Raw genomic sequence first — 243,793 nt, 5'->3', positions numbered from 1 at the left:
AGATCATAGGCTGTAGTTTCAAACCAAAAAGGGATAGCAGGGACAGAATTTGGGGTGTGCTTTTTTCATTGTCGAGTCGTTTGTTTTGATTATGGTTGTTGTTGGTTCATATGGGAAATGTTCTGAAGTTGTATTTGATTTTTGGGCAACGGCAGAAGTAGCTGTAGACAGCCGGGTGTTGTGCTTGCAATTTTTCATTGAGTAATACTCAATTGAGTTTGCAACCTTGCTATCTCTCATGAAGTGTTTCGAAAAAGAGCTTTTGATCCAAAAGCCTCCTCTGTCTCTTTATTACTCAATGAGTGTATGCAAAGAGAATCGCAAGATATGTAAATATGTGCAGACGCGAGCTTGTGCATTATCTCCATTACATTGCGCTCTCCTCAGTAATTGATGCTGCCTGTCGCTCTTAGCATCACTTGCCTGTGGTGCACTCTGCGCTCACACAATTTAGTTCTCAGTTAAAAATCACTCAAATGCATAACTAGATAACACACACACAAACGAGTGTATACAGATGAAATAGTCAAATTTGTACATACATACAAACGTTTATGTGCATTAATCGCACCAAATAAGTCATGCTCTATTTTCTAAACTCCACTTGCATAAAAATAGTTGCCAAGGATTCTGCCAGTCGCAAGTAGTTATGATGCCCTTGCTATTTTAATCAAAGCTAGTCCATTTCTCGAATTGGAATTTTAAATGCCAATTGGAAGTTCTGGTTCTTATGAGTATGTCCTTCGACTACTTGATTTACCCAAAACATTCAAGCTTACATTTGTTTAACAAGCAAAACATTTAATTTAAGTAGCCATCAGGTTTAATTTCAAGTAGGTTTAATGTCAAGTCAACTGTTTCATCAGAGCTCGCATTTTAAGTTTTTGTACAAAATGAGGACATTCATATCGGTGCTTGCATTAATTTTGCTGTTCTTGCTGGCCAGTGACGCTTACAATGCTGGTAAGTATAACCAATCATTTTAGTTTAAGCATTGTTGTGATTAATATGAAACGTCAGGAAAATGTGATGACAAGCCGTGCGAAACAGGTCCCTGTAGGGCATTTTTTCCAATGTGGCGATTTATAAAGGACACTCGCCAATGCGAGTCTTTCATCTATGGTGGCTGCCAGGGCACTCGAAACATGTTTGACGAAGAGAAGGATTGCAAAGCGCAGTGCTTGAATTAAAGAAACATTAAAATCTAATATCGAAGTTGATCAACACATTTAAAATTCAAAAAGTCTTCAATTAATTGACGTTACAAAATTAAAATGATAAAGCAGAGAAAAATTGATAATAAAACTTACAATTACCATTCTTTTTCAAAACCATTCAAAAATGTCGGAATCTTAATCATTCATTAATGTACAATTGACTACTTTAGCGATAGCTTGGAATAATGAGGGCCGATCTTGTAAAAATATACCTTTTAAAAGTCTCGAATAATCGCAATGTGTTGGGTTCAAACTGACACAACGAAAAAACAGAAACGGCTTTGCATGGGGCCTGTTATTAGATTAAATTTATATAATAATTTCTATATAGAAATTTGCTAATAGTGTTAAAATATTTCTTGTACATTATAAATATACTAGACTTACTTCGATAATGTTTAATTATGTTTTATTTATCAAATTTGATTGAACTTTCTGGCAGTACTTTTGCCACCTTTCTTGGCTCCTTAATCGTTGTCTGCGGGCACTGCATCTCGCCCCAGCCAATAGGCACCATAGGAATACGATTCTTTCGGATATCGCTGGCATACGCAACCACCACACCGAGTTCTGCTTCTGCTGTGCTCAGCATAAACGATTGTTCCATCTGGTTGACAACACGCGCCAATATGACATCGCCGGGTTTGAATGACTTGTAAATATCCACTCGGTCTTTTTCAGTTTCGCGCACGTCCTCCTTCCGCAGGAGACCGCGGTAACTACTCTCGAGTAGAACGTTCCCAACGCAAAATATAGCACACTTTGCGAATTTGGGTGTCGTCACAAGAACGCGTGCTGTGACGACATCTCCAGTAGCCGGTATGGTCAAATGAAAGCCCGGTTTGTGCACACTTACAATTTGGCACTGAAATGATAAATACGTTATTTGATGTTAACCAATTATATTAATATATAACTAACTTACCTTTTCCGTGGACTCATCGATATGTACTATTCCAGATTTGCAGGCATAAATATAGCCTCCCTGCTCGTAGGTTCCTTGTCCCACTATAATGTTATCCTCCACGCGACACAAGCGCTCTCCAGGCAGGCAAATCAATGTATCATCCTCATTATTAGATGAAGTAGATGTGATTCTACCCTCTCCAGTCATATTTTCATATATTAATATAATAAATTTGGATTACTGATTTTGGCAACTAAATAAAAACAAGTAGCCATGTGTTTCTGCGCCTAATTCATAACATTTCGCTCAATTGTATTAACAGTGGGTTCTTCGGCGAATTCATATTCATAATGTAAACTATGTTTAAATGATATCGGTTACTAGTTCCAAGTTAAACAAAATATCAAAATCGTATTGCATATATATTTGTTTGGTTTTAATCGCGAAACTGTTCGTTTTTTAAAATAACTCAATATTTGTTTGATATATATGCTTAAATAACAATCATTTGCTTCAATATGAAATTCGGTTTATTAGAAAGTAGTTCTTTGGAACTTTAATTCAGACAACGATGCTGATTAACATCACTAACAGAATCGATAACGTCATCAACCGATAACACGCGCGTGTTTTTTGCCGGTGACCGTATCTATGTGCGTTATTTAGAATATTTTTAATTATATCTTTAATTCGAGATGAACACAAAAGCTAATATGAGCTACCGAGAGGTTATACCCAAAAATATAAACCCAGAAGAATGGATCGAAGTCGAAATAAATACAGGTGCGTTAGATGGTACCAACAGCCAGGTGTATTTTTTAGCGTCGTCCAGAAGTGTCTCATTAATTTTGATAAATGTTGCTTGTATTGTTGTCTAACCAAAATAGGCACACAAAGTACGCTGCAGGATATAAAGACTTTTGGAAAGTCAGGCAGCTATTGCTACGATTTTCTTGCCAATGGCCAAAACAGGAACCGATTTATATATTGGTAAACATTGGTAGCTATGTACATACATGATTTACATATGGCTAATTGTTCTATCCACATATCGCAGGCGCACATATCAAGATGTCGTGGAACTTTCCGAGGTCAGCCTGGATATTTCGCTTCTGAAAAACCATCTACGTCTACGCTTTACGGACTCCGCAGTGTTAAATGTCTCGTTGTCCGAGCAGACAAACACCGTCACCCTTTTGGTGGTCACCGTCAGTAGTGTGCATCGGATTGTGTTTCCACTACAGATGGAAGCATCTTCAGCCTGTGTTGCTCCGGCGGATTCCCAAAGGAATTCCATTTTCTATGATGCAAACGCTAACAACTTGAAGGATCGCAGCACATTTTATGTGCTCGATGGAACCATGGCTATTAGTGTGCCACACCTCGCAGCTTCCGATATGTCCGAGAATAGTCAAGAGGCATATTTCGCAGTTGACTACCATTCAAAGCTCATTCTTAATATTATGAACTGTCGGACCGGCAGCACAATTTCGCACGAAGTGAAGGAGTCTCATTTAATGCCGCGTTTTCTATCAAACTTGAAAGGCGCTTTAACGTGGGTCCCCATATTGTTCATTTTGCTCTAAATAAATACATTAAACAAATGTCATTGCAGGGGTCGAGGAGAACATTTGGAGGGAGCCATTTCCATGGCTTTCAGCCGCATTGACGGAGAGATGTTTTTATTGGTGCTCTATCGAAATAATGAACTACGCTTGTGGTCGGTTTCCACTTTGCAAAGTGTTGCCTCATATAGCTGTACAGAGTCCCAAGGCGCTCAGGGCCGTAAGTTTTCTATTTTTTCGTTTAAATCTAAAATTAAAATATATTTATATTAATCATTCAATTTATCTTTTTTAGCCCAAAATAGTTTGCTGCGCAAAATCGATGATCATAATTTTTGTGTATTTTTGTCGCACGAAAAGGACTCTGAATTTATTTGCCTAAGCATCGTGTGCAAACTGAGCGACATGAACACAAAAACCGTGGGTCTAGCTGTGCGTCATAAAGTGCCAGCTCCGCAAATGGATTTGGCAGATTTCGATGCAACTTTCTCTCATATTTGGACGCTGTGGAGCAATGCTGAAGGAGATTTTAATGTTTCGGCAATTTTCTTGGATGCCGACAGCTCAATTAAATGGGTGTCTGCTGCATTGGAACCACCGCCGGATCGATATTGTCTTACCATGGAACAGGGCGTCGATCCACGCGAAGCATACTGTTCCTACATATTTCATCCGGGTCGATTTGATCGAAACGTGATCGCCAAGGCACTTTATGTAAGCTCTTGTTTAGATGTTGCTGAAGCAAAGATAACCTGTGTTTCCCTTGCAGATGTTCAGACGCGTCAACATGCAGTTCGATATAAAGCAACTGACAATGGGCATGCTTAAGGAGCAGGTCTGCCAGACAGTCGAAGATGAGATTCAAAATGAGCTGAAAGATTTCGTTGTCAGCGACGATGAATATTTAGAGATTGCGACCAGGCTCTGGGATCGTTTCTACTCCTGCTGTGAGCAATACCACATTAAGTTTTCCGAGCCGACAGGCCTGTCTGTTTTGGGCGCCATGGATGCTGTTTGTGTTATCAGAAGGCAATCGTTTGCATTGCTCCGCCCGTGTGAAATGCTGGAACACCTAATGCTTGTTGGGGAGAACACAAGAGATGTAGCTGCGTTTGTAGCGCCCTATTGCCGAGATGATCTTGTGGCGGCCCACGGCTTTATTGAACTAATGGAGGTCATCAATCAATTGGAAAAGTTGTTAAGTGAAGATATCAAACTGGAGTTGGATAAAAAAATTTATCAGAGGAATGATAGGGTGCTTACAAACTTGTTGGTTCAAATCACTAAGGGCGATGATAACATTGATGATAACGATGGCATTAACCTATCAACCGACTGCGTGGAGCAAATAAGGAAAAAGCTACAATCGATCAATATTGTGGATGCAGCCATTAATATGCTGCTTGATTTACTCGCTATTGTTGACGAAGATGCTTATCCAGATTCTGCAGGTATATTACGATCGCTTGACTTCATTTGTATATCGCCTTCATAGATGTTACTCTTTAAATGTTTTTAGGCGGTCAATCAAAGTCGACACGCTTTTTGCAATCAACTGGGGCATTGTTTGGCAGTGAATATGGAATTTCCATTCTAGCCGAGACGGTCAAGCAAATGGCAATGATACGGTATAATATTCTTTGATCTACTTGATCTTCTTTGATTAACTAATTAATTGTGTTTTTAGCTTTGCCGTTTGCCGCAACCTTTTAATTCTGCAGTACATACTATATGGGAATGTTTCTAAGAGCGACTACACTATTATGACGAATATAAATTTCTTGCACTCCTATTACACACTTGTCTGGATCTCTGAAACACCTATTTCGCTGAACACGCCAGTTAATTTGTAAGGCACAGCAAAATTCAGAGAACTGCTTTCAATTTATAACATTTTTTCCATCTGCAGTGAGGTGTCTATACAGCGTCTGACGCGTGCACAGCTCTTTAGTGGATATACGAGGCCATATTCGAGCCAAATACGTTTAAATAACCAAACAACGCTGCTTTGCTTGTTTCTGCAATCAAAGGGGTTATTTAGCGCCCTATCGATGCTGCTAAAGGAACCCAATTCGTTGGTGGATCAGTTGTCAATGCGTCAGACTCTACTACAGCTGGTTGGTTGCATCAATCAAATGCTGTAAGTTTTAATGCATTATTTGCTTTTGTTTACCTTGCTAATTGACATTTAATTACAGTTGGCCCGAGGCTTGGAATGACGTGTTCCCAGAGTGGCTTTTTGGCACATGCCATCACATTATCATTCAGGACTATGAGCGCCTGCTCGCTGGTTGGTGTAACGAGAAAGCTGATTCGCGTATGTATATAGCTGTTTGAGTTTTGTATATTTAATATTTATATAATAATCTTTTGGATTATCTTTTCAGGTAGCTTCATGCTGGCAGTTTCCCTATTAGATTGCGGCGAGCCGCAAAAAGCTATTCATCTCTTCGAGCAAGTTCAAGAGAGTGTGCTTAAGGAACCACTTTTGTTTGAACAAGTGCTGAAGAACACGCCGATCTATACCAAGCTTTCGGGCATCCTTAGCAGACAGAAAGTTGTACCAACAAAAGAAGAGTCCAAAGTGGCTTTGGTACATTATTATCTGAAAGTTATTCAATTATTTGAACAACATTCGGCATTCGATTATATCATTCAGTTGGCCCACATAGCTATGAACAAACTGCATGTAGACGATCAGCAGTTGCCAATGTTCCAGTCAATAGTATTTAACAACCATTTGCAGCTGGGCCACTATGAGGAGGCCTATCATGCTCTGGTCTATAACGCAGATACATCGCGGCGCAAGGATTGTCTGCGTCAGTTAGTCATAATGTTGTTTCAGTGCAAACGCTTTGATCTGCTAATGCAATTGCCTTACAATGGCCTGCAAGAGGAATTTGAGAACATTGTGGAATCTCGGGCGCGCTCCTTGAGCATCGATCAGAACGAAGTCTATAATTTTCTATATGCATTTCATGCCAACAAAGGCAATATGCGCAAAGGTAATGTCTCTCTGGAAATAATTAACGAAATTTATACGAATAAAGTTCGCGTTTCCCACAGCTGCAACTGTTATGTATGAGCAGGCCATGCGCCTTCAGGTGGACAGCGATGCACCTGACGCGCTCCAAAAGCGCTGCTCCTCATTACTGGTTTGCATAAATTGCTTGTATTTGGTCGATACACGATATAGATGGATTGCTAAACCGACAATTGGCGACGAGAAGGTGGCTACGGATCAGGCTAATATCGAGCAGCGCTCTCTGGAGACTGGCAAAACCAACGAAGTCATTGTACTGGAGTTAACCGACATACGTCGGGAGCTGCTGCACGCAGAGGCCCTAAGAGAGCTTGCCCACCATCGCAAAGATGTGGCCGCCTATGAAATGGCTGGCGCCGAAGAGCTCTCCTATCTCTTAGCCACCTGTGGCCTATACACGGCAGCATTGAAGCTTGCACGTGGTCATGCGTTCTCGGTGCTGCCAATATTTGAGAGTCTGGCAGCTGCATGCGTTAGCACCACTGAGGATAAGACTAAGGATGCTTGGGCTTGGTTGCAGAACAATGATTTAGCAGGTATAAGTTCGAAATTATTGTTTCGTATTCGTTAAATCTAAATCTAAATGTATGGTACTTTTCAGACCTTGCCCATCGGAACAGTGCAGCTGACATGGCTTGGTCATTGCTGCAAAAACTGGTTGTCGACAACGAGCTCAATGAATCAACATCAATACGAAAATGCGTCGTTAACCGAATACTCACTTTGAATGCATTTGTGCCACAATGGCTGAATGATTCCTACAAATTGGCTAACTCTCGAGAGTTGCTCCATCTGCTGGTGAAGCACAATCGTTTGCTCGATGCCGCCGATTTGGCATGTGAGATGATTGGCGGCATGCTGGGGGCAGGCAGTGAATATTTCGACTTTAAGCACTCAGTGAATGTGACTAATCCACAGCTTGCGTTTCCCATCAATACCATCGATCTGCTGTTGCACGGCTTGCAAGTAAATGGCAGCAAGCACATGGAATACGAGATGGTAATGTCACCTCCTCCATTTTAGTCATTTTTATACGCAAATACAATATTCGCCACTTTTCATTTGCAGGCACATGTCAAGCTCGAGGAAGAAGTTGCCCGATACATTGAGACTGTGAAGCGCACCACAGACGACAAAATGAAGTTAGCCATTCTAACAGACCGAGAAAATCGACAGCAACAGCAAATTTTCGGTTAAGCGCTTCGCATGTATTGAATGGGCGTAATAAAAAGTATAATATAATAATGTTAGAAATCATCTGTCATTACCAGTTCGGCAAGAAACTTTTTGTAGATGTTCATAAATTGGGCCACAAAAGCCTCCAAATGGAATATATGTTTCGCACCGTTCTGCATGCGATGCTCGTATTGTGTGGCGTACTCCAATGTCTTTGCCTTAATTGACATATCACAATTGTTGACCAGTTGCTCTACGAGGCCACGGAAGATAAGATTGGGTGGCACACCCTGCGAAAGTAACTCATACAAACGATCGCGTATTTTTTCCAGTTTGGCGGGTGTTTGTTCGCTCACAATTTGAGCTGCAGTCTCACGCAGATACACTTGCCAGTCCAGCTCGGCGATTTGCTGCTGCGCTGTGAACGGATATTGCTGGACTTTGGATGCCTCCAGCATCAGTAATGCCCTTCGCATATTACGTTCCGATTTCTCTACCACGCGCTTGGCCAGCTCTGGCGGCAATACCAGACCTTCGCGTTTACATGTGTTTTGAAGCACAGCTGTCATTTCGTTCTCGCTGGGTGCTGGCACGCGAATGCCCAAGCAACGCGACCGGATGGCCGGAATGATGCGAGATGTGGAGTTGACCGACAGTATTATGCGGCATGTGGCTACGTACTTTTCCATGGTGCGACGCAGCGCATGCTGAGCGTCCTTGGTTAGTTCATCTCCTTCAGAAATTACAATAACTTTGAATTCCCGTTGACCATTAATGTCGATTTGATGCGTTTGTGCCACCTGCTTGATCAGGTCTATAACAACAGTCCGGTCGTACATGCCGGCGTCCGAGGGATTCACCTCCAAATGGTAATTGCTGCCAACTGTCATTACCTCGATCTTACGATTTGAGGGCGTTGTGAAGCTCATTGTTTCGTTGCGCAGTCTCTCCACGCCGGCACCATACATCTCACGCAGCAGGCACATTATGCGTGTCTTCTTGCCTGCGCCAGATGGTCCATAGAACATTAGATGAGGAAAATCACTTTGCTTGCAAAGATTGCGCAGGTTTTCCGCTTGGTCCTAAAATCACAATATATTGAGTTATGTTTGTAGAAGTATATGCGACAAAGTTTTATTCACCTTGTGATAATCCAATTTGGATAACTCACGGGGCCGGTATTTGTCTACCCAAAGTGCCATCAAAGCTTATTATTTAGCACATAAAACACTTTATAGCGAAAAATATATAAAATTTATGCCGGCTTCACTTGTGCAATGCGCGCTTTTTTGCGATTAAACAATCGTTCAGCCGTGAAAAAGTATCGATAACATTCTTGTTCGTAACTATCGAAAGTATATGAAGAACTGTTACTTTTTGGATACATATCACGGCAGCGGGATATTTGAATTAGCTTTTTTTTTATTGTAACCAATATTAAAATATAGCCGAAAACGAAAATATTTGGTACGTGTTATTTTGATTGACAATTATGATAACGAATTTTTTGGATTGGTATCCCAACGATCTTAATCAATAACTTCTACCTTGACAACCGTCTCATCGTGGGTGCGAGAATGTCGGGAAAGATTCGCCTTACTCGAAAATGGTTTATAACAAATATTGCAACTATAAGGACGCTCGCCCGTATGCGTTCGCAGATGTGTGTAAAGTGTTTTGCGTGCTCCAAATGCCTTTCCGCAATTGTTGTGAGTGCATACAAAGGGACGCAATTTAAGATGAACTGCATCGTCATGCTCTTTGAGATGGCAAAGCTTTTTAAATTTTCGTCCACATGTGCTGCACTGGTAGCCCTCCCTGTTATTGTGTCGAGCCATATGAGCGTCCAGATCTTCTTGGCTGGCTCTGTCATGCGAGCAGATCGGACATCGAAATTGAGTGCTCGCTAAATGGTTATTCATATGAAGATTCAGCTCTGTCTTTTGCCGAAATGATTTTTCACAAATTTTGCATACAAAAGGCCGCTCTTTTGTGTGACCCATTATATGAATACGTAAGGTTCTAGCCAATCCAAATGAGCGCTGACAAAAGTCGCATTTGTATGGACGCAGGCCTTCATGGACCAATCTTATATGATCTTTCAAGTGCGTTTTCCTCTTGAACTCGCGCTGACAATACGGACAAATGTTTTCTGCGTTGGATAGAGTTACGACTGTGTTATTCATTTCAGAATCACTTTCCTGGGCAAGATCCTGTTCTTTTGTGCTGGTTAACTAAAAATACAATAAAAAAGTAAATAATATCATCAATAACATATTTTTTTTTTACTTTACACCTGGCATGCACACAGGTGCCTGTTAGGCGACTTTATGACTTACATTGATTTCACTTTTTTCATTTCGATTTTCATCCACAATATTAGGATAATCTGTTTTAATTGAGGAATCCAGTTCTGGTATATCGTCTGTGTTTGACAATATAGTAGATACAAAATATTGTTGGCTTTCTTGTAATATCCTTTGAAATTCCAGGAATGTTTTACATTTTTGGGAGCAATATTTACATATGATCCCTGCCGGCTTATTATCAATTAGTTGTATTTTATCAGCTCCTGTGAATATAAGGCGCATCAAGTTCTGCAGCTTGGGTGAGTTTTCGATCGAATTAGCATTATGGTCCGATTTAATTTTAAAGCATGTAGCACATATCATTTTAACTTTAGCATCGTCCGTTAACTCAAGCTTTTCAGCTGTTAATTCATTAAGAGCGACACCCGTACAAATGGACATCTCTGCAAATTTACGAAAACTGCCAACTTGTGTGTAACAGGAATGACACAAACGGGTTGGCATTGCCAACTGCATTCCCGTTCTCATGGGCTGTAATCCATCTGCCATTAATTCAACAATGCGTAAGAGTTGCGGATCGTCTTTTAAGTCATGTCGAAGTTCCCTTGTGTTTTCTAAATTTCCTAAATCTTGCAAGCACGCTCTGCAGAAGTTATCCACTGTAGCACGGGTTATTGGCAGCATCACGAAATGCGCTCATTTATTTGCAGATGTTAACCAGTTGGAGTTTAATAAAGAACTGAGTTTGTTTTTATGTAGAGTATGTACAAGTGCTGTTAACCAGCACTGCCAACCTGTTCAAATGCAATAACAGCTGCATTAGGCACAGCTGATTATTAGGCGCCTACTTAATATTTCAAAAGTAGTCTATCAAAATATTTACATTTAATTACATAAGATGTTCACGTATACAACACTAAAAAATAGCTTCTTTTTGGCCGACAACCTTTTAACTTAGTCTAAGAATTCAACACGTCATTGGCTAGCTCAACGCCGACAAAAACGGCCGCGGTTGAAGGAAAAGCGCGTATCAGTATAGGCAAAACACCGCGGTACAGCGCCTTGGGACCTTCTGTGGCCATGAGTTCTCGGAAAACGCTGCGTATGCCATGCGTATATGTACCCTCGGGCGCTGCATAAGACAAATAAAGTAACGTTAATAAGTGTTAGGCATATACAAATATATGAGCATTTGCTAACTGACCAGATTGTAGTCGACTTTTAAGTACATCAAAAGGCACAGCCAGGGACCAAAATGCAATGCCAGCCGTGCCGCCAGCAAAGATGGTTGAGGTCGGTGTTATTTGTCCCGTTGTCGAGCGCCGTCTGGCCAAATCCTGTAAGCCCTCATAAACAACAAAATAAACACCAGTGGGTGAATCTGTGGGATACAATGTCATAAAATGCATGTGTTGATACAAATGATGCTGCACTAACCTCTCAGCACGCAAGCGCAGGTACCTTTGAAGAGACTACGAAGGCCGCCCTGCCTGTACAGCTTTATGGCCGTATCCAGCGTGCCACTATACATAACTGGGCCTGTGACCGGTTGCGTTTGCAGCAACACCTTAATACGATCCGATGGCACAGTGACCAGAGCTGAGCAAATGCCCGCACCAACGCCGGCAATGAAGATTTGTGTGTACGTTAGCTTTACATGTTCGTCCGTTTGAAAGAGACGCTTGCCCGCCGCATAGACAGCAAAATCCACAGCATAGATGGGCGTCACACCGACCAAAGGCGCTGAAATGCCTCTATAAAAGCCTCGAACGCCTTCGGTGCTGAACGTTTTAACAGCACAGTCGATAATGCCTTTATATTTGGGCGGCTGTCCAGCTGCGGGCAATGGCATTGTCTGCAGCCGCACCTGAAAGTGAACTAATTTTAAGCATTTGTTTTTCACCATTTAATAAACATTTTGAAAACATACCTTAATTGTGTCCAAAGGATAGCCTGTGAGCACACTGCAAATGCCTCCAAAGCCGCCAGCTATGAACGATTTGACGGGATTCGCTTTGTGATCTGCTGTTGCCGCTGCCATGACGAACTATGTATTTACGTAAACAATTCCAGAATATCGTCAGCCACTCTTTTATGCTTACTAATTGATACATGCACGTGCGATGACGGCTGCTTGGGTTATGTTATCAGTTGGCTGAGCTGTTGCCTATTTATGCTAATAAAATTGGAAATTTCTGTAGCAAGTTCAACATCCATGGCAAAGGCACAATACAAGCAGTCTTATCAAATAAAACCATATGCTTAATGGGCAGCCAAAAATTTACATTACAGTTTGCTAAACTGTTATTAACAGAGAGCACTAATCTTTGCTGTTCAACGCTTTTTGTTCATTTGTCAGTGTTCTGAAATGTCATAAAATTAATTTGTTACTGCAATTTGGTTTAAAGAAAATATAAATTAGGTTTGGCGGCTTGTTTGGAGAAAACAAACAAAACGGCGCTTGAAACTTGGACTTGGAATAAACAGCTGATAACCGGCCCAAATAACTGCCTCTTAAAATAGATAACGTAGCTCCGTTAGCGAAGAACAGTGGAGATAACAGATAATTGAAAACAAATCTTACTTCATTTTTACCTATTTGAACACGATGAGTCAAATCATGATGCGTAATACTCTTGTATACAATTTTGATTGAGTTCTTAAATATGCTGGAAATTGAATGTACCTTTGTTTGGCGATTTAAAATAAATCTACTTTGAGGATTATCTTTCGAAAAGGAATTTGTTTATTTTGAAAACGATATCTTTCGACAATTTTGAATTCATTAGCAACTATTATAAATTTGGTGTCTTAAGGCTACGGCTCCTAGTATGCGGATGAGCTAATGGTCAAAAAAATGTCAAAGTATCTGAAACTGTAACATAATTTGTTTGACATTTGAAAAAAAATACAATTGCGAAATCGCCTATGCTTAAAATCGTTTATCGAAAATCGACATTCACTGCGATTTCCATCCAATATTTATTTAAACTTTTAATGAAAACAAAGAAAAAAGTTAATTTATCTATGCAATAAACACAATCTAAAATGGTTTTTGAATACAATTATACAACAATAATTTAATCAATCACACGCCCCAACAATACCAATTTCGTGGCTATCGTGCTATCGAGTGTGCCTAAGCAGGGCTGGCTAAAGCGAGCTGAAATTGTTGCGTATGCGTGTGCAAAGCATATGCATAGCATATTTAATTGTTTAAAACGATCCTTTTGTGCAAAAAGTTGTGCAAAAACATATGTAGAACTTATGTCTGATACAGGTGCGCTGGAATTATGTATCAGTTGTAGTGCGATCTGCAGTGGCAGGCGCAAAAGAAGAAAGTGAAGCTACAACAACAACAACATCGACAACAACAACAACATCATCATCATCAGCAGCAGCAGCAACAAATTTTGTAAAAACAACAAAAGCGAAAAGAAAAATACATATATATTTGTACACAAGCAACGCACACGCAACGTGCTCGCATCAGCCCAAAAATTAAAAAACGTTTGCAATGTCCAATGGTGACGATGTGCTAGACAACTGGGAAGAAATTGACGAGGCAGGCGTGAGTATTGAATGACATTACAACAACAGCAACAACAAAATCGTCGAAAATGCTCTCTCGAATCTCTTATAGCTTTGCATGACGCTGCAAACGAAACTGCAAACCGCCAACGACGACACCAGTAGCAAGTTTAAGCCCGCCTTGACAGCTGAACCCGCTGCAGCAGCAGCAGCCGCCGCCGCCGCCTCAAGCAAAATGAAATTGCTACAGCGCCCACAGAGCCTGCAGGAGGGCAGCGGCACAATGGCGACGGCCACGGCCGTTGCGTTGGCGCCCAAGCAAATAATGATTGCCAAGAAGCCGCCGCCAGCGCCGTCGTTGGATGATGAATCGAGCACAGTGCCCGTTATGATGGTACTGCACAAGTCTAATAGCGAGTATGATGCGGCCAATTATGCCACACCGATTAGCAACCAAACGGTAAAGATATTGCGCAGACCCGCACAAGCCGAAGAACGTCGTGATACAAACGGTATACGACCCAAGCAGCCCATCAAGACGCTGCAGCAGCGGGAACAGGAATATGCGCAGGCGCGTCTGCGCATACTGGGCAGCGCCAAGAATCCCGAGGACGATAAGCCGTTAGTATATAACTATATAATACTGCAACACTTCATGCAGATACACAACACTTTCATTCGATTTTTTATGTTTATCGTTAATGTTGTCTGGCTTTATACCCATGCAGTGGCTATTTTATTATAAATTAGTCAATCGAAGGAGACTAGGAGCCAGGATAAAGCTGTGTCCGTCTGCTTGAATGAAAACTAGCCTCCCTTCACAATATAATATAGCTTTTGTAGTAAACAAAAATCGGGCAAAGTTCAGTTTTCCTAAGAACAATTTACTTTTTGTGCTGAAAATGTAACTCTCTTTATTAAGCTTAATACTTATCAGCATCTGCCAACAATTGGACGAGTGAAACAATATATATTGAATCTGCAATTTTTATTTAAGCTTCGCGGCTCCGAAGATAGCTGCTCGTGTTATCGATACTACTGAAACTATCCTCTAATACCTTTGATATTATACCCGCGTTCTTACGATCGCATGTTAGTTTTTACTTATAACTAAGTTCGAAAAACTAAACTATGTCTGGCTTTAATACGCAGTGCTTCGCCGACAACGCTAGTGGTGCTATCAACCCCAGTTCAAGCTGAAGTGCCTACGCCGCCCGCAACTTTCAACTTTAACAACAACAACAACAACAGCGGCAACAATAACAACAGCGGCATTGTTGCGACTGCTGCACCTGGCATGCATCGCTCCAGTTCGGCGCCAAAAATGTCGCAAACAGCGCCCATCTACAACAACTATAACAACTACTATCAGGCGCCGCCGACTCAAGCAGCCATGGGCTACTATTATCAGCAGACACCTTCCATGCATCAGCAACAGCAGCAGCAGCAACAACAAACGCCACCACACTATAACCAACGGATGTCTCCATATGTTGCAGGCGGAGCTGCAGCAGCAGCAGCAGCGGCAGCGCCACCAACCCCCAACTCTCAGCAGAGTTGGTCGCCAGTTGTCGGTGGTAGCGTCTCTGCGGCGCTGCTGCGTCAACAGTCGTTGCATACGACGTCGTTGCAACAGCATCAGGCGCCGCCACCGCCGCCCCAATATGCAAATCCTTATAATGATAATGTCTTACGGTTGCCACGTGGTCCGTGTCCCAATGGCACAATTGGATTTCAGATGCGTCGGTAACAGGCGCCTGGACGCAACAAAAATTCTTTTATTTCTATTATCCCATGCCAATTGAACGCATGCATTCAAAATTGTCATTCTGAGATTGCATTAAGTAATTGTTTTGCTTTATATATTTATTCATTTTGTTTGTGGCACATCGTAACGCTGCAGCAACTACTATGTAAACAAATTTATGACGGAGTTTGGTAGTTATCTTGTAAATTTTACAACAACAACAAAAACAATACAATTTTTTAATGCCTACTAATAATAATAACAAAACAAACAAATGCAAAACCGAATGAAAAATACATATTTTACAAATCGAGCAAATGTTACTTGATCGACTGTTTTCCAAAAGTCAAAGCGGCTTAAAATTTCTTTATAATATTAAATGGCGTGTTCCTATTACAGATTAAGTAAGTATTTAGACTTCGGTCCAGATCACACTCTCAACAGACTGTGGCTTAAACATTTTTTGAGATCTCTGGAGACTATGAGTCTTAGGATCTGGTAAAAGTATTTAAGCAAATACAAAAGAAATTCGCATTTAAAGAATGACCAGTAATTGTAGAGCTATTTTTAAGTATTTCAGGACAATTTCAGACTGAGCTTTAAAAGGCGCCCTTATTCATGCAAGCCCGATTACATTATATCATATATAAAATCAATCTCGGAAATCAGAGCACCTAATGCAATAGACGCGTTGAATTTAAAATTCTAATTTTATAAGACGAACATTTTCATTGTTTTCAGTTTTAAGACCAAGAGTTTGGAAAATCCTATATGGCATATTAATATAATAATTTTAAAATACAGCAGATAATTATTTAAACAGGCTTCAAGAAATCACCTACACAAAAAAATTCGTTAATTATTGAGCAATCGCGGTAACTGTATCAGGATAGTTAATGATAATAAGAAATATACAAAAATCAAAACAAATAAAAATATATATTTACATATATAATCAATATTGAAATTAAATATTTTTTTTGGAACAAGTACGATGATCTCTGGCTGTATTTATTTCCGTAACTGATATAGGGCCATAAATTTGAGATGACGATCAGTTAATTCACTTCAACGAGCTTAAATATGAATTTTATTTGAAGTGTGTTTTTATTTCCAGTTTCTCCAAATTTTACACATCTTGTTCGATTTTGTTATGATTGGAAACAGATAATCAAAAAAGCATAAAGCATGTACATTAAAAACAAGTAAAAAAAAACACTTGACTTGAATAATTAACGTCAAAGCCGTGCTGATAGCTGTTGATGCATTTAGCCCCACACGGGGATGTGCGGTTAAGGCCCCGAAAGGTTATCGATGTGTTTTTGTTATTTCTCCGCAGCTTTTCCAGAATAGCAAAATCAACGAACTGCATTGCAGCGAGCGGACGACGCCAACGACTTTCCAGCCAGTTTCTTATCAGCAACAGGTAGCAACGTTCAATATAAGTGCGAGAGAGAAAGAGTGAGAGAGTGGGAGAGTGGGAGAGTGGAAAAAATAACACACCCAACTGACATCGCAGTTGGCACTGCGGATCGACTTACCTAGGCTCGACTATTTGGACTTTTGCCTACACATAAAAGATTTAATGCAATCCAGTTTCAGTTGAAAACGCGGCGTCGTGCGGTACGGTTTATTAATCAAAGAACGACGAAAGCGGCATAAGAAGAATAACTGAAAAACAGTTTTAACGAAGCTACGCTCATTCACTCTCTCGAACTCGCTCTCTGTGTGCGTGCGTGCTGAAACCCAAACAGATTCTACAAAACGTGAACACGTGGGCACGAGGCAAACGGCAAAAAACAATATAATAATATTTCGTGAATAAAACGTGCACAGGTTTTGATTGTTGTATTTGCGAATAATAAAAAAAAAAATGTCGCATAGCGTGTTGGTCATCGGAAGCGGCGGACGCGAGCACGCCATCTGTTGGAAGCTCACACAGTCGCCGAAAGTTGCGCAGATCTATGCGCTGCCCGGCAGCTTTGGCATTGCGCAGCTGGGCTCAAAGTGCCAAAATGTTGGCGCTGACGCACTGGACCCGAAGGATTTTGAGGTGAGTGCAGCGTACGCTGCGGAGGTTCGTGGTTGCAATTGTTTAAATCCACTGCAGCCACACTGTGCGCGTCCTTCACTTAACCTTCGTGCCGGGCTTAAAGTTACATTGCGCGGCCGTCTGTCTCAGAGACAAGTGTTGAAAATGTTTTCGCCAGTGGATGCTGCAGCTGGCGCTGCGCCGCGCATTTTTCAACATTTTATTGCTCTTTTTTGCTTTTGAGGCCTGCTCTTGACATTTTTTTATGGTACTCGGTTAATTTGGTTTTAATGCTAACCGGGGCTCGTAAATGAATCCAATCAAAACCGTAGCAGTGTCCAATCTTTGCAATCTCTAACTGAATGCGCGTGTATGTGTGTGTGTGTGCGTGTGTGAATATTAACCCTTATGCTTTATGGGGCATTTAAGCGCACATTCATCGTTTTGTCGTAAGCCCAAGTGCCGAATAAAAATTAATATAATTATTAAAATGCAGTTTTAATTGTATTCAATATAAAAATACTCTTGATTATACTATTTAGCTTCTGAAATTATAATTGAGTAATTTATTTGACAATAAATGAATGTATGTGAGATCAATCATATTTATTATATATTACGAGTAAAAAACATATACGGCGGTTTTGCTATTTTGAATGACTGACTGATTGACAGATTGATCAAACCTAATCGCTGAAATTTTATTTTTATTTTATTCTACTTGACGATGTTTGTCTTGTCATCGCGATATCTTTAACCTGCGTGGCTTTGGTGTCTGAGCGTCGGCCTGGCAAACAAATTATTGTGGGTTCAATCCGCGTGCATTACATTTGGTTTTTTCATATTTGTTAATAATGAAGCTAATGATAAAATTGAATTTATGTATGGCTAACTCTTTTAGACGGCTTTTATGCGTACTTCATAAAGTCTGGGATTATTTACATTAGTCGAAAATAAAACCGAAGTAATAATCTAAAATAAAAAAATAAATAAAAATAACATTAATCGAGAAAAAAAAGAAGGTGGGCTGCTTATTATGACTGTTTCCTGCATAGGGCATAAGGCAGAAGAAATACTCTTCATTTCTTTTATTTTGTCATGGAAAGAATGTCTTATTTATATAATGTATATAAATACACGTGTATAAAGATAGCTTCCATGATTACCTAGGCTATACGCGCTGTTGCCAGCAGAGTCTGTTGATTATCATTTCATATCAGCTAGACAAAATATTAAAATATAAATAGTTCGAAGCATCTAGATGATGAGATTGTGCTGATACGATGGATGGATTACAAGCTTATAGACATCTAACTAATATTAAAGCAATATAATTATTATTTTAATAAATATGTGTTCATTAAGTAGAGTGCTTTAAGAGAATTATTAAATATGTTTAGTCGCACAAATCGAAAAATTTTTATTGTGTAGGACTCTTTAATCCAAAAGGCGGCAGATATTACTAAAGAGTGAACAGGGTATTGAGCAGTCGGCTGCTTGTGACTGCAGTTGTATTTTTCACTTGTTTCAATTTAATATTGATTTCTCAGTCTATTTGAAAGCTTGATTTCAATTGCGACATAAATTCCGTTACCTATTAGCAGGTGGATTAGCGTCTGCCCGACTGGCGCCTTAAACAGAGGCGCCCATAAACAATTCCATTTGCTGTCTCATATTTCTGTTATAAACTCATTTTGCTTGGCTTAACACTTCTATTTATTGTCGCTTAATTAATTGTTTAGATCAAATTCACAGTTTGTGTGTGTGTGTGTGTTTGGCTTCTCTGCAAGTTGCCAATTCCCTGTCGGGCCCGCGCCCCGCCCCCCGTTGCCGCCGCCAAATCTTTCAATCAGCGTCGTCGTCTGCTCGCCAACTGAGTTGTGGGCGCATGCGTCAGACGGATCACCTTGGGCGTGGTGCTGGACCGGGTGCGGGGCGTTGTGGGCTCCTGAATGTTGCGCTCGTATACCTTGAAGGCCTCCGCATCGTGGGCAACTGTCTTAATTTCGCCCGTATAGTAATCCTTGATTTGGTAGGGATGTTTGCGTATGTACTCCAGCGAGCGCAGTATATAATCCGGCACCTTGGGTATATGATCGCCAACGGGATAGTAACCCTTCTCATCGGCCACATAGCTAATGCTGATGGGCGTGCCCTCGGGCGAGGTGTAACTGGAGCCGCCCTGGACCGCAATGCCTCCCAGGCCGGACTGTTCGCCCGCAATGCCATTGGACGTTTCATAGGCATACCGATAGCTGCCATCCGGACTCACATCCAGCTCGTTGTGCAAGGTGCGCGTATTGCGATCCGAGTCGGGTATATAGACGCTGGCCTGGATCGCAGCCGCCGCGCACAAGAGTTGAATCTACAAGATTGACACGGCTGATTAGCTTAAAATAAATGCAACTGGGCTGAGTATCTGAGGTATCTTACAAGCAGATTAAACAGCATTTTTTCGTATATGATTTTTAAATTATTTATGTAAATTATTTTAGTTATTTATTTATTTTTTTTTTTTTGGAAATCTCGAATCACTTCGCGGTTGTTCGTTCTAGCGCTTTAAATCAACGACTGTTTGGCTGCTTTTGGCATGCTTTCGTTTTTATATCCAATTCGCTCGCGGTAATTTTTTTTATATTTTTTGGGTTTTTGTTTTTGTTTTTTTTTGGCATTTTTGTCTCTGCGTATTGGAAGCCCAGCTCCAAGAGCGAAGGCGGCGCCGTCGGCGTCGCCGTCTCCAGCCGCTCGTCAGCTCATCTCAAGCGTCACTCATAAATTAAATGATTTTATTTGTCTTATTCTCATCCTCCTTTTTTTTCTTTTTTTTTTAAATTATTATTTTATTACCAAATTGTTTGTCGCTGCAATTCGTATAGATGTGGGCCGGGTTAATTCATTTATTGGCATCCGTTTCGCATGCCCTGCTCGAAGGTTGTGTAGCACTTATTATTTGATATATATTCATATATTATTGTCGCTGATTTTGGAATACATTTATTGCCTTACATTCCATAATTTCTTGTTTTTAGTTTTTTTTGCACGGAAACTGCGAATATTCAAGAGAACGTTGAACTGATCGTAAAAGTAGTTGGGCTAGGGTTTTGAACGGGGCTCGCTTACGAATTGCATTCAGCTAAACAGATCTTAACCTGTTTCCTTTTGCCAAACATATATTGGTCAGATCATTTAATCATTTAACTTGATTATTCTATTATTAAGTGTTGTCAATATGTTATTTGAGCAACATTTAAAATGATTTCATGCCTTAAATGGTTTGCTTCATTAATTAAAATGTCTTTTTACAGTTTTGGCCATAACAAGTGTTTTAGTTGAGGGTGCATGACAGGAAGATACTCTGTACGCAAATCTAAAAAAAAAAACAGAATTTTAGTATTCTATATTACACAACAATTTTACATAAAACAATAATCAAACTTTACGTTATTAGTTTTTTAAATATAGCAAAATACACCAATAAAAAATGTGCATATATTTAAAGGCTTAACTAAAGTTTTGAGGGACTCACAGCTAGAGATTGGAAGAGAAATAGAGAGATAGGGCGAGAGAGCGTGGGAGACTAAAATAAAATAGTACAAGTATGAAAAACGGGGAGAGATACAGAGAGAAAGAGAGAGAGAAGGAGAGAGAGAGAGAGAGGGAGAGAGAGAGAGAGAGCGAGTGAGTGAGAGGGAGGAGAACGGAAAAAAAGAGACTGAAAGTGTGGGTAAAAAAAGCGAAGGTATATGAGTTATGATAAATGGATAGATGGTTCTATAGTATGGTAAACATTGTAGTATAGTAAACATTGTAAAAAACTTCATCTTTTAAATTTTTCAATAACTAGTGCTATCCTAAGAAGATTCTACATTTCAGATTTTGTATTTCGCTTAGCTCGATTCTTACGGCTGTTTCCATTCTTATTCACAAGCCGAGCCAACAAAGCGTAACTAATCTATCACATTTCTGGCCAAAACTCTGAGCTTTGTGTTCTAGCCGGAGCTCATTTGCATATAACATGCAATATAGTAAATCATGTGCAGGTACAGAAAGACAACAAAAAGCCGTCCTTGGCCAAATTTGGAAAGTGGTCAGAAATTCCGAGACTCAGCAGCTTGTAGCAAGAGTATTTCTTCTCGCTGTTTGGGAAATGGATACCTTGGCCGGATTGCCATAAATGGAACTACTAAATGGCTATGCGAAGACGTCACATTTTAGCAGCTGACTTGGGGCCAGACATCAAGATTTGAACGTTCTTGAACTTTGTGGGCGGCCGGAGGACGGGATGAAGGGGAAATGGAATGAAGTGGAGTGCTAACGTGTTAAATGGTCTGGAACGCAGTTGCACTTTGCGTTCGGAGCGGGTAAATCCAATTTGAGATTGGCGCCAAATCGATTAGAACTCAGACTAAGACGCAGCGCATCAGTCACGCTCCGAAACCGGACGAGCAGGGCCCGGATTTTACGATCTGGTTACTCCATCAGGCATAGCTCTTAACTGAGTCAGTTAATCTCTTGCTTGTTGTTGTTGTTATTATTATTAATTTTTTTTGGTAATAACGACATTCACCAATGAGACAATGCACCCAGTTTAATGGCAAAACAATTAGGAAGGAATTTTTTGGTGGCGACAAATTGTTGTCGCCGAAGCCGGCTACAATTTATTGGCTTTAGCTTTATTCTGGGCTTGCCCTGAATTAAGAAATTAACATTTTAAATTGTACCCATACCCTGTACCGCGACTACAAACACAAAAGTAGCTAAAATGGGTATCATTAAGTTGGGCTACAAAATAAATGCCAAGGCAGCAGAAAGATCTTCAATATTTTGTTGACTGAGCATGACTCAAATTTAAAAAATTTTAAAAGTAAATACAATAATTTAGATTATATTCTTTAATTTATTGATTTTTGTATTTATATATTTTGTAAAGATATTTTTATAAAGAATCAAAAAATGCAACGAAATTGTTGTTCTTTGAAAAACGATCTTTTTTTCGGATGCCATAAGATAAATATTTTGTTGACTGAGCACGACTCAAATATTAAAAATTTTAAAAGTAAATACAATAATTTAGATTATATTCTCTAATTTATTGATTTTTGTATTTATATATTTTACAAAGCTATTTATAAACTGCAACGAAATTGTTGTTCTTTAAAAGACGATATTTTTTTTTTCGTATTTTTTTAGGTATTCTTAGAAAAAGAAAATGTCTTGTTTATTGTCTCAAATTCTCAAATAACCCAAAATTTGTGCTTGCTCAGAACTACGCGATTTTTTGTATATGTAGATATTTCTATGCCATATTTATGCTTCACAAATATTATTATAAACACCGAAGTTATTCAAGAACATAATTTCTTTTAGCAAGGATCAGGGGGGAATAATAAGAAAAAACCTTAAGGGCTACTTCTTCTACAGGGTGTCTCATAGTCGGACACATTCTGCCTTACTTGCTTACATTTCAAAATGTGTTGATTTGGATTTTTTCCAGGCCATTGCCAAGTGGTGCACGCAGAAACTGATCTCGCTGGTGGTGGTTGGGCCCGAAGATCCGCTGGCTTTGGGGCTGGGCGATGTGCTGCAGAAGGCAGGCATTGCCTGCTTTGGGCCCGGCAAGCAGGGCGCCCAAATAGAGGCGGACAAAAAGTGGGCCAAGGACTTTATGCTGCGTCATGGCATACCAACGGCACGCTACGAGAGCTTCACGGACGTGAACAAGGCCAAAAAGTTTATACGCAAGTAAATTTCGAGCACAATCGACGGCTAAATAAAAATTATAAAAGCTTCCTCTTTGACATTGCAGTGCACCTTACCGCGCTCTGGTGGTCAAGGCCGCTGGATTAGCCGCTGGCAAGGGCGTCGTGGTGGCCACCCATGAGGATGAGGCCTGTGCGGCCGTTGACGAGATACTTGGCCGGCTCAAGTACGGTGAGGCGGGCTCCACTCTGGTCGTGGAGGAGCTGCTCGAGGGCGAGGAAGTCTCTGTGCTGGCCTTCACCGATGGCAAAACAATTCAGGCCATGCTGCCCGCCCAGGATCACAAGCGTCTGTGCAATGGCGACACCGGACCCAACACTGGCGGCATGGGCGCCTACTGTCCCTGCCCCTTGATTAGCAAGCAGGCCCTGGAGCTGGTGCAGCGCGCCGTCCTGGAACGTGCTGTCAAGGGCTTGGGCCAGGAACGCATCGCCTACCAGGGCGTGCTCTATGCTGGCCTCATGCTGACGCGCGATGGTCCACGCGTTCTCGAGTTCAACTGTCGCTTTGGTGATCCCGAGACGCAGGTAATACTTCCGCTCCTCGAGTCGGATTTATATGAGGTGATGCAGGCCTGCTGCACCGGAAAGCTGGACAAGATCACCCTGCAATGGCGCAGCAGCTTGAGTGCGGTCGGTGTGATCATGGCCAGCGCTGGCTATCCGGAAACCTCGACCAAGGGCTCCCGCATATTAGGTGATTATATAACTTTGTGCATACAAAACTATTCAACGAATTATATGTAGAGAAATTCAGAAAAATTTGACTTCAAATTACTTTTCAAACTGCAGACATCCTGCCTTTAGGATCGTTTCTTGATGCTGGTTTTCCAAGTTTTGCTTTCGAAATTCTAATGAGCCAACCCAATTTGTTACCAACTCCTGAAGAGGGTATTATAATTTTGTCATGAATTTTGACACACATAGAAGGAGACATTTTCGACTCCATAAAGTATATGTATTCCGTCCGTCCGTCTGTCTGTTTCTATGCGAACTTGTCTCTCAGTTTTAAAGCTATCGTCTTGAAACTCTGCTGAGCTCTTTCTGTTGTAGGCAGTTTATATTTCGGAACCAGTCGGATCGGACCACAATATCAAATAGCTGGAGTAGAGCCTAGAATTTACACATTTGTTAAATCCTCAAATGAAGATTGATTATAAATTTAAAGTGTTAACTTATCGAACTTCTCTATTACTAACCTCCCAGGTCTGCCCGAGGAAAATACAGATACCCAACTGATCTTCCACAGCGGCCTGGCCGTTAATGCCCAGAAGGAGCCACTGACAAATGGTGGACGCGTGCTCATCGCCGTTGCCCTGGACGCCAGTCTGAGGCTGGCCGCTGCCCAGGCCACCAAATTGGCGGCGAGCATCAGTTTTGCCGGGGATGGAGCTCAATATCGCACGGATATTGCACAGAAGGCAATTAAAATGTAAATTTTACTACAATATAGACGGCTATATTTAAAGATTCAGTTAGAGCTAAATGATGCCTTGCAAGAATTTAAAAATGGTTGGAAATATATTCTTAAGAGGTTTACGACCCAAGCTGTGCGGGAATAAAGAAATATCAGTTCCAATGCCTGACATAGTATTATATTTTAGCCTTTTTATTTTCTTTTCTTCGTTGTTCTTTTTTCTAATTCTTCCTTCTTAACTATCTATCCAGGACGCCGGCTGCACCGCTCAGCTACAAGGACAGCGGCGTGGATATCGATGCGGGCGACGCCTTGGTACAACGCATCAAGCCTCTGTCACGTGGCACCCAGAGACCCGGTGTCATGGGCGGCCTGGGCGGCTTTGGCGGGCTGTTCCGCGTCAAGGATCTCAGCTACAAGCAGCCTGTGATCGCCGAGGCCATTCAGGGCGTGGGCGCTAAGATACAGTTGGCTCTGCAGAATGAGCTCTACGATCACATTGGCTATGATCTGGTTGCCATGTGCTGCAACGAGCTACTGGAGCTGGGCGCCGAGCCGGTCGCATTTCTGGACTATATTGCCTGCGGCAAGCTGCAGGTGCCCCTGGCCGCCCAACTCGTCAAGGGCATGGCCGATGCCTGTCGGGATGGCCGTTGCGCTCTACTAGGTGAGAGTTAATCTATCAGCAGAACCATTTCTGAGTTATTAACAAAGTGATCAGCAAGGCTAGCTAAGAAAAGAGGGAAGTAATTTTTAACTGGAATCAATTGCGATCAGTTTCTAATGGAAGAATTAAGGTATAAAAGAAGAATTAATTCGATCTCGAACCAAATGCGATCAGTTTCTAATGGAAGAATTAAGGAAGAAAAGAAGGAAGTAATTTTTAACTGGAATCAATTGCGATCAGTTTCTAATGGAAGAATTAAAGATGCGACTGTCAAACGGAAGAAAAGAAGAATTAATTTCTAATGGAAGAATTAAGGAAGAAAAGAAGGAAGTAATTTTTAACTCTAATCAATTGCGCTTTCAAATTCTAAAGGAAGAAAAGAAGAATTAATTTCTTACTCGAATCAAATGCGATCTGTTTCTAATGGAAGAATTAAGGATTCGACTGTCAAAACGAAGTCTTCGCTTTACTAATTGAAATTCCTTTTATTATTTATAGATTTTAGGACAACAGCTGATGAAATCGGCTCCTGTCAGCTATTCTAAATTAAAGAAAGCCAAGCCAAATCTGTCCATCTATATGAAGAGAGCCTAATTACAGATTCATCCTTAAAAGTAGACTGGGCTACCGATCATTTTATTAGAAGCTTAAAATGGTTACTGATCGCTAATTGATCATTAGATAAAGGCACTTAGATCCTTGCTTAAAGGCTTATATAGAGTTACATCTGGCAAAACGGATCAGCTGGAATATGGAAGAAGAATGATCGCTGATCGTTCTTTCAGATTGTTTCATTTGCTTTCAACCAATTAAAAATAATGTATTATAGACTGGGATTATTTAATTTTATTTAGACAGATATCGATCAATTGATCTGATCACATTTAGGCTACGATCGCTCTTACAAATGAGATTTTAAAATTATCTGGCTGATCCCTGATGATGATTAATTTAAGCTGTGATCGCATTTTCCGATAATAGTTAATAGTATTTCTCTATAATTTTGTCACTCTAATCATCTTATGTTTTTGCTGCAAGCGTAGCTTTAGGCTCGCCCTATTAATGCCCATATTTAATACTCCTCTTCCATTTCCCTCCCTCCGCTTGCAGGTGGCGAAACTGCGGAGATGCCCTCGCTGTATGCGCGCGGTCAGTACGACATGGCTGGCTACTGCGTGGGTCTGGTGGAGCAGTCGCAGGTGCTGCCGCGCTTTGACTCGTATCAGGCTGGAGATTTGCTTGTCGGTCTGCCCTCGTCCGGGCTGCACTGTGCGGGCTTCAATGAGCTGCTCATTCAACTGGCCGCGGCTGGAGTCAGTCTCAAGGAGCGCTCGCCCGTCGGCGGCGATCATGGACTCAGTTTAGCTCAGGTGCTGGGCACACCGACGCGCCTCTATGTGCAACAGCTGCTGCCACATCTGCAGGCGGGTGAGATAAAGGGCGTGGCACACGTAACACACGGACTGCTGCCCGACGTGGAGCGCCTGCTGCCCGACAGATTCGAGGTGCGGCTGGACTTTGGTGCGGTGCCCGTGCCCCAGATCTTTGGCTGGCTGGCAGGCCAGCTGCAGCTGAGCGCGCCGGCGTTGCTGGAGCGGCACAACTGTGGCATTGGCATGTTGCTGGTGCTGCCCAAGGCCAGCCAGCTGTGGCACAGCGTATTGCCCGACGCCAAGGTGCTGGGCGTTTTGCAGTCACGCAAGGAGAACGGCGCTCGAATCCAGGTGCGCAACTTTGAGGAGCAGCTGCTGCAGTTGGCGGCGCCATTCGGCGGCTTGGGCGGCAAACAGTTGCCCATGGAGCTGGTGGAGCCGCAGCTGCCAGCGTTAACCGCTGCGAACAAGGATTGCTTTGAGAACGACACCGGACGGCGCCTAACACGCCTGCCCGCCCACTACACGGATCCCATACTCGTCCTGGGCACAGACGGCGTCGGCACCAAACTGAAGGTCGCCCAGCAAACGGGACGCCACGACACCGTCGGCATCGATCTGGTGGCCATGTGCGTCAATGACATACTCTGCAACGGCGCCCAGCCATTCAGCTTCTCCAGCTACTATGCCTGTGGCAAATGGCAGGCCCTATCCGCCGCCGAGGTGGCTGCCGGAGTCCAAGAGGGCGCAAGCCAGGCAAACAGCACCTTGATGGGTAAGTCCAAGTTAAAAAAGCATTCAGGGATTGCAATTATACTTAAGTAGACGAGTCTAAGATATTGAAAGGGGATCCCTTTATGCCAGAGTTAACCGACAGTTAGTATTAGGTCTCTTTCTCTGTCTGTCACTCTAACAAAAATCAAATTCCAAGCCAATTCGAACCTCATTAAATCGTCTGCATCAAGGAATATCTGCAGAACCATACAGGAAATTCTCCATCTGACAACAGAGCGCACGCAAAGCGAAAGGAATAAACTGAGACTTAAATCTGACATACACTCTGGACAAAATCAAATCAAATCCTTAGCGGACATTCCGAATTCCTCAACTAAAACCACGCTAACAGGATGTTGATTTTATGATGATGATTTTCTGTGTGATAAAGGGATAATAGAGAGACCTTCTCTGCGAGGAAATAGACAGACTTTCCCGGCCAACCTTTCTTCGAGACAAAGAGGCATTTGGACTCTCGTAAAACCTCCTGGGTCAAAAGTCATCCAAACCTAATTCCCTCCCCCCTTCCTCGCCATTGGGCAACTTAATGGACCTCCGAGTGAACTCGACCCTTAGCCCTAATCTAACCATAAATGCTTAAATAACCTTCGAAATTATTTGCCTTAGTCTTATTTCATACTTGCATGAGATAATATAACAGATTTCAGCTTAAAAGCTCCTGAATTAAAAGAAACTTTTGCTTATTTTTAAGCAACGAAAATAAAAAATACATCGGTATTAAACGTTACCCCAACTTTAAGAAGCTTCAAAAGCTTTTGAATATGAAGAAATTTGTCTGCAAGCTGCCTTTTCGTCATATCCAACTGGCGAAGCTTTTTATTAATCTGATCTTAATGGTGTCTAGAGCTTCGAGCTGCTTTAAGCTCTTGGAATTTAGTAAAAGCTACTTGCTTTGAGCTTCTTATGAAGTGCTTGAGTGAACCGCTTCCAATCCTTTCTTGAATCCTTTTCAGATGTCCACATAGCCGCCTTATCGCTGCTGTATGAGCCGCAGGTCTACGATCTGGCCGGCTTTGCGCTGGGCATAGCGGACCGAGCCGGCATATTGCCACGACTGAATGATATACAGCCGGGTGATATGCTCATTGGGCTGCCGTCGTCTGGCGTGCACAGCAACGGATTCAGTCTGGTGCATAAGGTGCTCAGGCGAGCGGGTCTAACCCTGTCGGATCCGGCAACCTTCAGCGGGCGTACGCTGGGCGAGGAGCTGCTGGTGCCGACCAAGATCTATGTGGAGGCGCTGAGCCCGCTGCTGGCGCAGGCGGACAATGGCATCAAGGCGCTGGCCCACATCACCGGCGGCGGTCTGCTCGAGAATATACCGCGTGTGCTGCGCAAGGATCTGACGGTGCGTCTCGATGCCAACAAGTATCCATTGCCGCCGATCTTTGCCTGGCTGGCCGCGGCCGGCAATATCGCGCCGCTCGAGCTGCAGCGCACCTACAACTGCGGCCTGGGTCTCATCTTGGTGGTCAGTGCGGAGCAGGTTAAGGCCGTGATGCAGCAGCTGCGCTACACACAACGCGCTGTCGTCGTGGGCGAGGTCATCGCACGCACGGAGAACAAGAAGCCGCAGGTTGTGGTCAAGAACTTCGAGGCATCTCTGGCGCGCAGCCTAAAGCTGTTGACGCAGCCACGCCGCCGCGTCGCAGTCCTCATCTCCGGCACGGGCAGCAATCTGCAGGCGCTCATCGGTTCGTCGCGCGACTCGGCCCAGGCGTTGCACGCCGAGATTGCGCTGGTCATCAGCAATAAGGCCGGCGTGCTGGGCCTGGAACGCGCCACCGCGGCGGGCATACCATCGCTGGTCATCTCGCATCGTGACTTTGCCAGCCGTGAGGATTTCGATGCGGAACTGACGCGTCATCTGGTCGCGGCACGCATCGATCTCGTCTGTCTGGCCGGGTTTATGCGTGTGCTGAGCGCGCCTTTTGTGAGCCACTGGCGCGGACGTCTCATCAATATACATCCATCGCTGTTGCCCAAATATCCGGGTCTGGATGTGCAGCGCAAGGCGCTCGAGGCCGGCGAAATAGAATCCGGTTGCACCGTACACTTCGTGGACGAGGGCGTCGATACCGGCAGCATTCTGGTCCAGGCCACCGTGCCCATACTCGAGGGCGATGATGTCAATAGCCTGACGCAGCGCATCCACCTGGCCGAGCACTGGGCATATCCACGCGCCTTGGCGATTCTGGCCTCCAGCGGGGCCAAAGACGTCGTCAACACGTCGAACTAGCGTGTGCACGGATTTCCATGCCAAACCTTTAAGACAGCTCTTCAATTCGTAGCCCTTCATATCAATGACATGATTATTTTATAATATACATATATGTAAATATTGATAAATAAATTTAACCCCATAATCTTGCTGTCGATCATACTATATGAACAGTATATATATATAGCAGCAATCGGACAAAATTAAAAAATATATATATATATTTAAAAAAAATGACGACCTGCCAGCTTCCTATTAAGTTTTTATAGCTCAAGCTTGTTAATATTCAGAATTGGAAATATTGTAAAAGGATTCTTAAAATGTTTATCACAATATTTAATAATTTGAAGTCGGTTTGAACTATTCTAAGCTAAAAAAAAATCCTACAATTTTGACGATACAATATTCTTCTCCCAAAACTATGAAAACTAAAGAAAACTTTCGGACGGCAGATGCCATTTCCAATTTAGTTGCTTTTGGGATTATTTTGTAAATTGTTGTTGCCGCTTAATTTAAGACAAATGTTTTTCTTTTATAAATCATAGATTCGATTGGCAAACAGGTTGATCAGTTCTCACTCTAAAATGTTTACTATATTTAACTGCATTTCAATATTTTCTTTAACTAATTTTATCACATTCGCAAAATTCAACATCAAGTTCTTCCTTTATTTACATATCACGATGTAAGCTCTAATCTAATATCACCAATTGTTCATTATAATTATATATAACATTTAGATTGTATTATTGAAATTTACAGGAAGAATGAGAAGAGATTCACCATAAAGCCCCTTTCGCTGTTTGCGCCAGCCGCAATCTTGCCTGCGTCCTGCTGGCGCTTCACGTTGCGCGGCAATTCCGGTTCCTTGAAGATGCCCGCGGCCAGCTTGTCCAGACTCAGGCGAAAGTACTGATTCTCCAGTATGGGCACAATTAGATTATACTTGTCAATTGTTTTATTCAACTGTTCCACATCAGCCGCATGCGACTGGGCAAATTTCTGCCAGGCTGCCTGCTCCTGGGCCGTGGCCAAAGGCCAATCGCCGTAGTAGCTGCGCTCGGTGCGCAGCTGCTGCTTTAATTTGCCGACAGCCTCGCGTATATCGCGGCTGAGCGTAATCCATTCCGGCGTAAAGCCATTGTCCAGCATTATTTTGTTTAGCTTGTGCGTGGTGAAGTCCAGATAGGGATTCTGTGACTGAGCGCTGGACAGCGGCTTGCCGGCGCCATTAAGATTGTTGAAATCGCCCTTGGACATGGCCTCCTGTATCAGATCCTCGACGACACGATCAATGCCGTATTTGGTCTTGATCGCATGCTTGCCATAATAGCTGCCGCCTTTGCGCATTAGCGCACCCTCCTCGGCGGCCGCCTTCTCGATGCGATGCTCCAGTACGCGCTCCTGTGCTCTCATCGCACGCACCTGTTGGTGTTGCTTCTGGCGTTGGGTGGGCGTGCCCACGCCTATGCCATCATTGGACAAATATTGGCGATGCTGCGGCGCCGTGTGTTTGATATCAAACACCATTTCCTCCTCCTCGTCTTCGTTGATATTGCGGCGACTCTTAGCAAACTTTTCCTGCAGCATTTTAAATGCCTCGTCCACTTGCTGGAAACGCTCGTTGCTCGCCTCATCCGTGTCCGCATCGGGATGCACCCGCTTTACCAGGTCCAAATAGGCGCGACGAACCGTTTCCTGGTCGGCGGATTCGTGTACGCCCAGTATTTGAAAGCATTGCTATTGCATGGAACAATCTATTAATATTACCGTTAGTTTATGGTATAACTACTCACCTGGTACAACTCGCGCCTCTTCAAGTGCAGCGCGCGCCTACAATTGGCCCCCAGGGGGCTCATCAAATTGCCTAAAATGTTAACTGTCGGTAGCATTTTCGTTTTATGATTTTATTTACAAATATTCTTGGCATTTGTCGCCCTCACTAACTGTTTTGTTTGCTAAGTTTTTACATTTAAAAAAATGCGATCAAATTGATGTTATTCAATAGGTGGCAAACGACCAAAACAAAACAAGACAACATTAAAGCGTATTAACAGTGGCAAAAAACTAAGCGACAACATTTAAATGTTACAGCAAATGTAACTGTTAGGCTCAGTATGCAAACAATTAAATTTAGTAAGGGCACAAACAATGTTTGGTATTATTAAAAATGTATTATCCACATATTCTAATTAAGAAACTATTTTCTAATCAAGGATATTTTTGCGAGAAACCGTGAACACAGAGCACACGAGTAACATTATCTGAGTAACATCTGATTAACTCAAAATGGCACTGTTCATTAAAAGTATGGCACTTATCGATAAGTTATGGCCCAAAGTAGGACCATTTTTGGGATTTTTAACAGACTTGATGTGACCAGATTTTACCAAAGAAAACAGCTGTTGAATTTTTAGCACACTTCGGTCACACAGTACCAAAAAAAAACTCGTTGCACACAACAGCAAAACACGCAACAAAAATTAATATTAATTCGATTTAATACAAAACGCATTACAATTAAAACTAAACAATAATTGCCAGCCAAGTGCCTCAACTGGCCGATTGTGTGCAAACAATGTGCAGTGGAATAAGCAATAGAAATTGTTTAACATAGGCGACACACACACAAAAAAAAAATATTTTTCGTAAGTGTCGCAGAATTTACTAGTTGCTGTGTGTGCGTGCCCCACTCATGTGTGTGTGTGACAGTACGTGCGTCTGCATGTGTAGATGTAGCGTGTGTGAGTGACTGACTGCAGTTTGCGTACGATATTTTGTTGATTAAAATGTAATAAAAACGTACACTTATTAAAAGTGTAGAAGGCAACAGCCGCGCAAAGCACAACAACAACAAAAAATTTTGCTGCTATACAACACTACATTGAGTAAAGAGAAACAACAAAAAATAGCAGCATGTCGCGTCGTTGTGTGTGTGTGTGTCGTCGTCGTCGTCGTCTCGTCACAGTCTGTGAGTGTGTGTGTGTTCATTAGTATTTGTGTTAAATAATGTTTAAACATTTTTTTAATTCGCACAAACTTTAATGCGTTGCAGTTCAGCAAAAGGTGAGTAATGTCATGTAAATAATTATAAACAAATGCTTGACCAAGTCAATTGTTCGTCAACAGTCGCCCTGCTCTCCCTCCCTTCCCCGCTCCAAACCACTCTGGTTGGTACTCTCGCTCTACCTTTCTCCAACACTCGCTCTCAATTTGCTCAGTTTTTGCACGTTCGCTCTTAATTCCAGTGCGCCTTATTTTAAGTGTAATTTTGTAGTTGCCTTATTTTAATTTTAATTTGCTATGCGCGATTCGCGCGCTTATTGTGAATGCGCAAAGCACACAAACAAACGTCAAATGTCAGACAAGCCGCTCTCGCTGTTATGCGCTTACTCTCCCTAGCTCGCAGTCTCTCTTCAGTGGCCATGTGTGTGAGTGTGCGTGTGAGTTTGGTTTGTTTTTGTCTAATTTACTTTCTACGTGCAAAAAGCAAAAACTCTTGTTTTAAACATGAAAGTCAACACACATTACTGTTGCCACTCTCTGTTTTTATTGGTATTACCTTTGTGCATTTTTTTTATTTTTGATTTGATTAGCTGTGCCGTGCACACACAAGACTCACATACACATGGCGAACTCGTTTCTGATAAGATTTTAATTGTTTGAAACGGACATGCCAATAACTGAATGCTGATATGAGAGAATATCATTAGCTCGACCTTAACATTTAGCAAAATGTTAAACCTGACAATATCACTGCAGCCATTGAATCGATTAAATTAAGATCGATTTAATTCCTAAAAGAAAATAGTGTGATTTATTATGTGAAATAATACTGTTTCATCTACAAGCTACCAGGTCAATGATAAGAATTAGAGGCTTACAATTTATGCGGGCATAACTCACCAAATTAAAAAAAAAAAGAGTTAGAGCATGAACAGTATTTTGACATTGTACACATAAAAAATATTTAAGCTGGTTATTTACAGTCCCCAGAAAATCACAAATAAATATGTGTGGCCCAACACAACATTGTATTTGTTCAAGCAACAGAGACATGATAAAAAAATGCTGCATGCCATCAAATTACAATATAACAAACAATAAATGAAAAGTGTCAGCAAACAAACAAAACGCATAACAAGACAAGCAATTGTTGTTGTTGATTTTCGCACGGTTTCAAATTCCAATGCATTGGCAACACTAACGATACTAGCAACAACAAACACAGATATGCACGCACACCAAACACTCACACACACACACACAATTGCTAGCAAAAGTAACAACAAACTACAGCCAAAAAAACGTCAGGCGCTCTCATTCTCTGTATATCTGCCCGCTCTCAAACATTCATTCACAATTATACTGTAACAGCAAGCGAAAGAGCGCACAAAATGGAATGTGCTGCAATAAAAGTAGCAAACATATGTTGTTATAAAAAATATTCAAGCGTTTTTTATTCAGTAATTATAGATTTTAAAAATCGAGAACTCAAAGTAAACTGTATGATCTTCGTTAACAGTGCATAACGTATGTGAATATTGTGGCTCTCACAGATTTAATCGTTCGCTGTCTCAAGGCAATCTTAGGAGGGCGCGAGCGCCACCTGTTAACTAACAGCTGCTTAACATGCACAATTTGAGTCAACATTGCTCTCTGGCAACAAATCGTAACAGACCCGGTTAGCGTTGGCGCCAGTGTTAACAGTTTTTTTTTACAGTAACAGTATGTCGTCGCGCCGGATAAGATGTAAAAGCGAATAGCGAAAATCGTGAATTTTTTCATCTACACGCGCTCGTCGAACAAAACGCCATGCTAAATAAATAAAATATATAAAAAAAATTATTAAAAATAAGTGTGTGAGAAGCAATTGTTAAACAAGTGCAATAGTGCAAAGTTCATGCAAAGCAAATAGGAAAAAAGCAAAAGCAAATGCAAATGTAAAAGCAAAAGCAAATAAAATACGTAAGTTGTGTTTATTAATTATTTATGACGAAAAGCAACAAAAACAACGCGTCACAATTGCCCTCGTCGTGTTCGTCGTCTTCGTTGTCGCAAGTAGAGCAACGCCGCGCCACCGTCGCCTGCCGCCCCGTTGACCAACACACGCGTACATTAAAACATACATACATATACATAAAGACAAATGCGAAATATTTTTATTATTACCTCTCTCGCTCTCGCTGACTTTCGATCTGAATCGCCTGCAAATGTTATGCAAATTAATTAAAGCAATAGGAACAACAACAATTATTGAAGTCAACATCAGCCGTCGCAGCAGCCACAACAGCATAAAATAAAAATTTCGCTTTCGCAGTCGAAAAAAAAATAGAAAAAACGGTACAGAAAAAGTGAAATGCGCATTGACTTCAAAGCTGATTTTTTTGTAAATTTTTCAAACGGCACTTGGCGCTCAATCGCGGGCTCTCTCGCTCGCGCTTAACGGAACTGCCGCCAAGGCACACTTAATGTTGTTGTTGTTAGGCAGCGCCAAGCACAAAAGCAAACGCCAAAAAAAAAAACGGTTATGCGTGCGTTGCCCTTTGGGCTGCCTATGCCTACAACAACAACTGGTCGCAACATAATGAATGAAATACTACAAAAAAAACGACGGAGCATAGGCAATTCTCTGTGCTCTCACACATAACACACACACAGACAGAATTTAGCGTATATCTATATGTGTGTATGCATAAGTGCACATAAAATGTTCATACATAGCTAGAAAATGATTACATTTTGTTGTCGCTTGTCTTGTGCGCATCTGCTGTGTTGTTGCATTTATTATGTATTATGTGTGTGTACGTTTTTTTGATTTTTATTTAACACCTGCTGTTTTTCCATCAGCGCGAGCCGCGCACTCAAAAAAGTTCGCAGCTGCTGCGACGGAGACGTTGGCAACACACAGCCACGTCTTGCGTACAATGTGGTTGGCAACTCTGCACATGCAAATGCAATTGCGATCAACAGCTGAAAAACGAGCGTAGCGCAATGTTAGCGGAAAACAACATCCTCGTTTGTGTTTGTTGTTGTTTCTTTGCAGAGTTTGTCATTTATAGTTGGTAACACTGAAGCGGATTCTCATATTATTAACAGCTGTTGAGAGTGGTAAAAAAAGAGAGAGAGAGAGCGAGAGCAGTTGAATAGGAATCGAGTGAGTGAGCGATCTTTGTTATTGTCCTTGCATTCGATGTTATAGTTGTTGTTGTGTTTTTTTTTTAATTGGGTATGACGAACTTTTGTGTATTTGGGCACACCTTTCCTGTATCTTGGCTTAATTTAATACATTTTTTTTACAGCCCTAGAAAAAACTAAAAGCGCCTCAACAAAAAAGCAATAATAAATAAATAAATAATTTAAAACCAGCATAAGTTAAACAAAATGTTAATAAATAACAATTAATAATTACAATTTGTAGCCATTAGCTTTAATAAAATAACAACAAACGCATAACATTTATGAGCAGAAAATTTCATAAAGCCTATACAAGTACGCCTTCCAATAGTTATATATACAATATATACCGTTATATATACACATATGCATGCATAACATAGTAGAAGATGCGAAACGAAATGAAATTCGGCTAATTAGTATATAAAAAGTGCGTTATTTCGAACGATGCAATCAAATCTTTAAATATTAAAAAACTAAAGCGTATATACATATATATTAATTTTACATATATATACATACATACATACATATATTTCTTATAACAACGAAATAGAATTAGGAATATTAAAATTAAAATAAAAATTATCAGCTTGCTTACAACAAAAATCCATGCAATTACTTTAGCAAATTTACTTTAAAATAAAAAATACAAAAAAAAAATATTAAAAATAAATCAATCAAGTGCAAATTCTAAAATTAAAAAAAAAACAAAAATTTTTTCTATGCGCCCCAAGTGCTTAAACGACAAAAACAAACAGAATACCCAAAAAACAACAACAACTAGAATGTAAAACATACAACCATAACCTCAATCAATCACAGCAAAACGAGCAATATTAAGCATAACGAAAACTTAAAAAAAAAATCCTAAATTTAATTGTTAAATGTTAACTAAAAAAAATACAGCTACAACGCCAGCAACCTGCCAACAACAACAAGAACAACAACAAAAGCAACTAATGCGGTGCCCAAAAGCCATCGTAAGCTTTAGCCGCCCCGCAAGAAGAGCAGCAGCAACAGAAAATCAACAACAACCACAACAACAACAAAAGCGTAAAGTTAACGGGAGCAACGGCGCCATTCGGCGCAGCTCTCAAATTCTCAGGAGTTGCTATTGCCGCACGCATTAACATTGGATTAGTCCCCCGAACCCCAACATTCCCCCAACTCTGAGGTACTCATGTAGGGGCATTAAAAGCAATTGGAACAGCAACAACAACATCGACAGTAACGGGACATGGATATTCATATGAAAAAACTAACAAAACCACGGTAAGTTTTAAATACTTAAATACCTCAATCTTAAGATTCGTACTATATTTTTCACATACTTTCTGATCCAACAAATTAAATATTCCTTGCACCCTTGTATTTTACTGATAATGCTAAGACTTTCGAAGTCCTATTGAAAAGATCTTTAAAAATGTGATTAGATTTCAAGTAAATACGTCCAGAAGTATGTAATGCGGTTTTAAGGATACTTTGAAGATTTTTTTTTTTGTTTGGATCATTTTTCCTATTTAATATTTTATCCGTAATTTCCATACGTGCTTATTGTGCACGCTATAATTCCACTTATGCTCTTTAATATATACATACCTAAGAACTCATTTTTTAAGGATTGTGAAGTGTTAGAATCACGTAAAGCATCAATTCATATAGATAAATTATTTATTGATTCTTTAAGGTTTCTTGGTTAGTCCGACATTAACGTATGCCTTAACCTAACCTCGTTTGTATTAACCTCAAAGCCATTCAACACATACATGAGCTAAAATCGCGCGAATTCAAGCAGTAAAAATAATCAAAACATCAAAAAAAGAAATGATAAAAATATCATCGTCTTTTCAAACATTTTCTAGTTGTAGTGTGTCTTGATGTGCGTATATACATACATATATAAATATATATATGTGTGTGTGCGTTTGCTATATCGTCGCTCATGCACTATAAACAAGACAAGCTGCTGGTTCCCTAAAGCCACATTACACACGCACACACACACACTAGCACACGCTGCGGAAATTCACAGACATATTCCCGTTCAAGTTCCACAACTAAAAACTTTTCTCATTTCTGCGTATTGCGGCAACCCTTTTTTTTCTGTGTGTATGTTTTTTGTATTTTTTATATTTTCCTTATTTTTTTTTCTGTACTGTCAATGAGCTGCGGCGACCACTAAAATGTATAATTGAAAATTGTACGCCCACATTACGACTAGAAATGCACAGACAATGAGAGGGACAGAGACAGGAGAGGAGCGCGGTGCGGGGTTTAGTACCAAAAATGGTCCCCAGTTGCTTTTAGCGCCAGGCAATAAACAGAGCGAAAGCAACAGCCGCACTATGAAGATAACAGCTAAAGAGATAGAGAGAGAGAGCGAGGCAAAGTGTTGCCAAGTTTGCGGTTTTCTTGACTGCCGTTTTACCCCAACCGGCACCGCTCCCGCCCCAATTTAGCGCCCACCTTGACCAAAGTAGAAAAATCTAAAAGTTTTTTTATTTTTCATACTTAAATATACATACATATACACATTTATATATGTACATATATATGTATACTTTTTGCCGGCGTCGCCACGCACTGTTTCGCCTGCTGCTTCGACTTCTTCTTCTTTTACTACTTATTCTTCTTCTTCTACTTCTTGTTCAAGCATTGTGTGCACTTTTCGCTGCAATTTGTAGAAAAGTTTTTACAGTGCGCGTAAAGTTTAACCATAACAGATTTCTTTTGCCGTCTATTTTCTTGAGGGCTAAAAACTCGACCAACTTCTCAATTTGGCTCCACTGCTTCCCACGCCCCTCGCCCATGTCAAGGGGCAGGGCAGTTAACAACCGCATAAACCAGCATATCTAATTTGACAAACTAAACCTGTTTTATTCGACAACATTTTCACACAGAACTGCCTTCGTTTACTTTTCCTGTAATTAGATTGTAATAGTTGGATAATTTATATTAAGTAAAGTAATATGAGAGAAACATTTTAAAAGCAGTTTTCTTAAAGTCAAAATTATTATTATTTCTTTCAATGAACAAGTTCTGCATTCTAATTGCCAAGTTCAAGAGATCAAACAAGCGTTTCGAGTTGCAAATAGTTAAGAAGTGCTTTACAGAGATTAGTGCTACAATATTGTATGTAAAGTGAAAGATCCCCTGAGAGGTTGTCTTCCAATTGCTTGTCAAGCTAAAGAAACTTAAATTCCAGACTATATAGTATAGTAGTACAATTTAATATCTGATTTAATTTTGCAGGTAAATTAGGAGAATTGTTAATGTCGTATTTGCTAGACTTTATCGAAATTTGCCAGCCATAGCAATTATGGTAATTATTTATGTTTCTAGTTTTACAAAGAATCCATCATATATTCATATTGTTGGTGTCGCCATCTAGCGATAGAAACACGCATACTCTCACTCAAATTATGCTGATAAAATTTTAATATCTCTAAAATTGAAATTTTAATGTGTGTCTAAAGCGCGCGCGAGTTGGCCGCAATCTCCATTTCGCCGTGCCGCCACACGGCCCTTTGCTTTAAGCCCTTGTCAAGTCCTGCCCTACGACACACACACAAACACACATACAAACACACATACACACATATATATACATGCACTCGTTCAAACAGACTGCAAGTTTCTGGTTTTTGTGGCTTTTCCGCTTCTCACTTAACATCGCGCGCGCTCGCTCTATCTCCCTCTCTCTCTCTCTCTCGCCCCTTTTACAGCGCTGCTTTTGGCATTGGCTAAAAGCGAATTTCTTTCGTTGAATTATTTAAATTTGTCGGTGCTAGGGTGTGTTTGTGAGTGTGTGTGTGTCAGTGTGTGCGTCTGTGTGTGTCAGTTATGAATAGCTAAGTGAGTGCAAGTGCTGCAAGCAGCCTTTTCATTTTCATTAAACGCAGTCCCTTATGGGATGAGGTGGTGGGGTTTAGCTCACAGATGAGAAATTGCATTTCATAAGTTCTGCCATTCCGGATTTTAATTGTGTTACGTATAACCTTTATCATACATAATTTGATTGTTCAAAAAGCAGAAATCACCAGCTTTAATCCAAACTCAACTATTTTCATTGACTCCCATCTCCATTTTTATGGTTTTTCTTGTAGATGACATAGACTAATTTCCGTAGAATTCATGTATTTTAAACGTATCTGTCTTAGAGAATTAAAAAAGAAGATAAAGAACAATTTGTTGTTGGTTCCAACTACGTCACCTCTTAAAGACTTCCAGGGATTCAGATATTTTCAGACCTAAACATTTCGTAGCTATTTACCGTATAAACACGGTTGTAAATTGTCTGCAGGGTATCAACTAGTTTGTCATTTTGGCATGCTTTTAGTCAAAAGCTCTAAACAGCTTTTGTTTTTGTAACTTTGCCATGAATAAGTTTTAAATATTTAACAGTTGTAAGTTGATTAAAGCACCCAACGCTTTTGCCTGAAAGCAACAAAAAGTTTAATTAGCACTCTACCCGGTTGCTATTATACGGTTCATTCACAGTTTTTCCCCAGTTACAGGGGGATTTTGGCTGTTAATGACAAAACTTACCCCTAAAAGCTGGCAAAACAAATGCCTAATTGTCGCTGCGAATTGATTGGTCTTTCCAAACGCAAAGCTCCCCAATCATTAACCAAGGACACAGATAATATACAAATAAACATATGTATGCATATGTGTGTGCTTGTATGTTAGTGTGTGTGTGTGCGTATATAAAAGGCAAACATGTCAAACACGAGCCGAACCCTTGTTAAAGAACGCAGCAAATTATTTGCAAAAGGAAAATCCCCGAGCAACAACAACAAAAAGAAGAAAAACCGAAAAACGAAATAAATGTTAAGGGAAGTGATTTACTTTATCGATGGACACATAAAACAATTTGGCAGCACAGTCAGACGAATGCGTAGTATTCTTTCTCTTTCTCTCTCCCGCTCGCTCTACATTGCTCTCCCTCTCTCTCTCGCTCACTCTCTCACTCGCTCGCTCGCGTCCCTCAAGTGGTGGCAAAACATCTGTCATGACGGTTTGTCCTTTCAGCAAATCCTTTTTCGCACAAAAATCAAAATAATAAAAAACATGTAAAAAATGCCCCAGTTGACGATTGCCCGATTAGCAGATACCCTGTACAATGGTTATAATATCCAAGATACCTGCTTCCTTTCTGTTGCAACCAGGCAACCCATTTTTAAACATTTTTATAGAGTATAGGGTGTATAAAAGCAAATCTTTTCTCCGCTCGCTTTTACACGCTTTTTGCAATTTTATAAGGTATGAAAATTACATATGCCCGACTGAATACGCGCACACTGTCAAAGAGAGAGAGAGAGGGGGGGGAAGGGAATGGGCATAAAGCCGAGTGTCCTGGCATCCCGTAGCAAAGTCATAAAACTTGCGCCCACCAGAGCTTTGCAGAGCTGGTTCCGTAATTCTCCTCGACACACTCGCTAGCTCCCAACTGCTTCTTCAATTGGCAGCAAAGTTTTCCATAGAACTTGGGCTTTACCTTGGCGTCCTGCTGCTTTACATCCTTTCAAACTGTTGCTGATTTATAGGCTGCCTGTAGACAGAGGGAGAGAGGGGGTGGGGAACTGCCGGGGTAACTGTCTGTTTAGTTTACATTCTCTCCGTTTCTTATTCTTATTCTTCATTTTCCTCTTCTTCCGGCGTCGCATTAAAATGACATAATAAAATGTATAATTTCGACATAAAAACTGAAATCCCCGGGGAGATTTCTGCTTATTTCTGCCAAGGTCCCCCATAAAGGAGTCCTACAGCACGCCCCTAAATAACCCTCACTTACAACTTTCCATCCACCCCCCCTGGCTGTCCAGTTGGGCCGACTTTTGATTGTTGACTCCATGTGCGCCATATCAATTAGGTGTGTAGGTCAATAGCTTAAGACTGTGTGTGACGCCAAAGGGTGTGTGTGCAGCGAGGAGGGAGGGGTAGTCTATTTGATCGGCGGGTTATTGGTTTGGGGCTTGGCTCTTGGCCCAAATACGAATTTTCTTGCAAAGTTTGGGTTATTTGAACTAGAAATTGCACATGAATCATGCATTCAGTTTGATGTGTTATGCAAAGTGGAACAGACATATATATGTTCATATATATACTTATTCAGCTATAATATGCTGCTAAAAAATCGAATGAGCAGACATCTGAAGTATTCTTATTATAAGTATTTTTCTAGAAATCTAATTTACTTAGCTCTAGAACATAGGAGGAGTTCGACGACGAGTGATAGTTGTAACATTTATTTATATTATATTAATTATATTGATTATATGTATATTCTAAATAAAATATAATAATTTGCCAATGAGGAAATTATGGAGAATGTGGCTCATTTATTGTTGGTTTTTTCACTTTGCTCCTGTAAACTTGATGGGCAACATTTATTTGTTACAAATGTCAACTGTGGCGCCACAGAGTTGTTGCTGCTAATGCATTTTGCATGCGGGAGACACACCTCGAGAACCTCGACCTGTTTGTTTTATTTTTTGTCCTTTTCCTTGATGCCCTTTCCAAGCTCACTTCAAGGTGTCTCCTGATGTGCTCTGTGGCATATCTCATTTCCCAGAAACTGGCCAACCCTTTTTCTTTTCCACCTTGCCACATATAAATGATTAACTGTTGCATGTGCCGCTCGCCACGCCCATCAGCCAGTTGCAGTTGCTGCAACTGAAGGACACGGGACACGACATTTGTTGCTGTCCGCAACCCCACTCCCCCGCATCTCTCTCTCTGCATTTGTGTGTGCCACATGCAAGTGGCAACACTGTCGCCGCTCACATTTCTCACACATACAAGTGTTTGCGCCACTTTAAGCTAACAACAACAACAACAACAACAATAAATGGGAACTGCAACTGCAACTGAAATTGCTGCCAAGTCCTTTGCTGCTGCTGCCGCTGTTTGGCATTTGGTTTAAATACCCTGTATGAGCTAGAAATGGGCTGTATTTATTTTAAATATAGAGAAATAAAAATCAAATCGAATAGATATAAAGGATTTGTCCATAGAGTCGCTAGTAGATGAACAAATCACATGTTATCAATGATTAACTAAGCAATTTGATCTCAACAAGTTAGCTAAATTGCGCTAAATAAACTGACTAATATAAAATAATAGATAATACAAATAAGAGAGACTATACGGTAAAGGCCTTATAAGTTACTTAACATAGTAATCCTACTTTCACAGTCGTTGTTAGAGATCAAAAGGAACTGATCGATTCCATCGATCGTAATAAAAGAAATATTATTAAAAATAAAGTAAAAGTTATAGTAAATACCTCGTGAAAATGGAAAACACAACAAATGAAACGTAAAGTTCGAAGAAAATTCAAAATATGTCGATAGCTTCGATAGTTAGAAACAGTAAATCGATGTTTCTCAATCAATTTATGATACAGATTATAGCATAAAAATCTCTTACGACTGATTGGATTTCCAGTGAAAATTCTATTTCAAATTAAATCGAATGTCCCTTTATGTAAATAAATGTAATATTGCGTGCTTCCTTGAATAGAATTCATAATCTATCAATGTAAACATATTCCACGGTCATACTCTGAGCCCAAGGCTATCGGGGCTCGTAAGCTTAACCTATTGTTGTTGTGGTTAACGATGGCGGAGGGGGGTGATGGTGGTTGGTGGGGCTCCTGCTGTTGCTTCTTCTTGATTCTTGGTATTTCATCTATTTGCTCGGCCAGCCGCCCCAATTGAGAAACGCGGCGGCGGCGCTGAAGACGACGCGGAAACAGTAAATAAGTTGCACTTTTCCGCTGACAGGGAAAGCGCTGGCGACCGGGAGGTGGATGTGTGGAGGGGTGGAGGGGTCTGCCTTGTTGCTGGTGGAAAGGGGGATTGGGGGGTCAGTTAGTGTCCTTCGTGGCTGCTGACTGCAAATAAAAACAAAAAACTTATTTGCCATTTATTTCCAGTTGACGTTTTTTCTCCCTCTTCAGCGCCCTGTGTTCTGCTGTTATTAATACTGGCAGCAAGGGGCGTGGCAGGAGGGGGGGGGCGGGCTACAGTTGTGGGGACAGGTCCTCGACAAGCCTTTGGGGTCGCTGTTGCTGTTGCTTGTTTGTTTGTTTTTGTGCTTAATTCTCTGGCCAGTCAGTCAGCCAGCGAGCGATTCGCCTTTAGGAAGTCGCTCTCTCTGTCTCTCTCTCTCTGTTGCGCGCTCTGTGGAAGCATTTCCGGTGTAGGGATAAAAATTTGTCGTGGTTGAAATATTGTAACCTGAAGCCCTTATTGAAGGACTTTTTAATGAGTGTTTGTGTTTGATTGTTGAGAAACAGCGCTCGCGTTAAGGAAGTTGTGCGGTCTTCTTCTTCTTTTCTCATGCTTGAATCTCTTCTGCGTTCCTCTACCAAGAAACGTGTCGCATGTAAGCCGATTTCGCTTGCCACAGAGTTGCAAAAACACACATAAAAGTAAGGAACACCAAGTAAACGTTAACTAAAGAATTCTTTGGAAGTCGTTGGCCACTTTTCATGGTTTCATATAAAATATAATATCGTAAATAAGAACGTTTTAGTCCTGAAACACATTTCGTATCTCTCTAATTATACATCTCTCTACTTTACCTATCGATAATTAAAACGTTTCAATATGTTATCGATTATGTTTTGTTTCACTTCTAATTTTTCAACGACTAATGGAAAAGGTCAATTATTCTTTTTATTTGTATGCAAAGTAACAAATAGCTGGGCGATAAATTTGCATATTTAAATGTCTTGTAATACTCCACAATTGTTTGTACGAATATCTCCACCCTTGTGCTTCTGTTACCTGTAGGCCCTTGCCACCCTCCTCTCCCTTGCCACCCTCCTCTCCCTTGCCACCCTCCTCTGGATCTTTCCTTACTTTATTGCCCTTTCTCATGTCACGCAACGGTTAACTGAAGTAGTTTTTTTATCGATGGGTTTTAACCCCTTCTCGGCATATCATTTCCATTAAATGTCGAGAATATGTTTTGTTCGACAACTAAAATCGGGGACAACCCTCAATAGTTGTTGCTATGTGGGAACCAAATGCAGTCAATTTCTTAATTGTTGGTTTTGTTTTGATTTTTATTATAATTTGCCCAATGTTAAATTGTGCGTGTGTGATTTCTGTTGCATGTGTCTATTAATATACAAATTGATCTTTAAATATATATAAATATAACAAAAATAGCACGACGATCGATTTAGCCAGAAATGAAATAAACCGCGTCAAGATGAAATCTCGAAATTCTCTCGAAAACACGCGCAAATATTTTGATTTTAATTCAAAATTTAAGTTGGGCAATTTTGACCTATATATCTGTTATTGTTGAAGTTTGTTTTACGTGTGAACAGATGTATATACTTCTAGGAAATACACCTTTCAGATTGTTGCTAATATTTGGAGCATCTTTGGTATCTTTATTTTGAGTTGCTCTTCAACTTTGACACAAGCACTCAAAGTACACAGCATAGAAAAACTGACAAGTTGAGACTTTTAGTGCATTTCGTGTTTTATATATACATATATATATATATATATATATATATATATATATATATATATATATATATGTATATACTTTGTTGCGCTTGAAAATGGGCGGCCGTTTGGCTGCATTGTGAAATAAAAGCTGCTATTGATGCCTTCTTTGTTGTAGTTTTTGAAGCTTTTTAACGTCATGCACACACTTGCCGGCAGCAGCAGTAACAACAACAACAACAGCAACAAAATCAGTAATGAAAAGAACAACACTTGAATGGCTCTCCAATTTAAACGGCCGCATAGATGTGCTCTGCTCTCAATGCGCTCACTCGTTTGCCACAATTAGGTGTTAATACGACAATTTACTCAGCAGCGGCAGCGGCAATAATAACAACAGCTAACTGAAATATTAATGCAATGCTTGCACATGAAATATTTATGCTTGTGTGCGTTTGTAAGTTAAGTTGAACACGCCGCTATTCCGCGCTGCCGCTCTCTCTGTCTCTCTCTCTCGGTGTTGGCTAACGATCGATAAAATGTCGTCCGACGCCGACGCCACTCTGCTCATTGCTAGCTTCCTGCTGTGTGCGTGAGTGTTGGTGTGATTTTGTGTGCAAGTATTTGTTTGTGGATTACATTGTATGTTCTGCCTCTCCTAGGCTGCGTATTTTGTAAGCACAACAACAAAATGCCTCGGCATGCAAGTATATCGCAAGCTCTTCGCATCTCCTTCCCACACACACACACAAACACACGCATACATACAAACACTTTTGTCACGCATTTCCCTTGTTTTTGTTTATTTTATTAGTTGAGTGGCTTTTAGTTGAAAATTTCTGGTACGTGTTTGTCGCATTTTGCTATTGTTATTGTAATGCTTATTGATTGCTGTTTGTTAGGGGGTTAGGGGGTATGCCCCCTACTTATTGCATACCAACATACATACACAGATATGTATGTATATGTATGCACATGCATTACAGAATGTATAATTGATATTAAAATGCTGCAATGTTTACATTTACTTTGCGCGTTTGCTGACTTGGAAAATGAGCACTGGTAAATTGTTTTTGTGCTAATTTGCTAATTCCTATTGGGCTAATTTTCTGGTTTAAAAGAGATTGCAATTTATTTTTTTATATGTATTATAAAATGTAATACGCTAACCGGCAAACATCAAAGACCTCGTCTGTGTGATAAGAAATCGGGCATCATGTAAACATGTAAAAGCTCTAAAAGTGAGTCATCCAGCTTATCTAGCAGCCATGCTCTGACTATCTCTCTTTAAGTCCGAGCTCATAATCCTGATCGGAATCCAGCTTCAATATGTTTGTCTGAATCATGGCTGGCGGCAACTTTGACGCCGGCAGCGGTTACACGCAAGAGAGTCTTACTTTAGTGCTAACTAACTCTAAGTAACACTGTGTACAACAGACTAATATAATGTGAGTTTTAATCTGACCGAATGTTTTCTGTGTTTATAAAACTTCCCAAAAGTCTTGAATCAAAGTTTTACGCCATAATTTTTGATATTGATCATATACATATATTTTTTGAATTAATTTATTAATAGTCGACAAAACGAGTGTCAACCTAGGAATATATTAGGTACTCCCCCTGAATGCTTCATAAAATTAGTCACTCTAATGTAATTTTGTAAATATTCGCCAATTGCATTGCTGACTCATTCTCTATTTTGCGTCTGTCTGCTTAATGAACACAATAAAAGAAGAGGCAAACGTATGCCTAATTAGCAGCCATGGGGGAATAAGACACATCAAATTCGCTTAACACTTGATTGGCAAGCAAAATAAATCAAGCGGCAAGGCGAAACAACTCGAAGCACAAGGCAAGAAAAAATATACAGCGAAATACAAAATATAGGAGAATATGCATGCAATGTATGACGACGACGACAACAGCAACAACAAATAAAACAACTGTTTTGCAAAGAAATAAATAAATAAATGGATAAAAACAAGCGCAAGCAAAGTGGGTTAAAAATAGAAAATTGCACAAATGCGTCGGGAGGCAATTATAAGGCCATAAATTGTAGCTAGCAAGTTATTTATAAATTTTTGTATATTTTTTATTGGTTCAAGAATAGCAATCGGAGCCAACACCTGATACTGCAAATTTTTAAAGCTAATAACAAAAAGAAAAAAAAATCAAAAATAGAGAAAAGTAAATAAAATAAGTAAATTTCGCTAAAAATAGATTATGTTTGAGTAGGGCTCAGAGCTGCTAAGTTTGCAGACGGCGTCTCTCACTGTCTCGCTCTGTTTCTTGTCTGGCGCTCTTCGTTGCTTCTTGCTGTTTACTACGCGCTCTCTTCCGCTCTCACCTTAGCTGTCTACGCACTAGTCGCCTTCATCGTTGTCTATTTTTGTTTCTGCTTTAGCTGCGAGCAGCTTGTTGCCGTTTATTTATAAAAACAACCGCCGGCAACAACAACAACATATGGGCGCTGCTAAATTTACTTTTTTTTTTCTGCTGCTTTTGCGTTAAGTGGGCGTCGCTGCCGGTGCTGCTGGATTTTGTGGAATTTTCTTGCCATTGAGTAAAAGAATTTGCATTCAAATGAAATGGAAATAAGACAACAACAAGGACATGTGCTCTCTCTGTCCCTCTCGCGCAGTGGGCGCCACATGTCTGGCGATTTTTTTTCAATTATAACATATGCATATAGTATGCAATTGTGCAGCTGTATGAAATGAAAAATAACAACAACAGAACGCAAAGCAGAATGAGGAGAACAAAAGCAAGCAGATGAGCCAAAGGTATGTGTAATCGAACAATGTTAATCGATAGCCAATTCCGAGATTAATCACCAAGAGTATTAACAATGCATTCATTTCTTGTAATTAGTCTATTGGTTTTATTCGGTGCATTTAACTTGGCCTACTTTGTGCTCATGAACATATGTGTGTATAATTGCTACTAAATAGATGCGTAGTTGTGTCCGATAAGTGCAGAACGATAACTATTCAATTGTTATGTATTAAATACATATATTATTTTTAATTTTTTAAAAGAAATAACCTTGCTAAAAATATATATATTAAATTTTGTTGTCGGATAACTCTTTAGTTATCGCTTTTTCATATAATAAAAAATACTCAACAAGTGTCTCGCATTAACAATAATTGCTGTGCATAACAAATAGCTAGAGCAAAAAACAATGCGGCGCTGCTGACGCCGACGTCAGCATCAGCTGCAACTGCAAAAATAACAACAACAATTGCAGCCAGCGGTTAATATGACGCTTATGAGATTTTTATGTTGGCCATTGCCATTAAAACTAATGCACATGCTGCAAAAACATGCGAAAACGTTTAAAAGTAAATAAAAACCAATAGACATTAAACTATGCACATTTTATGAAAATAAAAATAAAACATACAAACTCACACATGTACCATGAAGAGCAGAGAGAGAGGAAGCAAGAGAAATAGCGAGTTGGCATGAGAAGCACTCAACGACTCTGGCGGCGACGTCAATGTTTTATGCTCTGTGGGTGGGTTGGGTTAAGTTTTGCTTTTGCTTTTGGTTTTGGTTTTGTATTCGTCTGACTCGTCTGCGTGACATTCATGGCGCACATGCATCGACACGTTTTTCATATTGTCGTTGCTGTTGTTGCTGCTGCTGCTGCTGGCGCTGCCGTCAGTGATTGAAGTTTTTGCATGCAAAATGAAGTGTTAATCAGCCTGTTTGCTGTTGTTGTTGTTGCTGTTGCTGTTACTCTTGCTGCTGCTGCGTGTGTGGGAAAGAGAGAGTGTGTGAGAGACAGAACGTGCCTGTGTATGTGTCGCATTGCGAAATGAAACTGCAGTTAACTTGAAACTGTGCGGACAGATGGGAAGTCTACGGGGACAGCCAAATGGGCGCCATAAAATGCATAAATGTTAAAACTGACTAACAAAAGAGATGCGCAAAGTGTTTGCTTGATTTGGTGCATTTTAAATGCCTTTGATGGGCCATATCAAATTTCTGCTTTGATTGCTTTGGATATCAGCGACAATATTAAAAGCTGTGAGCTTTGATTTATCAAACTAATAAATGCAGATAGGTATTTAAATATTATTATAGAGATTTTTTAAGAGTGGTGGCAGATCTTCGAATAGCTATGTATATGCGCTTATTGCAAAAATTAAGCTTAATTGCAAAAAAAGAGCGAACAGAAAAAAGTATTCCCATTTAACAAAATAAACCCTTTTTGCTTTCAATCTGTTCTCATGTAAAATACACTGGTCGCATAGATCGATAATACAGACCTCAACAGTCAAGTGGCACGAACCGATTCGATTAAAAATTGTATTATTATTATTGTAAATACGTAACCATCCTAAATTTCTCAGACTGTATTTGCAGCATTTATTATTCGACACCCGTTTTCTGTTTATGCAATTTCTTTTGCTATTCATTGGCCAGCAAGTTTGTCTAAATTTCTGGTAAAAGTTCTCATAAAAACACACACACACACACACATGCAAGGCCACAACTGTTCTTTAGCTATTTCGCATGCTACACAACCTTCTCATAATTCACATTGGGAACTGTTTGTGAATTGGCAACTGTAATGCGAGAGCTGCTGGCAGCAAAGCCGCCGGCGCGCACGGACATTCATTTCATACACTTTTGTATTGCAATTCCATTCGAGTAAAATCCTCAACTGGCACACAAACACAAACTTACGTGTGTGTGTGTGTGTAGGTGTGTGCGTGTGTGTTTTGAGCGCACGTGTGTTGGGCAGGGCTCTCGCGTGGGCGGCAGGTGAGACTTGGATTGTTGACGGCACATGTCTCTCACGTTCTTGCCGCCTCTGTGTCTGTCTGTCTCTCAGTCGATCCGTCCGTCTGGCGTGCAATGTGCAGTCGAGGACTTTGGCATTTTATTAAATTACGTGCCTCTCCTACCTCTCTCTCTCTCTCTCTCTCTCCTCAACGGCTGTGAGTGGCTCTAACTTTGTTACTCCCGCCTCCGCTGCCGCTCTCCCACTCTCGTTTCAGCACTTGTAGTATTTGTGAGCGCGCGTTGAAAAGAAATGAAAATGTGTTTAAGTTTTTGGTTGCGGTTAATGTCTGTGTGTGTGGATGTGTGTGTGTGTGTGCTTGTGTGCGATTGTAGATGTTATCGTCAGGTTGGCAACTGAAGAAACGATAGGTTCTCAGGCAAATTGGTTGCCAGACGCAGTCTGAATCTTATTCAAGTAGCGGACAGACGATGCTTGTCATAATTTGGTTTGCGAGACAAGTCGCCCGTCAATTGGATTGAGACACAAGCGGAAATTCTGTTAAGAGGTGTGATAACATGATAGGTTATCGATAAACGATGGGTATTTGTAATAGAATATGTTGATGCTAATTCTCGATTAAACGTTATTTATTCATATGACTGCTTCTATTTTTCCATTCACACAAAGTGGATAATATTTAATTTTTGAAAACCTCTTAATTTATATCAAAATCGATGAAATGAATAAATGAAAGCATTTTAAATATGGCCCAATATAAGCAAAAGCAACTTGATACAATGAAAGATGGAACTGTGACTGTTTCAATATCAGGTAACAATGCAAATTAGATAAGCGCAAAGCGCGAGCACGTAAGAAAACAAACAGTCGGGCCTACAAAAGCAAACAAAACGTGCAAAAATGCTGGCAAAATCAGCAAAAGCAACAAATATTTCAACAGCGATGAAAGATAACAAGAAAACTCAACGAGAACGAAGCAGCAAGTCGCCTTATCGGGTCAGAAACTCGAAATTCAATGCTTATCTCTCTCTCCTTCTCTCTCGCTCTCTCTCTCTCTCTATCTGCCTCCCGTCTCGTTTGCTACTCACAAATTAATCAGCGTCAAAAGTTGAACTATCAGCCAGATGGGACGTGCGCCAGCTCAAAAGCTGCTTATGGCTTAGAGATTATTATTAAGTTGGTTAACTTTTTGAATGCCATATTCGAGACTTGTCATCATCATTATCAACATCAACATTGTCATCATCATCATCATCATCATCATCGACATCTTTTTCTGTCCCCCTCTAACCAAACAGTTTTTCTTTTGAATATTCTGCTAGCCAAATTCGATTTGAATGCTCGGACAAACGAATTCTTTGCCCGTTGAAAATGTTTCACTGATTGTATTTATGATAAAGCTGATAATAATGACGCCGGACGCCGTTGACAGCCGCTGAGCAGCAGTTAATAAAATTGTCTGGAAAAGTAGTTCAAAGAGCAATCGACACGTAAATATATATATTATGTATACGACACGTGGAGCAGCTGGCTTAATAGCAAAATGTGTGAACTGACTGGATTAACACAGCGTGGGCGCAAATCGTTCAAGCTTGTGGGTAATCGATATGACAACCTGTTCAACATCTTCTTGCTTCTTGTGGGGAAACAATTTATGAGTAGCGTTTATCAATAAACGATTGTTGTTTTGAATTACTAATTACTTAATTTAAAGTTGCATCTACTCGCAATTAGAGTTCTTTTAAGAAATTTCGTTATCACCTTTATCGATACTTTCTTTAAAAATGCAACTAATGGTCTTTAGTCAGTTTTTATGTTTATTGATAAACGATTATTTTGTGTCAAATGTTGAAGATTAAAGTTTAGATATCGACATCGATAAATCTGTTTAATATACTTCTTCTTTAGGGGAAGCAGTTCCTAAGTAAGGTTTATCAATAAACGATTGTTGTCTAGATTACTAATTACTTAATTAAAAGTTACATCTTCTTGTAATTATAGTTTTTTTAAGTTATTTCGATATCACTTTTATCGATTTAGTCTATTGATTGTACTGCTGCGATTGTTGAGATATCGTATTTAAAATGCAACTTAAGATTTAGTTAGTTATCCTGTTTATTGGTAAGCGACTAGTTTGACTCAATTGTAGAAGTACTGTATACTGATAACAAATCGATAAATTTGCTAATCGATTAATGGCTATTGACTATGCGAATTTTGTAAGCAAACTATTTATTTCTGCAGTTATTGAATAGCTGCAAAAGTTATCGATTACTTTTATTAATAATATTAATTCTCGCGACAATTTAATTACAATTATTTTATCATAAATATGCATAGACTGTGTTTGGGTGTAAATCATTCTTCAGTCACCTTCCTCACACCGATACATATATTCTTAAGTCTGGGGTCCTATTTGAGGCACCCCAGATTCCGATTCCGATTCCGGCTGCTGGTTGCGAGGCATACGCTCAATTAGAGCGCCAAAACCGAGGCGTAACTGCCGCCAATGAGGCTATAAAATATCAGCAGCCAAGCGACCAGCACATAAACAAAACTTCAAAGGACTTGCCAAGTGTGGGCGCCGGGGAAAGGGGCGTGTAACCAAGCAGACAGAGAGAGAGAGGGAGTGAGGGGCAGCAGCAGGAAGAAGGGGAGGCGGTGCGCCGAAAAGAAACTGCTACTTGAAGCGGAAAAAAAAACAAAAGGCATCGCAATGAAAGCCAAAGGAAAGACAGGACCAAGGACGCAGGACGAATGTGCGTGTGTGTGTGTGTGTGTGTGTGGGGGGCAACGAGGACAACTTCAGCGTCGAGGACTCAACGACGCAAGCTCAAAAGCAATGATGATTTATGTACGAGGCCAAGTCGGGAAATGTAACTGGACTTGGAACGATGCGGGCAGGCGAGTTGCTAAGCTAGAGTGAGGGGAGGGGGTTGGGGGAGTTGGCTGGCGTTGGCTAGATGAAAGTACTTGAGTATTCATGCAATTTCTGGGTTACAGCCGCCATTAAACTTGCCCCCAACACCAAACTAAGCGCAGAGACCAGCCCTCAACCTAGTCGGGATGAAAGGGACACCAACAAACGTGCAACATGCACAAATCTTTGCAACTTGCAAAGATGCAAAAACTCGAAACCAAACTCAGCTCTCAACTAGACAGCCGCTCCCGCTCCCGCTCCCTGCGCCTATTGACGTAGTCTAGGCCTCACTTAGTTTTGCGTTTGCATTTGGAAATTGCATGTGCCAAATGCAATGTGAAGAAGTGCACAAGGGGGGGGAGCCAGGAGGTGGGGGAGAGGGTGCACTGTGTGGCACAGCGGTTGACAGTTCAATGTTGCATCTCAAAGTAAAAGGAAAGGGCGGATTGTGTGCCCCATGCCCATGTGTGTGTGTGTGTGTGTGTTGTAGTTGAAGCGTTTTAGGCGCTCAACTTAAAAGCGTGTGGCCATATTAGAAAAGCTCAAAAGAAAACAACACCAGGCGGGGTGTATAGGCGAGTACAAATATCCAGCCCCGGTCTGGGCATGTGAAATATATGTGTGTGTGTGTGTGTTTGTGTATGTGCTTATGTGTTCGCCAGGATTTGTCACAAAAGTAGCGCCAAACGAGCGAAGTCGAGTTGAGTTCTGAAGGATGTGTGCAGGCAGCATTATGGGCGTGGCCAAGGGGAATGTTGGGGGTTTGGGAAAAATAAAACAGATTTTTATTGAACTGTATTTAAATGTAACCAAAGGAATGCAGAGGAACAACACATGAAGCTAAAAATGTAGATTTTATTGAGAAAACTATTTAAGAATAATGGATATACATACAGAAGTTTTCCACGTTTCTAGGTGTGATTCTTGTACGGGAAAGATATATATATATTTACCTGAATTTAATTATATATGCGTTTAGAAAATAAAACAATTATCAATTGGTTGCGATTCAAAGTTAAATAATGTTTTAAAATATATATCTAAAGTAGTTTTTTGACAAAAGAGGATAAAAAACATTTTCTTAATTAGATTTGTGTCAATTTATGATTAATTATAATTATCGGATAATATTGATGCCCATCTTTTTTTTTCCATTAATATAATTTTATTATATGGAAATAATTTCGAAATCTGAACTTAGAAGTACTTAACATATGCGTAATAGTGCGAATAGTTGAGACTGAGTAAATCATTAATGAACACATCTGTATTTCCAAAGAGAACTTATTTATATTCTCGGTCAAAAACAACAAAAATACGTCAGACTGTAAGAAGAAGAATTAATCAAGAATGTCTATGCGAACAGCTTTTTTTTTTTACCAAATTCTTCAATTAACAACTCGACTTTTCTCATAGATATGACCAAATATGGACTCCATGGCGACATTAAGCATGGTCAATATTTGCAAGAGTTAATTTTCCTTTTATAATAGAAAATATACTAGAACTTTTAACAATTTTCTGCCCAAGCTTTACCGAACACATGCTGTTTCCATTTCGTATTTCAGCCATATTTGCATGTCAGTAAACTTGTTCTCCATTTAAATCTGAACCAATCAAAGCAATATATGTAAACCAATTTTTTCTGTGTCGCGTTTTCTTTTCATTTTGCTTTTTTTCTCTTTGTATTTGCCTTTACGCTGTTCGCATTCTGTTGCGCTTCATTAAACAAGCTTCTTGTGCTCGACACACTTTGCTTACTTAATTTATCAATACCAATTACACACACTCTCTCTCTAGCTATCACGCATTGACTTTCTCTCTTTCTCTCGCTCTTGCTCTCGCTCTCTGGCTACCTCACGCTTTGGTTGCGTTTAAAACCGCTTACATTGATTGATTACCTCGGAGGCGCGAGTTCTCGTTGCGTTTTTGCACGCGTGCGTTTATAAACGCGCGCTTCCTACTAACTGTGGGTGCGCGCGTGTGTGAGTGTGTGAGTGTGTGTGCATGTGTCTTAATTGTTGTCAAGGTTGTTTTGCTGTTTTTTTTGTTTGTTAGTTTATGTTTTGCCTGTTGTGCTGCACATGTTTCTCGTTTCTTGCTTTTCGGGCTTTTAGCATGACTTTTTTTTGCTTTCTTTTTCGTTTTGCTTGTTTTTTTTTCATGCTTCAAAAGTTTTCAACTGTGATTTGGCCTAATACAATTTGGTAGCCGCTTTTGTTTGTCTTTGGCCTAAATTTTGTGTCCGCCTTTGTTTTGTCTAACTGTTATGGTTGTTGTTGTTTCTGCTGTTGATTTGATTTTTCATTGGTTTTGGTTTTTAGTGATATTGATGCCAACCAATGCGGCATCTGTCGCAAACCATTTGACAATGGCATATTTTTTTAATGTTAGCAGCGGCGTTTGCTTGTATAGTGTTGTAAAATACCAACCAAATACTGGCTGCCAATGTTTTGCGTACAATCAGATAAATATTCACAAATACCTACAAGAAACTGAAACTTAAATAGCAGAGCTACGGATACAAATACTTTTCCAGATCAGACAGTCCTCGCAGATAACTCTATCTTGCGGAATCAGTCTACTCTCTCTCTTTCTCTGACTCTCTCGAGCACTTGCTCATTTGTTACTCTGCCCTTTTTGTACGCTCTCATGCGCTCTTTACTGCACTTATATATCGCCTCTCTTTTCGATTCTCAGGAATTCAAGTAAGGCTTGTAGAGCTTGACTTAGATATTTTGGTGATGACTCCATGACTTCTTAAGACAATAATATATATAGTCTTGCTTGTTTTTGATAATTTTAAATTGTTGCTGATGCTCTATTTTTTTATATATATGAACGAAACATAGCTTTTATATATTTATTGTTCTATTGGACTTTGATTCTAACCATAGTCAAGCTTTTCTAATTTTGAAGCGGTAAAACAGATTTCGATATTTGTCTGTCTAAAGTCGGACATCGTGATGACAACCAATTTCAGAATGTTTTTCTGGGGCAAGGTATACAAAAAAAATCCATTAACACGTCGAAAATACTTTTACGTGTTTTCCTATGAAGAGCGCGCAGTAACTCACGGTGAAAAAAATTGGAATAAATGAAACAAGGTCATTCGAAATAGGAAGTTTAAATGAAAAAAATTGTTTTTAACAAGACCAATACCCAAATCTCAAATTAAGAAGAAATATATGTATGTAGTATATGGCTTACTACAGAGTTTAAATTATAGTTATCAAAAAAGTATCGTAAAGAATTTCAACCATGAAATTTCAGAGCGAATAAGTCTACTAATTGGCTGAATGACGGACTGACTGACGTTACATTTTCATTTCCATTCACATTTCCATTTCGATTGTTAAAAAGTTTTTGTTGCTGTTGTTATTGCACACGCAGTTTGATCGATACAATTTAAAATAGACCAGAATATAGAAGAGAACATAAGCGACATATAAGGCAAGGGCGCGGCAGAGGGTAACCCTAAAAGGAAGGGTTGTGCGGTGCGTGAAGGCACTCAGTCAACAAGACGATATCAATTTAATGAAAGCCTCGCTTATGATACACAAATCCCACTACATAATTGCAGAATATTTCATTTGAAAACTTTTTGGTGAAGTTTGTAAAAATGTAAGAAATTTGCATATGAATATGTATTTAATCAATTTATAAACGTCTCCTTAAACATGCAAGGCTTATGATAATATTACTTCTTATCTTTGGACCTTCACACATGATATGTGATTGAAGCAATCTTTTTAATTTAAACCCCAAATAGGCTTGTAATAATATAAAATAATTTATTTTTAATTTATTTAAACTCTTAAATCTTGTGTCTCATATTGAGTTCAGTATTCGAGAAATAATTCCTTGGCACAAATGATGCAAGATTCAAAATATTTTATTGTTGTTCGGCAATTAACACATTTACGTTTGTATACCCTTATAGAGGAGACATCTCCGACCTCATTGATGATATATATTATAGATCAGCAGCAATATCCATGTCCATCTGTCCGTTTGTCTGTCTCTATGCGAACTAGTCTTCCAGAATTAAAGCTATCGTCTTGAAACTTTAGGTCCGTCTTTCTTTGCAAGCAGTAAATAAGTCGGATCCGGCCGTATCGGACAACTATAACTATAACTAATATAACTATATATATAGCTGCCATAGGATCGATCGGTCGAATAGTAGGTTTTTATATGGTCAATATTCTGTTTTCAAATTTAACAATTACGAATTTCACTATTCCATATATCTGCAAATGTCTACAAGGGTATTAAGTCGTCGGCGTGCCGAAGATATCGTCACTTTCTCGTTAACTTTACAATAATTCCTTCAAAGATTTTTGGATTAAGCTATATAATTTCACAATTTGCTTTTGAACATCTCCTTAGTTCACATACTTACCATACTTACAATCCCATTGTGATTTAACTACAGATTTGCAGATACTCACGTCTGTGCACAAACGTGTTTAAATTAAAGTAGTATAAATTCAAGTTAAATTTGGGTCGAATAAAGACAAAGTCCAAGGCAAGGTTTTGATTTGTTCTCCCTCTTTCTTTCTGGCTGGCTTCCCTTTAGCTACACAGCTCTACATATTTATATCTCTACGGTTGTATATAGCTTTTGTGTATTATTTGCACTCGCTGATAAGTTGTCAAAGATTGCAGTCCGACTGCGAGTTCGAGTACCCGGCACTCACGTATTGTATAATCGCTTATCAGTTTGCGGTTACGAAAATACAAAAAAAAAAGAAAAAGAAAAAGAAATACATGAAATAAATGTTTAGATTGAAATAGCTTATAAAGTTTATAGACACAAATAATCTATGTATTTGTTGAAGCACATTCGGAAACCACATTCAGTTCCACAGTTCACTAGAATTCCATTTAATTTTCGGTTTACCGCACAAAGCGCGTTCCATATCATTTTTGCCACAAATTTGTTGTTGTCCCTGCCATATTCCCTTGATGAGTTTTGTTTTAACTTTAGCTGGTGGTATCTTTCACATGGGTTTCCTCTCTTTCGGCATTTTACATTTTGGCATTCATTCAATCAATGTTTTATTTCGTCAAATGAGTCGGAGCACGTGCTCGGCGCTGTTTAGTTTGAAACGTTTGGCATAACCCAAATAATTAGCCTAATTAATTAAGTGCTATGTTTATTGATCATGGGCCTGACATAGTGTTGTTTGGACTTTTATTTGCCCAGCATTCTGTTTTTATTGTGTATTCTGTTCTTCTTTAATGGCTGTTGAAACAAATAGCTGAGTGACTTATAGACCTCGGTTGAGTGAGAGCAGAAATAAATACATAGCGCATGCTTAGATTGCTTGATTATTATAAATAAACTTTGTATATAATCATGATTTATTTTGAATTTGTTAATTCAATAGAATTGCGGCTATTAAAGCTAGATAACTATTACATTTAGCGTCCGTTTGCAAAGGCAAATCAATAAATATTATTAAATAATAAATGAATGTACATTCATTTAAATTTGATAGTTATAGATTTATTTTAGTCTCTACTCGTAACTCTATAGCGAGAATCATTTGAAAACAGAGAAAAAAAGTACGAAAATCTTATACATTATAGTTTTATCTTTAAGCTGTCTCACATATTAAAAATTATGACTATAACTTAAGGAGAAATTGGGGGAAAAACACTTGAACCGGAAAAAAGTGGGCAATACTATCTAGTATAAACTGCCGTAGCTAATCTAAAGGGTCTCTGCTTAAAAACTCTAATTTGTTTACTGTGAGAACACAAATATCCAATAGCTAATCATTTTATCAGCTCCATCACCATGCCATATACCCATAAGAAAAAGTATATATATATATAGCCCCTGCTGTTTGCGTCATTGACTACAACTTGAATATGGAATTTTTCTACTGTTACATAAGAAATCGGTTGAACTTCCTTTCACTAATCGTATAAGAAAACAAACGAAAACAAAATCCAAAACATTTGCATAAAACGTTCGTTTCAGCATTTGAACTTTACCCATATAGCATATACATGCATATACATGCATATATATGCATATATATATATCCGAGGGTCCGCGTAGAAACCCCAATCGAGTCACAATATTTGTATTTTTTCTTGCATGTAACTCTATTTTTAGCAACAATGTAAATTAATACTCGTTTTTCTTTTCTCTTATCTCCTTGCAGGTGAGTCACAAGCACATTTCTAGATAGATTAACGACTTTCTTGGCACACAGTGTGAGTGTTAAGTTAGATTTTTAAGTACATCCCCCCCATTCCATCCCAGAAAATATATGTATTACCAATTGCTGGTCGCTCAAGCGAAAGTTATATGCGGCCCGGAGTTCCGTTGCGTGTCGCATTGATAAAGCAACTTCACTGGAAATTTATGACGAGTCACTATAAAATCGGGGGCGAGGAAAATTAAAAATTTTTAACTGCCTTTAAAGCGTGCGAAAAGTGTGCATGAGATAAAAACATTGTAGATGATGCACTGTGCGCGCGCGAGATCCCAAAATGAAACGTGTTAAAAGGAAAATTTTATTATAGATTTCACTTTTGCCCGCCCATCCCCTATACATACATACATACAAACAAACAAGAGCTTAAAGTTTATGGGCGACATTCGCCCGATGACGTTTATGACATTTTCTGACCTGACCCTGTTGAAAACTGACGACGATGCTTATTAAAAGGGTCGAGCGATGCTGTGTGCGTGTCCTGTTCAGTCCGGTTCGGTCCTTTTCAGTCCTGTTCGTTTCGTCTGGTACTCGGAACTCATCAAGCTTCGACGACGCATAAATGTCGACCTTCTCTTAACATTTTTAATGGCCTCAAGTGGGGCGTGTCTTAGCAATCTGGTCAACAAGTTTGTAATGCTAAGAGTAAACATTGTTTTGGTATGAAAGCCCAAAGTAATCTATCGATTAGTCTATTGAATCATTTCAGTAAAGTGTAGGCAGATTTCTGAGACTAATCGAATCATGAACGTGAACCAATCGATTCATAGTTTAAGCTATATGTTGAGTTTAAAAGACAAATTTTTAAATAATTTGGAACTATATCGATACGGTTATCGATATCTTAAATCGATTGTCGTTTCTTTATATGTTGTTTCTGTAATTATTGTTAAAAGAAGCAAGATTTCGAACACGGGCCTATGACTCTATTAATAACTATCAATATTATTTTAATCTATTAAATTAGCTGTCTCGATAATTTTTTATCAATATCGATATAATGTTATCGATATCGATATCAATCTGTTAATTTAATGTATCATTCTGTAATTTGTTTCCTGTTGATTTGAAATACGCGTTTCATTTAATGTGACTTGATTTGTGTTTGTGTAAATGGACCAATTAATCGATTGTTTTTATCGATTACTACAATTTTCACTTATTTAATCAGTATATCGACCAATAAATCCTTCAGCCTTGAATCCTGGCTTTACATTTACATTCTATCTGTGTTAATCTTTATGTGACCTCTCAACTCACTTGATTCCCTTTAAATCTGCCGTATATACTCCCGTCAAGAGATAGTGTGAAGCATTCCGATTTAAATTGTCCTAAGTTATGTGTCCACCATATTTACTTTATTTCGGTTTATATAAGCTATCATATTCACTTTATTTTAATAAATTCATCCCATACGATAAGCAATACTTTTGCTTTATAATTTAATTTTCAATTTCTTGAAAATTAAAAGTCGTGACTGTTTGTTTATTTCATTCCAGCTAGTCTATACTCCATTTACTGTCTAGGTACTTAATATTCTAGTCACAAACTTTTCCCTTTACTATCTAGTTTGTATATGCTATATTTAACATGCTTCACATTTGAAAACATTTTGTATACTTTATTAAATTTACCATCTCCAAGTTCACTTTCAGTTTATATGCAAGTGCATATGAAAATTGAAGGGCATTTAAGCTACAATTTGGCCGTAAGCCGAAAGATTCTTGGTTGATTCTTATTGTGTCATCAACTTTGACCTTTTCAACAGGCTGTACCCGTAAAGTCTGCCTTTGTCGTCTTTCTCCCTGCCGCTCGCGCCCGTCGCTGCTTTGACTCTCTTTTGTACATTGTTTGTCACACGCCAAACAGTTTGACATTCATTGGGTTTCACTTTTCTTATGTACATACAATATGTACCCTCCCCAGCCAGCTCCCTCTCTCTCTCTCTCCCCCCCTGACTTTGTCGCCGTATGCCACTTGTTTGTGCCTGTTATTGTTTAACTGGCAATGATTAATGATCTGCGACAGCAACAACTACAACAATAACCAGAGTATGCGTCTGTGTGGGTGTGTTTAGGCCAAGTTTTGGCTTTTCTTTCTGCCAATGACCTAGAAAATAATATGTTTTCGCAGAGAAGGCTTCAACGAGCCGTAATTAGAATTTTTGTTCACACTGTTAAGACATTTTATTACTCCGATTACTCAACCTGGATTTATCGATGACTGAGAATCGCATTGAAAGGCATGTCTGTGTTGTAAGTCGATCAAATTATTTTTCTTTTTAATGGACCAAGTTGAATATAAACTTTAAGCTATATTAAAAGTATAGCATTTGGCTAATGTTTATCGATTACGAAATTGATTGAACTTCTGAAATCTGATTGGACTTTTGACTTAAATTGATATTTTTTAGGGATTATTTCTACAGGTATTGCGACTTTGTTGAAAAAATATTCTAGTTTATTCATAACAAATTCCTATAACCTAAATAAAAATTGTTCAGCTCCATCTTTTTTTGGCTTCTTTAATGTTTAATCAATATTAATTTAGATGAGGCATTCTGAATAGGTTTTCTAATGTAATGTAAAAGCACTGGGTATTCGTTCTTTGTCATTTGTATACAAATTTGTAAGAGTTCCCTTATTTTGAAAAAACACATCTGCTTAATTTCGAATGTATTCCCCATATTTTCAATTTATTTAAGCCATTCATTTCCAATCAATGACTCATTCTTGGATTAATATTGATTTGTCCAACGTAGATTTTCTATATTTCAATAATTTTGATTAAACCTCTTTAGATTGTGATTCATTTAACTGGTAACTGGAATTCCATGAATAAGTAATAATGAATAATATTGCTCTATAAATGTTATGAATTTATTGACTCAATTCGAAAGTTGGGCGGGCAGTCATGCAATTAGCCTAACCAAAAGCTGCGCTGTTTTGTTGTTCTTCGGCTGAATTCCAAATGATATCATACTTCAGCTCGAGCTTGCGGCCCTTCCTCAACTTTTCTTTTACATATGTATAATCAACGCGTTTTTAGCACAGTTACATTTCAAGCCCCGCCTACCGCCCACTTAATAACCACAGGTTCAATTTTTTTGCTCGTCTGCTTGGCGGTAGGTGGAGCGGTTGTTGCCCGAGGGGGGTTGAGGGGAATGTGGCTTATATTTTTATTATTATACAGTGCGCTTCATATTTGCTTTTGTCTTTCGTTTTGTTTGTCTTTGGCGTTGATTCTCTGCGACGGCGACGCGTCGCGACGGTTGTCTCATGTGAAAAACCTGCCTCAAGGTTATTGGCTTCTTTTTTGCCCGAAAAGCGATGTCAAAAGAGAGCGCAGCAAAAAAAAGAAGAAAAGAAGAAACAGCAATGAAAACAAAACGAACGAAATTTCTCCATTACATGATGAGGCGGCGCTTTCTTGTTGTTGTTTTTGTTGCTGTTGTTGTTGTAGTTGTGTTGCTGAGCTCAGCTCATTAAGCTGCTTGTCGCTTGCCGTTATTGCTGCTGTTGTTGTTTTCGTTGATGTACCGCAAATCTGAAACTTATCGAGTTCATTTTCTTCTATATCTCTTTTTAGTAGCTTCGTCTCGCGCTGTATGGCCCCAAATTATAATAAGGTCAAGGATTTTCATATTTTTGAGTGCTCAAAAGTGAAAGAACGCTGATTTTTCGCTCTTTCTTCTCCCTCCCTCCCTTTCTCTCTTTGCTAGCTGCTGTGCTCTTTTTCTTTTTCGCTTCTTTGGTATGCACTTAATTTACATATGTATGTGTATGTGTGTGTGAATTTTACATTATGCATGTTTATCGGCGAGTCTGAAATTTTGTTTATGTTGGCAATATTCGTGGCCCAAGTGATGTGATGAAAATGATGTGGCAAAAAGGTGAAATCAGGTGTTTTTTTTTTGGTTGTTGAAAATTCCATAATGATTATGACACTTGGCTTGGAATTTCTTGTGTTGGCCTAAAGCTGCAGAAGATGGCACTCAATGCAGTAATTGGATAATTTATTGCTAGATAGAAAGGTTTGAAGAGGAACTTCGGGAGAAACTTCAATCCCTGCTTTACACTCAGTTAATAACGGGCATTGATTAAGGACAATATTTGCAATATATCCTAACATATAACATGTTTAAGATATTTATATTTGAAATATTTCAACATTTAGTCTATAAAAATTGAAAAAACAATTGATTGTCAATCATATTAGTTGATATCCATATAATGAGACTTTAATGCTAATTCTTTACAATAGTTATGTATTCTCTCTTGTTTACATACGATCTTAGCCTGCATCTCTTTTTTCTATTTCTATACAAATCTTGTTTACCGGCTCAAGGCTGTTTTCCCAACGTCTGGAGGTTTTAGTAAGATTTGGCAACTTGCCGTGCAATTAAAACTGTAAGTCATACATAGCTCAAGCCCAAGTTGAGTTTCTTTGGGTACTTGGTTAACTGAAGAACTCACTCAATTAGGCGGCAGCCCTCCACTGAGCGCAGGAAAAAAAGCTTTGCACTTTAATCAAAAGCGCAGCGGGCGGCGGCAGTTTCTTTTCTTTTCATACTCATTCACATTCCGTGCTGTAGTTTGCTCTTCTTCTTCTTATTCTTCTTGGTTGCAAATGGAGAAACTTGCAACACAATTTCTTGCACAACTTTCAGTCAACAGCTGCTCGTTACTTACCACATATACCCTGGCGCTACCCTATCTCTCCCTCCCTCTCTCCTCCCCTCCCCTCCCCTCCCCTCCCCTCCCCTCCCCTTCCCCTTGCTGAACGCTCTTGTCCAGTTTGTGACTTTTCAACTTCTTTAACCACTTAGAATCATCAACTTGTTTTGCCTGCTACTTCTTCTGCCCGTCTTTTTACCAACTTCTCTTCTGTGTGTGCTTGTGTGTGTATTATTTGCAGTTGCTTTTTACAAAACTTCTGCATGCCACTTTAATTTGCCCCAGCAACAACGACAACAACAATGGCAAGTCAAAGAAGTTGAAAATGTTGCTACAGTTTAAAGCCGTTGGTCAGCATAACAGCGTATACAGTTTTGCAGTCTCGCACACACACACACACACACACACACACATGCAATTTACTCGCATATGGCAACGCATTTATTATGAACTTAAAACAAAGTGACCGACAAGATGCGAAAGAGATAGCAAGATCCCGGACAGTGGACAGCTGTAGAACACTCTTTGTAACACATTTCCAGCAGCGTCATCGGCGTCGGCGTCACCGTCAACTGCTCGCAAAGCTACGCCAACGTCGTTGTCGACGCACGTTCATTGCTTTTGGCAGCGACGCCGACGTCGTCACGTCAACAGCAGCCGAGTCGGCACACGCTCTTTGGCTTGTTGTGTGATTCACTTTTTTCTTCTTCTTATTTTTTGCCCCAAAAACTGTTTGACGGCTGCCTGCTGCTCGCTCTATGCACAGTCTACGCTCAAGCTCTCTCGTCTGTCTGCTTGGCCGTTGCTCTTTGCTTCAGTATTTTTTTTTTTTTTTGACAAATGAGCAAACGACGGCGGCCGCCAATGTCTGTTGTTGCTGCTGCTGTTGACACTGATGACAGTTTGCCGTAAATAACAGCAGCGAAAAAAAAGGCGATAGCAACAACAACGTGTGGCGCCGCACTCCCTCTTTCTCATACCTACGATTGCAGCACTGGGACAATTAAGTAAATACATATACTAGTATATGTATATGTACGTACATGCATGTAAGCATATGGCTGCTTGCGTGTTTAATGAAATGTTACCGATAACATTAGCTGTGGATTTTATTCGCATGTTAAGTATGAGCAAAGCAATGTTAAACATGTGCAAAATGGTTGTTGCTTATGTTAGTATGCAGGAAAGGCAACCTGAGAGAGAGAGACAGAGAATAGCGTAGCTGCAATTATTTTAAAGTTAAATGTTATGGAATGTGCTGCATTTTTGTTGCTGATGTTAACAGTGAGTTCAGCTGATGCAAACACATGCAAAGGAAATGAAATGTCAACAAGAAAGTCTTTTAACTGCAGCCTGTAACCAATCCGTTTCAAATCATTGTGAGAAATACATAATCCTGTGCTTACAACACCAACATGACGTCAGCTTTCTCCACTTGATAGCTTTATCAACACACAGAGTGCATGATGAATATCTACTGCGATGTACAAGCCCCTAATCTTATTTCTGGTAGCCTGAACTCCAGCACAAGTAAAAAATACAACAACAACCAATTAAAAACTCATCAAATTGCTCAGCAGAAAACTCCCAGAGCACAGAGTCTCCGCCTCTTGGCCCTCTCTAACTGTCTGGGGCCACCCACTCATCAAAGCACAATATAACTTGTGGGGTTGGGGGAGAGGTTGTTGTAGGAAGAGCCCGAGGGAGTCAAAGGCAAAACATTTGGCAACCCGTCGCGGCGACCTTATGTTGCTCGCCCGACTGCCCGCTCCTCCCCCTCGTTCACTTTTTCCCAGACTCTCTTGAAAGCTGCTGTTGGTTGAGCTGTAAGAGGGGGGAGGGGTGAGGCTGTTGCTGAAAATTGTTGCTGTTAGCCGCCGGCAGCCACATTTCGTCTGCTGCCGCTGTTGCTGTTGCTGCTGCTGCTGCTGCTTGCCAAAGCTTGTTTCGTTCCAGCGTTCCACACTCCCCCCTCGCCCGTCTCGCTGTGTGCATAAACAGACACAAAACTTCACATTGCTTGGGCTCGTTGTGTTTTGCTTTCCATTTTGTTGTTGTTGTTGTTGTTGTTGGCTTTGTTGTGTGAGCGTTCGCTCTATTTGGCTCAAGTGTTGCTTGTTGTTGCTTTCTTTTCAGCTGCTTTTACAGTTTACAGTTATTTTCTATTTCTTTCCTCTTTTTTCTGTCCTTCTTTTGTGTTGAGCATTAAAAGTTGCAAACGGCAAATAAATGAAAATAAATATGTATTATGTGTAAGTATGTGTGCAACGGCATTGCCAATAAGAGTTTAGTGACATTTGCCAACACTAGGCAAGATAAATATAATTTTGATACATACTTAACATTCTAGCTGTAAATCAAACGTAACCTGACACTTCACAACACTAGTACTAACTAAAATAAGAAGAAATGCCAAATGTATAAATCTAGCTTAAATTTCATCTGACCATATTCAAAGAACATAAAATCGCTGAGAATCTTAAGCTATTGTCAGTTTATCAACACTATAGTTTATATATATTGAAAGATTAGTATTAACAACATGCATATGGATATTTTACAATACTAACTAGGCTTTACCTATTATATATATTACTGAGGAGCAACCAACACCAATTAATGTTATCTAAACTAACCTTTCGCACGTCTGTTTGCCAACACTGGCAGCACACATGTTCATGTATATGTTAAGTTGAAATCAATTTAATTTTCTCGTATCTACTTAAACAACACTCCATCACGCCCAATGGCTTGTTTGCCAACACTGTGTCAAAATATTGATCGAATTTGGCCCCTTTCCCGTATTCTTTCTCTGTTTCTCTTGTTATGTATATGTATTTTTCCCACCTCACTTTGACACAATTAGCCAAACCATTTTACATGTCATAAACATTTGTGTCATTGTCGTTCCGAAAGCGCCCTAACCTCAAACCCCATCTAACCCAATCCAAACATGCAACCCCCTTATTTTCTGGGCCATCTTAATGATGTTTGGTCACTTGACGGGGTGTGAAATATTATTGACCGTCAACTCAGCTGCTGCCGGTTTCGTTTGGGTCCGTACGGACTAATTCTGACTTTTGGCTAAATTGATGTGGGTTTTCATTTTGTTGTTGTTGTTCTTGTTATTACTGTACTTATATCTATATATTCTGGCTTATTTACCTACCTACATATTCATGTATCTTAAGCTGTGCCACATTTTGCGCCATGATTAATGATGAGTTTTACCCAATATGCATTTATCTAGGTGTATATAAATATATATGTTTTTCTATATGTAGTATAAATATTCGTATATGACATGAATTAGTAGAGCAAATTGCGTCGAAGTGTTTCGGGCATGTTCACAATTGCGAATAGGCAACAATTTCAATGTTTTAGTAGCCCCATTAAAGTTTAGAACCAGCTTAATATACGTATTTAAAACGAAAGGTAATTTATGTCCTATTTAAGGTTAAAAGGCCTATTATGCGTATTATTTGGAGAGAGTATTGTGGTAATACAAAGGCTCATACTTTTAAGCATGGGAAATAGTAGTAACTCAGATAAGCATAATAATAAAAATAACACATGTATTATATCGTCACGTTACCTAACACTGATATCGATTACTTATCGATAATGTTAACAGAATGCGAAAATGTTAATATAAAAGGAAGACAGTTAATCGTAGATCGTGCCTGAAAGAAGCTGGAATACATATTCATATGTACATATATATCATTATATGGCAGATATATGGCATGCATGATACAAAGTATTCAGGCAGAACTGGCCCGATCTAATTACTATATAGAAAAAAAGAGCTCACAATTTTTTTTATCTATCTATATTATATATAAACTAGAGTATTTACACTTCGCTAGCTTAAAGTCTTTTGCTTATTCATTTGTTTTATATTTCATTTGGTTTTTATGCCTACACAAAATGTTGCTATTACGCCCCTCCCGGCCCCGCCCCGGCTCCGTTAGTTAATTTACAAACAATTGCATTTAATTGTTATGACATTTGAGCTGGAAAACGATGTTCGTTATTTATTTCCTTAATCAACAGCAAACGTTTTTATATTTTTATTCGTTTATTTTTTGTAACCTTATTCGATTTTATTAAAAAGCCTTCAAATTGACCAATTTAATTGGTTGCTGTCGTTAAAATCGGTAATTCAGCTTAGATAATATATGTGATAGCCCTCGTTTTGGTAAATGTATTTGCGCAATAAGCCCAAATTGCTTGGTAAACCTTCTGCTTATTCCTAATTTTGGCTTAATATTGAAAGCTTTAAAATTCATTTGTAGATAATTTCGTGAATTGGAGGAAATACAGCTGAGTCAGCCTTTTTTGTAGACTATCTATAGCTAAGACCATAAGCTGGCTAGCTAAAAGTTCTGTGAATAACTTTAAATATATATTATCAATGTATCTAAACTACATTTTAAATTAATATTAAGAACTTTTAAATAGATAATAATAAAACTTAAGGTTTTTTTAATGTCCAAAAGAGCATAAAATTACGTTAAATGTCATTAAAGGCATGCAAAGTTTATAATATTTATTTCTTGCAATTCAATTTGTATGCAGATTTGAAATTTTGTTGCAGTTGTTTTAATAATAAGTAGATTTTTCTGGCTAAATGAGCTGAACTGAAAGGATACAACTTTTATACCTCGTATTTCCTTGTATGAATGTGGTCAACACTTGTTGCTGTGAGACATTTACATTTAAATGATTTCTTGATGTGCGAAAAGCATTTAAAATGATTTTCAAGCTACTTTAAATAGTGCAATTTCATAATAGCTTTATTAAAGCCAAGAGCTCAAAGTTTTTAGCAGCTAAATAACATCTTTGGCTTTTAAATTTGCTTAAACTTTAAGCTTCAAAATCCAATACCCATTTATCTCCCTCTTTTTCTATATATATGTATATGTATATATCTATATATCTATATCTGCAACGGACATGCCCACAACTTTATAATGGAGGAGCTGACTTGGCTAAGTGATAGATAGATTAACTTCAGACGGCTAAAATATTGCATTTACTCTTTGCACATATTGCATTGCCAGGGTTGCGTGCTAAAACGCAATTTCCATTCGTTGTCAGCCCTGACTTGTGCTCCGTGATGGCTAGCCCCCAAGACACTTTGAAATTAAACTGAAGCTCACCTTGAACATAATTTCACACCTGAAACTTTTCCAAAAAAACGGTAATTCAAGAAAGTAATAACTTTTTAGCCGTTATATGGGTCTGAGGAACTGGGGAAAAAGTGTATTCAGCGTATTTACAGCTGTATTTTCTATGTGCCGTTTAATGTCAACTTAAATCAATTGAAATGTCAATTACAACAAAACATAAGACGAAATACGAGAAACTTACAAAAAGAGCCCAACAGTCAAAGACATAGTCAAGTTTTTTAGAGAGTTTTTGCCCCGTGGCATAGATCAAGAGAGCGTAGAGAAAGGGGGCAAGAGGAGGGGCTCACAGAGTGGAAGCAAAGTGAGGAGCAGCTGCAGTACGTTGCATTTTCCCAAGTAATTGAGTCGGATTGAAGGTGAGCATAGACGATGACAACAAAGTTCGTACTATGATGTGCACGGTGGTAAAAATTGGGAACAATTTCAAGAAAAATAAATAAATTGGGTTACTTTTAAAATTTATTTGAATATACATGTTATTTGAAAGCTTGGTGCTAGTTGTTGTTAAGTCATACAAAAAGAAGAAGGAAAAATATTGGGTTTTAAAATTCTATATGGGATTAATCAATACAGTGAAGCAAAAAGACTCCATTAATTACTTTTGTACCATTTATTAGCCATAAAGACATTTTTACTATCAAAAGGAGCTTTAAAATATACAACATTTTGATATTTGAAGCATGCATATATTAACTAAATATATTTTCTATTTATCGTGCTTCTGATTGCATATGACTTTTATATATTTTTATTTATTATATTTTGCTTAAAAACTTAGCAATTTCTATAAAAGATTTCTTTTATATTTATATTACCTGGCAGACTTTTTTTATTGTAGGACTAACTAATTGTCATCAATATTTCCAAATAAAAATTGCTTTAATTCTGAAAGTCCAATTCCCATAATAACATTTATTAAATATCAAAAACAACACATATATTTATTATACAAAGATAGATAATTTTTCTATTTATTCACCAAAAAATATATGGCCTAATCATTTTCATAAATCAACTAATTAGACTTGCCATAAGATAGTATAATAAATAATGATAACAACTAAAAATTATGACCCTTATTTGTTCATTCGAAGCCCATTGTACGCTGACGACTGGGCGCGCTTTTTATTTTCAAATACAGGTGGGCCACATAAAAGTTGGAAGCGAAGCGCAAGTAAAAGGCCCAAGAGAAGATGGTGGGGCAAAAAGTGGGGTAGGGGAGGGTGGGGGAGGGGGGTAAACAACATATTGCTGGGTTGCTACGCTCCGCTTCAGTTCAGTTGAGTTTAGTTCGGGTTGGCGCGGTGTCAGTTTGAAAACAGGTTGACATACAACTTCAGTAGTTCAAATGTCGCTAAAAGGGTCTTTTGATACAGATGCAGATACAGCTACAGCTATAGATACAGATACAGATACAGATACGGATACAGATACAGTTGCAGATGCAGTTAGAGATATAGATGCGTATACAGCTAAATCTAGAGATACAAATTGCCTAGATGAAGTGCATCACGTGGCTGGCCTAGGAATTAGCACAAGTGGCTAACCATCTGGAATGGAAGCAAAGAAGAGTATTTAGATGGACATATAAGGCTAGACAGCGAGAGGAAGACACAAACAGCTTCAATAATAACACGAACGAACTCGCAATTGCAAAAGTCTCCGGCTACAAGTGAAAAGCCAAAAACTTGTTGTCAAAGTCTTTGTCAATTTGTTTATCAGAGTTTTTTTTTTTTGTAGTTTTGTAATCCCTTTATTTCTACCTGCCTTTTCGCTCAATCTTTGGCTTTCTTTGGGGTTCAAATATTAAGTCGCAAGTCCCTGACTGCCCCCTTCCCCCTCCTGCTTGTTGTTTCTGTTGTCTGTTTGCCTGATGAGCAGCAAGGAAAATGAAAATGAGTGCAGCGGGAAAGGGAAATGAAGGGGGGTTGGGTTTGCGTAAAAGAAACTGTGACCAAGTAATTAGGAAACTTGTTAAGTCGAGATTTTCCAGCTTTGCTGCGTTTTCATTCTACTTTGTTTGGATTCTCGCTGACCGAAGAACGCAAAGCGATTAAAGCGGTTAAACTACAAAAGTTGAAAGTCAAAAACTTTAAGAGAGTTAACTGAATGTATTGATTATCTAAAAGTAACTCTTAACTATTCGATATTAAAAGTAGTTGAAGAATGTTAAGAGTTTATGTTGTGCTACGATATATTTAAACATATTCGATTAACGATTCGTTGTATATCTTATTTCAAATAGATAATAATCGTTAATAGAACTAGAATTCAGTGCTTAAACAATATGTACTTCAAATAAGATGAAATACAACGAGTCTGTATATATATACATATTTACATTTACACTCGATGTCAAAATCCAATGTTTAATCCGGAATTTCATAATGCATAAAGCAATATTATTCGCTTGCATATTGAAGTCAATCTTTATCTACTATATATATACGCATTTATTCGATGTTATAATCAAGTTAATGTTACAATTGATAAGATAAATGTGTTTGGCTTATGTTTATTGAGTTATGGAATTGAATTGTAAATCAGACCATTTAAGCTCTGAGTAACTGAAGTCGTTTGAGTAAAAACAATCGTACAGGAATTCTAATAGTTGCAATTTATGAAGAGGTAATTATGAATACTGACAACTAAGTGTGCTCTAGTCGGGAGTGCTCGACTTGGGGATATACTGAACTTCTTCTATCGATAGCTATAAAATGAAATTTTTAATTTGTATACACTATTCTAGAAGTTATATGGCAAATTTGGTGGCTCTAGGACTTAAAACCTAAGAGATTTGCTCAAAAAAAAGCATGTCGATATCGATTATTATCGATTGCTTGGGAATGGGGCAAGTTATCGATAATCGGAAACAAACTCGTACTGCGCGGGCACTATAAGGACCTATAGGTTCTAAAGTCTCAGACAGACGGACATGGCTAGATCGACTCGGCTATTGATGCTGATCGAGAATATATACTTTATAAGTTCGCTGATGCTTGCTTCTGTCTGTTACATACATTTTCACAAAACCATTTTACACATTTTCAATAAGTTCAGGGCATAAAAATACCGAATATACATTTTTAGTTCTCTAATCGATTTAAGAACATTTAATTTTGAATGCTTTCTCTTAAAATCCAATAAGTACGCGGCAAATCAAAGAGAATTTACGAAAATGCGCTAAAAGCCAAACAACAATTAACCGTCTATTAAACCAAACTCACACGGCTAACACACACGCACACACACACAGCTAACACACACACACATGCTCACTCATCAAAGTCAGTTAGTCAATGCCACGGGGCAAATTGCAGGGAAACCCTCATCAAGCGACGTCGTTCACTAACCCATTGTGGCCCCCCTTTCCCCTTCCCACCCTTCCCGAGGCAAATACGTTGTAATCACAGCTCATATAATCATAATTATGAGCGCTGCCTATGTGCCGCAGCCACGCCTTCATCACACACACACTAACTCACACATACTCACACACACACTAACTCACACATACTCACACACACACACGCTCACACATACTCACGCTCGCTCACTCACACGGCAACTCATCTAACGGTGCTTAATTCTGGTCGCCGGCAACGTCCTTTGGCCCCCGCATTTGCGGCGTGCAACGTGGCGTATGAGCAATTTGCTTCAAACACAAAGTGAAAAAGCGAAACGCATTTTCAAATGCCAAGCGGAGCATATGCCACAGCCACGCCCCTTGCACCTAACCCCTGTCGCCGCCTCCAACTTGGCACAAGCTTGTGTTAGTTCAGTGCTCATTATGAAATTATGCAGAGATATTTTTTATTTTTTCCTCTTTTCTCCTATTTTTTTTTTTTCAAGTATTTTTTGTGTATTTCGCAGCAAAGTGTGCAAAAAATAGATTTTTTACGCCCACCTCCTACTCCAGTTTTAAATATATATGGGCAAAAAAAAAAAAGTGCATGCAATTTACACAAAATGAAGCACAAATTTCGCGTTGCTACGAAAAAAATTGGGTTTTTTTTTTCTCTTTTTAGTTTGCTCTAATGAAATGCGTAAATTTTTTTTTATTTCCTTAAATTTGCCTAAATTTGATGGGGGAAGCTTATGAAGAACCTGTTAAGTTTTTTAGAACAGGGCAGACATATTCTAAATTCTGTAAAGAAAAGGGTATTAGAAAAGCAATAAGTTAGTTTATCAGGTTATTAGATATAAATGATATCTTTATGAGAAAGTACGATGATCCGAAACAGAGTAAGCAAAGATATTTTTAGTTGGAAAAAGATAATCCTAAACAGACTCTAGTCAAGATATATTTGTTAGAAAAAAAAAAAAAAAAAGATAATCCGAAGCAGACTTGCACTAGATATTATTGAATGAATGTTTAAAAAATAAATATTATAATAAGCAGAATATTAATTTAAATAGTGTGTCAAGTTTATCCAAAAATCATGATTTTAATATCATTAAAACATATATCTTCGATTTATAAAACAAACTTTAATAATTTTTATTAGTGTGTCAAGTATTTGCAAAAATCATGATCATGTTTTCGAAAAAATATATTATAATTATTATTCATATAGTTCTTATGTTTCTTCATGTTATATATCTTTTATTACCATACCATTGCAACTTCCTTATCCTTGTTTTCACTGGAAAACCTGTGACTGCGTTTGCCTTGACATGAAGCTAATCCAAACTATAAAGTCTAAAATGGCACACATCACTTAGTATTTACAATTTGCAAGCACCTGATAAACTGCCTGGCAAATCGGAATTTAATAACTACCGAGCTCATAACAGTTGCATTCAAAGTTGAAGTTGAATAAAGCAAACTCTTTACTTTTTCATCAAGCAAAATAAACGGCCTACATTTTGATAGAACCCGCGCCTCACGCCGGCAGCATCCTTTTGCTAGTTTTTGTTGTTGTTGTTTTTAACCCAGTTCGCTGCATACGAAAATATCTTTTAGCGAAAAGTTCAATAAATGCTCCCATTTTCCATTTGGCTCACAGAATCAAAAATTACGCGCCCATCAACCCAATTGCCACAGCATCAGCATCAGGAGGCGGGGTATCGGGCTGAGGGGAGGCGCTTTTCATTTTATGTTTAAGCAACTGCGACGCGAATCCCTCAGCTAACCAACTGCCCCTCCCTCTCTCCCTCTCTCCCTCTCTCTCTCTCTTTGACTCCCTATCCTAGAGAGAACTAGGAACGATTTCCTGGCATCACGAGCGCACAGTAAAACCGGAAAATTTTCTACTTCCTGACTGGCGAGTGACGACTGTCGACTGTCGACTGCCTAGCGAAATGCACTATTAAAAAGGGGCAGGTTTGAAGTGCTTAGCTGGGGTATGAACGACTACAAGATTCTCTATATGAAATCCAAGTCCAAAATAGTGATAAGGTGCAATTAGCGGAATTTATATATTTCAGTTCTTGGAATATAATTTATGAGATTATTCACACACCAAATATTCTAACTCTAGCTCTTAAGATCTCCTAGCTTATCGAGATAGAACCCAGTTTTATTATAGTCCATCATACCCTATTGCTGTGCACGCTTTTTACAGCGCATACAAAATAAAATTGCAAAAAGAGATAAAGCAAAGTCGAAATGAAATGAAACACTGAGTGCAGCGGGGGAGGCGTGGGGAAAGGGCTTTTGTGGGCCAGCTGGTTGGGCGAGGGGGGAAGGGGTATGAATCAACAACACGAGTTTTTGGGCCTAAACCCAGGCAAATAACCAACGGCCATACATATCTAGTCTTGTGTGTGTGCGCAGTTTTTTGGCCAACTTAAATTTTAGTCCTGCATCCAATGCAGCTCCCCTCCCCTCCCCTGCTGCCCCCAGCTGCTCCTACCTGCTGCTGCTGCTGCTGCTGCTGCCACTCAACGCGCATAAAACTCTTGAAAATGCTTTTGGTCGTAAAATTGGAAGCAAGGAGCAAAGAAGGCGCTGCACGGGGCGTGGCTGGGTGGGGTGGAATTTAGCCCGCAGGCAACCACAGTGCTGCTTCTATTGTTGTTGTAAGTTGATGGCTGCTGAAGGGGTGAGGGGGAGGGGGAGGGGGGAGGGGAGGGTACAGGGGTACAGCTAGCTGGCACAGGACATTGCCGCAACAATTGTTGGCTTGCCGCCGTCGTCGTCGTCGTCGTCGTCGTTGCAGCAGCTGCATGCAAATTTATTTTCAAATGCGACGAGGGAGCAACAACTAGCAGCAACACGGGGAGAGAAGTGTAGAGTGTGCAGCGAGAGGGGGGAGGTGGTGGCTAACAGGGGAAAGCTAAAATAAAATAAAATAATCTATGGATTGCCGAACGATTTGATACCCTTGCATAGGGCATTACACGCAGGGAAAACATCAAATGCTCGCAAACATTTGTATCATATTTGTTGCCATTAGTTAGAAGGAAAAAATAAAAGAAATAGTTAGGAATTAGTTAGAATTATTTGTATTATTATTGTTTTTATTATTATTATTGTTATTATTAATATTATAATTAGTATTGTTATGTTATTACTTTATTATTAGCATGCAGAAGGCGAGTTTGGCAAAGGCATTTCGCATAAAAAAATAATTTTGCGGTTTGTGTTAAATTTATGAATTTTATATTACTCACAAATCAGATAAACACATTTCATTGCTTTAATTGTTGTTAACAAATAATGGGGTCTACATATAAAGCTTTTTATTTTATTTTTATTTCAGAACTAAACTATTTGTTTATTTTTGTGTATTTTGTTGCCTTCATTAGGGCTACTAAGTCTAATGTGAATTTATTGCTCTATTAATCTATTTGTTAGATTATAAAATCAATCTTTATATATATTGCAGTAAGTGAACTCGTTAACTGTTATCTTGAAACATAAAATCTATTCATACAGACTTATTTTTCTATCGCTAGTTTATATAACAACTAAACGATATAGTGTTCCGATTCAAGCAAAAACTAAGATCTACCCAAAAGGTTGAAATATATCCCAACTAGAGACAGTTGATGCTATTTGAGAATATATATGTAGATACCTAAATGTGTCACAGATGTCCTTGATTAAAGCGTGGTGCCGCATTACGTGAGCAAATTAAAATACCCTATGTTAGGGTATGGGAGTGCGAGTGCGGAAGAGAGCGGACAGCAACAAGAGTCTGTTTGCACACATGGCGACGTTCACTTTGTTTTCCCGCTACCCGTTACCCCTGCTCCCTGTCCCTGCTCCTGCTCCTGCTCACCCTCCCCTCCGTTCCCCACAACTAAGCAGCACGGCAATAAAACAAATTTTGCGGAAAAATATATTCTTCCTTAGCAAATAGATATGTGTATACATATACATATATATATATAGATATTTGTTTATGAATGTGTATATATTGTACAGAAATTTGCTTGAGCGAAGCCAAGTGACAGTGGAAAGTAAAGAAATCACAGACTAAAGGACGAACACGAGGACACATGAGAGCTAAAAAGGATTAATGATGCAAATGCCAGCCACTAACTGGCTCTCTCTCTCTCTCGCTCGCTCCCTCTCTATTGCCTTCTCTTTCGCTCCTGTTTGCTTGCCTTGTTACATAAATTGTTTTGCATGTTTCAGTTATGCCTTTTCCTCTCTAGTTCGCAGTGCTTTGGGTTATAATTCAACATCGAAAAGCTGATAAGATTATAGTTGAAATATGAGTTTGTTCCTCCAGCACTAGACCTCCCTCTTCCCCCTCCCCTGCACCGCCCACTCTTCACCACATTCCAAATATACATATATATTTTTATTTCGTAGAACACTTTTTTGCTTGCTGCATTTTGTGTGTGTGTGTGTGTGTGTGTGTGTGTGTTTGTTTGTTTATTTATTTGCGGTCACGTAGCTTTCACGATTTGTTAAAATAAAAAGCAAAAATAAATATGTAAATAAAATAACAACAATAAGCGGCATTTACTGGGAAAACCAGATTTTTCTTTGCGAATCAAAAAACGTGCATATTTTAAATGTATTTCAAAAAGTTTGGGCAAGTGCAATGAGTCGTGAAATATTATTAAATAAACGCTGAAATAACAGCACACACACAAACGATAACATTTCGATAACAATAGTCAATGTGTAAAGTAAAATAAAAACATAAATTGCGCACTCAATATATACAATACTAGCGGGTATAACCCGGCCTTGCCCGTGGCACGTATGTTATAAAATCAACAAACTTCAAATTCACCAAAAAAACTTTGAAATGTATTTTCCACCGAAGGAGTTTCGATTTTGCGAAAAATGTGAAACACGTCTCAAATGATTTTTCTTATAGATCTTTGGAAATAAATTTGAACACAAAACGTCATCCACCAAATCTTCGACCCCCATTTGCACCAAGGAGGGATGGATTTTTCAAAAAGTGTGAAACACCCCTCAAATGAATTTGAACATAGATCTTTGAAAATGAGTTTGGGGCCGATCGGATGGCAAACAAAAAACTTTCGTACAAACGTTTTCCGCCAATTTACCACTGTTGCGGGTGGAATTTCCCAAATCGCTGAAATACGTATTTATTAAGTTCTTATGTAGAGCTTTGAAAATAAGTTTGAAGCAAATCGGACACAACCTAAAACTTCGCCCAAAAAATCTTTGAATCGCATTGCCCCCGAAGAAGTTTGAATTCTGCGAAAAGTGAAAAACACGTCTCAAATGAATTTTCATATAGATACTTGGAAATGAATTTGAGGGCGAAACGTCACCCACCAAATTTTTGACCTCCATTTCCACCAAGGAGGAACGTATTTTTCGAAAAGTGTGAAACACCCCTCAAATGAATTTGAACAAAGATCTTTGAAAATAAGTTTGAGGCCGATCCGATGGTAAACAAAAAAGTTACATACAACCGTTTTTCGCGATTTTGCCACACTTGCGGGTGGAATTTCCTGAAACCCCGTCTTAACGTGCACCTACATCACATAAGGTAGCTACAGTGAAAATTTCAGCTTCCTAGCTCTTACGGTTTGGGCTGTGCGTTGATCACCAATCAGTCAGTCAGTCAGTCAGTCAGTCAGGACAAACAGTTTTATATATAGAGATATATTTGTTGACATCTGTGGGGCATTAATATACATTAATACTACAACGGTAGATTTATCAATATCATTTCAATCATTTATTTCTCTCTCTGTATAAGTACATGCAGACAGCATAACAGTAGATTTATCGATTACATTTCGATCAACATTACATGCACATATATCGATAACACTTCGATAACAACTTACCATCTACTAAGTAAACAACCAAGCAGAAATTTATAGACTACCAGCATAGTGGCAGATTAATCGATAACATTTTGATAACATAAGCCGTGGAAATATTAATCGAACACATATGCATAACATAAATCGAAATTTTTAAATATTCGAAATATGCAAACATTCCAGTCGAAAGGTATATCGACAAAGATGAGAGCGACAGAGTATCTTCCAGTCACGCGCTTTCAATTAGAGCATTTTTAGCTGTTTCTCGCAATTTCTGCTTGAGTGACCATTGACCCTGGCGGCACCCCAACCGCACCCCAACGACCCAAAAAAATGTCGAAATGCAAATCTCAGTGATTCATAAGACATTTGTTCCTGTGCCTTGTTGTTGTTTTAAATATAATATTATATTTGTTTGCCAGCCATAAATTGAAAGCAATTAACAAGCAAATAAAAAAAATATGTGGTATGTGTGTGTATGTGATGAAAAAATATGTCAACGAACCGTACGAAAAATGCTGTTAATTATTTCCGTGAAATTTTGTGCAGGTGACAAATGAAAACGAAAGAAAACGCGAAACGCAAGGTACAAAGGTATGTGCACAGCATTAAATACGAAAAAATGTGAAAAATGTGAAAAATGAAAATGAAGAAAAATAAAAACAAACTCAAGTAACGCTACAATTACCACAGAGAGCTTCAGCGATTTTCCCACTCAAGGCATTTTCTCAGAACTCACGGAAAATACAAATTTATTTAATTTCATTTATTTGTTTTCACTGAGAATTTGCGGCGTACGATGACGTCGACGTCGGCTTTAACGACGACGGCGCTGCTTAAGTTTCGCATATTAAGCGACAGTTTTTTTTTTAAGAGAGCGAATGTGAGAGCGAAAGTGCGTGCAATGTTGTTAACGCTTGACATATCGGCGACGCTGACGTCGGCGCGTCGCGTCGCGTCGCTGCTCGTAACGGCATTGTTGTGGCTCTGTCCATGCTTTCGTGTGCGTTTCTTTTCTTTTTCGAGGTCAAATTTGATTTCGAAACGAAGTCAGCTGCAACGCAGCGTTGGAACTGTTTGCCGAAGCAGCATTCGCAAATCGAATAAGAGATAGCGCGTGATGTGAGTGTATGTGTGAGTGTGTGATGTTTAATGATCATTTGCCAATTGTCTCCTGCTTGCAGTGCTGCCAATTACGCTTGTTTACGTCTCTCTGACTTTTCAAAATATTTAGCTTTTATATACCCTTATTTCCAATTGAAAACAGCTACATTTTGCTTATCGCCAGTTGTCAACAAAGCGCATTCCTTTCATGCGTTATTAACCCATTTTCTTTTATAATTTCAAACGTTGACTAGGTTATCAATTTAATTCCATTACCAAACTATGCTAGTCCTTAAGGTCGATTCCCACATTGCAACCGCTCGCCATGTTGCAATCAGCTAGAGTTCTTTATGAGTCAGAATTGTCTGCTGCCCACGTCAGTTAACTCAATGAATCCCCGCTCCCTCACAAACACACACACATACACACACGCACACAGACAAACGCGCAAGCTGCGTGTGTCACCAACTTGCCTGTCAACGCCGTTCGCCTTTTATGTGTTGTTGTAAAGTAGTTGGAGTTGTAGTTGTTGTTGGCTGACTCTTGGGCGGGGACTAGGCCTTTTCAAATTTCAGTCGGTCGGTCGGTCGGTCGTCCGTGTTGTTAGGCGCATGGTTCTGGCACTCCATTACCATAGAAAATAGAAAAGAAAAAAGGAACGGAAAATGAAGAGTAGCAGAGGCAGCGAAACTTATTTAGGTTGTTAGATGAACGACCGCTAAACATCAGAGAGCGTGGGAGAGGGGGACTAAGCCCCCCCCTCCACGACCACACAGCCTGTTGCTGTCTTGTTTTGACTATTGCATCAGTTAAGCAAAATCGACAACAACATAATCAAGGGGAGTAATAACAAAAATAACAAAAAGAAAAAAAAAAGCGAATGTGCTTAATCAAAAGATTGTTTGACTTGGATATACCCTGTAGTCGGTCTCTAAGACATGATTACTAGTCGTGGCTGTTATATTTATTTATAATTTAAATAAGAGAAGTTATGCAAAATAAACCAACATTCTATTAGCTATTTACCGTACTATAGGTTAAAGGTTATGGTGAACATAGATGACATATATATAAATCGACTCGACCGATTAAGTTGTGTGCGTTCATCTTCTCTTCATGTATACCCTCGTTTTGATAAAATATGCTACTATAATGAGAACAGGGTATACGCCTTTGTCGCATAGCAATCACTCATTCGCTCACTCGAACGGTGCTTTAATAGTTTATGTCTCTGTCTCTTTCTAATTTCGACTCTCTTCGCGCGTCAGCTGTGCAGCGGCAGCGGTATTTGACGCGTTGTGTGTCACACGTTTGCCATAGTTTTACTCCAGCTGTTGTTGTTCTTCTTCTTCTTGTTGCTCTTCTCCGTAGTTTATCCTCGTTAGCATCCCTCCCCTATGCCCTTTCATGCTGCCCATATCGTATTCTCTTAAATGCGAATGGCAGCAAACGCTGCCGTTGCATGATAAGCGCAACGGAAACGCAAACCACAATAAAAACAGCAACAACAACAACAACAACAGCAGCAGTCAAAACAAAAAGCGCATTGCTGTCTGTGTGCGCTGGGGAAAAAAAAAACTAAAATGCGAAAAAAAAAGTGAAATGCATACGGAAGGAAAAAGTTTGATTTCAACGAATGGGCGACACAAGTGCCAGGGTCGAAAACAGACCGGACAATTAAATGGCAACAAAGATGGAGAAGCCAGACAGACACGGAGAGAGTAGAGGTGGTTGATGAATGCGCTACGACGGTTAGGAGTGGGTGAGAGAGAGAGAGAGAGATATAGAGAGGGGGTGGGGAGGGTTAAATGATTTCTGCGACATTTGAGAGTTGATCGAAATCGTTTAAGCAAGCGATTTTCTTACTACGTGAGGGCGATAGAGATAAAAAATCAATTAAAAATGCCTGAGGAAATAACCTCTTTTATTATTGATTCAATTCGTATACTTAATTTTTTACATATTGCTTTAATTTGGGTATGAACCACAATAATCATGCCCTTTAAGGGAATACGTGACATTCTAACCTCATACATTTTAAATAATCATATCACATTTCAAATTGATTCCTTTTGTTTCCTCAGTCAACAGCAATTTAAACGATTTTATTCAGTTCGAATCGAAATCTAAATTTCCTAAAATTGTGCAATACCTCAACAAATAAAGATAAATTAAAACAAAGCCAACAGCCCGATATAGGATTGCATGCACAATATCTGATAATGGGGCGTGGCAAGTCACATGTTTTTTTTTTGTTTTTCGTTTTAACTATACAAAACGATTTCGGGACCTTCGCAACGGTTCCATGTTCTCGTTTGTGTTGTGTGCGAAATAAGCCGTAAAATAAAAATGAGAACAAAAGTGAAAACACGTGCCACGCAAAAAATCAACAAATTGTCAGAACAGGGCGCACAAACAAACAAACAAACGGCCGGAGTGGGCGGGGCCATCAATAAAACCAAAATTACAAATACATATTCAAATATAAAATATCGAAAACTTTTATTTCGAGGCTAAAATGCAAACACGTCAATTTATGTTGTATGCCAGGACAACAATAACAACAACAACGACAAGGATTGTAGTAATAAAAAATCCATGCAGATTGTCCTGCGGGCTCTACATACTCATGCCTAGAAATTTGAGCATATACAGAATCCCGTTAAACTCGTCCAATCGACGGATTCTATTACACAACAAAATGAAAGAAACCCCACGAACTATGTGCATCTATCTACAAAACAAAGGGTAAAAGGCAGATGAAGTCAATGTGTGTGCGAGTGAGAAAACTTTTATTGTTTTTCAGGACATGCAAATAAATACTGATACCCTGTATATAGTAGCTGAAGCGGCATGAGGTACTAAAACATTAAAGGACAAGCAGAAAAACAGATTCTTCGAGTGTGAATAAATATAAAGAAGAGAAGCTTCAGAAACTGCAGAAAATGAGAAATATGTTTATAGCATAACATATTATTAAGTATATATAATATACTAGCGGGTATAACCCGGCCTTGCCCGTGGCACGTATGTTATAAAATCAATGTTCTCAAAAAAATTTGAAATGATTTTGAAACTGATCGGACGGTAAACAAATAACTTTCATACAAACGTTTTCCGCCAATTTACCACTGTTGCGAGTGGAATTTCCCAAATCGCTGAAAGACGTATTCATTACATTCTTATGTAGATCTTTGAAAATAGGTTTGAAGCAAATCGGACACAATCTAAAACTTCGTACAACAAATCTTTGAGTCGCATTCCACCCGAAAAAGTTTGGATTCTGCGAGCAGTGTGAAACACGTCTCAAATCATTTTTCTTATAGATCTCTGGAAATGAATTTGAGCGCGAAACGTCACCCACCAAATCTTTGACCTCCATTTCCACCAAGGAGGAACGTATTTTTCGAAAAGTGTGAAACACCCCTCAAATGAATTTGAACAAAGATCTTTGAAAATAGGTTTGAGGCCGATCGGATGGTAAACAAAAAAGTTACATACAAACGTTTTTCGCGATTTTGCCACACTTGCGGGTGGAATTTCCCGAAACCCCGTCTTAACGTGCACCTACATCACATAAGGTAGCTACAGTGAAAATTTCAGCTTCCTAGCTCTTACGGTTTGGGCTGTGCGTTGATCACCAATCAGTCAGTCAGTCAGTCAGTCAGTCAGTCAGTCAGTCAGTCAGTCAGTCAGTCAGTCAGTCAGTCAGTCAGTCAGTCAGTCAGTCAGGACAAACAGTTTTATATATAGAGATTATATATAAAATATATATATTATTTTCTATTATAAAATCTACATATTATATTATAAAATTTGAACAATAAGAAATTATCTTGTGTAAGGAAAGTCTTTAGCCTAATATAGTTGTTTGCCAAAACTAGGTACAAACAGAATTAAATTTTGCTCGATCTTGAGCCGTTGTAATTCCCAACGAGTTTAAGCTTCGAACGCTACTAGATCTAGCTCTAGTTTATAAAAATTAGTTTAAATAAAGTTCAAATAAGTTTAAAGCTCAAATATTAAAGCATCTACCTCCGATAGAAATACACTTAAAAACAGTTTATCAATAGAATAGTTTCTATTGTAGAGTATCTTATAGTTATAATATGTTGTGCCTAGAAAATGCAGTAGTATTTCCTTCTCATCAACTGCCTTTGGGGGCCTCTGACTGGGGGCAGAGACGTAGTCGTAATCGTCAACAATCTGTCGCAGACACCTGCGCGAACACAAAAAAAAATGTCTATATTTTTGACTGAATGTCAATGCTGGCAGCGCGACAGGTCCTGACTTCGTGCGGGTTCTATCTATCCATGTGACTGACTGTCTGTCTGTCCGTCCGTCTGTCTGTCCGTCCCATTACTGTTCTGTCATGACTATCATGATATGATGACTATGAATTTTATTTATTTTCATTTTTATTCAATTGCATGCAAAAAAATGGTTTTGTATCCTATATTTTTCTCTCCATTTTTTTCGCATTTCAATTTGGAAATTCGTGAACATATTTATTTCTTTAAGCGGCATTTGATGAGGCAAATCGAAGTTAGTTTACGTGCGTGTTATATTAAATTTAATTTGTGATTTATAGTTGAGAGGATCTATTGTCAGGAATTTTCTTTTCGATACTTAATTTTCCCTTGCTATATGCCTAAATAAATATATATATATAACGTATATAGTGTAAAATAAAATAAAAAGTATATAGAAATAAATATAAAAATATAAATAAAAAGCAAATATTTTAAAAATATAATAAAAATAACATATAATAATAATAATAATAATAGTTAAAATCATTTTCACGGCTTTACTCTTTTACTCTGGATGGGATGAAATTTCTAAATTGCTTAAATGTGTGTGTTGTAAATGTGAATATTAAGAATAGTTTGTTTTAAATCCGTTCAGTTAAACAAAAAGACATCAACTGGGAAGCTTTTTCATCAAAAATTTGTTATGCTATTTCATGTTATTCTAAAGTTTAATCCTTTATTTTTGTTTTGCTTTGTTCTTTGAGGCAACAACTGTCTGCACTTTTTTTGTGCCTGTCGACGATTCATTAAACGCAGCCAAGCTCCGTCCGACACCCCCAAGCATTATCCCACACCCCCACCACCACCCCACCCCCTTTCGCATAAATTATCCACCCTGTCATCGGTTGTCTCTTTGCTGTCCAGCTGCACCCGAGCAAGCAGCCAGCCGAGTGACTTGCCACTCACTCCAGCCTTGTGCCACTTTATAAAGCTGCGCCGCTTCATTTGTTGCCGTCTGTCGTGCCGCCCCAACCCCCCGCACAATTTTACCCCCCTCCCACACACACACTCGCACACACACAATCACACAAAGTGAGCAACAGCTGCCTGCCCCCAGTCAGCATCCGTGCCTTGTTGTTCGGAGTCTAGAAAAAAAAAATGAAATTTAAAGCAAGACAAAAAAAAATGTTCAAAAATTTATTAAAAGTAATTTGCATTGCAAATTAATTTCATTATTTTTTTTTCTTCTGCTTCCACTTTTTTGTTTCCTACTGTCAAAATTACTATTTTATTTAAGTGGAGGAAAAAGCACGAGCGAAAAATGTTGGGGTCTGCCAGGAACGCAGGGGAGTGCGGTGTAGGGGGAGAGAGGGGGGGAGCTCAGCATGCAACAAAGTAAACAAACTTTAGAAGTTTTTAATTTTTCTCTTCGTTTTTTGTTGTTGGGGGAATTGATGCGATTAGAGGGCAACTATTTTTTGAGATATCTAGATGGAAAAAATATATGCGTTTTTCTAAATACGTTAAATGCTAAATGGGGAAAAGCTGCGCGGGGCTAAATGCGATGTTAATGAGAACTATTTAAAAGGGTTATACGCACAGAATTGTAAATATTAGGTTGTTAAAGAACAGTTAGTTAAGATATTAAATTATTTTAAGTAAAGAAGGCTTTTCATTGGCAATATCAATAAGTTTTTGATAAATATATTAAAAAGAATATTTTTAATTTAAAACAAAACAGATTTTTCCAGATATGAATAAACTATGTCGCTTAAAAATGTGCAACTGCTCTATAGGTCAATGTCTACAAGGGTATTAAATCTGCAGCGTATTATTAATAATAATAATGAAGATAGTAATAATAATAATAGTAATGAAGAAGGTAATAATAATAATTGTAATGAAGAAGGTAATAATAATAATAATAATGAAGATACTAATAATAATAATAGTAATGAAGAAGGTAATAATAATAATAGTAATGAAGAAGGTAATAATAATAATAGTAATGAAGAAGGTAATAATAATAATAATAATGAAGATAGTAATAATAATAATAGTAATGAAGAAGGTAATAATAATAATAGTAATGAAGAAGGTAATAATAAAAATAATTAGAATGATAATAATACAAATTAGAGTAATGAATTGATCTTTTCGATCGATCTTCGATCTTTCCCTAGATAATTCAGCTACATTTTAGATCCATTGGATTAGTTATAATTTTAATAGTTGACAATATTTTGTGGATTTGTCAGTTTCGTAAACGTTTTACTGGCTTTCCGTTCATGTATAATCATATAATTCTTAAACGTTTGTGTGAATAAGTTATTTGCTCTCGTTAATCAAAATTCCGTGAAAATAATTGTAAAAAAAAAGTCAACAAACTGTAAGCACAGTCGCAGCAATTGTAAAATGGACTCTAGTCTCTAATGATATTGCACCTAATTATAAATACTCTTTCCTTTTGCTGGCCGTGTCGTCTAATGAGTTACTTCCCCTGCCTCGTTACCTTTGGACAACAAATACTTGAGGCAAATTTGTTATTACCGAATGCCATGAATATAATAAGTACGAGTATTAATGGAGTTTTACCTAATAACAATTTGCTTTTATGATTATTTCTAATGACATCGCGTGCCGCCGACCAGAAAATTCAACCCAACTTAACTCTTTATCCCTCCCCCTCCCGCCGTTTGCCGCCTTCCATTTGGACGTTTTATTTTTCCTGCTAATAACTTTTGTTGTAGTTTATTTTACTTTTTTGCTGTTTTTGTTTTTGCTCGCTCGCTTTCAATTGGTTTTTCTTTGCGTTTCTCTGTCTACCTCTGCTTTGTATTTTGTACGCAAATAATTGCATTTACTCTGTATTTCGTTGTTGTTGTTGTTGTTGTTTTGTTTATTTATTTGCTTGTTTATTTTGTTGTTATATTTTGTTTATTGCTATTTATTGTTTGCTGATTCGTTTGTTTGATATTGTTGTTGTTAATGGCCTTTGAATATCTGTGCCGGGGGTTTTTGTTGTTGATGTTGTTGTTTTTGTTGTTATTTTTTAATTTTTTTCTTTTTAGCCATTTTCATTAACGCCGCGACGCGTGTTTGACTTTGACCAATTGTTGTTGTTTTTTTTTGCTGATGTTATTAGTTGTTGGCCTGGCTTTTAGCCATAATTCATTTATCATTTCATTTGCTGCAAACAAAAATTTCCTTTTCGTTTTTATCTACATAGTTTATTACAATACCATATTTTTTGCGTCAAAAGTAGCGAGAGGCATGCACAAACTAAAGCCAAACAACGAAGCTTAAATACCCTTACAATGCAGTTCGTATCTTTATTTGTGGGAATTTTTTTATGTGTTTTAGAATTTGCAGATGATTATGAATTACAATTGTGTTATTCAGCTATTTCTTTAAAACTAAACTATTCAACTTGTCCACTTTGAACTATTTTTATTTACTTATTTACACTCCCAAGCAGCTGCACCAATAACAAATTACATGTACTCTTAAAGCTAGGGTATTGAAAGGCGAGTCGACTCAATTAATTACAAATAATCGTGTTTTTGCAGTTAAAAAAAAAACTGGTAATAAAATAAATAATAATTTCATTGCGATCATAAAAAGTAATTCACATTAAATTTATCGCTGATATATAAGGCATAATAAATGGTCCAAATTTAGTGAAAGAGAAAAGCTGGACAATGCACAAAAAAACTCTTATTTTTATATTTCCTGATTTTTTTAGTTTGTTAATCTTGATTAATTAACACTAAGTTTTAGTGTTTTTTGAGCGTGTCTCAAATGTCTGATGATCATTGGCTTCAGTTTACAACTTATTTTTTTATACCCTTGCAGAGGGTATTATAATTTTGTCGTGAAATGTGTAACGCATAGAAGGAGACATCTCCGACCCCATAAAGTATATATATTCTTGATCAGTATCAACAGCCGAGTTGATATAGCCATGTCCGTCTGTCCGTCTGTCTGTTTCTATGCGAACTAGTCTCTCAGTTTTAAAGCTATCTTTATGAAACTTTGCAGAAGTCCCTCTTTCTGTTGCACGCAGTTCATATGTAAAAACCAGCTGGATCGGACCACTATATCATATAGCTGCCATAGGAACGATCGGTCGAAAAGTAGGTTCTTGTATGAAAAACATTTTTGTTTATAAAGTTATCTTTACTAAACTTGGTATTTATTAGTTTTACTACGCTCCCCATATATATGCAAAATCCTATTAAGATCGGGCAACTATATCATATAGCTGCCATAGGAAAGATCGGTCGAAAATTAAGTTTTTGTATGGAAAATTTTTATGTGTTTCAAGATATCTTGACCAAACTCGGTGTTTATTAGTTTTACTACGCTCCCCATATATATGCAAAATCCTATTAAGATCGGACAACTATATCATATAGCTGCCATAGGAACGATCGGTCGAAAATTATGCTGTTGTATGGAATTTTGTTTGTTTTTCAAGATATCTTGACTAAGCTCGGCATACTCGGCATTAACTATTTTCCCTGTGCTTCTTAGATACGGGCAAAGCACTATGAGCATTTTGAAAAGGTTGGGTCTGCAAGGGTATTAAATCTTCGGTGTGCCGAAGATAGCACTTCTTTCTCGTTTTAATTTAATTTAATTTTTTAATAAAAATAAAATCTGCCAAATAAAATCTTTCATCATATTAATGCATTTCCCGCAAATGAATTAACAAGACTAGCAAGAAAAAAGTATAAATTTAGTATAAAAAATTCCTAAATTATATTTTATTTACAACACGGCAAAAACGTTCAATAAATTATTCTTGACAAAGAACTTTTAATATATATGTATGTATTTTTTTTTTGCAACATTTTTATTTAAATCCAAAGATTTATTCGAGCCTTGGGCCTACATTTTGGTCGAAACCTAAAAGTATTGTTCGCAAATATTCGAAGGTTCTTTCAAGGTATCAATATATTTGAATTATTTGTTTTACCTAATTTTTCAATTAATTATTTAACTGTTCACAGACGTGCTTTGAGCAAATATCACTAAACTTTTGCATTCTACACTCTTTTACGGTCATAATTTAATAAGTATAATGCCCTTTTGGGTTAAATGGGTAAAATGTCTGGCTTAAAACCAATTAAGTCCAAATAAACAATCCACAATATACATACATATACATTTTACCTGCTTGCTATACATTCTACGACGCAATTTTCATTGCATTTTGGGTAAATAATTAAATTATTCATTGATTGGAAGTGCATTTAACAACACTGGCGTTGTGCACCCTACAACCCTGTTTAGACTTCTCGCACACTAGACTCGCGTGCACACATCTGGCCATTAACCCTACATGGCCCTCATATTTATACACATTAAATTAGTTGCCTGCCTGTCTGTGTGTCTCGTTACCAAAGGCGCGCTAATAAATTAATTTATAATAAAGTGCATTAAGAACAACAATAACAAAAACAACGATAACGAAAATGGGGCAACAAATTTGCGTTTGCTGTTGCTAATTAAAATGCAGTCAAGCGCAGCGTCGACCGCGACGTCGACGTCGTCAGCGCAAATAGAATTCAAATGCATTTTAATATAAAATCAAAAAAGCAGCACCAACAACAAATAAACAAACAGCCCAAAGCAATGAACAATTTATTGAAACGTATACATACGCATGCATACACACACACACATGCACAGAAAATACCCTAAAACAAAAAAAAAAGACAAATTAAATAGCTGTCTATGAGCAAACACAATGTGAAACAATAAAAACCATTGGCAGCTCACACGGCCGCCCGCCCTCTCCGCTCGCCTAATTAATTACTTGCTGCGCTCTTTTTCGTCGCTTCTTTGCCGGTTCGTAGAATTATGCAAATTAAACGTGAGAGCGCATTTGTCCTTGAAAATCATGCGAGCTGCGCCCGCGCGCTCTACTCATTGCAGGTGGATTAGTGAGCGAAGGCTTGAAGAGAGCGCGCTCTCGTCACGCACACAGAGCTTTTGTTGCGTTTGTTCTCTTTTAGTTTTCTTTGTTTTTGATATTTGCCTACATCATAGCTCAGTGAGCGCAGCATTTGCTTTGGGGGGCATTTTGGGTCTTGATTGCCTGCCTGGCTCTTCTTGCTCTCTGTCTCTCTTGGGCTCTCTGGCTCTGCCTCTGCCTCTGCCGGTAATCGCTGAACAGCATAATGAGCGCGTTTTTGTTTTTCTTTAATGTTAATTCAAGTTTGTTTGTTACTTAGCCGCAGTATTCTTCTTCTGCGCTGTGCAGCATTTGATTAGCGAAGCGTTTCTTTTAATTATTAGTTCGCGAATGTACTGTTACATTTTCGATTGGCCGACAGGGCAGAGGGGCTTCGTGCGCTTCGAATGGACAGTTCATTTATAAACAGTTAAATTTTACGGGTATTTATTTTCAAGAGTAATATTTTATATTATCGTATGCTTTATATTCAGTCATTCGATTAACGATAGCTGAGAAAGAAATCGTTTTAGGCTCACATGAGTATCGATACTTGATTTCAATTCTATCGATTGGATTGTTGCATCGAATCGCTTGAGACCCTCCCTCCCCTTCTGCCTGCATCCATGGGTGTAATGAAGTAATTAACAAGTAAACGTACATCCAACATTGGGCGGCAATCATTTGAACATGGTAAACGGGACTCGTCAACCCACGCGTCTCCCCTATTTAACCATGCTAATGGACAGCCTATGCAGTGCCGTAGTAAAAACAAAAGGGAAAAAAAATGAATTGTGGCAGGCACGACTGCTGAGGGCTTGTGGTTAACGGTGGGCGTGGCGACAATTGTGGGCGCTTTAATGACTGCCAGCCACATGTGTGTGACAGTGTGTGTGTGTGTGTATTTGTGCATGGTTTTTAGCCTTAAGCGCCGGACGCGGCCACGCATTTTCGCGTGTGTCGCTTTTCAGGGACAACGTTACAGCAGCCAGCTGCTGTGGCATGTGGCATGTGTCCGGTGTCCGGCGTCCAGTGTCCAGTGGAGTGACCAGCAGCGTGTATCCTGCTGGCCAGTGCCACTGCTACTGCTGCTTACTTGCTACGTGTTGCATGAAATGCCGTCGCTCGTCGCTTTAATTGCCGCACGCATCACGGTTTTTAGAGGCGATGCCTCCTCCCGCTTGCCCCTTGTTGCACAGTTTGCATATTTTTGTTGCTACGTGTGTGTGCGTGTGTGTGGGGTGGGGTGGGGAGGACGTGCTGTGAGTCGATGGCGTTGAGTTAACCTGCCAATAATTTTTTTTGTGCTTGCGGGCATTTTAATGGCTTACACAAGTACGCTAATTGGTTCGGTTTCTGGCTTCCAACTGCTGAAAGAATTCATGACATTTAACAATTATTTAATTAAATAAAGATAAATGTATAAATTCTTGATATGTGACTGATAATTGATAATGGCTGTAATGGGATACATTCCATATTACGAAATATGCATATTCATAAATAATAGCTGTGTTTTTGTGCCTCGTATTTTTCAATAAGGGTTAAGAAATTTTGTCTTAAAATAAGTTGGGTTACCTTAACTTATATTAGGATAATTAAGATTAATAGAGCTTTAAATCCTAAGTGTTAAATCGTGTGTTTGTTTTTCCTTTAACCCAGTTAACATGGGTCAAACAATTCGATTAACTAACTAGAATATTAACTGAACTCTAATTTCGATTTTCGTTTTTTACATCTTTATTTCTATCTGATTTATATTACATGGAATTCTAAATGTGTTAGAATTTCCCGAAACGTTTTGCAAGTTGCGTTTCTTTGTTGAATTCAATTTTTGTTATAAGGAAAATTTTATTCTAGAGAATAATGATGAAATTATTTCTTCACTTTAATTACTAAAAATACTGTCTATAAAATATTTGAATTTTGTTCAATGTGCAATAATTCGTTTTAATTTGATTTCAATTTTCTTTAATAATTTTTAAATGGAAAATCAAATAAGTATTCGTGTAATTTTTCATTATTCAATAGCATATATCCATCACATCAGGCGTTGGCCAATTCAAAATAAATATGTTAATAGTTTAATAGGAATTGTATTAGATTTCCTTCAAATTCCTGCGCGGACTTTTTTTAAGCTATCACAATAATGGATGTACAAAAATTAGTTGAATGATTTTGTATTCATTCATTCGTATTTAATTCAGAATTCATTAGTTATACACACGTAAATAAATCTTTAAGGGCGTTCAACTTTGGGGCTCCAAAAATAGCTGAAATAATTTTTCTCAATTTTCGTAGGGAGCAATAAACCCCAATTTTGTGCGAGTGTGTGTGTGTGTGTGTGTGTTCGGGGTGCGTGTCCTGGCAATTTGACACGCAATGCAAAACAAGTAAAGTGTTAGTGGAGAGTGTTTGGCCTCGAGATACCCTGTTTTAGAAGAACACGCTGTTAACAAAAAGATTTTATTGAACACAAATAATTATTGTAAACTTTTAAAAACATTACTAAATATATTTATTTAATATGTTTAAAAGATTGAAACATCGAGAATAAAAAAGATTGAAAATAATCAGTTTAATAAAGGACGTGGATATGCCTTTTATCCTTCAGTAATTAGTGCAGGGTATAAAGTTATCAATTATTTATTGCGGACACCTAAGAAAAGTAATAATAATAAACAAATTCTTGAAGCAAACTGTTCACAAATAGAATTGTTTAATGACGCAGAGTAGAAAAAAATATATTCCCATTTAAAGATCTTCATTAAATTACGCTTAACTTGATTGTCAAGTATCTTGCCAATATTTGTTTGTTTGCATTTTTTTCTTAGCAACAAATGCGTCTCTTTATTTTAATTTGTATGCCTCGCACACACACACACACACACACACACACATACCACAGAGTCCCCCCCCAATAAGCGATCACTCTTAATCGCACGTCCCAGGCGTCGTATACGTAATCAACGCCCCGATGCAAACTCTTGACAGACTCGCGTCAAACTCATTTGACAATCAATAGGTGGGCAACAACAACAACAACAACGACAACGAAACTAAATACAAAACAAAAAATAAAAACAACAAACACACGCTGTGTGCAATACAGGCACAGAGTGTCATAGCCCCATCCCACTCCCACACACGCCTAGCAGCGGCCAGTGTCACAGCGGCGTCGTCTGCTGCTTCTTCTGCCTTGGCCCATTGCTATACACTTAACATTTACTTTGACTTGTTGTTGTCGTTGCTGTTGTCTGCGTTTTGTTTGCACTCTTTGCCGTAGCTGTTGCTGTTGCTGTTGCTTATTGGCTTTGCGTCAGCCGTCTCCGTCTGCCTGTAGCTCGCACTCTACCGCTCTCTTGTGAATTTTTCTGTTTTTGTGTGTGTGTGTGTGTGTGTTTGCGCCTCTGCTGGGCTCACTTTGAGTTCCACTTTGTCATTTCGTTTTTCGCTTTGCGCTCTCGTTCTACTTATTGGCTTACATTTTAAATGTAAATTGCTGCCTGCCCCATAGTCCATTATCGCCCCCGGCTGACTTAATTAATTTTTGTGTCTATATGTATATGTATGTGTATACATGTATGTTGAATTTTTATTGTGATAATCATCTCTCGCTCTCGCCCTTTTGTATTCGATTTGTGTCAACTAATATTTATATGCTCTCCCTCTCTTTCTTTCTTTGCAGGTGAGTGCTATTGATTGAATCTTTGCGTTTAATGGAAATCTAGTATAACCTTTGTCCTTGGAGTTATTTACTTTTGTATTTTGGGGGTGAGTCAAGAAGAAGAAAACTGCTATGCAAGAAATTCGTACGATTTTATTGGGATGAATAACTTATTTCACAAATTAAATTAATAATATAAATTTTTAACTGAAATCACTTGATGTGATGAGTAATAAAAAGAAAATATAATGACAAAATTTATATTAAAACTATATCAATTTATAATTTAAAAGAATGAAGACGACTAACGAAGATTTTTTGGTTTGTGCTTCAAAAAAATGTCTGTAAATGTTAATAAAAGGCAAATAATGAGCCCTCATAAGACAATAATGTTATTAACAGTAATAAATAATGAATTAGCTCTGTAAACAGTGGAAAATTCCACTCACTCGAGGGAAACTATATTTAGATTCTTTATCAGTTTCCGTGAATACTGAAGGAAAATTAAGAAAAACTTAATTTCAATAATGCGAACTTCTCTTGGGAAATGTTTTGCATTAGGAAAAAAACAATACTAAGAAGAGAACTTTTTTTGTTAATTCTTTAAAATAACGTGTTTTCTCTGTATTAGCATATGTATATGGTGAATATAAAAAAGATACTTTTATTCAGGAACATTTTGGATATTAAATGTAGGTCAATAAGTAAGTTTTATTTCTACAAAATCTAGCCGCAACAAAGAAATTTAGGAACTTAAACTTGTTTCTGTGGTTATCTTTAGTCAAAAGGCTAAAGTAGGAAAATAACTAAAGTGTAAAGCCTAATGCTAGTTCCCCTCCGTTAGCTTGTTTTTCTACATTCAGATCTCTGAAAAAATAAAATAAAACGATTAAACGACAGGCAAAGATATGACAAAATAGCAAAACTGACATATGCCAACAAAAGGCAACTGGGTGGGTCGTTAGTTAGAGGGAGGGGGTTGGGGGCAGCAGGGAAAACAAACCAACTGTGCAGAGTGCATTAAACTGCGCCAAGTCAAACACACACAAATGGGCTGAAGTGGATAGAGAGGAGGTAACAGAGCAGCAACAACAACAGCAACAACAACAGCAGCAGCAGCAGCCGCAGCTAAGAGGGCGAGCAGCGCCGATGGCGGCGGGTGTGTGGGGAGGCAGAGCAAAGTCGAGTAGCTTTTGCATTACACGAGAGACGATGACGACGCTGGCGACGACGACGGCGGCGGCGGCAAAATCCAATCCAGTGGCGGATTTGCAAAGAGCTGCAGCTACACGCCAAAAACACAAACAAACACGTGCGCTCTGCCCAAGCCCGGTTGATATTCACACACACACACACACACTTACTTACTTACTGACAGAGTTGAAAACAATAATAAATCTCAGCAGCGGCGCAAAAATCATAAAAAAAAGAAGAAACTTAACAAAGGCAGTCGTCGCAGGCCCATAAAAAAGCGCAAAAAAACGAAAAATAATAAAAAGAATAAAACGAGCGCAAGCAAAAAATAAAGTAAAATAAAATATAAAAAAAAAATACATGCATATAAAATAAAATAGTCGACAACGGCAGCGGCTGCTGCTGCTGTTGCTGCCCACTGCCCTCTGACGCTCCCCACCTCACTCTCTCACGGCCGCTCACTCTCCGCAATCGAAACGTATCGAAATGAATCGAAGAGCAGCCAAGCACTGTAAAGAGCAGCAGATAACAAGACGAGGCGCAAGATGAGAAGCCAGTTAAGCAAAGCGCGAGCTGTGCAATCGCGCTGTTTGTGATATTTTATTCTTCAATTTTTGTTTTTTTCTCTTTTTATTGTTGTCCGACCATAGTTGAGAGCTTAACAGTGCAGGCACACACACACATACATAGAGAGCTTTTGAGTGTATGTAATAATCATAAAATGTTGTAATAAAATTCACAACAAAAAGAAAAACTATAGCAAAAACTACGCTTAAAGAGAGAGCTGTAAATTGTAAGGCCAGAAAAATAGGTAAGAACAGGATTTGATTTATAACGGCGTTATTTAGGGAAAACCTAATGATTGCGTATGTATATATATGCACAACGGGTTCGAGTACTAGCGCAATGATTGGATGTTGTCTTAGCTGTAGGCTTCAAAAGCCAGTGCTAGGTAAAAATTTGGGTATTTAGTACATAACTGAATCGAATACTCATAAGAGTGAGGTATATATATATATATACATACGTAAAATATACGTACGAAAAATGATTAACATTTTTACTAAAACTCTTCTCTTATGTCATGATATGCCATTTACATATATACTTAAAGCTTTTAAAACAATTGTTTCCGTTTAATGTTTTAGAGCTTCTTATACGATTCATATGTTTAAATAATAAACACATTTTAAGTTGTTTCTAGAGCCTCCCGGTTCTATCATTAGCAGACTGACAAACTATCGGATTCTATGATTGCAAATATTTTGCTCGCTTTTTGTAGCTTTAACTTGTTGGGAATTGCAAGCGTCAAATAACTTAAATTCAGCAAAGCCAATTACATACATCGAAGAAATATGCAAGCTAAAAAGAGAACGTTCCATGTATCTAGAACGATTTGACGATCTACATTGATATGACTAGATTCTATCAATTCCAATTTAACCCCAGATATTATATATATTATATTATAATATATTATAAATGCATTTATAACTTTATTTGCCTTAAAAATCCTGTTCGAAACACTCGTTTTTTCAAGTGTTAAAATGCTTGCCGTCGCTTGCATTCCGTTAGGAAATCCGCATAAAAACTGTACGTTCGCACGGGTAGCTTACGCGAGGGGCGTGGCGCGGCGGTACATTGCAAATGTGCAAAATAACGAGAAAAAAGGGGAGACAAAAGGGAACAGTTGCAGCCAAAGTGGCACACAGATACAAGAACGAACGTATCTGTGTATATATAAATATTGTATCTATGTGTATGTGTGTCTGTGTGTATATATTTATATATGTGTGCATGTATGTGACCAAACTCATTTAGCACACACCAGCTGCAACAGCAACAACAACAACAACAACAACAACAACAACAACAACAACAACACGAGTTTGTCATTACACCGCACAGCAAAGTCCAGTAATTTCAAAGGTTCTCTTGTCGTGTTGCAATAAAGAGGGTTGATCGGGGGTCGCTTGTCGGCTTTCGCAATAATGACCTGCTTTGTTGTTGTACTGCTTATGGCTGGATAGTTGGGCGTGGCAATTAAAGAACTTGCATACCTGTAATTTTGGTTAAGCCAGTGCAAAAGTTGGGATTTTAATGAGCTCCATTAGAGAACGAAAAAAATAAATTGTTATGCTAGTGTGTCAACATTAAAGAGATACCCTATGTAATTATTATGAACATACAGATAGTAAAAACTAAAAGTAGACACTCGGAAATGTTTTTAGCTAAAATTAAGTAGCTGCAAATGGGGTTTTTTATTTAAACAAAGTTTCCCATACTCCGAAGCCGCAAAAAGTATGCAACATATATCAAAATAGATGAAAAAAATGCGAAGCATATGAAATGAGGAAAGAAGAGAAGAAAAATCTGTGTTAGAGCTATTTTGAACTTAATTAAAATATGCAAAACTATCGATATTGATTCAATCGATGATTTCAATAATCAATTCTTGAACTAAATAAAAATCATGAAAGAATATATGTATATACTTAATGCGGCAGGAGCTGCTTTCTTCTTCCTGTTACATACGTTTACACAAAAGCAATTTACCCTTTCTATCCACTCTCCATGGGTCAGATTATAACATTTTATAAAGAACAGAGTTTTTAGATTTGTTACTATTGAAACTCAATTATAATATTAATAAATATTAAAGTGCACATTTTTGCCTTTGCTAGCTCAAACAAATATTGAAAGTTAATTTATAGTAAATAATATTCAATTTATGTTCGAATTTTGGGGCTTCCCCTTAAAAACACTTTTAATCAAGTGAAATTGTCATCGATACGTCGCAGACCGCATATACGAATCCAGACAATTTTCCACAGTGTATTTAGCAACACTTTAATTCTGCCTGTGCCACGCCCATAATTAAAACCCTTGCCCGCTTTGCCCCCTTTGCCTTTTTGCGCTTGTTGAATGTAATGCAAACAATTCTCGATTACAATATGAAAATCGGGCAATGAAAAAGGAGTTTTCTGTGTGTGTGAGTGTGTTTGTGTGTGTGTGTGTGTGTGTGTGAGTGTGTTTGTGCATGCCGGCAAGCGGAGGAAATAGGAAATGTATAGAAAAAAGAAAAAAAGTAGAAAAAATATAAAAAGAAAAATAGGGAGCAGGCTGAGCCACAGCAGACGAAATAAAATGAAAATGGCGGCTTTAAATGCGCAGAAAAAAATTAAAACTTTGCAAAGCCTACAAAATAAATTTCGTAATTTAAAAATAAATAGAGCACAGCTAAGTAACGCTGCTCGACTAGACAAACGCTAAATAAAAAGTAAATAAGAGCATAGATTATGGAATGAATTTCGTTTTCTCTGCCTCTGAAGCCAAGCTCTTGATTTTAGCGAGCACATCAACTTACCAAGCGGATAATTAACGTGGCATTCACTCAAGTTCATGACAAGTTTAACAAATTGTGTGCAAGTGTGGCAACACTGTATTGTTAGGATTGGCAACGCTTAAAACGAATAGATATATGGATTAATATACTGCTTATTTTACTATATTTTTAATTATTATGAGCCACAGGCAGATGAAATTTTGCACACATTTATTCCTTGGATGAATCGAAAGTGTTCCAGACTGCTTTAAGTAGAGCTTTTCAAACCAATATGTTGCCAGAGTTTTTCATTTAGTCCAAATTGTAATTAGTTGGGGTTAAAAGTGACCTCATAAATAATTATTTCTGCGGTTCTTTTTAATAATTGGCAAAACTACACTTGAAGTCAGTAATTGTCTAGCCCAAAACTAGCCTTGTCACTTTTGTCTAGCGGTAAAACTAACTGCACATGATGAACTGCATGTTAAATATGCAATGAAGATGAAAGAAACGTGCCTGGGCAATACATCAACCAAAAATATTAAAAAAGCAACAACAACTTTTTGTTGTCAACAGAAGTCAACTAGCAAAAAATGCTAGTAAGTGACTTTCTCACAACTGGCGGATGTGGGGGAGATTAGCTGCAATGCGAATTTCAACACATATTCTATTTTGTGGTTGCTGTTGTTGCTTTTGGCCTGTGTCAGCTGCCAGTGTCATGCTATGTTTTGTTCAACGTTGCGTATGCGTGATGTTGCATTACGCATACGCCGCATGTGCCGTAAATTGCACACTTTTCCCTCATGTTGGACATTTGATAATTGCGCACAGTTATGTATGTTTTATGCTGTTGCTCTTGCTATTGTTGTTGGTGTTTTTGCTGTTGTTGCTAGCAGTAGTTGCCCTGTCGTTGTCCACAGCATGGTCAACTTGTCATACTAATTTCATGGGCTACCCCAATGCCCCTCTGGCTGGGCACTTGTGCTATGTGCTGCTGTCTACCAGCTCGGAATGGCCTTTTGTCTCTCTGGTCAGTTAAGAACTCCAAGCAGGGCCTACAAAGAGGAAGGGGGGGGGGGAGTTTTGGAAGTGGGCCGAGTTGAGTTCAGTCCTGGGACTTGTGCACGCACTTTGTGGCATTGTTTGTTGGTCGCTAGCCAGGATGGGGCGGATGGACAGGATGGCCTGCAGGTTTTGACTGCCTCACTGACTGCTTGTCATGTGTGCGGCCTGCCAAAGCAGCTTCCAAGTGACTGCACACCCATACCCACACACACACACACACACGCACATACTCGAACATATTCACACACACTACATTGCACAATGATCGGCCACAAAGTGTGCTAGAGTTTTGCTTGGGCTTTTTGGTTAGCCGCCATTTTGAGTAACATACGATGCTCGGCATCGATGCCAAAGCCATTTCGATACGTTTCCATATGTTTTTGTCAGCTTTTGGCTTGCAGCCGAGCTACATTTGTTTTCGTTTCTTTTTTTTTTGCTGGTGCGGAAGTTACTCCAACTTTTGACTAACTATTTAATTAGCTCAAGCTCTGTTTTTAACAATCAAAGTTCGAGTTGGTTACGCATTTGAAATTCTATTAAGCCTTTTGATTTAACCTAGCTGTAAATACTTGCAAAGCAAATAATTTAACTTTGTAAGGTTTTGAAGGGTTATAAGCCTCATTGTTTGTGAAATTCTATAAAGTCTTTCACTTTAACTTGCTATTTAACTATTTAAAGTTCTGTAAGGCTTGAAAACCAAAATGCTTCTACAAAATTAGGCTATTTATTAGTTCAGTTTCACGACTAAACAGATTTATACACCAAGAGAATAAAATCATATATGAGCTCGCAAGTTTATTGGAAAAAGGCTTTGAACATATTTGCCTAAGCTTTTCTTATAATAATTCTTTAAAACTGAAATTTTTACTACCGATCGATAGTCGCTAATCGATGTAGTCGATCGATAGTCGATATTATCGAGACTATCTTCGTTTTTCAACACTAATTTGCAATATTTTACATTATAGAGATATTATTTTTAATACTTCTGCTCTCAATTTCAGACAGAGTTTAATATTTATGAACGTCTTCATCTGGTTTTTCTTTTCTCAAACACTTTTTTTTAAGGTCAAACGGTTTCGTCAGTTTTTCAATTAGAATCGTACAATAAACGGCATCAATCAGCAATGGGCTCTCGTTCAGATACGATGCTGCCTTTCGGTAAATCACTCAGTTGAATGATTTAGTACTGATTGCGCCCCCTCCCCCCTCCCCCCTGCCTTCCCATGCCCCTCTGGCCAGCTGTTGCGCAATGCGTGAACAGGCAGCAAAAAAAGGGAGGAAAATCAGAAAAAAAAAAGTTGAAAAAAAAAAACCGAGCAAATACCGAAAGACAACGCAGAATAAAAAGCGAACTCTAAACGGCCTAAAGCTTACCGCTACCTGGTCCTTGCCCAGAGGTCCTTTGGTCAAATATTTTTCCAGTTTTTTTATTTCATTTTTCGCTTTCCTGGTTTGGTTTTTTTCTACTCTGCTTTGCAATTTTTTATCGTCAACAAGATTTATGCGGCTTTGCGTCATAATTCTAACGCTCTTTTTCTCTTTCCTGGTGTAAACTTATGTCAGAGTCTGGCGAAATGGGCCAAAGGACAAGGGAATTTGGTGGACAAGAGCTTCAGCTAAAACTCCCTCATGTCATTTGTCCACTCAGCGTGTTGTTGTTGTTGTTATTGTTATTGTTGTTGCTGCTGTTTCTTCTGTTTCTTTGGATTAAAGCGAGTATTACATTCGGGCTTTTAAAAAAAATGTGTGCTTGTTTTTTCCTATAGCCACCTTTTTTCTTGTTGCCTTTTGGCTTTATACCTTATAAATATATGGCTTGATGCAGTTCCGTACGCGAAGTGAGGGTATAAGGGGTGAGGTGGTGTGGCTGGGGCTTCGTGTGTTGTGGTATACCCACCTTCATTGTTTTATTAAACGTGTTTGGCTCGTAAATGTGCGTGTGTGTGTGTGTGTGTGAGCCATTTGCCTGGACAGCAGTCGGCCATTATATGTGGTCCATGTGGCGTACTGGATTAGTCTGAAATCAAAAAAAAAAAGAAAAAAAGTAATAGCAAATTGACTTGCATGGACTTAAATAGTTATTAACTGGACTAAAGCAAACCGTTAAAACAGCTTTGTACTTGACGTTTAAGGATTCCAAAATTGAAATCTATAAAGTTCTCAGAATGTGTTTAATCCCAAACTTGAGAACTTTTCAGACTACCTCTACGTCTCTTCTCATAGTACAATTCCTTCAAAATTTGAATTAAATTTCATGAAAATAAGCCCGCCCTTAAGCAAAAAAGGGTTTTGTTTGAAAATATAATAATTTCTATGAAATTTGCAATTATTATAATAGCGAACAATTTTAATTAGAATTACCATCAACTATTTCCACAAATGCAAATTCGAATTAAATTAAACTAAAATGCGCAATATTTAAATTCTTGAAATATCCAATTTCCAAGCGAAATACTACACAACTTTTCTAATTTAGATATATATATATTTTTTATTAAGCTGAAATTACATTTTTCCTTATTTTTTATTTTTAAATATTTAATTATAATTAAAATTTGAAATTTATATTTTAAAATTAAAAATATTTGAAGACCGAATTTGTTGAAAAACTGTAGAAGTGCCAATTCCCTTTTTTAATATGGTTCTTTACTTACTGATATATGTCTGCTTACACTGTATTTATATATATATCTGACAGATATATATTCTCCTTCACAATATTTCCAAGCATTGAAATTTCTACGAATATTTTGCGTTTACTGTGCCAACTACTACTTCTGCTCATCCGACCACATTTTCGTTTCTGAGATCTTCATGATTACCAAATAAATATTCCGAAACATACTTGAGTTGGTTTTTTTTGCCTTCTCGTTTTCAGCATTTTCCGCTGGTATTTTTCCATATGCGGCTAAGCATTCCGCAATTCCACATGCTTAGCTGTGAACCCCGCCATAACCCTCGCCCTCATTTTGGTCGAATGCCAAACAGCTCAATATTCGCACTCGGAAGTGTTGGCTGATTTGGGGCTGCCAAGAAAGAGCGGGAGAGAGAGGCGGGGAAGCTAACCATGACTGAGCTGGCAATTATAACAATCCACACACACTCACACTCCCTCACACACACAGACACACACACACACACGCAGCTGTAACACATTTAGCGACAAAATTTCATCAAAATCTGTCACGTACGTCGTGCAAAAACCTACAAAATATACGGGCATATCTATATGTAGATATGTCCAACATGCACACCCACACTCTCTCACACACACTCCTACACACACTCACACACACGGGCGCAACACCCACACAGTTAACCCGATGGATGCTGTCGCTCAGTTTTGTTCTGCACATTAATTTTGACAAAAACAATTTCATTTAACGACATTTCCGGCAGGGGGCGCCCCAGCGCCCCAACGAGTCGGAGACAACAATTTAACCAAAAACCAAAGCGCCATCTGAAAAGAGAAGGCATCCCCGACCCCCTCCTCTCCTCGCCCTGCCTTCGTTCAGCCTCAACACACTCCGCTGACACATTCACGGGATGACAACGAGTTAACCAGGCGCAAAACTGTTTAAGTATGTGTACAGCAACAACAACAACGAGAACAGAAACAACAACAATGACAAACAACAAGTTTTGGCAGCGAGCAGCTGGTCAATGCATTTCATTGTGAATTGCGGACCACGCCTTTCTTTGGCCGCCTCTCTGGCCCCTGCGCCAAGCCCCCCCTCTGTAACAGACCAAACACTGAGACGTCTCTCTCTTGGCCACACAATTGCGTCTGGCCTGCGTATACCCTACAATTATTGTCGTTGTTGTTGCTGTTGTTGTTGCTTCTGGTTGCTGCTCTTTCGGCCCGGTTGATTGTGTTCTCATTGGCCCTTTCCTTGTTTTTCTTGAATTTTCGGCTGCATAGCGTATAAATGGAGTACGTGTAATGTGTAATATATGTATGATGAGCTGACAGAGCAGCGAATTGAGGAGCTAGAGCCTAATAGTTTGTATTATTAGCATTAGCGTAAGCAGAACAAGTATTGTTAACACACATCTACAAGTATTTCTCTCTCTATACACAAAACTATTTGTCTTGATTGACAGACCAAACTGTTACAGCTAGTAAGCTATCATTTTACTGCAGTTATCCTTTGTGATTCTGGGATTTCGGAAATTTCACACGGGATTGTGGAAAATGAGCGTAAAACAATTGTAGGAAAGCTTTTATTTATGCAGCCGATTGTCTTCAAATATCTTTATGAAATTTAATTAAATACGTGTTTTACATTTTTCGGAAAAAATCAACGCTCTTGAATGGACAATGAAAATTCAGCGAAAATTCAATTTTCGGCTTAATGCTCATATTCCAAGATTTTCTAAATTGTTTTAAGGATAAGTTCCTTGTTTTTTTTTTGCTAAAGGCTGAATTTGTTCTATTTTTACTTCAACAGAAATGCAAATTAATGTAACTAAAATTGTTTTAAATGTTATCCTACATAGTTGACTAACAGTTAATTCTAGTTTGTGCGCAAATATTAATCTAGTTTTGAGCGCTCACTAAAGTTAGAGCATTGCGACCTTGTCGGTTTTTGCTTCGTTCTTTTTTTCTCCTTTTTTTTTCTAGCAACATTGTAAATTGCTTTTCCTTAATGTTGACTTGCGCTCGCTTGTTGTACATTTGCCATATTTGAAATTCCCATTGTGTTGCCTGTTGATTGTTGTTGTAGCGGCAGTTGTTGTTGTTGTTGTTGTTGCTGCCTGGCTTCTGGCTGCTGCCAGTTGCTGCAGTTATTGTTGTAACGGGAAGTTGCGTCTAACACGCACGTACGGCCAATGCCATTGCCCATGACAGGCAATCCTCCGGCACTGACACGCCCCCAACGCCCTTCGGCCAAATGCTGGCAGTTCACTCAATATGCCAGTCAGCCACATGGCGAGACGCGATGCTGTGGAGCGCGCGGGTAAGTGGTGGGGGGGGGGGGGGTGCGGTAGGGCAGTGGGTTTTATGTGGTCGATGGTGCGGAGGGGTGGGAGACGGGGCTCGGCATTGGAAGTTGTGTGTAGATATTTGGCGAAATGATTTTCATATTTTGTGCCTGCTAGTTATGCTCACACATACTAATGCCTTCGTTAACACACACACACACATATACGCACGCACACACACACACACAGTATGTATGTGTACATAGAGGGCAGCATTACGAGCATTACGTCTGTTCATCTATTCAAATTAATGAGGCGTGTCTCACTTATGTTTATGCTCTCATTTTGTGTACTCGACTCCGCATCAGATTTTCCATTTTGTTCCTATTGTTATTTATTGTTATTATTGTTATTATTTTGCGCCACGCCCGCCGCCCCTAACAAGTGTTGTCTTTTTGGCTCATGTTACTATTTTATTGTTTATGTTTACATAATGAAGCTTAAATCATTAGTTAATTGATTTAAAGGGGGAAGGTGGAGAGGGGGCAATTTCACTGAAATGCTGAAAATAGTTATGCTAATTTGATTTATTGACCGATTTAAATTGTATTCTTGCATAGGCCCATAGTTTGCATAATAGTTGTGTTTGCCATAAGCTCCCCTTTGTTGGCTTTGACTGAGAATTAGCTAGTGTGAAAGTGACAGAATTATTTGGCATTTTGTGAATGGGATCAATGCGGATAACATTTGTTTGGGGAGGATTGAATCATTAAATATATACATATGTTATGGAATCCTTTATTTATTCAGCGCTACATTAGTTCATATTTGTTTATTTTTGTGTGAATTAAAATTAGCTAAAACACATTTTATATATTTTATAATTCGGCCTTACCAAGCTTAGCTATCAACTTATCCCGCTTTAACTTGTTGAGAATTGTAAGCGTAAGAGATGATAATTGATTTCACGAGTTCTCTCAAATTACATTTGATAAGCATCTCAATGCTATCAATAACAGCTCTGCATCTCTTTCCAGCTAGACATCTGTCAATGCTATCAATGACAGCTCTCCGTCTCTTTCTAACCAGCCATCTGTTATTTTATTACTTAAATGCAAATAACTGCACTTTGATTCCTTTTCAGTTTTTTCCATTTCCATTTTACGCTTAATTCGCTTACTTATTTAGTTGCGTTTTGACTTATTCCATTCCCATCCTTCTTCGCCGCCCGCTGACCCCCGCACAAAAACCGTTTACGGTGCGCGCAACCGACGGCAAACACGCCGAAGGTGTTAATCAACTGCCACTCCACTTAAGATCAGGCCTCGTCCTGCGGCAAAGACCTATTGGCACAGTGGTATAGGGGTTGTCTAAAAGTCAATCAATTAATTGAATCAAGCTGTGAATATTTTGGACAAAAATTTGGGACTATTTGAATAATATTTTTTAACTACTGTCAAACTGCTCTATAAGTTTCATTATTTATCTTTGAATCTAAATTATAATTATTATTTCAGTTTAGTAATGCTTGTCTTAAATTCATATATGTTATTAATTGGTATTGGATATAGTTTTTCCTTATACCAAACATTATCCACAAGCCAATTAGATATTGCTTTTAATTTTTGGTATCCTTATTGAATCCAAATTAAACATAACTCTTCATAGAAATTTATATCAATTGTCGGCATATAATTGAAGTTTTATCGTTGATATGCTAGCAATTTATTTAGCCTGTCTTAATGCTTACATTTCATTAGCTATTTCTTTAGATCTCTGTACCACTGTGCAACTTATATTTTGTTTATATTTTTCTTGTGTTTCACTCTCCTGCGCTGTCCATCTACGCTCTGCCTCTCACCCGCTGCTCCGGCCAGTATGTCAGTGTGCACATTAAAAGCTGCCCACTTTCTATTTATGGCCATCAATATTTTATGACACGCAACGCGCTGGGCCCAGGGAAAAAAATGCAAAACGGAAGATGGTCCGCTAGCCTGCCCCTATCCGCCCTTCTGCCCACGCTGCTGTAAGCAATTACTAAAGGCAAATCCAGCGAAAGGGATGGCAATAACTGTAGCATAAATAACATTTTTTATATGCCTACGCGTATAAATTTTAAAGAAATAAAAGAAAGGCTCGAGAAAACGTTAAGAGCAAACTTTACAGTGGGCACACGCTAAGCATCACGAAAGAGTCAATTAAAATATTGCGTATCTCTTTCTACTGCTGCCTTCTCTTTCATTTTAATCTACATTGTAGTGAAAGCTTCACGCGAGCGAGACGTGCGGCGCATTTGAAGCACATTTGTTTATTTGCTAACACATTTATAATTATCTATTATTGTTACATGTGTACGTTAATGGAAGAATTAAAACAACAACAAAACGGTAATTGTATATTTTGGCGCTAAATTGAACAACAGCGGCAACAAAAACCACTTTAGCAAAACTGTTAAAAAGCAAATGCAACAACAATTCGAGAGAGCAAAATGTAAAGTCAGTTGTGGGAGGGACAACCCGCAAACTGTTAATTAACAGTGCGGTTAGTTAGCACTGTTAACTGTTAACGCTCTGCAAATACGAACATGCAAACTGTGAACTTTATTTGCAAAAAAAAAAAAAACAAATAAAGTTAAAAAAGCAGTAAACAAATAACTGAAAAAAAACAGTAATAAAGCAAACAGCGAGTAAAGAGGAAACAATAAACAAGGCAACTGCTTAGCATAATTTGCGCGTAAAATGTGGCGAATATAAAAGAAACAATATAACAAATTCAGGGAAATGAAAAAAGGAATACAAAAAAAAAAACTGAAGTGATAAATGAGCGTGTGCAGGAGATCTTATAAATGGCTGGGGGCGTGGCGTATTTTATGTAAGAGCTGCAAGCAAATACAGATAAGCAAAATTATATTTTTTAGAGAATTTTAAAACTCTTGGTATTTAATCAAATGAAAAACACAAAAAACATATATTATATAAATGCATTATTATTTGTTTAAAAAATATATATTAAAATGCGCATATATCTATGAAAATGTATAGAATTTATCTAATTTATATATATGTATACATATTGGGGAAATGGGGAATTAAAAACAATTTTTGATAAATCTTTTATAGTAAATAAATTCAACAAACCTAAAGAAACCTTTAAAGATCAAAGGTTTGCAAAAGATAACGCTTAATTTAAGTTTTAAATTAACTTGCTGTAGTTGAAACCCGATAAATTAATGAATTTCTTTTATCTCTTGATCGCGAATTCTGTTGTCAAAATAGCCCACTTAATACTAGTATTGAATGTAGATTCCAATAGATCTTCTAGTAATGCCTTGCACATTCCCTGCCAAACATATGCTTAGCTTCATCTATATAAATTCGTATTTGTGTTCATATATCCACTGCATAAAAAACATAAGTTATATACATTTGCTTAGTAAAAAATCACATTTAAACAAACACAATTATGTATATGTACGTATACACATAATATAAAACAATAACAAAAATTCTTCCCACACACGCCAATAATTTGTGCAAATAAAAAGCGTGCGACGGAAAAAAAAGATACACGACGTTCGAGCAAAATAAGAGAAACAACAACAAAAACAACCACAGTACGTTTAGTACGAATAGAGCGAGCAAAGCAAATGCAAAAAATATAAAAAAAAAACAGTACATTTACTTATGCGCTTGCCGCCGCTCCCTCACGCAATGTCTCTCTTTTTTGCGCTCGCTCTCTTACGCTAACTCCCGCTCTCCATATGTTGCTCAGCTGCCGGCGCTGTGGCGTATACGTAATTTTTTTTATTATTTATATTTTGTTGTTTTTTTTTCTCGCGCTGCTTGAACATTTGACAGGTCTCGGTGCTTGCGTCGGGCGTGTGTGTATGTATGTATGTATATATAAGTGTGAGAGTGTGTGTGTGTGTTTTCATGATAATTTGTCTGAGCTGCTCAAGTAGCGCGCAGATAAGACAAAAGCGACGAATACACAGCTACAGATACAAATACACAGCTACAGATACAGATACAGATACAGATTCAAATACATTCAGCCATTATCAGTGCTTAGCTTTTTTGTGTATTTACTAGTTGGCAGTTTGTTTATTTTAGTCAACACGCACGTGCTGTAATTTTTCAAGTGAAAATTTTCCATGCATATTAAAAGGGCAAAAAAAAAAAAAATGGGGAATGATAAAAATACGAAAATGCTAAAAACCAACAGCAGAAATGCAAATAATAATTGTTATATTTTCTTTCGCTCGCATTGCTTACATTTTGCTAAACAATTGAAATCTACTCGCAGACACGCGGCGTATGAGTAATTAAATTTTGCATTTGCCTCCGCACACACACACACACACGTACACACACTCGCACACACTCGCACACTCATGAAAATGTATTGTTGACCCAACCAGATATGCGCATTTATTGGATGCTGTTGCTGATGTAATTAAAAGCCCGTCGACCTGTTGGCCAAACCAAAAAGCACTACACGCAAACATATACAAACAACAACAACAACAACTATGAAAGCATTATCCAGACCAGCAGGTAGGCAAAAAGGGGGAGTGGTGGGGGGGAGGAGCTGGGCTAGTGTGCGACTGGGTATGAATATCAAAGAGAGAGGCGTATGCCCTTAACAAGGTTACATTTAGACATGCTGGAATGCGACAATTAAAGCTGTTAAGATTGTTTGAGAGATACCCTGTAAACGGGAAATTGAGATGGCAAATCGGAATAATGCATAGATAATATAAAAGAAGAACATGATAAAAAATAAATAATATAATATAATAATAATTTGAAAATATAATACAATAAATTTAAGCATTTTTAAAGGAAAAAAACGTAAAAATCGTTTTCAATAACTCGGATCATTTAATTTTCAAATTGTTTGAAAGTCTTAATGTAGCTTTTTGTATACTATTCAATTTAATATTTCTTGTTTCTTTTTTTATTTCAATCATTTAGTTGCATTATTAATACCAGTCTTTATTTTATGGCTGTTAGCACATTTTTTTTTACGAACAATGTTGTCTAATTAAATTAAATGCTGGCTAATTCGTATGGAGCTTCAGAATTTCGAACATCTTTAATTTCTTCAACATCCTACCTATAAGAAGATAAGGTATTTTCGTATAAACATTTTATTGCATTAAAAAATAGTAAAGTGGAAAGAAATTTTACCTTGGTAGATTGTCTTGTCTAGGTGACCCAGTCATAAGGCTAGTAAAGAATGAGAGTTAAATCTAAAGCTTTAAGCATTTTATTTTTATTTATTTTTTATGTATATATGTACATAAATAACATTTATCTCTTTGCTCTTTCGGTTGCTAGATCCCAATAAATAAATTAATAAATAAAATGTGTATATATATTAAGTATAAATATGAAAAAATATTATTTATTGCCTGTATTTACCCTACTAAAAATCCATTTTAAAGGGTATCAGCACAGTTATGCGGGCGCCTTCGCACCAATGATAACCACAAAGCAGAAACATGTTAGCCAAAGGTGGCGTGATGGCGGGGAAAAGGGGAATAGTTACTCACAGCTCCTGTGGTCAACGCGTTGTTGCTGCTGTTGTTTCACGTTTGGGAAGGGACAGTAAATGGGGACCAGAGCTTGCGTCCCGTTAATCTAGGCATTAAGGCTAGCTAGATTTCAAAAATAGAATAGAAGAATTCGAGAATTTGACCACGAACAACGGACAAAGGAACACGGACAAAGATAATTAAGCGTGAAGCAAAGAACGAATAGCGAAAAAGCGCACAACGTTGCGATGGCAAAAACTAAAATTGCAAATGGCAAAAACTAGAAAATGGCTAATGAAATAATGTTTAGGTGGACACATCCCATCCATTTGTGTGCGTGTGTGTGTGTGAGAGAGAGAGAGTGTGTGCGTAACCCCTCGTCTGCATAGTTGGCTCGAATATTTTATACGAGAGTCGTGTCTGTCCGTTTTTTGGAGTGCATCGTCCATTGCACTCCCATGGAATGCAATATATGAATAGTCGGATACGGATATGTTTTAAATGGGTTTTCCATGAGGTTGTGCGTTGGGCCGGACGGAATTTACGTGTCTGGGTTGGGGAATGGAATTATGTTTAGTGTTAAATGGAGCGGAGATTTGTGCAAAGTTATGACAATGCAAATTCTATCGACAGGTTTAATGTTAATGTTTATAGATTCATGTAATATATGTTTGTAATGCATGAGATATAGGATAAAGGATAACGGCATCAAGCTAACTTAACTAATACTGCCTTAAGAGGGAATTTTAGACAATTTCATCTTCCATTTCTACTTAAATATTTTTTATCTAAATAGCGTGAGATCTATTGATTTGTCTATTTAAGAATTTAGAAACACGATTCTTAGTAAAATCGATAACTTTTATTGTTATTCTTCCAAATCTTAAAACACAAGTATCTACCAATATATATCTTTTATAAAATACATATCAAGAGCGGCTATACACTTGTATCGTTCATATCTATCAAATGTTATCGATTATACCCTGGCAATAATTCATATTATATGATTTATAACATACTATGTTGATGCTAAATTGCCCCTTTTTATATTTGCTGCATTTGTAAACAGAATTGAATAAGATTGAAAAAAGTGGCACGAAAAGTTAAAGTAGATAGTATATCGATAATATGCTGTGGACTGCGTCGAGTGATAGTGTAGTTATCGATAACTGTATTACTGAGTTATTGATTGCATCATTAAGTTTTTACTGACTTGTACATATTGTAGCTTGGATGATCTAGAAGAGAATATTGCTCGCACTTAGAATAGCTATCGATATGTAACTATCGTTATATTGGTTATCGATATGTATCGATACATGATAAATATTTGTAATATGCATGAAAAGCGCGTGTTAAATAGCTTCTAATTATAAAATCAAAACTAAGTCCTCTATATCAATCGGTAACAAATGGTAGCTTTAACAAATCACGAGTGTTTTTTAAATCTAAAAACCTCTTAATTAAATTGTTGTAAATTAGCTTTTGTGCTCTTTTATATCTGCCTTTATTTGTTGCTTTTGCATTTAGCCTTGATTCTGGATTCTCCATTAAACATCTGCCAGTTGTTGTTTGTTCACTTGTCTGTCCGCACGTTTTTGTGATTTTCACAATTTAATTGAATTTAATTGATTAAACGTTTTTATTGGACCTACCTCCATGTTGTTGCTGTTGTTATTGTTCTTGTTTCTGTTGATTTTCTTGTTGTTGTTGTTGTAGCTGTCAGTTGCCAACTTGTTAAAAGTTTTCGTAGCTCCCATCGCGCGCAACTCGATGAAAAAGCGAAATAGTTTTTCACTCTGCCTTCAAGCAAATTGTGCGATAATTTATTAGCTGCGTCCACGCCCACAACATTTTGTTACATTTGCCCAAGTACCACAGCTCCCACAGCCCCCTCTCTGACTGACTCCATGGGTTCTTGTAATTATCTCGCCGAAAGCGACTCGAAGACAAATTAGCACATTTTCTATTCTGACAGAAGCGCGATTTGCGGTCAAATGGATAAATCCGGCGACCCCCTTTAGAGCAACCCCCTCACTCCGTGGCTGGCTTGTCACCAAATGGAAATTGCAAAGCAAATTATCTGCTACAAATGTTGTTTGATAAATATCATTAAATATGCAACATTTACACATGTCACAAGTTCATAATTTATGAAACACTCAATAGGCCAACAGCATCCAAAAAGGCCATGAGACACACATACCCTCCAGCCCCTCCACTCCTCGCCCGAGTTGAGTTATGTTGGGCCATCTGGGGAGCAAGTGTCAAAGAATTTTCGTTGCCCAAAATAACTTGCATAGACTTGTTGTCTCTTTTATGCACACTATGTCTATCTCACTCTTTCTCTCTCTCTGTCTGGCAGTGTCAAGTGCATATTTTAGTAGCTGTTGTGCATAACTAAACAGTTTTCATTAACTTAATTGATTTGCCCGTCGTCTATACCTTTTTGGTCACAAAAACCCATATTTTATTTACCATATAAATATATAAATTTATGTATAAATGTTGGTTATAAAAAAGGCTAATCAATGCTTAAATTCTTGTGTCAAGCGAAAAATTATACAATATTATTTAGTTGTATTTAAAGCTAAGCAACGCGCTTAACATTAAGCGCATATTATGTTGAAAAACGAAGTTAACATTATGTTAGGCATTACAGTCTTTAATAGTATGCTAATTGGCTGTCTTTACCAGCATCGTGTTATTAAGAACTGATATTTCCTTAACATAATGTTATGTGCTGTATAAGTTTTATGGAGCTTCAATAAATAGTTGTATAGTTTTACTTCATAAAAGCTGCTTATTAACAGCTTTGGTCATCGCTTCTCAATTCAAAGTTCGAAATGACATTCATGGTAAAGCCATAAAAATGTGGCCACAAAATGGCTGCCCCTCCCACTCACAAGCATACATACGTAATCAATACAGCCCAAAAGCAGGCTACAAAACAACAATTCAAGAACTAAAAAAAATGAACGCAAAAACGGCAAATTTAATGGGCAGCGGCAGCCGGAGTAGGAAGAGCAAAATACAAACGCCGGCCGGCGCAAGAGCTAGTGAGAGGAACATATATAGAAAGAGCACGCACAAACACACACACACACACGAGCACATGCATACGGACGGACAAAAGCGCACATGTTGCCAAAGGCAGCAATTGAGATGGAGTTATACAAAAACAGTTAACTGCGTGGAGAGAGCATGTGTGTGTGTGAGTGTGTTAGTTTGAGTGAGAGAGAGACAAGCACACACAAGCAGCATCACAAGCGACGCGAACGTCGACGTCGACGATTACGACGCACGAATAAGTTGTCAAAAACAGCGGCGACGGCAGCAGCGACAGCGGCAAACCCAAAGCGCCAAAAAATGTTGCCAAACTATCAAAGTGAACTTTTCGTCTGTGCAAAGGGAACGGAGTGGGGAGGGGGAGGGTTTGTTATAATATAGATTACACAAACGCGCACACACACACACACAAGCAACACATATGAAGTAAAAGAGGAAACGCAACTAGGCAAAAAATAAAAATAAATAAAATACAGTAAATGCACTGACAATGTGTGTTTGTCAGAAAGATAGAACCAGAGAAAGAGAGAGGGCAGTAGAGCAGCGACTAGATAAAAGAGTAAAACTCTGACGAAACTTTTAGATATATTTATTTCAAATGTAGCCAAGGCAACAACAGCACAACAAAAAAAATTCCTAGATAAGGTTCACTGAGCCAGCTTGAAAAGTTTGGCAAGCACTGCACATGAAACTGTTTTTTTTTACTCCCTAGCAATTAGTTGGCAATTTAAAGTTGCCAAACCGCAGTGGCTGTAAAACTGTGGCTTGCACAAAAAATTAAGTGAGCGCGGCTCATCAGAAGATCACAGAAATGGCGGGCTTATGAAATGAGACAGGAAACGTGGAATTTAAGAGAATGTGAATTGAAGTTGAGTGTCCATAAATTAATATGCAATGCATTCTATATTTATTTACTTGCAGTACTTACTTAAGTTGTTTGTGCCAAAAGTTGTTCCTCTAAGTTGCTATACAAATGAAATGTTACTAAACTTTGTAGCTAAACATTTCAGTATTTTAATTCAATTTGAAAATTTAAGAAATAGGTTGAAATATTATTTTTAATAGTCAGCGAAATATATGCTTTTCACTGGCAACATGTTTATGTTGCTAGTCTCAGCAAAATGTTGCTAAGGCTAAGGAGTTTTCATTTTTGATTGTCATTAAAACGATTTTAGCTTAATTTAACTTGTTTAAATACATTTTCTGTTTATGTGCTAAGCACGCTTCCTCTTTTTGAGATTCTTTTTTCACGACTTTTCCCATGGCTCATTTCCAAAAGCCAACAAATTGCTAACAAATTTTTTATGTAGATGAAAAGTTTTTCACTTGATAAGCTGCTTAGGGCTGCGGCTAGGACACGCCCAAACTCCTCAAAAACGCAGAAAAAAATATGTATGTACATATATTTAAAACTTAAGCTGCAACACAATTTTATATCGTGCCTCCTTTTTTTCTCTTTGAGTAAATTACTTCAAAGTCGTTTTTGGTCTTAAAAATGATTATTTTATGAATTTGCACTTCATCAGACAGCGACGGCGGCGGCAGGCAACAGGATCTGCTGCAGGACCTTGCACAAAATGACGATGGTTAACCGCAGACCGCCGGGCAGGCAGTTGTGGCTTGAGTTAGTGGGCGTGGCGGTGGGGCTGAGCCCACCGAACACGTGGCCCTTAAAGTTGCCAAGCGAACAGGCTCCTCGTCTACATGCCTACATTTAGCCCGGACAATTTAAGGCCAGTTGCTGCCGGGCAAGCTTTTAGCCGTGTGTTTTTTGGGTTTTAGGCCAGTTCTCGAAGGACATAAAAGAGGCCACAGGACCATAAACAAAATATATGTATATATTCAAAGAAAGAAACAACTATTGCGAGGCATTGCAGCATTTTTTTCATGCAATTTTATTAATGGAACTTTTATGTTGCAGCTTATGCATTTTCTTTTGCTGTTGCTGCTGCTTCTTGCTCTTATTTGTTGTGCATTTTCTTTAAAAAATTTGCCCAATTTGTAGCAAGGAAATGGGCAGAAAAAGGGAAAATAAAAAGAAAAGCAGCGAAACGAAGAAGCTGTGCGTGGCTTGTGTATTTGCTTTGCAGCGCATTATTGAGTTGGGGACTTTGTGGACGACTAACCCACATCAATTTAAGTTAAATCCCAAAAACTATTATCATTTTAATCAAATCAAGCCGCAAGGCAGCAACTAAAACGACAACAAGATTAGAGAGAGAGAGCAGCAGAAAGCAGAAGGCAATACACGCAGGAATAGCAAAAAGCCGGAAGTGAGAATAAAAACCAACTGTAGCTAAAAAAAACTGACGCGACTAGGAAAAACCCCTGTATGCCATTGTCACAATAAAGAAGCCATAAAAAAAGTAGGTTATGCTAGGATATTGAAGAACTAAGCGTATTACATACTAATAAGATATTGAGCCACGTGCGAAATACGCTCGGTTCTTCGATATCTTTTATGTCATACATATAAATATTATTTATTATATCAGAGGAGAATCGAATATATAGTCAAAAACTAAGTTAGGAACTTATACAAAAGCATTTCAAACTTGGTTAAGATTAAAACCATTTTCGGATATGAATTATTAAATGAAAAGAACATTTAATGATTTTTACATCAATCAAATTCGTAAAAGTAAACGGAAATTCAAAATATATTCAAATTAAAGCTAAATGTAGTTCTATTAATTATTAAAAACTAGAGGGATAAAAACTATAGGGATACTTTATTAATATGTCCTGTTTTGCTGGAGAACTTTGATTTGATATGAGTGCATTTTTTAACAATGTCCCACATCAATAATATCTAAAATAGAAATGTCAGCACTTTATAAAAACATTCAAATTTTTAAATGAAGCACAGCTGTTATAAATTTATTTTCTACCAAAAATATTTAGAGATTTTCATATTTTAATTGCACACGTTCGCAATATATAAATATAATAAATAATTATCGAAAAAAGTGCCCTAAATATCTACCTGTTTTTCTCAGATGTTCCAGACCAAACATGAGCTCAATTTCTGAAATTCTCAAGCAACTGCAAACAAAAAGGCATAAATTATACCTATATAATAAATAGGAATAGAAAAACTGACTTAATTTTACCTAGATGGTATTATATTGATTGATATGATATGACATTATATAAGAAAACATGCTGTCTTTACTTAGGACATACTTTTTAAAGAGCCTTTTGAAATTCTGTAGCTGATTTAAATGCAAATTTCAGTAGTTTGCAACACTGTTTTGCTCTCGGCAATTGTCAACTGTTTGCTCTAAAATCTAATGTAAACTTGACTTTTCCCCGTTGCCTATCAGCAAAATGGCGACATCATTTTCATGTATATATATATATACAGGGTATACAAAAACGAAATGGAAAAATATTGTAGGGCAAAAGGAAATGAGAAAGCGGAGCGCGTTAAAGCCAAGGGAAGAGTAGAACAAACATAAAGTGACCAAGCCAGCGAACAGCAAGTGCGGGGTTCCTGGACAGCAAAAGGACTGACAGGACGACGTTAACTAGGCAAAAGGAGGGGAGCTGCATGTGGGCAGAGCGGAAGGGTAGGTGCGGCAAGGGAGAAGGCGACGGCTCGTTAAAAGCAAACGCCAGGTGAAAAGCGGTTTGGGAAATGAGAAGCAAAACGAGAGGAAAGAAAGAAAACGCAGTGCAGTTTCTTTTTTTTTTTTATGATATTTTTCTTTGGCTTAAACATTTGTCGGGGTGTTGCATACTTTATGGCGGCGTTGCTGTTAATGAAGCAGGAAATATGCGTCAGCATCAATATGTAGCACAAGCGGGCATAAAAGAAGAAGCAGAAGGCGAAGCAGTGGACGAGGAAGATGAGAGGAGGCTATGACAGGATGTTGAAGCCAAGTCGAACAGGTGCAATGGCGGCAGTTGCGTTAGATAAGCGCCGTATGCAGATAATAGATAAGTGCCAGGTAAAGCAACTTGACATACAACCTGAGCCTGAGCCTGAGCCTGAGCAGCTGCACGAGGCAGGCTGAGCGGGATGAGCGGGATGAGCAGGAGCCGCAGCAGCGCCAGCCTGAACGGATCCCGTCAAGTGTGTGTGCACATGAAATTGATTGCAACTGCAACTGATTGCCAGTCGAGGCGCATTTGCTGCGATTACAGCCAACGGCTAAAGCAAAAATAATCCAGCCTCAAATTAACTTTGAACACTTTCCAAACCAAGCAGCATCCATTTGTTTGTAAAGATTGTAGTTGGCTTAAAGAGCGCTAGTTATTTCTAGGAGCAACTACTAAATACCAAAAATTAATTCCCTCTATATAGATCGTATTCAGATTGTCGTCTTTAGGAATTTAAACACATACTCCCTCACGTTTGCTGTGGAGGTCTATACTTATATTGGGTACATATTTTAATAGTTAAAAAAGATTTAAATATTTACTTAAATTTGAAAATTAATACATTTCTAGTACTTAAAATATGTATTGTAAAAAATGAAGTTAAATTTAAAAAACATATATATATATCTCAAATATATATATATTCATGATTAAATGAATCTCTTTGACAAGCTAAGCTTTAAATTTATATTAAATTTGAAATTTGTACTTCATCATATTTGCCACAAGGCTAATGTTGAAACGTAAAATTGAATTAAATTTTGAAAACTTGTCCTTGTCCTTTTTTGCCACTTAACTTTGTGAAATTGCAACATATGCGACGCACTCGAAAACATGCAACAGAATGTGTAAATTGCATTTGTTCTACAATTAAATACATGACAAACTTTTCATGTAAGCAAACACGCACACACGCACAAATTTGTTGGTAAAAGTCAGCACAAAGCCAACAAAGGTATGTTAATTAATTAAATTATTAAATAAAAATCGAGACGGAATGTTAAAGTACCGTCCGTTCTGTTTGCTTTCACTGCAAATTAAATAAATATAAATATATCTTCATGCGTATTGCTCTTTGACCTTTTAGCAAACCTAAGGGAAAACTTATAAGTGAAACATTCATTTGAATTTACAGACTGATATAAAAGAGAAAAATTGTATTTTTTTATTTCAAAACATAACATATTTCGCATAACAGTTTGTTAACAGCAAATGCCTAACAGAAAATGTTAATGAAGAGTTAAGAAACGTCATTAACTTCAATTAGATGTATTAAAGAAGAAATACTTTTAGTATATTGAATGCTTTTCAAATTCGCTTAAAACTTTGCAAAATGATTTTAGTTGAAAGCAACTGCAATTATTGAAGGCAGACATGTGCCCCATCTGTGATTCCAGATTGATTTTACACACGACTTAATGCTAAACTACTCAAAATAATTAAATAAATTTCAGCGCAGGGAGACACTGAGAGAAAGAGAGAAAAAGAGAGTGGGAGTGGGAGAGGGAGGGGCGTCAACTATATGGTCGCACGTTTAAAGAAATAAATTAACTAGACACAAAACATAGAGACTCGACTCTACTCAGGTCGCAATTGGACTCGAGTCGCTGGCGCATTTTGCTGAAAGAAAGTTTAATGAGTGCCATAAAATTTGTTGACTCTCTGCACACCGCGGCAGACTGTCGGACAGACAGACAGACAGACAGACAGAGGCAGAGAGACAGGCAGGAAGACAACGGAAGTGTAAAGGCAGGGAAAGCAACTTGGTTTGGAACTGTGGCTATCGTCGTTAGTCTATGGCGCCCATTTGATAATAAATCCTGTACCCATGTATACAGACACAAACACACAGACAGACAGAGAGACAGACAGACGGAGAGATGGGCGGACAGACACACAGACACAGTAAAAGCAGCCAGCAAGTGGCAGCTTGGGCAAAACCACCAAATCCACCCACACATGGTTCGGCTTTTGTTTATGCACTGGTCCCACAAGCATTGCTGCTAGGGATGAGCGCGTGTCGTGTCACGAAAGCGCTCGTGCTTTAAGAATCTATATATTCGTGTAAGATATGACCTAGACCTAGAAGATATACAATTTTTGCTTTCAAACAGAACATTATGCTTTCAGCAATTGCAACGTTAGCTTATCAAATTATTTTAGATTTCTTAAACTTTTAAAAAAATTGTTAATCTGAAATGATTGAAATTATCTTATAGCAAAAAAGAAAATAAATCCTTTTTATTTTATCTAAATTAAAATTTTTAAAATTATCTGAAAATAACACATATTTTTTTATTAAAATCACAAAAAGCCAAACATTTTTAATTTAAATAAAATTAACGTTATTTGTATCGTAAAATATAATAAAAATAACCCCATGAATTATCCATTTGTTTTATGAGAGATTTTAGCAGTTTTTGTTGGTACAAAAATTATTTTGTTCTAAAATCTGTAGTTTAAAAGAAGAATAAGAACTATCTACATATTTTAATAGAATAAAAATCGTTAGAATAATCGCATAATCGTCTAAATGATATTTCTATTTTACAAACAAATATATCCTTACGATATTTTTTGCTTGTATTATTTAAATATTTTGTGCTCGTATAAAATATTATTTTAGTTTTTTGTCTTTATATAAAAAAAGTTTTCATCATATAATTAAAAAATGATAAATATTTCAAATATAATTTAAATTTATAATTTAATTTAAAAAACTTTAAATATTTAAATTTAAAATTATTTATTATTTTTTAAAATAAATTTTTAATACTTTTTTTTTTGCTTATTTATAGCTTGAACTCGTGCAACTTTTAATTACTATTTTGCACCGTTACCTTGCTCTCTAGCTAGGTATCTAGTATCTTTCCTCTGTCTCTCTTGCTCTCTCTCTCCCTCTGAATCGGTGTCTCTCTCACTCTCGCTTGTAGTCTGGGAAGCTCCTTCGTCCAGCACTTGGCGGCTTAGCGCGCCCGACTGCCTTTCACTCCCGCTGCCTTTGCATAGTTGGCATTGGGGAGTTAAGTAGACTTTTGTGTTATAAATTAGGCGTGCCAATGTGCATGAAGTCGTTCTCATCGTCATCGTCGTCGTCGTCGTCGTCGTCGTCGTCGTCGTCGTCGCCTGCCTTTTGCTTTTCCTTCACACACACATGCACACACACACACCCACACACTCACACACATCCTTTTCTATACTGGCATAGCCTGAGATTCTCTTGCTCGCTTTTCAGTTGCCCTACTGCTTACGGCTCGGTAGTTAGTCTAAATATGCATATGAATATGAAATTAGTCGCATGTGTCGTCCGTGTCCTTGTGTCCTTGTGTCCGCTTGTGTGTCCTGTGACTACTCCCAGAATTGAATTGAATTGAATTTTGTATGCCGAGGCAGCTTGTGTCGGCCCCTTTTGTAAAAAGGATTCTCATGCGCAATTTAATGTTTGTACAAGTTGTTAAATGATTCATGATGAGCCACAGGAAAATGCCTTGAAAACCTCGCCTATTCTTTTATTCGGCATGCAAATCAAACCTTGAATTTTAAAGCAATTCGCTATCAAAATTGTCAATATCTTTCCACAATATTTACACTATAAAACAATTTTAAAATTTAGTTTTGAAATCATCTTATGATAAATTCATACCCTGTTTTTTTTGTTTAATGGCTTACATTAAATGAAGCTTACGCTATTTATCTTTATATTTTGTCTACTTTTCTTAAAGTTGCATTACTTTGAAAGGCTTTGATCTAATTTAGTTAAGAAAGTTAATAAATCGACCGATAGACAGTTATTTAAGTATAAAACAAGCGACCCTTTTGGCTCAAAATCTTAACCGAAAGCTGATTTAAATGTTAATAGAATGGCAAACACTGAGAAAAACAAAAATGAAAAAAAAAATTGCACAACATGGCGAATATTCTTAAACTTTTTGCATACATGTCTGCCGCGTCGTGGGTAAAGTGTTGCAAGCAGCCATGAGGAGGGGTTGGTTGTGCGGGGGGGGGGGGGGGGGGGGGAGATAGTATTGGTAACGAGAGGCGCAGCATATTTGCATAAAATTCATAACATATGCCACAGTCGGGGCCTCGAAGAGGAGGAGCCTCTGTGGCTTGCCGGCCGGCTTCTGCTGCGAATATCAGGCGGAGGATATGGCAGGGGGGGGGGGGCGATGGGGCGGGGAGCAACTCCCTAAAGTAGGCAACGAATGAACGGAACGAACGAACGAACGGTAAACAGCTGCGCCACGTCGTCATCATATTTGCTGTGTAGGTACGCCTCTGCCCCCTCTGCTCCTGCCGAACCTTCTTCCTGTTAAAAAAAATAAAATAAGAAAGAAAACCCAAAAGTAAATAAATAGACATGCACGAGCGGGGGACTCGATTTGGGTAGAAAACATAAAAATTGAAAATGTTTAAGGCCCCAAGCGTTTGCCAAGGCTTTTTTTCCAATATCTTTTTGCTTCTGTTTTTAACTGCGAGTATGTGCCCAAGCATCAGCAAACTTTTGTAATCAATAAGAAACATGATTAATTTACAAAGTGAGAAAAGAAGTTCACAGAATCAGAACTTCAACTGATTTTATTTCTAGCCAAAAATTTAATTTGTATTTTCCCGCTTGTTTTGTTTCCTTGCATTTATTAGCACAAGTGTGTTTCTACTTAAAGAAATATATTTAATTTCTTTTAAACATTTCAGTTATATTTAGCTGAGAGTTTAATCTGATGTAAGCCACAGAAAAATGCGCCTCCGTTACAGATGTGTAGGAGATGTGTCTTTTTAAATTCCTATCTTTTTCTTCAATTTATACAAAACGGCCTTCTATGCGATTCTCAAAAAAACATGTAATGCCTACAAGAATGTTGAGCTTTCACTTTCCATTGGGCTTACACTCTAGCCTCTCTATTTCTGATAGCTAATGTGAAGCGTTCTCTTGTATGTCACGAGTTGGGTAACTTTTTAAAACTCACTAAACTTTAGACAACACGTTTTCTCACTTAATATTATAATTAATGATCGCTTTAAAATTTCGAGCAGCTGGTTCTATTCACTAGCACAAATCAAAAAGTTTTCATTTCCATGTCAGCTGTGAAAATTTCCACCCGCTTTACAATATGCCGGCCAGACTCCTTGGCGTATGCAACGCAATTTTATTTATGACAAAAAATGTACTTTTTATTTATGTGGAATGAAAAACGTGTCAGTTAAATTAATTTTCTGGTCACAGGACATCAGACGCACAATGTTGACCCTTTTACAGCTGTGCAAGGCGAAGGAAGGAAATGGGAGCGGGCGCTGAGGGTGCCGCCACAAATCTGCTGTGTTTTTGGGATGTTTTTATGCTTTTGCTGCTGCTGCCGCTGCTGCTGCTGTTAAAATTTATTTGTCTTATAAATTTTGTTAGCATCTCAACTGAAGAGCCAAAAAGCGAGTCCAGAATCCAACGCTGGACCAACATTTAATTATTTTATTTCTCTGGCTAGATGGACACTCGCACAGTGCTGCCAAATAGTTTATGCACACAAGAAAAATGAATGAAGACAAGTCAGCAACAGACAAATAGACGAGCAAAAAGCTTGACAAAGTTTTTGTTGTCCCTTTTTTCTATTTTTGGTCTACGGCCATTGCCTAATTTATATATTGTTGTTGTCTCTTGTGGGTGACGTGCTCTCTTTCCCTCTCTTTGGCTGTGTGTGTGTGAGTGTAGCTTTAATGTGCGGCCATTTAATCTAAAGCTACCACAATTTGTCTTTGGTCTAGCTGCTGAGCTTTAACTGTTGATTTTATAACAGAGTTTGGAATTTGCAAAGTTTGAAATTTATTTTTTCGTTTGCTGTTTTATTGGCTTAGAAATAAACGTGTTTTTAAATTTGTCTTAAAATGTGTTTAAATATTTTCTAGTATTTACAAATTCTCTACAAATTCTCCACTTAAAAGTGCAATTACCCAAAATGTATCCGAGCTCAATTTTATTGGTTCCGTTAACGCTCACTCTCTTAGATGCACTTAGATTACATCAGCTGCATTAAAGCAGCGCTTAAGCCATTGCCTAAAAGCGTGGCTTGTCTTCTCTTTCTCTCTCTCCCGCTGTTCTGCTCAGGTTTGGCAGGCTAAGTGAATCTGAGCATTACACTTCCAGTGTTGTTGTTGTTGTTAGTTTGAAAAGTGGTTCAACGTCACGGCGACGGCGGCAAAAGCAAAGCAGCTTAATCCCAGCATGTGAGCAGCTGTGTGCATATGTGAGTGTGTAAGGGACCGTGGATGTCGTCTCTTCTATAACAAGAAGTAACGATGCCCGTTAGCCTGTCCTTGTCTTTGCCTTTATGTATGTTAGCCCAAGGTATATTCTTTGAATTGCTTAAGGTGATTTATTTTAAAAAGTGTCTATTAGTTTTTAAGTATTCTGCAGAACTCACATAATATTAATTTGCAATTTTTTTCTCTGTTTATTTTACAGGTACTGCAACTTTAAATTTGTTACACAAACTACACACACCCAAAGCAATAAAAAGACTTACATGTAATCAAAATAACAAGAACAAATGTAACCAAAATCGGCATTTAAACTGATAAGGCTGTAAACAAAAAAAAAAAAAAAATTCGTTCATACATTTTTCTACTTAAACGCAACGAACTAACAAAATAGACACGCTTAGTGCTTCCAAAACTGTATAAAAGGCCGGTGCCTGAACGAGAAAGAGAGAGAGAGCGAGAGATAGAGAGAGACACACACACACACACACGCAGAGAGCACCAGCAACAGCAGCAGCTTTGACAGCGCGCAGCAAATGACAGCGAAAATGTTGCGGCCACACACAAGGGCAGCAACAATAACAAGAAAGGCAAAAGAAATTCAAGAGAGCAACAACAAACAATACAAATCGCCGCGACGCCGCTGCTGCCATCACAAGGGCAAAATCACAACGATAACATAGGCGCGTCAAAGCAAGAGAAAGAGAGCGAAAGAACGAGCGCGACAAACTTTTACAAACACTTTCCGTTTACCCCAATACACACACACCCACACATACCAATTCACATACATAAACGTTTTTTTTTCTCGGTTTTTGTTGTCTCTGTGTGTGTGTTCCTTTTTTTTGCTTGTTTGCGTGTTGTGTTCGCGACGCCGGCGAATCTAATTAAAAAAGTATTTGTATGAAGCGCGCGTTATGGCACAACAGCAACAACAACAACACCAGCAGCAGCAACACCATCAACAGCAACAACAGCAGCTGCTGCAGCAACAACAACTACTGCAGTACAATAACAATTCGTTCAACCTGAATTATAAGTAAGTTTTGAGAGTCATTACGTTGCGCTGTGTGTTCAAGCCTGAAACCCCCCACTCACCCCCTTCCCCGCACCCACACTCATTCCGTATTTGTTAGTTACTATGTGTGTGTACGTTTTAGCATGCGCCCAAAAATATTTTATTTTATTAATAAAAGCATATGCAAAATTCTACCCAACGCTAAAGCAAATATTTAAATTCAACAATTATCGCGTTTACACTACACACACGCACGCGCACACACACGCACACAATCCATTTTACCCACTCCCTTCTATCTGATCCGTAATCAGATATTTTGTTTACATGCTCTGCAAACCGTGCTGGTGTGCATGTCAAACTGTTTACGCCTAACAGAGCTGAAAGCCGTTCAATAACTGCACGTGCGATATGTTCATGGGAAGTTAACAGAATACGAGAACTTTATTGAATTCAATTAATTTTAGTTTTTTAAATTAAGAAAAAATATGCCACCTTCTCAAAATATATTTATTGATATTGAAATGTCTAAAAAAATATTTTAAATATTATTCAATCGTTTCCAAAATATAAAACAAATTTCAACAGTTTTAATTAAATAGATTAAGTTGAAGAAATTATAATACTGTGTTCTAAATGTTCTAAATGTTGCGGTGTTCTTGTATTATAATAACCTGTCTTTTAAGTTAATTTTTGTAAAAAATTAACACTTCCAGAAGTTAGAGTTGATATTTCTCGTCCTTAGACAATTCAAATTATTCAATTCATAAAAATTGGTAAAAATTTTTTTTTTTTTTTTAAACAAGTGAATTTATGTTGCAACTTAATAGTTAGGGCAATAAACCATTAAAAGTAGACAATGCCTAAATAATATAAAACTGGAAAAACTAACAAAATTCGCTGCAAGCACAATGCATGCCCAACTGTTTACATAGCACCCGCAGCGCAGCGCAGCGCATGTCAAACTGCTGTCAACTGCTGCATTACACGCCAAGCCATGTTTGTTGTTGTCCTTCCCGTTGTTGTGGTTCTCGATGTTGTCGATGTTGTTGTTCATGTTGTTGCCTGTCATGTTTGTTTGTTATTTATAATTGTGTAACCAAATCATACTGTTGTTATACACTGTTTGTACGTTAAGAAAGTTCTAAACTCTTTAACTATAATATCTATTTTTGCACTCCTCTTGCATTTTGTTGCACCTTTGCAGCATGGAGGATCCCGAACGGCGCAAAAGACGCGAACGCGAAAAATATGAACGTCAACAGGGCATTCAGAGCGACGATCGGGAGACTAGTCTGTTTGGGGAGCCGCGTCGCCTCAATCCCAACGAGGGTGATCTGGAAATAACCTCCGTCCTGGGTGATTTCGGTCATGCCCGGGACTATATGAATGCTTCCACGGTGGGCATTTATAGGCAGGCGCCGGGTGCGTCAAATGCGCGACTGCAGGCGCTGGCGAAGGGTTTTGGCAGCGCCGCCACCTCCTCCTCCTCCTCCTCATCATCATCATCAGCATCTGCTTCCTCATCCGCCTCGGTGCCTGGCCAGCTGCCCACATCACAGCAGCAGCAGCAGCAGCAGCAACACTATCAACAGCAGCAGCGGGCGCCCACCTATCTGAAGCAGGCCGATAATAAGCCGCCTTATAATGGGCGTGGCGGATATCCAGGCCAGCCCATGAAGAACGACATACCGTCGAGTAGCGGCATGGCGCCGCCACGTGGCCCGCCCAGATCCTCATCGTCGTCCTCCAACAACAGCAACAACAACAACAACTCGTCCAGCGTCACAAACAATGCCACAGCGGCACCGACGTCAGCGTCAACGTCGTCGCCCCTCGGCCCGCCCATGTCCACGCAAATGCCAAATGGCCGCGAAAAGTCCTTTCTGGGGCCACCGGCGCCGGCGCTGCCCAATGGCGGACGTTTTGTACCGCCATCGGCCAGCGGCAAGCGACCCAGCAGCACCGCAGGACTCCAGCCACCGCCACCAGAGGTAAGTCCAATAAGAGATGAGAAAATACAAATTAACATACAAATAGTTATCGATAAATAGAATAGCTACTTATCGATTATAAGGAAAACACTTAAAGAAATTAATTAATAAACCTTTTTAATAAATATAGAATTTTTTTTTAAATTTGCTTGAAAATCAAAGAAAAAACTAGAGTATTGGAATTAATATTACATAATTTAAAAAACTATTTAATTATTTTAAATAATGATAACATTAATTATGATTCAATTTAAATATCTAAGCAGATAAAACAGCATACACATTTTTTTCTCTTTCTTTTTCGATCATTACTTGTTCTGCAAATATTTAAATAAGATTTAATTGAGATTTGTAGTCCAGAAATTTTAGAAATAATTTTTTTTCGACTTAAATAAACAATTTAAAACAAACTTTAAATTCACTCTACATAGGCTAAAATTTTATGAACTTTTATATTGTATTTTATTTTATTTTAAGCTTAAAAGTGTTTTAATAATAATATAAAGTCAAATAATAATCAGGCATAAGGCAAACCTGTAAAAAGAATTTCCTTTTAGTTCTTATTAGTAAAAGTTCAAAAAATTACTACTACACAAAAAAAGATATAATTTTATTTTAAAAAAAGGCATATAAAAAAAATCATTAGCAAATAAAATCATAGAAAAATTTAAAAATGCGATATAAAAAATTACTTGTAAAATACATACATATATTTAGGTATATTTGGTTTTTTTTTTATATATATTTTTTGCCGTGCATTTATATTTCAATTCCCTATATTTTTAAAATTAATATTAAAATTTATAAAAGTTAGATATGAACCATATTATTGTATATAAATTATACTTATTACTTTATATTTATATTGGCATAATCTACATTTTGAGCGGCATTGCCAAGTGTTTAACATTCTCTTGTTCTTCTCCATCTCTCACAGAATCATATTAACAAAATAATCACCGAAATGACCAACAATTATCGCGTGACGCCGCTGACATCGATTGCGGCGACGCCGCACGCGCCGATGCGCGAGAACTACAACCTGAACGGGCCCAATAAGTTTAAATATGCATTTGACGCGGTGGATCCCATCGGTCCCCTCAACTCCCCGCCGGCGGCTGGCGCCTCCTCGCTAATGACGCCGCTGCTAGCGCCGATAGCGCCGATCACATCGCCCATTGCCCCGCTGCTGACGACGCCCCCGCAGGCCAGCCAGCTGCCGCTGCCACTGCCTCCCATGGCGGGTGCCACAACGGTGCCCCCCTCCATGGCCATGGGCGCCGTTGCGCCCATGCAGCAGCAGCTGACGCCGACGCCGCCGAAGGCGTCGCCCACGCCGCCAGTGATAAAACCCCTCAAAACAGAAAAAAATCATTCGCTGGAAAAGCAGGACTCGTGGTAAGTAAAAAAGGGGCTGAGAGGAGAAACCTAAAAAGTAGAGAATGCTGAAAATGAATGGAAAATTTTGAATATAATTGGAAAGACGAACAGAATATGAATTATATAAAATTCAATAGCCAAAAGGGGTCAAAAGATGTTGATAGAAAAATCTTTAGATACGATCAATTGAATTGTAAGCTTACAAGGACATGTATCCTTCTTAGCGCTGCATATTACGTGGTATAAATATAATGACCAACCAAAGTGTAGGGTATTGTAACCTTAGCTTTTTAATAGAACTGACCTTTGGGTATGATTCTCCTAAACTGGAGCTAGAACTCGACTTTTCTCTGTTGTTCTGTAGTCTTTTTTAGTGGGGCACTCATAATTTATTAATTAATAATTTAATTAATTTATTTAAATCCGGTTTATAATTTATTATTAATATTAATTCGTAATTTACATTATTAATCAACTGAAAATACCAGCATATTGACATACTCCTTTGCTTCACTTGCAGCCTTGAGAATGATCTAGAGCTCTCCGAATCCGATGATGAACGCAAAAAGGATAGGTAAGCAACAGTTTGACAAGCACTACGGGCACACACTATAATGCTTCCTCTCTCTCTCTCTCTCTCTCTCTCTCTATCTTGCTCTCTCCAGTCGATCAGCTGGCAACAGCAGCAACAGTTCCGAATCGGATTCCAGCGAATCGGGCAGCGAGGCCAGCAGCAAAGGTGATCCACAGCAGCAGCAGCAGCAACATTTGTTGCACCAGCAGCAACAACATCAACAGCAACAGTTGCTGCTGCAGCAGCAACAGCAACAGCGCCTTGCAGCCACCGCCAATGGCAGCAAAAAGAAATACAGCCAAACGATAATTGCAAGCGGAGCGAATACAATCAGCGGCCTGCTCACCTCCAGCGGCCTGGGTGGACCTGGTGCCGGTCCTGGCAGTGCTGTCGGTTCGACGGGCAGCGCAGCCGGCGGCGTTGTCAGCGGCAGCGGCAGCACCGGCGGTGGCTCCAGCAGTTCCGGCATGGGCACCATGAGCAGCTCCAGTTCATCGAACAAGACGCCCTCGCCAACGGACAGCAATCGCTGGAATCTGAGCCGCTTCTTTCCCAAGCCAACGAACCAGACGGCCGCCGAGAGCGTCTCCCCGGGCGTGGCCAATGCCATGGGCAATGTGAGCATGAAGGTGCCCGGCATATTGCCGGGCGGTGCACAGATCATACCCGAGTCCATTGACGTGACCACGGCGATTGTCAAGAACGAGAAGCTGCACGACGACTCGCGGCACATGGACGACGACGAGGACGAGCAGGCAGACCAACAGCACCACCAGCAGCAGCAGCAACTGCAGCAGCAGCAGCGCTACGGCGTCGGCCTGAGCGTGACCGTCAAAAAGGAGCAGCTGGAGCAACAGCAACAGCAGCAGCAGCAATTGCTGCTGCAACAGCAACAGCAGCTGACGGCGGAGCAGCTGGCGCTGGCCGGCGCTTTGCCAAAAAACCAAATCAAACGCGAGTCGCGTCTGTCCGATTCCGGCAGCGGCAGCAGCGGCAGCGGCAGCAGCAGCTCCGACAGCGCCGGCGGCAGCAGCGAGGTGTTGCCAATGCCGGGACCAGGTGAAACCCTGCAAATACCTGGCGTGCCGGCGGCCATTACCACAGTGATGCGCGTGACGCCAGCAACACAGCACAAGGCGCAGCCGAACAGCGTCACGTTGACGCCCATCGGGCCGCTGCCGGCCTCGCCAAAGCCGCGCCAGAAGAAGCCGCGCAAGAAGAAAATGTCGGCGGCAACGGCGCCGCCGCTGGACTCCAGCGACGAGGATGAGCCGGCGAGCAGCAATAAGAAGCACGCGCTCGAGCTGGCAGCAACAGCAGCAGCTGCTGCCGCCGCCGTAGCAGCAGCGGCATCAGCGTTGCCTGTGGCAGCAGCAGCAGCAGCGGCGCCAGCCATTAAGAAGGGGCGCGGCAGGCCACGCAAACAGGCGCAGCAACAACAATTGCAGCTGCAACAGCAGCAGCAGCAGCAGCAAAGCGGCAACTTAAGCAGCGCCTCGGCGAGCAGCTCGCAGGCCAAGGGACCAACGCTGACGGCGGCAAAGAAGCCGCTGGCCAAAGGTGCCGCCAGCAGCAGCAGCAGCAGCGGCACGGCAGCAGCAGTTGCAGCTGGCGGCAGTCGTAAGCGTGAGCACAGCAGCAACAGCAGCTCCAATGGCAACACGCCCACCAAAAAGCCCAATGCAGCAATGGCAGCAGCAGCAGCAGCTGCAGCCGCAGCAGCAGCCATTGCTGTGCGCGCGGCCAGCAGCAGCGACGAGGATAGCAGCAGCAGCAGCTGCAGCAGCACCAAGTCCAGCAACAGCAACAGCAGCAGCAGCGGCAGCGACACCGACATACCAGCGACAGCAGCGCCAGCTGTAACAACAACAACAGCAGCAGCAGCAGTGGCAGCAGCACAAAATCCCGCCAAAAAGCGTATTGTGAAAATTAACAAAGTGGGCGTGGCCAGCAGCAAGGCGAAGCGTCGCTTCAGCATGGGCAACAGCAGCAACAGCAACAGCAGCAGCAGCGAAACCGAAGAGCAACAGCAACACAAGCAGCAACAGTTTTTGCTGCAGCAACAGCAGCAACAACAACAACAGCAGCAGCAGCAAAAGCAACAATTGCAGCAGCAGCAGCAGCCGCCACAACAGCAACAATTGCAGCAACATCATCAGCTGCAGCAGCAGCAGCAATATGCGCCCGAGCTGACGCTGCAGTCGGTCAAGCAGTCCGCGCAGCAGCGTTTGAGCAGCAGCGATTGCAGCAGCAGCGCGAGCAGCGACAGCAGCAGCAACAGCAGCGCCAGCAGCAGCAGCGATGAGGACGATGCGCATCGCAGTGGCAAGCGCAAGAGTGATAAGAAGAAGATATGCACGCTGACGCGCATCTTCAATCCCAAAGAGGGCGGCGCCAAGAAGCAGGGTCAGGTCGTTATCATCGATCAGTCCGAGGAGCAGCTGCAGCAGCAGCAGCAGCAACAGCAGCAACAACAGCAGCAGCAGCAGCAACAGCAGCAACAGCAGCAGCAGCAAGCCAAAGAGCTTAAGCCGCGTGCCACGCCCACACAGCTGCTGGGCGCAACATTGGCATCACCGGCGCGCACCACCACACCACACCTGACTTCGCTTATGTGCAAAATCGATCTGAGCAAGCTGGCGCGTGTGCCGCCCGAATGGTATCAGAATAGCTACAGACTGTACGCAGCCGATGGCAGCCAACAACAGCAGCAGCAGCACCACCACCAGCATCACTCGCATTCGCACCACCACCAGCCGGAGAGACTGAAGACGCAGCAGAACGGACATCTGAGCAGCCGTTCGGCGGAGGGCGCCCGCACGCCCAAGGAACTGCAACAGATCTATGCGCCCAATGGCTATGTGGGTGGTGGGGCGCTGGGTGGTGCAGCTGGCGTGGCGTCGGGCAACAAGCTGCTTGGCGGCGTCAAGCATGAGCACGGCGTTAAGCCCGAGCCGGAGCTGGATGCCGGCTATGAGGCCAAGTATAAGCCGAACAGCGTCAAGCAGGAGTTCATGCTCAAGCAGGAGTTGCCCGCGCGTCGACGCAAACGCAGCTCCAGCTCCAGCTCGAGCCCCTACAAGGAGAAGAAGCGAAAAAAGGAGAAGGCCGAGCAGCTCAGCAAGGAGCTGCTGCCGGTGCCGGTGCTGCTGCCCGCCAACAATCACGAGCGATTATCGCGCGACAAGCTCGAGCTGCTGCTGCAGCAGCAAGAGAACTCCGCCAATGCCAGTCCCAACAAGCTGCAGCAGCAACACGCGCGACAATTGCCCCTGTCCCAATCACAGCTGCAACACCAGCAGCAGCAGCAGCAGCAGCAACAGCAACAGTCACAGTCAACAGGAACGGGCCAAACAACTGCCTCAACGACATCAGCAACAGTTGCTACGGCATCCACCCAACTGCCGATTACCTGCAGCGAAGCGGTGCAAACGACGCCGCCGCCGGCGGCCCCACCACCAGCGCCGCGTCTCATCTATCGCTCCCACTTTGACAACGAGGAGGAGCATGCCATCAACGACCACAAGTGAGTAACATCCAAAGTCATTGCCCGATTCCATTGATTAACTGAATGAAGAATGTCATTCAGAATGATGTACTACTGTTGAGTAGAGCACAATAATAATTAATAGTAGAATTATAATATTGAAAAATGCATTAAATTTACTTGTGGAATGCACATCATTGAAAATGATACAAATGACAAGTAGTGAGCTTTGTGTGAAACGTTTTTCCGTTGCATTCCGTTTCCTTCTATTCCCATTCATAATGACGAAAGACAACTATTAAGAAGGAAAGCTATTTTAATGAAAGATGATTGCACAAAATGAAGATTAATAAAAAAAATGTCTGCATATTGCAAATTTCCAAAAAAAATTCAGTAATTAAAGTGAAATGTCCTTCATTGAAAATGATACAAATGACAAGTAGTAAATTCTTGTGAAACCTCTATTCTGTTCTACTCCATTCCATTTTCATTCATTTTGATACAAAGTCTATTAATATAAATGATGAAAGATTCTTAAATGAAAGCTGATTCCACAGAATAAAGAAACTTAATTAAATGACGTTCAAAAATACAAACATATTGTACATTTCTAAAAAGAAATACAATATTTAAAATGGAATGCGATTCATTCAAAATGATAAAAATGGCAATTTGTAGAATTTGACAATTTGATTTCTTTTTGAAAGTTATATAAAAAAATGTTTAATTAAAATTGACTGGTTCAACATTCGAAATGACACGATTTCATTTTAGTGGAATGCAACTGGAATCAAAAAATAAATACAATTGGATCAAATAGGAATATACTTTTACAAATATTTGAGAATATGAAACGAACAGAATTTTCTTTTTTGACTTTCCGATTAATTTTAAATGACATTTAAAGCAATTTTTTGCTTTCCTGATTCAACATTCCAAATGACAAACAGTGGAATGTGACTGGAATCGTATAAATACGATTGAATAATAATATATATATTTGATTATATCAAACGAACAGAATTTTAATTTCATATTATTGTTTTTTTTGCAGGAAAACCGATCTATTGCTGCAGGAGGCAATCAGAAGAAAGCGCGCGGCTGATTCGGAGCGTGACTCGTTTAATCAAATGACGCTTTACCTGGAGGCAATTGTCTATTTCCTGCTAACCGCCGATGCCATGGAACGCGGCAACTTGAACGCCACGTGGACCATGTACAAGGACACCCTGTCGCTAATTAAGTGAGTAAAGTGTGATGCACATAAAAGAAAACTATTTGCTTTTCGATCTAAGAATATTAGTTAATTTATTTTTATTTAAATGTGTCTAATAGTCATTTTAATATTTATTATATATTCTATGCACATATGTATGTTTAATTATATATTTATATTTAACAATATATTTAATATATCACTTTCAGATACATTTCCTCTAAGAATCGACCGTATCAACAGTTAACAAATGGAAAGCACGAATCGCACAACATTGTGGCCATACTCAGGTGAGTTAGCCATCAATGAATATATAAAGGCATACGAATTTAAAGCTAATGTTTTTTTCAAACTCTCTTTTCACAGTTTACGCTGCCAATCGCTGATATCCTTAAAGCTTTACAAATTGCGACGTGCCAATTGTCGCGAAACAATAGCCAGCTGCTCGGAATTCTTTCGCTCCGGCAGGGGGGATATATTGAATGGCAATACGCCGTCCTCCATATCACCATCGAACTCAGTGGGCTCACAGGTAATACTACTAATACAACTAGAATTGAACTTATAGAAATTCAATCTATATTTATTCTGTATTCATTTTAGGGCTCCGGTTCGAATACGCCGCCTGGCAAAATAGTGCCTCAAGACATACACAATCAGCTATGCAAGCAGAATGAGTATCTCACCTATGTGAACAACGCTCATGATCTGTGGGATCAAGCCGATCGATTGGTGCGCACCGGCAATCATATAGGTAATGTTCATATCAATCTACATACATATATATAACTATTTATCGTGATAAAAAAACCCGACTGACTGACTGACTGTTGATCAACGCACAGCCCAAACCGTGTGGAATAGAAAGAAATGAATTATTTAATGTAGTTATTGATAATGAAAGTAAAAGTCGAATTGCAATGATGGGAAAGCAAGGAAGAAGCTTTTATTGGTTTCAAATTAATCGAGATTTTATAGATCTTTGTGCAAATTTTGAACTAATTTTAAGAAGCCTGTTTTTTTTATACCCTGATTAAAAAATAGGGTTTAATGTTTCTGTGCAAGTCTATGTGACAAGCAGAAGGAGGCATCTTCGATCCCCATAAAGTATATAGCCGAGTCTGTCTATCCGGAATGTATGAACGCGTCGATCTCAGAACCTATAAGAGCTAGAGTTTTGAAGCGTAGATCCTCCCTAGTGTTAGTGAAAATCTCTTAGATTTCAAGAGCTAGATTCACCTAATTCGACAGCTGGAGCTGCATTTGGTGTAGGTAGAGTGAGGTTCAGGGTATCTCCCTACTGGAGCACTCTTTTTATTAAATATTTCACTGAATCAGTTTCGAAGATCGATGTCAAAAGAAAAAATAAATCATTTTTAAGATAAGCAAAGTTTGTGGAAATATTAACGCTGCGGAAAATGGGTGAGAATCCGAATAGTTTAGATTTAAAGGCTTGGGCTGCAAAATATCCGAGTAAATATCTAATATAGCTTATATAATATAAGATTAGTACATAATGAAGATAAACCATATTAATCCCAATTATTTTCAGACTTTATACGCAAACTAGATCACGAGAATGGGCCTTTGACGCTGCATAGCACCATGCATGAGGTGTTTCGGTATGTGCAGGCGGGCCTTAAGACGCTACGCGAAGCTGTCTCGTATCCTCAGTCTCAGTAGCGATAACTTTAGCCTCAACAACGAGACCAACAGCAACAGCAACACCAACAACACCAACAACAACAACCGCAACAACATTATCATCACCACCAAACGTGTCTAAATGAAAGTCAGGCCAAACTAGCAACTATTATAATTATAATTATAATTATTATATTGTATACTAGCAGCAGCAACAGCTATAAATTTAGTTGTTTAGCTTATCAAACCTTCCAACAAACAACAACAAAAAGAACAACAACAACAACAACTTCAGCAACATCTGCAAAATGTTTGTTAATAATTTCTAGTTACGCCTTTTTATACATAAAGAATATGCACACCATATACTTATTTCCTTACGCTCAGTTTTCAATTGGTTTCTTCTTTCTTATTAAGCAATTTAAGCTTTATATTTATGCCTAGTTTTAGTTGATATTACCACACATACACACACATTATCAAAATCAAGTTATTTTATCTATATATGTTTTCTAGATTGTAGGTAAAGAAAAAACAATTATGGCGCCCAAACAAACTTTAGTTGAATTTTGTTTTCGTTTACGCATAAAATAAAAATGGCTTTTTAATATTTAAGTTAGTTAATTTTTCCTTGTCGTTTGCACATATATCTATGTATCTATAATACATAAATATATATTTATATGTATATATATACATATATATATATATATTCTCGCTGGCCAAAATGTTAATGCGCCTGAAAACAAAAACAATAGCAACAAAACTCGTAAACTCTTTATTGTATATAAGCAAGAACCAACAACAATTAAGCAAAAAAACTAAAAAAAAAAAACGTTCTTAAAATCTTAATATAAGTATGGTTTTTATTAAATTAATTTAAATGCAAATTTTTACTGTTTCGTAACTTTAAAATTGAGTTAAAAACAAACAAAAACAAAAACACACTATTTTATATAGTTATATTAATACATTATTAATTATGTTTATAATATATTATTGATTTTAAAAGTAAATTTTTAAAAGAAAGCAATCAAGTTTTTAGAACAACAATCAATGAATGAGATATATATATAATTATATTGATATTTATATATATACATATATATATATATATATATATGTATGTCTCACATATATATGCAAAGTTTTTCATTTTGTTTTATTTTGTTGTACTTTCTGTTTTCTTTTTTGTTTAAGTTTTTGCGGTGCCTCGAGACTCACAAAACAGACGCGACAACTAATAGTGCATTAGTAGTTTTTAAACAAGTTCAAATTAAAAACAAAAACAAAAAATAAAAAAATCGAAAAAACGCAGCAATAAAAACAAAAACAACTCACCTCCTCCAACCGCCCCCGTCTTCTCCCAGCCCACACAAAACGTAGCAATTAATAAAAAAGTTAACTCGCCTCCTAAAACCAAACACGTCTTCTCCCTGCCCTCGCACAAAGCGAAATCAACAATTTACATACATTGTACATATATCGGAAATATACATACATATACATATATATATACATATATTTTTAATATGCCAAAAAGCAAAGCGAAAAATCAAGTTATAGTCAATAAGCCGAAATTCGTATTAAAAACATAAACAAAAAAAAAAAAAAAAAGAAAAACAACAAATGCAATAAACTAATTGTAAGTCGTTGATGACACGCAGCAAATGGGCAGCACTATTGTGCCTAAATTGGCAGCACTTTGGCGTTAGCGAAACGAAAATCAAGCAAAACGTAATCGAAGCAAAGCGAAGCGAAGCAAAGCAAAGCGCAGCGAAAACTCAAAAATCAAAGCGAAAAACGTAACGAAAAACAAACTAAGAAAACGGTAAGCAAAATGCAAAAATTTAATAAACATATATATATATAGTTATATAATGTACTTATACAATATGTGGTTCTGGGGAAACAAAGCATTAACTTTCAAAAATGAAACCATAACGTTTAATGATAGTCAAATTTTAAGTTACCACTTAACAACACTGCAAAACTCCGAGTTCGGCTAGACGAATTTTCAAAAAATACCCTTGCAGGCGGGCTTGTAACAAATTGCTCCTATGGCAGCTACTTATATATACTATATATAAATACAGATATAGTATTCGTGATTCTCAATTCGGAAAGGCAATTCATAACTAGATATACATATTTCAACTTAACGACCAGTAGTTACACTATCGATAACCGATCTGTTTCTTTTAGAAACTGTTACGTAAGGCGTGACAAACCAGACATAACCTCTGCAAGGGTATCGCAAATCGAGAAAATTAACAACATGAAATATCGTAGTGCGCAATTTTATTGTGCAATATGTGCAACATTAATTCTAATTATTATTAATTATACTTGCCCATATATACATGCATGCACATGTGTGTATGTGTGTATGTATGTGCATATGTATTGTTAAAATTTCCGACGCTGTAAATAAAAAGCAACTTTACGAACACAATTACATACACACACACACACAAGCGCGTACGTAGACGCATACACACGTACATTTGCATATGTATATCGATAAATATATATACATACACATATACATACAATATATAAATATATATATATATATATTTTTATATATATACAACTAAAAGAAAAACCATGAATTATAGTTAAATTTTTTCAAAACTGCAACAACAACAAAACAACAAGCAGCAATCTTGCAATAAATATTACAAATAATAAATTTAAAAATCATTAAAAAATAAAGAAAATACAACAAAAAGAAAAAAAAACAAACAACAAGAGGAAACGAAAATGCGCCTAGACGATTTAAGAAGCGAAACATAGTTAATAATTATATTTTGTTAAGCGTTATTGTAGTGCAAAATATAAGCAAAACGAACCGTAAAAAACCAACAGAATTAAGTTTTAAGCTCGACAAAAAAAAAAAACAAAAAAAAAAGGAAAGAAAACGAGAAACAGCAACAGCAAAATCAACAATTGATAACAAAACGAAACTGTTCATTAACATAGTAAAGGTAACAAATGATACATATATAAGTAATAAAAAAATATATATTATATATTTTGTACAAATGACAAAACGAGTTAAAAACAAAACAACAACCGCAGCAGCAAAAACCAAGTACACTTATTAAAGTTTAAGCAACAAAACAAAACAAAACCAACAACAAACAAGAACAACAACCAATTTAATATGCAATTACCGTAACAGTAGTTGATAAATCAAAATAAAAAAACCAAAATTGTAACATTTAAAAAGGCCGTTTACTTATTTTAAATTGCGCGCGCAGCAGGTTTTCCATTTTTACCGCCACACCGCAACCTCATTGCCGGCGAATTCATTTGGAGTCAACAACATCATGTTAAACTTAACAGGACTGAGCTAATTTTACAGCTGCTGTTAAGAAAACAGCTAAGCAAATTGTCGGCGCTGCATATAGCAGAAAAATAACCGTTTACTGTGCTGTAAAGCGCCGTTGGCAAACTTTAACCATTTTCAACACTTGCTTTCTTGTAGTTTTGCCGTGTGCTTGTGGCGCAGCTTTTTTAAACATTTTGTAATTTTTTTCTTATTTTTGTTTTGTTTTTGTTTGTGTGCCTAACTTTTCTTATTAAGTTTGTATTAAACAATCAAGCTGGCGCTCAAGGCACAGCCAAAGCGCAACGAACCAACAATAAATACCTTTGCAAGAATTCGCGTGCATATTTGTTGTTTGCGCGCCATTTTGATTTCAAGCTGTGCACGTGTCTCGCTTGTTTTGTTTTTGTGTGCAACATGGAACAAAAAAGAAGAGTAAATGTTGAGGCTGCAATTGCTGCGGCAGCGAATTATCAAAGCAAAACTCAACGTCGCAGGCGCCAGCGACAGAATCAAAAACGTCGCGCCGAGGACAAGCTATGTGAGACCTGCTTCCGTCAGTCCCAGTCAGTCGATGGCAGAGCCAAACTGGAAAAGGACGTGCAGAATGAGAGGGCCGCCAAAAAGAGCGCGCGGCGCAGCAAGCGGCGCAGTCGCAAGCGCAGAACGAAAGCAAACGCTATGGCGCAAAGACGCGCATCCGAAGCTGCTGAACTGGAAGCGATAATACGGGAAAATCCAACACCCCTCTCCTCGTTGAACAGCTCGTTCGGCTCGGTGGAGTCGACGTTGGAAAAGCCGCTGATATTTGATTTTGCTGAATTGCTGCGTTCGCCGGCCGAGCAGCATGTAAAAGCAGAGCCGGAGCTAAATGCAGGCGAAGCCTGCAGCGAGAGCGCACAGTGGGTCGCCGATATAAAGAAGCAACTTTCCAGCAACCAACTGTCGTCAGCTCAATTGCCTGGCATACAACCCTGGTCCCCGCTACCCAAACCGTCCACAATACAGGTGGCACAGTGGGCAAACAAAGATGCCAGCCAGACAGAAGTCCCGCAGTATCGGGGTCAACAGTGGGCAGACGATAAAGTTTATGAGCAGCAGCCTGAAATGAATTCCACTCATCAGGCGTGGATCCAGGAGAATCCATTTGCGCAAGTACCAAATTGGCATTGGGTTCAACATTTTGAACAAGCTACAGCGCTGACAGAGCAGTGGCACCACTGTAGCGCACAGTGGCCCGCTGTCAATAGTGGGCCGTACATGGCTGCTGGGCCGGACGACACTGCCAACTATCATGGAAGTGTTTATTATATGGAAACAAACACCTACACGCAGTGTTCGCTCAACAATAACAACCATGCACAGCAACAGCTGCCGCTGGAAAGTCAACAACAACAACAGTATCAGCATACGAGTGGCGTTCAGTGTATTAAGAGATGCCGTGTAGCACAGTATCCAGACGCTGTTCACCCTCCACATCCGTTTCAGGAGCAGCAACAATATCTGACGTACTGGAATCAGCTAGCGTAAGGTAAGTCTCTTAATTTGTATTCTACCGCTCTTATACATCAATGCACTCTTGTGCATGTATGCGCAAACTTGTAGTTGTTAAAGTCTCCGAAGCAATGCAGGTTGCGTGCACTTTGAAAGCTTTACAGCTTTTATTAAGTCTACAAATTTTTGAGCATAAAATACCAGGCAACAACAGCTTGTGGCTGTAAAAAGCTGCATAGGTTTTGCAAGTGCTGCAAGAACTTTGCAGTTTTAAAGTAAAGTAGCAAATAGTTTAACTATTTGAATATAATGTTCTACGGACAATACCTTAGTTTATCAGGCAAATGTCTCATCAGCAGAATAACTGCGTACAATATTTATTTTTGAGCAGTTGCCAACAAACGTAAAAAAAAAATTTTTATTAATATGTTTATTGTGAGAGCAGCTATTAAATATCGACCAAAACATTTGGGGTAACAATCATATAAGAAGCTACAGTTATAAGGGGACTGGTAAAAATGTGAATTATTTTAATTACTGTTGTCTGCACAGTTTTGCTACGCGGCAGTTGCTTTAGTAGAGATTATAGCAATTCGCACATACATACAAATTACACATACGTATTAAGTATGTGTTTATATGTATTTACATGTAAACACTTGCTGCTTGCGCCACATAGAGCGCCGCAACAACAGCAACAAAACAATGCATAGAGCTTGCTATGAGTTGAAGGGGGAGGAGTGTAGAGGTAAAACTTCCCCCGCACAGAGTTCAATGGTCTTTTGACACAAATGATGTCAAGTTGAGCTTCTTGCCTGCTGCTTTTGCCTGGTGCAGTCGCCACTCGGCTTTCGGCTCATTTGCCCGCCGCTCGCTCGCAGCTCAGTCAGCTGCCGTTCTATGCTTGCAAATCCTTTGTTACTGTGTGTTTGTGTGTTAGTGTCCGCGATGGTTTTACTGTTTGTTTGGGTGCCTTTTAGACTGTTGGCCCAACGTTAGCTCGCTGCTGTTATGCGGCCGGCGTTCTCTCGCGCTCTCGCTATCTCTCCTTCCTCCCTAGCAGAGAACCTACCGCAATCTGTTTAGTCGTCGCTGCATTTCCTTGTTTATGTTTTGTATCCAAATGTAGGGTATTCGGCTAAGTGATGGAGCGTGATTGAGCGAGAGAGAGCAACTAATTCACACAGCAAAGAGCATGTGCAGTACCGTTATATTGTTGACTGACTGTTGCAGCGAGTGCGCTTCTGCTTCTGCTGACGCTGTTAGCGTCGCTGCTGGGGCTGCTGTACCTGCGCATTCGGCGCTGCAGCTTTTGTTATTGTTGTGTCGCTTCATCTTCCGCTTCTTCTTCTCCTATTAATATAGCAAATTTTGTGTTGCCCGAACAGTGGTGCGCAACTTATAGCTCAGAGTTCCGACTTTTGATATTATAATAATTTAACGCTTATCGATATTTGTATTTTTATTTTTATATTTAAATATAATTTATTTTGTAGATTATTATTGACTATCGAAATATGAAATAGTATAATCTTTTCTAGAATACATATATGTATGTACCAATGTATGTATAGAAAATGCAGGGTTCTTTTCCGAATAAGAGTAAACGGGTTCCATTTTGAAAACATCTAATATTTGGTAGCCTTAATTTTCCAAAGCAGAAATAGGTAGATTAAAAGAAATGAATCAACTTTAAATTGATTGGTTTTTATAGACCAATTGCAAAGGGTTTAGCAAACCCTGATGAAACGTCCTTAAAAACACAGCGCAATGTCAAAAAAACTCTCATAAAATTTAAATTTTTAAATAAATAGGCCTAGCTTAGACAAGGCTTACCTTGCTCCACTGTGCTGTGCAAAAACTACGCAGTTTTGTTTCAGCATTCGTCTCGTCCGTGCAGCCGCGCAACTGTACGGCCCAATGGGGAGAGAGTAGCTGCAGCAGTTAGCTGCAGCAGTTAGCTGCGCTGTTGGCGTCGACTTCGACGTTTTCGTTGTCCTGGCTGCATTTATCCTGGCGGCAATTGAACACTTTAATCATTTAGTTCTTGCACTCTCCGGCAGCAAGTTGTGTTTTTTGATTATCGTCGTATCGTCGTCGTTTATAAATTGTTGTATATCGGTATAATACACACATCTAGCATACTCACATAATTACATATATATGTACATACATGCACATACACATATGTATGCATCGTATATTGTGTATATCGGTTCAAATCTACAATTTTGTGCGTGTACTTCAAAACTCATTTAAAACGAACAAAATTCCAATTTTTCTAAAGAATATAAAGCAAAACCTGCGCTAAAATTGTGTGAAAAATAAGTGAAGAATTTTTTTGCGGCGCTCTTTCTAGCACTCAGCCAAATGCAACAAAAGTAAGCAACGGTTAACTAAGAAAAAATGTAATGACCAATTGTTTCTGTGCTTGTAATTGCATATTAGCATGTAAAGTGCCCACACCCATGGTCGATTTTTCGCATTTACATACACACACATACATACATATATATGTGCATGCATGCACACTCACGATAGTAAAAACTTGGCTCAATGGGCGGCCCTGCGTCGCTGAGCGCATTTCTCTACACTTTGCTGCCAAATACCGCCTACACACACACACTTACACTCCCATACACAAATACAGCTGCGTTTCGTGCAGCGCCGGCTGCAGTCGCCGTTTAACCTAAAAAACGCAGTCGACGTTGGCGTCGCCGCTTGCAGCTATACGTGCTCTCTAGCTTATGCTCTTGTGCTCTCTATACATTGCATATCTTAAGGCGCGCTCAGCTGATAGCTGCTGCTGCAGCTGTTGACTGCGCTGCGGCTGCATTCACTCTCTTTCTCTTTATTTTTTTCTTTTTGCCGCACCCAAAAGCAACAGCAACGTTGCCTAGCTTTCCTCTTGCTGTCTTCTGCTCCTTCTTCCTCCTATTGCATGGGACTTCGGCTGATTTTGGCTTTTGCTTTTGCCTGCTGCAAGGTGTGTCACTTTTTTGTTTTGTTCTAACGGTTTCTAGCCACTTTGCATTGCTTGCTCGATGGGCGTAATGGTGAAGGGTGGCAACAAAGGGGTGGTCGTTCGAAAGAAGCTTTCGCTATATCCTGCGCTTTTGTAAGCGTCTATTAAGCGGAAACAATTTTAAACAATTTATGAATGAAAATTGCCGGTTTATGTTACACTAGTTTTGTGGGCGGTGCAGCAGAAAGGGGCGTATTCTTCTGTGAGTAGGTGCAGTTTATTTTTTAGGTGACGTTCATTTCAATGTACTTTGGCCTTAGCAGGGTAATATACAAAGTAGTTGCTGCTTGGTAAATCTAACCTTTATATTGGACTGACATTCTGAGTCCTGTTTAGTTTTTTTTACAGAAGTTTTTAGAAAACGAAAAAATAACTAGGAAGAACTTTAAAATTCCAAGTAATCAAGTTCATTTCTTAGATCGACAATATTTAAAATGTGGGGTGAATATTGACATGTGGAAAATTATTGAATCTTAAATTTACTATTAATATTTTTGTTTAAGGGATAACTATTATTTTAACAACTACCTATGTACATGTGTATGCATAATTAGTACTATACAGTGATAATTCCCTTGGGCGGATAGCCAGCCTCAAGAGGCGTGTGCCCCTTAAAGGAGTGTCCGTTAGTATAGTTTTAACTGTATTTCAAAAAGCGCAGAATTACTGAATCTTGCCTAAACTATCAAAAAATTAGCTCTGTCTTCTATTATAGACTAGAGATTCAACACCATGCCTTAAGCCAAAGGAGGTGATCTTTCCCCTTCTTATATTCTTTACTGTATCTTACAAATCGTATATACTTATGTATATAAACCTAGCTGTCGTGTATATAGAAGTTGGAGCCATTTTTTTTATTTTTTATTTATTATATTTTAAATACTGTTTGCATATTTTTTATTTTTATTATTGGTAATTATTATTATTATGATCATTATTAAAGCTATCATTACTTTCTAGTAAAATTCTCTTCACTTTTGAGCATAAACTCTTTATGCAGAATATCCTGTGTAGCATAACTGTGAAATGCATTATATTTAATTAAAACTAAAAGCTCATTTATTAAAATGCCATAATCAGACAGTACAGAAAGTTGATGCGTATATGATATCAGATATTGGCAGCTGTTTTTAATTTGCAAACACATGTCGTTATATACCATATATTTTAACAGCTGTATTGTTTCTGTTATTTTCAAATGTTAGTTTGAGTGCTTTGCATAATGTGGCATAGCATGCCTCTCTGTTACTTCGCCATTTTACATATAATCCAATTATTGCGCTGTGGTTTCCTCGTACATAGACATGTCATCATCAGCTTTTATAGACATTCGTACATACATGTATGCTTACATAGAGCGCACTCTGATCTATACACAACCACCCGCTAGGTGCAGGCCTTGCTCTTCACACGCGTACATACAATGGAAAATGCAAAGAGCATTGCAAAGTGCTCTCTCACTCCCGCATCACATATACAAAGAACTCTCACACTCACGCTCTCACTCTCTGCCCCCATGGCTATGCGATGTTTCGACTCTTCTTGTTGCCGTTTGTCTTTCACTGCGGCGACGGCATAAAAATACTTTCCATTCCGCTCGCTGAATCAGTTTATTTCTGTTCTGTTGAGTTGCAGGAACGTGTTCTTTTTCTACTTTCCGTTTGATTTTATTTCCTTATTATTATTATTATTATCGTTATTATTATTATTATTACTGTTAAACATTTGTTTCGTGTTCGGTTCGGTTCGGTTTGGCTTTAGTTTAGTTTGGTTTGGTTTTTCGTTTTTCGCCGTTTTGTTAACTTTTTCAAATACCAAACAAAACTAAAACATAATCAAACGCCAATTATTTTGCATAAGTTTTCGCCTAAATCTCTCGGTTTGTTTGTTTTCGATTATTACAAAAGTAGCATAAGCAATCCCCCCAAAAAAAATAAAAATAAAAAAAAGTGTTTCGTAATCGCATCGAAATTCAAAGAGCAACAAGTTTTATTTACATTTCTCAATTTTAAATTTGATTTCAAATTCAAAGGTAATATTTTCAATATTTTTTTTTTGCATTTATGTAATTTCCACTTGTAATTGACGGCATGAATAACGATTTCAATATTTTTATATATTTCCCATTGCCACTTAACCTCAAAAGTGCGTCGCAGCAGCAGCAGCAGCAACAGCAGCAGCGACAAAGTCTTCATCGCATTCGTTTTGTTATTTTAAAAATATTTCGAAAATATAATTCTTGGTACTTCTGCCGGCTCTCAATACATATGCCGTCGTATCAGAGCGATCCCCTGCCCGCCAGTTGTTTGTTTATTTTTAAAATATTAGTTTTTCGCACGATTTGCGTTCTGCCAGCCCGAGAAAATGGAAGAGAAAATAAAAGAAAATATTTGGTCAAAAAAAAACAAACACGGCAAAGGTGAACAAGTTGGCATACAGCATATAGCGGAATAAATACGTAGTAGGTGAAGGCCACAGACATTGAAAAGGCTTAGACAACAATATGGCTTAGATGGATTAGGCGGATTGATTAGGTGTAGACTATTCTATAGTGGAAGCTTAGAAAAAACATCTTATAATTAATTTTTAAGTTGAAGCTTATATTATGCATTTCTAGTAAAATACCAGTTTAACGTTCTCTTTGCTTGTGTATTATTATTATTTTTTAAAATTACATCTTAAACTATTGAAAAAGCTGGGTTGAACTACCTTTATATCTGAAAATTATGATGCAAAAACTTTAACCATTAAAAGGGCTCATTTGAAGGATTTTTGGATTAATATTAATTTTTCGTGAACTGTGTTTTTGTTGTTGCACAGATATTAGTATTAATTAAATTCGTCAACATTATAATTAACTATAATTGAGAATTGTCACAGGAAAGGCACCTTATTTCTCTAATCTTTCCGCTTGTATTATGACCATAAATTATGGCTGCTAATCAACATAGATACTATAGAATTTTGTTCAGTATACCTATAAAAAATTTCCCTCTCATTTCCACGAAACAATGCACCTGCTGTCCAAACTTTTGGATCAATCTTTGTAGATATGTGCACACGAAAGCTAGATATATATTTGTTCGCAGTATGTATTACATTTGGCTTTCATCAGTTGCAAACAATTCGATTTATTGGGTGCTTATTGCTCTTATTCTAAACCCAAAGAGAATAATGCTCAATTGGGCAGCTCAACAGGAAATCAGCTGAGTCAGCAGATATTATTCAGAGTATAATCAAAGATTTATGGGGGCACAGTTGCAAGGCAAGCTGCACCGGAAGAACATAGAATGGAATGAACATTTTCTTGACAGATTTAAAACGAATAATAACAATAGTTAATAGTATTAAAGGGGCATAACTATAGACTATCGAACTTTTAGCCAAGACAGCACAGCCATACACTGGCCTGAGATTTGAATCTCAAACCACGTAGCACAAGTTCCATAAATTCAAATTAATATTTGGGTTAACCTTAGATACATGTGCCAAATAATAGCTATTATTGTTGCTAAATCATCCATTTTGTAATTAATATTTTATATAATTTTTAACCATTTGCTTCTTAAATTCTCTGGGAGATGTGGGTTATTACAAGAGTTTTTTACCTGTTTACCAGAATGCTTGTATTTGTGAAAGATTCAGTTTTTATTATAGAATTTCTGACGACCATTGGAATGCTTTGTAAAATGATGTTTTTTGATTAACAAAGAGACAGGCGATCAGGGTTTTATCTAATCAGTTGTTATTCCTGCGTAATACTTTTTATCCCCTTCTTTGGCCCTTATATCCCTTAAGGCAATCATTATAAATGGAATTGTTAATTAAGTCGTTTTAATTTCGCAATTATATGCCCTTCAATTTATATTACTACTATATTATATAACTTTGATGTTATCGGGTAGGTTTTTAGTTTTCTATTGGTTGTAAATCAGCTTGTTTTTCTTTTTGGCGATTATCCGTTTTTGCCTTTGACCTATTTTAATTGCGAAACTATTTGCAATTCCATTTGCCTGGCCCCGCTTCCAATTAGGCTGTGCGTCATTTTAATTACATCGATTTTTCTGTCAATTTTCGGATCAGTTTCTAGTACCCGCATGCAGCAACAACGACGGCAAATGCAAATAGACCACGTTGACATTTCTAGGTATTCATTAAAAATGTTGAAACATGTTAGCTGTTGCCCATCAGCTTGGCCATCGGCCTGGCCACGCCCACGACTATTTTGGACTGCATGCCATTTAAATTAAATTAAAATAATTGATTTCACTTGCATTTTCTTTGTTGCAGTTAACTTTCGGACAAACATATATAACGTATACGCAGTGTGCACTCAGTTGAGGGCACTTATAACTAGGCTATAGTAAACGGTTCAGCTTAAATCAATTTCTATTTTCCACTTCCGTTTGCTCGTCTCGTGCGACGTGCTAGGTAAGTGCTGAAACTGAATAAAAATTGGTCTATATAGAAAATATAGTATAATTTTACTTAATCGTTATATTTTTCTTCCTTTTCATTGCAGATTTTGAAACGCGTTACAGCAGTATTATCTAAAAGAGAACTCTGTTTAACTATCCAAATAGTGTACAGTTCAAGTTTATTTTCATTTAAACAGAAAAGAAGCAGTAAAGTTTTTGCACTTTATTTTCCCAACTAAACTATACTTATTCCAGTTAGGAGCCATTTTTTAACTTAGCTTTCACTGGGTTTCTTTAAAAATGGTTTTTAGAAAATGTGAACTGAAGTTGAGCAGACATTTAGTTTGTTCTTTTTTGGAATTAAGTTAGATACAAGTTGATTGAGCAAATCAAAAATGTTAAACAAGCTCTTTTTACTGAAAAGTTTCCATTTCTAAACTTTAAGAAAGGTCAATGAAAGAATTATAATATCCTCTTCAAGGAAACCGTTTTTTTTCTTTACTTACAATCGGGAACTTTATTTAAAATAGATCAGAAAATTGAGTTTGAATTTTATTTAAGAAAATTGTCTAATATTAGTTAAAAGTTGAAAGTGTATATAGAATGTATATTCTGCAATCATATAAGAATTTTCTCAGCTTGCTCTTTTGTCGACCTCATTAATTGAATAGGTTCAGTAAAGTTTAGTTGGGTCAAGGCTTATAACTTTTATTTCCTTAAACTCTTCGCCTTTGCTTTTGCACCACAGTTAAGCCAAAAGTTTCCACACTAAAGCTCACATTTGTCCTGTACCAACAGCAGCAGCAGCGAAATGGTTGAGGGTCAGATAGCGGTTCAACAGCAGCAGCAATCGGGCACTGGCTCGTCCAGTAGTGGCACAGGTGGCAACGCGGCTGGAGCCGGTGGCGCCACCGCAGGCAACGTGGCCAACAGTCAGGCCCAGCAGAATGGCGGCTCGGGCTCCACTGTGGCCGCAGTAACTGCGGCTTCTGCCCCAGCAGCAACGGCCAATAATGCAGCAGCCAACAACAATAATAACAACAACAACACTGTAGCAACAAACAACAATAATAACAACAATAACAACAACAACGAACCGGATCCCAAAACAAATTTGATAGTGAATTATTTGCCGCAAACAATGTCGCAGGACGAAATACGTTCGTTGTTCGTGAGCTTCGGTGAGGTGGAGAGCTGCAAGTTGATACGCGATAAGGTGACAGGTGCGTAAAATTAACCAACTATTTCGAACTGACTAATTCGTTAATCTTTGATGTCGTTCGGCTAGGTCAAAGTCTGGGCTATGGCTTCGTGAACTATGTCAAGCAAGAGGATGCGGAGAAGGCCATCAATGCACTCAACGGTCTACGTCTGCAAAACAAAACCATAAAGGTGCGCTTAATAAAACTAAGGGGTATTCACGCTAGCAGATGTCTGGCCTAAACACCCTTTTATCAATCAACATTATCCATTAAACGCATCGAAGTCCAAATTTGTTTATATTAATCATATAAAATGATGAAACTTTTTATAGAGTTGAAATCCCTAGCCAGCCATCTGTCTATCGTAAATACCCTAATTAGTTTCCATATAATATATATACATATATGTGCATACATATTTAATGTTATTGCCAATTTAGGTCTCCATTGCGCGTCCCAGCTCGGAGAGCATTAAGGGTGCCAATTTATATGTATCGGGTCTTCCAAAGAATATGACACAGTCCGACTTGGAATCATTGTTTAGTCCATACGGCAAGATCATAACTTCGCGCATACTTTGTGATAATATCACTGGTAAGTTTAAACAAAGTATATTTAATTCAAGTATAATTAAGGCATGTCCTAGGCATGTCTCAGCTATATAAGCGATATATATATATATATAAGTTATTGTATATGCAGAATAAGCCAGCATATTTCCGAATTGTTTATCTTGCCATCTCATGAGAGATTGTGTTCCTCCTTATAATTTGTGGGACTTTGCAGCCCCAATTATTTTAATTATATCTAACACAATAATATATGTATTATCTTAATATATATATTATCTTAACTAATAGAGTTAAGTGTCATTATGCTGGCTTGGCATTATTTCTGCCCTTAGAGCGCACAGTTTGTTTTGAGATTTTGCTGGCGCTACACTTTTATAAGTTGACATTTCTTTAATAATGCAAAAAAATTTGTTTACAATTTTATTTTTTCATGAACACAAAAATAATTGAAACAAACTAAACACACACAACTATCAGATGAACATGCGGCGGGTAGGTTTTTAATTTTTGTTTAGCTGTTTAAATCGCAATTCATCAATTTCTCATTTGTACATTGCTTGGCATTAATTCGGTTGCTTCTCTTGAGTTCATTTAGTGCTTATTGCCTGTTTTGTGGGCGTGTGTTGATTTTATTTACTTAAACTTGTTTAGTTTTTATCCTGTACTTGGTGTAATCAAATAAAGAGGAGACAAGATTAGGTAAAGTCCGTGATTCTAGGTGGAAATAGTTAAAGCCCAGGAAACATTTTAATCTTGGATAACGATTTTTCCGTAAAATAAGCTGTTTATGAAGAAAATTGCAAATTATTTAATGAATAATTTGTATTGTTATCAAAAGAAGATTAGCAATAATAATATATAAAATAAATTTAATTTGGAATGAACACACTTCTTCAAAAATTTCTAATTTTTCATTTCATTTTGTATTCTTGATTATCTCTGCTAAATTTAAATTTATTTACGTTCATACAATCGATACAGCTTAAGTATATCCGCAGTTCAGGTTTATTTAGAAGGTTTACAATATAGGACCCAATAAAAGCATCTGATTCTGATGCGCTTCTCGGGTTTGGCTTACATTTTTCTTAATAATCGTACATTGTGACTCAAGAAGTTTCATGCTGATGCAGCAATTGTTGGGACTTCAACTGGGTGGGGGGTATCTTCAAGTTAAGCATGTTTGACTAGTAAATGTTTATTTAATATAATGTTTTTCATTTTAATTATGTTATTTGTACCTTATACGCAAAAGCATATTTTTGATTTAGCATTTATGTTTATAATTTGTTACTAATGCATTTTATTTTTTTTTATTTTTCCAACAATACACAAAACTACACAAAACACCAACAACAAATTCAAATAATACCGAAAAGAAGCGCACGCTGACCACCCCGACAGTATGTATAAGTCACATTTAACTTGTATTTATAATTTATTGTTTTTTTTTTTGGCTTCAATATTGCGGCGCCTTGTAAGCCAATGATCAAACCGCTGCAAATTCATACGCATTGTGTTCGCTAGCTGTGAAAACTGGATTTAAGTATAAACGATATTTAACAAGTATTCTTTTTTTTGCTTATTCTTTCGCCTAGGTCTCTCCAAGGGCGTCGGCTTCATACGCTTCGATCAGCGCTTTGAGGCAGATCGCGCCATCAAGGAGCTAAACGGCACCACACCGAAGAATTCCACCGAACCGATAACCGTTAAGTTTGCCAACAATCCGAGCAGCAACAAGAACAGCATGCAGCCCCTGGCCGCCTACATAGCGCCACAAAATACGCGCGGCGGACGCACCTTTCCAGCAAACGCAGCCGCCGGCGCCGCAGCAGCAGCAGCCGCTGCCGCCATCCATCCCAACGCGGGCCGTTACAGGTCAGCAAAGCAAGTAAAGATGCAGTTTGATATGACCTCAAGTAGTGTAAGAAAATGAACAGGGCAGAGAGAGAGACGAAACAACCCTCTACTTATTAGCTTTATGGATTAACATGGCTTATATTAGGCATAAAAAGGGAAGAGTTTAGAATCCGTAGATTGCTAATGGTACGAAGTGAGATGCAGCAAGTAAGAAAATTTCAACTTTATCTGGAAATATTTTACCAAAAATATTGTACAATAATAGAATACAAGTTACTCAATAGAATTAGTTGAAGCAAAGAAAGATACCTAGGTAATTATAAAATATAAAGGCATCAATAGATTTTACCAATTTGGTCGAATTCAGTATGAATATGGCTTACAGCTCGAAAAGCTACATAGGCAATTAGTAGATTATAATAGATATTTATATAAAATATTGATACATCTTGGTTGAAGTGAGAAGCAACAACTGTCACAATACCCTGCAGCCAAATTGCTTCTCGTTTCAATTATTCAAAGGGTTGCAGAGGAAGCAGATTAATGGCACTTGTGGGCATTGCTCTTTGATCACTTCTCGCTTCGCTTTGCTGCAGTTTTTAAGACTCGTTTACTTATCTATTTTTTGTCTCTTTCTATCCTAGCTCTGTGATCTCACGCTATTCGCCGCTCACCAGTGATTTAATTACCAATGGCATGATTCAAGGAAATACCATAACTAGCTCTGGTTGGTGCATTTTCGTCTATAATCTGGCGCCCGAAACCGAGGAGAATGTGCTCTGGCAGCTCTTCGGGCCGTTTGGTGCTGTGCAATCCGTCAAGGTGCGTTTCAGCTGACAAGTCGTTAATATAGGCTTTCAATTATATATATGCTGTTGTTCTTTTCAATCGACAGGTCATACGCGATTTGCAGAGCAACAAGTGCAAGGGATTTGGCTTTGTTACCATGACCAACTACGAGGAGGCTGTGCTGGCCATACAGTCGCTCAATGGCTACACGCTGGGCAATCGGGTACTTCAGGTCAGCTTCAAGACCAACAAAAATAAGCAAACGTAATTATTAACCAAGTTGGCTGCTGTTGTCAATGCCAATGCGGCGGCAGCGGCGCTGGCTGCCAATAGTTTGGTGCTCAATCACAACAACAACAAGCATCACAACAACAACAGCAACATCTGTAGCATCAGAAACAATAATGCTGCCCATCAATTTGGCAAACATGCTTATCACAACAGCAACAACAACAACAGACAACACAACAACAGCAACCAAACTAACAAACAAAAACAGCAGACAACTTCAGGTAGCAGCAGCAGCAACAACAACAACAACAATCACTCGCTGCCACTTTTGGCAGGAGCAACAAAAGCAAATGCAACTGCAACAGCAGCAACAACAGCCACTGCGAACAATCGTCTAAGCAAACCACCAACAAGCAGCAACAATACCATAACAACATTTATAAGCAACGGCAGCAGCAGCAGCAACAACAACAACAACAACAACAGCAACAACAACAGCAGCAGCAGCAACAACAACAACACCTCGTCCAATGCCACGTCGCATGGCGATGCCGGCGCCTGCTCAACCAGCTCTGGCAGCATATTGAAAACTTCCACGAAATTCATATACAATAAGCCACAAAATCATTTCGAGCTGCTGCAACAGCAGCTGCAGCTGCAGCAGGAATTTGCCCAGTTCCTCACAAATGTGGCCAACAGTGCAGCTGGGAGCGGTGCCCCTGCCACGTCCAATCACAACAGCAGCACTGGCAATGCAGCCAGCGGCTCCAATGCGGCTCGCAGTGCTGCTGGCAACGCGGCATTGTTGGGCAACTCAACAGCAACAGTAGCTGGCAACAAGAACAACAATAACAACAACAACAACAACAGCAATAACAACTATCAATCCTCATTTATGCCATCCTGGTCAAATTGGTTCTTCTAATTGATACTGATTAGCAGCGACTGGTAAATCCCTTTTTATATATTTTCTCTATTCAACTGTTTTTTGTCTATATATAGGCACATATATATATATATATATTTTGTTTTATTTTTGTTTCATAATTTATCAGTTTTACTTTTTGCAAAAGTTTTTTAAATTTTTGAGTTAAAGTTTTTTAAAAAATACTGCATATACCCACTACCTATTCAAGTTAGGTAAATTAGGGTATGATGCAATTATTTCGGGTTTTTTTTTGTGGAAAAGTTTATAAACACAGACATTTTTGAAATTTTGTTGCTACAAATTTGAAATTTATATTTGTTTAATATTGTTTTTTTTTATTTTTGTTCGCTAAGTTCGTTAAATTCAGTTTATCTACCGATAAACAGGCAAAGCTCAGCCATTATATTTTTTACGAATACCCTCACTAAACACACACGTCTTTTGTATCCGTGTTTAATTTGCACTAACATCAAAGTCTAGTCGCCTTTAGTAAAAAGGGCTAATGCAACCAACAACTTATGGTTAAGTTTTTGTTTGAAGAAAGCAACATACTCTAGAAATAGTTTAATAAATTTGGCGGAATGAAAACTGAAAGGCCAAAACCACCAAAAACATGACAAACAGAAGAATATTTAAGTCTATTGATAAATGTATAAATACAAAGAAGAAAAAAAAAAACAGAACTGAAATACGTTAAAAGAATAAAACGGAAACGTTTGGCATATGGTCGGAACCATTTAAAGAGAATGGCCCCAAGTTCGACATATGTTCGCGATTTGTTTATATAGATATATATACATATACATATACGAGTAAATGTGTAACTCTTGCTTAAAATAAAGATCGTATTGCATTATTATATACTTAAAGACACTTTTTATTAAAATATTTAATTATTAAATTCACAACCTTCATCTAATCATGTGTCATGTGTTAAAACTTATCCAATTCCCAACTATGTTAAACTATTTATGAATCTATCCTGACGAGAGGAGTAACGAAATCGAATGTGCAACAAAAAATTACAAAATCTATAAACAAACCAAGAGCTAAATATACAGAGAATTTTTCGAATACAACGAATAAATGTTTAAGAAAAATTTAATGCTATAAAGCCCATATAAACTAAATTGAATTTTAATAACAAAAACAAAAAGAGGCTATAACAATAACATAATAAATAAATCACAACTAACAAACAATTTTAAAAGAAATAACTTAAACGAAAACCAGCTAAAAAATGTGTATGCACGCCATTCGAAAAATTTGAGAAATCAGAGAAAATCTCTAACAAATTCCCTCCCTAAAAAAACAAAAGCTAAAAACGTAACTCAAAAAGTACGTAGTTAGCAAAAACAAATTGACAAAACGCGTTTCAGCAAAACGAATTTGTTTAAACCAAAAAACGAAACAGCAATAATAAAGGAACAAACAATTAAAGCAAAACAAATTGCCAAATTAAATATAAAAGAAAAACGAAAAATTTGTATGCAGAAGAAAAATTCTTAAGAAAGAAAAACGAGTGAAAAAGATTTACCTTAAAAGTGATTAAAAAGAACTGTTGAGAAGGAATTATCGGAACCTTTCGACAAATGATATATGCATTTAAAAAGCCAGGCGAGAGATAACCGCAGATATGGGAAAATGTATGATCAGAGTTCTATAACATGAAAACATGGTGCTTGAGAGATTTCCTTGCAAAGCTAGTTAAATGTACTAGTCCTTAAAAACAAAAAAGAAAAGAGAAATACGAATAGATCTTGTTATGATATTCTATTGAAAGATTCTATTATTATTTTACCTTTACCTTGAGGTTTTAACCAACTTAACGCATTCATAATGCCGCCGGAGTCAGGAAACTGTTTTAATCATAGTCATATTAGTTTATCTATTCGTTTTCTAACCCCTAATTCCTGCGTGTACGTCATCCCTAAATAATTCGCAATGTTGAAACACATTAAACTATGCTATATATTAACTCTATATAAAATCTATAACTATTTATAAAAACCAAAAAAAGAAAACCAACAACAAAAAAGTATATTATATATGATTAACAATATATTGATGTTGTGTATTGCAAATTTTAAATGTTTATACATATACATACATACCAGAAAAATGATTATAAATATATATTAACTCATGGCATAAATCACAAAACACTTTCATGTATACGTCAAGTAAATTTATTGCAACTATTTAAAAAGTAATTAACAAAACAAAACCAAAAATGATAATGATATGTATGTATATTTACGATTACGATTACGATTATTAAGTATGTATGTGTGTGTAGTTAATAGGCCCCAGCCTCCTAATATTTGTAGAGCTAAATGGCTTATTTTCACAAATACAGAACTCATTCAGAGACACCAAGTGAAGAGAATCATATAAATTCATTCGAATTATTTCAGTCATTCGAATCACTTGAGGCACTCGAATACCCACATTCATGCGCAAACGCTTGACTGAAATTTAAAAAACCAAAAAAAAAAAAAAAAATAATAATAAAAATACCAAAAAAAAATAAACTCGTTGCTTTAATGCAATGTATAAGAACAAAACCTTCCAAAAGTAAGAACAAAAAATGAATTGAATTTGAAGCAGGTTCAAGAAAAACTATAAGAAGAAAACACCAAGAAACCCGATTTTTATAATCAGGCACACACATTTTTGTGCATGTGCGATCTGAATTGGAAAAGGGGAATGCAGAATGCGTAATGCAATTAAGTAATGATAACAAAAAAAAAAAAAAAACGGCAACAAATAGAAGAACAACAAAAAGCAATCGATTATATACATTTTTTAAGATGAAAATGTTTTATAAATATAATATATGAAGAAAAAACCTAAGAATAAACAACAAAAAAAACCAAGAAAGTATTTTAAAAATTTAAACATATACATGAATACTATATATACAATATATTATATTATATATACATATTATATACTTAACGGTATTGGTAACGAACAAAAACACCGCACAATAATATACAAAGAAAAATGAATGAATAATACGTAATGACAAGCCGCAAAGGATCTGATAACAGAAAGTTAAACTAATGCAAACAAGACTAAAGCAAAAGAACGAAAGCAAAGAGAAAATAACTAAATAACGAGCAACTTTATAATTTTTACATGAAAAACGCAATAATGTTAACATTGAAAGATTGAAGACGATGAACAGAAACAGAAAAAGGAAAAAGAAACAGAAAACAAAGCGCATATCTTGAAAAAAAAAAACGAATAAAAAACGAAAAGAGCATAATGATGAAATCTATAATATAGATACGAAAAGTTACCACAAATTTTAACTAAAATGAGAAACGTTTAAAAATGGTACACTTTTATACTTTTACACCAAAATATAAGGATAGTGCATACACATATACCTACGTATAATGTCAAAGATCTGGCGATCAAATTGTCGTCACGTTTTGTTCGTCGTTTCGAGGCACATTCGCGTTTGAAACCAAAAAGGTTGTGCAATGCCTGCAGGCGTAACCGGAACCGGAATCGCATTCGCGACTGGTTCCGGCACCTGCAGTGCTCTCTTTAAATGTCTCTCTCATACATACATACATACATACATACATACATATACACACATAAATACAAACAAAACAGAATACACCGCTCTCTCTCACTCCTAAACTCACCACTTACCTACTTAAACGAGAGTTGAATAGTCAAATGTCTGTGTCTGTGGGGAAAAGAAACCAACCTATTCAAGAATTGATCTAAGTATTTAAATGATGTGCTATACATTTATGAAATAAGCTTCTAGGCGTAGTTTAACTAACTGAACTGACACGAGTATTTACATTTTCTGTAAATTTCAACTAGAGTCGTTCTTACGTTGAATACCCCTAAGATTTGCTAATATTTAATGCAAAACATTGATTTAAATGTGCTGTTCAATGTCAGTCGTTCAATGTCGAAAAGGTTTTACCATGAGTACCCCTAATGTTGAATGATTGAATAGATTGAGTAAACCTAATGTTGAACAATTCTTATCATGATGACCCCTAATATCGAAGTCAAATGTAATCTAAGTGTGAGTACCAACAGGATTTTTCTTGTTTTAATTTTTAGATTTTTCCTTCGATTTTGCTCAAGAATTCTAGGTATAAAAAAATGTAGCACTAAACAGATTTACATCCCAATCAGACACACCTGCTATTATAAACCTATTTCAAAAGTTAATTCAATACTTTCAATGTGTTTTATTTCGATTGTGACCCTCTTTTATGACCGAGTCTCCGCATTACCTGCTCTTTTAAACCTACACAAAACTTTGGTAAAAAAAATTTGCAAAAAAAAAATCAAACAAAAAACTAACAATAAAAAAATATCTATCTAATGAAAATTTCGTAGTGCATGTCATCAGTAAAGTAAATATTGAAAGCTCTCTCTCTCTATATGTTTGCATTAAATGTTAAAGCAAAAGGAAAACTAACAAAAAATATATATTAAATTAATTATGTATAAACCAAACTTAGTCGAAAACAACTTAGTCAAAGGTACTAATTTTAAGCACTCTCGTTAAATGCAAAGCAAGCAGCATAAGCATTCACTTGAAACGAACGAAGAAAAGAGAATTAAAACAATTCAGAAGAAAAACGAAAATAATGAAGAAAAGAATAAGTGAAACACAGAAAACTTGCATTAGTTCTTTCAAGCTCAAGCTCAACATATGCATAATTTAATGTGAAACGTATTTAATTCAGCATAAGATATGAAAAAAATGAAGAATAATTCAAATAATTTCTATTATCGTCTATGGTTTAGCTTACGTATAGTACTTGAAGTCAACGTACTAATTATGCCAGATATATATATAAACATATATATATATATATATATATATGTATTTAAACTATGCAGTTTTTTTCTCGTCGTTATAAACATAGTCAAAATATTGGTGGGCCGTATCGTATTGTAGTAGCAAATATTTAACTTAATCATGTCAGATAATAGAAACAACAATTATTCCAATTTAATTACAAAGTGCATATTTATCTATTGAATTACTGTCGAATTCTCTCATCTGGGCCGTGGCTACAATGCCACGCCCAACCGTACACTGACACACTCACACACCTTAAACAATTTTCTTCGAATTTTCATTCAATTAACTTACGAAATCGAAAGAAAGAAAAAAAGAAACCACACAAATATGAAAACAAAAACGAAACAAATTTATATAGCATGTTTATGGTATACTCTGTGCAAGATTTATTAAAAATCAATTAAACTTCATTATGAATTAATCTGAGAATTTACAACAGCAAAAACACACACGAACACACACAAACTGAAGGAAACAACAATTTATTCAATAAAGCTATGATGTGTTTAAAAACATTTTCGGAAAATTATTTAATCATGGAACCAGTTCGAGCAGCTGATTGTAATCGAACAAAGGAATTTTGGTAAGTTGTAAATCTAATATACAAGTAGATTTTGTCTTCAAATTGACTTAAGAAGCATAAATTAAATTTCGGTATTCTCCGAGCTTTTAGCCTGGCAATTATTCCTTTGGCTTTGTATAATTTTTATTTTCCAAGTAGAAGTTTTCCTACGAAAGCAAATTAATATTTGTTTTAATTTGCATTTTTATATTTCTTTTTTTAAATTTAATTGTTCCAAAATTTAACCAAAAGTGGGTATTTTGGAAAAATATTACATTATCGATAAATCAAAAGTTTTTGTAAGCCCGCCTAATGAGTCTGTGGAACATGGTCTACTATTGACTGCTAAGTATACAGACATTAACCGGGGGACAAATCTGCCTGTTAAATAAAGTGTTACATGTTGTGTGCTTTTTGACGTCGTGTCGGTATTACATAGTAAAACGGGGATCGAGGAATTCAAATATAAATCTTTCACAGTAAATTACAAGTTCACTTAGTGCTATTTTATTTAATTTAAGGGAGTTCTTTTCGCATTGTATTATTTACAATGCAGATGGTAGAAGTTTCTAGCAGTTCTTCTCATTTAAATTCAGCCAAACTAAATTTATCAGCAAGGTTAATAATTAAATTTAATAACAAATAGCAATTAAGATGCATTGTATGCTTTATTTTTAAAACATAATTGAATTTGGCAAACAGTTTGACAGAAATATGGGGAAACGCGACTTAATTGTGCTGCTTTTAAAATCCTGAAATGTATATTTACTCTGCAGAAGAAGATATCTACCATGAATGCAATTTTAAGCAGCCAGAAAGTGTTGCATATCTTGATGTCAGATTGGTCGATTAAGCTTAAAAGTCTTCGTACTGTCTCTATGTACGCTTCCTTTCCCTTTCTGTCGTGGTGTGTGTGTGTGTGTGTGGCGCGGGGGCAGCGACTGTTGCAATGCTTTAAATGTAGCATGCTTTTAGGCGAAGACATAAATTGCGAGCTGGGCAAGCTGTGGTTCGGCTGGGCGTGTGCTGTGCTGTGCGAAATCTTACATAAATTTCGGTGGCATGCGGCATGTGGACAGCACAAATGGCTGCCACAGCCGCAAAATGTGCAACGCAATGCAATGCATAGTTGAACATTTAAAGTAAAGAGCTTAAGGCTCACGGTCATAATATTCCGATGGTATAAATCGCCAGTTCTTGGCCAGATCGTTTATAGCCTCCACCATGAGGCGACTGATTATGGACAAAATCGTGCTGGCATAGGAAAAAAAAAAATAAGCAAGAAATTAAAAAGGTTTTCAATTTTGGAACTAGTTACTCACTTGTGATCCACGTTCGTGCGCATATTCGTGAGGGGACTTGGAGCGTTATCCACAAGCACCACTTGGTCATAGGTCTGGTTGAACTTGTTGCGTGTGCGTTCCGGGTTGATGCGCATAAAATTCGACTTGGATAGGTATTTCCAGAAGAGTTTCTCGAATATGGTAATGCGATGATCGATGGCCATACTCAATTCAATGATTTCATTTGCATTCAGCTTGCGTTTCATGGACAAACGCTTGACCAGCTCCTCTCGTTCCGCCTGCTTCTGCTGCTCCTCGGTCAGCTCAACGGGCGAACCATCGCCGCCGGCGCCCGGGTCAATGCCCACGCCGCCACAAGGTGCACAGGTGCCATCCATATCGTACATGTGATCGTCTTGCTTTTCCTCGTTATTTTGCGCATGGACACGTATGTTGAGGTGTAGAAAGGCATGCTCCACATAGCTATCTTCCTTCCACTTGGGATCGTCTATGGACTCGATTTCAGTCAACTCAGCCTTGGCTATAAGCGTGGCGGAATCAAGTATGCGATGCACCTCCAGCACAATGGGTATGCGGCGAAAGAAGATGAGGCGGTCGAAGACGCTTACCTTTATCTCGCACAGTTTCGAATGATGGCCCTTCAGTCGAAAGACGGACGGTTCGAAAGTGACTGCAAAGAAATCGCTTATAATGTAGCTAGAGTAGAGAGAGAGAAGCATTTGAGTGATTTGAGCGATTGGAGAAGTTCTGTTGGGACTTACTTTTGCCAGCGAAACTCCATGCATTTTTGTCCATAGTTGTGCACATTAACGAGCTGTGTGCGAATCTCCTTCATGCACAGTTCAAAGCTCAGACGGTTCGGATAGATAATGTAAAGATATTCGGAGGATTCTCTGTCCTTGAGCGGCATATCTGTAGTCTCATTCTCGTCTACAGTAGCGCCACGGGCCTTGATCTTATACCGGGCCTTGGAGTTTTCATATGTCAGCATCACCTCGAGCTGCGAGAAGATTAAAATGCGATTTAGAGCGGGAAATAGTTTTCGGCTTGCTACATATAGAAAGAAAGATTAATTGATTTTCAACTATTTTTCTGCGACTGTTCTGCAATTTTATGATAGGATAAAAGGTAAATTCTTCTTGACTTATAATTAAGGATGTGAACTCCAAGATTTAGTGCTTACCTCATTCTCATAGTCCAAGGGTCGATATTCCACCAGCAGGGGCCAAACACTTTGCCTGGGCACCGTCAGATTTGAGTTGTGCAGCTTGAAGCTGCGTTCGCGCGAGGAGAAGGCAAAAGCGAGATGTGCCATGGTTATGTTCTGGACCCAAATCGGCTGAGTAACATGATAAAAGTTTTTTATATTTATCGGCAATAGCTCCTTGGTGAGCAGACACCGCTCCGGATCAAAGGCTGTGATTTCCAGCTTGAAGTTCCACACAAACTTGCGATTGTCACCAGTGCTGGGGGCACGGCAAATTAGTTGTAGCTCTTAGTATCTAGATTTTGGAAACACTTACTAGATTTCATAGGTAAGATAGTGTTCGCCATAGAGAAAGAAATAAGCGGTTACTGTGAGAGGCAGCACCTCATCCGGCTGTAAATTGAGCTGCTCCTGGCTAACATGTATGAGCCGGCGATGCGGGCAGTGGAAGAGTTGCCGGAACTGATTGAAGCCCACGCGAGTTTGCAGTGGCTGGCACTGACAATTCTGGATGCGCTTCAACTTCAATTCCAGCGGCTTGGCGGACATGTTGCGCAGCCAGAAGATCATCTTCAGGGGCTGGCTTTGTATCTGACGCAATGGAACCGCCAGGACATGCTCATGCTCCTTCTTGTTCGAGCGCAGTTTCTTGTTGAGTCTGTCCGAGTGGAGTAGAGACCTTTGGATACGGGTTTTTCGGTTCACAGCCAAGCGCTACTCACCCAGTTATGTTGAAGCTCTCCCAGTAGTACAACTTGAGTATGGGCGGGCGTATGACTGTCAGGTTGTCCACCATCAACTTCTGATAGATCGGCAAGGGTTTCAGCACGCCCGTGCACGGATTTTTTGACATTTTTTTTGTTTCAGTTCAATGCATGTATTTTTTGTTTGTATTTATTTAATATATTCAAGCTCTTGATACGTTGCTCTGTTTTGAGCACGTATTCAAATTGAAAGCTACAAATTTACCTATAACATTTGACGCACTGTGCTGTCACGCCCCACAAATCCCATTGCTCGACTTTGGCACGTTCTCTTAATGCCATTAGAAGTCTGCAATGCACGCCCCGGGGCGCCACTGCGTGTTGCACACTCGTAAATATTCATAAATGGTCAGCCGCACATACGAACACCTACACGAACACGAAAAGGGTCAGCCTTGCCAGATCCTTTGAACGCTGTGGTACGCACACACAGGCACACAATTCATAGCCTTGGGCTTTACGAGTGTGTTGGCGTTGCATAAAGAAGGGATTTTGTGGCATACTTCTGCTTGGCATCTGCATTTTGAATCTTTTTGCATGCAAATAAGTTTAAGTTGAAGAATCAAGCTGGGACTCTTATTTAATTAAAACTAATTTAGTTAAATTAAATTAAATTTAATGTTCGGCTTTAATTGAAAATGAGAGACATAGATACCTCAAAAGTTGCATTGTAGGATTTAATCAAATCTGAAAATGTTTGCTCCTTCTTGTAATTAAGCAAACGTTAAACAGAGTATGTAATAACATATCATTTAAATGTTAAAATATTTCATATCATTTAAATGTTATTGACAAGATTCGTAGACATTTTTAAAAATGTTATCTAAGAAAATTAGACTATAATTTACAAAGTCAAATTTAGTAAAAACTCGCAGACATTAGATAGGTTTCTAGTTTAATGTTCTAAATAATAAAACAAAGGAATTCCTTATTTAAATTATAATTTTTATAATTTAACGTAAAGAATTCCACTAAAATAAATACATTTATTTAATTAACAAAACTTTTTAGTCAATATTAAAACTATTAAGAAGTTTCCTTAGATTTAAATTTTGAATTTCAATTCAAAATTTTTTTAAATCAAGCAAATTCAAATGATATATCTAAAATATTTTCTTGATTGGAACTTAGTTATGTAAAGCTTACTTTTTATGAATACCATAATCATTATGCCATCTATATAGTATTCATATCATAGTCTGAACAACTTTACCTTTATTATTTAATTATTAATTGAAAAAATGATGAGAATGAGAGTGTACTTTGATTTTGAAACGATAAGATATGTATGGAAATATTAATTCAATTAATTTCAATAAGAATGGATTGAAGATTGACTGTCCATACAAAAAGGTTTTAAAACAACCTGTTTTTATATATATTATATTCTCTGCAATTCAAACAGAATACGCTTTATGTAGTGTTAAAGGCAATCTCAGAGTCAAGCTGACCTAACCTTGTTAAACTTAAATCTTTTGGTCCTTTTTTGTTGCTCGACTGCTTGGAGTATTGTTGGCAGTTGCAAACAATCAAAACAATAGCCAGGGCTTTAGCGGAAGCGACTAACGTGTATATATGAATGCAACTGGACGAGATAGAGCAGCAGGCAGCAGGTGCACATCTGCATGCTCCTTGGAGGTTGCCCCCCAATTCTTGCCACTTGCTCCGCAGGGCAACTGGCGATGTCGTGGCAATTCGTTTTGTTTGTCGATTGACAAAGTGCCAAAGGCCAAAGGCGAGTGTGTGCTTGCTTGTGTGTCTGTGTGGGTGTCTGTTTGCATGATTGTAATTGTGAGTGCGGCCAACAAACGAGCAAGAAAAAGACATTAGTGCCAACGCGCCTGTCAAAAACAAACCCCAAACACGCGTTGCAAGCGACATCATGTGTGGGTGCCAGTTGCCAGTTGCCAGTTCCCAGTTGCCACTTGCAACGAGTCGTGTGCATTGAGGCATTGAGCGAACATCATTTACAGTTAGTGCGCCAACAATTGCAGTCTAGAAGGGCACATAAACGACAATTAGATGGACTCTGAGCTACTCTGTGGCACAGTGGTTGCTTAAGATGCATGCCACACTTGATGTGGCAGAAGGTTGAAAGAATGAAAATCATGTTTGCCATTTTTAGCTACCAAACCTCAAAGCCATTGAAGTAATAGAAATATACAAAACGAAAATACGATGCAAATATGCCAAATTTAAATCCAAGCACAATTAGTAAATACATTTGTAAATTTTATATTCCGTTTATATTATGCAGAAGATAGTCAGCAAGTATTAAGAAAATTTTTTATAAATATTTAAAAATATTTTAATATTTAAAAATATTTAATTGTTTAAAAATATTTTAATATTTGTAATTAAGAAACAATATTTTAATGAATAAAACAATAATTTAATATTTAAAAAAATATTTCAATATTTCAAAATAGATTTTAGTATTGATAAAATATATTAATTTGTTGCTTCAAGCACAAATATCTCACAATTGCAAATAATAAATCAAGAAAATACCAACAAACTTCCAAAACGCAGAATCGTAAAAATAACTAACAAGTGCTGTGGTTGTTTTGTTTTTCTCAATGTTTACTTTTGTATTTTCGTGTCTTTTGGTATTTGTTTTCGATTTTTTAATGGTTGCTCATGAAATTAGACCAACTGAGCCAACTGTACTACTAATCGACAACCTGTGCATCAATCACAGCGTTTGACAGCGTCGCTTCCGCGCTTCTCAATCACCACCCCAACCCGTTGAACCCGATTCCGATTTCGATCCCGATCCCAAGCAATAACAATGAGCAAAGTGCATGACCAGGAGACAAGGCAGCTACAATTGTCGCTCGTCAGCGTCAACAGCAAAGCCTTCTCCGTGTGTTGTTGTTGTCGTTGAGTGTTTCAGTATTTTCAGCGTTCCAATGCACTCAAAACCCACTCAAGTTCGCTCCATTGCCAGTTGTTCCTGCTGCAGTCGGACGCCGATTGTGGGGAAGTATTTAAATTTGACACAGCTTAAACAATTTTTGAGGGGCACTTGGCAAGTTGCTGGCGACAACTTGTTGGCCAATTGTTGTGGTTTGACTTTGAAGAACTTTTTATGTTTCGGTCAACCGTTTTTGTGGCTGCATTCGGAAGCCAATCAAAAAGCGTCGAGTACTTTGCCAAATACGTTATGTGCTCGTAAAATTCATTGAGTGAGCCCGTTGCCTGCTGCATAATTATGGCATAATTTGCCTCAGCCTCAGCTATGGCAGCTAATTACGACAAAAAAAAAAGAAAACAAGTGAGAACGCTGCAGTTGAGTGCACCCAACTGTGAGATACTCTGTTATAAGAATGCATTCTATATTTCTATCTATCTATTATATAATGAAAAAATATGGCATATATTTATCTATTATTACCAAATTGTTGTTGTCGTTAAATGTGTGCTGTGAAACAAAAGCCAACCAATATACTCTATTCCTTTTTGGGCACATGGTATAAAAGCGCACACTTCACTGCATCCTTTTGGGTGCCGCTCTAAGAGCATATGGCAATTAAAAAGTTTTTAAGCAAGTAATTTTTTGCCTGCTCCCTAGACAGGTGGAAAAAGTTGCCTGCTAGTATGTTGGCAGTTGTAAAGGTCTACGTCTCATTCTTCGTTTCAGGCACAAGCTCAGTAAAGTAAAGGCATCCTTCGAAATGCTCTCGCAAAATATGACATGGTAATTTTATTTTTATAATGATATTTCTTCAGTGGGTATTAAATACGAGGTCATAGCTAAATATGGTTGGGGTACAGCATTTCGCCTTTCTATGCAATTCTCATGATGCCAAGTTAGTCTGTACCGACTTCTAGAGAGTACAGTCTTATTGCTCGTTATTTTATTTTAATTAGTAAAAACAGTTAGCATTTAATCCAGTTTATTTTCGGCATGTTTTTTAGTTCTCAACTTTTTATTCTTTGATATTGATTTATTTTGTTGCAGCATTTATTTAATTGCCTGTCGCAGCAAACAGTTCAGGGTTGTGTCAACTGAAGAATAGATTGTTTAGTTAAGAGCCTCTTATTAAAAGTGCACCTTAGGGGATGAGGGGCGTGGTAGTTAGTGACACTCGACATCCGCTGTGCCATTTCTATGCGGTGGCAAGAATTGTATTTTGCAATAGGGAAGTAGGAATGGGCATAGCTGCTTTGGCAGCAGCAAACAATTATTGTTATTTCAATTTAAATGCAGCTTTACCCATGCCAGCAAGCCCCATCCCAGCCCCCAACAAACAGCCCCCCCCCCCCCTTCGCCAGCATTGTCAACACCCTAGAATGTGCGGGCTTTGTGCGATGTTATCAAAATTATACACCTTGCAGCAATGAAAGGAGCTGATGTGATGAGCAGCAAGAAGGGTAGCGGGAGAGACGGGGAGGGGGAGGTGGGGTGCAAAAATGAGATAGGGGGAAGTGTAACGGTTGTTGTGGCTAGAGCGGGTTCATTGTAATGCAAATTACATATACGCCATGTTGGCTGCGGCTACTGCTGTAGCTGTAACTGCTGCAGTTCAGCCTAGGTACGCCCCCAAATTGGCTTCATGTTTGGGTGTTCGTGTGTTCAAGTGTGTGTGTGTGCGTGTGCACACATTTTGACCGTTTTTCATTGTCAGCTCTCAAAAATAATAATAATCTTTTTTGAGCCTTACTGCAACTGCAACAGCATTGAGATAAAGCCACAACGAAATTTGGTTAGGAAAATGCAATTAATCCATGAAACAGCGTGGAAAATAATTTTAAGTGTGAATGCGGTTCTGTGTTAGGCACACATCGTGTGTGTAGAAAAGTTATTACGATTCAAATTAAGGCTAAAAACATGCTCTGGCTAAAGTTAACAAAACAGGAAAAACAAGAAATATGAGTTGTTTTTGCCATCTCTAAAATAAAATACCCTTAACAGCAGTTATTAAATGTTATTATAATCGGAGCTTAATCAATATATTGTCTGCAAGTAAAGGACAAACGAATTGTAACTCTTACACGGCTGTAGCACTGACTGCGTAGTATACATGCCCAGATCTATAAGCAAAAGAACTTATATGTAATCCAATAATATATATTTACTTGACTTCATGCCACAACTATTTGAGGAAATCTAACCAAGTAGTTGGCATAAAAATTGATTACGTATTATTTGTATAATTATTTGCAAAATGGAAAATTTAATTTAATTATGAAATCATTTTGATTTTTCTTTGTATTCAGACCCAATGTGCTTAGTCTCAGCAATATCACGCATACGCCATGTTTCTGCTGGCTTATTACACATACGCCCTGTTTGCTGTTTGGCTGACATTATATGGATTGTCAAAGGCTTAACTGCCGGCTTATTGGTTTAGCTCTGTCAAAGTTCGACTCAAATTGGCAAACTTAATCACAAAAACAAGTTTAGGCACAAGGCAACTCAACTTGTTTCGTTTCCTTTGCCGTTGTCCAGTTCGTAGGAAATGCAACATTTTGCAGCAGGAAATGCAGTCGACTAACTTTTCGTATGCTGCTTAAGTGGCCATTCCATGGGCTTCAAGAAGCAGAGCGCGTGCGGATTAAGTGGAACACAGTTCTGTGTATTCCGGCTGTGTTAGTGTCTATTCGACAGTGCCAGTGCCAGGAAGTTAGTCGCATTTAAATGGAAAAACTTTAACACAATACGACAAAGTGAGGAAAAACAACAAAAACAGCAACAAACGCAAACATTTCAACGTTAACAGTCGATAACAGCAAACGAGCAGCTTAGTCAAAGCCGCAGGACTGCAAACGGAAACCGCATCCTCGCTGTCATCAATGTGCCGAACCGCGATTGCAGCCGGTCGAGCATTCTGCCCCGCCCAAAAAGGCTGCCAAATGAACCAAGTTTTGGTGAAACCGTGAAACAGTTGCCAATTTCCACAGTCCCTGCTATGCGAATGTGCATGAAATACTCGAAAAGTGAGAAAAACAATGGTAAGTCTGCATGTTTAATATCTATTATTAGAAGTAAAGACATATCTGGGAAATATTGGTTGTCTTTTTCCAAGCAAATGTGTATATAAAATGCGCATGAAATGTGAATATACGACACACAAAAAACTAAATTAACAACAAAAAAGTCAAGACACGAGCCATTGCAGTTTTTCACATAAAATCAACATGTCCCGCCAAGTAAACTAGGGTAACGTAGGGTATTGCGGTTACTAAAAATAAAAATTAAAAAGAAATCACGCTGCGCGCATGTTAGACCAACCGCAATCCATAAACCTCGAAGACAATTTAAGCTCAGGGAATTTCATGGAAATGGGGTACAAAAAGTGATAATTCTATAATAATTCATGATTTATCTAAACATCAACCTAAAATCGCCTGGCATCTGTTCCATTGATTCTGTTTAATATGTTGATTTTAAGTTTCTGGCGAACTCATTTGGGCAAAGGAAAGTTATTAATTTGAAGAAACTAATTAAAACTTTGAAAGATAATTTAAACAGTACTCAAATTAATTAATGAAATTGTGTTGGTATCGCTAGCCTTGTATTTTTATAGAGAAATATGCATATATATTTCTGATCAGCAGCAAATGAATATATTTAGCTGTGGCAAACTGTCCGCCTTTATATATTCATAATTAAATTATGAAATTGTTTTTTAATTATATTTTTGCCATATCAATCATGTACTTGGCCTGAGCTAAATATGTGCACTTATATCTATTAAAGCAATTAGTTAAAGTTAAATGTTAAATGTTGGCAATTGCAAAGACTTAAAACAAATATACAGGTATATGCATTTATATATATTTGGTTTTCTCTAGCTTAAGCAAATATATTTTGATAGCCGCTTCACGTGCGCTGCCGCACAACTTTTCACTTCTAACTCTTTACTTTTGGCCATTTAGTATTTCACTTTTTGTTGACTACCAAACGGAATATTCGCTCTGAATATTTAATTGTGCGAGCTCTCTGCTCTGGTGCACAGTGTCTGTGTGTGTGTGTGTGTGCGAGTGAGTGGGTGTGCGTGTGTGTGTGAGTGTGTGGCTGCGTGCTTGGGTGTTGTGTGTGTGTCTCGTTTTGGTCTGTGCGGTTGCATATTTGCGGCACTTTTTGGCTCTTTTTCGATTTTCGAAATGCGCTTTTAGTTGTTTGTTGTTAGCATTTCTTTGGCAACGTTGTCGAAGTTGTTGTTTCCATTGTTGTTCTTGTTTTCACAACGTAACTAGCAACTGTGCACACAACATTCTTACTGTTTTATTTTGTATTTTGCTGGCAGTTTGGCAGTCGTGCCTGGCTTATATACAATTGTACATATACTATAAAAATGTCTGCATACTTTTGGGCGCCGCGGATTATCTCCGTATGCGCTACTAATGTGTGTGTGTGGGTGTGTGTTTGTGTGTGTTTGTGCGTGTGTGTGCGTGGTGTTACTGTTGGGTACATTGATATGTAAATACTGTGGCCTGAGATGTTGACATTGTTGTTTGTATTATGTTGAAAATAAGCCGTAAGCCTTTGAACAATTTTTTTTTAGAAATTCCTTTCCCGTCTCTTGTTTTTTGATCAAATTTAATAAATTGAAAATTTGTTTAAGCTGTTTCGGATTGCAAAAGCCTTGACTCAATTTAAAGAAATTGCTGCGTTTGAAAGGCATATCAAGTTTCAAGTATTGTATCTGCCGTGTTTGCTTTAAAACTAGTGTATAAAAGTATTTCAGAAAAGGCATTTTTAATGTATCAGCATTTTATACTTTTGCAGTTTTGTTTTTTGGGAAAATCAGTGTATTAAATTTATAACACTTTTTCCCATCCTTATGATATTAATCAATTTTTCGCATTGCATTTCTTTCCCCAAATTTGCATACGAACCTATTTGTAAATTGCCCAAAATAAAAATATAGTCCACAATATTGGTGTTACATCACATCAACGTGCAATCGAAGGCCACTCTAATGCAAATCCATTGGCTCCCTCTCCTCCTCCCCCTCGACCACCTTCAATTCGTTGATAATCCGACAACATTTCGCATCAACTGTCGCATGCTAATGAGCAGCAGCAACTGCCACACAACATTGCAACAAGCCGCAAGCTGCAAGCAACAAGCACAATAAATGTCATCACATTTCGCTATCCTTCCTCCCTTACCCCTCTGACTACCCCCATCACTCGCCCCGTTGATAGGGAACCAACGAATCAACCAGCCCACAAATCCATGGCTGACAAAATTTCATATGTAAAATATATTTGAGCCGACAAAATTGCAAACTAATCAACATATTTTTACTGGTGCTCTGGCTTTTTGGTCAGAAGCTAATTTATGTGTTGCTCTACCCTGTACTATGTGTTGAGTTGGGCATATCAATTTGAAAGTGATATGATGGAATGGAAGTGGATTTCAGCCTTCGATCCATATATTCTAATTATTCAGTTTTTAGAGCACTGACAGAATTTTGAAATATTTTAAAATATTAACTATTTATGCTAAAATAAGGTATGTTCTAAGCATTCGCACGTGCAAAAAGTAGCTCGGTGCATTTGAATATTCTATTCAGCTTTTGTTTTAATTAATTTAGCTGTAAAATGGGATTTAAAAATTGTACAGCTGAAAATTGACGTTAAACATGCAAAGCGCATTAACTGAAATCCATGTTCTGTAAATAATTGATGGAGCCTCTGGCTCATAATATTGCTCTTAATTACGCTCAATAAAGGCATTTAACACGCTCGCACACACATACCCACACACACACAGGATGTTCCTAAGCCCTGGTTAAGGTTCTCAACAGACTCCTCGGGCGTTTGGCAGCTTCATTAAAACGCATATAAATCAATTGGCCAGCTTAATGCAGCTGCTGCTCTTAGAGCTGGGAGCCAATCTTGGTCCTGGCCTGGCTCACATACATCATAAGCTGAGCGCTTAACTTGCTTTCTTATTCGTATGGCCAAGTTAGCCATGTTTACGGTGCGGCCAGCGGCTACCTTTGCAGCTAAGCTGATTAATTACGAAAATCTGTTGTGCAGGAATTTCACATGTTTGCCGTGCGTTAAATTCAATTTCTGAACGTGACAGCAACAACGACAACAAATTTTTGCGCTGCGCTCGCATTTTTGTGGCCATCCGCATAAAATTCAAATTGCGTCGGATGAATGCAAGACATTGTCCTCGGCATGTCCTTGCATCGTGTTGCACACATTTTTTTCTGCATGTTTGTGGAAAATTATACAAATTTTGTGTTCGAGTCACATCAATGGGTTGCCTTTAAAACATTATTTAAATAAAATGTAAGAAATGGATAATGTTTGAGAGAATTGCGATCTGCTGCGTATTTCTTTTATTTTTTCCATTGCCATATAAAATAAATAATTCAAGTTGGATATAAATACTTTATTTAGTTTTTAACTTATAGTAAAGACGCAGTTTTTTTTGGCGGGTTCTTAATAGAAGATTTGTATTTTAGAAATCAATTGGCATTTTTATTAAATAGATAAAGATTTCAAATATTTGATGCAAAAAACCTGTTATGCTTAAAATATTATATAAATATCCTACAATTTCTATTTAATGGGTGTAATATTTAAGGCAAGAAATATGTCTAGAAAATATTTCGGACAAACTTGTATTATTTCTTTATTTATCTTCGAAATTTGTGCCAGAATTCGTTTATGTACCACTTGAGGATGTCAACTATTTAATCTTCTCTTCCTAATAAAGGGAACATTATTTATCATTTATTGTATCCTCTGGTAGTATGTTGAATTTAATCCCTCTCAAAACGTGCTTTCTATGTGCCTGTGGTATATTTTACGATTGAGTCTTGTTCTCCATCTGCACAGACTTTATTTAGCAGCGACATGATAAACTTCGTATTACTCTTAAAGTTTTCATTCCCAGAAATGTTGCGAAGACAAGGCTAATGAAAAGTTAGAGCTAATTGGAAGCAGCCACAAGATGTTCGACTAGAATAAATTGTTGTTGCTCTGAGCAGAGGATTTTTATGGGTACTGTTTGCATTTGGGGCGCAAGTAAACTTTGTGTAGAAATTCGCCTAATGAGGCTGCCTCAGAGCTTTTGCCCGGCGAGCTACAGTCGTTGTCATGCATAACGAAAACATTATTAAAAGCCATCTCCTGGCATATCCTGGCTGAGCAGTACTTGGTCACAACGAGACCAAACAATTAATTTCAACAACTGCCAGCTGCAAAAAAGTTGCTCAGGGATAACGAACTGCGGGCTATGGGCGGCAGGACATTGTTTTCAAAGCGTATTACCACCAAATGTCAACAAGCATTAAATTAAAATACCGTAAAAATATATACATACACATATTCTGTACAAGTAGATAAATAAACGAGCCAACAGTGGAGCAGAAGACGGGCGAAGGGCTGTGTGGCAAGTGTTGCCAGAAGCCAAAAATTCAACAAATGACTGCAACACAGATTTGGTGGCAACACTGACTGCGCCGCACAACAGTGCGTATGAGCAACAGCTGCTTAATGGGGCAGGTTGCCTGCCCCGGCTCCATAACCACATTTCGCTGGCAGCGCATTTGCATTTTTTCTGCTCTTGCTAGCTCGTTAAGCTACTCAGACATGCAGTGAATAGGTTAACTTATCTTCTACCTCATAATGTTCACTCCGACCCCCCTCTCCTCTATTATAAAATATCGCCCCCCACAGCAACTTGCGGCACGTGTTGTACCGTGAAAAATATGTTTACTGTTTATAATAATTATATGTTAGGCAATTTCTGCTTGCCGGCGACTTCGGAGTGTCTTGTTGAGGCAGTCAAGTGGAAAATTATGTGATAAAGGAGTATGCCGTAAGATAATCATACTCCTAAAAAAGCTGCTTTTTAATGAGTAATATACTAGCACAAACTTTAGCTTCGCCAATCGATAGCTGTTATTGAAATTAAAGCGTCATTGATGAGCGACTGTAATATAAATTGTATTGGGCAAAGTTTGAAAAACCTTATAACAGAAATTGTAGTGTTTAGTTCACAGACAACTAAACATTTCACAACATTTTATAAGCCTGAATGGAGAAGAAAAGTAAACTCCATTAGGCCGTTTTTTAAGTAGGACCCAACAAATATTAAAGAGGTTCCGGGTTGTTTTTTATTTTAGTTCCAAATTAATTACGCTCTGTAGGGGTAAAATATGAAATAATTTTATGTTAAGTAAAATTTATTTTTTGAGTAGCTTCATTTTTAAATTAAATTAAATTAAGTGTTTTTTTTTTATATTTTGGATTTAATTGATTGCTTTAATAGATCCCATCAGCTAGTTTTCCTTAACGTACAATTATGTACTTGGTTCAAACAATGCTGATGAGAATGCATTTCATTTCTCGCATGCGATTATCTGTTAAATTTGCAGACAGGTTGTTGTCTAGGCTAATGTAAACAGAATATCCACAATGTAAATCCCATGTTAAGTAACCAAATGTTAGGCGCATGCAATGCGGCACGCTGCTAACAGCGAGAGTTGCCCAGTCTCTTTTGGCTCTTTGCAGCAACCATAGGCATATGGGCGGCCACATTATGTGCCAGCTGAGGCTGTTTGAGGGCTGAGTATGATTGCAGACTTTCGTGTAGCTCCAGCAAATGCATTGCTTAACCACGAGCTAGGCCCAAAAACAAACACAGAGCCGCAGGGCAGCCGCCGCGCGCTGGGTCGACCTGGTTTCTCAATCAATATGTCAACCATTAGGCAAATAGCGAATGATAAACAGACGCCCAAAAGGCTGCTGCACAGAAATTACCGGGTAACATTCAGACAGACAGACAGAGAGGGTAAGCGAGAGAGAGAGAGAGAGACCCAGTGTGGGCGCAAAGAGCGCGTTTGTAACTTAACAGAGCGCTGTTAAACATTTGCGCTCTGCCATAAAAACTGTGCGCGCCCAAAAGTGTGCTGTGTTTTTTTTTTTTTGGTGCCGACCTGCTGGCGACTTTAATTGTTTGCTGCGAAATGCTGTTGGCCAACAAATGTCTGGCATTTAAATAAACGTAGAAAGCGTGTCTTTATTTTTATGACCAACTGTAATCGGCTAACAATTGCAGCTTGTTAGCGTAGGGGATTGCGAACTTTAAATGCCGCTCATTTAATGTCGTAAAACTGTTAAATCTTTTTCGGGCCAAACAATTTTCGTGCAACACTTGACGGGCTAATGCAAAGCGGCTAAAAGTAGGTGTTAGGTGTAACGCCCATTGACTGTCAGTCAGTTTGCGAATTACTATTTCACCTGCCCAAGGGTCATTCGTTGTGCTGTGCTGTCCTGTACCTTTTTCTGTTTTCTCTCAAGTGGGCGGCCGAAATTCAAAATGAAAAGCTCAGCGTGCAAGCCAATAGGAATGAAAGGTTATCTTTCAAGCTATCAGGCAAAGTCGCAGTAAATATACACTTTATCTCCAAATTGAAGTGAGATTTTCGGCTTTTTCTTGATAGAGAAATAGAATTTGAAGTGAATAGTAAGTATATAAAGGAGTTAATAAAAAAGAATTGCTTGTGAGATGACTTTTTCTTCCTATTAATCGCCAGGATCACAGCTTGTCAAAATATACCAAAATATACCAATAATTTACCTCTCCCATGCAAAAAGTGTATCTCCTTTTAAAAGCAACTCCTATTCACGTCGTGGGAAGATAAGAATAAGATAGAAATGCGATACTTTTGCAGGATGGCGACATCTCCTATTAAAATGCACTTGAAAGGCGAAAAAGTGATTGCTTGGAAATTAATTTGCCTAGGAAATAAATTGAAATATATGTTTTTGACTTGCTATCCAGCTGAGACGCCCCAGCGGCAGCAAGGGCATTTGAAAGGTCAATGGGCTTAGAGAATAGAATCAATCATGATGTCCGGGACAAGGCCCTCGGGGCGGGTTTAAATGTAATACAAGCAAAGAGGCCTAAAAATAAAATGTAAATTATATAGCAATGCCTTGAGCTGAATGGAAATGTTTAATTTTGCACTGAAATTTCGAAGAAAACTGCAACAACAAAAAACAAATACAACAGCGAGTCGAATTGAAGCATTATTCACTTAAATATAATTTGCACTTATTTGCATGCTTTGGATTCGTGAAAATGCCTCAGACTCAAAATTGCGCAGATATTAGAGTAATAGCAACAAAATGTTCACGGGCTGTAGAGTGTATTTTATAGTATACTCTGTATTTATCTAATGAGTATTAGACGGCAAAAAGAACAATCGAATCGATGTAGCCTTGTCCGTCTATATGCTCATTGCTCGAATACTGATACTCTGTTTAATATAAGAACTAAATCCTTCGATTTTTTGCCAGCTAAATTTCATAGTACAAGAATTATCAATTACTTGAACTTTACAAAATTTGAAAATGAATTGGTATCGCCTTTTTAGCTCGCTTATGAGCTTTTGGCGATATCGCAAGATTATCTCATCATGAACTTCAAGTATGAGGCCTCTTAGTATATTTACGCTTCTTTAATATTTTGGATAATTTCTTTCGACAATCTTACCCAAAGGATATGAATCCATTTTAATGCCTAGCAGATATTTAACAGGATAACTGATAGTCTAAAATGCTCAGTTGTCAAGATAATAATAGCTAAAAACACATTACTTGATATGTGACCTTTCGTATAGGTTTCGTATAGCTTCCAATTTGCTGCTATCCTATTTTTATATTAACTATATTTCCAGCTCTAATTTTCTTTTATTCTTGCCCCGAATTCGTTGTATAAAGCTGCTCAAGGCATGCAATATAATCCATAGATCTTAGTACAGGGTATCTACTAGCCCAAATATTGTTGCTTTACTTTACTGTCTGCAATGATTCGCCGGTAACAACTTTACAAAAACAGTTTATATACTGCATATAAACTGTCAAATCTGGGCTTTGGGCTGGAAAGTAGGGTGAGGGGTGTAGGGTGTAGGGTGTAGGGGGTGGGGTGTAGGGTGTAGGGTGTCTGCTTTTGCTATTTTTGCGAGCATATTATATTGCATGCTTTCGCGCTGCTGCGGCGAACATTTCTCTGCATGAGCAAATGGTTAAATTATATTTGGGGATGCTTTTTTTTGGAGTGATTTGGAGGGTTTGGTTTGGGGAATGACTTGCTAATTACATTTGTACATCTCGGTTTGTTTGGCCATGTCGCCGCAAAGTATGCAAAAGTTATTTAAAGCGGACTTAACGCCTCTAAATAAACATTTGCCTAAATGACGCGACGAGCGACACACTACACACAATCGCACACACTCACAGTCATACACAGTCACACACACTCGCACACACACAGCCCGGGGTGTTGACGTTGACTGTTGGTGCTTGGTTGACACACTTCTTGTTGTTTTTGGTTTTCTTGTTTTTTCTCTGAATATACCCTATACCCTACGGCCAGCAGCCTTCCCTCGAGAGCCGACTGTACTGAAGTACTTGAGAGTCTCGGCAAGCATTTGCGCTAGACTGGCGGCGGGTAGAGTAGTTCCTAAAAGCACACACATATACGAGTGTGTGTTCCGGAAATCCTTTTCTTGACGTAATTGCTAAGGAGAAAGCTCCAGCGAAATTTGCCAAATTGGAGTCTTGAAAACAATTTATTAATATTGATTGGGACATTATTGGAGTATTCTTTGAGTAATAATAATAAATGCATTCTATAAATAATGAAATAATGTATAGCCTCAAGAAACGCGGGGATTTGATATATTGACTGTCATGTATATATCTTATTAATATTTTTATTTACATAGGATTCTACGCTAAGAAGTTTATTTTTGGAAAGACAGTGCATAAATGTGCAAATAATTCGAGAGCAAATAAAAGCTCAAATCACGTAGAAGGAGTGGAATCGGGTATCATTCATTCGTTCGTTCAGTCTTTGTACTGTACACTAGAATCGTATATAAAAAATATAAAATATAATTAACAAATCTCACAGTTCACCCACACTCACAGGAAAAATGTTGCACCTAAACTAAATGGAATATTTGTATTGTGGGTTACCTAAAGAATTATTTAAAGATCCCTTAGAACTGTTGTAGGTTTGGGTAATCAATGGTAGATTTTTGTTTTAAGCTCCCTGTTCCAAGTATTTCTTCCGGCACTTTTTTATTTTCTCCCTAATCTCATTTCACATACGCTCTTCTTTGTTTCAACTTTCAACAGCGCGTTGCTTATTGAAAACTTGCACCGAATTAAGGCGAAAAAGTTTTTGAGAAGTTTTGCAACTGAATGCTGTGTTCTCTTAACTGGCACTTGGAGGCGCCTCCGCCGGGCGTTAAGACAATCAGGCAACTGTCATGCCAGGGGAAGCTGTTCGTTTTTTATGGGTCCCTTAATTGGCGCCAACGAGACCACGCCTCGCTGCCCAGTTCGATGCTATGGCAATTGATTGATACGCCACACCCCTTGCCAGCCCACATGATTGAAGCGATATTTGTCAGCAAGGTCAGCAGCTCATTTCTCATGGGGTCGCCCCCAAAACCAATGGTCAGGTCAGGGCCAACAGCTGGGCTGTTGTGAGGTCGGCTGTTGGGCTGCTTTTCAGCCGTTTGTCCAGTTAATAAATATCAATGCCCTGCTGCCATTAGGCCCAGTAGATCATTGTCATTGGCAGCAAGCGTTGCAATTTGCAATGCTGTTGGAGCATTTTGCAGCAGTTGATTGACTTATTGACTGATTGATGGCTGATTGATGTTGGCAATGACTTCTTATGGTGTACTTAACGCCCTTATTGCTTGAATGCAAGCTTTTATATTGTAGTCCCGTTGTTTCTATTGTTGCTGCAAGTATTAAACATGTCAATTGATTGTTTGCCTGCCGCCAGGCGCTCCACTTCCCATGCGAAGCGCCTCATAAAAATGCAATTCATGGAGCTGTGTATACAGCTGCCTCTGCTGGGGGGAAAAGCACGAAGAATAACAACAATAATTCCCCCAGCGGCTTCTGTTTGTGCTCTTGCCCAGTATATACCCTGTGGCTTGGGTATGCAAGAGTGTGTGTATATTGTTTTGGCATCGAATAATTTAAGAGTATCGCTATGCTGAATGCAAGAGCCTCAAGCGCAAATTACTAATGCCGGCTGGAATAATTCAAGCTGGACTCAAGCACAGCATATGTCTGTCTCCCTTTAGCAAGTGAACAGTTCCTGTAATGCGCTTAGGCTAAGCTAAGATCCGTTATTCGAAAATGCGCTGGTGAGCGCGCGCTCTTATTTGCGCCCTCTCTCTCGCTCTCTCTGCCCGAAATTCCAGTGCAGCGCCACGCTTATAAGTGTATTGGAATGCTTGTATTTTCCATTGTGCAAGATCAAAGCACGAAGAGCGTAAGCGCAATTAGATACTTAAGACGTGCGCTTAGCTGAATTTCTTTAGTTGGTGCAGTGAATTCCAGGAGGCAAACTCCACGCCAGTTGTCAGTGTTAGTTTTCAGTGTCTCTTTTGTATTGTTTCGCGAATTAGTGCTCACAATTTATAGCATACCGGTGCCCCATAATACGATTACAGTTATATTTAAATAATTCGGTAAGCGTTCTGCCATATATTGATCTGAAATATATAAAATTTCAATTTTTTATTTACACATTTTTATCTATGTATGTTTTAAAAGCTTTGCATGACCAATGTTTTTTTAAGTTCCGTTATTTGAAAGCTTTGCTTTTTTTCTTTTTGGTTCGAATTTTGTTGCGCTTAGTCGGTATTTAGCTGCACAGGATGCAGCGTAGAGAGCGTAAACTTTTCTCTTAATGGAAGAAATATTCTGTTTTACTTTTATGTTCATTTGGTGTGCTGTTTTAGAGCGAAATATACCTCGATAAATCGCATTAACTACTAAAAAGATTTAAATTGGTAAAGTTTTGCCCCACTCATCTAAAATTAACACTTAAAGTCTCAGACTGCATACGCCTCCCAAAATCGGCAGAAACAATGTTTTTAAATTTGTATACCCTTGTAAAAGATACGACGCATATCAAAAGACTTCTCCGACAACATTGAGTATATATATTTGATCAGTATCAATAGCCGAGCCATAAGCGTCTATCTGTCTTAATGCAAGCTAGTATCTCAGGTCAAGAAACATTCTTACAGGATATTATACTCTACTCACAACCAAACACAGGAATAACATTTCAATGAAGAGCATTACATAGTCGGATCCATACGATTTTCGCAATATTAACTGTCCCATTGGAGTTTTGAGAGTAGATAATAAATTGGTATTCCATTCTATACGAAAAGTTCAACTTAATCAATACTAAGCTCCTTTACAGGATATCTATAAGTACATACTATCAACCATTTTACAGTGCGTGTGTCTTTCTGCTGTGTGTTTAACTGGCGGTTTAGTGTTAGCCATAAAATTGCGACTTTAAGTAGCCATCATGTTGTGTGTTGAGGCGATATACGATATGCGAGTATCAAACATTTTATGTTGACTAAAAATCAGATTAAATTATATGGGAGAGCCTAAAAGCAAGGCACGCCACGATTGAATGGAACAAGCTGAAGCAGTTTTTGAGTAACGATTGTCAATAGATTGTTAAGCCAAACATTAAACAATGGCCCAAATATAAGCAATGCGATTTCTAAGGGCTTGGCTGAAGTATAAAAACAACAATAAAGTCTCGTGGATGGGCGCCAAAATAAAGCTGATATACAGCTTCGATTGTTTAATGGGAGGCATAACTATCGATCTGTTTCTTTTTTTTCTACAATTTGCATAAACAACTGCTAAAAATAATTTAAAGCTCGGCTGCTTTTTCGTATTTGAAATGTCGTGCAAGAATTATACGTAATATCTCAATTCTCGCGACTGTCATTAAACGCACCAGCGCCAACAGAACTATGCAACAACGAATTAAAATGTTCTGCGAACGAGAGAGAAAAACAAAATGGAAAAAGGAAAACGGAAAACGCGGCGACAGGCGACATTTTTTGACTTTTCGCAAGGCATAGTGAATAGAGCAAGCAAAAGTAAAGAAATATAAGAGGAAAAGCCTCTGAAGCCGGGCCAAGTCTGGCGTTCATTGTAGTCGAGGCGCCAAAGCAAGATAAATGGCGCAGAAGTAAACACATTTGGTGTGAAAACTGGGTAACTGGGTGAGTTGCCTATGCATCCCGCTCTCCCGTAAAATCACAAAACTCTGCCGGTCGAAGCAGCCGAAACAATAGGCAGGCAGGGGGAGCGGGCAGGGAGGAGCGACTTACGTCAAGCAGCTGCTGCTGCTGCTGATGAGGCGACAGTCAAATGAGACACGACACACAGCTGAGGGAGTTCCCAATCCCCGCTCTCTCTCTCTTCACCCGCCCAGACAGATTTTTGGGGCTGAAGCTTTACCAAAAATGGCTTGCCTCATAAATTACACAGTTCGCGTGCATAAATTAGTTTTATATGATCGAGATCTTGATTAGTTTGAATAAAAATTGCACAGCTCTTAGAATTTGAATTAGCCGCGCGGCTTGTTTTATGCCACATTCGAGCAGTGGATTTATAGTTGACATTTTGCTGCTACGAGTGGCGCTTAGATTGGCCCCAACACAAGTGCATGTTGTGCTGCTTGTTGATACCCTATCTCTATACGGTGAAAGTGTACATTAGCTTTGTGAAGCGCTGCGCTGTGAAAGCTTGTTCGGCATATTCGACTAAATTTTTATCATATTATGTATTTTTGCCACTTGCAATTACATATTTATATTTAGGAGAGGTTTTTACTGCACATATTAATTTAATATACTTCTACGAAGAGAGTATCGCTCAGCTGTTTACCAAAAATTCAGTTGGTGGTTTTGCATTCAAAGCAATTTTAAAATGAATGCGTTTCATTTTACGCTTGCATAGTTTTAACATTGTGTTTTTTAACTATATATGCGCACTTCAAGGGAGAAAAAAAACAGTCAAGCTCATACTCGAAATGCCCGTTTTTTATCATATACAAATCAATCAAATGTTTTTCTTTTTTTTAGATGTGTGTTGACATTTTATCTAAATTGTGAAAATGAAAAACACTGTCAGCAAGTGAAAAGCATTTTGTTGTCTGACCTTTGCCTTTAAACAATAATCAAAAATCTACCCAAAAAAAAAATAGTTAAATTCAATTAAATGCAAGAATAGCAAAAAAGACAATATCAATAAAAGATGTATTTACTTTATTTGTTTATTACCTATGGGCAAATATTGTATAAACTTTAACAATTGATTTGATTATGTGAGACATCTTCCAAGCCAAAATTTCGTAGCAACTTTTGAAAAGTTTTATATTCGTATTCTGTTCCATTTTCAGCAATCAAATAAATAATTTCCAGCTCAGTGTTTATTGTGACTTAATGTTAATTAACATCTCGTTCTTTTCATTTCGCTTGGCTTTGAATAAGTCGTGTTTTCTTAATTTCGCTGCTTTAGTTTGTTCATCTTCCTGTTGCTGTGCACTTTTCATCAGTTATGCAGCTGCTCATTTTGGTTGTTGCCAAAACTTTAGACTTGTGCTTTATCTGTGCAAAGGCAAAGGGAAGAGTGAAAACTTTTTGCCGGATCTGAACTGTTGAGTCGTTCCATTTCAAGTGTTCAACTGTTTTGGCCACGTTACTGTGAAATGCGTTCAAAGCAAAGTCATGTTGGATATGTCGGATGCTTATCCTTGTCTTTCTTCACCCACGCACAAGCAGCTGAGCTCTTGGCCACTTTGCAACACTGTCAGGAGCAGCACCGCAATCAGCTTAACCCCTTTAAGGAAAAAACTCTGCTACACAAATCCAAACAGAAATCCCGCTTTTAATTAGATTTATGCCCAAGTGGCCAATACGAAAACAACACACACACACTCACATGTCACACACCACACACACACACATACACCCACACGCACGCATACACAACAGACACTGATGCAGGAAGTTGTTGGAGGCGCGCAGAGATCTCAACGACCCCGCAGGGACTCGCACGCTAGAAAAAGCAAACACAAAACAATAACAAATAACAAGAAATTTTTGAATTTTGTCGGGCTAAAAAAGAGTTGCTTCAGTTGCTCTTTCAAGGGCTGGCGCCTGAGAGGGGCTTTCACAGGTGCGCGTAGCTATTCAAGCAGCTCGAGACCAAATTGCACCATGGGAAAATTGATACTTTCTTTAAAAAAAAAATTATTACTTGGAAAGATTCTGATTTTAAATATTCTCTTGATTGATCTCTTTTTAAGTATTTAAGTATTTATTTTCATGTTATATTTGTTTTTTAAAAGATCTTTTATTGGTTTCAAAAGATATATCATTTTAATTATTAATAACATTCAATCAAAAGCAGTATTCAGCTTCTTCAAACTCACTTTTTCCTAAATTTTTCTAGAGCAGGACACATAACTTAACTCTAATCTCATAATGATTGGAATGTCAATACTTTTTGAAGACATTATTTTAAGCATGTGTTCGTGTTTGCTTTGACTTGTTGGAAATACCATTTTAAATGAATTATAAGTAGGTCAGTTCCCCTCGAGTTTTTGTGCTTCAATGCGAGTAATAAACGAGTACTCAATATAAAATTATCTTCATAGTTCTACTCTTCATTTAGCAGCTTTTAAACTAATTTTAAACTCTCCCAAATGTTTGTTAGTTAACTCGACTACCTGAACTTTGCTAAAAATGATTTTGTTTGAGAGCCGTTTCTAACGATTGCAATAGAAATGTGTAATTAAAATCTAGAAGATAACATTTCATTAGATTTATGGCGCTCTGTTTTAAGCACTTCACGGCTCATCAAAAAGTAGATAGAATTCAAAGTAATCAACAGAGCTCTCTTTAACAGCTGTTAATTTAACAGCTTTTGCTAGCATTAACATTAATGATACGCAACGTTACAGTTGTATTTACTTCTAATGCATGGATTATTTTTTATGGCGTTATTTTTGGCAGTAATAATGCCAAATAAAAGCACCATTCCGCCCCTGTGTGTGAGGGCGGAGCTGTCAATTACGTAAATGCCACTTCGGATTCGCAGATAGGCGCACAGTGCAGTTGTCAAAAGTTAATCAAATCAATGTTTGCCGGTCTTATCTTAGTTACGTGTCTATTTGTTATTTGTCAATCACTAAGCTACTTCATGTATGTCAATATGGGCCAGGTGCAAGACCAATCCATTCCCATTCCCGTTCCGGGAATCTCTTGGCATCGCTGGCCCGAACTCAAGGTATCCCCCCAAGTACTTTGTTCTTACGCTTGACTGGCCACATTTGCCAACTGTCTTTCCCTTTGGCCCCTCTCGCTGTGTCGCTGTGTCTGTGTCTGCTTGGCTGTCTGTCTGTTTGCCTACCTGGGAGGACGGCTTTCAGCCTGTGTTTGAGCTCAGGGCATGCTTCATCTAGCTCACATAACACCATTTCCAATTTGAACATAAAATCGAGCTGGGACAAAGACATTGAAATTGAAATCAAAAGCAAAGCGACGACAACGACAATGAGAATGAAAATGGCAATAGAAATGAAAACAAGAATGAAAATCGAACTCAAACTAGAAATGGAAATGAAAACAAGCGGCAAACATCGAAAGCAACTTTCCACGTTTGTTTCAAATTTATCCCATCCAATTTATGTGCCCAATGCAATCCTTTCATGCGACGCCAGCCAGCGGCAACTATACGTAGCTATTTTGGCCAAATTACGAGTTGGGAGGGATTTCAAATATGTTACAGAAAATGTTAGGAGGCTTATTTCAAACGCCGAATGTAGCTTAAAGATGTAAATTGGAATCTATGCATGAGGAATTGCATTGCTTTTTCATGCGTATCGCGCATAAAGTGAATTGTTTCGAGCTGTTGATCAAGACTATAATATACCTAAACGTATTCATGGCTTTATAAAGTAAATAGGTATATTTAAGTTTTCTGATGTTGAATACCTCAGTTAATAATCAGAAGGAACTCCTATAAAAAGACTTGTAGAGCTTGCTGGAATTAAAAGAACGGGAAGAGAAGACACTCACACAGAATTCATGAAGAATTGCCAATATACAGCGAACGGGCACTTGGGTATTTGCAGGTAATTGCACCTTCAGTCGCAACACCTGAAGATTCCAGCAAAGGCAATAATTAAGAGAAGACTGTAAATATAACTTACAAATGCAAAGCATACTTTTGGGGCGCATTAAGAGCTCCAAGGGCTGTCAATTTGTTAAGTCCCGGCCAAGTTAAGTCATTAACTCCCCCTCCACCCCGCCCAACATCAACCTGACACCGACACCCGATCAATGAAGTTCTGACCACGATGAAGTAGCTGTCCAAGGGAAGGCCTGCGGCGCCTTTGGTGTTGCCATTTAATTGTTTTGCAAACTGTGCGTGTTTTGCATGCCCAAATGGGCGTGGCAGGCGGGGCAGCTTTAGCTAACTAATTTCTACTTTGGCATTGCATACACGTAGGCGCGCGACCGCCTTTTAATTAGCCGCCGCCCACGGACAAACTGAAGCCAAGAGGCAAGCATGAAGCGTCACGAGCAACCAATGTTCAGATATAGGCAGCTTTGGCTCATGGCACTTAATTAACCAGGTCTCTCTCCCGGTCTCCGTTTGGATTTGCGTCTAGTGCTCAAGTCGGCGCTTTACCTGCGGCAATATGCAGCACGCATTGCCTGGGCGTGGCAGCAATTCAATTTCAACCTGATGTACATATGCCCCAAACGCGAATTGGACGAAACTTCAAAGTGTTGCCAAATGCCTTGGCAGCCCAACGAATTGTAATTGTGTCGAAAAAAAGCGCGCGTCCCTGCCAACTGCAGTTAGTGCTAAATGCGAAGAGGGGGGTGGATGCCGGGTGGAGGGAAGGGTGTATGTGTGTGCCTGGCAAAGGCGTTGCGTATGCCACAAGGTAACTGCGCTTGACCTCGGGACTCTGCAGGCTCTGCATACATGCCAGTTGCCAGTTGTATACATATGTACATACAAAACATATGTATATACGATATGCTATATGGCATATGCCAGACTCAGCTCGCAGTTCTCAGCTTTCTTTTTTTCGGCTTCTTTTGTTGTTGGAACAAAACTGTACCCACAAAAAAAGAGAATAACCAAGGCACAACTTTGCTATCAGAACAGTTCACAACTGCGAAATACACTGTTTTATGCATGTCATGTCTAAAGAGATCATAAATGAAACTTTAAATATAATAATTAAATACTCCAGCATGACAATTTGTGGGGGCGAGAAAGGGCTTAGCCTAAATATTGCTGGACTCATCCTCTGGATTTTCCGCAGACTTTATTTTAAATTATATTTTGGGATGCTCACCAAATACAATCCTTTTCCTCACTAGAAGCAGGGTAAAACACATAAAAATTGGAAGAAAAAATGCCCTTCTGCATTCGAAACTGCGTGAAAAATTAGCGTCATTGCCGTTTGCTGTTCACAGGAGCCGTAGAAGCGACAGCTGTGGCCCCTGCTCAGCTAGTTTTTTCCCTGGAATACCCTATACCAATGCGGCTTCTAGAACATATTGAGCTTCGGTTGAATAGGTTGATTATGTTATCTCAGCTAGTTTCTCCATTTATTATATAGGCATGGTTCATAGCTTAGAGACTATAGTTATTATTTTACTTGTTTCTAAAGTTTCCTAGGGTATTTCCATGTCGATTAGCATAGATAAATCATGTTCTTTATGGGTGTGCCTTTTGTTAAAACCAACCTGACTGCTGCATATTTTAGACGGCAGCCAAAAAGCTTTTGCAGTTTTTGCTGTTGGTTGCGGTGCACATTTCGTGGCTTTTGCGGTGTTGAATCGAGGAACTGAGAGATCCTTTGTGGGCTAATAAAAGAAAAGGTGTGGTATTCCGTTTAACACGAATAAATGTCAAAGGTTTTTTTTTTAATCAGAGCAGTTCCTAATTGGATTTGAGAGCAGCAAAAAATGTTCAAAACAGAAGTGTAAATGCGTAAATTTTTCATTTTTAGCTTTAATATTTTAGAATAGAAGTATTCTTTTGCTGCAAATAACATACTTTAAAACTTAATTTGTGCTCAGTTTCCTGATTGACATTGGCTCCATTTCTTCTTTATATTCCCCCAATATTTAAGATAAGTTCTTTTAAAAGACCAATTGTATTACACACGCCACAAAAAGTCTCCAAATAGTTGATTAGTTACTTTTACCCCCACAAAAATGTTTAATCGAACCACAAGCTGCTGAACTGCCAAGATTAAAGACTTAATTCGCATTCTTCCATTTCAAAAGCTCCCAGCAATCTCTATCTTGGCCAAAGTACGCTCATAATTTCGTATCCAAAGTTTCCGCAGTTGATTTGCAGGCACATGAACATGAAAGCGTAAGCCCAACCACATTGCCCACAATTCCAAAGATTTTCCCAATCGTATTTTGTAAATCCCACACACGCACTTGCATGACCCAAAAAAAATCTTTAGCTGTGTGTGTGTGTGTCTGTGTGTACCTCATGGTTCTGTCCTAGTCACATTTCCCAGGCTGTGCCAAAGTGCATGGCGTACCTTTTTGCATACACTTAAGAATCTGGAGAATTTCACGTGAATAACTGTTGTCTCCTATTCTCAGTCTCTTTGTGTTTGTGTGTTTGTTGAATCTGGGTGTCCGTGCGTGTGTGTGTATATGTATATGTGTGTGCAAGTGTTGTTTTTGCGTTTGTCATCGAAAAATGTTTTGCTGCTTACCCAGCAGCCAATTTGCAAGCGCCGCCCTTCCCAGCCCCCACAGCTCCTCGCTATTTGTCTCTCTCACACTCAAACTCCCTTTCTCGACCCATCTCTTTCAGTCTGCCTCCTGACAGGGCGCAGTTTTTTGTGTGATGAAAGAGAATTCACAAAATAAAAACTGCAAATTTATTGTGAACCACATGCGATTTCAAAACGGTAAACAATGTTTGATATGCTAAAAAGACAATGCGCGAGAGAGGGAGAGAGATATCTGGGTGGAGCGAGCAAAAGTTGAGGTTGGAGTGCATGCCCTTGGGCCAAACCAATTAAATTGCTCAGAAACGCAAATTGGACACGAAAATTGAGTTTTGCGAGCTGCCAAAAAAATTTCTCATTTTAATTAGCAAACAAATTATGGAATAAAATATAACATGAATTTCTGTGTTGCTTTAAATAATTAAGCCAATATAAAATGTGCGTGCGATTTAATTTAAATGCAATTATAAAATTATTATCATAGCGATAAATATTAAAGTATCCTAATTATAAATCATGCTGGATTTTCCTGTTAAGCAAAGTATATCCAAGAGAATGTCAATACTTCGATAAATTTATTAAAAAAAAGAATATGTCGAAAAATTAAAAAAAGGTTGAAAGAAATCTACTCATTTGGAAAATGCTTTTTTAATTTCAAGGAATCAGCATTAAATGTTCATGTGCACGGCAGAGCTAAGGAAAATTTAAATTTCCTTCAATTATTTTGAAGATTATTCATCCGTAGAAACTAGACCGAAAAAAACATGTATTCATTTTTGGACAGAGACATTTCGACATTTTTAAAAATGAAATTTGATATTTTCGGCATGTTTTTGTTTGCAAAATATTCACGCATGTATTCGTTTGCATTCTAAAAATGTCTCTATTTGAAAATGTGTACTTTTGCGACAGGTCGAACAGTATGCAATGAATTTTTGATTAAAGCTGCATTAAATGCAAAGTACTTTGTGTTGTGTTGTTATTTATTTTTGTACGTATAAATATATATGTTTTAACATACACGAGTATATATAAGCTGTGGCATAGCTGTATGCCAGAAAGTATGCAATGCAAATTCGGTAACTTGAGTAAATTATGAGGGACACTTTTTACCTGATGCGAACTTGTGTAGCAATTTCCAAGTAGTTTTTATTCATACTTTTTTTAACACCCTTATAAGGGGCATTACGATTTTTAACATATAGAAGGGGAAAGTCTTTGCATTCTCGCTCTGTCTGTCTATTTTTATTTTACCTTAAAGCTATCGCCATGAGAATTTGGATGGCTTAATCTTTCTGTTGCAGGCAGTTCATGGGTTGGAATCAGTAGGAGCGGATATCATACTATATCTTACAGTTGCCATAGAAATATTCAGTCAAAAAATAGGTTTCCATATGGTAAATAAATTTGGCAATTATTTGTTACATATCTTATGGATATTGGACTAATGAAAAAAAGGTATATCTGATGTTGAGACAATCCCTCGAAAAAGAGTTTTTGTGTCGTTGAAAACTTTTTTCAAGATTTCTTGCGTGCATTAAGTTTTTGCAATAGGTACAATATGTCGAATATTATATTTTTGCATAAGAACACTTGTATTTGTCGGCAAGAGTATTTAAACTTCGGCGAGACAGAGCTAGCCGTTTTTCTTGTTCTTATTATTTTCATCTTGCACGAATCTCTCATTTCCATTTTCACGTTGCGCCCAGTCACAACGGCAAGCAATTAAAAATTCTCAGTTTTTGCCCGTAATTAACAAAGTTTTTTGCTAGTCTAACAGCTCTTTGCCTTGGCACAAGTTAACCACGGTACCCAGAAAGTATCTCATGCAGAGACAGCATGTATCTATGTATGCCAGATAAATGCAAAGTGCTGCTTATCTCCCACTCATCTTTCGCATATCAGCCATGCATAAAATTCTAATGATAACATGCTATGCTCTGTGCCATTCAGCTGTGAAATGAGTTGGCATTCCTGGCAGCAGCAGCAGCAGCAGCATCAACAGCGGCAGCTGCCAATAAAATGTCAGCACGAAATCAAAGTCATCGGCACCTGCCCCCTTACCTTCACGCCCACTTTAGCCAGCCCCCCACCTGCCATTATTAGATGTCCCGCTGCTGCTTTATCGCTTCCTTTCCCCATTTTCACAGCTTTCCATTTCACTTAACATAACAGGCACACATCCACACACACAACTCACTCTCTGGCTCAGATATGGATCGGTTCGCTCTGCTTTACCCGTTTTATGGAGCGTTGCCATCGTCAAGATGCGCTTTTTCTTGCAACATTCTTTGATGAAGTGTTATGCATTTCTGTTGCAGTTTGCAATGTTGCCAATTTATTAAAGGAAATATAAGAAATAATTTAATTTGAGCATCAAATATTATATCTGAGATATAACAAAAAAAAGGTATAAGATTGAAAGTTGAGAGATGGAGAGTTGTGTAGATCAGATGTTTTCTCACCTTGACTGTTAAAATCCACTTTACTGAAAATGAAATTCTTTTCGATAAAGTTTTAATTTTGACAACTGCTTTATTTACATTGTGTGAAATTTAAAATTTTAAATTTATTGAATAGTTTCATTCACAGTTTAAAGAGAGCCTTTCAGAGTTACAAATAAAAAGGGCTTACATTTTTTAAAATTTAACATTTCTGTTCCTCAAGCTCTGCTCAATGTGTACACATTGCTGAAAGTTAGTTTAACGAACAATTGGCCAAGTAAATTTGTATAAAGTTTTATTAAACGCCACCTTTGCTAAAGTTTCTTATGCTCTATAAAACTTTCTAGCTAGGATTAAATTTTAATCCAAAACCTTGAATACAGTTTTAGCGCTTAATAAATTTAATCATAAGATTCTGTTGGCAACGTTTTATTAGTTTTAGGAAGAGTCCACATTGCCTCTTCTGTCAGGTGAAGAAAATGTTTCTGCACTTTCATGATTGTTTCTCAGATCAATTTTGAAAATCCCTAGTGTAGCATACATAATCTCTTTTAACCAAATTTTATAAATTATAAAAGTTGAAAAAGGAATCGCAAGTCTATCGCAAATATGTTTCCATTGAAGAAGCGAAGCATATATGGAGATATGTTGGACTTGGATACAGAGTACGCCGATTCGGAGCGTACAGTGGTTATTGTAAAGCCACATCAGGAGGCTGGCGATATGATAGATAATGTAAATTCGAAGTGCACCCAATCAGCTTTAAGCTCGTCCAGCGAAAAGACGGCTGCCTCGAACAGTGGTAACTATTCGGAAGCGTGCACCGAGAACTGTCTGTGTTCCGGTTGCTTCCTGCCACGTGACATGCACAGGACGAAGTTTTGTGGCAAGACCAAGGAGCTGTGCATGAATCCACTGAAACAAAAATCAATAACAGTCTTATGGAATCGTGACTGGCAGTCGAGCATCAACTGTTCGCTGAAGCCCCGATCCGTGGAGGGCACAACAGACCTGCGGGCGCGACACCGCAAGGAGCAACAATTAAGCAAGCAATTCCTGCTCGAGGGCCTGTACAGAGTCCTGACGGATAAGCGTCGTACAAAAGCAACTGGCAAGCGTCAGAAAAGGAAACGCAGGGCATACGACCCGACAACCAGATCCCAGAGCGAGATGTGTCTATCAGAGCGCAACAAATCGCAACAGCATCTGAGGCATGTACTAAGCATGATGAACACAACTGTGATGAGTCGGGATAATCTAGCAGTTGGCGACTGCAGAACAGGGCTGCCCGGGGGCTTGCTCACAACTGACTCCAGCCGAAGGAGCCCAAAGAGCAGCAAAATGCGGGTAGCTGACAGCAGCAAAGCTGACGGGGAGGGTTCAAATTCAGTGGCTTCACGTGAGAGTTTCCTAAAAATGCAACTGCCAACCGACAGCCCAAACGATGATCTCCATACTCGAGAGGAGCAAGTTAATGCTGTTGCACAAAGTAGAGCCCACTTGCTGCAGGTTACCTCAATTGAGTTGTGCCCCACACATGTTGCCAGATCGAAATCTGCTGACGATCTTCTGAACTGCCTGCGCGGACAGAGAGCCAGGGTTGCCTTGGGGTATATCGGTTATCGGAATCTGTTACGGCACTAAAAGTGTGTTAAATATTGTTTTTAATCAACGTGACGTCAATTTTTTTAAATGTGGAACTTCCATAATTTGCATTAGCTGCATATGTACATCCTTGAATATATAAATTTATATTTATATATGAAAATGGAGGCAAATTTGAACGAATTTGCTTAAAATACGTTTACACCAATATGCTAATAAAACTATTTTATGAATCCATTAATATATAGGCTTGTTAAGTATTCAAACTAGAATTCAATAACCTAATTCAATAACTTTATTGGCGGGGAATGTGATTAACTACGGTTAAACTGAACTATTTTTTTTAATGTAAAGATATTATATATTCCACAAGTTAAATATATGTTCAAGATTTTTGTTATTTGTGAGATACTTGCCAGGTTATATTTTGGAATCCTCTGGAAAGTAAGAGTTCCTGCAGTTCTAAAAGAATATGCCAAAGCTGTCTTAGTGTATCTTTAGCAGTATCTTATGTTAGATTTTCTACATTCGATTTCGCTATCATTTTTGCACCTGTGCGTGTGAATGCTGGGTGAGGTGACAGAGGAAAAATCCTCTGTTGTGTGACACATTTGCATTTGAGAGGCAGCAGCAGCTGTGCATGGGCGTCAAGATATGCTAGAGTTGGGGCGTGGTCACGTTGTATGCCTGACGCGTTTCTTCCCACAACTGGCATTTGAGATTTTAGCGATTCAACTGTGGTGCTGAATACTTGAAAATCATTTTGCATTCCATGTTCCACTGACACGGATTTCATGGCGATTTATGTGCCGTTAGCTGTGCATGTGTGTGTGTGTTGGTGCGTGTGTGGTGGTGCGTGCATGCATGCGTGTGTCGATTCCTTGTGAATGCGAGATTTATAGCACTGAATGCGAGCTGGCCATGTTATTAGCATAAAAGGCTAAAAAATGTCCTAAATATTGATGCCTTTAAATGAAATGGTGTGCAGCAAGACTGACTAGCCAGGGGCATAGGGGCAGCGAAAGTAAGGGAAGGCATATTCAATCCTATTCAAAATCAGTCGTGTGTTATGATAAGCAAAAAAGATAATCTCACATTGAATTAAATACCTAGCGTGGGCCAACTAATTGCCAAGTCAAGCGTGTACAATTTCAAACAATACACGCCCAATCGAAAGCTAAAATTAATCATAAAATTTGAATACAACATTTAACGTTAATTTTACATACACCTACGCATACACCTACGCACGCACACCTACAGAGGAGGAAAAACCGACAAGCCAAAAGCTGTGCAGCCAAATGAAATTAAGCACAAAAACTCGAGGCAACTAAAACTGCATGACATTTTTAATTATCTAGAACAAGCGCATTTAGCACACACACTCGCAGCGTACGCACGCACACACACACACACTCACAGACACACACGCTGACTACACGTGCACTTGCAAATGAGTCGCTCAGATACACACACAAAAAATCGTTGCATACTTTGCGGGCTGCTGGGCATTTAAATGAAAATTTTGCTGCTAACTGCATGTATGGAAGGAAACTGAGTGAAAAAAACATTAATACACACACACACACACACACAAACGAAGGTATCGGAAAAACAAGTGCCCAAATGCTAGAGAATGTTCGACTAGCAATTACCCTGTATCATCTTCAAAGCTGCCTACCATTTCTCCATAGCATGAAAATCGTTTACGAACACAATTAATTTTAAAACATTACGAATCCCTTACTTTTTTTTTAACCTTAATAATGATCAAACAAAAATCATTATTATTCATTATTGAAATTTAAAAATGTTATAAAAACCTGCCGTTCTATTTAGGGCTTATCGAAACTTTATAAATATTGCGTTTCCCTATTTGAATAAGTCATTAAGGAAAGACTAAAATATTCCAAATGCTCTAAAATGCCCCTTTGTTAGCATCTTTTTGGTTACAGGGTAGAAAATGCTTTGTAAGAATGTAGAATAAAATTCATAGAAAGCAGTTTACACGCTTTTTGCTCGCACCATGTGACTAAACTTTAATGAAATATTTGCCAGATTGCAAGGAATTTTTATTTTTTAATAACTTTTGTGCCGTGTGCTATAATTGTTAATTAAAATCTGGGGCTGTGCAAGAAATTTGAAATTCATACGCCTCGTTGAAAAAAAAGGAGAAATGTGCAAAAGCGAGATGGGGGTAAATTCAAGCGTAATCAGCTTTGCTTTAATGCCCGACTGCGAACCCCACAAACCCCTTCAGAAACCACACACAACTGAAGGAAAAGCTTATAAAAAATATGCCTTTTTATGGCAACTTTTGTTGCTGCCGCAGATGTATTGGTGTGCTCGGCTGTGTGTGTGAGTGTGTTTGTATGTGTATGTATACTGTGTAAACACATTTATTAAAACATTTCAAGCCAAATAAATCGCAGTGAAAAGAAGCTGAAATCCTTTCCTGCATTTGTTAGCCAACTTTTAAATACGCTGACAAGCATTTACAATTCATTACGATAATTAGCTATTGCTTATATTTAATGAATGCATGCAAAGTTAAACAGACGTACGAGGTTCAAACCTTAGTAATAAAATACATTAAATACTTTTTAATTTTTTATGTGATTTTAAATATTATTTTGATGAAGAATTTGCCTCACTTACTCAAATAAAAATACAAGCATGAATTGAAAAAGTAGTAAGTATATTCCTGCTAATATCAATAAAAGAATAAAATAATACGAATAAAATTTAAATGACAATTTATTTTATGAATTTTTCGAGTGTTTAAGAAATTTAACAAAATATTGAAATTTTTCAAAAAACCGTTAATTTAAACACTAATTTATTTCATATATAAGTATTTCATTTTTAATTCACATTTTGCAGTTTGCGGACATTTCTGGATTACTTATTTGGATGGATCTATGGATCTATATGTATGTATGATTAAATTATTATTATCAATATTATTTTGATTATTTTTTATGAATATTACCATTTCTTTGTATTTTATTAAAAATAACTTTAACAAGATTATTATTAGTAGCCAGACAAATATGCTTAAATTTGATTTGGTTAATATCCCATTTCACTTGAGTTCTTTTCATGGTTTTTTTACGTTACGTTATATCCAATTGTGGCTGCCTCATTGTATGCATGATGCCCACCGCCCACCATGTGGCTACTTATGCTCGTGTACTCGTTAAAGGGTCCTTCAGCTGTTCCAGCTGTGCATATTACGGTTTAATTAACAACAGCAAACAGATTTCAGCTGAAACCAAAATGTTTATCAATAAGTCAAGAGTCGCCGACTCGTTAATTCGAATACTGAAGAATGACAATATGGACGAGCGGAATTAAGAGTAGAGAATGCAATTAACCGAGTGCTTAAAGCGCTCTGAAGTGCTGGCAAATATTTTATTTAATAGCATTAACCTGACTTCAGTTTAAGTTGTTTGGGCCATTTAAACTGTTCGTTTGTTTGCTGAACACTCGAGCAATGGATTCGCATTCAAGTTCAGAGTGTACTGAAAACCGTCTAAAAAACTACCGGCAAAAAGTGCTGCTTGATTTATTTATTTTGCTTATGAAAATAAACTTAGCAGCAAATATTTGTGCAACACTCAAAAGTATGCTATGAGAATTCGCAGAGAAAATCGCTGAGCTAGAGATAAGCCACGCTAGAAGCATCTCAAATTAGGCAACACTTTTCGTTTCTCACAAAACGGCAAACTTGCCCGATTCCCAGCATCAAAAGGCGACTTTCCAAGCGACTTATCGCAAACATCCGGCCACCAAAAAAAAAAAAGCGAGAAGAACGAAGAGCAGAAGCAGACGAACTACGTGAAAAGCCCGAACACAATGCAAATGTTGTCGTTGTTAAGTTTATCAACATAAAATTTTGCATACATCAAGGCACACAAGCCGAGCGAAATACCCCAGCACCTCAAGTGCGCAAATAATAAAGCATGCTTTTGGACTTGCGGGGCATTTGTCTGTCAAGTCGAAATATGCTCAATAGCAATGTTTGCGGGCTATCAACGCAGCTTCACAAGGACCCGTCCCTGTCCTTGTCCCTAGCACTTATCTCTTACAGCCTTCCTCGAGCTTCAACCTTCGCTCGCATCCGCTTCACTCGATTTTCACAATGTGCTGGTCGATTCTTGGCTGGCGTTCGTGTTAATGTCTGTTGACATGGAAAAGCCTAAAGTTATTGTTTGCAACACACCATTTGCCTGAACTCGACCCTGGTTGTATGACCAGTGCCACGCCCACCGAAAAGGTTACACAATTTGCCTCTTCGATGCGCTGCTGCTGCTGTTGTTGTTGTTGTTGGTTGTGTTGCTGCAGGCTGCCTAATAAGCGGCTCAAGTGTTGGTCTGGAATTAATGCGCTTACTCTTCTCACACCTCGTAGCCCTCCGCTTTGGACTCCTACACTTCCCTCTGGCTGTCACCGAGTGTTATTTGTTTATGTGTTTATCAGCACTGGGCACCCAAAAGTTACAATCACCGGACATGAAACGGCCATGAGCTTGCGTCCGTCTGTGTGTGTGTGTGTGTGTGTTTTTGTGTGTGTGCATATCCTTCAGATTGCCAAGGCTATCATAGTTGCTGACTAAGTGCGTTTGCTAACGACCCTGCTTGTTAGCGCTGCGTAAAATTCAGAGAGCTGCGAAAATCCAAATTAAGGATAGAACAATATTTCAGAGTATTCGTTTTTCCACTTGAGCTATTGAACAAGTTTTAAATTTGTTTACATCAGCAAAAATTGTTTGAAATTAAGAACATATTAAAAAATACCAGAGAGTTTTTTAGTTCAACCATTAAACTTTAAAATAATTTATTTTTAAATAGTCTTAAAATACTTTGAACTTAAGCTTAGTTAGTTACTTTTAGACAACAATTGTAAATTGTGTTTTTGGACTTTCAAATTCCTTTATTTTAAGGATTAAGTTGACATTGGCTTCTACTAAAATGTTTAAATTTTCTGGTAAACATTCAGATTAGAATCTCCAAATTAACATTTAAACTGTCCAAAAAAAAAAAAAACGAAACCACAAGCTGAAGATCGGAATATTGTATGGTGTATTCTGGTTTTTCGCTGCTCGATTTTATTAGGGTTAAAAGTAATTTCCAAATGTACAAATCGAATGACATCATTCGGAATGTTGTGCGCAAAATGTAAGTGTCATAAATTTGGAATTCTCCGAATACAAACCCATAACTCTTAGCAACACACACAATCTCTTAATGTGCCACTGCCTAAAAGCTGGGCACACTTCTGCGCATTAACTGTTCGGCTTTAAAGAGCTGCCATTTGGTGGGCTGGCCAGGACTCCATTTCCATTTATATTCCGTCCCCGCTGTCATTTCCACTGCCACACTCATTGCTATTTCTGTATCCAGTTCCACTTGAAGCTTGTGATTGATAAGCGGCCATAATAAATTCCGTTATTAGTGAGTGGCAGCCGCAGAAGGCAACAAACGAGCAAATGATGCGTAAATAAAAGTCCGTCCAATGCGCCCCGGGGGCAAAATGGGGCCTAAGAATAGGCCTGTTCGTAATGTATAAGACAAATAGATTTATTTGGTTCGATTTGATGCGCTTATTTGTTTATAAATGCAGACCGAAGCGTCGAAATGTTACGAAGCGCTCGATTCATTTTGATTCGATTTGACAGGACATTGGCCAGGACATGCGCCGCACTGTTCAATTTGTTCAATTTGGCGCTGGCGCCTCAAGACAGGCAACCAACTGAATAAAAATGGCATCGAAATAAAAATTTGCCGACAAATAGTTTTGGCTGGCACAAAATTTCACAAATTGCCTCCTATTTTGCCTAGCGACTGATTAGCCTGTCCGCGCCCCGCCACCCCTCCCCATGCTCCCGCTCTTGTCCAGTGTCGTTGGCTTCAGTCCAGAACGGAACCCTTGCAAATCGACCAGCCAACACCCGCGCTCAGCGTTCGTTGTAATTATGAGTTGGCAACTCACAGCTTGGAGTCCTCACAGTGTGCCACCGCCACCACGGGGTGGCATTCAATTTTCAATTGGAGCCCAGTTCCGAATTTGCGGCAACATCAAATTTTGTATGCTAATTTCAATTAAAAATTGGGTGCGGTGCTGCGGCATGCCTTAAGGCATCTCTCCGTCCAAGGTCTGATTGGCTGGCTGTTCTCATGGCAAACTTCCTGACTGACAGTTGGGGCCCACTGAAAGTTCAAATGAGTCGATGCGAGGTGCCAAAAGTTGTTGTAGAAGTACTTTAAGTACTCATCACAAAGTTTATATAGGCTCGTGACAGGCAAATGAATCACTCACTCGGAAGAATACATTGAATTTTCGGAATCCCAAACTCTCGGATAACTGGCCTAAACAAACAACACAACAAAGAAGCGCGACTATTTCTGGCGTAAGTTAATACGAGGAACAGGCTCTACAAGGAATTACACATGTCCTTCGAATCAAAATCATTTATTCAGAAAGTTCGTGGCATCAATTTCGATACTCTCGGGGTATTTGTTATTTTTATGGATCTATCTAAGGGTATATGCGTTTAAAGTCAGGTGAGCACTTAAAGATATATGCCAAGTGTGCTAGTAAAATTTAAAGCTCTCAATCCTTGTATTTATTTTTATACGAATTATGAATGTTTAAGATTCTAGCGAAGTTTTGGTTTAATTTGGTTTCCTAATGAAATTCAAATGTTTCGAAATATAACAGAACCCAATTGGATATATATTTTTAAACATATAGAAATCTGTAATAATTTCTCTTCGGATTATTTGTCAACATTTAACATTTTTTATGCATTATCCAAACAATTTACTAGTCGTATTTTTTTCAAACTCTCATTTTTTTTTGCTTTTCTATTTTTAGTTGCTAGACAATTAGAAAATGTAAAACATAGTTCAATTAATGTTATTTGATCTTATTAACCGTACAACTTTATTTGATTATTTAACGAACTTTTCGTTGCGGGTATTTAATAGTCGTATACTAGCGACTATTTCAGGCTCAAATATTTGTTATTTGCTTCTCCTCGCACAACAAATAACAAATATTTTGCCAGCGTATTTGTTGATGTGTGCGCAAAACATAAATAAAATAAAATACAATATTCCCAGTGAGTACAGAAGATTTGACCGACATATCCCCCACTCACATATACACCACCCGCCTCCCACGTACCTTTGTCTGGTTTCGTTTTATTTGTTATTTAAGAATTGATCAGGCGTTGAATTTGCTTTCAGTTGTGTTTTACTTTTTCCTTGTTCTCTCGATTTGTGTGCGTCAGTGGCCCGTTGCCCCGGCAATGACAACTGACTTATCCATTGCCCAGGCCCTGACTATTCGGCACCCACTCCAAGTGCCCGACCCACACTTCCACCTACACATCAGACAGTCCATTGGCTCTTTTATTGAAATCGATTGCGTAATTGGGCAATTTGTGCTGCTTTTTGGCTGACTGATGATCAAATGTTTCTGCTTTTGGCTCGTGCATGTTATTAGCCACAATTAGACGACGTTTGAAGGCAGCTAAATGAAGTTCCGCCTTATTTGCGAGCAGGCAAGGCATTTCAGCAGTTGGCTAATTAAAGTGTCCTGCGGCAAATTATATTTAAATATCCTACTCATTAAATTATTATCACGCATTGTGCGCGTTGTAATCGCATTCACAATCTTCAGGGCCGAAATGCGAAAAATATTTTTAACACCGACGCACGCAGGAGAAATAAAATAAAAATAAAATGAATACAAATATAAATAAAAATAAAAATCAAAATTAAAATAAATGGCCGGCGCACATGGCCAAAGGCGCTGTTCTTAAACAAATGTAATCAAAGTGTGGGCGTGGCTGGAAAAGAAGGAAAAATGAAAGTAGACTCTGATCAAGGACATAAAACTTTTAAATGCACTATATTTAAAAGAAAATACATATGTATATGAAATCAAACTGGACTTTAACTTAATTATGTGTACAGCAATTTCATAAAGCGACTTAATTACAGCGACTTAAATGAAATTATAAAATAATAAAAAAAAAAATTATATTTATTTATTATTTTACTTATTCATGTTTAATTTTTTAATACATTTTAATTAAACCGAACACCTTTTATATAATAAATTCACAAACTTAATTCAACTATTCAAAGGTTTTTATTATTTTAACCCAAATCGATTATTTCTTAAATTTTGTGTAACAGTTTTGAGTACTTCATAAGCATGAGTTCATCTTTATTTTGTGTTACATCATCTTACACTTTGCTAATATACCCTAACGCCGCAGCTTATGCTCTTCCTGCGCATAAAATATTTAAATAAGTCGCCTTGGCAGCTGCAGCTGCCCATTTTGCACACTTTACATTCGCGAGGCTCGTTTGATTTATGCGCCTTAATGTTGGCTGCTTAATTTATTTTCGTTTTCGACGCGTTAATTTGCCGCACTGACGTTCAAATGTGCGAAAAAGAGAGAGAGACAGAAAGAATGAAACAATTTTGGCAATATATACCCTGTTTTTCCCATATGCACGACTAGCAAATGATACATTTTTAGTAAACTAACGAACAAATTTGTACCTGAGCTATATAAACGTATATAAATTCGTACATTTCTTTTACTTTTCAGCATTTGGAAAGAAAAATATATTTGGTGCCCACGCCCATTATAATAAAGTGTGTTGTTACCTAGAGGACAAGTGAACTCCAGATCTTTATGTAGGGTAAGTTCTGGTTGAATATACCCTTTTGTTACATTCCTTCTTGTTTTTATATTAGTTTTAAATTCTCTCACTTATTACATTTTTCGACACGGTCAAAACTTTTTGGCCAGCGCAACTGGCGCCTATTTTGTGCGCTTTTTCTAGCTTTGCTCTTTTGATAGCCCGGCAAAGGGTATAACAATACTCCCACGAAATATGTAACGCATAAAAGGCTTATATATGTCTACATATATTCTTTATCAGTATGGCGCAAGCATACATAGGTCGCAGACGGTAGAATCGGACCTCTAAGTAATATAACTCCCAAAGGAACGGAAACGGAGTTTTTCCATTATAATTCTTTGTGTTTCTCTAGATATCTAAATTCAATTAAAAACTTTCTCTTCATACTTACAAACGAGCAGAATCTTATGCTTCTATATAATGTAGCTACAATAATATGTACATTCGGTCAAATTTTCCGCAATTCTGCAAAGGGTATTTGTCCTGCGGCTTTCTAAGGGTAAACGTTGCTTCTTGTGTTTCCGTTTCCTATTTTAATAGTTTCATTATTTTTTTTGTTTTGTTTTTCGGATATTTAAAAAAGTTTGTTGTGAAAGAGAAACTTTTTCAAATTATTTTTTTTCCGCTAGTTTTCGTATTCTCCTTTGGCATTGTTATTGCTGAAATGGGCGTTGGCCAACGGACTTTCCGGGGGTGTGTTGTTGAGAAACTGAGATAATATGGATAAGTAGATAGAGTAGATAAATCTAGAGATAATAGGATAATAATATTAGATGCCAAGCTAACTTAGAAGTTAGTTTTAGTAATCTAGTCGGTTAGTGCGCCAGATCTTAAATTATTCACTGTTCAATTTCTCAATGCGGCTGTTTTGATATGCAAATGATACTTATTAACACAAAAAAGCAGTTACATAACACTGCTAAATACTACTTCAACCAATCCCCCCCAACCCAAAACTTATCACAAAAGCCGTGGCAACTGTCGAAACTATTTGCTGCCAAGCACAGGCCAGGCTAGAGGAAGTAGCTCAGTTCATTAGCATAGCATACAGTGAGGCGCACAGGCAGACAGGCAGATAGGCAGACAGGGCTACTAGGCGTCGACGCCTCCCTTCGTCCACTCCCCGTTTCGGACATTGTCTTGAGTCGCAGCGCTTTAAGTCTCAAGTCTACTTACATTTCACTTTGCGTTGCATTTTGCGGCCTCAGCTGCCTGCCTCGCCTCGACTTGGCTTTTTGCCTGCCAGCTTAACTTGTGGGTCACTTGCCACAAAAATGAACAAAAAAAAAACCTGCCTTTGCCCACTTAATGGGGGCCCATATAATTACATACAAAGGACGTCGGCGTTAGCCGAGCGCGAAGGGGACGAAGTTAAGATGCCATTGTCTTTTTATCAATCGAGTGGTTCGCATGTCTCATAGTCTGCCGCACACGCGTTACGCCTACCAAGCGACACGCCCCCTCGACCAAGTAATGCGATAAAAGTGCCTAAAAGTATTCTAAGCTTTTTGACATGTGCGACATCATCGTCAACCGCAAAGGCGGCTGAGGCTGTGCCTGATTAATTGAAGTGGAAAATGTGCGTGCACTCAAAAAAATATCGATATATTTGATTGGGAATATAAACGTTCGATTATGGGAAAAAGAGACCTAACTCGCGTTAAAAAAAGATAAGCAAGATTTTCCGCAATTTGAATGTTGCTTAATACACCCTTTTTAATTTTAAATTTAAATATAAATTGATTTCTTTAAAATGTATACAACATTTTAATTAAAAATCAAGCCGGGCTTTTGAAAATAATAAATGATTTGTTAATTTTCGAAATTAAATCAGAATGTTTTATGCAAGTTTTCTAAAATGATCAATGATCAAAATCTTAATGTTTTACATATAACAATAATATAAATAAATGGACAGGTGGGGAAGAATATTGTTAATTTAACTGAAAATTAATTAAAACACAATCGTGATTAAGAGTTCATTCAGTTTGTATAAATTTCCTCAACTCTCTAGCTCGATTTGAATGTCATTCAGTTCAAAAAACATCGAGAAGAATGTTCAATGATGATTTTGTTTTTTCTTATTGAAATCATGCTTTTCCTATTTCTATATTTCGCTTTGACAATCGTTTAATTTTTCTGAGTGTAATTCAGCCTGATTGATGGCACTTGCTTTTAATTAAAATTTATTGTGGCATACTTTTAGGCTTGGCTGGCAAATTAAATTGCTTGATTTTCGAAGAGCGAAGAGAAAAAGAAAATATGCCCGCCAGCCATCGAATCGCACATTGAGCGTAAGAGTTTTCCGCAATTTGGCTAAAAGTGCTGCGAGCACTTGATTCTTATTTGGCTTAAACATTATTTTAAAAGCTTTTTCTTTGCTTGGCCAGGACAGCATGGATTTCGCTCTTGCCACGCTGGCTGGAATGGAGCTTAGCATGCATACAATTTGCATTGACATCGCCGGCTGCTCGGTCCGGCTATTGTTGCCCTTTGCTGACTATGCTATCTCGTTCTGTCTTTCTTTCTTTCATTTTTTTGCAAATGTTACGGCTGTCAAACGCCTGTCGGCATGCAATAGTTTCTGTTGTTTTTTTTTGCTGCTCACCTGCCACATGTCAGAGTCCCTGCTCGGGCGCCGTCTGTGCCTGTGTCTGTGTCATTCGTGCCCATTATACACTCGTTGCGAGAAACCTACCTAGACGCTGTCAGTTCGCTTTGCCGCCCCTTCATCTTCCGCCTGCTGCACAATCGCATTAAGACATGTACACACACACACACACACAGACACAGTATATGGGTTGAGGCAGTGGGGTTTCCGCAGTCAAACTGTGGCACTAAGCGTAATTGTTGACTGTGTCTGCATGTCTTTCGCTTCTCTCGCTGCCATTTGTACAATTGACAATTGTGATTGCATATGTTATAATGCAGTTGCGTCTGAATAGAGTGCAGAGTAGCGAGCGGCTGGCTAAGAAGGGGAAGCTATCGAGGCACGTGTAACGCTCGTGCTTTGTTTGACTGCAGAGTAACTAAACAGGGAAATCGCTTGCTGCGATTGCAACTTGGCGCTTGGCATTGGGAATTGAGTCATGCGTACGACTGACTAGCTTGGCATCTCCAGCTGATTACTGATTGCTCTGAATGACTGTCTGATGTCACAGCCAGTCGAGCTGCATTTTCCGGATATCCGCCAGCGCAGATAACGGTAACCGTTCACTTCTGCCGAATGCCGAATGACTGATGTCAGCCAGATGTCAACTTGATTATGTTTGTTTTTCCCAAGTGCTCGTTTGACTGACGCTGCGCTTCTATGAAGCGTTAGCATTCTGTTCACAATCGCAGCACGATATTTCTGAAAGTTATTATTATCTGCAGCTGCTTGGCAATGCTGAATTACTCTAGGGTATAAGTCGAGAACAAAATGGAATTTCTGTTATGAATATTGAAAAGGTTTCAAGCTCTTAAATTTTTAAATCTTCTTGTTATGGGGGTGCATTACTGATTACTTCCTATACAGCTTAAACGATGCTTTAATGAATATTTAAAACCCTTTATGGATATGTTACTATACATAAAGCTTGTATTATATGAAGTAAGCCCTTTGGTTTTATTATCATTGCTTTTCCTCATTAATATCATAAAGCTAGTTTTATCTAGTATATGCTATACTTATATAGAGAAAGATGGCTATTTAAATGCTAAATTAAGACTTCATTTTTTGTGTATTCATATTTTCGCAGAAGCAAATATGTTCCTTTGTCCATCTTTTGAAGTCTCTTTTAAACGTATATTCACAAGTTGTCAGCTCTATAGCTTCTGGGAATTGCCAAGCCCGGAAAAAAAAGAAGAAAATTGCAGCCAAGGCGCTGCGCGTCGTGTTGCAAGCCAAACCCACTTTGGACATTGTCCGCAGCGCGTTAACTTTTATCTATCATCCGTTCCGCCTTGTGCCCTGCCCGTTGCACATTCATCGACTGCTTGGCCAATGTGTCGAGCATTTTTTGGTGCGTGCCGCGCCCCAAAAAGCATATCAAGAGAAGCATAGAGCAGACAGCGAACGGACACAAAACCAAGTGATCCCAGTCAGGACTGGGCCCAGCCCATGTTCCAGTCATGAAAAGGCAAGTGGAGCACGTGCTGGCAGCTGTCCGTGGCAGAGCTGACGAGCTGCATTCGCTCTGCCGGTTGCGGCTTTTGTTTGCATACTTTTAGGAGCCAAAGTTCAATTTGCTTTTGCACTCGGGGCACAGTTGAGAACAAATCGCATGACTTTTGACCGAGTTTAGCAGAGCAAATGGGATCCCACCTATAAGTAGTCAGCCCACCTGTACACCTACACAACTGGCCCTCTTATCTGCTCCTTCTGCCTTTTTCAGTCCAAATCAAAGCCAAGCGGTTGGTTCTTGCAACTTGAAAAGACGCTAACTAGTCGCATTCAGACAACGTGCCAACAGCTCCATTGTTGGCTCTGATTAGCTTCAGCTTTTCGAGGCACTTTGTTAGCAACGGGGCCAACGGATCGGGGCGTGAAGAGGCGCGAGGTAAGTCGAAAAAAATCCTTCGTTTTGCTTTGCTCAACACTCGAATTCAGCGCATGAGCGTCGCTTCGAAATTATGAAATTGGTTTTTGGGCGCGTGACAAGTTGATCACATTTCTGTACATTGTTGTTCCAAAAAACAAAAAGTCAAACAAATTATAAAACAATTTTTAAATGTACTTTGAAGTGCTTTAGGGCGAATGGTATCCATAGCTACATTGATTATATAATATGTTTGAACGAAGTCATATTTTTAAGGTTATTTCAAATTTTCATATACAAAAACATCTACAAATTCATCGGTACGTGAATTTTCATTCTTAATCCTCTCTTTAAACGTTTATTTAAAAAGAATATTAATATCTCTTCATTCGAATTTTTTCTTTTTATAGTTTCTTTTAATATTTATTTACTTTTTCGTATAATATTCAATATTAAGGCTATTTTGAAGCTCAAACACTGAGGAAATACATTTTAGTTTGGTGGGAAAACGCGGCAGAGAACTCAATCCTGTGCACAAATTTCTTTATGCATAACGCGTAGCATTGAGCCAACTACATTTTACGAGAAGTCCACTTTTTACTTCTCCTCCAGCTTCCCATTTAATTTTTGTCGTATCCAGCGAACAATTGCGAAAAATTCTTGACACATTTTTGGCTATTGTTGTAGTTGTTATTGTTGCGGTTGTGTAAAAGTCAACGGTTATGGGCAAATAAAATGCGACTTTGCAGGGCTGGTCCATCCGGGCCGGGCTGTGCCTTGGTGTCCGTAACAAGTGTGCAACACTGTGCTACAAATGCGATTACGTATACGCAGCGTGTGACAGGCACGTTGACCGTTTTGTACAGAGGACAGCACAGAAAAAAGGGCCAAATAACAAAAGGGGTTGCAGGCTGTACTATATAGAGCGGAAAGCGGGGGTGAAGCGGAAGCATGGCTATGGCTCTGATATAATGCTCAGCAGCGCCCACATAGCGGCACACTCGCATCCTGGTCATGTCTGGCTGGGATTCTGGACATGCCGCGCATAATTTAAGCGAGCGACTGGGCGTGTGTGTGTGTGTGTGGGAGACACGTGCCGTTGTTGAATTTCATTTGTGGCGTTTTGAAAACGAGCGTTTTTCAGCAACTTTCTGAGCCTATTAAAAACTGGAGAGCAAAAAAGTCGTGAGCGAGTGCTAAGTAAATCGCATTAGCGGCACCCAGGCGCCTGCTGAACGCTAAGCGTTAGCCATGGCGTCCTAGTTTAAGTTGAAACCTAGCTAGAGGCAAACCAGCCAACAAGTCCAGCAGCCCGTCTCGCTTCGCCCGTCGTCCGTCTCCATAGATCACATTTTGCATTTACTTCAGCTCAGTTTAATAAAAATGTTGCCCCCTCTTCCATGGCGGTACACAAAGCTGTCAGGCGGTAGCCGGGGGCATACCGGACGTCTATTAAGTCAATAGAGGAGGGCTGCGAGGCATGGAGAAGCGGGTTATAACATGCGCCAGGCATTTATAAGCAATTTATAGAATATGTTAACCCAACAGACTGCCATCTGAGTTTTCTTCTTTTTTTATGTAATCCGAGCTGACTCGACTCGTTAAACAGAAGCCAAGGGGAAGTTTGCTAAAGCGCATCCCGCTTAAAACAATGTAGACAGTTAATCAAAGCAGGCTGGGGTGTTGTGGGGGTATTGTGAGTCAGGGCAACAATTATAAACAAACTGTAAATGACTGCTCATAAAAATTGTACTCATAAAATGGGATTAAAAAGAATTAACTGAGGTTATTACAGTGTACTTTTTACAGCTTGAATTTACTTTAAAGAGAAGCAATTTAGGCAAGTTGAGTTAATTAAGTTAAGGTAGTTGAACATCAGTAACAATTCTCGTGCTTTATTGTCTTAATAATAAATCTGCCCGAGGCGAATGTCAGCGTTCCCCAAAGGAAAATGGCAACATTCTGATAGTGTAGGTGCAGAATTTTAATTTAATTCAGAAAAGTCTTAAGAATAATATGAAAGGATCCTCAACTGGCAGGCAAATCGAATGCGACTTTAACATTTTATCAAATATTATTAAATTAGTTTGTGTGTTTGTTTTCTTGAGCATCTGACATCATAAGGATAACATTTTCTTTGCAAATGCGTCTTTATCTTTTCATCAACAATCTAATTAATTGAAGAGCATCTCCCCCAAATGCATTTTTGTTTACCTCGCCGTCCACTCGAGACACTCGACACATTCGCTGAATGGCATCCATTAGATACTTGTGTCTAATGCTATTCTCAACTTTGTTGCCACCGCAAAGGGGTCGTTTAGACAAGCAAAAACCTATTGCCAAAACACCAGCCAAATTGTTGGCAAGCGAAACCGCAAAGAGCAAATACACAAGCCGCAAAGACGACTACAAATGTAACCCACATACGTGCACGAATAGTTCCCCTCCCTTGGAGTCCCTTGGAGTTTGGCGCTTATCGCTCATGATATTTACGGACTTGCGAGCAGGCAAATTAATTGAAATGCCCCCGCAGATGGTGGCCGGGACGCGGGGTGGAGCTCTGCTGCCATTTGGCGTTCAAATTAATTTGCTGCCAACAATTTCTGTTGAAAATTGATAAGCAAATTTTTTGTTTGTTTTCGGCTTTAGTTGTTCGTGTGTCTTACTCAACTTTTTGGCGCTTTGCCGCACTATTGAGTGTTAAGTAATTTGCCGATCTTCTTCTTATTTTGCTTTTCTTTTTGACTGGCGTTTTTGTTTCATTCGGCTCGTAACTCTGACTGGCAGGTGAAAATTTCAGGGTAATTGCTTGCGGATGCTTTCAACGCCTCGCCTCACAAAGGGTTCAGGCAGCTGGAACCCAAGTCATTTGCATATTTTCCAGCAGCCAAACATAAGAAACCCAAATCAGCTGCAATTAACTTAAAAGGTATTAATGCTTATAAGATTTGCCACTTTTCTTACACCTCGCCGGCCATAAAACTCCTTTGCCTGTTGCCAAGGCGTGTCATATGGCAAGAATCACAGCAATTTGTGTTTTTTTCTCTTTTAATGAGGAAGAGATAACAATAATTTTTATTTTAAGGGCTCGAGATATTAAGAACAGGAAGCAAAATAATGTATACGCAGTATTAGTTTTTAGGAATTTATCTTCATTAATTACACTACAATTACTTTTTTTATTACAATTATTTATGCGCTTTATGTTCAGTGCACTGTCGAAAAATTAACAATGTCTGCTTCTAAAACCATTTAACCCAATTAGGAAAATATAAGAAGACGTATAAGTTTTTGGATAGAGTACCTTTAAAGCTTTCTCTTGGGAAGAGAAAACATTTATCCTTCGATGAGAAAACGAATATTTCAATTAAAACAATTGGTTCATAATGAGCTTTAAAGATAGTCCATTGCTATTATTGTCTTCATTAATGATAATTCAGGATCAAATGACAGCGATGTTTATATTTTATTTATAACTATAATTAAATTGCCAGATTGACTGTTATTTAGATAGCTTACCTTGCGAAGAACTGGTCAAAAAGTTTAAAAATCTTAGGCCGAGTGAAAATGAGAGTAAACTTGTTTCTTGTGGGGCTTATGCAAATGCCGATATAAATTTAACTCGACATCTGCGATTTCCTTTTCATGTTTAAAGATAATTTAAATGGTTTTGGGCTTAGAGAGGTGAGGTCTAAGGTATTTGCCCGGGTAAACAGAGGCCTCTTCTATGGTCTTTAATGCTGGTCATGCTATTAAATAAATATTATGACTAATATACAAGAGATTAGTGGACTCCATTACCTGTTTGCGATGCATTGATAATGAATGCCATAATCTTGCGGTATGGCAATCTCATTAACCTTTTCTGTGCAGCCAAGGCTTTTCGCAATCATGCATCCAATTTCGCACGGTAACTTTAATTATTCATGCTTAAATTTCACTTAAACTTGCAAAAACTCGTTACCCCACCTACTGCATTTAGCCCGACTGGCCCCGGCCCCATCCGTCAGTTTCTGGCGCTGTCTTTTCATCAGTTGCGTAGTCCTCAAAGAAACTTTGCTGGTCATGCAGCATCGCAAAGCTGCTGCAAGACAGACGTTAAGCAAACTTGATGCAAGCCAACCAAATGAATAAGAAAAAAAAAGCACAAACAGAAAATGGAGGCTGATAATTTGCCTTCACTTTTTAAATAAAATATAAATCAAGCCGCGTGCTAGCATCAGAGACCTGAGATAATATCGGACAGACAGCAGGGGGTGGCGCGGGTGACGCGTTTGCGGTTTGTCAAGCAGTTAGTCAGCCGGTCTGTCAGCCAGTCATTCAGTCAGCCGGCTTATTTGTTTGTGCCTGAAGCCCTGCTCGTGGGCCGACAGTTCGTTAGCTGCTGTGCCTTTTCGAGAGTTGGCCCTGCCTCAAAAGTCGTCGCTGTCCACGCGAGTTCGCCAAAGTTTTAAGCCCGAACCATGCTGCGCAGTGTGCGAGTAAAACTCGAACTGACGTGTTAATTAGTGTGACTTTTGTGGGCTGGCACGCCGCCGGCACGTAAGGTCCAGATAAGATAAAATGGTTCTAGGGCAGCCTTGACTGCGCTTCACGCCTCACTCCTCGCTGGCAGCGCAATTTAAACTCCCACTGGCTTTGTGCTCTGCATATTGTCGACTCATTAAAAATCAGCGCGTGTTGGCAACCACAAAAAACAAGCCACGACGCAGTCATTTTCATAATCAAACAAACTGAAAATCACACAGCACAAAACACAAGGCCAGTGGCAGGCAGGCGATGGAGATGGCGATGAGGCGCGCCCGAGCAGGGACCGGGACCGCAGAGCCAGCCACGTCAATTGCATTAGAAATTGCATTTAATGAGCGCGCCAGCTACAGACAGCCAGAAAAGTGACGGGTGCCAAAGGCAGAGCAGCTGCCGCCAGTGTTGGGCAAATGGCGTAGAAAATGGCGACACCGAGTCGCCAAAATGGCGCCTTAACGGGGACATGGCATAGACTCAGCCCTGCCAGCTGAATAAACACTTAAATGTAGTATTCCATGCAGTAAACCAGTAAATGAATAACCACAAGCGAGCTTGGCTTTGAATTAGCGCGAACAAAGCCAGCATGTCCCTTCATTTGCGCTCATTTCATAGATACTATTAATTATAAACATGCGTTTACCTTTTGACAGAACATTTGCATGTTAGTTGCCAAAACAATGGAAAACAATTTGCCTGCCGCCCTCAAACCTTCGATATATACATTAATTTGCATAAACCAGCTCAACCCGTGCGTATTTGAACAATTTAATTATGTTTTGTGAATATTGTTTAGATTATCATAGACGTCATCTATAGATAAATTAAATGCATTATTCTCAAATGTTGCAATTCAAAGGAAATGTGCAGTGGATCGGCATAAATCAGAACAAAAACTGACATTCCAAATCATTTTGTAATTGATAGAATAAAAGCTTTATAAACGTAATAGGCAGATTAGACAGCAATTGTTTCGAAGATTGCCTAAAACGTTTACGAATATAACGCAAAGAGAAATAACGAATGAAATTACATTTTGAATGAAAAAGCGCTGTGGCATGAACTTGTTCAAAAAATACATTATACCCTTATTACCCATTTTTAAGAGGTTCAGGAAATAAATAGATTGTAGAATATATTGGAATAACTATTAAAAATAAAAGGACAATGGAACACACTTGTGCTTTCGTATATTCATATACATATTAAAGTAATAATTCACATACTTTATTTTGCTAGTTCTTCCAAAAATGTTCCCTTGAATAATCGTGATGGTAATCTTTGCCCACTCCTTAAAAAATCCCTTTGTGCTCTGCTGTAATTCTCAAAATTATTCAAATTTTGACTTACGCACATGCTGCTCATCTGTCAGACTACAAAGTTATTTGAGAGCCCACCAACTGTGCAACTAAGCCAGTGATAACTGTGGGATTTCAACTCAATGGACACACGAGAATAGGCCACAGCACAAATGGCCAATTGTGAGAGCTAAGAAAAAAACGAGACGAGTGAATGATTACTTAATGCGGGCACTGTTGACAATGACGAGCGTCGGAACAGAACAGAAGCATGCTCCCCTTGCCAGTTGGGTTTTCGGTTTAACTGTCATGAGCACATCCTTTGGCTTGACTTGGCTACCACCTGCCGTTAGGTTCCTTTTATTGCTTCATGGTAATTTAGATACTTCCGTTAGCTCACATACTCGTAAACACACGCCTCGGTTAACAGGGTTTTCTTACGGCCTGCCGCCTGGGCGCCAGGTAGTTGAGTTCACTTTCGACTGGCTCAGTTGTTGGATCGGTCACCGGGGTCACATTAATTTCGCGCTGTGGCAATTGGTACATAAATTTTGCACGATTGCCATTTAATACCCTTTAGCTTGTTGCCAAGGGCTATTTCAAGTTTTCGTAGAATATTTAAATATTTTATTGGCTGGCTCGAGGTCCGGCTTTGTTAAAACAAAAAGTTGAAAAACAATTTAACCTAATGTTTCGCATCCAATATATTTACAATATCGAAAGGTCACAGCAGTAGAATATTTCATTGACCAATTTTTTTTATGGAATAGTTGCAAATTGTTGTCTTATGAGTATACTTACAGGGTATGTTGAAGTCGCGCAACCGTGTGTTTTCCATGCCCTGTGGCTTCCTGCCGCAATTTGCATGTGAAATATGTCCAAATATGCAAATTTACAGCGAGCACATGAACCAAAAATTTGTGATATATTTGCCAAGCTGCGGCCTGCTTTTTGAACATTTGATAAATCATATCAAAATAAAATATCCTACATTTTCTAAAAATACTTTTTCATTGCATTTTAACTTTATTTCTGTAGTTTTTCTCAAATTTAAAAAAACAGATAAAATTGTGCTGAAAGTAATTAAATATAAAATTTCGAATATAGCGCCACAGTTGTTTATTTAGATACCAGTTTTTATTAAATTATTGGACATATAACTCTATATTTATATGCGATTTCCAATGTGTGAGCATTTCCATTACAGTTTCCCAATCGCACTCAATTGACAGCCAGACATTTGCACAGTTCGCTGAATTTCAATTGATTTGCCAGCAAACAAAGCAGCGCCAAGCAGCAAATGCCAAATGCTTCGTTCTATACAAATTAAAAATACCATCTCCATGTCATATCTGCAGTGTTTAAGCATCCGTTCGTGCATTATGCATTGGGCTTAATTGAATTTCCAGTTGGACAGGGTCAGCTGTAGCAGCTTTCATTGTCAATGTCCGGAAACTCTTCCCCATCTTTGGCATTGTCTGTATTTCGAGATACTTTCGCGCTATGTTTTTTTTTAGTAGTATTTCTTCTGCAGCTTTTTTGCACTTACTTGAACATAATTTCATTACGCATACGCACCGTTTGCTAATTACATGAAACTTGCTCGCAAAACTTTCGCCAGAACTTGCAACGGCGCATTATCGCAGGCATCAAGTGCAAACTTGTCCTGCTGCAAAGTTTGTTGCCTGCCTGCTTATCAACTGGCTGGCTGGCTGGCTTGCTAGACGGGCTCGGAAAAGTTTGCAACAACAGATGCATTTTCTTTGACATTAGCTGCCTGATAAACTGTCGACAACTCCCCCAAATACTTACTGACAAACCGAAGACACCTGTCAACCAAGATCATGTCATGGAATGGCCAACGTTGAATTCTCGTGTCATCAAATGTACATTTCAATATTCCAGCTAAATGTCTGCGCAGTAATATACAGCCTGGGTAAAAGAACATTCAACATAAGAAAATACCAAAAATACTGAAATAAAATGCAAATGAAAATACCAAAAATATACTGTTAAGCAAAGCGTCAGCAGAGTCGAAATAAAAGCATAACTAAGCAGCATCATCATACCATCATACGGGGAATTCAAAGCAATACCAGGTTTAGTATTTTCTGTGCTGGTGGATACTTATAGACGGAGGGATCAAAAATAAAACACAAGCGCAATTTTTGTTAGTTTTTTAGTTTTGTTTTTTTTTTTTATAGAGAGGGTAGTTTTCTCCGCTAAGGATTTTCAAAGTTTACTTTTATTTAGAGAAGTTCCTTTAATGATAATCATACTTATGGTTTTTTTTTTGTTTTTTTTTTTTCTGTTTGCCTTTTGTTCTTAAAAGTTTTTTGTTAAATAGTTGTTGTTTAACAGCTAAATACTTGTTATAATATTTGAGTGGGTTTTTTGTTTTTCGATTTGAATTTTTTGTTTCTGTTCTTTCTGGTAATGTTTTTGACGTATGGTGTATTTTGTTGGTTTGTTATTTGGTTTTGCTGCGTTAAAATTCACTTACTAGCTAGTTTTTAATTATGTTTTTTTGTTTCTAAATTATAATTGTTTTGTTGTTATTTGGTTTCTGGTTTAGCCTTGGATGTTGTGCGGCACCGTGTTGTTGTTTTTTGTCTTTTTAGTTCGCATTTCGACAAGTTTAAGAATCAATCATTTTTTCTAAAATTAGGTATTAATCTATATGTCCATATATCTTAATAGTTACGTGACTTAATAGCCTAAATTGTAACAATAAGTTTTGTATTTTTGTGAATGGTAACTTTTACACTCATTTAAGCAATACACGTAGTAATATTTCGTTATATAATTGGTATGTCCATATAATATATGTACTTATATATTGAGTTTAAACGCTTGGAATGAACTTTAACACCAACTTACATGCTAGAGAATTGATTTCTATAATAGTATATAATAATTATATTTTCGCTTTGACTCTGGCGCACCAATTTTTGGCACATGCTGTACTTTTTTTCTCGTGTCGTTTCGCAACACTGCCAACGGCCATCACTTAGCAGCTAGATTAATTGAGTTTTGTTATATAACATGCACATTTCTTCATCAATTCATGAGTAGTTATGTAATGCTATTAACTGGTTTTTAAATATTTGAATATATACGTTTACATATGTTTATATATGTGTATATATGTACTATATTGAATTAATAAATATATTTTAATTGTAACATTTATAAATTTTCGTATATTGTAATGTTAGAACTTTGGAAAAATCACTAAAATGTATGTTTAATATATCTTGTTATTTAACTTTCCATTAACTTTCCACATCTCATATGACCCTCAACATTAATTTTTGTGGATTTTTTTGTTGTAGTTTTGACTAATTTAAAAAACGATTTTGAATTAACGCATTTTTCGATTAAATATTTTGAGAGTGCGTGTGCTTTGAGCAAACCTTATGCCACAACGAGAGCCTAGCCAACGAAAATGTATGACATTGCATTGGGAGACTTCTCAAAATTGTAATACTCTCGGTCCAGCGGGGCTCTGCACAATTTTCGTGGCACCCTCACACCCGTTTCGTCTGGACTCCTTGCCAGACTACTCAGCGTGCTTAATGCGCTCTTGAACAGTGGCAACGCTGGACTAATGGAAACCCTCGGGAAAACGTTTTATCGAAAATCCAATTGTCTAGGCTAACTGTGTGGCACAATTGAAGTGCTTAAAGCAATAGACACCTACTTACAATACATTTATAATTTAGCTTGAACATTTTTCTTTGATTTAAACTATTACCCAGCCACGCAACGGGTGGCATTTAAAGCAAGGCGCTGTCTGGCAACGCTACGTGTTTCATATGCCAATCGTTTCCATGTCTGCGAGCCGCGGCAATGCAACAATTGCGTATGCTTGACATGGCTCTGCTCTTTTGATTATACTATTCCATTGTTTCGCTAGTAATGTTTCAAATTTTAATTCGTAACTTTATATAATTGTTTAAATGTTTTTTTTTTTCTGTAACCACCAATACCTTAATTAATTTATATATGTTGTATATGTAGATTTAAAGTGCAGCTTGGTTCTCGCCTTGTAGCTGGCTGCTACTTTGTGCTATTGACGCTGAGAGCGTTCCATTTCATGCGTTTCATTGCCCAAGTGTTTTGCTTTCGTTTTTATTTTTGTGTGAATTTCCTAGATCTTTTGTAATAGATTACTGCACAACGTTTATTCCACATTGTTGCTTACTGCTACGTTGGTTTTTGCATCTACTTTTTGTGGGTTATCGGTTTTATGATTTTGCTCCATTCCGTTGTTCCGTTCTCTAGCGTTCCTCGCTTGGGCAGGCTGTTGTTTAATTTACTGTAGTACCTCAGCTACTCGTACTTTACTTCTGCTTCTCAAATAACTTTGCTGTAGTTCTGCTGCTCTTATTATTAAGTTTTTAAGTTTTGTAAGTTTTAACTTTTGTTTTGCATACTTTTTAGTTAAGTTGTTGTTGTTTTGCGCGACTTATTTTTAATTAAATTTACGCTCGTTTTTCAATTTTCTACTTTTGTTCGTTTGTTGTGTCTTCTTTATCTTAAAGTCAAATGTGCTTGTTGTCGCTACATTTACTCTTCGAATTGTATTTTCATAAGTGATTTCTTTTGGTAACCTCATTTTTGACGAGTGTATTTTGTGTAGTGTAGTGTCGTGTTTTCTGTTGTTGTCTTTTAACTTTCTGCTAAAAATATAACACTAGTTATGTTTAATTAAAATCATAGGCATAACTTAGCATTTGATTAAACGTAAACCAATTTAAGATCTTGTATATGTATATATATATAGTATATACACATACTACTTATGTGTTTGTTCTGGTTTCAAACAGCTGAACAGCGCCTCATTTTCAAAATAGTATACTATATATAACTGTTAATTTATGTATAATTAGCATTCTTTGGTTTCCGAAATTCAGCTTGTCAAGTCCATTTGAAGTTTTATATATAAGATATAAAGTTTAAGCTGACTTCGCAACGGTTTCTCGACTGCTTTTTCAAAATATTCGATTTGGTTTCTACTAATTGGGTTTCAACTATTTGCCATATATGTAGATATCATGGTTTCAATCGCACTACATTAATCGTTATTGTGTGTATTTTTCGAGTGTATCTTTGTCTTTGTTGTTATTGTTGTGTTTTGCGTATATAATAATATCTGACTAGTTAATGATAAACATAGCATTAAAACTAAATAAATATTATCGTTCAGTAACTACAGCGTCTGCCTTTCGTTTAAATAGTTTCGTTTGACTAAACATATATTGTTATATATATGCATATATTGTATACAAAATCATATTCGTATTCATATAAGTATGTATTTTAATATATAAGTATATTCTTAATAGAAAACCATACGTAAAATTGTCTATCGGTTTGCGTTTGCCTTCGTATTTGCTAAAAAGAAAGCGCTACACAAAATACGTGTTCTCCTTTTCACTAAGTACATAAAATATTAATGTAGTATAATGTTCTACTAGATCGGAACTAAGTGGTTTAGGTCCACCCGATAAATATCTTATGTTTTTTTAGCAGCTTGTCAAAAACTTATCTCAAAATCGTTTATAAATTGTTTTGTTTGGCAAACTTTAAGCACTGCAATTTACACAGTACGCACAGTACTGGAACGTTGGGAATGAAACAGCAAGATCGTTTGTTTCATGCCCACATTCCAGCCTGTTGTAGTTGTATATAGCAGCTGGATTATGTCAAAAACTTATAACAAAATAGGTTCGTTTCGTTTGACAAGTTTAAGAAGTACGTTTGATTGGGAACGTTGGGAATGAAACAGCAAGATCGTTTGTTTCATGCCCACATTCCGCATTCAGTGATTTCTTAGGCTAGCCAAACGGAAACCCTGTGTAAAATGCTGCCCATAAAATAGTTGGGATTTGCTTTTAGGCTTCGGGTTAAATAAAACGGTTAAAATATGCATCAAGGGTTACCAAAAATTGTTGCAAACAGTTTGGTTTACGTTTTCTTGACTAGATAGTTTGATGGGTGGGTTACATTTATCGAGGCTTAACATATAGGCAATTTAGACATTTCTAGCATTGGATATGATAGTTAGCGCTGTCGCCTAATGTGTGTGGATCGTGTGGGCTGGGATTCGTTGATGATATGATGATGATGAAGATAATGCAATAAATTATATATGAATAAAGGAAATATAAGAAAACATTAAAACATAGGAACTACAAATGTATTGCATGCTTCAACCGAAAGATCTATAACGACTACAGACGATAGCTAGAAAGAAACGCAGAGATGAACGAGCGAGCGAGCTACGAGTAGATAAACGACGAGAGCGAGCGATAGCGAGTGTGGTGCGTTAGTTCAACAAAAAGAGAGGTAGAGAGATAGAAACGAGACGACAGCGACAGTGACAGCGACAGCGATGAGAGCGTACGATGTACGATGAAACGAGTACAAGAACGAGTACCCATTAATGTGTTTGTTGTTGTTGTTGTTGTTGTTGTTGCTGTAATTGTACTGCGTGCTGTTGTTGTTGTAGAAATCTGTTGCACAGAACTGTTGTCTTTGGGGGTAGCATTTAGAGTATGCAGCATATTGTGATTATATTTATTAAGATTGACTTGGAAAGAGTGGAATAATTATGAACTTAAGCTTAGATCTCACGGCATACCAAACAAGCTGCCCCAACTCCATTTCTCTGCCTCTCGCTGCTGCTTCGCCACTTAATGCCAGCGCCTGCGGTGCATCAGGATCTGCTCGTTCACGATATGCCAGAATTTGGCATGCAGCCACAGGATGAGCACCACCAGCTGCATGAGCAGCGGCCACTGTTGCAGCTCGTGGCGGGTGCGACGCTTCAGTTGCTGGAGGCGGCCCTTGGGCCCTCCGAGTAGGCACTCGTGTGGTGCTGCCGGCGGCGGTGCATAGCTCAAATTGTAGTTGTAATAATAGTAGTAGTTGTTGTTGTAATGCTGCAGCTCTACCGGTACTGGATCTAGGGAATTGGATGCTTGGCTGCTGCTACATCGATTGCTCGCTAAATAGTTATCATTATTTTGGTATTGATTTGTTGATGTTGCTGTTGTTGTTGTTGGAATGTTAGCTGAATTGGTTTTATTGTTATTATTGTTGTTGTTGTTGTTTAGATGTTCATCATTACGGTATTTCTGTGGTTTGCGATAATATTACATGATGATACATTTGCCCTTTTCAGCCCACGGATTGTTCTTTTTATCCGGAGCATTAATCAATGGATCATTCTTCTCGTTCTCCTCAATAAACGAGCGCATTCTGTGAAGCATGGAAATAAATTTAAATATGATTAGTTGGCGAAATTTAAGGTAGGTCGTACACTTTTAATTTAATTATCAGTTAAACTAATATAATATTCACAAAAATCTGATTAGTCTAGAATTGCAATCATACTATGAATGCAGTAAGAAGGCATATACAATTTCTAAATAATATGTTTCAATTACATATTTTCGGGCAGCATTCACATTAAGAAGGTCAGAATGTTACTTTTCACTACAATTTGCCAATCTGTTGGCTTTTAAATTTTTAAAGCTTTCTCCCCATACTGTTCCTTTTTATAGTTTTCTTGTGCATTAAAAAGTCAACTGTCATTGAGTCTCATATTATAGCGTAAGTACTAGTAGTCCTCAATAGATATCTTCATATCCTTTTGTCAAGCAACTATGACCACACCTCGCCTAATCCTAGCTAAATTCTGTTCTTTAAAGATCATAAAACTTGTAAGCTCTCTATATACAACGAAAAATCAAGCCATTTCAAAAATTGTTTAATGGCTGCGTACTTAAAGCTAAGCAGACATAAAACGACACCGCACGCTCCAAGGACAAAGTGCCGGGTCGGCTCTTCGCCAGCTCATCGTCGTCCGAACGGGTACGTCCATAAAAAACCAGGCAAAATCCAAGATGGGCGGGTCAGGCACATGGCTAGCTGCTAAAGTGTGTTCGGTGGGGGTGGGGAAGGGGGGCTCCATCCAGTCAGCTGCTTTTATGCTAATCTGCACGCAGATGGACATTAAAAATGTTCAACGCTTTACACGCGCCGCAGGAAACTGAAGAAGGCACCAGATATATACCTCTCCCTGTCCCGCCCTATCTACACGACATCCACTGAATGGAAGTCGTCTGCATATACGTGCTGTTGTTGTTGTTGTTGTAATACACTCATCCTTTAGCGCCATAAAAATGGCTGCCCCGTCGTTTGCATTTGTCTCTCTCTCATTCGTTCTGTCTGTCTGTCTGTCTGTCTGTTCCCTTGTCTGCCCATTTGTTTTCGTTTGTTTAGCTCAAGACGAAATTTCGTGCACTTTTCCTTGCCACGTTTTCCTTTGCTTTTCCTCTTCATTCTGTTTTTTTTTCCAGAAAATTTGCAAGAATTTATTTATTGAGATGGAGGAGAGAGTACGACGAAAACATAAGAAATGGCAGTCGTTCGTTACAGTCCGCAGATAAAAGTATTCGTACAGCCAGAAAGACAGACGGACAGACAGACCGACAGACACTGTGGCACATGCTTTGCATTTCAATTTAGTGCATGAATTGTTTACTTTGCATTTTTCCTACATGCCATTCATTTTGGTATGGATCACGCGGCGTATGCGTTATATTTATATTTTTATGAAAATGTTTATTGCAAAACGATTTCCGCACAATTTTGCGTTGAAACAGGGAAGAGAATATTGAAAAATTACAGATACAAGTTTGTTATATTTAAACCAACTTAAAAGGAGCTTCGCATTTTAGGTTTACAAATTTAGATTGTCTTGATCTATGAGATTCATTAACATACACAAAAGATTAAATTACAATTTAAACACAAATTTGAATCAATAAAAATAAAAATATAAAGAATAATGTAATGATTAGATATTGGAAGATAATGGATATTGGAAGCTTTCATGTTTTCAAAAATATAAATTTTTTTGTACAAATATTTATAAAAGTGAAATCAATTTAAAAACAATTTAAGTAACACACAGACATTTCAATTATATTCTCTCGAATCGAATTTAATTGAGTTATTTTGCTCAGATTGAAACAGACTTTATTTAATATTATTTCTCCGTTTATACTCGACACATTATTTCTGGCATAGTTATTTTGGCTTTGGCTTAATTTGTGGGTGCAGTATTTGTTATTGTTTATCTATTTACTCAACTGGTTATCACCTCTGTTTAATATTCTGTTCAATACGGCTGTTAGCTTTTGTGTATTTGCATTTGTTCCTTGTCGGTTTTGGCATTTACTGATTTGCGTGCTAGTATTTACGTTTATCGTCGATTTTGTTGGCATCTGCCTTGCCCTCATTAGTTTTGTTTGCTTGCTGTTAAAGAACGAGATTTCCGACTAACTTAAATTGTGACACACGTGTCGTATACGCAATTTCGTTTCCTGCTGCAAATGTGCGCAAACTATTATGTTTGCCAGGTGTAGGCGCAGGACACGCCCACTCATGTTGCCGCATTTATGCATAATTTAACTAACAAGACCTTGTCGACTTTGCTGTCCTTGTTGTGTGCGTAGCTCTGTGTATGTGTGTGTGTATGTGTGTGTGTGTGTGTGTGTGTGTGTGTGTGTGTGTGTGTGTGTGGGCGTTTCTATTTCCTTGCTCATTTTCCGCATCAGCAGAGCAAAAGGCAACGTCATATGAGATCGTGGAGCAGGCACATGCCAGGGCCAGGGGGGGCGGGGCATGGTGTAGGTTTAGGTAGATACATAAAACAATGCCCAGCAAGGCTAATGGGCTTATGACTCTGCGGTTTTTGGCCTGTGCTGCCGGAAAACCCCGCAGGCAGGACCCCTAAACTGAGCCAAAACCCAAAAGCGAGAGGGAAACTGAATGCGACGGCGACAGCGAAAGTATTTTAGCCCCTAAACAAAAGGCCAAGGGTTCCATGCTTCGTTTTTTTTTTTTTTTGGTATTTTTGGTTTGGGTTACGGTTCGACATTCAAGGCTATTCCGAGAAGGCGAAATGGGGACTTGCCCTAAAAAGCCAGTCAACAAAGTTGTTATGATGACGTTTTTGCGGCGAATGCTGCGAGAAAGTGAAAATGAAAGTAAAAGTAAATTCTTGTTGCCCTCTGTTAGCTCTATGACATTTCATTTTGTGCGGCTCAGCCCAGGGAGAACGCTGCTGCTTATCATGTATTTATAATGAGCGCATTAGCAAGAAATGTCCCGAAAAGGTTTGCCAAAGCTCCTAAGTATCTTATTTATGCAAAGAGAGACGGAATCGGGCAGAGAGAGAGAGAGAGAGAGAGAGAAAAACCCGACTGCACTTAAAGCGTTTGGCGTGGGAATTTAAATATACCACGACCCACTCGTCTCCATATATTCAGTTTTCTTTTATTTCCTTTTTAGCCCAATCATTGTCTAAAATTTATAGCCTACTTTTCGGCGAAGCTTAAAGAGTTTAAATCTGGCATTTCAAGTATTTGCGCTGTCAATATGGCCGAGTAAAAAGCTAAAAGCAAACAAGCATATTTAAGTCGAGTATCCGACTAGAAGATACCCAGGCACAAATCAGTCTTAGCACATGCCGAAAATGAAAATCCAAATAGAGACTTTTTGTGGTGAAGGTAAAAGGGATTACAGGGCGCCTTCTTCTTTTTCACTTTTCACATTTGCACATATTTAAGGTACAGGGTGTTCAGTAGATTTGAATGCAGGCCTATGAAATATGGAGATGGGGCTTAAGCAGTTCCAGGACTAGAAGAAGGCTCCTGCTGCCTAATGATGATGTCATCAGCAGCTGTACGTGGAAATCTGCTGTCGAAAAGTTTGCTCATAACTGTAAGACGCATTTAATAAGCAATGGTAAAAAGTTGATGGAATATGAGAAATATATAAAAAGTTTCTCCTCATGGACCAGAACGTCGCGCAGCTGCAGCAAATATCCCCACTGGCCGCACCTAGAGCAAAATGAGATTGCGTTGAGATTTCAAAACTGTCTGCGTCGTTCGGCCATTGAGCACATTCATTGAAAACTAATTCAAAAGCTTTAATTAAATATGTGCACTTTCATCCAATCTTCATCTAGTACTCTGGCGCCCCGCCCTTGGCCAATTGTGCTTGTGTGGGCTAATTAAAAGCACTTCCGTTAAAACGACTGGCAAGCTGTGTACGTGTGTGTGTGTGTGTGTGTGTGTGTGTGCATGAGTGTGTGGGTGTGGCAAGCGAGTCCAACAGTTGCGAAATGGCATTCGAGCCATTTAGTTGCGTATTTCCTGCCATCTATTAAATGGCCAGGACAACATTTTGCTCTTTGGGTTAGGAAATTTATTATATTAAACAGGTTATAAATTATGCGGCAGCCGAGAATACCGACGGAGATGAAATTGACAGACTAAATTATGAACTTGGAAAAAGTGACAGAGATTTAGCACCAAAATTTCGAGGGATTTGTGAATGTCACCATTGTTCATATTTTTCTACGTGGCACGCCAGAGCCGTGTTGCAAAACTATCTTTCGCGCGTGTGTTCAATACGTGTCCGTGCAAATTCCACCCACACGCAGAGCACAATCTCAATCTCTAATCAATCTCTAATCAAGTTAATGGAACAACATCGCAATAGTAGATACATACATATATCGCATGTGTCAGCTAACGCGAAATCATTTAATTATATACATATGTATGTATAAACTCACGTTTCCAAAAGGTTACTTATGTACATACATATGTATGTCTCCAAGATCTGACTTAATTTACCCAAGCTAACGCAGTTCAGAATAATCAGCTGAGCTCTAGCGGATTTTGTGATATTAAGCTAAATTTGGCCACGTAAAATCTCTTTATTGCAGCAACAACAGCTCCAACTCAAGCAGTCGATATGTATTGACGAATGTGCATAAGTAGCAAAACAAAATGGGAGTTACAGTTAGGCATCGAGTGCTCATTGCAGACGTATGTATGTATGTATGTAGACAAAGCGCGAATGATCCAGACAGACGAAAATTCAATATGCGAGACTGAGATAGCTAGATTGGCGCTGCTGCACGTTTACACTCGGCTCGCAAAAGCATATTCGTAGATAAATTAAAGGCAATTTGCAGATCAGATCACTCAGCGGCTGCCTTATCTGTGCGCCTAGTTGTTAGAGATGGCACTTTATGTTTACTTGAAAAAGTGGCGGTGCCTGCCATCGTCATAATTAAAGCCATTTTATTTTATTTTATAATAACTACATTATTATTTAAACTTATACATGAAAATTCAGCTAAAAGCCTATAATAAGATAAATAAATGCCAATAAGGAGACGATTACCTATTTTAAATTCCCTCGATCGGCAGATTTTGTAGAATGCAACCTTTTTCAAATAATATGCATCTTGTCAAGATCGGCCTGATTTTTTAAAGCTATAACCATGCCCTTTTTATATGCATTATATGCATTCACAACCAGCAATTAATAAAGTAAATTGTATGTGTGCAAACTCGAGTGCTTGCACGTGCAAGTCAAATTTACTACTGGGGTCAAACTAATCAAAGCGGACGAAAAATAGAGCGATAAGCAAAACGGTAACTCCTGAGAGCGCGAGATATTGATAGATAATGCACAGGCACGCATATACACATGCATATGTACGTACATATTTGGCGATTCTCTCCGAACACATTTATGCACGTGTGTCTGGTTGTGCGTTATCTATTTATGCATAACCGTATGGGCTTATGCTCCGAAAAATAAATCTTGTGAGAGAAGTGCTCAGTTTTCTGTCCTCCGTTTTTTTCGTCTGCCTTGCACAGTCGATGCTCGCACCATTTTAGTTTGACTCAAGCAGCCAATATAGTGTGATCTTACAGTGCGCGCTGTAGACGTTAAAAGTCTTTAAAGAATACTCATGGACTTTCTCGTGTACATATCGTCAAGCTTTCGAATCGTATATCTCTTCAACTTCCACTGGTCAGGACTAATGATTAGCATAAATAAATGTCGGCATTTTTTTATTTTGATGTCTTCGGCTGAGGCACATCCACTTCCGGTTGCCTATAAATATTCTAAATGTTCTTTACCTTAAAGCCGATCCGTTCTAGTCTTATTACTAGTTTATTTAGCAATCAGCTAAAAATAAATTGTGTGTTTGTCGAATCGTCAGCTTGACAATGCAAGTCAAATTTACTACTGGGGTCAAACTAACACAGAACTAAGATGCAAGGGCGCAAAGCGGACGAGAAACAAAAACAATAACTCGTGAGAGCGCGATTTATTGGTAGATAATCTGTGCATGCATAGGCATGCAAATAAGTAGGTACATATGTACATATTTGGCGATTCTCTCCGCTCACACTCATTTGTATGTGTGTTTGCTTGTGCGCTTTGTATTTCTTCAGCTTTCTCATAATTCTTAAGCGCTTCCCATTCTGTGTTAGTTGTGTCAATCAGCAAATTAAATGTGATGTTACGCTGCGCGTTGTAGTCTTTTAAAGACTTAAGAATATAATTATAATTTATCGGGTATATTTCTTCAGATCATGATTATAAATTAGCGCAAATAAAATCACGTTCTTTTATTTATTAGGCACCATTTCGATCGATTTCCTACATTTGCACATTGTCTTAACTCATTTGTCGCTCCCCCCAAGTATATAAATGATATATGTAGAAAAATGTTTGTTTTTTATCATTTCTAGTAAAGCAGATGCTCAGTGATGCTTTTCTTCTACGAACGGGTAGCTTTGTGGCAGATACAATTGGCGTTTACTGCGATGGCTTCACGTCAGGCTATTGCTGTGATACAAGGTAAGAGCATACATATGTCAAAGGTCTTGCAGTTCATATTACATCACTCCTCAATTTCAGGTTATTTTGGGTCAACAACTTTGCCGTTTTATACTGGCTTTTGGCATTATCGAGGCGCAATGCAGTGTTAATATGCAATCACAATTATATTGCGCACAATATACCTTTTCGAATAACGCCTGCCGTGACCAAGAGCCCCATTTCTTTACCAACTTCTGGCGAAGATGATGCCACGGAATGTGAACTACGTTGAGCGAAAATTACCAAACTTATTTCTCCTAAGTATATACATATGTGATACACACCCATGTTTTCCGTAATGTGTTCTATATATAACTGACGCTTTTATCCTCTCTAGTAATCTTGCGAGGATTAACCGGATGCTCAGTAATGTTGTTCTGCTACGGCGAGCGGGGCAGCTATCCTTGGCGTTGACTGCGATGGCGCCTCAATAGACTGCTGGCACTGATACAAAGTAAGAGCATATGTCGAAGGTCTTTCAGTTAATAGTACATTTATCCATAATTTCAGGCGATTTTGTGTCAACAGCTTTGTTATAGCTTGGGCGAGATTGCCGAAGGGAGGATTTTGGCGCCATTAAGTATTATCTGCTTGCACATGTTGAACGTGTTCCAATAATCTCAATGTAATTAATGTAATTCCATTGTGCAACCTGAAAAAGGCTGTTTGCTTTTCCTTTATCGCCGTGACCAAGAACTCTGCTGCAATTGCCAGCTCCCAGCTAAAGGTGAAGCCACAGGCTGTGAAATATATTGGATATCCTGTGCGGGCGGTTATGCCGCTGCCATGCGGTAAGTATGTCAATTTTAATCTCATTTTTGTATATTAATTATTATCATTTGTTTCCAGATTTAAGCAAAGTTCTTTTGGAAAACTGTAATATTTGGTAGCTGCTATAATAAGGACTCTGCGTTTCATGGCGCTCCGCGACTGGAGTCCTGCCTACTTCACTTCTAAGTGCAGATCGATGAAGATGATCTTTGCGATCGGATAGTACAAGGTCCTTTGAAAAACTCCAAGGGTATACCTTTTATTATTTTGGTGCCTCTAGATAAGGAGCATCACCGTTCGGTTCCCTATCATATCTTTTGCGCTTGGGTGGCAATTCAATAGTGCACATTACAAACACATTTGTTGACACAAGTTAGTAAATAATTGATATATAAAAATTGTTATGTGTATAACTGACGCTTTTATCTTTCCTAGGTCGCAATTCTTGCGCGGATTACGTGAAAGAGAGGGAAAGCTATCTTTGGCGTTGACTGCGATGACGTCATAGTAGGCTGTTCGCTGTGATACAAGGTAAGAGCATATGTCAAAGCTCTTTCGATTCATATTACATTAATCCCAAATTTCAGGCGATTTTAGTTCTTCAACTTTTCCGTTTTGGTGTATGTCGAGCGTGACGGATGGAAGGTTTTTGCACTATTTAGACGCAGGTAGATGAGGCCACGGGCCTGGAACTACGTTAAATATCTCATGCTGACGACACTGCCGCTGCCACGCCCTACAAATTTGGTAGGTAAAAAGGATATTTGTTTGTAGATTGCGGAAAATATGCGTGGTTCGGTCATAAACTTGCGTACGGGCTAGGGCTATCAACCAGGACATTTAAATTGTGATTAGAGTTTCTAACCTATCAAGGATGTTGTGATTTCAATCTATTTGCTCGCTTTTGAAAATTGTCTGATGCTTAAATTTTTAATGCAGATCGACGCAGCTGGTCCATGCGATCCAAACACCCGAAATGCATTTTAGAGACAATCTCAATGTCCTTTGGCCATCCGATCGTGGAAAAGAACATTAATCAAAAAATCGCCAATAACTTGTCCGATCTGAGGACTATTCCGCTGTCCTTTGGCCAGCAGACAGGACCTACCACCCCAATTCATAATACATAAATAAAAGGACGAATGTCCTTCAATCACCTAAGAAAGGGGTACATTTATGTTCACACAAAATTGCCTGTAACTCAGCCACTTCCTTGCGGTCCCTTTCATGTTCAGGGTCAGACAACTCCTAATGAGCAGGGCTACCACCTTACCGAAGGACATCAAAATCGTCTTTGTACTTTCCAAGATATCAAGAATTGTCTTAGTTAAACTTGTATCCTTGCACCCTGCGCTGAAATTTGTCGGACCCTTAAATTTTTAAATGCAGCTCGATGCAGTTCGTCCTTACGATTCTAACGAACCAAGTCCTTTGAAAACCCACCAGGATATGGCCGAGCTAGAGCTATTTTTCTAAAAAGGACATTCTATTTTAAGCCATAACTCGGTCATATCCTTAAGGATATCGGAAGGATATATCATTTTGAACTCGTGGGGAGCAGGACTATCGATTGGCATTCAAGGATTTCCATATTTCCACAAAAAATTGCACTAAAATTTTTCCAAGGGGTTTAGTCAGAAAATGGCCAAAAATTAACTAACTTCGCCATTTGAAGGACTATCGGGATGTCCTTTGTACAATAGATAGTCCTCATCCTGCCATTTATAAATATGCAACCCAAAGGACGAAAGTCCTTCAGACAAAAAAGTCTTAAGGACAAATTTTAGTAAAGAAAATAGGCCATAGCTCGGCTGTATCCTTGCGTATCCTGTCAAGACATGTGTCAAAAAAATTGTACTGACCAGACCTACCAACTGGCCAAAGGACATCAAGTTCGTCCTTGTAGTTTCAGAGATATAGCGATTTTACTGAAATTTTGTGTTTTCAGTCAATTTTTCTTGCGGCCCGCGACTGAAAATTTACCAAGTCCAGGATTCCTAGATGACCCCATAATGTTTTAATGCAGTTCGATGCAGTTGGCCTCCACGATCCTAACGCACCATGTCCTTTGAAAATCTGCAAGGATATGGCTGAGTTATGGCTATTTCTTTCCTCAAAAAACCCTTATATATCTCGGATGACATTTTTAATTCAAATGTGTTTTTATCTTTTCAGATTGAAGGATTCAAGGACTCTATTCGATTCTAAGGACTTTTACGAATCTAACGAGGCTCATCCTTCCAGTATCAGACGTTTATTAAGCCAGATATTGCCATTTTAAGTTAAAATTTAAAATACATGTAAAAAACAACAAATTTGTTAATTTTAACAAAAAATATATTAATATAAAATTATTAAACAAATTCCTGTTTTTTTTTATTGCTTCCAATGGATATGGGATTGCAACAAATTTAAAAATCAACGGTCGTTAAAAATCTGTCCGTCGGCGGCCGCTGGCTGCCGAGATTTTTCTTAAATTCTGCTGAAATACCAGGCGAACAGAAATGCCCAGAAGGTCGACAAAAAATTTCAGCGGGCGAAAATTTATTGTTGCATACCCGAAAGGGGCGCCCTCGTCGGCGGCTGGGTCCCCAATTTGTACTAAAATTCCGCTGAAGTACCAGGCGAACAGAAATGCTCAGAAGGTCGACGAGTATTTTCGAATAAAAATTTTCGTTGCATACGCGTAAGGGCAAAAATGTAACTCATTTAAACTGAGTGATGTTAAGCTACAGGTAATGTTAAATGAGTGCTGTAAAGCGGATGTTAATTAGCAGCTGTTTCTGCTGCTCATTAACAGGGGCTGCTGAAAAAAAGAGCATGGTTGTTTTTGGTCCATTTTAATGCAACAAACTGCAGGGATTTAATCCTTTAGGTTTTCAAGGACTATATCGATGGTATGGTATAACCAAGGATATGAAAGTCAACTAGGAACCATCAGTGAGCGGGGCAATTGCCAGGGGCGGCTGAAAAAAAAAGCATACATATTTTTGGACAACATTCTTGCGTATTTTGCAAAAAGTCGGTCCTCTGGGTTTACTAGGACTATATCATGGTATGGTATTACCAAGGATGTGAAAGTCAACTATAAACCTTTCTCTAATTTGACTCAGAGCGAGTGTACAAAGGTAGCTCTCAGCAGAATGGAATGCAAAGATTTTGCTTCTCGCTTTGGTTGACAAATAAAGATGTGCGCAATGACGCTTCGGCAACTTAAGTGTAAATCTTCTTTAGTTGACGAAGTTGTTGTTACAATGAAAACAGCAACAAAATGGTTTCCGAAAAGTGATAACTGGCAGCGTCGAATTCCGTGTAAGATTAGGTTTGAAATACAAAATCCGCCATAGTTCAGATATTTATTACAAATAAATGCAACAAGCTCGCAGGAATTAAGTGCGCTTTGGGAGAGTTCAACCTTTTGGACTCGTGAGGTGTTACGAAATCGAATGGAATCCCGAAATGTTGATTTTGGCTTAATTCTTAGAATTGAAACATTTTAGTGGCAATCGAAGGTCCTGATTAGAAGGTATCTGAAAAGGTAAATCAATTCAGGATCTACATTTATTAATATTTCCATAAAATTATTTAATAGGTTTTGAATAAGATCAAATCTTAATGTAAATAAAATTAAAATCAAGCTACTCTTTAAATATATGATAGCAGGTCCCCCTTTATATACTAGACATAATTGATTGATTCGGTATAAAAATTCCCCATACTCCGACTTAAACTTTGGGCGCAAACGAAGCTTAACAGCAGAACAGAGTGTTATGATCTTGCTGTCTCGCTTCGCCTAATACATATGTATGTATATGCGCAATGGCTTACTGCGGCTTACGAGACCTGTTCATGCACATTTGTTTACTTATGTATGTATATAATATATAATAAAAATAATTGCATTACCCGAGATTATGACATGGTACAAGACCGATATAGTTTGGTACCTGTTAATAGTCCTGAGCCGTAGCCCGAAAATGTAAAACCTTTGAAAATAAGTACATATATATTGTTTACTCGAGATTTCCAATTACATATGTTCTTAACAGACTACATCGTGCAGCGTAACATAACATTACCTTGGCTACTTGAGTCAAACTAACAAAGAATGAGAATCGACTGTAAAAACAGGAAAAAAGCGGCGCACAGAAAATTGACCAAGCAAACTATCAGAAGAGGCATTCTTTTTTTGAGCTTAAGAAATAGATAACGCACAAACAAGCACAACTACAAACGAGTGTGTGCAAAGAGAATTGCCAAATATGTACGTACACATGCATGTGTATATGCGTGCCTGTGCATTATCTACCAATGCATCGCTCTCTCTGGAGTTACGGTTTTTGCATATCGCTCTATTTTTCGTCCGCCTTAGTTTGACCCCAGTAGCCAATTTGACACTCACATTCTAACAGGCGATTCCCTTATGTTATCCATATCATTTAATTTGTCCAAATATTAGAAGTGGAATTTTTAATGATCACTATTGCTCCAAACCCAAAGGAGACGAGGAAGGGATATTCTAGGATCCGACTTAAGTTACAGAACATTCAGATAATTAATAGGTTAATTTTTATACATAAGTGTAAATTATTTTGTCGTTAAAGTGAAATAAAGCTTAGCTCTAAAATGATAATTTTCGATTCACCGCGCTTTCAAGTACATAGACAGTATACAGTACATATGTACAAAGGGCCATCTCTACATATCATGCTCACAGTAGGCAGCTACTTATTAGCGTAATATACGAATTCGTTGCAATTACTTTGACTGAGAATGTGTGTGCAAAGGGAACACGCAGCAGAACAGAATTAAATGATCTCGCTATCTCGCTTAGCCTAAGGCAGACACATTTATATTAAGTATTTGTAATAATTAAAAAACTTATGCTGTTTGCCGTAATGTTATGATAGGTACCCGAACGATGATGTGCATCAACCGAAGACACCAAAATGATAAAAGGCCGACATTTATTTATTATATGAGAAAGTACATTTATATTATTTAAAGACTTTTAACGTCTACAGCGCGCACTGTAATATCACACTATATTGGCTGCTTGAGTCAAACTAAAATGGTGCGAGCATCGACTGTGCAAGGCAGACGAAAAAAACGGCGGACAGAAAACTGAGCAAGCAACCGTTCTCTCACAAGATTTATTTTTCGGAGCATAAGCCCATACGGTTATGCATAAATAGATAACGCACAACCAGACACACGTGCATAAATGTGTTCGGAGAGAATCGCCAAATATGTACGTACATATGCATGTGTATATGCGTGCCTGTGCATTATCTACCAATATCTCGCGCTCTCAGGAGTTACAGTTTTGCTTATCGCTCTATTTTTCGTCCGCTTTGATTAGTTTGACCCCAGTAGTCAATTTGACTTGCACGTGCAAGCACTCGAGTTTGCACACACACAATTTATGTTATTAACTGCTGGTTGTGTATGAATATAATGCATATATCTTGACAAGATGCATATTATTTGAAAAAGTTGCATTCTACAAAATCAATAGGAATACAAAACCTTTTCCAATCTGCCGATCGAGGGAATTTAAAATAGATTATCATCTCCTTATTAGCATTTATTTATCTAATTATAGGCGTTTAGCTGAATTTTTATGAATAAGTTTAAATATGTAGTTAAATGTAGTTAAAATAAAATAAAACGGCTTTAATTATGACGATAGCAGGCCAGCAGTGCCATCTCTAACAACTAGGCGCACAGATAAGGCAGCCGCTGAGTGATCTGATCTGCAAATTGCCTTTAATTTATCTACGAATATGCTGTTACGAGCCGAGTGTAAACGTGCAGCAGCGCCAATCTAGCTATCTCAGTCTCGCATATTCGGATTTTGTCTGTCTGGACCATTATCGCTACATACATACATATGTGCGCAAAGGCAGCTCGATGCCTAACTGTAACTCTCATTTTGTTTAGCTACCTATGCACATTCGTCAATACAAATCGACTGCTTGAGTTGGAGCTGTGTTGCTGCAATAAAGAGATTAACAGAAAAGTTGTCGAATAGTGATGCGTAAATTCCATGAAATTACGTGGCCCAAAATCAGCTGATATCAACTGATTATTTTAAATGGGTCTAGTTCGGTTAAATTAGGTCCGATCTTGTTAAGATATGCCTTTTTGGACTCCAGAATTAATTAAGAGCATCAGCTAAAATCCAAAAATTGTGATTCAAGAACCGACCTTTTTATATCAAACTTAATAATATATGTACATATATATTTGAATTCAATTTTTAGAGGCAATAGAAGGTTCAGAATTGAAGAAAATCGAAAGAATAATTTTTCAGGTATTTATTTATACCATATATTTCTCTTATTTTACAGTCTTATTGAGCTTGGGAGGTAGTTGCATTTTTCTGAATAGAGTTTAAGCAGCGTATTTAAAATTTTAAAAAGTCGGCTTTAATTGAGACGATGTCAGTCTCCGCGGTTTCAATTCAAATGCAAAGTGCCATCTCTATATACCAGGCGCACATAATCGACAGTTGATTGCTTTATTATTTGACTTGTCTTTACTTTGACTCCGAAATGTGTGCTCCCGGAGCACATATCAGAACAGAATGAAATGATCTTGCTATCTCACTTTGCCTCATACATATATATGTATGTGCGGGTGAATTGACTTAACTGCAAATCTTCTTTTGCTTGCCATTTATGCACATTCGTCAAAACATATCGCCTGCTTGAGTTGAAGTTGTTGTTGGAATACAGAAACTAACAAAAAAGTTGCCAAATAGTGATGCCCATGTAGCTCGAATTAACGTGGCAAATTTGGTTGCAAAATACAAGGTCCTTCTATTACTCAGATTTTATTTGATTAAATAATTTAAGCTTGAGGTAATTAGGTCCGAGAGTACCTTCCCAAAAATACGAGTGTCTATACGCGCGCATAGAATACAAATATTTTCATTTTAGAACCCAACCAAGTTTGATAAAAATTTGTTAATCCCCTTGTTATTTCTATCGACGCATTTAGATTCGTATATTCCAGGGTCGGCTATAATTTTTATTATATTTAGCCTAATTTTTAGTAATTTTATTTACGCCAGGGGCCGAAAAAGTTTTTGATAACCCTTTTTTTTTTTGTTGAAAACGTTAAATGTAAAAGTTAATGTTGTGTTACTTGGCCTAGAAAATGAATAACATAAGGGCTTTATTGAGCGCGTATAACTTTGTTTGCGTGTAAATATATGCAGGTAGTTATGAAAATAACAAACTATATATTTCAACTTGGAGAATTTAATCTAAAGCGAAACAAGAATCGGTTAACAATAGCAGGCACCACCAGGTTTTTATATACTCTCGTCTATCATACGCACGACGAGCTGTCTTCCCCATCTACATAATTACGAAAAATCTTGATTTAAAGACTTGGCTCTAAGGGCATAGCTCGAAAATTAAGATGCTGTATATGGTGTCTTGGTTCGGTAATAATATACACAGGTAAAGAATATTTACTTTTTTGGACCCTATCCCCGTTCCACAACACAAAAAAAAAGGATTCTTCAAAGAAAAAACCTTGCGCTTTTGTAAATAGAAACACATTTGGGTATATTTCTAAGATGGACTATAAGCACGGCAAAGTAATGAATGTTTGTAACGACAGTTTGGCGCTAAGTTCAGGGTATTTTCCAGTCCAGCACTCCCGACTTGAACACTCTTGATCTGTAAACAATGGCTGTCTATGCTAGGTTAAATGCTGGCTCATAAGCTATTAATTATACTATATAAATGCCATTGTGCAATACCAGGAAAACCCAACTCCAACGAATTCTAAGAGTATCAAGCAGTCGCCTTCCCTTTCTACCGCCCTGCCCGCCCCCTGAATGGGGGCAGCCAGGCATTCGTCATTGTCTGTGCGTTGCGGTTTGCTTGATAGAACAGACCTAAACACGATTTAAATGTTGATTTATGACAAGAACACACAACACACGCAATCCGAGCACCTGAAAGCATGACAAAAAAAAACAAAAACAACAACAACGTTATTTATCGATGGCGTCAACATTCTAGGCATGTATCGAGCACAATAACCACAACCCACATCGAGCTGTTCTAAATAATCTACAGCAGCTTTGCGAGGACTGCTCCCCGCACCCAGACTCCTGCCCAGACTCCACTTCACTCTCTCCACTCTCCCGCAGCATAAGCACACATTACGACAGCCACCAACATAAATTTCATATTCAGTTTGTGCAAACAAAATGCGACAGCCACATGTCAATTCGCATTTGTGTGCGTGCGTGCGTGTGAGTGTGTGTGTGTGTGTGTGACTGCGTTCGTGTGTGTGCTTTGCCCTTATCTTTGCATTAGCCCAACTCTCTTTCTCCTTCTCTTTTTGCCCCGCCTCCTCCCGCTTTGTTGTTTGCTTTTGTGTACATGTGACAGAAATGAAAAGCTTAAAATTTCATTTAATTCATATTTTAATTGTTTACGCATAATTGCCAGGCCCGGCCTGACAGCACGCTCGCCCACTCAGCCCACCCCCACACCCCTCGCACCATCAACCAGGCAAAAGGGTTGCCCATTTTCGGCACTAAAATTATGGTATGATTTGAAGCGCCTAGCTCGACCTTCGCCATAAACTAATTTCTAGCTCATTTCACTTCTGTGTGTGTATGTGTGTAAGTCTCGGCCTTCGCTGTGGCTATGCTAAATTTAGCACACTTTCAGGCACAACTAAACAAGGCAAAGGCACTTTAAGCCCAGTAAGAAGACCCTACAGCAAAACCCGCCAACTTGAAGCATTTTGTTTTCATGCATAATATGCGAGTATCCACTTATGTATATGTATATGAGTATGTGTATTTGTGTGTATGTGTGCGCGAGTGTGCTTGTGTATGGGAGCATGTAGCCAGCTAATTGCAATTTAATGCGCATTATTTGCTGGCATTTAGATATATGTACATACATATATCCAGGTGTTACCAAAAACAAATCAATGTGAGAGCTCAATCAGAAGATTTCCTGTAAAAAATACAGCTAAAGTAGAAAATCTTCTGTAGAATATGCCAGTTAAAATATTTAAATTTATTGTTTTTATCCACAAATTATGATGCACATTTGCATATACTGATTTTTGTTAATATTGTAATTAAAATACATTAAAGTATTTTTCTTTAAATTCGTTAACATTATATATATGGTATATTTAATTTTATCTAATTTATTTACGGCATATGATTAGAAATGCTTATTTGATCCAACTCAGAGATAACATAAATAATTTCAAATAACAAAGCAACCTTTTGTTTCATTTTTAAAGGGTAAATATATGCATAAAGTTGGCTTTCCCCTCGCGTGCCATAAATTGCTTGAAATATGCAAATAGTTCATGTAGATTAAACATGTAATGCATTTCATTAGCTTCAAGTGGTTGTGGATGCTTTTCCGTGACTCAGCTTAATGTGTAGATTAAGGGAGGAACGCGGCAAGAAGAGAGTTTGTCGAGGTCATGAGCAAAAGAGAACTTTCGTAGCCTACTCGAAAATATAGTTACGCAAATACGTCCGTAAAGTTTAAAGTGAAATTAATAATAACAATTTGCTGTTCAACGTACAAAAGTATGATGATTTTAAGTATATATCTAATTGTTTTCAATCTAAATTTTTAAATTTGCAAGCATAATAGCTTGTAATTCTTTTTATCTTGTTTCGACCAGATATTGCACTAAATATTTAAAAGCATTTAAGCATTTAAGCATTCAAAACATTCTGGCATCTCGCAGAACCAAGCTTAGCAAATTGCATTTACTTTTCCTTTTTTTTTATCCAAACATTTGCTTCTCTTCTGCTCAACTGCACTGAGCTACCTCTGGAATTTTTGAGAACTATTGGTTAACCTTAAACAGTGCCCAAGGAAGTCAACATTCGCTATATTTGAATACTACACCTGCCTTTCTGTTACATATATCTTTGTGTTATATATTTGTGTTGGCTTCGTTGGATAGATTAGGGCGCAGAGCGTTGCACGTTGCACAAACAGGAAGCGGAAAGGAACTGCGACTGAAACTGATTTGTGCGCTGCAATCAGAAATCCAAAAAAATCTGAATGCGAATTGTGCATTGAATGGCAAAATGCGACTAAGCAGCTCAAGAATGAGGCTGCACGACTCTCAAATGCCCTGTCAAATGGAAGTGGAAGAGATGAGCTCAATGTAAATGCCCAGTTAACAGAAGTTTCTAATGAACTGACAATATATCTTGGTAAAGATACCCCATCAGCTGGGGCTACAGGGTATTTACGAATATGTTCGACTTGTGACAGCTGCTGTCTGTGCCCTGATTTTGTTTGCATTTCAATTGGGAATCAGTGAACAATCTGTCCAACCGAATCTCTGTAACCGAACCGGTCACTGGGCTGAGCCTTAAAGAAGAAACCAAATCCCGACAAACGCTAATCGTTGGCCACGCTTCAAACTAACAAAAGGGACGAAAAAAAAGGCCAAGGGAACAGTTGAGCTCACCTGCTGAACCACTCAATGCAATCTTTTTTCGTCGGCTTTATTATGCAGCAGAGTTGCCATTGCGCCAGAGTTGCCACAATCGGGCAGCTCAACCCGCCGCAGAAGAGTGCTTGGCATTTTCTTAACCACTTTCGGACCACTCGAATGGGCCCTGGCCACACGCTGCGACTGAGACTTGTGGCTGCTCTTGCATCGCACTCGCACTCGCACTCATACTCTCACTCGCAGTCACAGTCGTGAATGTTCTCGTTTCTGCCTTTTCATGAATAACAAATCAGGCTGAAAGACAATCCCGGCCAGGTCGGCAGGAGGCAGGGCTGGCAGATTGTATGCTCTATGGCCTGGACGGCCAAAAGCCGCAAGTTCTTAGTTCTCAGTTCTATGCATACAAAACGACGGCGAAGGCGACAACGAAAATCCGTAAAACAAAAAGCGGCACAAAAGGAAAAAAATATGTGTTCAGCATGGCAAAGGGGCGGCTGTAGCAGTGGGTGGGGATAGAAATGTGCCGCGGGGGGAATGGGTTGCGGTATAACTGGCCTAGAAATGTTTTGCAGGCCTTCTGGTCCACTTTTCTTGAATTGAAAAGAAATTGTGCAAAAAACACTTGAGCCGAGCTCTCCAAAACATCATGATGATGATCATCATCAGCCCACTCATCATCTTCTTAGTCGGCGTCGTCAAGTGTTTGTCAAAGTTTGCCTCAGGTTGGGCCATAGAAATTTGTTGTATTTGCCCCGCAGCTGCCATCTCAAAAGTAGCAAATCAAATGACGTGCGACAAGTGCGGCCAGCCCAGGATGTCATGTAAAAACTTGCCACAAAATCGAGCTATATACTGAATCCCTTTCCTCAAGGACGCACAAAAAATACAACACAACGCGTGCAGTTGAGTGTAATCTAACAGGTTAAGAGAGAAAAAATATGAAGGAGAAAGAGAGTGTGTGTAGGGGAGACGTCCTCGCTAAGGTAAGTACAAAAAAAACTAGTATTATTTCTAGTTAGACGGAACAAAAACTAACAATTTTTTAAGGAGCCAACAATTTGCTGTGAAGATAAATGCTTTAGCTTGTCAAGTTTTTACATTAACAACGAAAGCCTTTACTTTTTATTGAGGGTATGCCTTTTTATATCTTAGACCTACAAAGTAACAATATTATTGGTCAGTGTTGGGTCGATGTTGCCTTTTCATTTGGTCTGTACTTGAGTAAATATGTATATATATGTATGCATAAATATTTGTATATAATTAAAAATGTTAAATTGACATGTTTTTATACCCTGAACCAATTTAAAACAAGTACAAATAATATAATTGTTTTTCGCATGTATATATCAGAATATGGAATCACATATCCTATAAAGTACATTATATTCTGAGTTAGCATCAGTAGTCTATTCCATATAGCCCCGCCTTTCTCTCTGTCTATATGAACAAGTTGATCTTATAGAACTAGAATTAGAGACATGAAATTTGTCAATCCCATATCTCACAGTTTATAAGAGCAAGCGATACAACATTTTATGCTGTTTATTCTCTTTGAGTAAACACAAACTATTTTACTTTTTGTCATGCCCCGCTGTCTAAAAATTAAAAATTAACTTTGGGGTTTTGATGTGTTTGAATGCCAAATTTATGCTAGAAAAATTAAATCAAGATTAAACAATAAAAGTCGATGTTAATCTAGTAGATGGGAAAGGGTCATAGTGTGGGGCTAGGGACAAAAGAAGAAGCACATCCCCAGATTTAACTGTGAGTGTATAGGGTCTCTCCTAGTCGGCCATTCGCGACTACTTCGCTTTTACGTGTTTGCATTTAAAATATTTGTGTTTGTATTTATTTTTGCTATTATAAATCACACTGAAAAATGATGAAAAACAAAGGCAATAACAAATACAAAATGTCAACAAACGATGCCCAATATGGGCTTATAGGTGAGCGTGTGTGCGTGCCTGTGTGTTATTTTGCATTTGTAGGCACTGCATATTGATAGCTGGAAGGCACGTAGGGACACGCACACGCACACGCACATAAACCGTGACAGGAAGAGCTTAGCATACATTTGAGCGCCGTGTGCTTAATTCCCGCCATTGCGTATGCGAGACACGCAGAAAGGATTCCACAGCTGCCGGCGGGGAGACATGTGAAACGGCTTAAGCACATAATTTCTAGACACCGTCGATAATTACAGGTGAGAGATATCTATAGATACGAGAGGAGTGTAATGCAAATGCATGCATATTGCTAAATAAATGCTCAGCGGAAATTCTATGCCAGAAATTGCAAATTTCCTGCTATCAAAGCCTCGTCGAGCTTCAGCCCGAGTTTGAGCTCAAGACAAGGCAATGCATGCGAGCCTGGGGACTGTCAAAAGGGTTGGCTGCCAGGATGTGCTACCTGAAAACGGTTTGTCGACCTGCCTGTCAATGTGCTGTGTGCCTTGTGGCATGCGTATTTGCATATTTGATTTCCAACTGACAGCCAAGTTATGTTTTCACTCTACCTCTCTCTCTCTCTCTCGGTCTTCATGTACAGGCACACACATGCAATAGAATTTACCACAAGGTGTGCGTGTGTGTGGTTGACAAGGCTCATTATATAGGTGCATGCAGCTGTGGCAAGCCCCGATTTGCAGCGGCGCCTCAAGCCATGCACCACAGCATCGCAATCGCAGCCAGCTCCACATACCTGGCATTGTGTCGGGCCTTAATCAATGATACGGAATGCTTTTCCTTAAAGCCTCCTCAATGTGTCTCTGTAATTGTCCCGACTCTGGTTTTGTCTCTCTTATCTGTAACTATAATTGCCCAGCCTCTATCCCATGCATATTTAATACCCATTTTGGGGCAACCGAACCAAAACGCTGCTGCTAATTAACAAATACTTGCATAGACGTCTAGAAGTTATCATTACATTGGGTAATTTCCCATTTTGTCCTTAATGAGACAACAGAAAGCTATTACTTACGATAATTTATATTATATGTTTTATAAATATTTCTATTCAGTAATTATATATTGCTGCAAGCGAGTTAAATATATATTCTCTTAAATGCAATAGAGATTGGCTTCGTAGGCCGCAACAAAGAACAATTGTAATAAAAGTGCCTCAAGTAGAGTATTTAAAAAGTTATTTAAGCTTGAGTTAAGCTTGGAGTCACGTTACAAGTCGATTAATCTATGCAGAAATTAAACCCAACTCAAGCAAATAATATTGGTGAGGAATTGAAGGGAAATCGATTTTAGGAACACACACAAGAGTTAGCTTTTGTCTTTTGTCGCGCACACACACACACACACACACACACACACACACGCGCACTCAGTCGGGCTAAGAGCTGAGTTGGCTTGCCGAAAAGTAGGCTAAGCATTTTTCTTTTTCTTTGGCCTGCGGTTGATTAATTGAAGTGGAAAATTGCTGGGCAAGCACTAAAGCCAAGTTAGTAACCAGAGCAACGAGTATGATTGATAGTTTAAGCCGGGTTTAATGAGCCTATAGGCCAACTTTTATGCCAGCTGCTAGCCCTGCTGCTGCTCTTTGGCTTAAACGAGCTAAGCAAACACTTGACAGAGCTCGGGGAGTTGCCGCTATTATTTTATCAGGTGAGTCACGCTCTCATATTTACATACACAATTGCTGGCGGGCTGCAAATGAGCTTCACCTGAGTTTAATTAAACTTTGTTGCCCCACAAATTGCAAATGCACACAAATACAATTTGCTGGTAATCAAGCAAAAAGTGGCGCCTCTTTTGATGGATTGCACGACAATCAGGACGAAGCGTTGATGGACCTAAAGGGCACGACTCTTTCCGGCCCGAAGCAATTTGCCAGCGACAACAAAAGCCGGCAAATTAAATGATGTGATCAGACGAAGCAGCAGCAGCAACAACAACAATAGCCATCAAAGATTTTCATTTGGCATGCAAATTTCCTAGTTGTTGGCGTCAGGCTCATGCCCCCCCGCCCCTCTTCCATCAACAAAAAGTGGGCAACATTTTTGCGGCAACAGCTCGTTACGCACAACTGCAACGATTAATTTGCGTGGCATACCCAAAAATATGCCACACTTTGTTAGCCAGCTGCAAAAGGAAGGAGGAAACAAATAAAATTGGAGTGAACAAAATGAACGACAGACAGTTGATTATGCGACCACTAACGAACTAGTTCAGCGCTGAACACAACTGTACGCGTTAGCCAACACTGGCGCCATAAATAAGAAACCCGTTGTACGAGTCGAAGCGACTACGGGATGCCCAATAGACAGACGTGAATTGCATAAGTAGGCCGATTTGCAGAATTTAAAATTATTTCTGGAGTGTACAGAAAAAAACGCAACTGTCAGCAGCAAAATTAGCATAGAAATTCAGGCAGCTAAAAAGAATTTATCGAACGCAACTGGAGCGAAAATGTGCAACACTGGAATCGACATTTAAAACAGAAATATATCGGACAGTCCTGTTTTCCATTATTATGGCTTTGTTTCGAAATATTTCAAGTAGGAAAGCTCTTATAATAAGGATTAATGTTTTAACAGAGCTGTTTTCGATTTGATTTAAAAAGAAAATAAGTCGTCCGTTTTAGAATGGCGCACATATCAAAATAATAACGAGAGCGCGTTAGCTTTCATAGATATTATCATGCATATTTAAAAGGATGTTGCGCAAACAGAATCTGACAAATCAAATGTTGCGTTGAGAGTAAGCAAGCTCAAGTCTCAGAGTCACGTATTCAGCACCAGATATATTTAATCATATATGCGGGTGAGCCAAGAACGTGGAGTAAGTAATGTGCCAGGACAACTACAGCGGAATAAGTTCATTTTCGAATCAATTCTTCACAAATGTGTCTTGCGATTATCCCAAAATTCAATAAAATAGTAACGCGTTTTCTCACTTCCACTTGTGCTATAAAGGCAATTTATTTGACATTATTCTTAGAATTCCCAATCAGTTTAAGTCATTTATGTACGTACTAAAGCTGCACTTGTTGACTACTGAAAATGTTACGCTTGTTACAGGGTATTAAACTGGCTTTTTATCCTATCTGTTGTTGTTGTATGTCGTATTTGTTATTCGTAAATCGCTGAAGCGGTTAGCGGATAGGGGCAGGAGCAGGGGCAGGGGGAGTGGGAGAGTGGGCGTGTCCCCTAATTGGTGCTACGCAACGAGTCGCGTCGCTTGAAAAGTTTTGTGTATCCTTTTAGCGTTAACTGTACTTTTTAGTTGTGTTGCAGTTGTTGTCCTTCTGCAGGTTTTATACAGCTATTTATTGCTGTTGTCGATAGTGTTGTTGTCGTTGTCGTTGTTGTTGGTGTTGCCGTGGATGCTTTCGCCCTAATTCGCCGTTAAGTGGCTTTTGGACATTTGTTGCAAAACTTTCTTCCTTTTTTCAACCCACTTGGTGTGGTTTCTGGCATTGTTGTTGTTTGCGTATTCGATACTTTTAGCGGTTTTGCCAGTGTTGGTAAATGGCAGCGTCTTAAGTTCTGTTGCGGTAAATTAATGAGTGACAAGCGAGAAGTTTTTGGCCGGGCCCCCGACACAACTTGACTCGACCAACAAAGTGTTTAAAGTGCTCTTGAAAAAGTTGAGCACAAAAGCTGCACAAATTGCTTTACCAACTGATGGCGATGATATACCGACTGGAGATGAAAAGTTGGATGGATTGAATGAAAGCACACAAATTACTTGAGGGAATATCAGCTGGAATTCCATACTGTATTTGGTATAAATTGAACGTGGAAACTCACAGCGTCGACAGGCATTAAATATGTCAATTCATTGCAAGTAAAAAGAAAACTGAACAGTGCTGGAAAATATATAAAACCTTTGCGGCTGCTTTTGTTTTTAATACTCTTCACTTTAAAACATTATACTTCCTAGTATAAAGGATAACGCGAATTTCAATGAAAGCTGTCTCAAGAGTTAAGAACTAACATTAACTGGGATAATGCGATGCTTCATTCGTTGATGTACCGAAGCAATTAAATTTAAAAGCTGCTTAATTTGTGTAAGAAAGTGTCTACTCAAGTTTTCTATGCGGTTTATTTTGATGAGGTTTTCAGCTGAGTCAACGAATTCCCTTCCCCTAAATGAAAGACGATTAGTGTTGGATAAAATGTGGAGAATTTTGTTCATTTATGCTGGTAGAATTTGCGTAACCACAAGTGCCTTTGGGCTTAGCTTTAATTGGTGTTTTTTTCGAGCTTTAAGCTGGCGCACATTGAAGTGGCTCAGCATATGCAGGGTATGGGCCATATCTCGTTTTATTTAATGGCCACTTCACGTTCCCTTTCGCTGCAATCTGCAATCACAATTTGACCATTTCGTTTCATAAATAAACCAATAATTTCATTTAAAGCCCGCACCTGTGACTGAAAGCACAACGCAGCGGTTCATGAATGCGAAATGCGGGGTGCTTCGAATAAACCTATATTCTTATGTACTATATATTCATTCATATGCACGTGTGCGTGTGTGTGTGTCGGTTGTGCGTCATAAAGCTTTACGAGCAGTCGTCGACGGTCGACATTGCCTTATTGTTATGGACAATGATGTGCAGAGAGACAAAAACACGGAGAATAAGATTTTTATGTTGGCATTTTTTTTTGCTCGAGAAGTTGTTTTAATTATAACACCTGACGGCAGCATCCTACGAGGCCTTCACATGTGAGCCTGCGCATGTGTGTGTGTGTGTGTGTGTGTTTACTGAGAGGTACAGTCGTAACAAAAGACAAAAGATGCTTGGCGCATTACGTATGCAAAATTTAATTCCACAAATGACAGGAACCTTTCACGGTGACTGCAACTGTGAATGTGAATGTGATTGAAACTGAAATCACGCTTTATCACGCTGTCTGTTTCTCTGTCATTGTCTTTGCCTCGAGCAATTCAGAGAGCTGCTTTTTGACTCTATGCAAATATTTTGCGACCAGACACAATTTAACAAATTAAAAAAAGGGCGCTGCAAAAGGGAAGAATGACAGGATGAACAACCCGGACGGAACCGTACGAAACGGAAGGGCCATGGCCAAGAGTTTTGCAAACCGAGGCGAGAAATATGCAAAATGCTCGCTGACTGCATGTGCCCCAAATTGTGGGCCGGAACTCCTGGCCATTCGGATAAAACAAGGGCACTGAGAACACAGCTGGCAGTTGCTATAGTTTGATTAACTAACAGCTTTAAAACTAAATAAATACCATATCACATCGAAAACAATTGCTTAAAACTGAATATAAGCTGGGCTTTTATAGAAAACAAACAAACTGAACTCCAAAGCGACCCGAGAGTTTCGAGTTTGCAATTACTAATTGCAATGACATAGTTTTAACTGGGATTAAATACTAATTGCTGATTTGTGGACCCGAATATGATATATTAAGTATTATAAATGCCAATCAACTGGGAATATACTCACACAATTAGGTATATTTACACATTATTTAAATGTCATCTAATTTCTTGTTGGTATACTCACCTGAAATAAAAGAGAAATAACATGAATTTAGGGGAAATAATGATATATTTCATTTTAAATTTGTTTCGAGTGTGCTTATAAATTCTTAGAAATCTCTAAAATACGATTTAATTTGACGTTTATGTTATTAATTGTTAATATACCAATTATATCGTAAATAAAGAAATATTTGTTTTATCTGACAAGATTCCAATTTCTTTATACATTATTAAAACCTTTGTTGTGTTAATTGGGTTTCAGCAAAAGTTCCGTATTAACTTTAAAGTTCAATACCTTAATTAAAACTCATATCAATAAATAAAGAAATTAAATGATAAAATTAAATATACAATAAAATCTAGTATAAGCTGATAAAAACTCAACTGATCTGGGACAGATTTTTATCCGCTTCTCTTTTAACTCTTTCGAATAAGCTCTATAATTTTTTTCCCACACTATATTTAAATGTAAATATACTTTTAACCCATAAAAAAGGAATGAATCGGGCATGTAAACGTGAATTCCCCAGATGTGCTCATATATGCACTAACAGAGTTTTCAACCCTTTTTTCCGGTGAAGAGTCGAGGCATAGACATCATGGGATTTACGGACCGCACGTAAACCTGAATTATTAACTTGTTTTGGGTACCGGGTGCTGGTTGCTTTAATATGGTATTAAGTCATTTCATTTATTATTTAAGTCCTGGCACTATTTGGTTGGCTGTCAAAAATGCAATCGCCAAAACGAGCAGAAAAAAAGAAGAAAATATGGCAAACAGAAAATACGGAAAAGCAGAAATAAGAGCAATGGAAAGCGCATGCAGCGAAATTCAATTACGACTATGGCAGTCAACAAGCCAACAAGGGGAGGCAGGGCTAGGGGAAGGGAGGGTAGCGGTAGGGGAGACAGCCTGAGCTAAAGGTGGAGCAGGAAGTGCGGCTGTTGGGGACGTAACGAGACGTAGCCGTTGTTTGCACATAAATTGTTTGTAGTTATGCCAATGCTCATGATGTGTGTGAGTGTGTATCTGTGTGTGTGTGTGTGTGTACGTGTGTGCAGCGACCTCTTCTCCATCCGCTCAGATGCTGCCATTTGCTGCCATTTCTCTCATGTGTCAATGAAAAAATGCGCGTAATCGCAATAAAACAAATATCGAAACGCCAAAATGTCGCAGTTTTTCCGAGGCAATTTCTGTGCCCTTCCACTCAGGCTGTGTCTCTCCATCTCTCTCGCATGTGCTCATAATTTCTGTTTTTATTAACAATGCGAACGACAGCAGAACTTAAAATAAATGACAGCTTAAGCTAAAGGAAAGAAAGCAAATAAAATAAAAGCAATAATATTGTACAAATAATGACACATATACATATATAACGATGCCAAGCAAGGCCAGCTAATAGAGATATAAATCTTAATTTCTTACTTAGTTAAGCTGAAACAGAAAGTACAGCAAAGACAGCTGTGAAGAATGGGGAAAGACTACAGTCGGAAATATATGGGGCTTATTGAGAGGGAAGCCATAATATCCACATTAGGTTGGAATTTAAACGATTTAAATCAAAGCAACATTTCTGCCACATTTTCTGCTTTTTAAAGGTTACCAACTCTCTGCATTTAAAGGTGATAATTTGGAAATTACACAATTTAAAAGAATTTTTAATTTAATTTTAAATTATTTTGCTAGAAGGATAAATTGAATATATTTTTGCATAAAAATAAATATTTCTATATATCAAATAATCAACTTGAGTCTCTGGTATATGGAACATAACAAATTACTTTTAAGTTAAATGCTTTTATTATGTTTTTTGCGAGACTACTTTTATGTTAGCTATTTAAGCCAAATGGAGTTTCCCCATAATCGTAATTGTTAAGTTCCTACAAATACATCACGAGGAGTAACCCAATTGCTTGGGCAGATCTGAAATGAGCACTTAATGCCAATCATCTGGCAACTTATTTGGCTCTCGTACTTGAGACCAAACATCTGGCAACCCAATAAGTTCTTTATAGTTTGGCTCATATGTTAAACAAATTCTATTAGATTTATAGCACTCGAGTTATTTAATGGGTATTCAGCTCAATGGACTCTCTTGACATCAGGCTAAGCTTAAGCTAAACCAAGCAGATGCCAGTCATAACTTTTTAATTAACCGCATGCAATATTGACCATGTCAAATCACACACACACACACGCACAGGGCGGAAATCCATCAGCTAATTAACTGTAACGCGAGCCTGCGGCTTTAAGGGTCCTTTAATTAGCATGTTAATTGGCTCGTGATTTTATTATAGCACGAAATTTGGTGTAATATTTGTTTTAATAAATTACGCAATAAGAATGAGAGCCAACGAGCCTAATGAGCGTAAGCTTAAAGGCCACTCTCTCTCTCTCTCGCCCTCTCCTGCACTCTTGACAATTAAAGAGCTCATTTGCTGGCTGAATAATGTTTCAAGCTTAATAGTTTTTGCTTTAAGCAGCCCAAGTTGAGCTGCGTGGCATCTTCATCTTATTCTTTGGCTTGTGGCACAGCTTCGCATTCTTCCTCTTCTACGTGGCGGCAGTTGCAACCCTCAAGCCAATTGCTCAATCATTCAACTAACTCAGACCAGGCGACGATGCACTCCTCAACTCTGGACTGGGCGTAATTGCAGAGAACTGGGGCGTGACTTGGTATGCGTTGCATTGGATTTTAAGCGTGTCGTGCTCCTCTAATAGACAACCGCTTAATTGGCTTTTGCAGTCGGCGAGTACGCCCACAGAAACAGATAGGATAACACAAATACAATGAAAGAGAATCGGATAACTTTCGGTATTTTTATTTGTAGCATACTTTTTAGCTACCGGATTTCCGAATTTCTATGCCGAATACATGTGCTGGGGATTTAATTGAGCAATTAATTGGGGATGAATTAGCCAGAACAAAAAGATATAATGACTCTTATTATTTAATCTACAAACTATCGAAAAACCATTTGTAAAACTCTGGCGCAATAAATCTTAATTGTGCTTTTTTGTAAGAGCTG

General features: G+C 38.4%; 13 protein-coding genes and 1 long non-coding RNA gene across 18 annotated transcripts in view; 6 read left to right on the top strand and 8 right to left on the bottom strand.

Annotated features, from left to right (window-relative positions):
- Positions 1-1,609: 1,609 nt before the first annotated feature.
- On the bottom strand, positions 1,610-2,406 carry Csl4 (exosome component 1 Csl4). The gene is made up of 2 exons (XM_064698103.1): positions 2,143-2,406; positions 1,610-2,082 (listed from the first exon to the last, which is right to left on the bottom strand). The coding sequence occupies exons 1-2, from the start codon at positions 2,329-2,331 to the stop codon at positions 1,627-1,629; spliced, it is 645 nt and encodes a 214-aa protein (XP_064554173.1). The 5' UTR covers positions 2,332-2,406; the 3' UTR covers positions 1,610-1,626.
- Positions 2,407-2,725: 319 nt separating this feature from the next.
- Positions 2,726-7,986, top strand: Nup160 (nuclear pore complex protein Nup160). The gene is made up of 14 exons (XM_064698252.1): positions 2,726-2,907; positions 3,012-3,114; positions 3,182-3,679; positions 3,740-3,909; positions 3,985-4,403; positions 4,459-5,140; positions 5,209-5,317; positions 5,377-5,538; positions 5,599-5,829; positions 5,888-6,006; positions 6,077-6,694; positions 6,756-7,268; positions 7,334-7,731; positions 7,801-7,986. Exons 1-14 carry the CDS (start codon positions 2,820-2,822, stop codon positions 7,927-7,929), a joined length of 4,239 nt encoding a protein of 1,412 aa, XP_064554322.1. The 5' UTR covers positions 2,726-2,819; the 3' UTR covers positions 7,930-7,986.
- Positions 7,919-9,211, bottom strand: RfC38 (replication factor C subunit RfC38). Its single transcript, XM_064698255.1, has 2 exons — positions 9,051-9,211; positions 7,919-8,990 (listed from the first exon to the last, which is right to left on the bottom strand). Exons 1-2 carry the CDS (start codon positions 9,108-9,110, stop codon positions 7,980-7,982), a joined length of 1,071 nt encoding a protein of 356 aa, XP_064554325.1. The 5' UTR covers positions 9,111-9,211; the 3' UTR covers positions 7,919-7,979.
- Positions 9,212-9,312: 101 nt separating this feature from the next.
- Positions 9,313-10,965, bottom strand: LOC135439501 (myoneurin-like). Its single transcript, XM_064698253.1, has 3 exons — positions 10,433-10,965; positions 10,248-10,333; positions 9,313-10,142 (listed from the first exon to the last, which is right to left on the bottom strand). The coding sequence occupies exons 1-3, from the start codon at positions 10,899-10,901 to the stop codon at positions 9,438-9,440; spliced, it is 1,260 nt and encodes a 419-aa protein (XP_064554323.1). The 5' UTR covers positions 10,902-10,965; the 3' UTR covers positions 9,313-9,437.
- Positions 10,966-11,080: 115 nt separating this feature from the next.
- On the bottom strand, positions 11,081-13,044 carry MME1 (Mitochondrial Magnesium Exporter 1). Of its 3 annotated transcripts, none has more exons than XM_064698258.1 (5): positions 12,904-13,044; positions 12,148-12,580; positions 11,655-12,084; positions 11,422-11,598; positions 11,081-11,349 (listed from the first exon to the last, which is right to left on the bottom strand). In XM_064698258.1, the coding sequence occupies exons 2-5, from the start codon at positions 12,256-12,258 to the stop codon at positions 11,177-11,179; spliced, it is 891 nt and encodes a 296-aa protein (XP_064554328.1). In that variant the 5' UTR covers positions 12,259-12,580; positions 12,904-13,044; the 3' UTR covers positions 11,081-11,176. The 3 variants fall into 3 exon arrangements, with proteins under 3 accessions (XP_064554328.1, XP_064554326.1, XP_064554327.1); XM_064698256.1 differs by having other exon boundaries at positions 12,802-13,037; XM_064698257.1 differs by having other exon boundaries at positions 12,813-13,037.
- Positions 13,045-13,344: 300 nt separating this feature from the next.
- Positions 13,345-15,846, top strand: LOC135439502 (putative uncharacterized protein DDB_G0282269). Its single transcript, XM_064698254.1, has 3 exons — positions 13,345-13,788; positions 13,861-14,369; positions 14,901-15,846. The coding sequence occupies exons 1-3, from the start codon at positions 13,735-13,737 to the stop codon at positions 15,496-15,498; spliced, it is 1,161 nt and encodes a 386-aa protein (XP_064554324.1). The 5' UTR covers positions 13,345-13,734; the 3' UTR covers positions 15,499-15,846.
- Positions 15,847-17,368: 1,522 nt separating this feature from the next.
- Gart (trifunctional purine biosynthetic protein adenosine-3 Gart) lies at positions 17,369-29,924 on the top strand. Its single transcript, XM_064697458.1, has 7 exons — positions 17,369-17,548; positions 23,022-23,269; positions 23,334-23,983; positions 24,493-24,718; positions 24,955-25,370; positions 26,481-27,518; positions 28,492-29,924. Exons 1-7 carry the CDS (start codon positions 17,369-17,371, stop codon positions 29,775-29,777), a joined length of 4,044 nt encoding a protein of 1,347 aa, XP_064553528.1. The 3' UTR covers positions 29,778-29,924.
- Pcp (Pupal cuticle protein) lies at positions 19,215-20,096 on the bottom strand. The gene is made up of 2 exons (XM_064697773.1): positions 19,961-20,096; positions 19,215-19,892 (listed from the first exon to the last, which is right to left on the bottom strand). Exons 1-2 carry the CDS (start codon positions 19,976-19,978, stop codon positions 19,377-19,379), a joined length of 534 nt encoding a protein of 177 aa, XP_064553843.1. The 5' UTR covers positions 19,979-20,096; the 3' UTR covers positions 19,215-19,376.
- Positions 29,925-30,406: 482 nt separating the features above from the next.
- Positions 30,407-31,951, bottom strand: LOC135439353 (dnaJ homolog subfamily C member 28). The gene is made up of 2 exons (XM_064698073.1): positions 31,556-31,951; positions 30,407-31,499 (listed from the first exon to the last, which is right to left on the bottom strand). The coding sequence occupies exons 1-2, from the start codon at positions 31,649-31,651 to the stop codon at positions 30,516-30,518; spliced, it is 1,080 nt and encodes a 359-aa protein (XP_064554143.1). The 5' UTR covers positions 31,652-31,951; the 3' UTR covers positions 30,407-30,515.
- Positions 31,952-32,189: 238 nt separating this feature from the next.
- On the top strand, positions 32,190-136,940 carry lilli (lilliputian). 3 transcript variants are annotated; one of them, XM_064698017.1, is made up of 12 exons: positions 32,190-32,825; positions 36,846-37,211; positions 122,864-123,697; positions 124,884-125,670; positions 126,608-127,068; positions 127,571-127,624; positions 127,716-131,150; positions 132,166-132,354; positions 132,537-132,617; positions 132,694-132,859; positions 132,931-133,081; positions 133,880-136,940. In XM_064698017.1, the coding sequence occupies exons 3-12, from the start codon at positions 123,576-123,578 to the stop codon at positions 134,008-134,010; spliced, it is 5,577 nt and encodes a 1,858-aa protein (XP_064554087.1). In that variant the 5' UTR covers positions 32,190-32,825; positions 36,846-37,211; positions 122,864-123,575; the 3' UTR covers positions 134,011-136,940. The 3 variants fall into 3 exon arrangements, with proteins under 3 accessions (XP_064554087.1, XP_064554088.1, XP_064554089.1); XM_064698019.1 differs by lacking the exon at positions 32,190-32,825 and having other exon boundaries at positions 36,621-37,211; positions 127,716-127,808; positions 129,078-131,150; XM_064698018.1 differs by lacking the exons at positions 32,190-32,825; positions 122,864-123,697 and having other exon boundaries at positions 36,619-37,211.
- On the bottom strand, positions 42,378-160,672 carry LOC135439312 (uncharacterized). The gene is made up of 7 exons (XM_064698022.1): positions 160,475-160,672; positions 160,069-160,410; positions 159,729-160,011; positions 159,307-159,545; positions 158,564-159,241; positions 158,369-158,495; positions 42,378-42,392 (listed from the first exon to the last, which is right to left on the bottom strand). The coding sequence occupies exons 1-6, from the start codon at positions 160,603-160,605 to the stop codon at positions 158,393-158,395; spliced, it is 1,776 nt and encodes a 591-aa protein (XP_064554092.1). The 5' UTR covers positions 160,606-160,672; the 3' UTR covers positions 42,378-42,392; positions 158,369-158,392.
- Rbp9 (RNA-binding protein 9) lies at positions 141,032-152,690 on the top strand. Its single transcript, XM_064698021.1, is given in 9 exon segments — positions 141,032-141,180; positions 146,115-146,255; positions 146,347-146,449; positions 147,041-147,465; positions 147,531-147,634; positions 147,885-148,038; positions 149,612-149,891; positions 150,518-150,695; positions 150,769-152,690. Coding segments are annotated over 6 exon segments (2,178 nt in total). The 5' UTR covers positions 141,032-141,180; positions 146,115-146,255; positions 146,347-146,449; positions 147,041-147,053; the 3' UTR covers positions 151,819-152,690.
- A 54,150-nt stretch (positions 160,673-214,822) lies between the features above and the next one.
- Ggamma30A (guanine nucleotide-binding protein subunit gamma-e) overlaps positions 214,823-243,793 on the bottom strand; it is a 62,249-nt gene continuing 33,278 nt past the window's right edge. Inside the window, 1 exon segment of the mRNA XM_064697417.1 lies at positions 214,823-215,536. Within this exon segment, the coding sequence (XP_064553487.1) occupies positions 214,969-215,536 (568 nt within the window). The 3' untranslated portion in view covers positions 214,823-214,968.
- On the top strand, positions 222,630-225,129 carry LOC135439228 (uncharacterized). The gene is made up of 5 exons (XR_010438007.1): positions 222,630-222,834; positions 222,893-223,186; positions 223,250-223,345; positions 223,402-223,561; positions 224,990-225,129. It is a non-coding gene; the product is annotated as an uncharacterized LOC135439228 (long non-coding RNA).

Source organism: Drosophila montana, unplaced genomic scaffold, assembly GCF_035044405.1.
Source record: "Drosophila montana isolate Dmon_TW-CO22-7 unplaced genomic scaffold, ASM3504440v1 contig_402_1, whole genome shotgun sequence".
Taxonomy (NCBI): Eukaryota; Metazoa; Arthropoda; class Insecta; order Diptera; family Drosophilidae; genus Drosophila; species Drosophila montana.
Note: the sequence above shows the minus strand (reverse complement) of the source record. Positions and strands in the feature narration are given on the sequence as shown.

Bases quoted from the DNA above. Each gene is read 5' to 3' on its own strand.
- Csl4 (XM_064698103.1), bottom strand. From the start codon at position 2,331: ATGACTGGAGAGGGTAGAATCACATCTACTTCATCTAATAATGAGGAT. The intron at 2,083-2,142 runs GTAAGTTAGTTA...TTATCATTTCAG, and splicing joins TCGATGAGTCCACGGAAAAG to TGCCAAATTGTAAGTGTGCA.
- Nup160 (XM_064698252.1), top strand. From the start codon at position 2,820: ATGAACACAAAAGCTAATATGAGCTACCGAGAGGTTATACCCAAAAAT. The intron at 5,318-5,376 runs GTATAATATTCT...TTGTGTTTTTAG, and splicing joins AAGCAAATGGCAATGATACG to CTTTGCCGTTTGCCGCAACC. The intron at 7,732-7,800 runs GTAATGTCACCT...TTTCATTTGCAG, and splicing joins AGCACATGGAATACGAGATG to GCACATGTCAAGCTCGAGGA.
- RfC38 (XM_064698255.1), bottom strand. From the start codon at position 9,110: ATGGCACTTTGGGTAGACAAATACCGGCCCCGTGAGTTATCCAAATTG. The intron at 8,991-9,050 runs GTGAATAAAACT...TTGTGATTTTAG, and splicing joins CCAAATTGGATTATCACAAG to GACCAAGCGGAAAACCTGCG.
- LOC135439501 (XM_064698253.1), bottom strand. From the start codon at position 10,901: ATGCTGCCAATAACCCGTGCTACAGTGGATAACTTCTGCAGAGCGTGC. The intron at 10,334-10,432 runs GTAAATATTGCT...TGTCAAACACAG, and splicing joins TAAGCCGGCAGGGATCATAT to ACGATATACCAGAACTGGAT. The intron at 10,143-10,247 runs GTAAGTCATAAA...TTGTATTTTTAG, and splicing joins ATGAAAAAAGTGAAATCAAT to TTAACCAGCACAAAAGAACA.
- MME1 (XM_064698258.1), bottom strand. From the start codon at position 12,258: ATGGCAGCGGCAACAGCAGATCACAAAGCGAATCCCGTCAAATCGTTC. The intron at 12,085-12,147 runs GTATGTTTTCAA...GTTCACTTTCAG, and splicing joins ATCCTTTGGACACAATTAAG to GTGCGGCTGCAGACAATGCC. The intron at 11,599-11,654 runs GTTAGTGCAGCA...TGTATCCCACAG, and splicing joins CTGCGCTTGCGTGCTGAGAG to ATTCACCCACTGGTGTTTAT.
- LOC135439502 (XM_064698254.1), top strand. From the start codon at position 13,735: ATGTCCAATGGTGACGATGTGCTAGACAACTGGGAAGAAATTGACGAG. The intron at 13,789-13,860 runs GTGAGTATTGAA...AATCTCTTATAG, and splicing joins AAGAAATTGACGAGGCAGGC to CTTTGCATGACGCTGCAAAC. The intron at 14,370-14,900 runs GTTAGTATATAA...TTTAATACGCAG, and splicing joins AATCCCGAGGACGATAAGCC to TGCTTCGCCGACAACGCTAG.
- Gart (XM_064697458.1), top strand. From the start codon at position 17,369: ATGTCGCATAGCGTGTTGGTCATCGGAAGCGGCGGACGCGAGCACGCC. The intron at 23,984-24,492 runs GTGATTATATAA...CTAACCTCCCAG, and splicing joins CAAGGGCTCCCGCATATTAG to GTCTGCCCGAGGAAAATACA. The intron at 25,371-26,480 runs GTGAGAGTTAAT...CTCCGCTTGCAG, and splicing joins TGGCCGTTGCGCTCTACTAG to GTGGCGAAACTGCGGAGATG.
- LOC135439353 (XM_064698073.1), bottom strand. From the start codon at position 31,651: ATGCTACCGACAGTTAACATTTTAGGCAATTTGATGAGCCCCCTGGGG. The intron at 31,500-31,555 runs GTGAGTAGTTAT...TCCATGCAATAG, and splicing joins AGAGGCGCGAGTTGTACCAG to CAATGCTTTCAAATACTGGG.
- lilli (XM_064698017.1), top strand. From the start codon at position 123,576: ATGGCACAACAGCAACAACAACAACACCAGCAGCAGCAACACCATCAA. The intron at 132,355-132,536 runs GTGAGTAAAGTG...TATCACTTTCAG, and splicing joins GACACCCTGTCGCTAATTAA to ATACATTTCCTCTAAGAATC. The intron at 133,082-133,879 runs GTAATGTTCATA...AATTATTTTCAG, and splicing joins GCGCACCGGCAATCATATAG to ACTTTATACGCAAACTAGAT.
- LOC135439312 (XM_064698022.1), bottom strand. From the start codon at position 160,605: ATGTCAAAAAATCCGTGCACGGGCGTGCTGAAACCCTTGCCGATCTAT. The intron at 160,012-160,068 runs GTAAGTGTTTCC...CCGTGCCCCCAG, and splicing joins TATCTTACCTATGAAATCTA to CACTGGTGACAATCGCAAGT. The intron at 159,546-159,728 runs GTAAGCACTAAA...ATCTTCTCGCAG, and splicing joins CCTTGGACTATGAGAATGAG to CTCGAGGTGATGCTGACATA.